The 288,358-nt window shown below is 39.2% G+C and overlaps 2 protein-coding genes, 1 non-coding gene and 4 pseudogenes across 3 annotated transcripts; 5 read left to right on the top strand and 2 right to left on the bottom strand.

The window, feature by feature from the left end:
- Positions 1 to 10,743: 10,743 nt before the first annotated feature.
- LOC128563903 (fatty acid-binding protein 9-like) lies at positions 10,744 to 13,880 on the top strand. The gene is made up of 4 exons (XM_053559438.1): positions 10,744 to 10,906; positions 12,739 to 12,911; positions 13,374 to 13,475; positions 13,631 to 13,880. The coding sequence occupies exons 1-4, from the start codon at positions 10,765 to 10,767 to the stop codon at positions 13,679 to 13,681; spliced, it is 468 nt and encodes a 155-aa protein (XP_053415413.1). The 5' UTR covers positions 10,744 to 10,764; the 3' UTR covers positions 13,682 to 13,880.
- A 1,170-nt stretch (positions 13,881 to 15,050) lies between these two features.
- On the top strand, positions 15,051 to 15,153 carry LOC128564238 (uncharacterized; annotated as a pseudogene).
- Positions 15,154 to 36,535: 21,382 nt separating this feature from the next.
- Positions 36,536 to 38,407, top strand: LOC128563332 (RNA-binding E3 ubiquitin-protein ligase MEX3C-like; annotated as a pseudogene).
- Positions 38,408 to 46,490: 8,083 nt separating this feature from the next.
- LOC128563330 (myelin P2 protein-like) lies at positions 46,491 to 93,521 on the top strand (annotated as a pseudogene).
- A 1,855-nt stretch (positions 93,522 to 95,376) lies between these two features.
- LOC128563329 (ATP synthase subunit O, mitochondrial-like) lies at positions 95,377 to 169,270 on the top strand (annotated as a pseudogene).
- Positions 169,271 to 199,214: 29,944 nt separating this feature from the next.
- On the bottom strand, positions 199,215 to 203,318 carry FABP5 (fatty acid binding protein 5). The gene is made up of 4 exons (XM_053559114.1): positions 203,182 to 203,318; positions 200,398 to 200,570; positions 199,987 to 200,088; positions 199,215 to 199,470 (listed from the first exon to the last, which is right to left on the bottom strand). Exons 1-4 carry the CDS (start codon positions 203,258 to 203,260, stop codon positions 199,417 to 199,419), a joined length of 408 nt encoding a protein of 135 aa, XP_053415089.1. The 5' UTR covers positions 203,261 to 203,318; the 3' UTR covers positions 199,215 to 199,416.
- A 16,685-nt stretch (positions 203,319 to 220,003) lies between these two features.
- Positions 220,004 to 220,084, bottom strand: LOC128564149 (small nucleolar RNA SNORA13). The gene has a single exon (XR_008374020.1). It is a non-coding gene; the product is annotated as a small nucleolar RNA SNORA13 (small nucleolar RNA).
- Between the last annotated feature and the right edge of the window lie 68,274 nt (positions 220,085 to 288,358).

The following is a 288,358-nucleotide window of genomic DNA, read 5'->3' as shown; positions in this document are numbered from 1 at the left end:
TGCCTGGGGGGTCCTCCTCATAAAATACTCGCCCAGACCAATTTCTTCAAGGATTTTCCCTGCACTTTCCTCTATTACTTTTATAGTTTCATGTCTTAAGTTTAAATCTTTGATCCAGTGAGAGTCTATCTTAGTTAATGGTGAAAGGTGTGGGTCCAGTTTCAGTCTTCTACAGGTTGCCAGCCAGTTCACCCAGCACCATTTGTTAAATAGGGAATCTTTTCAAAGATTGAAAAGATCTTTCAAAGATCAAATAACGGTAAGTAGCTGGATTCATCTCTTGGTTCTCTATTCTGTTCCAGACATCTACTTCTCTGTTTTTGTGCCAATACCATGCTGTTTTGATCACTATCGATTTGTAGTATGGTCTGAGGACTGGTAGCATAATTCTTCCTGCTTCGTTTTTATTTCTGAGTAATGTCTTGGCTATTCGAGGATGTTTCTGATTCCATATAAAACAAAGTATTCTTTTTTCCAGATCTTTAAAGTATGACAGTGGAGCTTTAATAGGGATTGCATTGAAATTATATATTGCTTTAGGTAGTATGGACATTCTAACAATGTTGATTCTTCCCAGCCATGAGCATGGTATGTTTTTCCATTTGTTAATATTTTCAGCTATTTCTTTTCTTAGAGTTTCATAGTTCTCTTTATAGAGATCTTTCACGTCCTTTGTTAGATAAATTCCCAAATATTTCATCTTCTTTGGCACTACTGTGAATGGGATAGTCCTTACCTGTTTTTCAACTTGACTATTGTTGGTAATATATAAAAGCTACTGATTTATGAATGTTGATTTTGTAACCTGAGACACTGCTGTATTCCTTGATCACTTCTAAGAGTTTTGTAGTAGAGTCCCTAGAGTTTCCCAGGTATACTATCATATCATCTGTGAAGAGTGAAAGTCTGATCTCTTCTGACCCTATATGGATACCCTTGATCGCCTTTTCTTCCCTAATTGTGGTGGCTAAAACTTCCATTACAATGTTAAAAAACAATGGAGACAACGGGCAGCCTTGTCTGCTTCCTGATCTGAGTGGAAATGATTCCAATTTAACTCCATTCAATATGATATTGGCTGTGGGTTTGCTGTAGATGGTCTCTATCAGTTTAAGAAATGTCCTTTCTATACCGATTTTCTTAAGTGTTCTGATCATGAAGGGATGCTGGATATTATCAAAAGCTTTTTCTGCATCGATTGAGAGAATCATATGGTCTTTGTTTTTTAATTTGTTTATGTGCTGGATTACATTTATAGATTTACGTATCTTGAACCAGCCTTGAGACCCTGGGATAAAACCGACTTGGTCATGATATATAATTTGTTTGATGTGTTGCTGGATTCTGTTTGTTAGGATCTTGTTGAATATTTTTGCATCTATATTCATTAGTGATATCGGTCTATAATTTTCTTTTTTTGTTGGGTCTTTTCCTGGTTTGGGGATCAGGGTGATGTTTGCTTCATAGAACATGTTAGGTAGTCTTCCTTCTTTTTCTACCTTTTGGAACAGGTTGAGTAATATAGGTGCTAAGTCCTCTTTAAAAGTTTGGTAGAATTTTGACGTGAAACCATCTGGTCCTGGGCTTTTCTTTTTAGGGAGGTTTGGTGTGGTTGATGCTATTTCCGAACTTGACATGGGCCTGTTCAACATTTCCACTTGATTCTGGCTAAGTCTTGGAAGGTGACGTGCTTCCAAGTATCGGTCAATTTCCTTCAGATTTTCATATTTCTGAGAATACAGTTTCTTGTAATATTCATTAAGGATTTTTGCAGGCACAGCTGAGCTGAGGTGGCTGGTACAGAGATGCAGATCCTCGTCCTGCATCCACTGCTACTGCGGGGCAGTGCGGGGCGGTCAGGCTGTGCACCAGAGTTTGCGAGGCTGCCTCAGAGTGCCATCCCCCCAAGAATACTCTCTTCCTCCTGAGTCCCAGAAGAAGAGGATTGAGAAGTCTGTGACTGGCTGAGGACACAACAGGATAGGAAGTTGGGACAAGTTGAAGGACCCACATACCAGAAAATACAGAGTCGTTCTCTTATTTCAGCAGTTGGGCACAACGTCATTGCTGGGAAAGTGTGATTTCAAGGCCCTCAAATTTTGGTGAGGAGGAGTTAAAATCATTAGTACTCTAAAGTCAAATGAAGGAGGAGACAAGATGGCTTACTGAAGCCAGCTTTCCACAGAGGCTCCCGTCCAGTAGGAGAGTTAAAGGACAAAAATTCAGCAAGTAACCTGGTGGATTTGAGCTGCACTAAGAGAGGAGGTTGAAGAACACAGGTAAACCCCGCTGAGGCAAGCTGCGACCACAAGGAAACAAACAAAAGGTACAAAATCCATCACCAAGTGGACGGGAGTCCCCTCCCCCATGAGAATGGCTCAGAGTGCCCCACAAACAACTGGGCAGAGTTCAAAGGTCCTCCCACCTCACTCCATGGGAGAGACCCTCTAAAAACTGGACCTACCTCCCCTCCTCGGGTGCCACAGCGTCCTCCTGCCAGGCATAAAACTCTATAAACTGCATATAGTCTCTACCTGGAATTCTGAGCTCCCAGAACTCCCCTTCACTCACACTGAGGTCTGGAGGCCAGTCCCGGTCGGCGGAGAGGGGACCGCACTGGGGTGGCAGTTCCCTGAGGCACAGTGTGACAGCCGTCTTTTGGTGACAATACGGCCAGGCATAAAACTGTGTAAAGCTGTGTGTGTTCTCTGCCCGCAACCCCAGGCTCCCAGCACTCCCCACGCTCCCCTCTGCTCTCGCTCCAAGGTCTGGAGGCCTGTCCCCCAGGGGTCCAGACTCTTGGGCGATAGCTCAAGGGGTGTAGACAGTGCTGGACTGCAGCTGGTCGGTGCAGACTCTGGGGTACGGGAGCAGAGAGAGGACGGTTGGGTGCAGACTCTGGGGTACAGGAGCAGAGAGAGGACGGTTGGCCGGAGGGGAGCTACACCGGAGCAGCGGTTGCCTGAGCCATGGAAAAGCAGCCCTCTTTTGCTAGCAATATGGCTCACTACTGAATATTCTGAAGCCACACCCCCTGTCTCCCTGGGCAACCAGAGGCTCTGACTATAGGATTTGCCTGAGGCAACTCCAACTTGCAAACCGGGGAAACTCCCAGGGCGGGGCTGACCCAGAGGTCCGCTTTACTAAACCTAAGACACACCTGACCCTCATGGGATCATCAGCCTATAGACAATACAAGAGCAAAGACAAGCTGATTTGGAACTCAATTCAGCTTCTCTTCTCCAGGGGAACCACAAAGTTGTTCTGTTCTGTTCTGTCAGTAACATTAATCAGGGGTGAGACTGGACCTGAGTGAAACCCCCCCAACCTTCATCAAGCGCCCGAGGTTGTCAGCCCTCACCTCCTCCTGCCAGAGAGAGGCAGAGCGCAGCAGCCTGGCAGACTTCCTTGTGATTCAGGCAGGTGCAAACTCCTGGAGTACCGATTCACTACAGGCAGCTGGGTCAGCCAACTGCAGGGCTATCAGTGACTGGGTGTGCAGTGGTACAAGGTGGGGAAGGAGGCAGCAACCTTCCCAGACTGATCTATTCGCTGGGTGGCTCCTCTTGACTCCATGCAGCACTGGAGCAAGCCACACCAGAGTAGTCACCAGACCCCTGTGATCCAGTTCCCAGAGACCTCTTAAACTCGCTCACCCGAGACAGGTGTAGACTGAGACAATTGATTTGGACCTTTTGAACTGAACCAATTGCCTGAGGACAAATCAGGTGGTGCCCTGGGTGCAGGGTGGTAGGAAGGTTTGATTTTTCTTTTCCAATTGTTTGCAGGTGGGGGGTGAGGTGACTTAATTGCTGATATTTCTCCACAGCTGAGACTTCAATCCAGAGTATCTGTTTCACTAGGGTGGAACAGAAACCAGCTGAAAACAAGACAGAACCACTTATCCCCACCACACCAGACAGGGCCCCAGTTTCTCAGGCCACAACACTGTACAGGCCTTAACAAAGCCCCAGAGGAAAAAAATCAAAGGGAGTAAAACAACCATGGGGCGGAATCGGCAGAAAAACTCTGGTAACATGAATAACCAGAATAGATCAACACCCCCCCCCCAAGGAAAGATATGGCAGATGTAATTGAAGATCCTATTCATAAACAACTGGCTGAGATGTCAGAAATCAAATTCAGAATTTGGATTGCAGACAAGATTAACAAAGTGGAATTAGAAATTCGAGGAGAAATTCAAAAGTTGTCTCAAGAATTTAACGAATTTTAAAGAGAAAACCACCAAAGACTTAGACTCACTGAAGCAAGAATTTGCAGCCCTCAAAGATATGAAAAATCCAGAAATCTTAAAATCTTTGAATATTCCTTCTTCCAAACTTGACATCTATTTCATTACTTAAAATGCTAGTTTTATTAATTTAAAACTTCTTTATTACATTTTCTTTCCTCATTCCCACTGCCAGTATCACTATAATTTTTTTCTGTAATTACTTTAGAGTTCTCCTAACAAGTCTTCCCACTTAAGTCTCTATCCCTTCTTCTCCTTGCCACACCCTGTAGACATCATGAATGATACTTACACAATGCAAATCAGAGTGGGACAGTCACTGATTAAAACCTTATTTAAGGCTGCATAATATTCCATGGTATACATATACTACAATCTATTAATACATTCATGGGTCAATGGGCACTTGAGCTTCTTCCATGACTTGGCAAATATGAATTGGGCTGCAATAAACATTCTGGCGCAAATATCTTTGTTGTAAAGTGATTTTTGGTCTTCTGGATATATACCTAGTAGAGGAATTGTAGGATCAAATATCAGGTCTACTTTTAGATCCCTAAGTGTTCTCCAAACCTCTTTCCAAAAGGAACATAATTAGCTTGCATTCCCACCAGCAGTGCATAAGTGTTCCATTTTCTCCACAACCATGTCAACATCTGTAGTTTTGGGATTTTGTTATGTGGGCTACTTTTATCAGAGTTAGATGATATCTCAAAGTGGTTTTGATTTGCATTTCTCTGATGATTAAAGATAATGAGCATTTTTTCATGTGTCTGTAGGCCATGCACCTGTCTTCTTCAGAGAAGCTTCTATTCAAATCTCTTACCCACAATGAAATGGGATCACTCGTTCTTTTCTTGTTAATAAGTTTGAATTCTCTGTGGATTCTGGTTATCAAACCTTTGTTAGAAACATAACCTGCAAATATCTCGTAACAATATATAAAGTAAGGGAGAAATATAAGTAAGTACAAAATATAAAAGTAAGGGAGGTGAAGGCTATGTTAACCAATTTGATGTAAGCATTCCAAATTGTATATAAAATCAGCACATTGTACCCCATAAATGCATTAATGTATACAGTATGATTTAATAAAAAAAAAAAAAAACTTTTAGTACCTCCAATTGAATCCAGAGAAGATCTAATCCCCTTAGCATAGTGCATAAAAAATTTGTCTCATGCTTGCCTTTTCTTATCTAACTCTCCAATTTTATCGTTGTTCTTTCTCCTTACCTTCAATAATATCATTGTATGTGTGTGTGTGTGTGTGTGTATTTATCTGAGACAGAGTCTCATGTTGGCCAGATTAGAGTGCCATAGCTTTAGCCTAGCTCACAACAACCTCCATTTCTCGGTTTCAAGTGACCCTCCTGCCTCAGCCTCCTGAGTAGCTGGGACTACAGGTGCGAGCCACAAAGCCACAACATTCCACTAATTTTCTATTTTTTTAGTAGAAAAAACTCTTGCTTGGTCTGGTCTTGAACTCCTAAGCTCAAGTGATCCTTCCTACTCAGAATCCCAGAATGCTACAATTTTAGTAAGCCACCACATCCGGACCTAATTTGTGTGTTTTTCCTTGTCTATGTTTTGTTGTGTTTTTACAACCTGCTTCATCCTCAGCAGCATTCATTCTTTCCCAACCCTTTATTCTTGAGCCTTTCTCATCCCTAATGGTGCCTCTCTGCTTAAACCTTTACAAAGTCAGGTTAGGTTCCATTTCTATGTATATGTATTTGTGAATTCAGTTACTTTTGAAAGTGCACTATTCAAATTTAATTATTACTTTTCAGTTGGTGCATAGAGTAAGAAGATTCAGTCCAATGTAAATTTGATAAGTCAATAGGTAAATTGATTTCACATAGCTACATTGTCTAAAACTGAGGCTGTAAATACAGCCAACAATTTTTTTCAAGTAACAGGTCTGCAGTTTATCTTGCCTGGGATCTCTTTGAAGCTCTTGTATTTTTGCAGTGTTTGACATTGCTTCTACAATAAAGAGGCATAAAGGACACTTATCTGAAAGATAAGCAGGATCAGGTGAGTACCTCTCAAAAAGACAAATGTGCGGGTGTAGATTCCATCTTACCTTGAAGCAGATATGAATAGCCCACAGAACCACTCGCTCCCTCTTCGTAAACACTGAGCATCAGGTTGGCCCAGCCCCTCTTTTCCCTGATTCTCACCACTACCATCTTTGGGTTATAACTTCTGGTTTAGAAATACTGCCTTGAAAGTTTGAAAAGTGACTAACTTTAGAGTTTATGTGAAAATCACTCATCACTTTTGAACAGATGATCCAGGCTCTCACTCTGAATTGTGATTTTCTTTCAATATCTCAAGTCCTGAAGGCAAGGAAAGACCAAAGATCTATTCCTGATTGAAGGAGACTAAAGAGATGTCACCAGGGCTAAAGGCAAGATGTGATTGTGGATAGGATCCTGAGCAAAAAAGGAGAGAGAAAAAGGAAAGGGGGTGGGGTTGGTAGGAAAAGAGAGAACTGTTGGACAATTGGTAAGGTCTGAGTGGGGTCTGTGGATTGGATGGTAGTATTAGCATAGATTTTGATGGGTGTACTGTGATAATACAGGAGAAGTCCTTGTTTGAAGAGTAGTGTGGCAATATTTCTCAATTTACTCTCAAATGCTACAGTCAAAAATGGCTTTCTCTTCATAGAGAGAGAGACACAGACAGGAATAGAGACAGAGAGAAAAGTGGGATAAATGCTTCAGAATTTTGATAATTAGGGAATCTGGGCAAAGTATATGAAAGCTTTATGTGTTGTTCTTACAGTTTTTTGTTTTTTTTTTTGTCACTTCAAAGTGATTTAAAAATTAAAAGGTAATTAAAAAACCAAAACACCATCCAAAATATAAAAGTACAAAAATAAAGCTTGATTGAAGGCATGATGAAAAGCAAGAGAAAGTATACATTACCAAGAAATGTATTTGCTCCAAAATTCTTTACAGGTTGATAATTTTTTTTATACATTGCTTCTTCTAGAGAAGTTGCTATTATTGTGTACTTATTAAGCAATAAATAATAGGCAAGAGATGAGCTTATTTTATATTATAGAAGAAATAAATTGGAAGTATTCATATTAAAAAATGTATTTGCTCAGAATTAATTTGACATGATTTTTTTTGTTTGTTTATTTGTTTTTTGAGACAGAGTCTCACTATATTGCCCTCAGTAGAGTGCTACAGCATTATAGCTCACAGCAACCTCAAACTCTTGGGCTTAAGTGATTTTCTGAAAGAATCCTCAGCCTCCCAAGTAGCTGGGATGACAGGCGCCCACCACAATGCATGGCTATTTTTCTGTTGTAGTCATCATTGTTGTTTTAGCTGGCCTGGGCCAAGTTCGAACCCTCCAGCTTCAGTGTATGTGGCTGGTGCCCTACCCACCAAGCTATGGGCACTGAGCTATGGGCACTGGCCAAATTTTTCTATTTTTTGTGGAGAAAGCCCTCCCTCTTGCTCAGAATGGTCTTGAACTCCTGAGGTTTAGAGATCCTCCCAATTCAGCCTCCCAGAGTGCTAGGATTACAGGCATAAGCCACTTTACCCGGCCCTTTGAGTAAATAGTTTTTTGAAATTAACACCAGTTTCTTCACTGCAGAAAATACTAGCAAGTGGAGGACTGAAGATTTCAACTGCAAACTTCACATTCAAATTATTTATCAACCAGAATTCAATTTTAAAACAATTGTTTTCTACACTGGAGAATATAATATCATCTTAAGAAGACAAATGTAAAATATTAAATGACTTTCCTAGATTAAATATACACTTTGAAAATTTATTATGAATATTAACTACTGCATCTATAAAAATAGACAATTACAATTAAACCTCTTTACTGCATATGAAAATAAAAACCTTATAAGATGCTTCATAAAATCTAGTGTGACTCCATCTATAAATTATTATGTGTGTAGCAATAAACTTCTAGACATATTTCTGAAAACTTTGGCAGCTTCCAGTATATATTTAACTTTACCAATGTCCATGGAGAACATAGAATTTCGAAATTAAAAATTATTAAAAACTACTTGATGTCTAAAATATTACAAGAAAGTCAATATAGAAAATGAGATGTTGAAGGATAAACTAAAACTAAGGTGTGGAGAAATAAGCATCAAAACTGTTATGAAAACAAGATTGTATTCCATACAAATTGCAGTATTCTAATTTCTTTACTACCTTTAAAAATTAGTAACATCCTAATTTTTAAATTTTTTACTTGAGGAAATGGTGTCTTTTTTTTTTTTTTTATTGTTGGGGATTCATTGAGGGTACAATAAGCCAGGTTACACTGATTGCAATTGTTAGGTAAAGTCCCTCTTGCAATCATGTCTTGCCCCCATAAAGTGTGACACACACCAAGGGTGTCTTTTTTTTTTTATAATCGAATAAAAGTACCAAAGTCTAGTGTTAGTGGTGGCATAAATAGCAAAGAACTTTCTTAGTTGAGAGGAAACAACAGAGAGATTCTCAAGTAACAAAAATTCAGACACAAAAATTTTTTAAGTAATAAAGAAATATATTAACTAAAATAATTGAAATTCTAGAAATAAAGCGGCCTTCAGTTCCTTTCACCTTTTTGCTCTGCTTTCCTCCATTTTGGCTCCATCTTGAGTTGGCAACACAATGGACGTAGTAGTTGTAAATGCAGTAGAACCTCTGTAAGTTGACCACTCAAGGGACTGTAACAAACTGGTCAACATGAGGAGCTAGACTCACTGTACTGACGTGTACATGGTGCATGGTGTACACATCTACATATGGCACATGTCCTGTCTGTGAAAATTAGGTCAATGTAAGGAGGTGATCCATGAAGGGAGGTGGTCAACTATGGAAGTTCTACTGAATATAAGAAAGCAAAATGCACAGAGGAAAAAGAAAGACTGTCATCCCCATTAGTTCTCTCTTAGGAGTGGGGAATTTTATAGAAGCCCGAAATTTGGCTTTACCTTTTGTCTCCTAAGCTGGACCATGGGATTGATTTCAGAATGAATCTATGATAGGAGACTTAGAACAAGGATGGGAGACATTTGTCACAGTATCCCACTGGCCTACATGCATAACCAAGTGTGCTTGCCATCCTTCTAGCGGAGAGTGCACACACATCTAGAACTGGTAAAGCAAGCTCTCATAACTCGCTCTATACATGCCCTTGATCATCACCTCTGAATGCACCTTTCACTACTGAGACACGTTTTATGAGCACTGCCTTTGGGGGTTTTGCTTACCCTTGTTTTGCTCTCCTGATATTTTAATAACTGTTTTACCTATAAAGATAGCACATTATGAATGTCTTCTTTATGCATTCTGATCAAAAACAATTCTTTATCCCACTTATTACTTTGTGATGCCAAAATATCTATTGCTTGTTTGTTTTGTCTGCAAACAGGTGATTTGAATAAATATTTCTCTGAATGGAAGAAATTTTTCACACAAAGCAAATAAAAATATGAATCTCTTCTGATCCCTGATACCCTAGCTTTCCAGCGTCTTCGAAACAACTGGAATTCAAAGTTGTCATTTAAACCCACAGCCTATGACTCTAATCCTTCTTAGTACACTCAGTATCTGCAAAGTCCACTTTTGTTACCACCGGGTTGCAGAAGGTGATTGCAAAAGTAACTGCACAGACATTAAACTATTTGCTGCCTTTGTCTTTCTTTTAGAATGCAGATGCCAAACATCATTTCTCTCCATAAAACTTCTCATCATTTCCCTCGCAATTTTAAATGGTGTTTTTTAATATCAAGATTACTTTGTAATCATGAAAGATGAATTTTCCAGGCTTAAATCACATATCACATGGCAACACGATGGACATAGCAGTTGTAAATACCTTAGGACCTCTGTAAGTTGACTCACTCTGTAAGTTGTAAATACAGTAGGACCTCTGTAAGTTGCATGTGATATGTGATTTAAATTAATCAAATCTTCCCAGTCCTCAATTTAATTACCCTTGATTAAAAATAATGACAATATTAATAATACCCTATACCTAGGTCTAAGCAATGATAGACATTAACTATTATCAGTCCATCAACCCTGCGAGGAAGGGAAGGGAAGATATTATTTTAGTGAAGAGGACATTCAGGCAGTGTGACTCACCCAGACAGATAGCAGCTGAGGTGGACCCAGCAAGGATGCCCTTGTAGTGAGTGGGAAAATGCCCTCACCTGGTGTTCATCACACATTCCTTGGCGTGTTCCTTCAGTGTTGATTTAGTATTCATTGTTCAATAGACTGTTCTCCATTGGAAACTGTCTCTGTTCTGTATGTAATATTTATCAGATGACTCTTGGATGTAAATTTCTTTGCTAGAAGTTGTAAGCATTGACCTGAATTTAACTTTACATGTTAATTGTCTGTTTCTTCATTTGGAGGTAAATGGAATGAGTCAGATGCTGGTGCCTCCATTCTTCTGTCATGCTACTGCTACCCATTGGCCATCTTGGAAGAGTCATGTGATGAAGGTGCTCTTTAAATTAAGCTATGAGTAGCACAGGAACGCTTGCATTTGGTTTTCTGTTGTGTGTGCCTGTTCTTTGCAAGATTTCCATGATGGTTGAGCCCTTCTTGGGAACCTGGAAGCTGGTCTCCAGTGAAAACTTTGAGGAGTACCTGAAAGAACTAGGTGAGAAATACCATTCCTCAAGATTTGAAAACTAGCAAAGCATTTTGTGCATAGGGTTTGCACTTTACAATGAATTTTCCTATGATCTCTCTTTCTTGTGTAATCCTACATGTAATCTTATGTTATCCTATGACAATAACATAGTTTACTTTTGCTTTTTAAATTACTAATACTAATTGTCGCAGTACCCACTTCTTTTCAGTCATAACTCATATATTTATACTCTTTGAAAATACTTCATCTTAACTTACAGTAGAGTGTCTCTTTAGCTTGGCTACTTCATTGAATAGTTTTTGCCAGCTTGAAATTTATAGACAGTAATCACCATAATTAAGTGTATCAATTAAATTTGTTTCAAGGCTTGCTTGAAGTTGTAACTTAAAGAGAGCAATAGCAATAGACAATTTTTGTTAGTTAATTTTTAGAGTTCTCATACATATAAGAGACATGTAAAAAACATTATTTTGAAGAATTCCAAATTTTGATGAGACGAAGAGAACATCTTTACTCATTGAATGTCTCACCATTGGTTATTACTGAGAAGTATATACACTATCTTTTCTTTAGCGCTGACTCAAGTTGAATAGTTAAACATTAATTAAAATGACTTAGTTGTATAATGGCTAAAACTCTTTGCTAATGTTACAAAAAGTACTTATTTAATATGCTTAATATTTAATTAAGAGAAACGTCACTTATAATAAAGTCTATACATAGCTAAAGATTTTCTTTACTTTATTTTTTATTTTATTTATTTATTTATTTTTTGCAATTTCTGGCCAGGGCTGGGTTTGAAACCACCACATCCAGTGTATGGGGCCGGCGCCCTACTCCTTTGAGCCACAGGCACCACCCGATTTTCTTTACTTTTTTTTTAACTTTGACTACAACTATTGCTTACAACAGTGAATTAATGTTTACTCCTTCTCAACAACAAAATAACAATGCTTTATCTCCCATGATAAGGAATCAATGCACTTATAAGTGTAAATTTTTACTTTTTTGTAGTCGTTATTAACTTTCTTGGAGGTATACATGAAAGAAACAAGTTTTTCTCTCTCCGTGGATTTATAGACTCACTTGTTTTAAATTAAAATTGAGGGGCAGATAATAAACTAGGGACTGACAGGCAGAATAGTGCTTCTTTTGACTGGTAGCTGGGGTTAGGCATGGTACAAGAGTAAGAGCTGAGGACCTACTATATGCCAGCACCATGCTTCCTTTCATTTAATCTCCCAGGACATCTGTGAGGAAGGTACTATAGTTACCCCCAGAGAAGATACATAACATGCCAGAGCTAGCAGGTGGCCACGCTGGAGCCCGGGTTTTAACCAGCTCACTCTTCTTTGTGATCCACGTGTCTGCAGTGAGATGAGTCACAGCAGTTCCACAATCTGAAGGAGTCAGCTATTCTCCCCACCTACTGCAGGAGTCAAGTTTGACAATGGAAAATCCCTAGGCTGAATAGGGACAGACTCTAAGCCAAACTGTCCCTGCACTGTTGTCCTAATACTATGTGAGATAAAGTGCAAGCATTCGATCACTTGAAAGTCCGTACGTATGTACATTTTAGATGAAGCACAATAGTCTCAGAAAGTGAATTCAGTTTTTCCAAATGTTAAATATAATTACTGGATATACCTTGTGATTAGGAGGATCTGGCTCAATCCAGATACCAGAGAGAGCACAAAAGAAGTTACTTACTGTACATTATCCAAAACTTGAGTAGGGGAAGTATGTGTTCTTTGAAAATTGTTTTCCAAAATCATTATTAATATTTCTTCTTAAATGCCTTATTAATAATAAAGTGTGCTGGCTTCCATGTCTTACAGGAGTGGATCCTGCAGCTAGGAAATTGGCGGTGTCGGTGAAACCAATTGTCAAGATGAGTGTCAATGGGGAAACAGTGAATATCAAAATAGAAAGTTCTCTCAAAAACAGTGAGATCTCCTTCAAGCTGGGGGAAGAATTTGATGAAACCACAGCAGACAACCGGAAAGTGAAGGTCAGAACTGAATCTTCAGGAAAAAAACTAGGTTGTGATTAGGCATGGTTTATTCATTGTGATTTAATTTATTACCATGTCAGTCTCAACTTCTTCTGTTAATACCTGCCTGGTCTCTGAAGTAAATCCTTTTGCTAACTACCCTGATGGTTAACAACAGGGCTAAAAAAACTCAAATTGTTTTCACTCCCCACTCCATCTCTCTTTGTCATTGTATTTAAAAAAGCATATAGCAGGAACAACTAAGCACAAATAGCTTAGGTATTGTTTGTCTGGGAAAGAGTGCTCATTAACTAATCTCTTGAGACTCCTTCTAGCTTGACAGTATTAAATTAAGACAAGGACCACAGTGAGAATTTTAAAAGAATTTCAAAATAGAAGTTATAAAGTAGTTGCCTAATCTTATGGAAGTTAGGATGTAGTGAATCGCTACTTCTCATCGATTTCTTTATGCATTTGCAGAGCATCGTAACACTAGACAATGGTTCAATGATTCAGGTTCAAAAATGGCTCGGTAAAGAGACAACAGTCAAAAGAAAAATTGTAGATGGAAAAATGGTAATGGTAAGTCTTTTCTAAATTGAAATGTTTACATGCTCCTGTTTGATACATGCCCTAATTGTCTTCACCCTGAATTGGAGGTTTGGATGGGGAACAAAGGAGCATGGCAAGTTTAGCCCATGGTCTACAAGCTCTAATAGATTTCCCTTTGCTTTTAGGAATGCACCATGAATAATATTGTCAGCACCAGAACCTATGAAAAAGTGTGAAGAAAAGGTCCACATCAGTGAAAACTTGTACTTGATGAAGAAATGCCTCAGGGCCAGTGAGTGACTTTACCTAACAAATGCCATCGGTGTAACCTGGTTCTCTATACCTTCAATGAATCCTCAGCAATTAAAAAAAAAAAAAATGAAAAAAAATCATGTGATCTGTGAACAGAAGAAAAGTCCATTATAAATTTGCTCATTAAAAGCATCAAATGCAGTGTAGTTTTGGAGCCATTTGATAATGAGGGTTAGGGAGAGTCTGATGAATTGGTGAGGTGAGAAGTTACTTGCCTATGGTGAGATTGTAATAGCACCAAAAAAAAGTTGCTCCTGTTCTCTACCCATCTGACTGCCACAGTCCTTGAGCTCCTGTCAATGGATTAATTACATTTAGGTACAGGAATTCTATCAAAGTCATGTGAAAGTTCAGATGACTTCAAAGGAAAATATGTTGAAGATATATGCTAAATTGGAACCCAATTTAGGCAGCACAGATTTCAAAAGCCAACATTGCTTTACAGAAGTCTGCCCTGCTTAAAGTAGATAGGTAGATTAAGTGATGATGATAATTATAGAAATAGATGGATGGATGGATAGATAGAGAGATAGGTAGGTAGGTAGATAGATAGATGATAGATAATAGCACAAAATAGAGCCTGGGTACTATACAGTAGTGTTGAGTTGTTACAACACAGCATTTAAATGGTAATTGCCTCACTTCCCATAAATCCATTTAAAATAACCAGGCTGGTGTAGCTATCACCACTGTTTACAACTTAGCCTTTTCAGAATGACCTTTTTAAAATACCAGTCCTGAATTTCTAAATGCCTAGTAAGACTATAGTTGTTAAAGCTACACAAATTTTCTTAATAGTGTCACTAAATGCTGTTGATTGGAATCAATACTCTTAGGGATTACAGTAAAATAGAGTAGTGGAGGTAAAATTAAAGAGTAAGGCCTGAAAAACTGAAAGTTCCTGTAGCACTGGAAAGAGGAAAAGAGAAAAAAGAAGAATTGTGTAAATAATTATGCTATGCCTTATATCAAAACATAGATCGTAATTGGTTAAATGTATATCCCAAGAATCATGTTTAATATGCACTAGAATAGAATAGAATTTTATAGCTGAGCCCCTTGAGATTTTAGTATCCCAGCACTTCTTTAAATGACTAAAATCACATAAAATTTGACTAGGCCTTTATTTATTGATGCACGTTAACTACTTGCTTCCTGCCCAACACCTCTTGTTCTCACAATAATTATTAACTGCGATTGTACTGTTTGTCAAGAGGATAACTCCAGGGTTGCAAGGAAAATCTGTGAATTTATTTTACAGAAAGAATGAATGCCCTTAAAGAAGTTGCAGCTAAGACTGTACTTAGGGATCATTTCTATAGTTTGTTACTAGAGAAATTTCTCCGAATGTGTAGAAGAAAAAAACAAACAATAAGATGCAGCTAACTCCTGATGTCCAGAAGTCTAGCTACTCGAAGTGTTATCTGAGAAGAAAAGCAGTATCGACTTCTCCCTTCAGTTACCTAAAATTCCACCACCCCCACCCCCTTATTCCCTAGCCACATAAGCCCTCTCTGCTTTATTTCTTTGGGAAGATGAATCTGAGAGATTTTACTTCTTGCTTTGGCCAAATCATAAAAATCTCTCTATCTACCTAAGCACCAACATCCCAGTCTGACTCCAGATGCATGTCAGGTATACGAGCCTAAATCTGGGGTTCTACAATAATTTGTCATCCAAACCCTGTGAGAAGTTAAATGCAAAAAAGGGGCACTATTGAGAATTACATCTGGACAGCAGATTAACTGGCACTGCTCCAGGAAAACAGGGGTTCTGGCCACCTAAATAAGGGTGAAATTGAAAGGTAATGAACAAAAGGACTAAAACATGGGGTTGGGGTGTGAACTGAATCCCCAGGAAAGGCCCTAGGGCTGTCACACTGAATCCTGAAGACATCTGGGCCCTTAGCTGCATACCAGAAGTGATGGCGCAGAGTGAGCCACACAGCTGGTGACTCACGCAGGCAGCTAGACAGTATTAAATTATGACAAGAACCAAAGTGAGAAAGTGATTTTTGTGATGACCTGTCTTTCCCCTTTCCTAAAGGACTCAAGTATACAAAATGCCAAAATGTAACTATGCTCGCACTATAGAAGTCAAGTTAAAATAATTTGTTTTGAACCTTCTGAATAGTATTTAATTTTCAAACTTCATGAACAAAAATGCAGTAAACATAAAGGGACATGCTTTTCTTTGCTGGCTATAAAAAGACAACTGACTATCCTAAAGACAGTAACCAAAATTAGGTGAAACATCTAACCCCCAAATTACATATACTCTTCTAATTTCAATCTTAAACATTTAGAGGAAAAATCTAGTCTATTCATTTTGGAGTTTGGTGTCCTGGCCACATGTTCTTTTTCCAGGAAGGAGGCCAGGGATCATCTAACCACCAGTCCCAATGATAGAATGGGACTTGCTGGTTACCCCAGAAACACATGCAGTGAAATGGAACGGGGTTTGAGAACCAGTGAGAGCTAAACTTGAACCCTACTTCTGCCACTGGCAGCTACGGGAGCATGCGTGAGCTGCTCTAGCACTTTAGATTTCTCTTTTATAAAGTACAGACTTATCTACTTCGCAGGCTTGAGGGAAGGGTAAATGTAATCCCTCATGTCTTCTCATTTTTTCCCAGACCTCCTTCCCAGACTATCAGGCAATCAGAATGCAGAGAGTAGGAACAATGTAATTGGTTAGCTTGTGCCCTCCAACCCTGAGCAGAAAAAGCCAGAACTGGGGAGTGTCTCAGTAGAAGTAAGCTTAGAGCAGGGTCTTGAAGCAACTGATTAGCAATGGGCTTTGTGGAAAATGAACAGGGAACATGGATTCTGGTTTGCTTAGTAAAGATTTCAGTAGATTCTTATTAAAAATTACACCTTTTCATACAAAAGTTACAAGGCAATTTCACAAAAGTTATCTTTCTTGATCCTTAAAACAATATTTTACAAATGATAAAACTGCAACCCAAATGCCATCCATCTGGTAAGTGATAAAGTTAGATGAGCACTTACTCCAAATTCACTGTAGCATTCTGTCTTTTTATTGTGAGAAAAAATGTCAGGATTTTATGTACCATGATTTGAATGCTAAGGCCACAGCATTGTTGCTGGGAAGCTTCTGGCCAGGCCCTACACCGTCCCTTCCAAACCCAGCCTTGCCACAAAGCCTATGACAACCTTCAGTGTCAAAATATCTACTGGAAGTGATATGTGCCACTTCCAGGTCAAAGCAACTTATGCCTGCCTGCTTGGAAGAGGAGACTCTGAAACCGCAGGGGGTGGTATAGGCCCAAGATGAATGGATCCAAGGCCTCTAAGTCACCTCATGGAGACAAGCTACCTATAGAGCAGGAGTCCCTACAATGGACTGAACATCTAGCAGGAAATAAGCCCCTGAGTTGAGCCACTGAGATCTTGCAATTTATTGCTGCAGCTAGTGTTATACTGGGTCAATGTGAAGTTTAAGGGATATGATTTTTACCTTCTATCTCTAGTCATGAGGATGTTATAAGCTAAAATTTAGCTTCAAAACTAGTTTTTAATTGTCTGAGGGGACAGGGATAGACTGGGATAAATAAAACATTATTGATTTTCAGATCTAACTTTGCTTACTCTGACTCTCTAGATACATAAAAAGGTCATATGCACATTATACTTTCTCCCCAAACCCTGATACCATCACAAACTCTTGAAAGAAATTTTGTTAAAACAAAATAAACAGGAAACAAATAGGCTAACTGGATAACATGTGATTAGAAAATCACCTGAATTTTTTAGTTTATTTTGTTCTTGCAAAATCAAGGCTAGACACAAATACACACATTTTTCACTGTGTTTTGCAAGTAAATTATTTTTTAGGGGCTTTGTTTCCCCCACCAGCAATAGGGAGCAGATGGCCAAGTCCTAGAAAGTGTCTTCCACAACTCTTTGAGCTAATGCCTAAAAGTACAACCTATTTGTATGTATTTGGAAAGTATTAAAATCACTTGGAAACTTAATATCACTTTTCTCTCTAAGAGAAAATGCAAATTCAGTAGAAGAACTGTGAAGAGCTCAGTATGTGCCATAATGACAACACAAAGAAATTGAAATTCTAAAATCTTGTCTTTTATTCCCTCCCCAGTGAGTAACTTCAATTCTCAGGTGTTTTATTAGGAATAATGATGTGAAATCTTAGACTAGCCTTGGGAAAGAGGCCATGTGTGTTAGATTTTAGCCAAAAAGCAATGCTAATTGTATTGTTTAGAGAACTCCCTGACACTTTTTCCACCTCTTTAATGCCACACAAAAAAAGAAAAGCTATTAACTACCTTTGGGGCACCATAAATGCATTGTTGCCATAGTAACCAAAGGACCAACTATCCACTGAGAGCTGAAAAAGTTACAAGAAATGGTTTTGCCTAGTACACTGTGGGGGATGGGGGAATGGGAGAGGAGAGAGAGGGAAGGAGGGAGAGGGGTGGGATTCACGAGGTTTGGCATACCTCTTGGGGGGGGACACATTTATAAGAGGGACTTTGCCTGACAAAGGCAATTAGCATAACTTGGTTCATTGTTCCCTCAATGAATCCCCCACAATAAAAAAAAAATAAAAATAAAAAATAAAATTAAAAAAATATTATTTCTGTTATTATTTTCTCAGGTTGGATTTAGAAACCAAGATTTTGGGAAAGGTGAATTATATGTATATTGAATTTCCTGACTGATTCTGGGCCTGAAATTACCATAAAATCTTTCTTTTTCTTTTTTTCCACAACATTAAAAAAAAAAAAACAAACAAACAGAAATGGTGCATTAAGAAAGCCATTTTAACCCTGGCATTGTTAAACTTGGGGAAAAACACTATGTGAAACATGGAAGGGGGATAGCAGGCCTGCAGAGCCATTGTCACCTGAATTCAAGTTGCCCCTGAGAAAGGACACCTGATGCCTTAGTGGCTGCATTCTGTGGATGAACAAATCATCAGTCCATGACAGTGTCTAAGAAATTTCATAAGGCACCTTCCTGTGTGGTAGGGGTCAGCTGGCTCTTTAATGGCATCTTCACTGTCTCCATCTGCAAATGATAAAATATAATAACTGGATGTCATATGTCTCTGAACATTTGTTCAACGTGTATCTTCCTAACTAGAGTAAGTCTTATAAAGGCAGGAACTGCTGCTATTTCACTCACCGTATTACATCTGCTACTTGCATAGCTCAAGAAATGCTTTATCGAATAACTGAATGCATGCTTGTGAGATACATCTAATATCAACTAATCTTAGGATCATTTTACATTTGTTACCTTAGTGTGGGAATAAGATCATGTCATCCTGAACATGAAAACAATCACCTGTTTTTACTGCTGACTAACAGAATGACCAAATGAAGAAATGGGTGTCACAACTAATATTCACACTTAATCTGAAAGGCTTTGCTCTTTTTCTCCCTCTAGAGTGCAAAAAGGAAGGAAGAACCTAGCACTTGGGAGGCTGAGGCAGGTGGATTGCCTAAGTTCACAGATTCGAGACAAGCCTGAACCAGAGCGAGACCTCGTATCTATTTTTTTTATTTATTTTTTATTAAATCATAGCTGTGTACATAAATGCGATCATGGGGCACCATACACTGGTTATATATACAATTTGACATATTTTCATCACACTGGTTAACATAGCATTCCTGGCATTTTCTTAGTTATTGTGTTAAGATATTTATATTCTACATTTAGTAAGTTTCACATGTACCCTTGTAAGATGCACCATAGGTGTGGGCCCACCAGTTATCCTCCCTCCATCCATCCATCCTCCCCCCTCCCTCCCCTTCCCTTTCCCCATAGTCTTAGGTTATAATTGGGTTATAGCTTTCATCTGAAAGCCATAAATTAGATTCATAGTAGGGCTGAGTACATTGGATACATTTTCTTCCATTCTTGAAATATTTTGCTAAGAAGAATATGTTCTGAGATTAAAGATGGCGGCCGATGGCCAGGCATTGTGGTGGGCACCTGTAGTCCCAGCTACTTGGGAGGCTGAGACAAGAGAATCGCTTGGGCCCGGGAGTTGGAGGTTGCTGTGAGCTGTGTGAGGCCACGGCACTCTACCGAGGGCCATAAAGTGAGACTCTGACTCTCCAAAAAAAAGATGGCAGCCGAGTAACAGCTTCCCTACAAGTGTGCACGGTGAGTCTGGGGAGATAAGACTCAGCCAGGCATCTCTGGCTGGTGGGATCTGCCTATAATCATTCCTTTGAGGATACAGGCAGACAGTAAGGGACTCCTGGACCCCAAGAAGAGGACAAAAACAGTGGGAAACTGGCAAGTGGTTGTGTGTGTTCAATCGACCTAATCACTCCGGCAACTGTAAGTACAAGCAACAGTGAGACTACAAACCAGAAAGGCCTTACCTGCAAACTGTTTCAGTGTTTTTGGACTTGGCACTCAGTTGAAATGCCTTGGGGAAAGCTTGAGCAGGAGTGCAGAGAACTTTGGGCATTGTCTGGGGCCCCAGACAGAGTTGCTGAGCTGGGCTGCAGGGAGCCATTGTGCAAAAACTGCTCTGGCAAGCTCTGCCCTCAGGGTCCCAGAGCAAGGATCGGGCGGGACCTAGTAACCTAGTGACTGAGCAGCATAAAAGATGGGGACTGAGCTGCCTTACAGTCTTAACCCTTAGGGGCAGAGTGAGACAGTTTGGGCACACTGCAGGGTCGGGCTGTTGCCCCGGGTAGAGTGCCGTGGTGTCACAGCTCATAGCAACCTCAAATTCCTGGGCTTGGCACTGCCCAGACTTCCATAAGATCTGTGCCGTGACACCGCACCAAACGGGCCTCTGCATGCCCTGACCAGGAACTGCAGGAGCTGTGCAACCCTGCATCCTCCCTCCTCTGTCCTCCCAGCCTCCACACTGGCCTGCTCATCTGGCCTAGGATACTGTTAGCCGTGTACCCACAGGAGCCCTCCCTGCCTCTGCGCAGAGCCCTTCTCCTAGACAGAGAATGCTGGAGCCTTGGGCTCTCTGTGCCAAAGTCACTGGGCACCAGGCACTCCCAGAACCATGCGCACCACCTCCCACCCTGTTGCTGGATCTGGGTGTGTCACATGCCGGAGCTGCTTCTACAACCAGAACTCCCTAGCTGGAGCAGCCCCAGAGGAACTACACAGGGTCATTCCCTGCAAAGCTCAAGCAACAATAGAGTGAACCCGCTGGGATCTAATCTTGGAGAGACACCTCCCAAACTCTGAGGATGGCCAGAGGCAATGGTGAAAAACAATCATGAGGCAAAATCAACAGAAAAACTCTGGCAATATGAATAATAAGAGTAGATCAACTCCCCCGAGGATCAATGGGGCAGACACAGCACAAGATCCCATGCACAAATAAATAGCTGACATGTCAGAAATCGAATTCAGAATCTGGATAGCAAATAAGATCGAATTAGAACTCCAAGCAGTAACCCAAAAGATATCTCAAGAATTCAACAAATTCAAAGACCAAATGACCAAAGATTTTGACACATTAAGACAAGAAGTTGCATCCCTCAAACATCTGAGAAACACAGTAGAATCCCTCAGTAACAGAAAGGAGCAAGCAGAAGAAAGGATTTCCGACAATGAAGACAAAGTTGTTGAATGCTCCCAAACTCTCAGAGAGGAAAAGAAATGGAGGGCAAAAACAGATCACTCTCTCAGAGAGCTCTGGGATAATTCAAAGAAAATCAATATTCGTCTCATAGGGATCCCCAAAAGTGATGAAGTGGCTTCACAAGGCACAGAGTCTCTTCTCCATAAGATTATGAAGGAGAACTTTCCAGACATGCCAAGAGATTTTGAAATTCAGATAGCAGACAGTTTCAGAAATCCAGCATGACTCAACCCTAATAAGAAATCCCCCAGACACATCATAATCAATTTCACTAAAGTTAATATGAAGGAGAACATTCTGAAAGCTGCCAGAAGAAAGAAAACCATTACCTACAAGGGGAAGAATATTAGAATAACTGCAGATCTCTCTGCTGAAACCTTTCAAGCTAGAAGAGAATAGTCATCGACTTTTAATCTCCTAAAGCAAAATAACTTTCAACCCAGGATCCCATACCCAGCTAAACTGAGTCTCATTTACGACGGAGAAATTAAATACTTCAACGACATTCACATGTTGAGAAATTTGCCATAACTAAACCAGCTCTCCAGGATATTCTCAGACCTATCCTCCATAAAGACCAAAGTAATTCTCCACCACAAAAGTAAACTCACCCAGAAAATTTTGATAAAATTTGAACTTCCACAGTCGCAAAAGGATTAAAAATGTCGACTGGACTCTTGAAAGGCTTATCAATATTTTCTTTTTCTTTTTTTTTTTTTTTATTGTGGGGGATTCATTGAGGGTACAATAAGCCAGTTACACTGATTGCAATTGTTAGTAAAGTCCCTCTTGCAATCATGTCTTGCCCCCATAAAGTGTGACACACACCAAGGCCCCACCCCCCTCCCTCCATCCCTCTTTCTGCTTCCCCCCCCATAACCTTAATTGTCATTAATTGTCCTCATATCAAGATTGAGTACATAGGATTCATGATTCTCCATTCTTGTGATGCTTTACTAAGAATAATGTCTTCCACTTCCATCCAGGTTAATACGAAGGATGTAAAGTCTCCATTTTTTTTAATGGCTGAATAGTATTCCATGGTATACATATACCACAGCTTGTTAATCCATTCCTGGGTTGGTGGGCATTTGGGCTGTTTCCACATTTTGGCGATTGTAAATTGAGCTGCAGTAAACAGTCTAGTACAAGTGTCCTTATGATAAAAGGATTTTTTTCCTTCCGGGTAGATGCCCAGTAATGGGATTGCAGGATCAAATGGGAGGTCTAGCTTGAGTGCTTTGAGGTTTCTCCATACTTCCTTCCAGAAAGGTTGTACTAGTTTGCAGTCCCACCAGCAGTGTAAAAGTGTTCCCTTCTCTCCACATCCACGCCAGCATCTGCAGTTTTGAGATTTTGTGATGTGGGTCATTCTCACTGGGGTTAGATGATATCTCAGGGTTGTTCTGATTTGCATTTCTCTAATATATAGAGATGATGAACATTTTTTCATGTGTTTGTTAGCCATTCGTCTGTCATCTTTAGAGAAAGTTATATTCATGTCTCTTGCCCATTGATCTATGGGATTGTTGGCTTTTTTCATGTGGATTAATTTGAGTTCTCTATAGATCCTAGTTATCAAGCTTTTGTCTGATTGAAAATATGCAAATATCCTTTCCCATTGTGTGGGTTGTCTCTTTGCTTTGGTTATTGTCTCCTTAGCTGTACAGAAGCTTTTCAGTTTAATGAAGTCCCATTTGTTTATTTTTCTTGTTATTGCAATTTCAATGGCAGTCTTCTTCATGAAGTCTTCCCCCAGGCCAATATCTTCCAGTGTTTTTCCTATGCTTTCTTTGAGGATTTTTATTGTTTCATGCCTTAAATTTAAGTCCTTTATCCATCTTGAATCAATTTTTGTGAGTGGGGAAAGGTGTGGGTCCAGTTTCAGTCTTTTATGTGTAGACATCCAGTTCTCCCAACACCATTTATTGAATAGGGAGTCTTTCCCCCAAGGTATGTTCTTGTTTGGTTTATCAAAGATTAGGTGGTTGTAAGATGTTAGTTTCATTTCTTGGTTTTCAATTTGATTCCAAGTGTTTATGTTTCTGTTTTTGTGCCAGTACCATGCTGTCTTGACCACTATGGCTTTGTAGTACAGACTAAAATCTGGTATGCTGATGCCCCCAGCTTTATTTTTGTTACTAAGAACTGCCTTAGCTATACGGGTTTTTTTCCAGTTCCATACAAAACGCAGAATCATTTTTTCCAAATCTTGAAAGTACGATGTAGGTACTTTGATAGGAATGGCATTGAATAGGTAGGTTGCTTTGGGAAGTATAGACATTTCAACAATGTTGATTCTTCCCATCCATGAGCATGGTATGTTCTTCCATTTGTTAATATCCTCTGCTATTACCTTTCTGAGGATTTCATAGTTTTCTTTATAGAGGTCCTTCACCTTCTTCGTTAGGTGTATTCCTAGGTATTTAATTTTCCTTGAAACTATGGTGAAGGGAGTTGTGTCCTTAATTAGGTTCTCATCTTGACTGTTATTGGTGTATACAAAGGCTACTGACTTGTGGACATTGATTTTATATCCTGAAACATTACTGTATTTTTTGATGACTTCTAGGAGTCTTGTGGTTGAGTCTTTGGGGTTCTCTAAGTATAAGATCATGTCATCAGCAAAGAGGGAGAGTTTGACCTCCTCTGCTCCCATTTGGATTCCCTTTATTTCCTTGTCTTGCCTAATTGTATTGGCTAGAACTTCCAGCACTACGTTGAATAGTAAAGGTGATAGAGGACGACCTTGTCTGGTTCCAGTTCTAAGAGGAAAAACTTTCAGTTTTCCTCCATTCAGTAAAATATTGGCTGTGGGTTTGTTGTAGATAGCTTCAATCAGTTTTAGAAATGTGCCACCTGTGCCTATACTCTTCTTCAGTGTTCTAATTAGAAAAGGATGCTGGATTTTATCAAATGCTTTTTCTGCATCTATTGAGAGGATCATGTGATCTTTATTTTTGCCTCTGTTAATATGGTGGATAACGTTTATGGACTTGCATATGTTAAACCAGCCTTGCATCCCTGGGATGAAGCCTAGTTGATCATGATGAATGACTTTTTTGATGATAAGCTGTAATCTATTGGCTAGGATTTTGTTGAGAATTTTTCCATCTATATTCATGAGTGAGATTGGTCTGAAATTCTCCTTTTTGGTTGGGTCTTTTCCTGGTTTTGGTATCAGGGTGATGTTTGCTTCATAGAATGTGTTGGGGAAGATTCCTTCTTCCTCAGTTTTTTGGAATAATTTCTGCAGTACAGGAATAAGCTCTTCCTTGAAGGTTTGATAGAATTCTGGAGTGAAGCCATCTGGACCAGGGCATTTTTTAGTTGGAAGCTTTTTTATTGTTTCTTTGATCTCAGTGCTTGAAATTGGTCTGTTCAGGAGCTCTATTTCTTCCTGGCTAGGTCTAGGGAGAGGGTGTGATTCCAAATATTGATCCATTTCCTTCACATTGTCAAATTTCTGGGCACAGAGTTTCTGGTAGTATTCAGAGATGATCTCTTGTATCTCTGTGGGATCAGTTGTTATTTCCCCTTTATCATTTCTGATTGAGGTTACTAGAGATTTTACTTTTCTATTTCTAGTTAGCCTGGCCAATGGTTTATCTATTTTATTTATTTTTTCAAAAAACCAACTCCTTGTTTCATTAATTTTCTGAATGATTCTTTTGTTTTCAATTTCTTTGATTTTGGATATTTCTTTTCTTCTATTGAGTTTAGGATTAGATTGTTCTTTTTCCAATTCCATAAGATCTCTTGTGAGATTGTTGATGTGCTCTCTTTCTGTTTTTCAAATGTAGGCATCTAAAGTGATGAATTTTCCTCTCAAAACTGCTTTTGCAGTATCCCACAGGATTTGGTAGCTTGTGTCTTCATTTTTGTTATGCTCAAGGAAGTTAATGATTTCCTGTTTTATTTCTTCCTGCACCCATCTGTTATTCAACAGAAGATTGTTTAATTTCCATGCCTTTGGGTGGGGTTGAGCATTTTTGTTAGAGTTGAGTTCCACCTGTAGTGCCTTATGGTCTGAAAAGATACAAGGGAAAATTTCAATTCTTTTGATTCTGTTGATATTTGTTTTGTGTCCCAGGATATGATCAATTTTGCAGAATGTTCCATGGGGTGATGAGGAGAATGTATATTCTTTATCTTTGGGGTGGAGTGTTCTATATGCATCTATCAAGCACAGTTGTTCTACGGTCTCATTTAAATCTCTTATATCTTTGTTTAATTTCTGTTTAGAGGATCTGTCCAGCTGTGTAAGAGGAGTGTTAAAGTCCCCTGTTATGATGGTATTATCAGATATCATATTGCTCAGACTGAGTAAGGTCTGCTTCAAGAATCTGGGAGCATTTAAATTGGGTGCATAAATATTTAGAATTGAAATGTCTTCTTGTTGTAGTTTTCCCTTGACCAATATAAAGTGACCATCTTTGCCTTTTTTGACTTTAGTTGCTTTAAATCCACATGTATCTGAAAATAAGATTGCAACTCCTCTTTTTTTCTGAATTCCATTTGCCTGAAAAATTGTCTTCCAACCCTTGACTCGGAGCTTTAATTTGTCTTTTGAAGCCAAGTGTGTTTCTTGCAGACAGTAAATGGATGGCTTGTGTTTTTTAATCCAGTCAGCCAATCTATGTCTCTTCAGTGGGGAATTCAAGCCATTAACATTTATTGAGATAATTGATAAGTGTGGTAGTATTCTATTCGTCTTCTTTGGTGAGAGTCCATTGCTTAGTTTTATCTTTTGCATCAGTGTGGAGGTTAGGTTCTGTCCTTTGATTTCTGAGTTCTTACTTTGCTGCTGATCCATTGTGGTGGTCAGTGTGCAGAACAGGTTGAAGTATTTCCTGTAGAGCCGGTCTTGTTGTGGCAAATTTCCTCAATGTTTGTATATCCGTAAATGATTTGATTTCTCTGTCAATTTGAAGCTTAGCTTAGCGGGGTACAGAATTCTGGGCTGAAAATTGTTCTGTTTAAGTAGATTAAAGGTAGATGACCATTGTCTTCTTGCTTGGAAAGTTTCATTAGAGAAGTCTGCGGTCACTCTGATGGATGTGCCCCTGTAGGTCAACTGGTGCTTACTCCTGGCAGCTTGCAGAATCTTTTCTTTTGTCTTGACTTTGGACAGGTTCATGACAATGCGTCTTGGAGAAGCTTGGTTAGAGTTGAGGCGACCTGGGGTACGATATCCCTCTGAAAGCAGTGTGTCAGAATCTTTGGTGATGTTTGGGAAATTTTCTTTTATAATATTCTCTAGTATGGCTTCCATTCCTCTGGGGCATTCTTATTCCCCTTCTGGAATTCCTATAACTCGTATGTTGGAATGCTTCATAAAGTCCCATAATTCTGACAGTGAACGTTCTGCTTTCTCTCTCTTCTTTTCTGCCTCTTTTACTGTGTGAGTTATCTCAAGAACTTTGTCTTCTACCTCTGAAATTCTTTCTTCTGCATGGTCTAACCTGTTGCTGATACTTTCCATTGCATCTTTAAGTTCCCTACTTGACTGTTTCAGTTCCTTCAGGTCTGCTATATCCTTTTTATATTCTTCATATCGTTCATCTCTTATTTGATTCTGTTTTTGGATTTCCTTTTGGTTATTTTCCACTTTATTAGCAATTTCCTTCATTGTTCCATCATTTCTTTCTTTGTTTTCTACATGTGTATTCTAAATTCCCTTTCTGTCATTCCTAACATTTCTTTACAGGTGGAATCATCTGAAGTAGCTGCCTCATGGTCCCTTGGTGGGGTTGTTCTAGACTGGTTCTTTATGTTGCCTGGAGTTTTCTGCTGATTCTTCCTCATGAGTGATTTCTTTTATCTGTTTCCTTGCCCTAATTTTCCTTTCACTTCCTCTTGCTTTTTAAGTTCTTGTGCTTGTGGAAGTTGTGAGCGGGTTTAGACGGATTGAATACACGCGACCACTTGCCGGTTTTCCACTGTTTTAGTCCTCCTCTTGGGGTCCAGAAGTCTCTCGCTGATTCCCTGTATCCTCATAGGAGTGTGATAGGCAGGTCCCACCAGCCAGAGATGCCTGGAGTCCTATCTCCCCAGACTCACGGTGCCCAGATGCAAGAAGCTGTTACTCGGCCGCCATCTTGCTCCGCATCCGGCTTATCAATATTTTCAATTAATGTGAATGGTTTCAACTGTCCTCTAAAGAGGCACAGGTTGGCGGATTGGATACAAAAACTCAAGCCAGATATCTGCTGCATACAAGAATCACATCTTACATTAAAAGACAAATATAGACTCAAGGTGAATGGATGGTCATCTGTATTCCAGGCAAATGAAAAGCAGCAAAAAGCAGGCATTGCAATCCTGTTTACAGACGCAATAAGGTTTAAACCAACCAAAATAATTAAGGATAAGGATGGACACTTCATATTTGTTGAAGATAATACTCAATATGATGAGATCTCTATTACTAATATTTATGTACCCAACCACAACACACCTCAATTTATAAGAGAAACTCTAACAGACATGAGCAACTCGATTTCCTCCACTTCCATAGTAGTTGGAGATTTTAACACCCCTTCAGTAGTGCTGGATAGATCCTCCAAAACGAAGCTAAGCAAAAAAATTTTAGATTTAAGCTCAACCATTCAACATCTGGACTTAACAGACATCTACAGAACATTTCATCCCAACAGAACTGATTATACATTCTTCTCATCAGTCCATGGAACATACTCCAAAATTGACCACATCCTAGGCCACAAATCTAACCTCAGCAAATTTAAAAAAATAGAAATTATTCCTTGCGTCCTCTCAGACCATCATGGAATAAAAGTTGAACTCAATAACAACAGGAACCTGCATACCCATACAAAAACATGGAAGCTAAACAACCTTATGCTGAAGGATAGATGGGTTATAGATGAGATGAAGAAGGAAATCACCAAATTTTTGGAACAAAACAACAATCAAGACATGAATTACCAGAAGCTCTGTGATACTCTAAAGGCAGTCCTAAGAGGGAAATTTATAGCACTGTAAGCCTTCCTCAAGAAAATGGAAAGAGAGGAAGTTAATAACTTAATGGGACATCTCAAGCAACTGGAGAAGGAAGAACACTCCAACCCCAAACCCAGCAGAAGAAAAGATATAACCAAATCAGAGCAGAATTAACTGAAATTGAAAACAAAAGAATTATACAACAGATCAATAAATCCAAGAGTTGGTTTTTTGAAAAGATCAATAAAATAGATAAACCATTGGCCAACCTAACCAGGAAAAAAAGAGTAAAATCTCTAATTTCATCAATCAGAAATGGTAAAGATGAAATAACAAGAGACCGCTAAGAAATTCAAAAAATCCTTAACGAATACTACAAGAAACTCTACTCTCAGAAATATGAAAATCTGAAAGAAATTGACCAATATCTGGAAGTGCACGACCTTCCAAGACAGCCAGAACAAAGTGGAAATGTTGAACAGGCCTGTATCAAGTTCCGAAATACCATCAACTATACAAAATCTACCTAAAATGAAAAGCCCAGGATGAGATAGCTTTACATCAGAATTCTACCAAACCTTTAAAGAAGAACTAGTACTTATACTACTAAACCTCTTCCAAAATATAGAAAAAGAAGGAATATTACCCAACACATTCTAAAAGCAAACACCACCTTGATCCCCAAACCAGGGAAAGACCCAACAAGAAAAGAAAATTATAGACCAATATCACTAATGAATACTGATACTAAAATACTCAATAAGATTCTAACAAACAGATGCAAACAACACACCAAAAAAATATACACCATGACAAAGTGGGATTTATCCCAGGGTCTCAAGTCTGGTACAATATAATGTATATTCGACACATAAACAAACTAAAAAATAAGGACCATATGATTCTTTGAATTGATGCAGAAAAAGCTTTTGATAATATCCAGCATCCTTCATGATCAGAACACTTAAGAAAATTGGTATAGAATGGACATTTCTTAAACTAATAGAGGCCATCTATAGCAAACCCACAGCCAATATCGTATTCAACGGAGTTAAATTGAAATCATTTCCACTTAGATCAGGAACCAGGCAAGGTTGCCCATTGTCTCCATTGCTCTTTAACATTGTAATGGAAGTTTTAGCCATTGCAATTTGGGAAGAAAAGGCGACCAAGGGTATCCACATACGGTCAGAAGAGATCAAACTTTCACTCTTCGCAGATGATATGATCGTTTATCTGGAAAACACTAGGGATTCTACTACAAAACTTTTAGCAGTGTCTCAGGCTACAAAATCAACACCCATAAATCTGTAGCCTTTATACATACCAACAATAACCAAGCTGAAAATACAGTCAAGGACTCTATTCCTTTCACAGTACTGCCAAAGAAGATGAAATACTTGGGAGTATACCTAACAAAGGATGTGAAAGATCTCTACAAAGAGAACTATGAAACTTTAAGAAAAGAAATAGCTGAAGATGTTAACAGGTGGAAAAACATACCATGCTCATGGCTGGGAAGAATCAACATTGTTAAAATGTCTACACTACCCAAAGCAATACAAAATTTTAATGCAATTCGTATTAAAGCTCCATTGTCATATTTTAAAGATCTTGAAAAAATAATACTTCGTTTTATATGGAATCAGAAAAAAACCTCAAATAGCCAAAACATTACTCAGCAATAAAAACACAACAGGAGGAATCACGCTACCAGCCTTGTGACTGTACTATAAATCAATAGTGATCAAAACAGCATGGTATTGGCACAAAAGCAGAGAAGTAGATGTCTGGAACAGAATAGAGAACCAAGAGATGAATCCAGCTACTTACCGTTATTTGATCTTTGACAAGCCAATTAAAAACATCCAGTGGGGAAAATATTCCCTATTTAACAAATGGTGCTGGGTAAACTGGCTGGCGACCTGTAGAAAATTGAAACTGGACCCACACCTTTCACCATTTCTAAGATAGACTCTCACTGGATAAAAGATTTAAACTTAAGACATGAAACTATAAAAATACTTGAAGAAAGTGCAGGGAAAACTCTTGAAGGAATCGGCCTGGGTGAATATTTTATGAAGAGGACTACCCGGGCAATTGAAACAGTATCAAAAATACACTACTGGGACCTGATCAAACAAAAAAGCTTCTGCACAGCCAAGAACATTGTAAGTAAAACAAGCAGACAGCCCTCAGAATGGGAGAAAATATTTACAGGTTATACCTCTGATAAAGGTCTAATAACCAGAATCCACAGAGAACTGAAACGTATTAGCAAGAAAAAAACACGTGATCTCATCTCAGGGTGGGCAAGGGATTTCAAGAGAAACTTCTCTAAAGAAGACAGATGCACGGTCTATAAACACATGAAAAAAAAACTCATCATCCTTAATCATCAGAGAAATGCAAATCAAAACTACTTTGAGATATCACCTAACCCCAGTAAGAGTAGCCCACGTAATAAAATCCCAAAACCAGAGATGTTGGCATGGATGTGGAGGAAAGGGCACACTTTTACATTGCTGGGAGGAATGCACACTAATATGTTCCTTCTGGAAGGATGTTTGGAGAATACTTAGAGACCTAAAAATAGACCTGCCATTTGATCCTGTAATTCCTTTACTAGGTTTATACCCAGAAGACCAAAAATCACAACATAACAAAGACATCTGTACCAGAATGTTTATTCCAGCCCAATTCATAATTGCTAAGTCATGGAAGAAGCCCAAGTGTCCATCGACCAACGAATGGACTAGCAAATTGTAGTACATGTATACCATGGAATATTATGCAGCCTTAAAGAAAGATGGAGACTTTACCTCTTTCATGTTTACATGGATGGAGCTGGAACATATTCTTCTTAGCAAAGTATCTCAGGAATGGAAGAAAAAGTATCCAATGTACTCAGCTCTACTATGAAGCTAAATTATAGCTTTCACATGAAGGCTATAACCCAACTATAGCACAAGACTATGGGGAAAGGGCCAAGGAAAGGGAAGGGACGGGGGAGGTTTTGGTGGAGGGAGGGTATTTGGTGGGGCCACACCTACGGTGCATCTTAGAATGGGTACAGGCAAAACTTACTAAATGTAGAATAGAAATGCCTGCGTACAGTAACTAAGAAAATGCCATGAAGGCTATGTTGAACAGTTTGATGAGAATATTTCAGATTATATATGAAAGCCGCACATTGTACTCCTCGATTGCACTAATGTACACAGCTATGATTTAGCAATAAAAATAAATAAATTAAAAAAAAGAATATGTTCCAGCTTTATTCATGTAAACATGAAAGAGGTAAAGTCTCCATCTTTCTTTAAGGCTGCATAATATTCCATGGTGTAATATACGATAATTCATTGATCCATTCATGGGTTGATGGGCATTTGGGCTTTTTCCATGATTTAATGATTATGAATTGGGCTGCAATAAACTTTCTGGTACAAATGTCTTTGTTATAATGTAATTTTTGGTCTTCTGGATATTTACCTAGTAGAGGAGTTGTAGGATTAAATGGCAGGTCTATTTTTAGATCTCTAAGTGTTCTCCAAACATCTTTCCAAAAGGAACATTTTAGTTTGCATTCCAACCAGCAGTGTGGAAGTGTTCCCTTTTCTCCATATCCATGCCATCATCTCTGGTTTTGGGATTTTGTGATGTGGTTTAATCTTACTGGAGTTAGAAGGTATCTCAAAGTAGTTTTGATTTGCATTTCTCTGATGATTAAGGATGATGAGCATTTTTTCATATGTCTGTAGGCCCGGTGCCTATCTTCTTTGGAGAAGTTTCTCTTCAAGTCCCTTGCCCAGCCTGAGATGGGATCACATGTTCTTTCCTTGCTAATACGTTAGAGTTCTCTGTGGATTCTGGTTATTAAACCTTTGTCAGAGATATAACCTGCAAATATCTTCTCCCATTCTAAGGGCTGTCTGCTTGCTTTACTTTCTGTGTTCTTGGCTATGGAGAAGCTTTTTAGTTTGATCAGGTCCCAGTATTTATTTCTGATGCTGCTTCAATTTTCCAGGGGGAAAAAATATTCACCCAGGCCAATTTCTTCAAGAGTTTTACCTGCACTCTCTTCTAGTATTTTTATAGTTTTATGTCTTAAGTTTAAATTTTTAATCCAGTGAGAGTCTATCTTAGTTAATGGTGAAAGGTGTGGGTCCAGCTTTTACAGGCTGCCAGGCAGTTCATCCAGCATCATTTGTTAAATAGGGAATCTTTTTCCCACGGAACGTTTTTAATTGGATTGTCAAAGATCAATAAGAGTAGGTAACTGGGTTCATCTCTTGGTTCTCTATTCTGTTCCATACATCTACCTCTCTGTTTTTGTGCCAGTACCATGCTGTTTTGATCACTATCGATTTATAGTATAGTCTGAGGTCCAGTAGTGTGATTCCTTCTGCTTTGTTTTTATTTCTGAGTAATGTCTTGGGTATTCAAGGTTTTTTCTGATTCTATATAAAATGAAATATTATTTTATTGATATCTTTAAAGTATGACAGTGGACTTTTAATAGGAATTGCATTAAAATTATATATTGCTTTGAGTAGTATGGACATTTTAACAATGTTGATTCTTCCCAGCCACGAGCATGGTATGTTTTTCCATTTGTTAACGTCTTCAGCTATTTCTTTTTTTAGAGTTTCATAGTTCTCTTTATAGATCTCTCTCACGTCCTTTGTTAGATAAACTCCCAAATATTTCATCTTCTTTGGCACTACTGTGAATGGAATAGAGTCCTTGACTGTTTTTTCAGCTTGACTATTGTTGGTATATATGAAGGTTACCCATTTATGAATGTTGATTTGGTAACCTGAGATGCTGCTGTATTCCTTTATTACTTCTAAGAGTTTTGTACTAGAATACCTGGTGTTTTCCAGATATACAATCATATCATCTACGAAGACTGAAAGTTTGATCTCTTCTGACCCTATATGGATGCCCTTGATTGCCTTTTCTTCTCTAATTGCAATGGCTAAAACTTCCATTACAATGTTAAAGAATAGTGGAGACAATGGGCAACTTTGCCTGGTTCCGGATATGAGTGGAAATGATTTCAATTTAACTCCATTCAATACCATATTGGCTGTGTGTTTGCTGTAGATTGCCTCCATCAGTTTAAGAAATGTCCCTTCTATACAAGTTTCTTAGGTGTTCTGATCATGAAGGGATGCTGGATATTATCAAAAGCTTTTTCTGCATCAATTGAGAGAATCATGTGGTCTTTGTTTTTTAAATTAGTTATGTGCTGAATTATATTTATAGATTTATATATATTGACCCAGCCTTGAGACCCTGGGATAAAACCCACTTGAACATGGTGTATAATTTCTTTGATGTGTTGCTGGATTCTGTTTGTTAAGATTAAGTTGAATATTTCTGCATCAATATTCATTAGTGATATTGGTCTATAATTTTCTTTTCTTGTTGGGTCTTTTCCTGGTGTGGGGATCAAGGTGATGTTTGCTTCATAGAATGTGTTGTATAGTATTCTTTCTTTTTCTATAATTTTGAAAAGTTGAGCAACATAGGTACTAGTTCCTCTTTGAAGATTGGTAAAATTCTGGTGTGAAGCCATCTGGTCCTGGGCTTTTCTTTTTAGGGATATTTTGTGTAGTTGATGCTATTTCAGAACTTGATATAGGCCTGTTCAACATTTCCACTTGATTCTGGCTAAGTCTAGGAAGTTGGTGTGCTTCCAAGTATTAGTCTATTTCATATTTCTGAGAATAAAGATACTTGTAATTATTCATTAAGAATTTAATGAGGAGGATTAATCCTTATTATGGATTTAATAAGAATTTCTGAGGAGTCTGTTGTTATTTCGTCTTTGTCACTTCTGATTGATGAAATTAAAGATTTTACTCTTTTCTTCCTGGTTAGGTTAGCCAAAGTTTTATCATTTATTGACCTTTCCAAAAAAAACAATTTTTTGATATATTGATCTGTTGTATAATCCTTTTGTTTTCAATTTCATTTAATTCTGCTGTAATTTTGGTTATTTTTTTCTTCTACTGGGTTTGGGATTGGAATGTTCTTCCTTTTCCACTTGCTTGACATGTCCCATTAGGTGGTTAACTTCCTTTCTTTCTGTCTCCTGTGGAAGGCTTGCAGTACTATAAATTTCCTTCTTAGGACTGCCTCTGCGGTATCCTCGAGGATCTCATATTTTGTGTCTTCATTGTCATTTTCTTCCAATAATTTGGTAATTTCCTTTTTAATCTCATCTCTGACCCAGCTATCATTCAGCATAAAGTTATTTAGCTTCCATTTTTTGATATGAGTATGCAGATTCCTTCCTGTTACTGAGTCCAACTTTTATTCCATGATAATTCCAAGAAGATGGAAGGAATAATTTCTATTTCTTTAAATTTACTGAGGTTAGAGTTGTGACCTAAGATGTGATCGATTTTGGAGTATGTTTCGTGGGCTGATGAGAAGTATGTGTATTCAGTTTTGTTGGGATGAAATGTTCTATAGATGTCTGTTAAATCCAAATGTTGAATAGTTAGGTTTAAATCTAAAATTTCTTTGCTCAGCTTCTTTTTGGAGGATCTATCCAACACTGACAAAGGATTGTTGAAATTTCCAACTATTATGGAGCTGGAGGAAATCAAGTTGTTCATGTCTGTTAGAGTTTCTCTTATAAATTGAGGTGCATTCTGGTTGGGTGCATAAATATTAATAATTGAAATCTCATCATACTGAGTATTACCCTTAACAAATATGAAGTGACCATCCTTATCCTTCCTTACTTTTGTTGGTTTAAAGCCTATTGTATCTTCAAATAGAATTGCAACACCTGCTATTTTCTCTTTGCATTTGCCTGAAATATAGATGACCATCCCTTCACCCTGAGTCTATATTTATCTTCTAAGGTAAGATGAGATTCTTGTATGCAGCAAGTATCTGGCCTCAGTTTTTGTATTCAGTCAGCCAACGTGTACCTCTTTAGAGGACAATTTAAGCCACTCACATTAATGGAGAATATTGATACGCCTGGTCGAATTTTGGGTATCGAGTTTTTCAAAAGTCCAGTGAACATTTTTAATCCTTTCACCACTGTGGAAGTTGGAATTTGATCAAAAGATTCTGAGTGAGTTTAGTTTTGTGGTGGAGGATTGCAGTGTTCATTATGGATTATAGGTCTGAGACATCCTGGAGAGCTGGTTATGGTAAATTTCTTTCACATGTGAATGTCATTCATGTATTTAATTTCTCCATTATAAATGAAACTCATTTCAGCTGGATACAGGACCCTGGGTTGAAAGTTATTTTGTTTTAGGAGATTAAAAGTTGATGACCACCCTCTTGTACCTTGAAAGGTTTCAGCAGAGAGATCTACAGTCATTCTAATATTCTTCCCATTGTAGATAATGGTTTTCTTATGTCTGGCTGCTTTCAGAATATTCTCCTTCATATTAACTTTAGTGAAGTTAATTATGATGTGCCTGGGTGATGTCTTATTCAGTTTGAGTCGTCCTGGAGTTCTGAAACTGTCTGCTATCTGAATTTCAGAATCTCTTGGCATGTCTGGAAAATTCTCTTTCATAATTTCATAAAAAAGAGCCTCTGTGCCTTGCAAAGCCACTTTGTCATGTTCAGGGATTCCTATGAGGTGAATATTAGTTTTCTTCTAATTATCCCAGAGGCCTCTGAGAGAATGATCCATTTATGCTCTCCATTTCTATTCCTCTTTGAGAGTTTGGGAGCATTCAAAAGCTTTGTCTTGGGGAGTGGAACTAGGGAAAGGAATTGGAAGGCAGCAAGAGGAGAGGGAGGGCTCCCCTAGATTAAAATCAGCCAATCAGAGCTCGCCAGCTTCATTTGGAGAGTGGCATGGGGTATCACCACCACCGCCAAGCTCACTGGGGGCTGATTGAGGCCATGAAACAAAAGAAACCCTGGGACAGGAGCTGCTGCCACCTCCACCAGCCCACCCCACTGCCATCCCCACCCACCCACCTAGTTACCTACATCAGCCTCCTTCCTCTGACCCTCCACCCCATCCTCTCTGGTACCTGGGTGGCCTTGGCACTCCTCTGCCTGGGTTGCCAGCCCCGCTGCCTCCCCAGAGGAAAGGAGCTTGCACGCTGAGCAGGGCCTGGGCCCTGCCCGCCATGGGGCTTGCCACCTGCTGCACCTGACCCGGCTGCCGCTGCCACCGCCATTGACAGTGCACTACTGCGATGCCAAGTGGCAGCTCGCTGTCCTGGCCCTGGTGGCAGCCCCCCACCGAGCTGTTGCTGCTGCCGCCTGCAGGCAGCCCAGAGCGTGAGGGGGACAGGCTCCTGCTAAGGGAGCACCTGTCCATGCTAGGCCTTGACTGCCCTAGCCTGCTGTTTTTGTCCTCCTCTTGGGAGGTGGCTGGCGGGCAGCAGGACTGTCTCCAGAAGACCGGGCTCCACCCGGCAGGCCTGGAGCCCTGGAGGCAGCCGAGCTGGAACTGGAGGAGGATGAGGATGAGGGGGAGGAAGTGAGCTGGACAGAGACCTGCCACTAGAGGAGGAGGAGGAGGAGCTGGAGGAAGCAGAGGAGGAGGACCGGCTGAGGCCACCTCTTCTCAGACCCAGCCAATCCTGGGCAGTCAGTGCTGCTGCCAGCCTCTGGTTTTGATGCCCAGGAGGCAGCGGCTGCCGCAGAGATGGGAATACTGTATGGAGGGGACGATGCCCAGGGCATGATGGTGGCAATGCTTTCCCATGCCTACAGCCCCGGAGGCTGCAGGGCAGCTGCAGCCATCCTGAATGGGGAGCAGGCAGCCCTGCTCTGGAGGAAGAGTTTTAACACCACCAAGTGCATCCCAGTGCCCAGCTCCAAGCATGTCACTGAGATTGTTGGTTGCCAGGGTTATAAAATTAAAGCACTGAGAGCTAAGGCAAACACATATATCAAGACATCTGTCTGTGGTGAAGAGCCCATTTTCTTCATCACTGGATGGAAAGAAGATGTTGCCATGGCCAAAAGAGAAATCCTCTCAGTTTCAGAGCACTTCTCCATGATTTGAGCATCTCGAAACAAAAATGGCCCCACCCTGGGAGGATTGTCATGTAGTCCTAATCTGCTGGGTCAAACCACTGTCCAAGTCAGGGTCTCCTATCATATGTTAGGATTAGTGGTTGAACCCAAAGGAGTAACTATTAAAAGAATTCAGCAGCAGACACACACGTACGTAGTAACTCCAAGCAGAGATAAGGAGCCTATCTTTGAAGTGACTGAAATGCCAGAAAATGTTGACAGAGCATGGGAAGAAATAGAAATGTACATTGCCATGCGCACAGGAAACTATATAGAGCTCAATGAAGAGAATGATTTCCATTACAATGGTACCAATGTAAGCTTTGAAGGTGGCACTCTGGCTCTGCATGGCTCTCCTCCAATCCAGTTCCTCCTAGCCATGCAAGAATGATATCTAATTATTGAAATGATAGTTCCAGTTCTCTAGGAAGTGGTTCCACAGATTCCTACTTTGGAAGCAATAGGCTGGCTGACTTCAGCCCAACAAGCGAATTTAGTACAGGAAACTTCTGGTTTGGAGACACACTACCATCTGTAGGCTCAGAAGATCTTGCAGTTGACTTTCCTGCCTTTGAGTCTTTACCAAAATCCGCTCAAACTATCTGGACTCCATTTGAACCAGTTAACCCACTTTCTGGTTTTGGGAGTGATCCCTCTGGTAACATGAAGACTCAGTGCAGAGGAAGTCAGCCATCTACTCCTCATCTGTCTCCTACATTTCCTGAGAGCTTGCTCAGAGGGTTAGGAGCGACCCACCTAGTACAGGCCACCATGTTGGCCTTCCAATTTACATCCCTGCTTTTTCTAATGTTACCAATAGTTACTCCTCTTCCAATGGTGGTTCCACCTTTAGCTCACCTCCAGAATCTAGACGGAAGCGCGACTGTGTGATCTGCTTCGAGAATGAAGTTATTGCTGCACGAGTTCCATGTGGCCACAACCTCTTCTGCATGGAATGTGCCAATAAGATCTGTGAAAAGAGAACTCCATCATGTCCAGTTTGCCAGACAGCTGTTACTCAGGCAATCCAAATTCACTCTTAACTACATATATACATAAATACTATATCTCTATATGGACTCATAAAGGCATGGGTACAATGGTACCCCCCAGTAAACTTCCTAATGGATTCTTATGACTGTTATCAGGCTTTATTGGGATTAGGCTAAAGTTGTTAGTAAACTTATAAAAGGCTGCTATGGTAACACTAAACCTAAGTGGTCTCTTGTCTATTAGTTTGGTTTGAATTATTAATACTATCCTGTAGACCCAGAGACATAGCTTATCTAAGAATTGCTAAAGCTGAAGTTCACCTTGGCTGAGTGAAGATAATCATAGGTTGTGTGAGCCTATGAGAAAGTGTATACCTCTAAGATTTCAAAACAGTGGGTCACAAAGCCTAACCACATTAAGTGTTTATGGAGGGTACTTGGCATTACAGATGATTCAGACACTTCCAGTGCTGCCTTCTTTACAGTGCTAGTTTTGACAAAACAGGTTTTTTTTGTTTTTTAATTTACAACAACTTATGCCTAATTCTGCAGGATTGCAAGTAACTTTTTAATGCAGTGTGATTACTTATTGGTAATAATAGGGCTGATGGTAGTTCACTCAGATCACTGGTTATAATTTGGGACAAAACTGCTACATTGACCTTCATCTCACCCAGAGGGCTCAAGGCTGTTATGATCAATGGATCAGGAATGCAATTGTGAAATCCCAACCGTTGCTTCCATTGGCGAATGTGGAAATGGCCACCTGGGTTTTCCCATATCAGGAAGGGATTTAATGGTACCTATATTGGCTAATAATTGAAGATGTAAACATTCCATTCACTAGTCTGATCAAACTGTTAATTTTTAGACTATAGATCAAAATGTGAAACATTTTATGTTTAATCCATATTTGTCTTGCACATTATAAATATATTTTTATTTTTTAGTAATTTTAGGGGTGGGGGAAGAAGAAAGGGATAATAATGCCCTTGGAATAATTCACAAAAGCAGCTGCCTGTGACAACCTCCAATCAGTTTACTTCATTTCAAAACTATTTCCAATCACAAGGAAAGATTTCTTTAAAATACACTTGTACATTTTGCCTATGGATGTGTATAACTCATCCTCAGTATGTTCCCGAATCTGTGCTTGCATTGAAAGGACAAAACATTGTACTAGTGGGTTTTTCTACTAATTATTTTTGAAGCATTATTTTCCCAACACAAAAGAACTTTTTTTCTCAGTATAACAAAAATTGAAATTGTGTATGTATTCAATAGTAAATAGACAGATTTTATTTTTTATTTCCACTTGAAGAGTTACATTTCATATAAAAGTTTACAAATAACGGTTTTTATTTTGATTTTTCAGTATAAAGGAAAATTGCCTTGATGGCATATTATGATGTAATGCTAATTGCTTATAGGATAGTTAAATGTCAGTATTGAAACCTAATCTCTAGCTGCCATCTTGTAGATATGAACAAATGTTCACCAAGCATGTATTTGGTATTTTGTTGCATTGTACACTGAAACTAAAAAGCCAAGGAATCAACATATATTAGGTGCATGTACTGTTTCTAAAAACCACAAAATAAGAATGATAAATTATGAATATAGTTTAGTATTTGCTAATTTTACTGCACTCTTTTGTTATGCATATGTAGGGAAGTCATAGGGATTATAAATTCAATTTGAGTAAAGTTTAAAACCATATATTTTATGATAAAGGACCTTTAACTTAAGATGGCCAAGGCACTGATATTATATATTTGCTGTAAAGAGAATTATAAGAGTTTTATTTTTCTGATATTGAACGTTACTTAATAAAGACTTGTTTCCATTAACTTGAAAAAAAAAAAAACTTTGTCTTCAATGTCATAAATCCTTTCTTCTGCTTGCTCCATTCTGTTACTGAGGGATTCTACTGTATTTCTCAGATCTTTGAGGGCTGCAAATTTTTTTCTCCATGTGTCAAAATCTTTGGTGATTTTGTCTTTGAGTTTGTTGAATTCTTGCGACAACTTTTGAAATGCTCTTTGAATTTCTAATTCCAACTTTACCTCTATTCTATTAATCTAATCTGCAATCCAAATTCTGAATTCTATTTCTGACATCTCAGCCATGTGTTTATAAATGAGATCTTCAGTTACGTCTGCCATATCTTTCCTTGGGTGGTGGTGGTGGGGGGGTTCATCTACTTTGATTATTCGTTTTACCGGAGCTTTTCCACTCACTCCACCCCATAATTATTTTACATTGTTTAGCTAGATGAGCATATAAAGAGAAGTTGGGTTGGGGCCTCCAGGAGTAGTGATTAACCAGCCCTTTGCCCAAAATCTGAGAGTGGTGTCTGTATCTTTTCCTCTAGAGCTTTGCCAAGAACCTGTACAGTGCTACAGCCTAAGAAACTGGGGACCTGCTTGGTGTGGTGGGGCTAAGTGGCTCTGTCTTGTTTTCAGCTGGTCCCTGTCCTACCCTAGTGAATCAGTTACTCTGGGTTGAAATCTCAGCTGTGGAGAAATACCAGCAATTAAGTTACCTTGCCCTCCACAGGCAACAATTGAAAAAGGAAAGTCAAACCTTCCCACAACCACACACCCAGGGTACCAGTTTGGATAGTCCTTGGGCAATTGGCCCAGTTCAAGAGGTCCAAATTAATTGTCTCATTCAGCACCAGTCTCAGGTGCAAGAGTTCAAAAGGTGTCCGGCAGCTAGATATGAGGGGTCTGCTGGCAACTCAAATATGACTCACTCTCGTGCTCCGTGAGGTCAGGAGGACCTACCCAGCAAATAGATTAGTCTGGGAAGCTTGATGCCTCCTTAGCACCTTGTACCTCTGTCATACTCAGTCACTAATAAATTTGAAGGGCTGTGACCCAGTTCCCTCCAATGAGCAGATACTCCTGGGGTTTACACCTGTCTGAATCACAGGGAGATCTATGTCTCCTCAGCCAGGCTGCTGCTTTCTACCACTATCTGGCAGAGGGAGGTGAGGGCTGACAACCTCAGGTGCTTAATGGAGTCTGGGGCAGTTCACTCAGTTCCAGCCACGCCCCTGCATGATGTTGCTGACAGAACAGAACAACTTTGCAGAATTTGTTTCTGTCCTATCCATATTCCCCTGCAGAACATATGCTGTTTGAGTTCACAGAACCTGTGACTCAGGCCCTGTCTGTGCCACTACCTGGTCTCGGCTACAGTTTCTGTTGGGGCAGCCCAGTTAGCTGTGCGTTCCAGCCTCTGCCCACCTGCTTTTGTCTCAGCTATGATCCCATGAGGGCCGTGTGCATCTTAGACTCAGTAAAGTGGTCCTCTGGGTCAGCCTTGCCCTGAGAGTCTGCGGTCTCTGCGTGTGCATGTATTCTAGTCCGTGTGCTCTGCCCAGGCCAGTACCACCTCAGGCAAACCCTTTACTCACGGGGCCTGCATTTCCATCCCGGATTTGTTCCACCAGTGGCTGCCACCAGAGAAAATGCCTAGCCTCCTCTGGTTGCCCAGAGAGACAGGGTGTGTGACTCCAGAATATCCAGAGGTGTGAGCCCTCTTGTTGCCACTACAGCTGCTGCTCTCTGCCTTGGGGCACTGCTGCTCCTGTATGATTCCCTCTCAGCTGACCATCTTCTCCTTACTCCTGTGCCACAGAATCAGCACTGACCAGCAGCAGTCCATGCCCTGTCCATACCTCTCGAGAAAATACCCAAGAATCTGGACTCCTGGGCTACAGGCTTCCCAACTTCAGAGTGAGAGTGGAGGAATGTGGTGGGAGTTCAGAATTGCAGGCAAAGAATATATAGTTTTATACAGTTTTATGCCTGGCAGGGGAGTGCCATGGCACCCTAGTAGTGGAAGTAGGGTCCAGTTTTTAGAGGGTCTCTCCCATGGGATAAAATGGGAGGATGTTTGAACTCTGCTTACTTCTTTGTATGGAGTACTGCGAGCCATTCTCATGGGGGAGAGGAGTCCTGTCTGCTTGGCGATGAATTTTGTACTGATTGCTTCTCTGAGGTCGCAGCTCACCTCAGCAGGGTTGATGTGTGTTCTTCAGTCTTCTGTCTTGGCTCAGCTCTAATCCACCAGGTTACTTGCTAAACATCTGCCCCTTAACCCTCCTTCTGGACAGGAGCCTCTGTGGAAAGCTGTCTCCAGTCAGCCATCTTGCCTCTGCCCCCACCCCCAAGAGACCTTGCCTCTAAAAATAGCCTGTAGTCCCAGCTACTTGGGAAGCTGGGGTAAGAGAATCGCTTGAGCCCAAAGTTTGAAGTTGCTGTGAGCTATGATGCCACAGCACTCCATCAAGGGCAATGAAGTGAGACTTTGTCTCCAAAAAAAGAGAAGATTAGGAAAATAAAACTGTCAGTCATAAGCACTAGTTTTGGATGCTTTTGTAATATTTATTAACTGGTTTAGTGCAAACAAAATCCTTGTAAGTAGAAATTTTCATATTTTCTTCATTGATTCAACTAGTCAGTAAATGTCTATTCATTACCTACATAAGCATGCATGGTGTTATGATATATTACATGTGCAAAATCACTTTGTCCCTACTCACATGAATTCAAGACTTCAGTGGGTGACATACATATTTAACAAATAATATACATAATTCATAAAATTGTCATTGTAGTAACTGTTAAATAATGACATACATGATACCAGAAAAAGTTAGAAAAGATGGATGATTGGGTTCAAATCTAAAGTATGTTGCTCAAAATCTGGGAGAGGTTGATTGTGCTGAGATTTAAGGATTTACCATATGGGAGTGGTTAAGTTTCCCAGGAAAGAACATGTGCAAAAACCTTAGCAGAAGCAAGTGGGAAACCAGTACATTTTTTATTCTCTAGAAGATTTTGTGTAAGACTGGCATTATTTTTCCTTAAATATTTGTAAGAATTCATTAGTGAAGACTATGAGCCTGGAGTATCTTTGTGGGCTAGATTTTGGATGATTTTGTAATATTTATTAACTGGTTCAGTTAATATTTAATATTTATTAAAGGGTTCAGTGCTAATGTTAATAGATTTGGGAGCATTCAGGATTCATCAGTTTTGATAAATTGTGTTTTATAAGAAACTCACAAATTTCTTTTAAAGATTCTTATTTTAAAAAGCTTTTAATGTATTGGCATGAATTACTTTATAATACTGTCTTATGATCATTTCGGATACATTAATTTTCCCTTTTTTTGTTCTTGCAATCAATAGCTCTTGCCTTCTGTATTTTTAAATCCATCTTGCTGAGAGTTTATCAGTTTTATTAGTCTACAAAATACTTTGTGTTGTTTGATATTTTCTATCATTTTTGTTTTTATTTTATTAATATCTGCTAATCCATTTCTGTTGTCTATTGCTTCTTTTGCTTCTCGTGCATATTTTTCTTTTTTTAGTTTATTTTTGATTAGCAATGTGTATGAAAAATGATGTAAATAAATTAGACTTTGGATGACATTATCTTCTTTCTCCAAAGAAGGTTCATGTTGTTTCTAACTAGTGGCTAGGTTCACTAGCTGCCCCAGAGTACATTAACCTAATTTTAAGAATTGAATTGAAACCAACACAGCTATATTTCCAGCTTATTCTAACTTCTGTGTTACAGCCTCCCAACATCCCAAGCCAAAGTGTGATAATTAACCAGTGTCTCCCTCATTGTTCTATTAACCCTATAGCATTGTCATAAATGTTTCTTAGATTTTTTTGCCTCTGATCTTCCTCTCGCAGAATTTATAGATTTCCTAGAGACTCAAGCAGTAGCCCCAAATATTGGGCTTGTCTCTCTGGGCTTTCTTTTCTTGCCCAAATCCTACCCTTAATTTTTTTCTACCTTTTTATCCCTGTGTTGCCTTGAAGATTATTTTATTAATTAAAAATTTTTTTTTCTAGATGTCACAATTGGGAAGTTAGTTTAATTTCTTTATTTATCACTGCTGGAAGTGAAAGTTCTGAGGTCTATTTTTATTTTCTTCTCAATTGCTTTAAAAAATGACCAGTTTTTAATTGGTTATTCCTCTTGGTATTGCATGGTATGCTCTTCTTGTCATCAACTATTCTTACCATATTTCTATCTTGCAAATAATTTCAAATTTCCTAGAATTAAAATTTCTTGCTTTAAGCCTTTTTTGAATCACGAACAGAATATAAGTTTCATAAGAGCAGGAAATTTGATTCAGTAATGTTCAGCACTTCAAATGATTCTTGGCACTTAGTTCTCAATAAGTATTTTTGTAATTGAATAAATAAAAAAACTGGAGTTGAATCCTTGACATCAAAGAAGAAGATTATGACATTTTTATTCATTTGCCACATGATTAACTTAGTTCTTTTCCTAATATATAACTGTATGTAACTTGTAGATAATGTGTAAGGAACATTTACATGATGTATCCTATAGAGCAGGCAATTAGGCATTCCCCAAAGCAGCACTTACGTTCCGAATAGATTTACCTTTGCTCCCTCTCCCTGGTCAAAGACTAGAGCTCCATAGCAATGTAGATCTCTTGATTTTCACTTCTCTTGATGTTTGATTAGAGAATGAAGGTTGCTAGCCAGTCATGGTGACATCTTTGTCCCCCCTGCCCGTATACAGTAAGATAATGGCCCAGAGTCTGGGACCTGGTGACAGTGCTAAGTTCAAGTTCTGCCTCTTTGTACTCAAGTTTTGAGAGCAAGTAACCTAAATTCCCTGACCTCCAGTTTTTCTCATAGATAAAATGGATATAATAATAGTATCTAATTCTCAAAGTTAGTGATAGGATTAAATGAGATCATCTGTACTGAGGAGCACTTAGCACTGTGACTGGCCTGTACGGAGCTCTCCATATACATCAGTATTGTTTTTATACAAAAATCTTCTTTCTTGGGTAGTGCCAGTGGCTCAAAGGAGTAGGGCACCAGTCCCATACACCTGTGGTGGTGGGTTCAAACCCATCCCTGGCCAAAAAAAAAAAATCTTTCTTTTTGAGACATGATCTCACTCTGTCAGCCACGCTAGAATATAGAAGTATCACAGCTCACTGTAAACTCCAACTCCTGGGCTCAGGGGATTGAGCCAATTTTTCTATATTATATATTTTGAGACGCTATTGTCCAGGTTAGAATGCCATGGAATCAGCCTATCTCACAGAAGACATCAGACTCCTGAGTTCAAGTGATGCTCCTGCCTCATCCTTCCGAGTAGCTAGAACTACAGGAATTTTTCTATTTTTTGTCAAGACAGGGTCTCATTTTTGCTCAGATTTGTCTCGAACTCCTAGCTTCAAGCATTCCTCCTGCATTGGCCTCCCAGAGTGTTAGGATTACAGGCATGAGCCACCATGCCCAGCCAAAATTCTCTCTTTATAAAGCTTGGATGTATTTTAAATGACTTAAAGACAAAGTTGTTATATTATAGTAATTAAGAACCTGTTTAGTTCAGACATAAGGTTTATTTCTAGATGAAAATCTTTGCTGTGATTAAAGAGCATGTTACACTGCTATTCCTTGTCCCCTGACATGAATACAATTTCTGTGCTCTACTATAACAGATGGACCTCATTGTCTACCTACTGTGCCTGCCTAGGATATGTGAACTATGCCAAGACTCCCTCACCTATGAATACTTCTTCACAATGCTCCCCTGCATTTCTCTCCCACAACATATTTGAGACGGTTATCACAATACTCATGGGCATATTCCTTTCTTTCTTCCCTTTCAATAAGAACGCTCAATTGTGCAGACTCAGGATTGAGAGCCATCAAGATGCCTTAACACACACACACACACACACACACACACACACACACTCATTCACGATCATATAATTCTTGGTGTGTTTTCCAGAGCAGTAAGGATCTAAGTACTCTTATAAACATAGGATAGACCAAAAAAATGTTTGAAGGTTCATATAGTAGTCTCATTAATTTGTAGAAAAAAATTTAGGAGACAAAGGAAACATTATGTGGGATTTTCTTTTGTACTGCTGGATGGCCCGCTGATGACTGAAGAGCCATTTACTGCCTAGTCGTGACTCTGCCTTTCCCCCATTGGATCTCTGTGAGAGTCACATGTTTTGGACATCTCTGAAAAGAACCTTGTGAGGCCTTAGCATCTCATCTGGGTCTGAGAATAGAACTGTGTTGAGTTCTCATCTATCAGGATGAGCAACAGATTCCTAGGCACCTGGAAACTTGTCTCTAGTGAGCACTTTGATGATTACATGAAAGCTCTGGGTAAGAAATGCTCTTTGTTTTCTGGCTGAGAAGATCCTTTGTAAGAAAACTACATGCCATTTTCTTCTAGTATCCTTAACAAAAGACTGCAAAAGCTTGTATAGGCTGAAATACAAACCTCTTCTGGGATTAATCTTTCAGATAATTTATTTACATTTTATTTGTGGCAATTTTAATAGATTATAACTTCAAGAAGAGCTTAAATGCATAGAACTCCCACTGATTTCACAGGCAGTTTCATACCAAAAGAGTTATGGTCACACACCTGAAGAAAAGAAATTTTATAAGCTTAGACAACCCATTATCTGGCTTTCCTGAGACCTAGTTTTATGGCAACTAAAGTGCTCATAAAAATAAGAAGTTGAATATATTGCAGATATAGAAAACTTCAACTTAAAATTCAGTTTTCACCTAAACTAAAAGTTTTCTCTCTCTACCTTTAGGTTGTCCTTTATTACATAATCATTTAGATACACAGAGTTTGAAAGACACAAAATGCTTCCTAAAATAGGATGTTCATAGCCTAGGGAAGTTACTGAGAAAAATAAACTAGGGTTGTGGCAATAAATTCAAACTCAAGTTTACTAATATCAAATATTCCTGGAGTTATAGCAGTGAATGGAGATGCAAACCCAGTCATTAGTTCAACTATTTTATTTTATGTTTCTAGAGAACGTTCCATACATATGAAAATAATAGATGGAAGGAGACTTTGGAAATTTCCGGAGCTGTTAATAGAGAGTGATGCCAATGACCTTAGGTTGCCATGTTTGTTAAAGTGTCCATAGCTTTAGTTAACTATTTAGAAAGCTTGCACAAAAGGTTCTATTTTCAGGTAAAATGAGCAAAGTTGCCTGGTAAACTATAAGAATTTATGAGGATAGATATATACTACAAGACAGGTTAATTTGAAGACTTTACAGCTAAAGAAGAAGCAAATTAAAGGAACATCGCAATGAGGAATGTTTTAATTCTACTGTTTTCAATCTTTAGAGTGCATAAGAACACCCTAGGGTTTGGTGAGTGTAGATTTTCAGGTTCCACCAGAGATTATGCTTTAGTTTGAAAAGTAAACCCAAACATTGGGAATTCCAGCTGGACCCTTATGAAATTGGTCTATCTTTCATGTATTTCTTATTTAAATGTGTCCTTTTCTATGTATTTCTATAGTCTTGGTAATAATAATAGTACTAAAACTTAAAGGTCTAATTGTGTTTTGTTTTTCAAATGTAGAACAGTCTTTAAAAATCATTTTATGTATGTAAGATCATTTATAACTGTACAGGTCTCAAAGGCTTTTCCTAGCAGTTAAACATAGGAGCCGTGAAATATCAGAGATGAGATTCTGTCAAACATATAAAGGAACTTCTTCCCCATATTCATAATATATTATGGACCCAAAAAATCAGAAACAGTATGTATATGTTATGTTCTCATTTTTAAGTGTATGTCAGTAGTATTTGTATGCACAAATTAAAATATTTGGAAAGATTTTCACACAAATCTATAACTAGTGAATTCCAATAGGGAGTAGAATTGGTCATGGTAAAAGTGGATAATGTGCACTATTTTAGCCAAACACTTTCCCCTTGAAAATCTGCCCACATTACTTTTTTAATAACAAAACTTAAAATGTTTGAGTCCTGGATACGTATTTCCACTGGGTAAGGAGGCCCTTACCACCTGCCATCTACACACCCAAGGCACCACTGAGCATAGAGGTGTCCACCATAGACTTTACAGGGACACTCCTGGGCAACATAATTCTAACACTATCTTGATTTTCAGGTGTGGGGTTAGCCACCAGGAAACTTGGAAATTTGGCCAAACCCATGGTGATCATCAGCAAAAAAGGGGATATTATAACTATACGAACTGAAAGCACCTTTAAAAATACAGAGATCTCCTTCAAGCTAGGCCAGGAATTTGAAGAAACCACAGCTGACAACAGAAAAACCAAGGTAATCTTTCATGTTTTTCTTCGAAATTGGCCCAGTCAACTGTTTGAGAGAGAGGATTATTTCTGCTGGTGTTTAAAAAGGTGGAAACCATTCTGTTGAACATGAATGTGCCTCATGAGACATCCATTATGTAAATGGCTCATAATTATGAATGAACTGCTTCTTTAATCAACCAAAGTCCAGACAAATCAGTTACATGAATTTGTCTTTGCAGAGCACTGTGACCCTAGAGAGAGGTTCATTAAACCAAGTATAGAAATGGGATGGCAAAGAGACAACCATAAAAAGAAAATTGATGAATGGGAAAATGGTAGTGGTAAGAGTATTCTTACTTCTAAATACAGAAATAATGTTATGTGAGAAATTTCTTACGTTATTTTCAAAATTCTCTATGTTCTTTGGAATATACATGGTTAAAAATGACTAAGAACAAAGTCAGAGTTGATGCTTGAGTGATATTTAAACCATGAAAGATTCTTCTTTAAGTCTTTAAACACTGTCCAAGATATTAGAAACTAAAAAAAAGGGTGGCGCCTGTGGCTCAGCGGGTAGGGTGCCGGTCCCATATGCCGGAGGTGGCGGGTTCAAACCCAGCCCCGGCCAAAAAAAAAAAAAAAAAGAAATTAAAAAAAAAACCTGGTTTATCATTTTAGAAATAAGAATACCTAAAAATTGTAGCAAGGTTAAAGAAAGTTTGGGTAAATCTCACTAGTTTGGACTCACAAGGATAAAAGCAAGTCTAGATTTTATTTTATTTATTTATTTATTTATTTTTTTATTAAATCATAGCTGTGTACATTGATATGATCATAGGGCATAATTCACTAGCTTCACAGACCGTTTGACACATTTTCATCACACTGGTTAACATAGCCTTCCTGGCATTCTCTCAGTCTAGATTTTAAAAGCAAAATACACTCTAAAAAGTTCAAGTGCAGATATTTGCACATATCTAACCATTTTGCTTTCAAGATGCTGTAGTAACTTAGATTAAACCATGTCAACAATGCAAGCTGGGTTCAGTAGATGGGAATGATGACAAAGGTTACATTTAAGGTTGAGGTCTTGAGTTTACTATGTAACACATACATTGACTATCAGTAAATTCATGTAATGTTTTGAGTGTTATTTTATTTAGTATGTTGGTTCTTAGCCCTTGCTACACAATAGATCTACATGGGGAGTAAATATAAATATGGAGGCCCCAACACAGCTCAACTGAATGCAAATCTCTTGGAGGAACAGAAACCATCAGTATATTTAAGTGTTCCCCAGATAATACAAATGTGCAGATAGTTTTGAAAACCACTGTTTCAATAGAGTTAAATTACATGTGAAGTATGCATAAAAATTTGCCATTAAAAAATTCCTTTACAGAAATATAGATCAACTTTTAAACTATTAAATTATCAATCTTTTAACTATTATAGTATTTCTCCTATTTCAGTGGCCATAATTCTGAGGTAGTAGAGACTAATGATGTTTTATTGCTTTCTAAGTTAATCTTACGAGCTTATTTTGAATTTCTATTTTTATCACAAATCTGACATTCTCTGGTTTGAGTTGGAGATACTCAATCTCTCTCTTTTTCAAGGAATGTATGATGAAGGGTGTGGTCTGCACAAGAATCTATGAGAAGGTCTGAGAAAATAATTTTATCGTTGAAGTAGTTTTGTTCATTTAAGGTTGGAAATCAGTTAGTTCTACTAGCAAAACCTGAATACAGATGTTTGATTTGTTTTGTCTTAATACAATAAGCAATGGCCTAAACTGAGGATTAATCTAAAATTCAGTGTTATTTAAGCACTTTTTTTTATTGTTAAATCATAGCCGTGTACATTAGTGCAATCAAGGGGTACAATGTGCTGGTTTCATATACAATCTGAAATATTCTCATCAAACTGTTCAACGTAGCCTTCGTGGCATTTTCTTAGTTATTGTATGTAGACATTTGTATTTTGCCTTTAGTAAGGTTCGCCTGTACCCATTCTAAGATGCACCGTAGGTGTGGCCCCACCCATTACCCTCGGTCCACCCTAGCCTCCCCCTTCCCTTCCCCTTCCTTGGCCGTTACCTCATAGTCTTGTGCTACAGTTGGGTTATAGCCTTCATGTGAAAGCTATAATTTAGCTTCATAGTAGAGCTGAGTACATTGGATACTTTTTCTTCCATTCCTGAGATACTTTGCTAAGAAGAATATGTTCCAGCTCCATCTATGTAAACATGAAAGAAGTAAAGTGTCCATCTTTCTTTAAGGCTGCATAATATTCCATGGTATACATGTACCACAATTTGCTAGTCCATTCGTGGGTGGTTGGGCACCTGGGCTTCTTCCATGACTTAGCAGTTATGAACTGGGCTGCAATAAAAATTCTGGTACAGAAGTCTTGGTTATATTGTAATTTTTGGTTTTCAGGGTATAAACCTAGTAAAGGAATTATAGGATTGAATGGCAGGTCTATTTTTGCGTCTCTAAGTATTCTGAAAACATCCTTCCAAAGGTAACATATTAGTGTGCATTCGCACCAGCAGTGTAGAAGTGTGCCCTTATCTCCACATCACGCCAACATCTCTGGTTTTGGGATTTTGTTATGTGGGTTACTCTTACTGGGGTTAGGTGATATCTCAAAGTAGTTTTGATTTGCATTTCTCTGATGATTAAGGATGATGAGCTTTTTTTCATGTATTTGTAGATTGTGCATCTATCTTCTTTAGAGAAGTTTCTCTTCAAGTCCCTTGCCCACCCTGAGATGGGGTCACGTATTCTTTTCTTGCTAATATGTTTGAGTTCACTGTGGAGTCTGGTTATTAGACCTTTATCGGAGGTATAACCTGCAAATATTTTCTCCTATTCTGAGGGCTGTCTGCTCGCTTTCTTTACTATGTTGTTGGCTGTGCAGAAACTTTTTCATTTGATCAGGTCCCAGTAGTGTATTTTTGATACTGCTTCAATTGCCTGGGGACTCTGCCTCATAAAGTATTCACCCAGGCTGATTCCTTCAAGAGTTTTCTCTGCACTTGCTTCAAGTATTTTTATAGTTTCATGTCTTAAGTTTAAATCTTTATCCAGTGAGAGTCTATCTTAGTTAATGGTGAAAGGTGTGGGTCCAGTTCCAATCTTCTACAGGTCACAAGCCAGTTTACCCAGCACCATTTGTTAAATAGGGAATCTTTTCCCCACTGGATGTTTTTAATTGGCTTGTCAAAGATCAAATAATGGTAAGTAGCTGGATTCATCTCTTGGTTCTCTATTCTGTTCCAGACATTTACTTCTCTGCTTTTGTGCCGGTACTATGCTGTTTTGATCACTATCGATTTATAGTACAGACTCAGGTCTGGTAGTGTGATTCTTCCTGCTGTATTTTTATTGCTGAGTAATGTTTTGGCTATTTGAGGTTTTTTCTGATTCCATATAAAATGAAGTATTATTTTTTCAAGATCTTTAAAATATGACAATGGAGCTTTAGGAATTGCATTAAAATTATATATCGCTTTGGGTAGTATGGACATTTTAACAATGTTGATTCTTCCCAGCCATGAGCATGCTATGTTTTTCCATCTGTTAACATCTTCAGCTATTTCTTTTCTTAAAGTTTCATAGTTCTCTTTGTAGAGATCTTTCACATCCTTTGTTATGTATACTCCCAAATATTTCATCTTCTTTGGCACTACTGTGAAAGGAATAGAGTCCTTGACTTTTTTCAGCTTGGTTATTGTTGGTATATATAAAGGCTACAGATTTATGGGTGTTGATTTTGTAGCCTGAGACATTGCTGTATTTCTTGATCACTTCTCAAAGTTTTGTAGTAGAATCCCTAGTTTTTCCAGATATACGATCATATCATCTGCGAAGAATGAAAGTTTGATCTCTTCTAACCCTATGTGGATACCCTTCATCACCTTTTCTTCCCTAATTGCAATGGCTAAAACTTCCATTACAATGTTAAAGAGCAATGGAGACAATGGGCAACCTTGCCCATGAGGACATCTAAGTGAAAATGATTTCAATTTAACTCCATTTTGTATGATATTGGCTGTGGGATTGCTGTAGATGGCCTCTATTAGTTTAAGTAATGTCCCTTCAATACCAATTTTCATATGTGTTCTGATCATGAAGCGATGCTGGATATTATCAAAAGCTTTTTCTGCATCAATTGAAAGAACCATACGGTCCTTATTTTTTAATTTGTTTATGTGTTGAATTACATTTATAGATTTATGTATATTGAACCAGCCTTCAGACCCTGGGATAAATCCCCCTTTGTCATGGTGTATATATTTTTTTTGATGTGTTGTTGGATTCTGTTTGTTAAGATCTTATTGAGTATTTTAGCATCAATATTCATTAGTGATATTGGTCTATAATTTTCTTTTCTTGTTGGGTCTTTCCCTGGTTTGGGGATCAAGGTGATGTTTGCTTTTAGAATGTGTTGGGTAATATTCCTTCTTTTTCTATATTTTGGAAGAGGTTTAGTAGTATAGGTACTAGTTCTTCTTTAAAGGTTTGGTAGAATTCTGATGTAAAGCTATCTCATCCTGGGCTTTTCATTTTAGGTAGATTTTGTATAGTTGATGGTATTTCGGAACTTGATACAGGCCTGTTCAACATTTCCACTTCGTTCTGGCTAAGTCTTGGTAGGTGGCGTACTTTCAGGTATTGGTCGATTTCTTTCAGACTTTCATATTTCTGAAAGTAGAGTTTCTTGTAGTATTCATTAAGGATTTTTTAAATTTCTTTTTTATTTATTTATTTTTTTTGTAGAGACAGAGTCTCACTTTATGGTCCTCGGTAGAGTGCCGTGGCCTCACCCAGCTCACAGCAACCTCCAACTCCTGGGCTTAAGCGATTCTCTTGCCTCAGCCTCCTGAGTAGCTGGTACTACAGGTGCCCACCACAACGCCCAGCTATTTTTTGGTTGCAGTTTGGCCAGGGCTGGGTTTGAACCCGCTACCTTCGGTATATGGGGCTGGCGCCCTACTGACTGAGCCACAGGTGCCTCCCAAGGATTTTTTGAATTTCTTAGTGGTCTGTTGTTATTTCATCTTTACCATTTCTGATTGATGAAATAGAGATTTTACTTTTTTTTTTTCCTGGTTAGGTTAGCCAATGGTTTATCTATTTTATTGATCTTTTCAAAAAATCAACTTTGGAATTTATTGTTCTGTTGTATAATTCTTTTGTTTTCAATTTCATTTAATTCTGCTCTGATTTTGGTTATTTCTTTTCTTCTGCTGGGTTTGGGGTTGGAGTGTTCTTTCTTCTCCAGTTGCTTGAGATGTCCCATTAAGTTATTAACTTCCTCTCCTTCCATTTTCTTGAGGAAGCTTTGTAGTGCTATAAATTTCCCTCCTAGGACTGCCTTTGGAGTATCCCAGAGGTTCTGGTAATTCGTGTCTTGATTGTTGTTTTGTTCCAAAAATTTGGTGATTCCTTCTTCATCTCATCTATAACCCATCTATCCTTCAGCATAAGCTTGTTTAGCTTCCATGTTTTTGTATGGGTATGCAGGTTCCTGTTGTTATTGAGTTCAACTTTTATTCCATGATGGTCTGAGAAGATGCAAGGAATAATTTCTATTTTTTTAAATTTGCTGAGGTTAGATTTGTGGCCTAGAATGTGGTCGAATTTGGAGTATACTCCATTTGACGAGAAGAATGTGTATTCAGATTTTTTGGGATGGAATGTTCTGTAGATGTGTGTTAAGTCCAGATGTTGAATGGCTAAGTTTAAATCTAAAATTTTTTTGCTTAGCTTCTTTTTGGAGGATCTATCCAGCACTACTAAAGGGGTGTTAAAATCTCCAACTATTATGGAACTGGAGGAAATCAAGTTGCTCATTTCTGTTAGAGTTTCTCTTATAAATTGAGGTAGGTTCTTGTTGGGTGCATAAGTATTACTAATTGAAATCTCATCATATTGAGTATTACCTTTAACAAATATGAAGTGTCCATCCTTATCCTTCCTTATTTCAGTTGGTTTAAAACCTATTGCATCTGAGAATAGGATTGCAATGCCTGCTTTTTTTCTGCTTCCATTTGCCTGGAGTATAGATGACCATCCCTTAACCTTGAGTCTGTATTTGTCTTTTAATGTAAGATGTGATTCTTGTATGCAGCAGATATCTGGCTAGAGTTTTTGTATCTGGTCAGCCAACCTGTGCCTCTTTAGAGGACAATTTAAATCATTCACATTAATTGAGAATATTGATAAGCCTTTCAACAGTCTGGTGGACATTTTTAATCCTTTTTTGACTGTGGATGTTGGAATGTGATCAAAATTTTCTGGGTGGGTTTACTTTTGTGGTGGAGGATTACACTGGTCTTTATGGAGGATAGGTCTGAGAATATCCTGGAGAGCTGGTTTAGTTATGGCAAATTTCTTCAACATGGGAATGTCATTGAAGTATTTAATTTCTGTGTCATAAATGAAACTCAGTTCAGCTGGGTACAGGATCCTGGGTTAAAAGTTATTTTGTTTTAGGAGATTAAAAGTCAATGACCATCCCCTTCTAGCCTGAAAGGTTTCAGCAGAGAGATCTGAAGTTATTCTAATATTCCTGCCCTTGTAGGTGATGGTTTTCTTTCATCTCGCTGCTTTCAGAATTTTCTCCTTCATATTCACTTTAGCGAAATTGATTATGTGTCTGGGGAATGTCTTATTTGGGTTGAGTCATGTTGGAGTTCTGAAACTGTCTACTATCTGAATTTCAGAATATCTTGGCATGTCTGGAATGTTCTCCTTCATAATCTCATGGAGAAGAGACTCTGTGCCTTGTGAAGCCACTTCATCACTTTCGGGGATCCCTATAAGATGAATTTTGGTTTTCTTCAAATTATCGCAGAGCTCCCTGAGAGAGTGATCTGTTTTTGCCCTCCATTTCTCTTCCTCTTTGCGAGTTTGGGAGCGTTCAAAAGCTTTGTCTTCAATATCAGTAATCCTTTCTTCTGCTGGCTCCATTCTGTTACTGAGGGATTCTACTGTGTTTCTCAGATCTTTGAATGCAGCTACGTCTTGTATCAATGTGTCAAAATCTTTGGTCATTTGGTGTTTGAATTCATTGAATTCTTGAGATATCTTTTGGGTTACTACTTGGAATTCTAATTTGATCTTATTTGCTATCCAGATTCTGAATTCGATTTGTGACATCTCAGCTATTTGTTTGTGCATGGGATCTTGTGGTGTGTCTGCCCCATTGTTCCTTGGAGGAGTTGATCTACTTTGCCTTTTGATTGTTTTTCACCATTGCCTCTGTCCATCCTCAGAGTTGGGGAGGTGTCTTTCCAAGATTAGACCCCAGTGGGATCCCTCTATTGTCGCTGGATCTTTATAGGGAGTGACCCTGTGTAGTTCCTCTGGGGCTGCCCCAGTCAGGAATTTATGGTTGTGGAAGCAGCTCTGGATGTGTGACACACCTGGATCCAGCAATAGGGCAGGAGGTTATGTGCACGGTTCTGGGAGTGCCTGGTGCCCAGTTACTTTGGCACAGAGAATCCAAGGCTCCAGCAGTCTCTGGCCAGGAGAAGGGCTCTGCGCAGAGGCAGGGAGGGCTCCAGAGGGCACGCAGCTACCAGAGTCCCGGGCCAGATGAGTGGGCCGTTGTGGAGGCAAGGAGGGTACAGGAGGGAGGACGCAGGGTTGCGTGGCTCCTGTAGTTTCTGGTCAGGGCATGCGGAGGCCCGGCGGGCATGGGTCATGAGTCAGGGATTGCAGCTCTTATGGAGGTCCAGGTGGTGTCAAGCCCAGGAGTTTGAGGTTGCTATAGGCTGTGACACCATGGCACTCTACCCAGGGAAACAGCCCAAGGCTCCAGTGTGCCAAAACTGGTCTCACTCTGCTCCTGAGGGCTAAGGCTGTAATGCAGCTCAGTCCCTGCCTTTAGGCTGCTCAGTCACTAGGTTACTAGCTTCTGCCCAATCCTTGCTCTGCAACCCTGAAGGCAGAGCTTGCAGGGGCAATTCTCTCACAATGGCTCCCTGCGGCCCACAGTCGAACACTATTAGCTCCGTCCGGCTCAGAGGCTCAGTCTGGGGCCCCAGACAATGCCCAGATTTCTTCGCACACCTGCTCAAGCTCTCCCCAAGGCAGTCCAACTGAGTGCCAAGTCCAAAAACACCGAAACATTTCCAGGTAATGCCTTTTTGGTTTGCAATCTCACTGGTGCTTGTACTTACAGCTGCTGGTGGGAGTAGGTCAATCGAACACATGCAACCACTTGCCAGTTTTCCACTGTTTTTGTCCTCCTGTTGGGGTCCGGAAGTCCACTGACTCCCTATATCCTCAAAAGGATGATTATAGGCAGATCCCACCAGCCAGAGATGCCTGGAGTCTTATCTCCCCACATGCACTGTGCCCATTGCAGGGAAGCGCTTACTCAGCCACCATCTTGCTCCTATTTAAGCACTTGTAATTTGCTTGTATGATATTACTATACATATTGTAAAGTACATGTTGGCAAAACCTAAATAGCTGATAATGTCACCTAATTAACTTTGAAATTATAACTATGTTGTACTTTGTATGCTTAAAATGATAATAAAACAGAAATAATGGCTTAGTAAAAGGGAGTAAAAGTATGATGAAGGTAGCAAACTCAAATGCCATCAGGATCCAGGAGCAGTTGAGGGAGGAGCATCACCAATTAGACAATGCAGGAGAAGCAGCTATTTTAAATTGAGTTTTAAAACATCTGAAAGAGCAGCCTCTACTCCAGTCACTTTTTTAATTGAGTAATAATTTATAGACAGTGAATGAACAAATATTAAGGCTAGAGTTCAATACATTGTGACAAATACATGTACTCATATAGCTCACATCCCAATCAAGATGAAAAATATTTTCTTAATTCCAGAAAGTTTTTTTTTTTTTTTTTTTTTTTCTTTTTTTTTTTTTTTTATTGTTGGGGATTCATTGAGGGTACAATAAGTCAGTTACACTGATTGCAATTGTTAGGTAAAGTCCCTCTTGCAATCATGTCTTGCCCCCATAAAGTGTGACACACACTAAGGCCCCACCCTCCTCCCTCCATCCCTCTTTCTGCTTCCCCCCCCCATAAACTTAATTGTCATTAATTGTCCTCATATCAAGATTGAGTACATAGGATTCATGCTTCTCCATTCTTGTGATGCTTTACTAAGAATAATGTCTTCCACTTCCATCCAGGTTAATACGAAGGATGTAAAGTCTCCATTTTTTTTAATAGCTGAATAGTATTCCATGGTATACATATACCACAGCTTGTTAATCCATTCCTGGGTTGGTGGGCATTTAGGCTGTTTCCACATTTTGGCAATGGTAAATTGAGCTGCCATAAACAGTCTAGTACAAGTGTCCTTATGATAAAAGGATTTTATTCCTTCTGGGTAGATGCCCAGTAATGGGATTGCAGGATCGAATGGGAGGTCTAGGTTGAGTGCTTTGAGGTTTCTCCATACTTCCTTCCAGAAAGGTTGTACTAGTTTGCAGTCCCACCAGCAGTGTAAAAGTGTTCCCTTCTCTCCACATCCACGCCAGCATCTGCAGTTTTGAGATTTTGTGATGTGGGCCATTCTCACTGGGGTTAGATGATATCTGAGGGTTGTTTTGATTTGCATTTCTCTAATATATAGAGATGATGAACATTTTTTCATATGTTTGTTAGCCATTCGTCTGTCATCTTTAGAGAAAGTTCTATTCATGTCTCTTGCCCATTGATATAAGGGATTGTTGGCTTTTTTCATGTGGATTAATTTGAGTTCTCTATAGATCCTGGTTATCAAGCTTTTGTCTGATTGAAAATATGCAAATATCCTTTCCCATTGTGTAGGTTGTCTCTTTGCTTTGGTTATTGTGTCCTTAGCTGTACAGAAGCTTTTCAGTTTAATGAAGTCCCATTTGTTTATTTTTGATGTTGTTGCAATTGCCATGGCAGTCTTCTTCATGAAGTCTTCCCCCAGGCCAATATCTTCCAGTGTTTTTCCTATGCTTTCTTTGAGGATTTTTATTGTTTCATGCCTTAAATTTAAGTCCTTTATCCATCTTGAATCAATTTTTGTGAGTGGGGAAAGGTGTGGGTCCAGTTTCAGTCTTTTACATGTAGACATCCAGTTCTCCCAACACCATTTATTGAATAGGGAGTCTTTCCCCCAAGGTAAGTTCTTGTTTGGTTTATCAAAGATTAGGTGGTTGTAAGATGTTAGTTTCATTTCTTGGTGTTCAATTCGATTCCAAGTGTCTATGTCTCTGTTTTTGTGCCAGTACCATGCTGTCTTGACCACTATGGCTTTGTAGTACAGACTAAAATCTGGTATGCTGACGCCCCCAGCTTTATTTTTGTTATTAAGAACTGCCTTAGCTATACGGGGTTTTTTCCGGTTCCATACAAAACGCAGAATCATTTTTTCCAAATCTTGAAAGTACGATGTAGGTACTTTGATAGGAATGGCATTGAATAGGTAGATAGCTTTGGGAAGTATAGACATTTTAACAATGTTGATTCTTCCCATCCATGAGCATGGTATGTTCTTCCATTTGTTAATATCCTCTGCTATTTCCTTTCTGAGGATTTCATAGTTTTCTTTATAGAGGTCCTTCACCTCCTTCGTTAGGTATATTCCTAGGTATTTCATTTTCTTTGAAACTATGGTGAAGGGAGTTGTGTCCTTAATTAGCTTCTCATCTTGACTGTTATTGGTGTATACAAAGGCTACTGACTTGTGGACATTGATTTTATATCCTGAAACATTACTGTATTTTTTGATGACTTCTAGGAGTCTTGTGGTTGAGTCTTTGGGGTTCTCTAAGTATAAGATCATGTCGTCAGCAAAGAGGGAGAGTTTGACCTCCTCTGCTCCCATTTGGATTCCCTTTATTTCCTTGTCTTGCCTAATTGTATTGGCTAGAACTTCCAGCACTACGTTGAATAGTAAAGGTGACAGAGGACAACCTTGTCTGGTTCCAGTTCTAAGAGGAAAAGCTTTCAGTTTTACTCCATTCAGTAAAATATTGGCTGTGGGTTTGTCATAGATAGCTTCAATCAGTTTTAGAAATGTGCCACCTATGCCTATACTCTTCAGAGTTCTAATTAGAAAAGGATGCTGGATTTTATCAAATGCTTTTTCTGCATCTATTGAGAGGATCATGTGATCTTTATTTTTGCCTCTGTTAATATGGTGGATAACGTTTATAGACTTGCGTATGTTAAACCAGCCTTGCATCCCTGGGATGAAGCCTACTTGATCATGATGAATGACTTTTTTGATGATAAGCTGTAATCTATTGGCTAGGATTTTGTTGAGAATTTTTGCGTCTATGTTCATGAGTGAGATTGGTCTGAAATTCTCCTTTTTGTTTGGGTCTTTTCCTGGTTTTGGTATCAGGGTGATGTTTGCTTCATAGAATGTGTTGGGGAAGATTCCTTCTTCCTCAGTTTTTTGGAATAATTTCTGCAGTACAGGAATAAGCTCTTCCTTGAAGGTTTGATAGAATTCTGGAGTGAAGCCATCTGGACCAGGGCATTTTTTAGTTGGAAGCTTTTTTATTGTTTCTTTGATCTCAGTGCTTGAAATTGGTCTGTTCAGGAGGTCTATTTCTTCTTGGCTAAGTCTAGGGAGAGGGTGTGATTCCAAATATTGATCCATTTCCTTCACATTGTCAAATTTCTGGGCATAGAGTTTCTGGTAGTATTCAGAGATGATCTCTTGTATCTCTGTGGGATCAGTTGTTATTTCCCCTTTATCGTTTCTGATTGAGGTTATTAGAGATTTTACTTTTCTATTTCTAGTTAGTCTGGCTAATGGTTTATCTATTTTATTTATTTTTTCAAAAAACCAACTCCTTGTTTCATTAATTTTCTGAATGATTCTTTTGTTTTCAATTTCATTGATCTCTGATTTGATTTTGGATATTTCTTTTCTTCTACTGAGTTTAGGCTTAGATTGTTCTTCTTTTTCCAATTCCATAAGATCTCTTGTGAGATTGTTGATGTGCTCTCTTTCTGTTTTTCGAATGTAGGCATCTAAAGCGATGAATTTTCCTCTCAAAACTGCTTTTGCAGTATCCCACAGGTTTTGGTAGCTTGTGTCTTCATTGTTGTTATGCTCAAGGAAGTTAATGATTTCCTGTTTTATTTCTTCCTTCACCCATCTGTTATTCAACAGAAGATTGTTTAATTTCCATGCCTTTGGGTGGGCTTGAGCATTTTTGTTAGAGTTGAGTTCCACCTTTAGTGCCTTATGGTCTGAAAAGATACAAGGTAAAATTTCAATTCTTCTGATTCTGTTGATATTTGTTTAGTGTCCCAGGATATGATCAATTTTGGAGAATGTTCCATGGGGTGATGAGAAGAATGTATATTCTTTATCTTTGGGGTGGAGTGTTCTATATGCATCTATCAAGCATAGTTGTTCTAGGGTCTCATTTAAATCTCTTACATCTTTGTTTAATTTCTGTTTAGAGGATCTGTCCAGCTCTGTAAGAGGTGTGTTAAAGTCCCCTGTTATGATGGTATTATCAGATATCATATTGCTCAGACTGAGTAAGGTCTGCTTCAGGAATCTGGGAGCATTTAAATTGGGTGCATAAATATTTAGAATTGAAATGTCTTCTTGTTGTAGTTTTCCCTTGACCAATATAAAGTGACCATCTTTGTCTTTTTTGACTTTAGTTGCTTTAAATCCACATGTATCTGAAAATAAGATTGCAACTCCTCTTTTCTTCTGAATTCCGTTTGCCTGAAAAATTGTCTTCCAACCCTTGACTCGGAGCTTTAATTTGTCTTTTGAGGCCAGGTGTGTTTCTTGCAGACAGCAAATGGATGGCTTGTGTTTTTTAATCCAGTCAGCCAATCTATGTCTCTTCAGTGGGGAATTCAAGCCATTAACATTTATTGAGATAATTGATAAGTGTGGTAGTATTCTATTCGTCTTATTTGGTGAGAGTCCATTGCTTAATTTTATCTTTTGCATCAGTGTGGAGGTTAGGTTTTGTCCTTTGATTTCTGAGTTCTTACTTTGCTGCTGATCCATTGTGGTGGTCAGTGTGCAGAACAGGTTGAAGTATTTCCTGTAGAGCTGGTCTTGTTGTGGCGAATTTCCTCAATGTTTGTATATCCGTAAATGATTTGATTTCTCCGTCAATTCTGAAGCTTAGCTTAGCAGGGTACAGAATTCTGGGCTGAAAATTGTTCTGTTTAAGTAGATTAAAGGTAGATGACCATTGTCTTCTTGCTTGGAAAGTTTCATTAGAGAAGTCTGCGGTAACTCTGATGGATTTGCCCCTGTAGGTCAACTGGCGCTTACTCCTGGCAGCTTGCAGAATCTTTTCTTTTGTCTTGACTTTGGACAGGTTCATCACAATGTGTCTTGGAGAAGCTCGGTTAGAGTTGAGGCGACCTGGGGTCCGATATCCCTCTGAAAGCAGTGTGTCAGACGCTTTGGTGATGTTTGGGAAATTTTCTTTTATAATATTCTCTAGTATGGCTTCCATTCCTCTGGGGCATTCTTCTTCCCCTTCTGGAATTCCTATAACTCGTATGTTGGAACGCTTCATAAAGTCCCATAATTCTGACAGTGAACGTTCTGCTTTCTCTCTCTTCTTTTCTGCCTCTTTTACTGTCTGAGTTATCTCAAGAACTTTGTCTTCTACCTCTGAAATTCTTTCTTCTGCATGGTCTAACCTGTTGCTGATACTTTCCATTGTATCTTTAAGTTCCCTAATTGACTGTTTCAGTTCCTTCAGGTCTGCTATATCCTTTTTATATTCTTCATATCGTTCATCTCTTATTTGATTCTGTTTTTGGATTTCCTTTTGGTTATTTTCCACTTTATTAGCAATTTCCTTCATTGTTTCCATCATTTCTTTCATTGTTTTCAACATGTGTATTCTAAATTCCCTTTCTGTCATTCCTAACATTTCTATACTGGTGGAATCATCTGCAGTAGCTACCTCATGGTCCCTTGGTGGGGTTGTTCTAGACTGGTTCTTCATGTTGCCTGGAGTTTAATTCCAGAAAGTTTTTATATACTCCTGCCCAGTTAATGTCCTGCTCTGTTTCACTTCCAGGAAAAGCAGGTAGTGAGTTAGTTTCTGTCACCATAGATTAGTTTTGGCTGTTCTTATAAATGGACTTACACATTATATTCTTGTCTGTTTGCCTCTTTAAGAATGTTGAGAGACTCATCCATATTGTTGCATGTAGCAGTACTTTGTTGCATTTTACTATCAAGTTCTATTTTACAATTCTTCTGTTATGTCAATTGGGCTGTTTGTGATATTTGGCTATTATCAATAAAACTGCTATAAGACTTTGTAGGCCTATAACTTCCTTTCTTTTGAATAAATGACTAGTCATAGCATTACTGGAGTCAATGACTTTTTTTTAAGAGACAGAGTCTTACTTTGTCACTCTTGGTAGAGTGCTGTGGCATCAAGGCTCACAACAAACTCCAGCCTCACCCTCCAAACTCTCTTGCCTCAACTTCCTGAGTACCTGAGGCTATAGGCACCTGCCACAACACCTGGCTATTTTGTTATTGCAGTTTGGCCAGGGCTGGGTTTGAACCTGCCACCCTCAGTATATGGGGCAGTGCCCTATTCCCTGAGCCACAGGCACCACCCTGGGGGGTGGAAGAGGAGGGTAAATGATGGGAGCCAGAATGTTCACTGTGGAAAAGGAACATACAAATATGGAGCAAGGGAAGGCAAGAAAGAACCATGTGGGAATGGAATGAAATTTATGTACATTCATGGGTTCTAAAGCATAGATAAGTATGTGCATATGTATGTGTAATTATACATGCATGCCTGCAAGCATATATGTTTGTGATGTTTACATGCATTTATATTTTTATAAAATGCATGTATTTCTTAGCTCTATGGGTATTTCTTAGCTCTAAAGAGCTTACAAGCAAAGAGGAATGAGCATACCTAGCACTCAGATCTGTCTCAAAAAAAAAAAAAAAAAAAAAAAAACTACATGACAACTAAATGCAGGAAGTGATACAAGACTGGATCCTATACTAGAAGTAAAATATATATATTTTAAAAGGGCAGTAACATATCAATTGGAAAATTGGAATATAGATGGTAGGTCACATAAAAATCTTTCTGTAATTAAATAAAATAATATTCCTATTCTTGAAAAATACACACGGAAGTATTTTGAGGTAATTGGACCTAATGTGTGCAATTTACTCTCAAAAAATTCCAGAAAAAGTATTTGAGTGTGTGAAAGTACACACATCCATAAATACAGAAAGAGCAAGTTGGGGAAATTTTAATAATAGACAAATCTAAGTGAAAGGTATGTGTTTTTTCTTAGTCTGATTCTTACAACTGTTGTGTATACTGAAAATTATTTCCAAACATGACTTTCTAAAAGAAAATTGCCCTTGGTGATTTAGCCTACAGGAATCTGTGTATTTTTGTTTTCTTTTGTTTTTAGTTTTTAGTTTTTGTCACCAGGCAGTTAAACCCATAAAGGACGAATTTTAAAGCTAGGCTGCTATTTTTAGATGTGTGCTATAATACAACTTGTTATAAAATATTCCTCAATAAATATAATTGCTTTATTATACAAAAGTCGTGAGTACTTTTTCTTTCACAACATGAAAAGTAGAGTTACACTGATAATAAAAAAGACAAAAAATCATTTCAGCAGATGGTACATGTTGTGAGATTTGTAAAAGATTTTCAACCAACCATAGAGAGAGAGAAATTTACAAAAGCAAGATGTAAGGTCTTAGCCCATTAAGGCTGCTATAGCAAATGCCAGAAAGTGTTTAGTTTCTAAACAACAGGAATATATTTCTTGCAGTTTTGGAGATAGACAAGATCAAGGCATGGCAGATGTTAGTATCTGCTGAGGACCTGTTTCCTGGTCCACAGATGGCATCTTCTGGCCTCAAGCTTCTTTAGGCCTCTCTTGTAAGGACACTAGTTCCATTTATGAAGGCTCCACTTTCATGGCATAATTACCTCACTAAAAGCCCTTCATTCTGATATCCTCAACTTGGAGGGTAGGATTTCAACATCTGAATTTTATGGGGAGACAAACCATTTGACACATTTGACACATTTTCATCGCACTACTTAATATAACCTTCCTGGCTATTTTCTTATTTATTGTGTTAAGACATTAATATTCGACATTTACTAAGTTTCACATGTACCCTTGTAAGATGCACCGTAGGTGTAATCCCCTCCAATCACCCTCCATCTGCCCATGTTCCCCCCTCTCTCCCCTACCTCTCCCCCTTTCCCCGATTCTTAGGTTATAACTGGGTTATAGCTTTCATGTGAAAGCCATAAATTAGTTTCATAGTAGGGCTGAGTATATTGAATACTTTTTCTTCCATTCTTGAGATACTTTACTAAGAATATGTTCCAGTTCCATCCATGTAAACATGAAAGAGGTAAAGTCTCCATCTTTCTTTAAGGCTGCATAATATTCCATGGTGTACAATACCACAATTTATTAATCCATTCATGGATCGATGGGCACTTGGGCTTTTTCCATGACTTAGCAATTATGAATTTGGCTGCAATAAACATTCTGGTACAAATATCTTTGTTACGATGTGATTTTTTGTCTTCTGGATATATACCTGGTAGAGGAATTATAGGATTGAATGGCAGATCTATTTTTAGATCTCTAAGTGTTCTCCAAACATCTTTCCAAAAGGAATGTATTAATTTGCATTCCCACCAGCAGTGTAGAAGTGTTCCTTTTTCTCCACATACATGCCAACATCTCTGGCCTTGGGATTTTGTGATATGGGCTAATCTTACTGTAGTTAGGTGATATCTAAAAGTAGTTTTGATTTGCATTTCTCTGATGGTTAAGGATGACGAGCCTTTTTTTATATGTCTGTGAGGCATGTGCCTGTCTTCTTCAGAGAAGTTTCTCTTCAATTCCCTTGCCCAGCCTGAGATGGGATCACTTGTTCTTTTCTTGCTTATACGTTTGAGTTCTCTGTGGATTCTGGTTATTAAACCTTTGTTGGAGACATAACCTGCAAAAATCTTCTTCCATTCTGAGGGCTGTTTTGTTGCTTTACTTACTGTGTTCTTGGCTGTGCAGAAGCTTTTCAGTTTGATCAGGTCCCAGTAGTGTAATTTTGAAGCTGCTTCAATTGCCAGGGGGTCCGCCTCATAAAATACTCATTGAGACTGATTTTTTCAAGGATTTTCCCTGCAAACTATTCTAGTATTTTTATAGTTTTGTGTCTTAAGTTTAAATCTTTAATCCAGTGAGAGTCTATCTTAGTTAATGGTGAAAGGTGTGGGTCCAGTTTCTGTCTTCTACAGGTTGCCAGCCAGTTCACCCAGCACCATTTCTTAAATAGGGAATCTTTCCCCCCACTGAATGTTTTTAATTGGCTTGTTAAAGATAAAATAACGGTAAGTAGCTGGATTCATCTCTTGGTTCTCTATTCTGTTCCAGACATCTACTTCTCTGTTTTTGTGCCAATACCATGCTGGATCACTATCGATGTATAGTATAGTCTGAGGTCTAGTAGCGTGATTCCTTCTGCTTTGTTTTTATTTCTAAGTAATGTCTTGGTTATTCAAGGTTTTTTCTGATTCCGTATAAAATGAAGTATTATTTTTTTCAAGATCTTTAAGGTATGACAGTGGAGCTTTAATAGGGATTGCATTAAAATTGTATATTGCTTTGGGTAGTATGGACGTTTTAACAATGTTGATTCTTCCCAGCCATGAGCATGGTATGTTTTTCCATTTGTTAACATTTTCAGTTATTTCTTTTCTTAGAGTTTCATAGTTCTCTTTATAGAGATCTTTCACATGCTTTGTTAGATAAACTCCCAAATATTTCATCTTCTTTGGCACTAATGTGAATGGAATAGGGTCCTTAACTGTTTTTTCAGTTTGAGTATTGTTGGAATATATAAAGGCTACCAATTTATGAATGTTGATTTTGTAACCTGAGATGCTGCTGTATTCCTTGATCACATCTAAGAGTTTTGTAGTAGAATCCCTGGTGTTTTCCTGGTATAAAATCATATTATCTGTGAAGAGCAAAAGTTTGATCTTTTCTGACCCTATATGGATACCCTTGATGGCCTTTTTCCCCTAATTGCGATAGCTAAAACTTCCATTACAATGTTAAACAGCAGTGGAGACAATGGGCAGCCTTGTCTGGTTCCTGATCTGAGTGGAAATGATTTCAATTAAACTCCATTCAATATGATATTGGCTGTGGGTTTGCTGTAGATGGCCTCTATCAGTTTAAGAAATGTCCCTCCTATATCAATTTTCTTATGTGTTCTGATCATGAAGGGATGCTAGATATTATCAAAAGCTTTATCTGTATCAATTGAGAGAATCATATGGTCTTTGTTTTTTAATTTGTTTATGTGCCGAATTATAGATTTACGTACATTGAACCAGCCTTGAGACCCTGGGTTAAAACCCACTTGGTCATGATGTATAATTTGTTTGATGTGTTGCTGAATTCTGCTTGTTAGGATCTTGTTGAATATTTTTGTATCTATATTCATTAGTGACATTGGTCTATAATTTTCTTTTCTTGTTGGGTCTTTTCCTGCTTTGGGGATCAGGGTGATGTTTGCTTCATAGAACGTGTTGGGTAGTTTTCCTTCTTTTTCTACATTTTGGAACAGGTTGAGTAATATAGGTACTACTTCCTCTTTAAAGGTTTGGTAGAATTCTGACGTTAAGCCATCTGGTCCCGGGCTTTTTTTTTTTAGGGAGATTTTGTATGGTTGATGCTATTTCAGAACTTGATATTGGCCTATTCAACATTTCCACTTGATTCTGGCTAAGTCTTAAAAGGTGATATGCTTCTAAGTATTGATTAATTTCCTTCAGATTTTCATATTTCTGATAATAACATTGCTTGTAAAATTTATTAAAAATTTCTTGAATATATGAGGAGTCTGTTGTTATTTCACCTTTGTCATTTCTGATTGATGAGATTAGAGATTTGACTCTTTTTTTTCTGGTTAGGTTAGCCAAAGGTTTATCTATTTTATTGACCTTTTCAAAAAACCAACATTTTGATTTATTAATCTGTTGTATAATTCTTTTGTTTTCAATTTCACTTAATTCTTCTCTAATTTTGGTTATTTCTTTTCTTCTACTGGGTTTGGGGTTGGAATTTTCTTCCTTTTCCAGGTGCTTGAGATGTCCCATTAAGTTGTTAACTTCCTCTCTTTCCGTTCTCTTGAGGAAGGCTTGCAGTGCTATAAATCTCCCTCTTAGGACTGCTTTTGCGGTATCCCAGAGGTTCTGATAATTTATGTCTTCATTATCATTTTGTTCCAAAAATTTGGCAATTTCCTTCTTAATCTCATCTCTGACCCAGCTATCATTCAGCATAAGGTTATTTAACTTCCATGTTTATGTATGAGTATGCAAATTCCTGTTGTTACTGAGTTCAACTTTTATTCCATGGTGGTCTGAGAAGATGCAAGAAATAATTTCTATTCCTTTAAATTTACTGAGGTTAGACTTGTGACCTAAGATGTGATCAATTTTGGAGTATGTTCTGGGGGCTGATGAGAAGTATGTGTATTCAGTGTTGTTGGGATGAAATGTTCTATAGATGTCTGCTAAATGCTAATGTTGGATTGTTAGGTTTAAATCTAAAATTTCTTTGCTCAGCTTCTTATTGGAGGATCTATCCAACACTGCCAAAGTAGTGTTGAAATCTCCAACTATTATGGAGCTGGAGGAAAACAAGTTGCTCATGTCTGTTAGAGTTTCTCTTATAAATTGAGGTGCATTCTGGTTGGGTGCATAAATATTCATATTCGAAATCTCATCGTATTGGGTATTACCCATAACAAATATGAAGTGACCATTCTTATCCTTCCTTCCTTTTGTTGGTTTAAAGCCTATTGTGTCTGCAAAAGAATTGCAACACCTGCTTTTTTTCATTACCATTTGCCTGATATATGGGTGACCATCCTTTCACTCTGAGTCTATATTTATCATTTACAGTAAGATGTCACTCTTGTATGCAGCCAATATCTGGCGTGAGATTTTGTATCCAGTCAGCTAACCTGTGCCTCTTTAGAGGACAGTTTAAGCTGTTCACATTAATGGAGAATATTGATAAGTCTGATAAAATTTTGGGTATCGAGTTTTTTGAAAGTCCAGTGGACATTTTTAATCCTTTCGCCACTGTAGAAGTTGGAGTTTGATCAAAAGTTTCTGAGTGTGGGGGCGACACCTGTGGCTCAAGGAGTAGGGTGCCGGTCCCATATGCTGGAGGTGGCAAGTTCAAACTCAGCCCTGGCCAAAAAACAAACAAAAAAAAGTTTCTGAGTGAGTTTACTTTTGTGGTAGAGGATTGAGCTGGTCATTATAGAGGATAGGTCTGAGAATATCATGAAGAGCTGGTTTGGTTTGGCAAATTTCTTCATCATATGAATGTCATTAAAGTATTTAACTTCTCCATCATAAATGAAACTCAGTTTAGCTGGATACAGGATCCGGGGTTGAAGGTTATTTTTACTTTAGGAGATTAAAAGTCGATGACCACCCTCTTCTGGCTTGAAAAGTTTCAGCAGAGAGAGATCTGCAGTCATTCTAATATTTTTCCTTTTGTAGGTAATGGATTTTTTTTTTTTTTTGTAGAGACAGAGTCTCACTTTATCGCCCTTGGTAGAGTGTCGTGGCATCACAGCTCACAGTAACCTCCAGCTCCTGGGCTTAGGTGATTCTCTTGCCTCAGCCTCCCCAGTAGCTGGGACTACAGGCGCCCACCACAACTCCCGGCTATTTTTTGTTACAGTTTGACCAGGGCTGGGTTTGAACCCACCACCCTTGGCATATGGGGTCAGCACACTACTCACTGAGCTTCAGGCGCCGCCAGTTAATGGATTTCTTACGTCTGGCTGCTTTCAGAATTTTCTCCTTCATATTAACTTTAGTAAAGTTAATTATGATATGCCTGTGGGATGTCTTATTTGGATTGAGTCATGCTGGGGTTCTGAAACTGCTATATGAATTCCAGATTTCTTGGCATGTCTGGAAAATTCTGTTTCATAATTTCGTGGAGAAGGGCCTCTGTGCCTTGCGAGGCCACTTCATCACTTTCAGGGATTCTAATGAGGCAGATATTAGCCTTCTTCGAATTATCCCAGATCTCTCTGAGAGAATGATCCATTTTTGCTCTCCATTTCTCTTCCTCTTTGAGAGTTTGGGAGTGTTCAAAGTCTTTTTCTTCAATGTCAGAAATCCTTTCTTCTGTTTGCTCCACTCTGTTACTGAGGGATTCTACTGTATTTTTCAGATCTTTGAGGGCTGCAAATTCTTGCTTCAGTGTGTCAAAATCTTTGGTGGTTTTATCTTTAAATTCATTAAATTCTTGAGACAACTTTTGAATTTCTCCTCGAATCTCTAATTCTGACTTTTGAAATGCTCCTCGAATTTCTAATTCCAAATTTTCCTCCATTCTATTAATCTTATTTGCAATCCAAATTCTGAATTCAATTTCTGACATCTCGGCCAGCTGTTTATGAATGGGATCCTCAGTTACATCTGCCATATCTTTCCTTGGGGGCAGGGAGGTTGATCTATTCTGGTTATTCATGTTACCAGAGTTTTTCCACTGATTCTGCTCCATGTTTGTTTTACACCATTTGATTTTTCCCCTGGAGCTTTGTCAAGGACCCATACAGTGCTACGGCCTGAGAAATTGGGGACCTGTTTGGTGTGGTGGGGCTAAGTGGTTCTGTCTTGTTTTCAGCTGGTCTTTGTTCAACCCTAGTGAAATAGTTATTCTGGGTTGAAGTCTTATCTGTGGAGAAATACCAGCAATTAAGTCACCCCGCCCCCCACAGGCAACAATTGGAAAAGGAAAATCAAACCTTCCTACAACCACACTCCCAGGGCACCACTTGTATAGTCCTTGGGCGATTGGCTCAGTTCAAAAGGTCCAAGTCAATTGTCTCAGTCAGCACCTGTCTCAGGTGGGAGAGTTTAAAAGGTCTCTGGCAACTGGATTGCAGGGTTCTGGTGACAACTCAGATATGGCTTGCTCCGGTGTTCTGTGGAGTCGGGAGTACCCACGTAGCAAATAGATTAGTCTGGGAAGGTTGATGTCTCCTTCCCCACCATTCACCTCTGTCACACCCAGTCACTGATAGCCCCGCAGGGCTGTGAACCTGTTGCCTCTGGTGAACAGATACTCCAGGGGTTTGCATCTGCCTGAATCTTAAGGAATCTATTTCTGCTCAGCCAGGCTGCTGTGCTCTGCCTCTATCCAGCAGGGGGAGGTGAGGATTGACAACCTCGGGTGCTTGATGGAGGCTAGGGTGTGTTCAGTCAGTTCTACCCCCGCCCCTGATTGATGTTACTGACAGAACAGAACAGAACAACAACTTTGCAGGAATTTGTTTCTGTCCCTGCTAAATTCCCCTGCAGAAGAGAATCTGTTTTGAGTTCTGAGTTGCACCTCAGGCCCTGTCTTTGCTCCTGCAGGTTTGTATTCAGTTAGCTGTCAAGTCTCGACTCCTGCATTCTTTTGTCTATAGGCTGATAATCCCTTGAGGGCCGGGTGTGTCTTAGGCTCAGTAAAGCAGTCCTCTGCGTCAGCACTGCCCTGGGAATTTCCCGGCTCTCCACATGTGTTTCTAGTCCCCACACTCCACCCATGCCAGTACCTCTTCAAGCAAACCCTTTACTCATGGGGCCTGCATTTCTGTCCAGATCTGTTCCTCAGTGGTTGCCACCTGAGAAGATGCCCGGCCTCCTCTGGTTGCCCAGGGAGACAGGGGGTGTAGCTTTGGAATATCCAGGAGTGAGCCCTATTGTTGCCAAATGGCTGCTGCTCTGCGCCTTGGGGCACCGCCACTCTGGTGTGGTTTCCTATCAGCTGACCATCCTCTCCTCACTCCTGTGCCACAGAATCAGCAGTGATCAGCTGCAGTCTAGGCCCTGTACACACCCTTTGAGAAATCACCCAAGAATCTGGACTCCTGGGGGATAGGCCTCCAGACTTCAGAGTGAGAGTGGAAGGGAGTGCTGGGAGCTCAGAATTGCAGATAGAGAATATATACAGTTTTATGCTTGGCAGGAGAACATCATGACATCCTAGTAGGGGAGGTAGGTCCAGTTTTTAGAGGGTCTCTCCTGTGGAGTGTAGTGGAAGGACCTTTGAACTATGCTCGTTTGTTTGTGAGGCATTCTGAGCTGTCCTGTCCACTTGGCGAAGGATTTTGTACCTTTTGTTTGTATCCTTGGGGTTGCAGCTCACCTCAGTGGGGTTGATGTGCATTCTTCAACCTTCTCTCTTGGTGCAGCTCTAATCCACCAGGTTACTTGCTAAACTTCTATCCTTTAACTCTCCTTCTGGATGGGAGCCTCTGTGGAAAGTTGGCTTCCACTGGGCTGGTTTTATTTACAATTTGAAATATTTTCATCAAACTGGTTAACATAGTCTTCACTGCATTTTCTTAATTATTGTGTTAAGATACTTATATTCTACATTTATTAAATTTCACATGTACCCTTTGTAAGATGCACCATAGGTGTGTTCCCACCAATTATCCTCCCTCCACTCATCCTCCCCCCTCCCCACCCCTCCGTCTTTCCTTTCCCCATATTCTCGGGCTATAATTGGGTTATAGCTTTCATATGAAAGCCATAATTGGTTTCATAGTAGAGCTGAGTACATTGGATACTTTTTCTTCCATTCTTGTGATACTTTGCTAAGAATAATATGTTCTAGCTCCATCCATGTAAACATGGAAGAGGTAAAGTCTCCATCTTTCTTTAAAGCTGCATAATATTCCATGATATATATATATATATATATATGTATATATACCACAATTTATTAATCCATTCAAGGGGCAATGGGCACTTGGGATTCTCCATGATTTAGCAATTATGTATTGGTCTGCAATAAAAAATCTGATACAAATACCTATGTTATAATGTGATTCTTGGTCTTCTGGATATATACCTAGTAGAGGAGTTTTAGGATAGAATGGCAGGTCTATTTTTAGATCTCTAAGTGTTTTCCAAACATCTTTCCAAAAGGAACATATCAGTTTTCATTCCCTCCAGCAGTGTAGAAGTTTCCCTTTTCTCTACATCCATGCCAACATCTGTGGTTTTGAGATTTTGTGATGTGGGGTTAATCTTAATGGAGTTAGATAATATCTTAAAGTAGTTTTGATTTCCTTTTCTCTGATGATGAAGCATGATGAGCATTTGTTCATATGTCTGAAGGCCATGCACCTGTCTTCTTCAGAGAAGTTTCTTTTCAAGTCCCTTGCCCAGTCTGAGATGGGATCACTTGTTCTTTTCTTACTAATATGTTTGAGTTCTCTGTGGATTTCGGTTATTAACCTTTTCTCAGAGACATAACCTGCAATAATTTCTCCCATTCTGAGGGCTGTCTACTTGCTTTACTTACTGTATTCTTGGCTGTGCAAAAGCTTTTTAGTTTTATCAGGTTCCAATATGGTATTTTTGGTGTTGTTTCAATTGCCCAGGGGTCCTCCTCATAAAATATTCGCCCAGACAGATTTTTTTCAACTGTTTTCCTTGCACATTCTTCTAGTATTTTTATAGTATTATAGTTTCATGTCTCAAGTTTAAATCTTTAATCCAGGGAGAGTCTATCTTAGTTAATGGTGAAATGTGTGGGTCCAGTTTCAATCTTCTACACGTCGCCAGTAGCTAGATTCATCTCTTGGTTCTCCATTTTTTTCCATACATCTACCTCTCTGTTTTTGTGCCAGTACCAGGCTGTTTTGATCACTGTCGATTTATAGTATAGTCTGAGGTCTGGTAGTGTGATTCCTCCTGCTTTCTTTTTATTTCTAAGTAATGTCTTGGTTATTCAAGGTTTTTTCTGATTCCATATAAAATGAAGTATTATTTTTTCGAGATTTTTAAGGTATGACAGTGGAGCTTTAATAGGGATTGGCTCAAAATTGCTTTGGTAGTATGGACATTTTAACAATGTAATTCTTCCCAGCGATGAGCATGGTATGTTTTTCCATTTGTTGACTATTTCAGCTATTTCTTTTCTTAGAGTTTTATAGTTCTCTTTATAGACATTTTTCATGTCCTTTGTTAGGTAAACTCCAGAATAGTTCATCTTTTTTGGCACTACTATTAACGGGATAGAATCCTTGACTTTTTTTTTCAGCCCAATTATTGTTAATATATACTATATAAAGTCTACAGATTTATGACTGTTGATTTTGTTACCCAAGACGCTGCTGCATTCCATGATCACTCCTTAGAATTTTGTAGTAGAATCCCTGGTGTTTTCAGGATATACAATCATATCATCTGTGAAGACTGAAAGTTTAATCTCCTCTGAACCTATGTGGATATCCTTGATCACCTTTTCTTGCATAATTGAGATGGCTAAGACTTCCATTACAATGTTAAAAAGCAGTGGAGACAGGCAACCTTTCCTCGTTCCGGATCTGAGTGGAAATGATTTCAATTTAACTCCATTCAATAGGATATTGGCTGTGGGTTTGCTATAGATTGCATCTATCAGTTTAAGAGATGTCTCTTCTATACCAATTTCTTATGTTCTGATCATGAAAGGATGCTGGATATTATCAAAAGCTTTTTCTGCATCAATTAAGAGAATCATATGGTCTTTGTTGTTTAATTTATTTATGTGCTGAATTATATTTATAGATTTATGTATATTGAACCAGCCTTGAGACCCTAGGATAAAACCCACTTGATCATGGTGTATAATTTCTTTGATGTACTGCTGGATTCTGTTTGTTAGAATCTTGTTGAATATTTTTGCATCAGTGTTCATTAGTGATATCGGTCTATAATTTTCTTTTCTTGTTGTGTCTTTTCCTAGTTTGGGGATCAAGGTGAAGTTTGCTTCATAGAATGTGTTGGGTAGTATTCCTTCTTTTTCTATATTTGGGAAAAAGTTGAGTAATATAGGGCCTAGTTCCTCTTTAATGGTTTGGTAGAATTCTGATGTGATGCCATCTGGTCCTGGGCTTTTCTTTGGAGGGAGATTTTATGTAGTTGATGCTATTTTAGAACTTGATATAGGCCTGTTCAACATTTCACTTGATTCTGGCTAAGTCTAGGAAGGTGGTTTGCTTCTAAGTATTGGTCTATTTCCTTCAGTTTTTCATGTTTCTGAGAATAAAATTTCTTGCAATATTCCTTAAGAATTTTTTGAATTTCTGAGGAGTCTGTTGTTATTTCATGTTTACCATTTCTCATCAATGAATTTAGAGATTTTATTCTTTTTTTTCCTGGTTAGGTTAGCCAAAGGTTTATCTATTTTATTCACCTTTTCAAAAAAACAAATTTTTGATTCATTGATCTGTTGTATAATCCTTTTGTTTTCAATTTCATTTAATTCTGCTCTAATTTTGGTTATTTTTTTCTTCTACTGGGTTTGGGATTGGAATATTCTTCCTTTTCCAGTTGCTTGAGATGTCCCATTAAGTTGTTAACGTCCTCTCTTTCTGTTCTCTTGAGGAAGGCTTGCAGTGCTATAAATTTCCCTCTTAGGACTGCTTCTGTGGTATCCCAGAGCTTCTGATAATTTTTGTCTTCATTATCATTTTGTTCCAAAAAATTTGGTAATTTTCTTCTTAATCTCACCTGTGACCCAGCTATTATTTGGCATAAGGTTATTTAGTTTCCATGTTTTTGTATGAATATGCAGATTCCTGTTGTTATTGACTTCATCTTTTATTCCATGATAGTCTGAGAAGATTCAAGGAATAATTTCTATTCTTTTAAATTTCTTAGGTTAGACTTGTGACCTAAGATGTGATCAGTTTTGGTGTATGTTACATGGGCTGATGAGAAGAATGTGCATTCAGTTTTGTTTGGATGCAATATTTTGTAGATGTCTATTAAATCCAAATGTTAAATGGTTAAGTTTAAGTCTTAACTTTCTTTTGCTAGCTTCTTATTGGAGGATCTATCCAACACTGCCAAAGATTTGTTAAAATCTTCGACTATTATGGTGCTGGAGGAAATCAGGTTGGTCATGTCTGTTAAAGTCTCTCTTATAAATTGAGGTGCATTCTGGTTGGGTGTATAAATGTTAATAATTGAAATCTTGTCATGTTGAGTATTGCCCTTAACAAATATGAAGTGACCATCCTTATCCTTCCTTACTTTTGTTGGTTTAAAGCCTATTGTATTTGTGAATGAAATTGCAACACCTGCTTTTTTCTGATTTCCCTTTGCCTGAAATATAGATGACCATCCCTTCACCCTGAGTCTATATTTATCTTCTAAGGTAAGATAAGATTCTTGTATGAAGCAGATATCTGGCCTGAGTTTTTGTATCCAGTCAGCCAACCTGTGCCTCTTTAGAGAACGATTTAAACCATTCACGTTAATTGTAAATACTGTTAAGCCTGGTAGAATTTTGGGTATCGAGTTTTTCAAAAGTCCAGTGGACATTTTTAATCCTTTCACAACTGTGAAAGTTGGAATTTGATCAAAAGATTCTGAGTGAGTTTATTTTTGTGTTGGGGGATTGCACTGTTCATTATGGAGGATAGGTCTGAGAATATCCTGGAAAGCTGGTTTAGTTATGGCAAATTTCTTCAACATGTGAATGTCATTCAAGTATTTAATTTCTCCATCATAAATGAAACTCTGTTTAGCTGGATACAGGATCCTGGGTTGAAAGTTATTTTGTTTTAGGAGATTAAAAGTTGATGACCACCCTCTTCTAGCTTGAAAGGTTTCATCAGAGAGATCTGTAGTCCTTCTAATATTCTTCCACTTGTAGATTATGGCTTTTTTATGTCTTGCTGCTTTCAGAATTTTCTCCTTCATATTAACTTCAGTCAAGTTAATTATGATGTGGGGGGGGAGGTCTTATTCTGGTTGAGTCATGCTGGGGTTCTGAAACTGTCTTCTATCTGAATTTCAGAATCTCTTGGCTTGTTGCAAAATTCTCTTTCATAATTTCATGAAGAAGAGCCTCTGTGCCTTGCGAAGCCACTTTGTCATGTTCAGGGATTCCTATGAGGTGAATATTAGTTTTCTTCGAATTATCCCAGAGCTCTCTTAGAGAATGATCCATTCATGTTCTCCATTTCTCTTCCTCTTTGAGAGTTTGGGAGCATTCAAAAGCTTTGTATTCAACGTCATAAATCCTTTCTTCTGCTTGCTCCATTCTGTTACTGAGAGATTCTACTGCATTTCTCAGATATTGAGGTCTGCAAATTTTTTGTCTCCATGTGTCACAATCTTTGGTGATTTTTGTCTTTGAGTTTGTTGGATTATTGCAACAACTTTTGAAATGCTCCTTGAATTTCTAATTCCAACTTTACCTCTATTCTATTAATCTAATTTGCAATTCAAATTCTGAATTTTATTTCTGACATCTCGGCCATCTGTTTATGAATGGGATCTTCAGTTGTGTCTGCCATATCTTTCTTTGAGGGGTTGATCTACTCTGGTTGTTCATGTTACCGGAGTTTTTCCGCTGATTCCATCCCATGATTATTTTACACTTTTTGGCTAGATGAGCAGATAAAGAGAAGTTGGGTTGGGGCTTCCAGCTCTAGGAGTCCCTAGAGCTTTGCCAAGGACCCATACAGTGCTACAGCCTGAGAAACTGGGGAACTGCTTGGTGTGGTTGGGCTAAGTGGCTCTGTCTTGTTTTTAGCTGGTCTCTGTCCTACCCTAGTGAATAAGTTACTCTGGTTTGAAGTCTCAGCTGTGGATAAATACCAGTAATTAACTCACCCCACCCCCCACAGGCAACAATTGGAAAGGAAAATCAAACCTTCCCACAACCACACACCCAGGGTACCACTTTGGATAATCCCTGGGCGATTGGCCAAGTTTAAGAAGTCAAAATCAATTGTCCCAATCAGCACCAGTCTCAGGTGGGAGAATTCAAAAGGTCTCTAGCAACTAGATATGAGGGGTCTGCTGGCAGCTCAAGTATGACTTGTTCCTGTGCTCCATGAGGTCAGAAGCACTCATCCAGCAAATAAATTAGTCTGGGAAGGTTTATGCCTCCTTTCCCACCTTTCACCTTTGTCACATCCAGTTACTGGTAACCCCACACGTCTGTGACCCAGTTCCCTCCAATGAGCAGATGCTCGAGGCGTTTATGCCTGCCTGAGTCACAGGGAGATCTATGTCTCCTCGGCCAGGCCACCACTCTCTTCCACTATCCAGCAGGGGAGCTGAAGCCTGACAATTTTGGCTGCTTAATGGAAGCTGGGGCAGTTAACTCAGTTCTAGCCCCACCCCTGATTGATGTTACAGACACTTATATTTTGGTATAATTTGTTTCTGTCCCAGCTATATTCCCCTGCAGACTAGGCACTGTTTGAGTTCACAAAAACTGCGACTCAGCCCTGGTGTGCCTCTTCCCAGAGCTGGCATGTCTGTCTCTGCTTTCTGTGTCGGGTTAGGCGCAGTTAGAGCTCACAGTCACCTGTCAGTTTCAGCCTCTGCCCACCCACTTTTGTCTAAGCTACGATCCCCTGAGGGCCAGGTGCTTCTTAGGCTCACTGAAGCAGTCCTTCTGACTCAGCCCCACCTTGGGAGTATGCCATTTTTTTGTGCATGTGCATCTCTGTCCCTGCTGCAATCTGCCCAGGCAGGTACCACGTCAGGCATACACTTTATTCGCAGGTCCTGTGTTTCCATTCCAGATCGGTTCTGCCAGTGGCTGCCACCAGAGAAGATACCCAGCTTCCTCTTGTTGCTCAGAGAGGCAGGGAGTGTCTTTCCAAAATAGCCCTAGGGGTGTGAGCCCTATTGTTCCTGCCTCTGCCACTGCTGTTCTGTGCCATGTGGCACTGCCTCTCCCTTTCCCATATAGTTCCCTCAGTTCAACATCTTCTTACTTCCATGCTGCAGAATCAGCACAGACCAGCAGCAGCCCACACCTGTCCACACCTCTCAAGAAAATGCCCAAGAATCTGGACTCCATGGCGGACAGGCTTCCAGACCTTGGGGTGAGAGTGGAGGGGAGTGCTGGGAGTTCAGAATTGCAGGTAGAGAATATATACAGTTTTATTTTATACAGTTTTATGCCTGGCAGGAGAGTGCTATGGCACACTGCTGGGTTCTCTCTGGGGAAGGAGTTCCGTTTTTTAGAGGGTCTCTCCCATGGGATAAAATAGGAGGGGATCTGAACTCTGCTCACTTGTTTGTATGTAAAAGTATACTGTGAGCCATTCTCTTGGGGGAGGGGACTCCCATCTGCTTGGTGATGGATTTTGTACCTATTATTTGTTTCCTTGGGATTGTAGCTCACCTCAGCAGGTTTGATGTGCATTCTTCAACCTTCTTTCTTGGCTCAGCTCCAAACCATCAGCTTATTTGCTAAACTTCTGTCCTTTAATTCTCCTTATGGATGAGAGCCTCTGTGGAAAGCTGGCTCCAGTCGGCTATCTTGCCTCCACCCCATATAATCATCTTAACAGTGAAGAAAAAGCACTCAATACAATTTAATATCCCTTTATCATAAAAATTCTTAGCAAACTAAGCATTGAAGAAAAATACCTTAAAATAATAAAGGCATACATACAACAAACTCACAACCAACATCAAATGTAACAGGGAAAAGTTGAAACATTCCTTCTAAGAACTGAAAAAAGAGAGAAGGATGACCACTTTCACCACTTTTATTCAACAAGTACTACAAGTTTCCACCAGAGCAATCAGGCAAGAAAAAAATAAATAAAAGGCATCTAAATTGGGAAAGAGGAAGTTGAGTTGTCCTTATTCACTGATATGATCTTTTATCTAGAAAACCCTATAGATTCTATCCAAAAACTCTTAGATTTGAAAGGGTTTCAATGTACAAAGTTTCAGATACAAAATCAATATACAGAAATCAGTAGCATTTCTAAATACCAAAAATGATCTAACTGAGGATGAAATCAAAAGAGAAATCTCATTTATAACAGTTGGGAAAAATACCTAAGAATGTATTTAATGAAGGGGTTAAAAGAAATTTTGAGTAAAAAAAAAAAAAAAAAAAAAACTAGAGGCATCACATTGTCTGACTTCTAATTATACTAAAAGGCTATAGTAACCAAAACAGCATGGTACTGTTATAAAAAGAGACACATAGATCAGTGGAACAGAATAGATAACCCAGAAATAAACCCACATACCTACAGCTGACTAATGTTTGACAAAGTTGACAATAATGTACACTGGGGAAAGGACACCCTTTTGTATAAATGGTGCCAAGGAAATAACTCTTCTGGATATGGGGTTAGGCACAGAATTTATGACTAAGACTTCAAAAGCACTGGCAACAGAAACAAAATAAACAAATAGGGCTTAATTAAACTACAGAGCTTCTGCATAGTAAAAGAGGTAATCAACATGGTGTACAGACAACACATAGAATGGAAGATATCTGCAAACTATACATACAATAGGGGACTAATACCCAGAATGTATAAGGAACTCAAACAAGTCAACAAGAAAGACCAATTAGCCTCAATACAAAGTGGACTAAAGACATGAACTGACATGATATACAAATGGCCAAGAAATATATGAATAAATTCTCAACATCACTAATCATTAGAGAAATGCAATTTCAAACCATAATGAGATATCATTTTCTATAATTAGAATGGCCATTATTAAAAAATTGAAGTAAAAAAAATAGATGGTGTCACGGATGCCGTGCAATGAAACATTTATATGTTGTTGGTAAGATTGTAAACTTGTATGACATTTATGGAAATGAGTATGGAAATTTCTTAATTAACTAAAAGTACATCTACCATTCAATCCTATAATCCTTCTACTGGCTATCTACCCATAGGAAAAGAAATTATTACAACTAAAAGATACCTGTACTTACATATTTATCACAGCACAATTCACAATTGCAAAGATATTGAATCAACCTAAGTGACCATCACCTAATAAGTGGATAAAGAAAATGTGGTATGTGTAATCCATGGGGTGATATTCATCCATAAGAAAGAATAAAATCATGTCTTTTATAGCAACATGGATGGAACTGGAGGCCATTACCTTAAGCAACTCAAGAACAAAATAAGTGCTACATGTTCTTTTTATAAGCAGGAGCCAAGTTATGGCTACACAAAGACCCACAAAGTTGTATAATGGATTTTGGAGACTCAATAAAGGGGAGAATGAAAGGAGGTGAACAAGGAAATATTACCTATTGTATACAATGATAACTATCCAGGTGATAGGTACGCTAAAAGCACATATTTCACTACTATGCAATTATACACATAATAGGAAAATAGAAAAATTAAAAAAAAATTAATGGGAATTGACGATTATCTAACCTAAATAAGGCCTAAATAAATACATGTTATCATCAAAGGATAAACAAATAATATTATTTAGGTAGTGATTGGCATGCCAGATTTAATTCTCTTAGAAGCAGTGGTGCAGTGGAGATGGCTAAAATTGGCTCTTCAGTGTTAATTGTTAAATTTTCATAAATTTGACAATTTTTTTTTTTTTTTTTTTTTTTTGTAGAGACAGAGTCTCACTGTCCCGCCCTCGGGTAGAGAGCCGTGGCGTCACACGGCTCACAGCAACCTCTAACTCTTGGGCTTACGCGATTCTCTTGCCTCAGCCTCCCGAGCAGCTGGGACTACAGGCGCCCGCCACAACGCCCGGCTATTTTTTGGTTGCAGTTTGGCCGGGGCTGGGTTTGAACCCGCCACCCTCGGCATATGGGGCCGGCGCCCTACTCACTGAGCCACAGGCGCCGCCCATAAATTTTCATAAATTTGACAATTGTTAAACTGTTGATAGCTTGAAATCAGCTATGATGGGAGTATTTTACTAGGAAAACAGGCAAACAGAGAACAGAGCTGGTTTTAAACACTTACTAGTACACCACCATCTAGAAATGGCATAGAACTTGGATTTTATTAATGAAAGTACTAGAATTGTGGTGGCCATAACATTTTGAATGTTTAACTAGAGATTTACTTTATAATTTCTTAAAAAGTCACTTCTGCTTAGCTTTTAGGATGATTTCTTCTAATTCAGCTTGCACCTTGTGAGCATGGCTGCACATTAGAAACACCTGGAAGTTTTAAAACACATGATTAACAAGAGTCCACCCCAAATCCATTGAATTATAACCTGTGGATGACAATGAGACTTTAACTATTGTTAAAGTTAGGGATGTCAAAATTTTTAAGAGTTTATTTTAGTAAAAAGCAATTCCTAAATCAGGCAGACCAAATCACAAATAATTTGGGCTCTACCAAGGAGGTGCTGGAGGAAATTTTTATAATATGTCTCCAGAAGACAAAGAAATATTTGTTTAGTTACAGTGGAAAGCCTCAAGTTCTAGGTTAGTTGGCAGTTCTGATTGGTTAAGTTTTATTTTATTGTTTATACTGAGTTGTGCTTTGGTTTGCTTAGGAACCCAGAACACTAGAGCTGTTTCAGCCAAATGACCTCCCAATTACTCTCTTTAACCCTATTTTTTTTTCCTTTTAACTCCACGATGACTCTAGCATGTGGCCAGTTTAAGAACCTCTGTGCCAAAGTTAAAAATTTAATGTAGTCCATTATTGTGCTGCTATCAATTAAAATAGAGTAAAAGGTCATAAAAGTCAGGAGTACTAAGGGTTCTCAATGTGAAATTAAATAAAAGTAGATAATAAAAACACTATCTTAAAAGCAATTGAGATATAATCAAGTCCTTTGCTAAGGAAGCAACTGTTTACCTCTTATCTTTGTTATTTCCACAGGAGGCTACACAATTGACCATTATTCATAAAAAAGCATATGGAAAAGTGAAGGTTTAAAAATAGCAAAATGTGGATGATCAGGAAAAACAAAGTTATAAAATAATACTAAACCTTTATAAAGTGTCAATCATCTTTCAGTAGAATTCAGAAAGTAAAGTTAAATTACAAAAAAAAAATGTAAGATAAAATTGAATTTTCAAAATAGCAGTTCAAACATTTTGTTGTCGATTAAGAAGAAAAACAGTTATAGAATGCAAAGTTTTCAGGTCCCACATGTCTAGGTTGGAATTTTGGCAGTATGTATTTAATCATACCCTTTGCTAACTGTTGTGCAAGAGTTTTAACTGGCCTGATAGTACAGAAAGAATATCCCAGGAGCATCAGAGAACTGATGCTTCTACAGTGAAAGGGTTTTAAAAACTACACCTGTGACAAAGCTGTATCAGATACCTTAAGAAAATCATCTATCATTCCCTTGTGAGACTTAAACACAGGAATTTTTTGCACAACTTGGCATTTGGCATTATAGTACTATAATTCTTGATCTTCTATAATTATATTTTTTCATATTATTAATGTATCGTTAATATATATAAATTGCATGAAATACATAAAATCATGTAGCATAAATTGGTGATAGAGTTCAGTTTCGGAGTTTCCAAAATAAATTATCAGTAGACTTTTATTTCCCAATGTAATTTGGCATTTAATTTGCCCTTAAATCCAGCTTTAATTTCGACTTTTATTAAAACCTATCTGGTACATGTATTATGTATTTTATATTGTTATATCTAATATAGTTGGATATTTAATATTGAAATAATTTTATTATATTCATGAACTTCTCTATTTAATAGTGGCCTGCTTTCAACACTTCTTGAAGTTCCACGTGGGCAGAAATATGTACTTTATATTTTTCCCTTCACACTCCAACCCTTACCCCCATTCAATAAATTCTTCATCATCCTTCAAGAGACAAAAATTCCATGCTGACGTCTCTGACTGGGCTGGAAGGAGGTGCATTTAATAACTTCCTTTTCTATGCTGACACAACAATATAACAGTTTATTAAGATCTGCAACTCTAGAATGAGAGCTTGGTTGAAGAAATTTTAAATTTCTAAATTTAAAAAATTTCCAGCCCACAACGTTTGATTTATAGAAGAGGCTTTGTAAATGTTTTTCAAATAAATGAATGCATAAATGAGCACTATTGTATTATATCAATTCTGGCCACTAGATCCTGCATACAGAGGCCCCATGCAACCTGAGTTGGAAAACAAACCTAAAGATAACTTTCCCAAAGGTTAGTCAAAGTAAATTTTTTTCTTGGAATTTCACAGGCCACAAAGAACAATGAAATGCCATTATGATATGTTGTCACTTCTAACTTGCCCTTCTTTCCTTTTGACATGGTTAGGTCTGGAATGTTAACCTGTAAACAGGAAATCTGTCTGCTTCTCTGTTTCTCTGTAAGTCACATGCATGACCCTGAGATTATACCTACAATGATTCCACAGGAAAGCCAGGGATTTTCTTGTTTAAAAATCATGAAAGACAGATGAGTGAGCCCATGCATTAGTAGTACACTTAATTAACATTTGTGTTGCTTGAATAAGGAGGGTAGATTAGTGCAGCTCTGAGACCATTTGCAACCACATGCTCTATAGTTGTGTAGAATTCAGGGTGGCTTTGGATTTTTGAAGTGTTAATGTGAGTGCAAAACATTTGGGTAGGGAGGACACAAAAGAATAAATGAAAAAAGGCCCTGGCATTAAGTGGAGGGAGCTGGGGGGAACAGATGAGGATGGAAAACAGAAACAAGTTGAAGGAGGTTAACTGAGAACAGGAATAGTCAGAAAAGGACAGAAGGAAATTCCTTTCAGTTGTGCATTTGGGGGAACTGTCTTTATAGTTCCTTGAATCCAGAACTCCTATGGGATCCATCAGAGATCCACACAGTCTTCCTGCTGATATATATCCATTTTGCAGATTCGGTTGGTAGATATGGGAGATCAGTTTTAGTCAGATTATTCTACAGTCAGCAAATATCTAACTTAAAGCACCTTTGCCTGCTTTCAGTCAAAACAATTTGGTCATCAACATGGCAGTAGGTGAGAAATGGAGAGAAGGTATTTGAAGTAACTCCCAGGTAGACATTGAAATTACTCTCAGGTGAATAGAAAGGAACTTATAACTATCCTGATGAGACATTCTCCTCCATGGAAAAAGTAGAAAGAGGCAATATCAAATATTAAATTAGGGCTGTGAGAAATATACTCCAGAAAGTAAAATTATGGTTCAAAGCCACTAGAACACCAAATAATACCCTCACCCTGTTTTCTCTATCCCAATGAACATAGGTAAAATACCTACATTATTTCTACACAGTAATTGTTAACAACATTTTAGACACTATCTTAAACAAGTACCCTGACTGGCAAATCACAGCCTATACTCAATGGGCAGAGACATTTGTTGAACAAATACTTATGGAGAAAAAGAATAAATGAAAAAAGGCTCTGGCATTAAGTGGAGGGAGCAGGGGGAACAGATGAGGATGGAAAACAGAAAGAAGTTGAAGGAGGTTAACTGCGAACAGGAAGTAAAAAGGGAATGAATTTGATGTTACTCTTTGAGGACAGACTTAAGGAAAGCGCTGGATATGATCTTGAGCACAGGTGTGGAGCGGTTCTGTGCTGTCATCCACTCTCCTTCATTAAGAATTTTATCTAGGCAGTGCCTATGGCTCAAAGGAGTAAGGTGCCAGCTCCATATGCCAGAGGTGGTAGGTTCAAAACCCAGCCCCGGCCAAAAACTGCAAAAAAAAAGAATTCTATCTAAAGGCAAAGGAAGACTCTTCAGAGGTCATATCACTGGCATTTCTACTTCACTAAACATTTCCCTTAGGATTGCAACTGGGACAGCACAGCAGTTCAGCCATGCCCTATATGCCATCTGGCCCTTCCAGCCAGATTAAGAAGAGCTGGGGACTTAATGCTCATAATTGTCTCTTACCTGCTAAGCTGGCAGTCTAGCCAATCCTGACCAAACATGTTCAGAAAGGTCTGGATTATACAAGGTACATGAGAAAATCTTCCTGTGTTAAAAGTCATCTGACATTTTTTTTTGTAAAATAGAAACCCTTATAACATTCAACATGGGTCTTACCTGTTTTTATCAAATTACACTGGTCTGAAAAGACACATGAGTAGAACAGTCAAATTATACTTTTTCTTTTTAATAGTCCACATGACCATTGAAATACATGAACTGAGTCTAAAGAAAACTGAATCAAATATAAAAATATATTTTACATTTTTAAAATGAATTTAATTAAAACCTCCCCATGCACCTTCCCTTAACTACATTCCTGGGTAACAGTTCACCTTTTTATAGAGTAAGTTCTGAAAATGAAATAAATCACTTTATGGAGGAATATTGAATGAGCTAGTACTTTTCATTGTTTTAAAAATACAGTCCTGAACCTCTTAATAACAACATTTGGATTAACAACTGACCACATATAGGATGGTACCTTAAGCTGACCTACACAATTCTTTTATTCCATATTTTTTTTTTTTTTTTTTTTTGTAGAGACAGAGTCTCACTTTATGGCCCTTGGTAGAGTGCCGTGGCATCACACAGCTCACAGCAACCTCCAGCTCCTGGGCTTAAGCGATTCTCTTGCCTCAGCCTCCCGAGCAGCTGGGACTACAGGCGCCCGCCACAGCACCCGGCTATTTTTTTGTTGCAGTTTGGCCGGGGCTGGGCCTGAACCCGCCACCCTCGGTATATGGGGCCAGCGCCCCACTCACTGAGCCACAGGCGCTGCCCTATTCCATATTTTATTGTACCTTTACTACATTTGGATATTTTTAGATACACAAATATTTACCATTGTATTACAGGTGCCTACAGTATTCAGTACAGTAACATGCTGTATTGGAGCAATGGGCTCTACCATACAGTCCAGTAGGCTTTCCTTTCTAGGTCTGTGTAGCATTCTCTGTGCTGTTTGCACAGCAACTCACTTAACAATGTATGTCTCAGAATGAATTTTGGAGTTATGTGACATTGAAGGATCACAATAGGTGATGGATAATTTTATTATTTTCTTCTTGTCTAAGAGAACATTGGATAGAGCAAAGGAAAGCTTTCTTTGTGTTAGTGCCTTAGGATTTAAAGCAATTAAGTGCAAATAACTTAACAGAATCTACAACACTCTGAGAAGTAGCAGCTCTTGAGGTTGGTAAACTCAGATAATCTGGTCTTCTATTGCTCAGAAAATCAAAGAATTTCCTCCCTTCAGTGATGCTATATCAGCATATGTGACATGACAGACAAAGAGAAAAATATAATTTAAAATGGTTTTAAAAAATATTTTATAGTTCTTTGAGGGAAAGTTGTGAAAATTTATATGACTTCTAAGTTACATGAAATTCAATTTAAGTAGACAATTACGCTTTTTTTTTTTTTTTTTTTTTTTTTTGGGCCGGGGCTGGGTTTGAACCCACCACCTCTGGCATATGGGACCGGCGCCCTACTCCTTGAGCCACAGGCGCCGCCCGACAATTACTCTTTTTTCTATTTCACTTTGCCTATGTAAAAAAAGTTAAATAATATTTATTGAGCTTTATGATGAGCTAGGGACTATTCTTAACGTATTGTTTGCCTAATTCTATTTAATTTTCACTATACCCTAGAAATTAGGACTTTTTAAAAAATTCTCATTTTATAGATTGGACAGTAGACACACAGAGTGATAAATAACTTGTTCAAGGGGCTGAGCACGGTGGCTCATCCCTGTAATCCTAGCACTCTGGGAGGTTGAGGAGGGTGGATTGCCTGAGTTCATGAGTTTGAGACGAACCTGAGCAAGAGTGAGAACCTGTCTTTAAAAATAGCCTGGCATGGTGGTGGGCGCTTGTAGTCCCAACTACTCAGGAGGCTGAGGCAAGAGAATTGCTTAAGCCCAAGAGTTTGAGGTTGCTGTGAACTATGATGCCATGGCACTCTACCAGGGGCAAGAAAGTGAGACTCTGTCTCCCCCCCCAAAAAAGAACTTGTTCAAGGTTACACATCTAGTTAGTGGTTCTTGAATAGAATTTGAATCAAATAAAATTCCTCAGACCTAGTCCCCACTTGCACATACAGCCAAATACCAAGTTTTTCTCATTTGCCTATGAAATAACTAGTAAATTGCATTATATAGTTAATTCCTTAAGCTGAGGTATTAAAAACACTTATACCCAAAGATTTTGTATTGCTTGACCTGCTATTCCTCTTTGAGGAACTTGGTTTAGGAAAATGTGCAAATATATGCCAGGTAGGAAAAACAGAACAAAACAAAATATAATTTTAAAAAGTGACTGCATTTGTATAATAGAATATTAAGCCATAATTTTAAGTAATGATGCAGGTCTATATTTATTGACATGGAAATATGACCTCAATGTATTATTGAGTGAAGAAAAGTTACAAAGTAACATGTATAGTTTCATTTCAGTTTTGGAAATAATATACCTACTAGTTGTAAATACATACATGTAGTGATTAAAATATTAATAAATCTTTATTAACTATTGTCAGGAACTAAGTTACATGTTTTAACTCATCTAAATCTCAAAACAATCCTAGGTGATAGGTACTACTGTTATTCCCATTTTACAGATGAGGGAACAACACCATGAGAGAGTTAATAACTCTCACAAGAATATGAAACAAGCAATATCCTTAGAGAATGTTCAAAAACCAAATGTTAACCATGATTGTCTCTGAGTGATGAAATTTTATGGAGACTTAAGAATAATTTTCCATATTCTAAATTTTTCCCCAAATGTATATTATTTTTATATCACAAAACTAGTTTTATTTTTATAAAGAAGATATTTGTTATCAAATTTGTTTATTACACACACATCATGAAAATGTTTAATAACTCCAGATGATAAATTTTTTAGTAAAAAGGACCAGGTCAAAATCAATCCTTTTCTCTTGAAATGAAAGTGGCACTTCATAGGGAAGTCCAGGCAGAAACTTACTTACAGCAGAGTGAAAATGGCCTATTTCACTTGTAAACAATTTGGAAGTTGCTCTTTTGACTATGGTCCAAGTCAGCATGGTAGCAAAATCATCAGCACATGGCCATACCCAGCAAACAATTGTTGGCAGACATTCCTCCTTGAAGTTTGGTGGCAGACAGCACCCCTTTAAGTTCAGTGCAGTTAAGAATAGGGAAACCAGAACTACAGGGATATACCTGGTGACGGCTCAGGACTTGACTTTTGAGCAATTACAAATTCAGAGACTAAGAATTTGCTACAACTGTTAAAAAGAAACCCTATACATGGAAGGAATCATTCCAGGGTAATAAAGGCTGACATTGAACATGAGTCAGGTTTGGGCACCAGCAACAACTACTGACTTGGATATATACTGCACCATTGCACAGACCATCTCTTCTACCACACTCTACCACGAGCCTCAAGAATTCCCTTTAGGGCGGTGCCTGTGGCTTAGTGGGTAGGGCACTGGCCCCATATACTGAGGGTGGCAGGTTTGAACCCAGCCTCGGCCAAACTGCAACAAAAAATAGCCAGGAGTTGTGGAGGGTGCCTGTAGTCCCAGCTACTCGGAAGGCTGAGGCAAGAGAAATGCCTAAGCCCAAGAGCTGGAGGTTGCTGTAATCTTTGACTCCATGGCACTCTACCAAGGGTGACAAAGTGAGACTCTGTCTCTTAAAAAAAAGAAAAAGAAAAACTAAAGTATTCATTTTAAAGGACACAGGAGATTAATGCTTGTACCAAACTATTATTTCTGTGTTTTTATAATCTTCATACTAATGATTTTTGATACTCTGTAGCAAACAAAAATAGAATTAGGATAGAGTTCTTATTATGTACTTAAGATTCATTCACCAAAAGTAAGTTCTTTTCTGATTTTCATATTTTAATATAAAACATTGAGCCAAAGAATCCCATCAGTTATTGTTGTAATTAGCTATTTCACTATATGTTCCTCAGTAGGTCATTTTAATCAAGATTCTGGTCACCCAAGTGTAGTGATTTGGTAAGCAGCAAATCTTAGAGAATGGTGCCTCAACAAAATTTATGCCTGTGTGGCTTTGTTACATGTTGCAACACCACAATTTCAGGAGTTACTTTATAAATATCCAAGGCACCACTGTATCTCAAAAAAAAATGCATAAAAGTTGCACATTAGAATTGAGTCACCAAGAGCTATATATCATAAGCTTACACCTCTCTAGAATTACAACAGGATTTGAAGAATTTCACCATCAGCTCTTTGTTTGGATTACTTCATTATAAAGTTATTTTCTGTTTGATTTCTCTACCCCATTTGAGAGCCAAGTTTTACAAACAGCCATAAATCAGGGAAATGGACCAAATAACATGGAAAATTATTCTGAACAATGCAGAATATCATGGCAGGCTACCAAATCACTGTGAAAATGCTAGAAGGAAGTCATTTGGTTCTAAATGTGAATGATAAGAATGTAAGTTCACAATGTCCAATCAAAACATATTATACTAGAGGTCCCCAGAGAATATCCTTTAAATATAGCTGAGGTCACAGAAGCTAATGATTTTATCATCGTTGGATCACTCCCCAGTTGGCAGAACACAGACTGCTTCTTTTCCAAACTGAATTTCTCTGGTTTCCTACCATGTATACAAATCATGGGTGGGGTGGCATATTCTGATTTAGGCCACAATTTCCTCTGTATATCTCTTGAACTAAATTTACTACTCAAGAAAGGTGCTCAGTTAAGAACAACAAACTGCGTCCAGGTCCCATATTAGTAGGAAGATTTCTTACTGAGTTACTCTTATCAATACCAGTATGGTTTTAAAATGAAGGGTCACTAGACAGGAAGGCTCAACCTTCATCACTAGCTTCACTTTTATTACCTCTTCGTCTTATCCCAATGTCCTTCATCCATTGTAACTCAATTTGAAGTCTATGGATCAGCAGTATGGACATTGCCTGGGAGCTTTCAAAAATGTAGAAACTCAGCCTCCATCCAAAGCTACAAAATCAGAATCTGCAATTTAACAAAATTAGGTGATACGTACATCCAAAATATATAAGCTATTCTCCTAAAGATGTATCTTGTCCCACCAACAATTAGAGAAGTTTGGGACAATGATCCTTTTTGGTATTTTCATTTCTAAATTTCTACTGTCATCCAAGATTTCCACAATCCAGAATCAACCCTTTTACTCAAGCCAAAATAAGACAAATAAATTAGAACCAAAAGCTGGTTGACCCTTTACGATTTACTAAATGCTTTCATAATCATATCCACTTCATGCTCCTCAATTTCTTGAGAGGTAGGCATGTGTTACAATTCTCATTTTATAGCTTCAGCTATAACAGCTGACGGAAGTGAAGCAACATGCCCCAAATCACATACAACTAGTTTTCTGACCCCTAGTTTAGTGCTCCTTCTGCTACTGTGCCATGGTGATTAGACAGAAAATGTGAGAATAAAATGACAGGGGAAGTGAATAAATCTAGAACATAAAAAAGATTTGGAAGTCTATGGAAAAAGTTGGTGGAAAATTAATTATGTAATTTGAGGTCACTTTATCTAAGACTCCATCCCCTGATGATAGGAACATATAAACAAATCTATCAGATTTTCTTAAAATACTCAGTGTTGTTCTGATTAGAAGCTAAATATAGTCAAGAGCAAGGGAGAGAAATAAACAAGCTGTGCTTGGCGAAGTGCTTTGCCTTGCAAGTGATCGTCACAAGCATATCTGCAGGAACCTCCTGGGGGACCAGCCCTAAGTCCTCTAGGAAATCTTTGGCACCTAGGACACATGTTTCACATCTGTCAATCAGACATGATACAACGATATGCGGTATCTCCTTTTAGGCAAACATTACATTTGCTTTGTATAGATTTCTGCATTTGTCCAATTTTCTCCAAAGCTTATCTATTATCTTTCAGTGACAGGAAACTTTCAGTTTTATTTCTTGGGATTTCCTCCTTAGGAAAAGACAAGTAAATTTCGCTGAGAAGAATTTCTCTGTCAAGACTATGGCCAGGCCTCGTCAGTCACTGATCTTCCTGTTCTGACATTACGCGTTCCACCAGGCAGGGAGTTTACACAGCCCACACGAAAACATCAAATGCTTACCTGTGGGCTGTAGACTCTGAGTCCAGGCAGTCTATTCCAATCTGTATACAAGGCTTTGGCAGATTATCATTAAAGAGCACAAAAGGGTTAGAACATCTTTGAAAAAAGAAAAAAAAAAGTATGTCATCACCAAATCTCTACAGGCTTTCCTTTCAGGAGTTTCAGGGTCAAAGGTGATTTGGCAATTTGGGAAGTTACTGAGTCAGTCTGAGAGTGCAAACCCTCTTGACATAATTTTCAAAACGCTTTCCTCAATATTTGAGAATCGGGTCAGCCCACAAAAGGGGTGGTGAGGATTCCATACCTTGTCTTAAGCGTCTGTTCTGTAAGGGGCTGCATTGAAAGCACCGAAGGGCTGACGCCACAGAAATATGCTCTGCGGGATGGGATTTCCAGACATAGACTTACATGAATCCTTGGGGATTCAAGTTGGAAAAGAGCCCAGTGCTTGAGATGGAGAAAACAAATCTGCTTTACATCCAGCAAAACTAGGAACAGACACCTGTTCCAATAATAAAGTAAACACGTCTCCCGCTAAATGTAGGAGCGACAGCGTGTCTACAGAGTTAAAGTGGGCTCTATGCTAGGAGCACGCACTTAAAAACTGGCCACGTCCAGGATTTCCCAAATACACTTAAGCCTAATCAGGTCCTAGTATTTTTTGTTTTTTACATTTCAGTAAATAGTTCTGTCCATATCTGATAGACTTTATTCCAGGGGCTTCTGGTTGTACATATATATGCGTATATTCTCTCTTGGCCATCAAACTGTAGAGTTCTGTATTGTTTTATTCTTAATGTCTATTATTTAACTAATAAAAAGTAATGGAAGCTACAGCAAATAGGAGGAAGTATAAATAATAGTTCTAAATCATCAGACTTTTCAAATTGTCCTTCAAATAAATACATCAGATTTTTCAAATTGTTCTTCAAATAAATACATCCTTATTATTAACTTTGCTACTTACGCTGAATATGCCCACAGTCTTCTGCTCCAGAGCTGTGTTCTCTCTGTCTGGAATTCTGTCTGCCTTCTCTTTCTGTGTCTGGTGTCTTTTGCTTCTCTCTCTGGTCTCTACTTAAATGTCACCCATTCAGAGAGGCCTTGCCCAACCACATTATCTAAAGCAGATGCCCTGTATTTGCTATCAGAATATACTATTTATTTATTTTCTATCATTTACCCCTATGTCATTGCGTGTTTTATTTGCTTGTTTATTGCCTGGCTCCCCCAACAGCACGCAAAATTCTAAGGACTGGAACTTTTCCTCTCTTTATTATTCTTACACATTGAGTTTCTAGTCTAGAACACAGTAGGTGATCAATAAGTACATCTTAAATAAGTGAAGGAACATTTCCATGTCGTTTATTTGTTTAGTTCTAATGTCAAGGCTTTAAGATTTTCTAGCTCCATTTTCATTACCATTTTTCAAAACCATCCGAACTTTTATAGCAAAATCTCTTTTACCTACCACATATACACTATGATACAGACTATGCACAGTGGCCTGTAATCCTAACACTCTGGAGGGTGAGGTAGGTGGATTGCTTGAGCTCAGGAGTTCAAGACCAGACTGAATGAGAGTGAAATCCTATTTCTAAAACTAGTGGGGCATTGTAGTAGGTGCCTGTAGCTACTCTAGAGGATGAGGCAAGTGGATCACTTCAGCCCAGGGCTTTGAGGTTGCTGTGAGCTATGGCACCAAGGCACTCTATTGAGGGTGACAAAGTGACACTCTGTCTCAATAAATAAACAAACAAACAAACCATGATACAACAGGGACAATTTTAGCCTGAGAGGCATCTCCTGAGCTCAAGAAATAAATAGACCTCTTGAATCTGAAATCTGACTTAAAACTACCCACCTCTCTAAGGGATATATTTGTGGAAGAATAAAACATTCACTTTTTAATGACTGGCAATGATCCATGACAAAAAGTTAACTTTTTTTAGAATAATACTGAGTTGTCCTTTAAAAATGTTTCTGTGATTTTTAACCTCTGATTTAAGATTCCTCAAGCCAACAAATGCTCTCAAGCTGATGTTCTTGACCCCACTTTGCAGTTGCGGGGATTTGGGCACAGATTAGGCAGTTTCTCAGATGAAAATTTCACCAAACATCTGGATTAGCTTTAATCTATCTAATTCAAAATGCTCATGTATCTGCAGGCCTAGGATCTTTATAAAACAGGACAGGTATCAGATTTGTATGAAGCTGCCATCTAGCATCCTATCCCCTACTGAGTCTTCCCTTTTCTCTCCTGCTGATGATACTGGCTTTCAGTTGGGCATACAGCTACCAACACTAAACACGTTTGTCTCCTGTGTGGTGGCCCTGTGTGATTTCTTAACCACTTTGAGAATTCCAGGCAATGGATGTAGTGAGAGTAGCTCAGGTTACCTAAAGGGGGTGTCCCCATTAAACGAAGGGCATTCTTTTCCTTCCCATTTTATGCCATTCCTGCTCTTCTGGACATGGACTTGGTGACAAACCATTTTGTATGATAGGGATGAGGGCAATATCCTAGGGATGAAAGAGCAGGGAGATGAAAGGACCTGTGGTGTCTGCTGACTTTGCAGAAGGGGACTTCTATGTGGGAGAAGGAGGACAGAGGGAATTCCAGACAGATAGAACAAAGTTCTGAGCACCATGGTTTGGCCTGAATGTGAGAGCAAAACAAACTTCCATCTTGATTATGCCAGTGTTATTACATAGAATTCTACATCCCACATAACAACCCTGCATAGAATTCTCATTTAACTTTTCCAAAATTCTAAATAAAATAACTTATTTAATTTTAACTTCAAATCACTCTTACTTCTAGCCTTATCTTCTCCCTAGAATTCTGTGGGTCTTTTCAGGGTATAGAACAACTGAATACGCTTTGGAATGAGAATTGTATAATGCAACAACTTTCTAAGTTCTGGAAGATGGTCAAAGATAACATTCTGTGTTGATCTGAGGCTTTTTTTAATGAATAGTTGTGTTAATGTTGAAGACAATTCTTCAATAATGGAAAGTTCTTTCCTCCCACGGGGGTCAAAAAGAATGGATTGAAATAAGTATTTGAAACATGACTTTCATGTTTTGGAAGACACCAAGAAACAGACAATTCTCAACTTGAGTCTTAGTGAGCAAACCTTCTGCATCTCAAAACACAGAAGTATACCAAGACTTTTAAAACTTAAACCTTTGCAGAAAGCCCTGAGGAGTGGCGGGGGGAGGGGGAATGCTTTCATCTTTAACTTGGTTAACCACTTTGAGAATCTTTCCTTTAATCACAACTTCAAAATGATATTGCTGTGGATATAAGTGTATCCCAGAAACTGATAATGTATGAACCCTCAAGCTAACACGGTTTAGGTGCTTACTATGGACTGCAGGCTTTGCACGTAGTAATGTGTTCACATACGAGGAAACTGAGATAGAGAGGCTAAATAATTGCAGCTGAAAGGCCGCAGAGCCACATTGTCAAAGATAACTCTAGAATTTCAAGTTTAGAAGACTCAACTTCCACAAGATACAATTATAAAAGTCATAAATGTGTTAGATTTTATAAACAGTCTCTTAAAAAAGGGTCATGGCTAGAGGTCAAAGGGACGTTAGACACTCTCTCATCACAGCCCAGTCACTCCTTTCCTCACTCTCTGAGGCTGGACTTTGTCCCGTTGAAATTGATTATTTATATTACTCAGCACGTAGGCTGTGACTCACATATTGGCAAAAGAAATTTATTTTTTTTTACCTGACATCTAATAACTCTAACTATAATCATTTTCATATTTATCCACAGAATGTGACATTTCTTTTCTCTTTCTTCCCACATGGCAAGGACAAAGAGATGACAGAACTGGCTGCTTATTGTACTGGCCATCTTTTGCATCAATACATAGGCTTAGAGTTTTGCAAAGTCAAGCTACAGTGGTGGCCAGGTTGAACATCAGTCAGTGTGTTTAAAATACAATGTGCCATTTCTAAACAAGGATGCTTCTTTTCAAGACTGCTGCCTCGGCAATTCCCCCAGAACTGCTGGAAATGGAGGTAAGTAGAAAATTGGCTGCTGACAAATTCACTGCTGTCAATGCTGGCTAACACTCTGGCTGAGAACCATCTATGAAGGCCGGCTATATTCTTTTCCAACCCTGACTTCAGTCTTTATTGTAATTGACCACATTTGTCCCAGAGAAACTATGGAACAAAGGGAGTAGCTAAATGCAAACTGAGTTAGTAGACTTCCTATTAGAGTTGTTGTTAGATGTTCATTTACAGGCACTGGAATTTGCTCAGCCTTTACAGATCCCAGGATTATTTCTTTAAATCTTAAACTGCTATATGCGTGAACAATGATCATCCATCTGTAGCCCAGTGTTGTCACCCAAAGATTTCTTTGAAGCACAGTAAGAATGATATTGTTTTGTAATTTTGTGACTGGAAGGGAGATAAATTTTATCTAGGTTATGATAGTTGTCAGCCTTTTTAATCAAAGTTTTGCAAGTTTCTTCTTTCTGGGAACACAGTAAGTACTTTTAGCGGGAATACGTGGCTTTTTTTGCCACTGAGTTCTGAGTAAAGGGACATATCATGCTCCCAGGCTGTATATTTAATTGCTGATGCTGTTTGGAATAGCAGTCAACAGTGTTTGGCATGGCGGCTCTATTTTGTTCAGCTTGGATCCTTGAGGGATGAGATGAGTAGGCACCTGACCAGTACTAAATGGAATGTGTTCTCAGTGAGAAATGCCTCTTATTTTTTCAAGCCATTAATGTCTATGGCAGTTATTTGCTATCCCAGCATAATCCATACTAACCCTAGAGATGTTCACATTAGCATACATAGGTAGGGTTCTGCACCAAACTAAAATATACGACATTAGTTTTGGTGAATTTCCCAGTGTTTCAGATCTGTTGAAGACGGAGCTGACACAACCAGTGTGTTTTCATCCCTGTGGACCTGTGTCATTTTGGGCACTAAACAGGATACTCCCCAAGTAGGGAGATCTTTCTTCTTAAACTCTTGTCAAACACATGCACAAATAGAGTAAATGCCATTTGGCCCACAAAGCCTCCCTAAAAAGATTCTGGACTTGCTCAGAAAGACAGGAATGGAGGTCATAGACTAATACTCCACTTCAAGGAGTAGGAAACTGAAACAGAAACCCTTACAACTCACACAGGAAATACAACCTCATTAACTCTTCAGAAATGAATATCTGAAAATGGAAGAGAAGAAATCTGAACTATTTACATGACTTCAAATTCAACATTAAAGAGTGGCGGCTTTATATACCAGAAACAAGCAAACATTCAGAAATAAAATATAAACCTTTACTTGGCAAGCAACATCTCAGACTTGGCTAAATGTTTCAAAAGAACCTGTATCTCTCCATGTTTTCATGTCTTACCTCCTATTGAGTAAAACCACAACAAAAGATTTAAGTCAAATGAGAAGAAACGTTTGATATATACAGCTTGGACCTCTCTAATTCATGGATTAGAATGATAGCAGTCTTTCCATGAGATCAAAGGAATCATGCAAAGGGCTGTCTGCTGCTTTTCCACATAAAATGTATGTTTCTCATGAGAATGTTTGATAAGGTCTTCACTGGAATGTGGTCCTATCATTCCAGGAGTCAAATTCTTCATCTGCTTAGCAGCAGAGTGACAGACTATTTAATTCACAGGTATCCCCACTGGGACCAGAAAAATTATTGAAAGCTAAATTCTCAGAAGAGATTTTTTTGATCTTCATTTCATTCTCCAAAATAAGTGAAACTTGTGGTCCTTGAGAGTTACAGTGATTGAATAGGACAGAAAACACGTTTAAAACTTAAAAAAAAAAAAAAAATGGAGGAGGAGGGCCCCCAGTGATGAAATACTTACTATTTTAACTCTCTTGCTCGCTCATCAGTTCCTCTCCAACCAGAAAAAAAAAAAATAATAAATAAAATGTGAATAAATGAAGAGATTTTCGTATCCTAAATTTCTATTTTATGAAATGCAATGTCTCGGGAAATATGATAGATTGTTTTATAGCCATGCTTTGGTGGTACTTCAGCATTTCAATGAGCATTTCTAACCACTGAATTCAACTCACAGCCAAAGAGAAAGCCAGCTCCTCTCTTTCTTCATTAAGCTTCATCTTCTCTTCTCTTTAACTGTAGAGATGTTTCCTTCCATTATTCCCTTTCCTCTCCCTCATCAGAACTTCTGTATCTTTTCCATTAATTCCTTATTTCTCCACAAAAGCTAGGCACGATGTCAATGCTTCCCCAGAGCACATGAAGTACTGGAGGTTTGTTCTTGTCTTTGATTGTAAACATGCCAGGGTAAAAACACCAGTTTTCAAACAAAAATCAGCTTGTATTTTCAGGCAGGAACACTTTCCTTTTGTTAATCTTAGCATTTCCTTTCCTTAAGTGCTGCATAGATTCAACACTGACATAATTTTAAACTGATTTCACATCACCAAATTGTAGAAATGGACAGAAGATACATCAAAAATTCTTTCTTTTCCCATGATCTCCCTGCCATTATTTCTTACTCAAAACAAATGAGTATTTCTCACTATTTCACTCTAAATGAAATACTGCCATGCCAGAAGATAGCATTAAAGAGAAACTACTGAGAAAATTCAAATAAATATCCTTTTCCCAGACACAAGAATTCACCAATATAAGAATGATTTGGCTGAATTTATTTAATAAACCACATGGGGAAATTGTTCTTCTTCTTATTATTATTTAAATGAAAAATTGGCAAAGACCTGTGAAGCAAATCTAGCCAACTGCCCCTTTTTCTTGAGCCCACAAGGTGAGGAATAGCATTTACATTTTTCAATGATCTTTAAAAAAATCAAAAGAAGAATATTTTGTGACACCAGAAAATTACATGAAATTGGAAAATTAGTATTCATAAAGTTTTATTGAAACGCAGCCATGCCCATTCATTTGCATGTTATCTATGATTGTTTTTGTAATAAAATAGCAGAGTTGAGGAGTTTCAACAGAGACCATATGGGGTAAAAAGCTGAAAATATTTCCTATCTGCCCCTTTATAGCAAAAGTTGACAGCATCTGATTTTAAACTATCTTAAAATCAGCTAAAGATAAAGCCAGCTCCTCTCTTTATTCTTAAAATAATAGAGGGATCATAAGATTTTGTTTTAAAATCAGACAAAAAAGGTAAAACATATATACTAAAGATTTGGCTATTCATAGAAAAAAAAAAGAAAGCTAAAGTTGTAAAAGGAATAAAGGATTTGGAACCATAAGACAAAGTCAAACACAAGTTTCTCTTATACACTGGTGGTTTGTTTTTTTTGTTTCTTTGTTTTTTAAGAGACAGAGTCTCATTTTGTTCCTCTCGGTAGAGTGCTGTGGCGTCACAGCTCACAGCAACCTCCAGCTCTTGGGTGATTCTCTTGCCTCCCGAGTAGCTAGGACTACAGGTGCCTGCCACAACGCCTGACTATTTTTTGTTGCGGTTTGGCCAGGGCTGGGTTTGAACACACCACACTTGGTATATGGGGTTGGCACCCTACTCACTGAGGTAAAGGTGCCACCCATGCACTGGTGGTTTTGAGTAAGTCACTTTACTTTTAATTCATTTGTCTATTGAAACTTTACTTTATTTTATTTTCTCATGTCAGAGTCTTGCTCTGTCACACTGGCTAGCGTGCAGTGGCTCATCATGGCTCACTGCAACCTGTAACTCCTGGCTCAAGCAACCCTCCTGCCTCAGCCTCCCAAGTAGCTCAGACTGCAGATCACCATGCCCAATTAATTTTAAATTTCTTTGTAGAGATAAGATGTCATTATGTTGCCCAAGCTGATCTCAGACTCCTGGCCTCAAGAAAACCTCCCAGCTTGGCCTCCCAAAGTGCTAGGATTATAGCCACGAACCCCATTAAAAATGTATTGAGTGCCCATTATATGCCAGGCATAGTGAAGATGCTTCAGCTATAATTTTGAGCATATACAGAGACTCTCCTTAAAAGTTCTTAGGGTCGTTGTGACAAATGTTAGATGCTTGAAAGCACTGTGGAAAAAGCTCTATATAAAAATCAGTAACTATTCATATATTTTGAAGCCAAAAGTTTGTAGGATATTGTCTTTGGTCTGACTCAGAATTTATAAAGCTTAGGAGACCTATTAAATACCTCTGCTGCCTTCTATCTACTATTTTATTCTACTCTTTAGGTTTAATGCCTCATCATGATGTCATCTCAGCTTCCTACTTTTTAAATAATGCAGTGAAGGCTATGTTAACCAGTTTCATGAAAGTATTTCAAATCGTATATAAAACCAGCACATCGTACCCCATAATTGCATTAATGTACACAGCTATGATTTAATTAAAAATAAAATAAAAATAAAAATTTAAATAATATGTTACTTATTTATTATTTGATTTGATTACATTATACTCTGCACATAAGATGCAACTTAAGATCTAAACCCAGCAACAAAATTGAAAGCAACTGATTTCTTATTTTTTTATTGACTGAAGCACAAATTTCTTTAAAGGTTATTAATAAAGTGCATTTATCTTCCAGTTAAAGATGGTTTGAATTTCTACCAAGCAATAGCTACTAAGTAAGCACTTTAAGAAGTATTTAGGTTTTATATTAAAAGCACTTAGATTTTATATTAAAGGTTTTTGTTTCTTTGTTTGTTTGTTTTATATTGTTGGGGATTTATTGAGGGTACAATAAACCAGGTTACACTGATTGCATTTGTTAGGTAAAGTCCCTTCTGCAATCATGTCTTGCCCCCAAAAGGTGTGGCACACACCAGGCGTCACCCCCCTCCCTCCTTCCCTATCTCTTGTCTTCATTTCTCCACCCCTCCCTCCTTCTTTCTTTGCTCTCCCCTTCCACCACCCCCACCATGACCTTAATTGTTATTAACTGTCCTCATATCAAAATTGAGTACATAGGATTCATGCTTCTCCATTCTTGATGCTTTACTAAGAATAATGTGTTCCACGTCCATCCAGGTTAATGCAAAGAAGGTAAAGTCTCCATTTTTTCATGGCTGAATAGTATTCCATAGTGTACATATGCCACAGCTTGTTAATCCATTCCTGGGTTGGTGGCCATTTAGGTTGTTTCCACATTTTGGTGATTGTAAATTGAGCTGCAACAAATAGTCTAGTGCAAGCGTCCTTATGATAAAAGGATTTTTTTCCTTCTGGGTAGATGCCCAGTAATGGGATTTCAGGATCAAATGGGAGGTCTAGCTTGAATTCTTTGAGATTTCTCCATACTTCCATCCAAAAAAGTTGTATTAGTTTGCAGTCCCACCAGCAGTGTAAAAGTGTTCCCTTCTCTCCACATCCACATCAGCATCTGCAGTTTTGAGATTTTGTAATGTGGGCCATTCTCAGTGTGGTTAGATAGTATCTCAGGGTGACATTGATTTGCATTTCTTTAATATAGGGATGATGAAGATTTTTTCATATGTTTGTTAGCCATTCATCTGTCTTCTTTAGAGAAGGTTCTATTCGTATCTCTTGCCCATTGATATATGGGATTGTTGGCTTTTTTCATGTGGATTAATTTGAGTTCTCTATAGATCCTAGTTATCAAGCTTTTGTCTGATTGAAAATATGCAAATATCCTTTCCCATTGTGTAGGTTGTCTCTTTGCTTTGGTTGTTGTCTCCTTAGCTGTACAGAAGCTTTTCAGTTTAATGAAGTCCCATTTGTTTATTTTTGTTGTTGTTGCAATTGCCATGGCAGTCTTGTTCATGAAGTCTTTCCCCAGGCCAATATCTTCCAATGTTTTTCTATAATTTCCTTGAAGATTTTTATTATTTTATGCCTTAAATTTAAGTCCTTTATCCATCTTGAATCAATTTTTGTGAGTGGAGACAGGTGTGGGACCAGTTTCAGTCTTTTACATGTGGATATCCAGTTCTCCCAGAACCATTTATTGAGTAGGGAGTCTTTCCCCCAAGGTAAGTTCTTGTTTGGTTTATCAAAGATTAGGTGGTTGTAAGATGTTAGTTTCATTTCCTGGTTTTCTATTCAATTCCAAGTGTCTATGTCTCCATTTTTGTGCCAGTACCATGCTGTCTTGACCACTATGGCTTTGTAGTACAGCCTAAAATCTGGTATGATGATGTCCCCAGCTTTATTTTTATTACTAAAACTGCCTTACCTATAGGGTTTTTTTTCTGGTTCCATACAAAATGAAGAATCATTTTTTCCAAATCTTGAAAATATGAATTTGGTATTTTGATAGGAATGGCCTTGAATAGGTAGATTGCTCTGGGAAGTAGAGACATTTTAACAATGTTGATTCTTTCCAACCATAAGCATGGTATGTTCCTTCATTTGTTAATGTCCTCTGCTATTCCCATTCTGAGGATTTCATAATTTTCTTTATAGAGGTCCTTCACCTCCTCTGTTAGGTATATTCCTAAGTATTTCATTTTCTTTGAAACTATGGTGAAGGGAGTTGTATCCTTAATTAGCTTCTCATCTTGACTGTTATTGGTGTATACGAAAGCTACTGACTTGTGGACATTGATTTTATATCCTGATACATTACTGTATTTTTTGATGAGTTCTAGGAGTCTTGTGGTTGAGTCTTTGGGATTCTCATATCATCAGCAAAGAGGGACAGTTTGACCTCCTCTGCTCCCATTTGGATTCCCTTTATTTCTTTATTTTGTCTAATTGTATTGGCTAGAACTTCCAGCACTATGTTGAATAGTAAAGGTGACAGAGGACAACCTTGTCTGGTTCCAGTTCTAAGAGGAAAAGCTTTCAGTTTTACTCCATTCAGTAAAGTATTAGCTGTGGGTTTGTCATAGATAGCTTTAATCAGTTTCAGAAATGTGCCACCTATGCCTGTACTCTTTAGTGTTCTAATTAGAAAAGGATGCTGGATTTTATCAAATGCTTTTTCTGAATCTATTGAGAGGATCATATGGTCTTTATTTTTGCTTCTGTTAATATGGTGGATAATGATTATGGACTTGCATATGTTACACCAGTGCTGCATCCCTGGGATGAAACCTACCTGATCATGATGTATGACTTTTTTGATGATAAGCTGTAATCTATTGGCTAGGATTTTGTTGAGAATTTTTGCATCTATATTCATGAGTGAAATTGGTCTGAAATTCTCTGTTTTAGTTGGGTCTTTTCCTTGTTTTGGTATCAGGGTGATATTTGTTTCATAGAACATGTTGGGGAAGATTCCTTCCTCCTCAATTTTTTGGAATAATTTATGCAGTACAGGAATAAGCTCTTCCTTGGAGGTTTGATAGAATTCTGGTGTGAAGCGATCTGGACCAGGGCATTTTCTGGTTGGAATCTTTTTTATTGTTTCTTTAATCTCAGTGCTTAAAATTGGTCTGTTCAGGAGCTCTATTTCTTCCTGGCTAAGTCTACGGAGAGGGTGTGATTCCAAATATTGATCCATTTCCTTCACATTGTCAAATTTCTGGGCATAGAGTTTCTGGAAGTATTCAGAGATGATCTCTTGTATCTCTGCGGGATCAGTTGTTATTTCCCCTTTATCATTTCTGATTGAGGTTACTAGAAATTTTACTTTTCTATTTCTCATTAGTCTGGCCAATGGTTTATCTATTTTATTAATTTTTTCAAAAAACCAACTCTTTGTTTCATTAATTTTCTGAATAATTCTTTTGTTTTCAATTTCATTGATTTCTGATTTAATTTTGGAGATTTCTTTTCTTCTACTGGGTTTAAGCTTAGATTGTTCTTCTTTTTCCAATTCCATAAGATGGCTTGTGAGATTGCTGATGCGCTCTCTTTCTGTTTTTCAAATATAGGCATCTAAAGCAATAAATTTTCCTCTCAAAACTGCTTTTGCAGTACCCCACAAGTTTTGGTAACCCATGTCTTCATTGTTGTTATGCTCAAGGAAGTAAATGATTTTCTGCTTTATTTCTTCCTGCACCCACCTGTCATTCAACAGAAAGTTGTTTAATTTCAATGCCTTTGTGTGGAGTTGAGTTCCACCTTTAGTGCCTTACGGTCTGAGAAGATACAAGGTAAAATTTCAATTCTTTTGATTCTGTTGAGGTTTGTTTTGTGGCCTAGGATATGATCAATTTTGGAGAATGTTCCATGAGGTGATGAGAATAATGTATATTCTTTAGCTTCAGGATGGAGTGTTCTATATGCATCTATTAAGCACAGTTATTCTATGGTCTCATTTAAGTCCCTTATATGTTTGTTTAATTCTGTTTAGAGGATCTGTCCAGCTCTATAAGAGGAGTGTTAAAGTCCCCTGTTATTATGGTATTATCGAATATCATATTGCTCAGACTGAGTAAGGTCTGTTTCAAGAATCTGGGAGCATTTAAATTGGGTGCATAAATATTTAGAATTGAAATGTCTTCTAGTTGTATTTTTCCCTTGACCGATATAAAGTGACCATCTTTGTCTTTTTTGACTTTAGTTGCTTTAAATACACATGTATCTGAAAATAAGATTGCAACTCCTCTTTTCTTCTGAATTACATTTGCCTGAAAAAATTGTCTTCCAACCCTTGACTCTGACTTTTAATTTGTCTTTTGAAGCCGGGTATGTTTCCTGCAGACAGCAAATGGATGGCTTGTGTTTTTTATTTTTTCTTTTTTTCTTTTTTTTTTTTTTTTTTTGTAGGGACAGAGTCTCACTTTATGGCCCTCGGTAGAGTGCCGTGGCCTCACACAGCTCACAGCAACCTCCAACTCCTGGGCTTAAGCGATTCTCTTGCCTCAGCTTCCCGAGTAGCTGGGACTACAGGCACCCGCCACAACGCCCGGCTATTTTTTTTTTGGTTGCAGTTTGGCCGGGGCTGGGTTTGAACCTGCCACCGTCGGTATATGGGGCTGGCGCCCTATGGACTGAGCCACAGGCGCTGCCCGGCTTGTGTTTTTTAATCCAGTTAGCCAATCTATGCTTCTTCAGTAGGGAATTCAACCCATTAACATTTATTGAGATAATTGATAAGTGTGGTAGTATTCTATTCATCTTATTTTGTGAGAGTCCATTGCTTAGTTTTATCTTTTGCATCAGTGTGGAAGTTAGGTTCTGTCCTTTAGTTTCTGAGTTCTTACTTTGCTGCTGATCCACTGTGATGGTCAGTGTATAGAACAGGTTGAAGTATTTCATGTAGAGCTACTCTTGTTGTGGCAAATTTCCTCAATGTTTGTATATCAGTAAATGATTTGATTTCTCTGTCAATTTTAAAACTTAGCTTAGCAGGATATAGAATTCTGGTCTGGAAATTGTTCTGTTTAAGAAGATTAAAGGTAGATGACCATTGTGTTCTTGCTATGGAAGTTTCATTAGAGAAGTCCACAGTCATCCTGATGGATTTGCCCCTGTAGGTCAACTGGCGCTTACTCCTGGCAGCTTGAAGATTCTTTTCTTTTGTCTTGACTTTGGACAGGTTCATCACAATGTGTCTTAGAGAATCTCAGTTAGAGTTGAGGTGACCTGGGGTCCAATGTCCCTCTGAAAGGAGTGTGTCAGAATGTTTGGTGATATTTGGGAAATTTTCCTTTACAGTATTCTCTAGTATGGCTTCCATTTCCCTGGGGCATTCTTCTTCTCCTTCTGGGATTCCTATAACTCGTATGTTTGTACACTTCATAAAGTCCCATAATTTTGTCAGTGAACATTCTGCTTTCTCTCTCTTCTTTTCTTCCTCTTTAACTATCTGAGTTATCTCAAGAGCTTTGTCCTCTACCTCTGAGATTCTTTCTTCTGCATGGTCTAATCTGTTGTTGATAGTTTCTATTGCATCTTTAAGTTCCCTAATTGACTGCTTCAGTTCCTTGAGACTGCTATATCCTTTCTATATTCTTCATATCATTCATCTCTTATTTGATTCTCTTTTTGGACTTCCTTTTGGTTATTTTCCACTTTATCAGTAGTTTTCTTCATTGTTTCCATCATTTCCTTCATTGTTTTCATCACATGTATTCTAAATTCCCTTTCTGTCATTTCTAACATTTCTTTATAGGTGAAATCCTCTGCAGTAGCTACCTCATGGTCCCTTGGAGGGGTTGTTCTGGACTGGTTCTTCATGTTGCCAGGATTTTTCTGCTGATTCTTCCTCATGAGTGATTTCTTGTATCTGTTTCCTTGCCCTAATTTTCCTTTCACTTCCTCTTGCTCTTTAAGTTGCCATGCCTGTGAACTGGGGTTTCTCTAAGTCCTTTTGGTACAGAACCAGAAGTATGAGAAGGTTGAAGAGCAAGAAGGGAAAAAAGAAAAAAAAAAAAAGAAAGAAAGAAAGAAAAGAAAAAAGAGAAAGGAGATGGGGTGGGTAAAAGGGAATATTGACAAAAAGAAGAGAGGCACAGAAAGAGGGAAACAGAGCAATATAGGTGCACAGTAGGGTACTTTGACTCAAACTTAAAGAACCCTTAACCTCTGGGGGAGCTGGGTTGGGTGGTTCCGTTAAGGTGAGCTGCTCTTTGCTAACCTGATCAGACACAGTACCCCACCTCCACCAAGTAGAGAGAAAAGACAAAAATACTATAAATCAAACCAAAACAAGCAAACAGAAAACATTATGGGATAAAATTGGGGGGAAAACCAAATAATAGGGGTAGAAATACTAGCAAAAATGAAGTTCTAATTATTGAAAAAGGCAACAATGGGAAATTGTATTTAAACTAGAAAAATGGACAAAGAAAAGAAAGAAAGAAAAGAAAAATCTATAGGGAAAAGGTAGAAATTGTAAAACAGGACAAGAACAACAACAACAACAACAAAAAAACCCAAATATATATCTTGCTGAATATTGTCTGGGCAACAGGTGATCTTCTGGGGTATGAGATGTTAATCACAATGCTGATATGACTGGAGGCCTCTGCTGATTTCTCAAACCCTGGAGTGTGGAGACCCTAAATCTCTCCTCAGCCCTCTTAAAAGGCACTTATTTAAACTTCTAAACTTGACTAAGCAGAAGCTTTCCCAGAAAAGTTCTTGTCGCTGGGATCACTGCTGAAGTGGCTATGCACTTACCCAGTGTGCCAAAACCAGTTTCACTCTGCCCCTGAGGGCTAAGGCTGTAAGACAGCTCAGTCCCCGCCTTTAGGCTGCTCAGTCACTACTGATCCTTGCTCTGTGACCCTTAAGGCAGAGCTTGCCAGGGCAGTTCTCTCACAATGGTTCCATGCAGCCCACATTTGAACACTATTAGCTCAGTCCAGCTCAGCGGCTAGTCTGGGGCCCTATACAATGCCCAAAGTTCTCCTCACTCTTACCCAAGCTCTCCCAAGGCAGTTCAACTGAGTACCAAGTCCAAAAAACCAAAACAGCTCACAGGTAAGGCCTTTCCGGTTTGCAGCCTCATTGCTGCTGTACTTACAGCTGCCGGCAGGATTAGACTGAACGTATATACACAACCACTTGCCAGTTTTCCATTGCTTTTGTCCTCCTCTTGGGGTCCAGAAGTCTCTCGCTGACTCCCTGTGTCCTCAAAGGGATGATTATAGGCAGATCCCCCCAGCCAGAGATGCTTGGAGTCTTGTCTCCCCAGACTCACTGTGCCCAGTTGCAAGGAAGCTGTTACTCAGCCACCATCTTGCTCCTATATTAAAGTTTTTGATAAGAATATTAGAATAAACCCTAAGTTTATATTTTCTAACAAAGGGATTCATTCCACATTAATGATGTTTTAAATTTGTGAGTAAGAAATAGTTAAATTAACATCAACAATATGGCAGAATAGTAGTTTCCAATACTTGTCCTCTTATAGACACATCAATTTGAATAATCACTCACACACAAAAAATAGTGCCTTCATTGGCACTAAGGTAACCAGGTGAAAGATCACTATACCTGGGTAGAGCACCAAAATAAGAAAATTATATATTGCAGAGAGTAGAAAACAAAGTTTTGCGTTACTCCTTCCCAAAGTCTGTGCAGTTTAGTGTAGAGAGAAGTATCTTTCAGGTGAGAGGAGGAAGGTAAACCTCAGCACCAAGCTACCCCTTTAGGCTCCAGACTCACTGCATTACCATATCAGCCTTGGATTACCCAAACTCCAGGCTAGTGTTGCTGACCCAAAGACTAGCTGTATGATTTCAGGCACTAGATCCACTCATTTCACACCCTAATATCCTTTGAATAGCTATTTTCAAAAACATAAAAGGTAAGTTTTGGCAAGAATGTGGAGAAAAGGGAATCCATGCACATTGTTGGTGGGGATGTAAATTAGCATACACATGATGGAAAACAGTAGAGAGGTTCTTCAAAAATAGAAGTAGAACTTCCATATGATCTAGCAATTTTAGTATATCCAAATAAAATGGAATCAGTATGTTGAAGAGCTATCTGCACTCCAATAATGTTCCAAAATATTCATTGCATCATTATACAAATAGCCAAGATATGCAATAGTCGAAAAATGTCCATCAATGGATGAATGGATACAGAAAATGTGGTGCATATACATATATGCAATGGAATATTATTCAGCTTTAGAAAACAAGAAAATTCTGTCATTTCAACGACATGGTCCAACCTGGCGGACATTATGTTAATGATGCTAAGTGAAATAAGCCAGGCATGGAAAGGCAAATACTGCATACTCTCACTTATATGTGGAATCTAAGAAAGTTGAACTCACAAAGCACAGAACAGATGGTGGTTGCCCATGATTGAGGGATGACGGAAGAGAGGAGATGTTGGTCAAAGGACACAAAGTTTCAGTCATGCAGGATAAATAAATATTTCTGGAGATCCAATGTACAACATGGTAAATATGCTTAATAACACTCTATTATATACTCAACATTTTCTATGAGAGTAGACCTCAGATGTTCTCAGCACACACACACACACACACAAAACCATGGTAAATATGTGAGGTTTGGGTATGTTAATTAACTTGTAATCATTTTACAATATATGAGCTTATCACAATGTCATTTGTATAACTTAAACTACACAATTTTTATTTGTCAATTATTCTCCAATAAATTAGGGAAGGGGAAAAATAGCATTATGCTGAAATGCACTTCAAACTATTCTTATTTTTAGTTCCTTTAGCTTCTTTATCAAATTAGTCAACAAAATCCAATGTGTCAAGTTGATTTTCTGTATAAAATTGGTTTTCTTTTCCATCATTCACATATTTCTGAAGTAAATTTCTAATATCCTTGCAATGTATAGAATTGATGCATTTTATTTCCCATGTAGAGAACAATTTCATTGGAAATTCTTCATTGTAATAAAATTTACATTTACTAAATAGTTATTCAGTCTCAAAATTTTATATTTTCCTTTAAATGAAAATGATAAGCCACTGGCCATTGGGGAAGGGCTTTAACATCATTAGCTTTCATTAATGAGATGCAGAGAGCATGAAAGTATACATATCATTGGTTAGCAGTCTTCACACCTGTGGGGTAGGGGGCCACAGGATCACTTGTATAAATAGCTGGGGGCTTGCCCTTTATCTCCGCTTCTTGCTCAGAGGACTCCTGATCTTGCTCCCCTACTTAGACTGCTGCTGAGAGATTGCTGCTAAGATGCTTACTCCTACTAATGTTGACTGTGACTTCTAAGGTACTTTGGCACCTGAGACCTAAATGAGACCTACCCACTATAAGCTGGCACAGTGGCCTGCGTCCAGACAGTTGAGTGGGCCAGGACCAGAGACCTAGAATCCCGGCTCCAACCAGGCCCTGGGTTGGGCTGGAGTTACGGCATCATGGGCCCCAACACCTCTATTCATATTTTTTCCCATTTATCCTCTGTTAAAGGGTATAATAATCATGAAATGCTGCTATGTTGGGTTATTAATTGCTGTACCACTAAGGGAAAGATAAGAGGAAGATAAGATAAATTACTTTAAATGTATATTCAGGAGGGCCAATGACCTTTCTTCTTCCCCCTCTACTAAAACCATACCACCTCTCTTTAAATCATCAAAACCAACATAAATAAACAGGCCTGGGAGGAGTTAAGAAGTTAGGAAAGTCCATGATTTATTCATATTTTGGCGCATTTAAACCAACATAAAAGAAAGAATAGATGTTTTAATTCCCTTAAAAAGTCTTCCCTTAAATCACACTACTCAGACACCACCAACTTTAAAAATACCCTAATTCTTGCTAGAGAAGTAACTTTCATTAAGGTATCAAATAAGTTTCCATTCCCCTAAATGCCTGAAATAGTACAAATTCTACTTTCCGCTAACACGTAGGGCTGTGTACCGTGCAGGTACACACAGTGAGTACGTGAGTGAGCGTGCATATTAGCAGCATGCGTCAAACCAATTACACTGAACAGTCGTGCGTCTGTTTTACACAGTGTTGTATTGATGACATCAGACTGTTCATTATAACCGGGCCCCTCTACTTTATAGTCCTTTCCCCTAGACCAGAGTCACTCTCTAAAAGCTTTAAATCTTCTACAATGGCTCTTAAGCTTTCTTGGGTCATGGTTCCTTTTGAAACCACCAACCATCAACCAATTAATAACCATCAACCATCAATCATTTGAAAGGTTAATGACAAACTCAAGACTTTTTCCTGCCCAAAGGTCACACACATATAAACCTATACTCATAAATGTCTCAATACCATTTTACCATTTTCACGGGTGGCCTGGGCAGCTGACTCTAGTGCATTACTTCACCCAAGAAAATGTCATAACTTGGCTCCATTTTAGATAGACAATTATGGCCTGTGGAGATGACAAGTTAACACTTCTGCTCATTTTTTCCTATGTATTTTTTTTTTCCAGTAACTAAACATTTGAACAGAGCAACAGAGTGGAGACCCACCCTGATAACATGCAGGAAGAAAGTTGTCATTTTTGAAACTTTTCCATGACCTGGGGAAACTACTATAGAATCAAGGAATTGGGTTTTGGCCAGTTTTTATCAAGTTTGGGAATACTTTTTAGGAGATAAAATAATGTTGCACAATTTCTTTGCTATCCTAACCTAATAATTCCCAGATTGTATTTCCCAGGAATAAATCTCAATGAGACATTTCTGCCTCTAAGTCTGAAATGATATATAGAATTCCCAAATTTGGACTCACTGAAGAATAATGGAGGAGCTCTGGAAATGAATGCTCCACTCAAGACAGGAGCTATGCAAAACACTTTTGCCGCATTTGAGTATTTCTCTTCCTTTCCTCTGAACCAACTTTTCCCTTCCTAGTCAAGTATTGTCATCAACTGTTTAACCAGAGCCTGCCTCTACCTAGGGCAGGGTTTGACATTGTCTTGCTTTCTCCTAGAAAGTATTCTGTGATGAAATGATCAGAGAAGGTCAAAGTGGCTGTATAGAGATAATGCACCTATCTAATTTGTTATTAACACTAATATGGGGGATTTTCATTTGGTGGAAGAGATATGTAGGGGAAGATGGGATTTCTGGCATTTTAAAATCCATTTAGTAGCCCCACACATAAAGTGAGCTCTTAATTTCTGTCAACTCTATCTAGAGTAGCACAATTCAAAGAGGGGAGGGATTACAGCTGTTGATTGGATTTTTCCATTTCCATGCTGATGCCAAGAATAAATCTAGAAGTCAGGGAAGAAGTCTGAGGTACTTTTTATCTTTATATCATGTCAAGAAAATAAATGTTGCCTTCTCCAATGTAAAAGAAATCTACAAAGTTCTACTTATTATTAGGTATTTTTAAGATTCCCTTCAGTCCAACCACAGAAAGTTATTGCTGAATGTAAAAATCTTCCATTTTTCTATTTTTATTTTACAGTAAAACAAGTCAGTTCTCTATTTCCTTCAGATGACTGCCTCACCCTTACTCTGTGACTTTTGAGCAATCTGCCCATAGCTCTTTCAACATGCAATCATTCCTTTAGCTCCAATTATTCTGTCTCCACTGCAGGCCATTTTTCAAAAGGTGAAGTAACAAAACCTTGGCTGCTTCCCTTTGGTTCTGAAAAACTTGTCCTATGTCACGCAAACCCCAGAGGTCTCTCAAGTGCTTGCCAGAAGTCATCATCATCATCGCAAGTGAACTCTCAGTATCCATATCTGCTTCAGCAGGATAAGAACAATACCACCCCTGCAGCTGCAGAATCCAAACACACCCTTAGAGGTTCTTGTTATTGTTTAAAAATAGTAAAATAAAAAAAAGACTGTGCACAGTATGATTTATCAAGGGAGAAGGGAAGTTTGGGAAGGAACTAGAAATAATTTGTGCAGGCGACCACATGGAGTTCAATCCTTAAATTACTCAATTTTTTGCATGTTTAAATAAGCTTCAAAAATAATAATGAGTTCATAAAATTTACATCTCCAGGTACAAACATTGTCCTATCTCTCTCTCTCTCTCTTTTTTTTTTTTAAGACAGAGTCTCACTTTGTCACCCTCAGTAGAGTGCGGTGGCATCATAGCTCACAGCAACCTCCAGCTCTTGGGCTTAGGCAATTCTCTTGCCTCAGCCTCTGGAGTAGCTGGGACTATAGCTGTCCACCACAGCACCTGGCTATTTTTTGGTTGCAGTTTGGCCGGGGCCGGGTTTAAACCTGCCACCCTTGGTATTTGGAGCTGGCGCCCTACTCACTGAGCCATAGGCACCACCTCATTGTCCCATCTCTTTTCTAACTCCTTTTGCATTTGCTTATAAGCGCTTTCATCATTCCCTATTCTGTAAAATTAACATCTGTTCTAGCAATAAAACCCAAGAGTTCTTTGAATTATTTCATTTGACCAGTAGACCAAAGCACCAATATTTCTTAAGTGCCTCCTATCTTGTATTAATATTTCCCCCCAAATGGAAACTTTTGAGAAAACTAAATGAAAAGAGAATTTAAAACACTCTGAAATAGGAATCTTTGTTGAAGGTGTTCTATATATCCGCAAGTAGTAATAAGTGTGAGATGGATTTTTTTAGCTTAAGATACATTGATAGTTTTGTTTTTACTTAACAGATTACAAATTAAAACCAGTTTTATTATTTCAATAGCTTCAAAAACTAGCTTTAAGAAATCATGGCATTTTCTGGGGTTGGTGGCTCATATCTGTTATCCAAGTACTTTGAGAAGCTAAAGCTGGAGGATTATTTGAGGCCAGGAATTCAAAACCAGCCTGGGCAACATAGTGAGTCCCTGTCTTGATAAAAAAATTAAAAAATATTCACATGTGGTAGTAGGCACCTGTAGTCCCAGCTACTTGGAAGACTAAGGCAGGAGGACTGCCTGAGTCCTGGAGTTCAAGGCTGCAGTGAGCTATGATCCTCCCTAAGCTCACCAGTCTGGATGACAGAGCAAGACAGTCTAGAGAAATGCAAATCAAAACTATCCTGATTTATCAATTAACCCCAGTGAAAATGGCCCACATCACAAAGTCTCAAAGCTGCAGATGCTGGCGTGGATGTGGAGATAAGGGAACACTTTTCCACTGCTGGTGGAACTGCAAACTAATATAACCTTTTTGGAAGGAAGTACAGAGAATCTTCAAAAAACTCAAGCTAGACCTCCCCATTTAATCCTGCAATCCCATTACTAGGCATCTACCCAGAAGAAAAAAAAATCTTTTTATCATAAGGATATTTGCAGTAGACTGCTTATTGCAGCTCAATTTACAATTGCCAAAATGTGGAAACAGCCTAAATGCCACCAACCCAGGAATGGATTAACAAGCTGTGGTACATGTATGCCATGGAATACTATTCAGCCACTAAAAAGATGGAGACATTACATCTTTTATATTAACCTGGATGGAGGTGGGACAAATTCTTCTTAGTAAAGCATCACAAGAATAGAGAAGCAAGAATTTAATGTACTCTATTCTAATATGAAGGCAGTAGATGAGCTAATACAAGGAGGGGAGCAGGGCAATGAGCAAGTGGGGAGAGGAGAGGAGGGAGAAGGATGAGGGGTCATGTTTATCGACACAACTCTTGGTGGCAGAGCACAATTATAAGACGGACTTTATCTAAGAAATGCAATCAGTGTAACCTGGTTCTCTGTACCTTCAATGAATAAAAAGTGAATAAATAAATAAAATAAAATAAAAATTTGCTCTTTAAATAATAAATAAAAACTGCTTTCAAAAAAAAACAAAAAATTTAAATAATAATAAAAGGTATAGCATTTACTTTCAGATTTCAAGAATTGTTCCTGGAAGTTTGACAGCCTGGTGCTTGAGAATTAGATCAATTTTATAATTTTTTCACAAGATTTGTGGTCTAATTTTCTTTAGGCTTTTCCAGATTTATTATAGGAACTACAAATGAAATGAATTTATTTTTCATATCTACCTTACATTTTCCCATCACATCAGTTCATAATTCATATTTATTTGTGATTGTATTCCTAGTAACATGATTGTCAGAGACATATATTTCTTTTGAGTGAATTTGTACTAGCTGTGTCCTGTGACTTCTGCTAAAAGTTTATTGATTATTCCTTAAATGCTATGGACATAGGACATTTAGGAATAACTCCAAAAACTAAAATCACAAATTAAGGAATTCATGATGAAAAGATGCCATTTTTCAGACTAATTTCTGTCACATCAGGTTCATTCAAACCTCCCTTATTGATTTTCCTTGGAGTAAGATGATGTCTGTATTTCAAAAGGTATTGCATTTTTGTTAGGTATAGATGCTAAAGATTTGGTACATATATCAGCCAGTCTACCTTTATAAAAAGGGCCTGAATCTTCAGCTGAAACGGAATTATCTATGTTGGACCCAATGTGATAGAGATTTCTTCCTTTCTGACAATATCTGAAATAATTTCCTTCAACACTATAGGAAGCTGGTTAAACAATTTCTTCCTTCTTTCTCCTTCACTCCCCCACCCTGAAGCTTGAATTCTTGCCACAGGGGAGGAGTTTTCTCAGACTCAGAATGTGGGCTTGGTTCCATTCCTTGTTATTTACTTTTACCCATTGTATCCCAAAAGAGTTCCCAGAAAACGAAGTGGCTAAGACTAAGAGAATTCAGAAAAAGAGCTCAGAAAAAGCTGGCAAAGACTATAATGTGGCATTTGTGCCCAGCTCTGAATGAAACTGAAAAATCAACAGTTGCCTGTGGCTGAACCACCAGGGTGGTTCCAGGATCACTGAAACTTTTATATCCCATAAATTTAGTCCAATACAATTGGGCTGTCCCACAGAAAGTCAAAGGAAGGTAAGTGAAGTTAAGATTTACAGTTAAGTGCCAAAACATTTGCATCAGTGTCAGGAAAGTAAGGCTGAGAGGGTTGATCTGCTGTCTAGTATCATCCTCCAGGCACCAGATTAGAGAATGCTGGGGAAGCTAAAGTGTGTAGTAGCAACAGCATCCATCACTAAGCACATTTCTTCATTTATAGTGCTGAGGAACATAGACTATTAGGACAAAGCTAATCCAATACTACAATTTCACCTGTCTTTGGAGAAAAACAATTGAGTTTTTTTCCCCACTCTTTTAACTTGAGAAGAAAACTTTCAATCAAATATCATTCTGATATGGGTCAAACTAACTAGAATCCCAAGGATTGGATAACAACTGAATTTACTTACTACAAGGAATTGAATTACAGATGAGAGAGTTTAAATTTACTAGATAATGCCAAACTTTTCTAAAACAGTTTTGAGCATACATTTGCACCAGCAATGGGTGAAAATCTCTATTTTATATCTGTGTAAACAACTGAGATTATGTGGTTCTTTAATTTTACCAGCTTGATATATATGAAATGGTTTTAATTTCTACTTCTATAGTTAAAGAAATTGGACGTCTTTTCATGTTTACGTCGCCCAGATAGGGAGCCCAGGAAAAAGATCCACACAGGTGGAAACCTGATTCATGGCAACATAGGCATTGGAAATCAGTGAGGCAAAAGGGACTGTAACAGTTGAGTCTCTCTATAGAAAAATAAATAAATAAAAATGGATTGTTATCTCTTAGGTTTTTCTTATCCTTATTTATTTGGATAACTAGAGGACTAGACTGATCATATGATGCAATAGCCTACTACTATTGTGTTTCCATCCACATCTCCTTGTAGTTCTGGTAATTTTTACTTTATGAATTATCCAATACTGTAATGTAATTGGTACATTGTGTTCCTTATTGTTTATTACCATAAAATTTTCTCCATTTTATTATTTAATTCATCTGCTATGAATTCAGATATGACTGATGCTAGGAGGACAATCTTTGCTTTCTTTTTGCTTGCATTTGTCTGGATTGGATCTGCTCTTCCTTTTGTTATCAGCATTTCTAATGGCCTTTGTTAATCTATTATGAATGCAATAGACTCAACTAATATACAGGTGGCTATAAAGTTCATATGCAATTTAAAATAGCATGCAATTTAACATTGCACGTGAACTTTATGGACATGCTGTATGTAACAGATATTTGAGAATAAATGGACTATGTCTATTTCTATGTCATAGCTATTGAAAGGGTGGTCAGAATTTCTGAGAAAATGTCCATTTCGGCTTTCTTTCTTATATGAAATAAAATAAAATGGCCCAGAGCCACCAAAAACATATTTTGTATACCCAAGAGAAGCAGAGAAGCAAAGGGTGACATGATTTTCCCACAAAGAAATGTGAAGAAAGCTCTTTCCATGATTGCACATTTGTTTCTTTTTAAGCAAAATTTAATCATCCTATTTATTTTTAAATACTGCAAAGCAGAAAAAAATTACCAAACTGATGTGTAGTGGCAATATTCCAACACTATGAAATGAATTGGGCTTCTATGGTTTCTCCTTGCTTCAAAATAATATTTGCATTTTTAGTAGTTATCTATATGCATTTAGATGCAAGTCATGGGAACTCCATTATGTTGCCTTTTTTTTTTTTCTGTTGCTGTTGTTTTTTTTTTCTTTTTTTTTTGTCGAGGCAGAGTTCTACCCTGTGCCCTGAGCAGAGTACAGTAGCATCGTAGCTCACTGCAACCTCAGACTCTGGCTGTGGGCATCCTGTTGCCTCAGTCTTTGAGGCTGCTGGGATTACAGGCGCTCACTGCTGCGCCTGGCTGGGTTTTTCCATTTTTTTCATGAGTCGGGGTCTCACTCTCGCTCAGACAAGCCTCGAACTCCTGAGCTCAAGCAATTCTCCCGCCTCAGCCTCCCACAGTGCTGGAATTATAGGCATGAGCCACCGCGCCCAGCGGGAACTCCATTATGAAAATAAGCTACAAACACACAAGTTAATTCCATGTCTACTACATTGAATTTATCAAAGCTTTAGTATGCGCATCTAAAGGACTGATCATAATGTCTGATGCTAGGAAATTAGGTATACTTCCCCTTCAGCAAAGGTCTTGCTGTGTCCATTCAGAAATGGCAGGCATCACAGGGGGTCATCAGGTTTCCAGGGGAAGATACTGTCAGTGTTCTCATTCCCATATATAAGATAGGGAAGGGTAAGAAAGGGATAAAGTATTTTGTGTATTTCACAATCTCTATCAGGTGAATTTTATCCTTAGAAGTATTATAAATACTGCATAACTCTCACTCATGGGATCTTCCAAAATAATTTTAAAAATTTACAGATTACCAAATAATTACTGGGTATTTTAGACTGTTTGATAATTTTGCTGCCTAAGAAGGTGTCGACCCTGTACTATAGCTAATGCCATAAAATGTTGATTGATGGTTGTCTTGTCACAGGAAGCTATTGGCCACCTTTGGCGGAAATTTTATATGTGTTGTTTCAACTGATGGTGGTTATGTGTTTCAGAATAACATTGGTCATGGTTTGAATTTGGAGACCACTGATAGATTAAGAATTAGCATTCTCTTCTTTTTTTTCTTCCTGGTGCCCTCCTCAGATCTTGGATCATAATCCTTCCTATATCACAGATGCTCCTGTCACTGATTTGATACCAATACTTGCCTTGCACTTTTAGTGTACATAATATCTTGAACATAAATGTCTTGATTCCCTATAGTTTTTACCCTTTTGTCATCCATTATCTTTTCCTTGTCATCCATTATCTTTTCCCTGTCATCCATTATCTTTTCCCTGTAAACATCAACCCAATTATCCCTTGGGAAAAGCCACCCTTCCTTCATTCATGTGAAGTGGATGGGCCTGATCCAATCCTAGCTTCAGGGTTAGACACTAGACCCAGGCAATTCCAGTCAGTATATCCCCATCACTATTTTCATGTTGATTGGACTAAAGTTAGATATGAACTAAATTTAGATTAATGAAGTCATAGCCATTTCCTTCAGAGAAACCAGGAAAGAAGGGTTCTTTGCATCTTGGTGCTGTGGAGAGAACATCATCTACAGCTGGGCTACTAACAACATCCTGTCTCATTAATGGAAGTCAGTGAATGATCATGAAGCAGGATAAGGGACTGAAGAGCCAAACAGGAGAAATGCACTTTAAATGACATCAGTTAAAACCCTGGATCTAGGGTGGTGCCTGTGGCTTAAGGAGTAGGGTGCCAGCCCCATATACCAGAGGTGGCAGGTTCAAACCTGGCTCTGGCCAAAAACTGCAAAAAAAAAAAGACCCCGGATCTAACAGTACTTGAAATTTGCTTTGGACTTCTTTCTTCAAAAAGCCAATTGTTTTAGTGGGAGTTCACCCAGTAGTCCCAAGATTATAGCACTAATTGTTTATTTAGGAATTGATGCCAGAAATTACTAGTAGGAGAGTAGGGAAATGAAGAACGGAAAAGGAAAAAAAAAACAATAAAGGATGCATTATCAAGCAAGGTGTCATTTTGGGGAAAAAGGAGCTTATCTCAATGGGAACCTCTGAGACCGATTGTAGAGCACATACTTCAGTGACCCTGCCTGAGAGACAAGGAAGTTGGGGTATTAATGAAGACTTCTAAGAGTCAATTTGAGAGCATTTCCAATCTCCCCTACACAAGGCCAGAAAGAGTCCACATCAGCGTGCTGGAAATGAGCAGTCAACCCAGTCAAAATGGAAAAGTAAAGAGCAGAGGAGATGTTGGTTGTGACTGAATGATCAATTTCTTATTTTTTCCCAAGTCTGTTCGAACTGGGTTTCTGTCACTGAAACCAAAGAGCTCTGATTTAAAACCATACACTCTCTAAATATAAGTTCCCTAAGGTGAGGAATTCTACCTCTGATTTTTTTCTTAATTCAAGCCCTTATATGTAAAGTACATAGGGTAAGCTTAAAGACTGATCATTAACAGCTATTTTAACCATTGATTTTAGTAGTTGCTGTTTTTTTATTTCAAAATATTAAGGGTATACAAATGTTTTAGGTTGCAGGATCATTTTTGTTATGCTTGAGTCCTGGATATAGATGTGCCCATCACCCAAATAATGTTCATGGTACCTATTAGGTTGGTTTATTCCCCTCCTCTCCTTACACCCTTTTGATTCCCACTGAGTTTTACTTCCATCTGTACACATGTGTGCTCATCAGTTTCTTCCAGTTTCATAGTGAGTACATGTGGTGTTTGTTTTTCCATTCTTGATATACTTCACTTAGGAGAATTGTCTCCATTTCCATCTAGATTGTTGCAAAAGGTATTAAATTAATGTTCATTATAGCTGAGTTGTACTCTATGGTGTACATATACTACATTTTATTAATCTTCTCAGGAATTGACAAGCACTGGGGTCATGTGGGTAGAAATATAATGCAGGCAAACATTCCAGAGGACTCCCATAGGAATGACCCCAAGCCTCAGCTCCCCACTGCTCAGCATGCCTACAGTGGTGAGTGGTCTCGAAATGTTCACCAACATAAATTGAAAACTAGTTTAGGGACATCTAAGTAAAAGTCAGCAGTTTAGCAGAGACAGGATATCAGGAGAATTAAAAAGGATTAAAAATTACCCTTGAGCCTTCAGACAGTCTAGCCTGAAGGTAACTGGTTCTCTACCAACCCCTAAGGCAACATTGTTACCTACTTGAGAACTATTCTATGATTTTGTTCCTCCACCCTGACTACCATTTTGGTAATCAAAAGACCACTGGCATGATTGAGTCTTGAGACTATTAACTATATACCTCTTCATTGTGGAAACACATGCCCTAAAATCTTAATAAAATCTCTTGAGAATTCAGTTCAGAGAGGCAACTATCAGCCTTGCTATAGGCTGATACAGATCCATCCCTCCAGGGTCTCAGCAGACTTTTTCAGGGAAATTATGCCTGTTAATTTCTCTGTGCCATTTTCTCCCTCTGCCTCTGGACCCCAAGTGGTTGGGAAAGTCCCTTCTTTGGGAATTCTCAGTCCACTGTGTTGCGGCTCCCTACCGCACCTCAACAGGGTTGCTTCTACATCTTTGCAATTATGAATTGTGCTATAAAACATTCAAATGAAGGTGGGTTTTTTATGATGAAAAATCTTATTTTCTTTCGGGTAAATACCCAATGGTGGGACTGCTGGATCAAATAGTAGCTCTACTTTTAGTTATTTGGGGGAATCTCAATACTATTTTCCATAGAGGTTATATTGATTTGCCATCCCACCAACAGTGTATAAGTGATCTTTGTCTCCACATACATGCTGATATCTATTGTTTTTAGCTTTTTAAATAAATGCCATTCTAAGTGGAATAAGATGATACCTCATGTGATTTTAATTTTCATTTCCCTGATGATTAGTTTTCATATATTTATTGACCATTTGTCTTTCTTCTTTTGAGAAGCTTCTGTTCATGTCTTTTGTCCACTTTTTAACAGGGTTGTTTGGTGGGGGTTTTTTTGTTTTTGTTTTTGTTTGTTTGTTTTTTTCTTGCTGATTTGCTTGAATTCTTTCTAAATTCTGGTTGTTAGCCCTTCATTGAATGTGTACATTGCAAATATTTTCTCCCATTCTGTAGGTTGCCTATTTGGTCTGTTGATTGCTTCCTTAGCTATACAGAAAGCTTTTCACTTTAATCAAATCCTAATTTTTGATATTTGTTTTTGCCATGATTGCCATTGGGATCTTTTATAAATTCTTTGCCTACACTGATGTGTAGAAAAGATTTTCCTACATTTCCCTCTAGAATTCTTATGGTTTCATTCCTTAAAGCTAAGTATTTTATTGATCTTGAATTAATTTTTGTGAGTGGTGGGAGATAAGGGTCCTATTTCAATCTTCTCCATCAGTTATTTTTTTAAGAAGCAAGAAAACATCATATAAATAGTGTTATCATTTGGCAGAAATATAAACTATAATACTTTTGCCCTTGGGTCCTTGAAAGTTATAAGAAAGAGCAAAATGTTGATTCAAAGGGCTGATAAAGAGAATCTGTTCATAAAAACATCTGTGGCAATTTGTCATGAGGGCCTTATACAATCTAGTCAACTTGTAGAATAGATTGCATGTCAAATTAAAGCCCATTGATTTCAGCTCAACAACTATTTAGGGAATCCTTATCTGCAGAAGATCAAATATATCCATTGTTTAAAAATTAAGAAAAACACATATCAGAGGGTAACTTTTAGGACCAATAGCAGTGAACCCAATCTGTAAAATTTAAACATAAGACTATAGTAGAACCTCTGTAAATTGACCACCCAAGGGACTATAACAAACTGTTCAACACACAGAGGTGATCAACATAAGGAACTGGGCTACTGTGCTGATACATACATGTGGTTCTTATCTGCTTTATGGAAACTAGGCCATGTTAAGAGGTGGTCAATGTAGGGAGGTGGTCAGCTGTGGAGGTTCTACTGTGTATTATTTCCTGCACTTATTGTTATGCACACATGGACTTCAGTTAGCATTCTTCTCCAGATGTAGTTAGGGGTCTGTTCACTTTAGACACATTCAACTAGCCTTGCCTAAGGGTTCCTTTCACAGCTGGATGTCAGGAGTTGATTGAGTAATATAATAGTATTTTTAAATATTAGAGTAATACTGTAGGAGCTATAGCAGTGGAGATTTTCCTGTTCTGTACTCTGGGTTTATCAAGTAAGCCTGGCATGTGTGCTATCCCCACATCACCAGAGAGCTCTGGTCGCAAGGAAGCCGTGTGTTCCTCAATGTCACCAGGGACTGCTTTCTCTAGGAAAGCAGTTGAAGATCCTTCAGTTGGGACTCCCCTCCCCATGAGAAATAGATTAAGTACAGAAGGTTCATAGATAAATCTGTGTAATTAGAGAACAGCTAGAGTGTTGGTCTCGGACACCTGAGTCCTTGGTGACGGCAGAGATGCTGTCAACACTGTGTCTTCTTATAAATGTTTCTAGAACTTGTTTTCATGACTGATCACTCAGCTTTCTGTAAAACCTTCTTCTGAAGGTTGTCTTTCCAACTAGAAGACACAGTTGGTTTCTGTGATTTGAAATCAAGAGCACTGAGGTTTGGTGTATAAAAACAAGGGTTCCCACTGAATTATCCATCCGGATTCCCAGCACTTAAAAATCAGTTGTTGGAATTTCTTTACCTGCAGGTGTAATGTGAGATTATATATGCAGGTTAGATTACAGACAGCCCTAAAAGGTTTAATAAACAATGTGTAACTGTCCTGACTTCAGGATTCACTTAACACTATTTCTTTGAGAAAACATGACAAGATGGCCAGACTTTGTAAGCGACATGTCCAATGCTCAACATACTGGGAACTCTGATATTTGTCTTCTACAACTTGTCTTGCTGTAGAACTCTAACGAGGTCGAGAGCTTTGGGGGGGAGGGTGGTGGTCAAATTCTTAAATGGAGCACAAGAATTATATAAAGGGTGGGTTCTTAGGGAATAAGAGCTAAAGAGACTTGAGAGCTCAGACTTGGATAACAACCTGATATAATTCTTTTATTAATCAGGCCTTCCCTAGAATTTCCTTCTTTTATTCTGAAGCTTTAACTTTTTGGAACTTGTCAGAAAGCCTTGTTACTCACAATGTAGATACTTTAAGACAAAAAGGAAGAAAGGAAGTATTTCTTCAGGCAAGAGCTAAGTTGAAATGTTTATGCCCCCCATATTAAAAAATATTAGAGGCAAAAAAATATTGGTACAACCACACTTTGGAAAACAATCAGTTCCTGTAAAAGCTGAATATCCTTATGACCCAGCAATTCCACTTCTGAGTTTATACCCAACAGATATACATAAGCATATTCACTGAATGAATGTATTAGAAGGCTCGTGGAAGTATTATTCATAATAATTAAAGATTATAAATTGCATAAATGTACATAAAACATAGAAGGGATATAAAAATTGTGATATTCATATGATAAAATACCGCAACAAGAATAAATAACGTGCAATCACACAAATACAATGAATGAATATGAATGGATGAATCTTACAAATACAATATTGAATGAACGATACCACACACAAAAGATTACATACTATTTACATAAAACATCACAGCAGGTAAAATTAATGAGCTGTATTAGTAGCAGGGGTTAATGGTTTCCTTTGGGAGTTGTAATGACTGGCAGGAAATCCTGGAGGGTGTCCTGGCTGATATTTTGTTTCTTGGTCTGAGTACTGGGCATTGTAAACATTCCTACTAAATGAGATATGCACTTTTCTGTACGTATATTATACTTCAGTAAAGAACTTGTGTGGGCAGCTCACATAGCTCACTGGGTAGGGTGCCAGCCATATACACCAAGGCTGGCAGGTTCAAACCCAGACGGGGCCTGCTAAAGCACCAACAACAACTGCAACAACAACAACAATAACAACAAAAAGCTGGGCGCAGTGGCAGGCGCCTGTAGTCCCAGCTATCTGGGAGGTTGAGGCAAGATAATTGCTTAAGCCCAGGAGTTTGAAGTTGCTGTGAGCTGTGCCACAGCACTCTACCGAGACTACATAGTGAGACTCTATCTCAAAAAATAAATAAATAAATAAATAAATAATAAAAATAAAAAACTTGTGTGTGTCTTGTTTTCTTTTTTGATTTTATAGCATATAAACAAAAAATTATTGCTTTGCACAGCTGGTTAGTATAACTTACCTTCAGGTAAGCAAACCTCCCCTTACTTGTAAGTAATTAGATCTAATCTCATTGTCATTTACGTCTCCCTGATTGTCAACCTAATTGCTCAGAGAAATCTCAGAATCAGTTGCCTTGACCCTTGCCTCTTGAATAATTCCCACAACCCTTTTCCCTAAATGTAGCTTCATCTTTATTATCACCTCCCTATCACCCCCATATTGAAATATTGCCCCAGGGGTAATAGGAAGCTCAAGTATATACTTGTCAGCTCAAGTATAAATTAAGCTGTCAGACCACCTGTGTCCTTTATCCTGCACCTCCCACTCTAAATCTACACATTAGCGTGACACCTGAGGGCACAGCCTCTCAGCAACTGCGTGAATCAGCCCCCTTGGGATCTGGTGTGCACCTCAGGAATTGGCCCATCTGTCTCTCTGAGGCTATGCTAGCTCCCTGTAGAAGAGATCAGAACATCATTCCCCTCCCTGTCCTTGCAGCAAACACAATAAAGCAAAATAATTACGAATTCTACATCCAAGCACATGTTGGCCACAGCTCAGCATTTAGCATTTATAAATGTGCTGATCTATCATCTGGTACTAATCTGGTTCTTTTCTGTATAAAGAAAAATATCACAATAAATTCAATGAGCTTTCATGAGAACTGTCCAAATCAAAAAGCTTTCTGTCTCTATAGAGTCCACAATGCCCTGTTTGATGAACTAGCTGTGCTAAGCAGTGGTTAAACAACTGATTTTACACTCATGGAAGCTTGAATTGGGCTTATGAAGAATATGAAGTAGAATCAGACTAAATTCCTGAAGAGTTCTGAGTCTCTCCAACTCCAGAGGTCCTGTTTTCCAGAGGAAAAAAAAAGAAAGGACAAACATATACTCTCTATGTCACTCTATTGTGTATGTGAAGAACAAGGCATCTGTCCTTTCTAGAATGAGGCTACTCAGCATTTCAAAGTAATTAAAAATGAACAAGCTCAGTAATTAATGCAAATAGAAGTTAGTCTATGAAAGTCTCCACTAGGTCTCCATGTCTGCAAATTCCCTTTTTCTTTTCTCTAGCAGTCATGTAGGGGTCAGATCTTGTCTGGAAAGTGGTTTAGTAAATAATAGAGAAGAGTGAATGACCCATAATTAGAATGTCAGAGAATACTCATGCTTCTTAAATTTGAAATATCTTTACTTAAAGGTTAAATTACACTGGGAATCTTATTTCAACACACACAGTTAACATAATAAACTACATGAATATACTACATACACACAGAGGGAGCACAACTATAAAAATGGGAGCTTTGTTTAGACCTCAGCTTCTGCTCATGCAGAAGTTGCCAGTGGTGAACCAGCTAAAGACAGCCAGATCTCTGTCCAAGCATGTCAGCCTCAACGTTCTTCCTTCCTTCCACCATTATGCTCCTTTGGATACAGAAGACCTGTTAGTCTGCCCTAATTATAAATAACCCTAGGTTGATATTAAGCCAGAAAAGCTACTGCTTCAGTTTTTTATTAAACATGAGATTCTGCAGAAATAGACCTAGAAATGTTCCTTTAGGGATTGGTCACAGTGCAGTGGAAAAGATCCCCAGAAGAAGGGGCGTGTGCTGCTGACACATTTTGCTTCCTGTGCATTTCTTTCCGTGAGTTTTAGCTGATAGCACCCACTCCCTTTCCAACCTCTTTATCCCTTAGATATGCTCAAATATGCAAACATTTGACTAATCCCAGTAGACCCCACCTGACCTTGGTTTTGACAGTTCTAATTTTAAAGAGGCAAGATTTTAACACCTCTCTTGCAAAACCACAAGGCCCTATGTGATTTGCCCCCATGCCACTCTTCCCTTTGCCTCTGAGTTCATCTCCTATTACTTTCCTACTCAATCAATCACTTTCCTCAAGCCACACATGTCTCCCTGGTTTCTGAAAAATTTCCGCTCCAGCCTCATCTTCAGGGCCTTTGTACTGGCTGCTCTCGCTGCTTTTCCCCCCCGTCAAGTCCTCCTCCAAATGTCTGTGTGGATCACTCTACTACCTTCCTTTTTGTCTTTATTCAAATGTCACCTTAGTGATGACTTCCAATGCTTACTTTTCTTTAAGCTATTTAACATCATCTATCAAACTATATACTTTATTTATTTTTTCCTTTATTTCTTGTTTCCTCTTGCTATGAGTTACATGAGAACAGGAATCTTTGCCTTTTTTTGCCTTCTTTAAGACATCTAGTAGTATGTACTTAGCTAAGAGAAGGTATTCAAATCAATCAGTTGTTGATTGAATGAATGAATGATTTAGTTAGGCAGACTTAGTAATGGGCTTCTGTCCTGTCCCCTTTGAATCCTGCTTTGGCAACTCTTCTTCAATATTGATGCCTCAAGGACGAGCACCAGACCTGTTAAATTAGGACTTAGATCCTGAACCGAACTCCTACCTGGGAGTGTCTCCTAACAGATTTTTGGTGACTTTGATTAATTAAATGAAAGTTTTCTTTCCTGAAAATTCCCTTTTTCCTCCTTTCTCGATCCTTCTTTATCCATTCCTGGAGTCTTCTTGTTCTTTTATCTGGCATGCTCTTCCTGAATGATCTCAACCAAGGCTTCCACTGTCACCTCTAAAGCAAATCATTCTTGAATAGTCTCTAACATGGGCATTCCTTCTGAGCTCCGAAACCACATTCTAACCACTTGCTGTTCATCACTGTGAAACTATTGAAGCTGGTCCCATTGATAAGCATCTTCTAAACCAAATTCATCATTTTGCCAGAAGGTATTTCTACTGTCTCATTTACTGCATTCACAAATGCCCCCGAGCACACCCATCACTTGGAGAGAAATCTTTGCCTAATGGAGTTAACCCTCTCCTATCCTTCACCATTCCAGTAGCACAGTAGTTCAATCCTGTCAGCTCCACCTCCACACTGTAGTCTGCAACTATCCCCCAGCCTGTGCTGTCAGCTATCTTTTCATTCAAGCCTGCCTCTGCTCCTTCACATGCATTTGCAATTCCTGCCAAACAGGGTACCCTTGATTCAGGTTTCCACCTCTCACGCACTCATGCACTTTGAGTTCAGTTATTGTCCTACGGCATACAGTAATCCTAAATAGCTCCCTCTCTGGATGAAGTTCAAACTCTTAGGCTACCTTTCAAGCAGTGTTTGCCTCATATGTTCACACATACCCCAAACTCTGGCCACACTTTTCACTTATGGTTTTCAAACACACTATTAAGCCCCTATGCCACTTTAAAATCCTATTCTCCTCATCCAAAATATACTCCCCCATTCTCTTACTTTATCTGCTGAACTCCCCCACTTACAGGTTCAGGCCCAGCTTGAAATTCAGTTCCTTTTCATATTTTTCCTCATGTCATCCCCTGTCACCTCATCAACAGAGTCCACTGTCCTTCATCTGTCTTCCTACAGCACTCTGTAGATGCAAACACTTTTAGGGCTGAAGCTTCATCTTCTTCAGGACCTACCTAAGTTTGCCCCATAGTAGGTGCTCAATGTGATCATTCATCTCACAAATATTTACCGAGTCCTTGCTATATACTGGGCACTGTTTTAAGTGCTGACAATACAATGCTGGAAAAAATAAACACAATCCCCACTTTCATAGGGCCTATAGTTTACGTGGTATTGTCACAGACAACCACAATAAAGAAACAAGTGTTTCTTTAGCTTCTTTGTATTTCCAGTGTCTTGCCTATCTTTATTAACCCAAGAAAACAAAACAACTTCTTAAAAGTGAAATTGCTAGCTTTCTGAGCTACTAATTAATGCATGATTATCAAATAATAAGTTCAAAAATAAAAACAGAAACTTAACATTATAGTTATTTGATGCCTAAAGTTTGCCCTTTTATTGTTTTTTGGTAAAGGAAGAAGACTGAAAAAGACACAGAAAAATATGGCGAATGCCTAAATATTAAGGTGCACAGATGTGTAAGTGTGCTTTCTGGGGCAGTTGGAGGGATGTTAGTGAAAGAGAGGCTAAAGGGGCACCATGCTGAGAAAAACAGAAAAGTGGTTTTTTTTGTTTTTTATTTTAGAAAAACAGAAAAATGTTTAAATTACAGTCTTCTCTTACATATTTTGACACCTTTCCTGAGGGTCCCAGAAATCACAGGTTTTGTGTTCAATATCCTGCAACATTCCCGAGCTTTCAAGCAGCTGTCTAGATTCTTCCAGGCACAGTTTAGTCTGCAATTGTATTGTCAGGCAAGCTGAACAAAGGCAGCCTCTCAGTCTTGCTGAATATGTGGATAGCATTAATTAATTTAGAAAGGGGGGCGGGGGTTGAGGCAACTTCAGATTCGTTGTCTTTGATGATTAAAATCTCCATAAAATTTTCTTGTGGGAAGAAAATACATTATAAATTGCTTTGGTAATGCAAATCTTCATAACATATGTTCCTTGATTTAAAAGGGTAATTTACTCTTACCATTTATCTCACCTAAAAACATCCCAATGTTACTGCTAAAACTATGCTGTTAAAAAGGCTGAGATAAATCTTGTGGGAAGGTGGTGGTTTGTACCTGCCAAACGCTAATCAGGCTTAGAGTCCTACCAAACAGCTTGCTGACATTGCCAGGCCTGAGAAGAACGCCCAAGTGGCACTTTTCTCTGAAAACCTTTCTCTTCTTGCTCAAGCTGGAAGGCCCCGGAACATAAACTACTCATCTGCCCCTGAGGACTGTTAATGAGAACTTAGAATTGAGAACCAGCCAGAGCGCTTTGCTCTCCTTTCCTGATCCCCACCAATCCTTGCATTTGGTCACATCTCTGAGCATGACAACAGCATTGGTAACATTTCCTGACAAATGTCCCAGTTCCCAGTTAAGCCTCTTCCAAGAAATCCAAACACTAGGTCCTCTGTCATCCTTCCAGCTCCTTTTCATCCCAGTTGTGGGTTTTTGTTTGTTTGTTTGTTTTTTGGCTGTAGACACAATTTATTTGAACACAACGTATCAGAAAAATCTCTGTGTGATATAAATAATGAGGGATGAACTTAGATATAAATATTTCAAAACTAAATCAAATATTTCAAAACTAAATCAAATCAGAATATTTCAAATAAATTTCAAAACTAAATCAAATCAGAGGCCAGATAATTGATTTCAAATGAGAAAAACATGAGTGTTAACATTGTTTGAGTCTGGACGTGCTAAACATTTACATACATTGTTTCATTAAGTCATCTAACTGATCTTCCTGTGTAAAATGTTCTGTTAACATTCCCTCTGCAATTGTGGGAGATTTAGAGACAGCATGTAACTTACGCAAACATATGTATCAGGTAAGTGAAGAAGCAGAGACTTGAATCTGACTCTAGAAAATGCCAAAAGTATGACTTTTAACAGCTTTGAGTATTGCTCTTATTAATCCTAGAATCAATATTTTAATAAGTATATCACAAGAGGGTCTAGAATGCTGTATAACGTTCATTGACTCCAGATTAGTGTCCTCATAAAAGACAATGTTCTTTTCAAAAGACTTATTAAAAATAAATCATTGGCTTCAGCAATTCACCCCTGAAGTGTGCTCTACATTTCTACCTGTTAACGATTGGAGGGCTTGATGGCAGAGGCCACATCATTTGCTTTTTGTGCTCTGTACCTCTTGTCCAGGCTCGCCCAAGTCTGGAGGAGGCCAGACCACCCAGAGGGAATCCAAACAGTGCCCCCAACTAGTTAACCACTTTAAAGATGTCTTGTCTGAAAAGTAGTACCATCACACACTGTTAGTTTGTTTTATTGAGACAGAGTTTCACTATGTCGCCCTCAGTAGAGTGCCGTGGCGTCACATGTCACAGAAACCTCAAACTCTTGGACTTAGGTGACTCTCTTGCCTTGGCCTCCCAAGTAGCTGGGACTACAGGTGCCTGCTACTACTCCTGGCTACCTCACACACTCTTGTGCCTTACTTCATTAGGAGGTCATGTTGCAAGGAGTTGATTGTTAAATAGTGTTCAAACCCCTAACCAAAACATTTCAAAATAAATTAGGGCAGAATAATTTTTAAATGAACATTTCTTGAATACTTATTATGTGTCAAAAGTGCTGAGCACATTACAACATTTCATTCCATTCTCATAAAAACCTCTATGTTTTATTCTTCCCATTTTATAGACAAGAATATTGAACCCTAAAGAAGTTTAACTATTTGCCCCACTGTCTTACAGTTCTATGTGTCAGAACCTAGACTTAAACTTGAATCTATGTATCTACAAAGCATTCATTCACCCTTTTTTTCTTGACAAATTATAATTGTATATAATTATAGGGTACACGGTGATATTAGGCTGTATGTATACAGTGAGGATGACTGAATCAGTCTAATTAGCCTATCACCACCTTAAATATTTATCATTTATTTTTCCTGTCTAACTGCAACTGTGTTCCCTTTGACCAACATCCCTCAGGCTTTGTAACCACTATTCCACTCTGTGCTTTTGAGTTCAATTATTTCAGATTCCATGTATAAGTGAGAACATGCTGTATTCTGGGGGACCTGGCTTATTTTTCTTAGCATAGGTTAGTCTATGTTGTTGCAAATGACAGAATTTTCTACTTTTTAAAGCATTTTACAGTATTTCATTGTGAATATATGTAACGTTTCTGTATTTATCCATTTGTGGACACTTGGGTTGATTCCATAGCTGGCTCTTGCATGCACTCATTTGTGGTGCTATGTTACCTCTAGCACATTTGTGATACTATGTTACCTCTTATGGACATGTGCTGCCATGTTTTCATGAGTGATATGGAAAAGGGACACTTCATGAAGAACCAGTAATTGGGCATATTATGAGTCTGCATGTGGGAATGTGTTGTGCAAAAGAGAGTTATCTATTATATACTATATCAAAGTTGAATATAAAAAGATTTTTTAAAATTTTATTGTAGGGACAAAAGAGGGGATTATGAAATATAATTTGCTCTTGGCTCCATCAAGAGCTAATTTTTTTTTTGAGACAGAGTCTCACTCTGTTGCCTAGGCTAGAGTACAGTGGTGTCATCATAGCTCACAGCAGCCTGAAACTCCTGGGCTCAGATGATCCTCTTGTCTTAGCCTCTAGAGTACCGGGTAGACTACAGGTGCCTGCCACCACATCCAGCTAATTTTTCTATTTTTTGAAGAGGTGGGGTTTCCCTCTTGCTAAGGCTGGTCCCAAGTGATCCTCCCACCTCAGCCTCCCCAAGTGCTAGGATTACAGGTGTGAGCCATCACATCTTGTCTAATTCCTGGATTTCTTTGGAAAGCAATTCATCTGTATTTCATCAATTTACAATTTTTTAAATATTTGACATCTACCTTTCTCATAGAAGTGTTTTAAGAGAAACTAAGATATGGAATAATTATTGCAATTTTTTTCCTCAAGTATGTTTATTAGCATCATAGCAAACTTTATTCTTTAAGCAATGAATTGCTTCTGGAGATTTCCAAGGAGAAGCATAACATGAGCAGATTACTTCGGGGGAGGGGAGGGGGGTCCTACTAGAAGAAATATTAAATGGGTGTAAATGAGTAAACTTTCTTAAGTACATTGATTTGACAGTGAGGTTATAAAGTATCTCTAAACACAGGAGCTGAGTGAGGGAAGACTGGTGAAGAAAATATCATGCAGGAGCATGGAAGGGGTAAGACTTCTGGGGGCCTAGCAGGCAGGGAACACTGTTTCCCCTCATTGCTTTTTTTCAGTCTCAGAAATGTCAAAACGATGTGATTATATGAAATTCTAAACAGAGGGGACATAAGATTTGATGGCAGTGCTATCATCTTACACAGTATTAAATGGATATGCCTTGATTATCCTCTTAGAACCAAATATATAATAGGCGATTCAGAAAAACTTTTTCCGAAAAGTTGTTCTGAATGTTTCAGGAATTATCTAGAATTAAGAGCATCATATGGAGTCCTGTCCAGGGCTGCAGGCTGTGCTGGTTACCAAGAGGAAGGCATGCAAACTTCTCAGGTTACTTTTGTACCTCTTCTCTCTCAAAAGGAATCTGATGAGGATTTGAAAATCAGTTATAAGGCTAAGTGTTTGGCCTTGGCCATATTGTATAAATTTACCAAGTCATGGTTTTCTTAATTGTAAGAATGAAATAATTATAGTACAATTCAAGTCCCAGCTAGCTCATTGACGGCATTGCTGTGTCAGTCAGGGCTCCTGGATGCAGGCAACAGCAACTGATGCCGGTGAACTTACCCCAGCAGGTAATTTCCTACAAGAACATAGAGTAGCTCATTAGAACTGATGGAAGGGTGAGGAAGTTCATCTCCAGGAAACAGGCAAGAATCAAGAAGGACTGGACAGCCACCATCATGTACGGAAACAATCTTGCTGCTTGCTTTGAGGTCTGTGGTTGAACTCTTAGTGTTGCCAGACTCAGATTCATGATCTTTGTGCTCTATCCACAGATAACTGGGCACGTCAACTAACTTTGGGTTTGCATCATCATTTCAAATCCCAGACAGCTGTATCTCTTTGATTGACCTAAGTCATGTGTCCACACTTAGTAGTCGTTAAGGTGTAGCCCCTAACCCGCAGCATCAGTATTACCTGAGAACTTGTTAAAATGTTATTCTCAATCCCCCTGGGGACGGGGCCCAGCAACCTATATTTTAAGATGCTTTCTGTGTGATCCTATACATGCTAAGATTGGATAACTACTGTTATAACTACAGAAGGGTAGGAGGAAGTGGCATTTGGTTGCTTCTGTCCGATAGTGGCTAAGGGATTACCAAAGGAGAAGAAGGGTGTTGAGACATTTCTTCAACTTGAATTCTAATGGATTCATTTGCTTGTGTATGTGTGTGTGTGTAATATGGAGAAAAATTCAGAGATCTTTCTTGTTTCCTGATTATTAATAAGTATACTATTTTTTCTTTTTAATAGATGAACAGTTTGGGTGAAGCTTTCTAAGGATACCAATGAAAGTTTTTAAAAAATTATTTTCTATTCCCTCTCATTTTTCAATGGCCATTTCTCAGAATGTGGCAAGGAGAGGCCCGAATATGTGGATGGAATTTGTCTTTATCAGACTTCATTCTGAGATGACTAAGCAAGAGTCAGTGACTTCACTGTAAGTATCACTGGAGATACTTACGAACCTGAATAGCATTGGCTTTCTTGGAGAGGCATTAATACCTTCATAGAAAGCCCTCACTTTTAGTCTGAAAGGATAGCAATGTACATGGTACATCCAAATCCTGAGATAGTGCAGAAATCTGTGGGGATGATCAGCAACCTCTCTGGCTGTATTTCTTGAGAATTCGTGATACTAATGCCTAGAGCTACCTCCCTCCTACTTATCAGTTTTCATTCCTCCATCTGCTTCCTAGTTCCTTGAAATTTGTTTACATCTCATGTTAGTGGTTATTCTTAATTCCACTTAACTGTAAATTCTTGTTCTCAGTCTGCTATCTTCAAGCAGAGACATGCTATCTTTTACTTTTGTATTACAGTTGCTGGTTTTAAAGCTTTGCAATTATGATTTTTTTTAAACACCTTCACCTTTGTTATTTTATCTCTATCATGCTCCCCAGAAGTAAGTGCGAACAATATGAATTTTCATGTCTAGTTTCTAGGTGATAAAATCAAATGCAAAGGAAGTTGAAGGATCAAAAATGAGTTTGGGAATAGGACCTAGGTCCCCTAATTTCTATCATAGTTTGATTTCCACTAAATGAAGCCATCTCGTTCAAAAGAATTGAATTTGGTGTCAGGAGAGCTCAGTTTAAATTTTTATTTACTTGATGGGTGACAACCAGAGACTGGCTTCTGCAATTGTAATTGAGGGATATGATAATTGCCCTACTTAAGCACTCTTCACAAGCTGCTATGATTAATACAATGAGATGTTTGCAAAATTGTCTTATAAGTTATATAATTCAATATGCATGCTAAATATAATTTTCCTAAATAATTAACTTGTACATACTTTAAACCTTTTTATATTCAAAGTAGATTGTGTAGAAGAGATATTACAAGACCAGGCACAGTGGCTTATGCCTGTAATCCTAGCACTCTGGGAGGCCGAGGCAGGTAGATTGCCTGAGCTCACATGTTCTAGACCAGCCTGAGCCACAGCGAGACTCCATCTCTAAAAATAGCCGGGCATTGTGGCAGGCACCTATAGTCCCAGCTACTTGGGATGCTAGGGCAAGAGAATTGCTTGAGCTCAAGAGTCTGAGGTTGCTGTGAGCTCTGAAACCACAGCACTCTACCGAGGGTGACAAAGAGACTCTGTCTCAGAAAAATAAATAAATAGATATTATATTCATATGCTTCTAAATTTAAAAAAGTGAAAAAGAACAGTACAGGACAATGATTGCATCTACCACCACCCCAATCCATCTCATCGCTCATCTACTAGCAAAGAACAAGAGCAACTTCTCTCACATAACCTTGAAAATAGAATTGCTAATTTTTTCGAATTTTTGCCATTCTGAAAATGAAAGATAGTAAAAATGGTTGCTCTCGTTATCTATTACTGCATTTTAAAAGATCACAGCTCATATTGGCTTAAAACAAAACAAAATAAAACACTTAGCTCACAAATCTTCCATTTCAACAAGCTTGATGAGGGTAGCTCATCTCTGCTCCTTGTGGTGATACAGGGGGCAGTTTAGCCGGGGCTGGAGGCTCTCCCATGATGATGACGCCCTCACCTGGCTTGCTAGTTCTGTACTGGCTGTTGGCTCCTGTCCATATGGGCCTTTTCACTGGGAGGCTTGTGCTTCCTGACAGCATGGCGGTTGGATTTTAAGAGAAAAGACACAGGAAGTAGAAACTACCCATTTCTTTAGCCTTGGCTCAGAAAGTGGGACGGTGATATTTCCGCTGTATTCTGTTGGTCAATAAGTTACAAAATCCGGAATAGAGAAAAAGAAAGACAGACTTCACCTGCCAGTGAGAAGAGTGTCAAATAATTCTAGGGCCATGTTAGAAACTATATGTGTGGTGGGGTTTGAATCAACAACCTCTTTGATGAGCGCTGATGAGTGTCCTTTTAGAAACCTAAAGTTCATTTGTATTGCCTGTACTGGAGTGTCTGTTCATATTCTTCACCTATTTTTCCCATTACTTTAACAGGTATTTTCTTGTTTTGTAAGAAGATGTTTATATAAGAGAGAGGTGAACCTTTCCTCTGTAATATGAGTTACAAATAATATTTCCCACTTTATCATTCATCAGGCTTTTGAATTGATTTATCATAGTTTTACCACCATGCAGAAGTTTTTGTTTTCTTTTTTTTTAATATAACTGAATTTTGCAATCTTTCCTAAAATGGCTTATGCATTTGAGTCTATCATTAGACAGCTTGCCTATTTATAGGAGTCTACTTATGTTTTTGTTTTGTATTTTTGTTATTTTATATTTTATATTTAAAACATTGATTTATTCAGAATAATTTATGTTCAGGTATTCATGAAATATGTTTATTTTTTTGAAATTAACTTGAGAACAATCTCCACTAGATCTCATCACTGCATCAAAAAAAAAAGAACTTAAGAATATTTATATTCTCTGGGCGGCGCCTGTGGCTCAGTCGGTAGGGCGCCGGCCCCATATACCGAGGGTGGCGGGTTCAAACCCGGCCCCGGCCAAACTGCAACCAAAAAATAGCCGGGCACTGTGGCGGGCGCCTGTGGTCCCAGCTACTCGGGAGGCTGAGGCAAGAGAATCGCTTGAGCCCAGGAGTTGGAGGTTGCTGTGAGCTGTGTGAGGCCACGGCACTCTACTGAGGGCCATAAAGTGAGACTCTGTCTCTACAAAAAAAATTTTTAAAAAATAAAAAAAAAAAAAAAAAAAAAAGAATATTTATATTCTCCCATAAAATATGATGCTGACTCAGTGCTTTTTTCAGCATAGTTACTAATAATAATATATTTTCTTCCATTAGATCTATCAAATAATGAATTATCAGTTGTAGCATTGTCTTAACTTACATTTCTAGAATAAATCTGACTTGGTAATAATTTACTATTATTTTAAGAAAGTACTAGGTTTTATTTGATGATATTTTATTTCACATTTCTGCACATCATTGACAAATGAAATTGGTCTCCACATTTCCCTTTTGATATTATCTTTATCATTATTTTATTATCATTATGATACTTGATAAACTGCACTTAACGTTTTTTCTTTTTTCCTATGATCTGAAATAATTTAAGTATCACTGGAACTCTGTGTTCTCCAAATGTTCTATAGAAGTCTCCTGGGAATTATTTGAAGAGACGAAAGAAACTTCTGGATTACTTTTTCTGTATCTTTTTTGGAAATCTATCTGCCTAGATTTTTCGATCTTCTAGAAGAGCAAATTATATTTTTCTAGAATATTATTTTATATATTTCAAAGTTATTTACATAAAGTTAAACTTTAAAAAGCTCATATCATTCTATTTGTTTCCCCTTTTTTTAATGTGGGTGTTCTTAATATTTGCGGACTGAGAAATTCCTAAGCTCATTTCCATAACCTGAAAGGTTAAATTATTCACTTTCATTTCAAGTTTTGAGAGGAAATTTTCTATTAAAATATTAAGCTCTTAGGCTTTAATTCTTGCCATAAACCTCTTCATGATCAATTTCTTTAGATAATAATTCTGCTCTCTTATGACTATTAACATCTACTTTAGATTTAAATGGAAATCTTTCCTAGAAGGACATTGCTGATTATGTCCTGAGCATTTTAACTATTCATGTAAGGTCATGAGTTCCTCACCATCCCTCCCTGAGAGTGTATAAGGCATAATTTATGCTATAAACAACTTTTTAAGAAAACTACAAGGATTATATTTAATTTGAAAGGCCACGAATAAGAGTCCATGAATTCAATCAACTTGCAAATTATTAAACATTCTTTGGAATTTGGGATTCTATGTTAATCACTCAGATTTATAATTCCCAGTGTTTACCTCACATACTTCAATAAACACATTCTTTTATTTTTCCACTAGGCTTGCATTCCTTGGGAACAGTAACGACCTAATTTATTTATTTAAAATGTTTGTTTTCACTTACCTGAGGAAGAGAGAATATGTCTCGCTACTTTAAAAACATAGAGGCAGCACAGTTACTGCTTTCTTCCTGAATCTTGCAGGGCTTGGCTGTTTGTTTGCAAAAACAAATGTAATAGATGAGAAAACTGGGCTCCAGGAGTATAGTGGTTTTGTCTGGGCCACGGTTATTAATGGCTGAGCTGAGCCTAGAGTCCATGCTTCTCAAAGCCTTCCCCTTTATATCTTACAATTCAGTAGTGGAGACAAATGCATGAGGCAAATGCAAGGAAACCAGAGATCATGAAAACCATAATAAAAGGTTCTGACAAGATGAAGAGAAAGAGCAGATCATTTTAGACTGGGGAAATCTGCAGACCTTGTGAGGCCAGTTAGACCCGAACAGAGCCTTGAAGCTATATAGGCTTTTGCAGGAGAATGGACAGTTCCCTGCCAGATAGACAACCAGGGCCAAGACCCAGTACTCAACCAGGAACCAGACAGTAGGGATGGCTGGAGAACGGGGATATGTGGCTAGACTGGGACCAAAAAAATAAATAAACAAAAAGGGGAAAGAGGGTGAGGAAATTCCCTGGAAACCTTTGAATTACTGGCTAAAGAATGAAATTTTTCTCTGTTATGAGAGGCTTTGGAGATGCTTCTCTTAGGAGAAAAGCTGACTGGGTTTGCAGGAGACTATATATGCTTTGAACTGCTTGAAGTCTTCGCCCTTTGCATTTATCACTATTTATTTATTTTGTTTGTTTGTTTGTTTGTTTGAGATAGAGTCTCACTCTGTTGCCCTGGGTAGAGTGTCATGGCATCATAGCTCACAGCAACCTCAAACTCTTGGGCTTAAATGATCCTCTTGCCTCCTCCTCTCTAGTACCTGGGACTACAGCACCTGTCACAGCCCTCCAGCTAGTTTGTTTGTTTTTTCCTATTTTTAGTAGAGACAGAGATGGGGTCTCACTCTTGCTCAGGCTGATCTTAAACTCCTGAACTCAGGTAATCCACTCACCTCAGCTTCCCAGAGTGCTACGGTTATAGGCGTAAGCCACTGCACCCAGCCCTATTTATTGTTTTTTAGAGGAAAAAAATAAAATAAAAATTAGTCATTAAAACCACCACAGCAATGAAAGATTTATCTGAGCAGGAAATGACAGCAAAGGCAAAGGAATCCCATGCTGATCAATGAGGGCAAATTCCATGAAGCAACTTCACCCTCAGACACCCTGGGCTGTGTTTTCTCCCTTGGGTTAGGCACAGATGGAGAAGGATGCAAGTTAGCTCTGGAGAAACATCCCTGAGACTGAGATCATCAGTATGATTTGATTATTCTCCAGCAGGCAGTAATTTAGGCTCCAGAGAGAGAGAGTCTCAATATCTATGGTACCTCATAACCCTATTAATAAATAATAAAAATAATAAATAGCTGTTAGAATAGGAGATCATTAATTAAACCTATCCACCAAGAATTTTACAGTTCTTATGTTTTTGTGTGCAAAGTCAGTAAAGCAGCCAGTTATTCATTACCATGTGAAAAGTACCCGAAGAGCCTCACCAGTGAGATCAGAAATCTGGGAATTCTATGGCAGAAGCATCCTGCAGCTTAGAGGACTTTGCCCAAAGTGGCCAGAAAGGCTCTGGGTATAAAATGCTTATGACAAAACACACTCCCACAAAATCTGCTTAATAATAAAGATTAGGGGCCAGGGGCACTGGCTTGCCCTGTAATCCTAGCACTTTGGGAGGCTATGATGGGAGGATCACTTGAGGCCAAGAGTTAGAGAACAGCCTGGGCATTGGTGAGACCATGTCTCTACAAAAATAAAAAAAATATTAACTGAGCCTGAGGGCACATACCTGTAGTCCTAAACTACTCAAGAGGCTGAGGCGGGAAGCTCACTTCAGCCCAGGAATTTGAAGTTGCAGTGAGCTATGATGATGCCACTGTACTCTAGCCTGGGTGACAGAGTGAGACTATATCTCATAATAATAATAATAATAAAATAATGATAGAGATTTAATTTTATTACTGTAATTTTAATCCGTGTATAACAGACATAGCCCAGGAAGCAGTCAACAAAGTAAAAAGACAACCCATGGGACAGGAGAAAATATTTGAGAACTATATATCTGGTAAAGGCTTAAAATCTAAAATATCTAAAGAATTTAAACAACTCAATAGCAAGAAAAAAAATAACCCAAGTAAAAGATCAGCAAAAGAGCTGAATAGACATTTCTTAAAAGAAGTCATACAAATGTTCTATAGGTATATGAATAATGCTCAGCATCGCTAATCACCAGAGAAATGATGAGATGCCACTTCCCACCTGTTAGAACGGCTATTACCAAAATGACAGATAAGCTAGATAAGCTACCAAGGATATAGAGAAAAGGGAACCCTTTCACCCTGGTGGTGGGAATAGAAATTAGTATAGTCATTATGGAAAACAATATAGAGACTTCTCAAAAAATTGAAAATAAAACTACCATATAATCCAGAAATCCTACTTCCGGGTATATGTGCAAAGAAAATGAAATCAGAATGTCAAAGAGATATCTGCTCTCAATGTTCATTGCAGCTTTATTCCCAGTAACCTAACCTGAAATCAAACTAAGTATCTATCACTTGGATGAGTAGATAACAGAAAATGTGGCATATATACACAATGGAATATTATTTGACCCTAAAAAAGAAGAAAATTCTGTCATTTTCCACAACAGGGATAAACCTGGAGGATAATACAAAGGTATGACAATTAAGTTCATGAACCATACTAGAAAAAGTGCTATACATGTCATTGCTGAAAATCACTAAGGTCACCTTCAAAGTACTCCTCTTGGGAAACTATGTACCAATGCCAGCACCTAGTCCACCCTTCAGAACAATTTTGGAACTATTTTTCTGGAATGCCCATCAAAGCTATTGTTGTATTACCCTTCATGTCTTGATTGTCATCAAAATGTCTTCCTTTCAATATTTACTTTATCTTCAGGTAAAAAAAAAAAAAAAAGTCATTTCTCAGGTTAGTAGGAAGGATGTTCCAATACTGTTACTTGTTTACTCGCTAAAACCTCCTGCACAAAAAGCGCTGTGTGAGCTGCATTGTCATGATTCAAGAACCATAAATTGTTGGTGAAAAGTGCGAATTCATAGTGAATAATCCTTCCAATATCAAGAGAGGTTAACAACATGGTTTCAACTCTTGATTTGGACTGATGGAATTTTATGATCATGGAGAATTGGCTGACTTCCAATGTGCAATTTGATGCTTTGTTTCAGGGTTGTATTGGTACACTCACATTTTGTCACCTATGATAACGTGGCCCAAAATATCATCTTGCCTTTCCAAAAGGTTTTGACAAACTTCAATTTTTGTTGCTTTTGTTCGGCTGTGAGTTCCTTTGGGACCATTTTAGCACACCCCTTTTTCATGATAAGATTTTTCAGTTAAGAGTTTCCTCACTATTTCTCTATCACTCATCTGCTATGCTTCTCACAGTCAGCTGACAACTTTGACGCAAAATTTGACAAATTTTTGCAATGTTTTCATTAGTTCCAGGTGTTACTGGCCTCCCTGAGCTCTCTTCATTAGTGAAGCTTTCTCTCCCTTCAGAAAAATGTTTACTCCATTTGTACACTGCCATTTTCTTCATGGCATCATCCCCATAAATTTGGACTAACATGTCCCAGATTTCACTTCCACTTTTCCGAAGTTGAACAAGAAATTTAATGTTTGTTCATTGCTCTAATTCAACCTCCAATGTTCTCACGATGGTACACAACAACACGCAACAACAATAATGAATAACGCTCAGCAAGACACTGCCACACATGGACAGGAGCACAGCTGTCAGACACTGGCATATACCAAGGTTATGAAACCTTACTGAGCTGTTTGTACAATGCTGTCAGCATAAGTGCACTGCAGTAAGTTCAAGAACTTAATTGTCAGACTTCAGTGAAATAAATTAGGCACAGAAAACCAAATACTACAGGTTTTCACTTACATGTGGAATCTAAAAGCATTTAATTCGCAGATCAGAAGAGTAGAATTGAGGTTACCAGAGGACTGGGGAGGAGAATAATTCAGAAAATGTTGGTTAGAAGTAAGTGAGGTGATACAGATGTTAATTAGCCCAATTTAGCCACACATATGTATTTTATTTTTTTATTTTATTCACACATATGTATTTTAAAAGATTGTGTTGTACATGATCAACATATACAATTTATGTCATTGTTTTTAATTTTTAAGTAACAGATTTTATATTATTACAATGGCTTAATCTGTGTGTAATGGAGAGATTGAATTTGAATTATGTGTGAATTTTCATGATGATTTTGTGAAGAAGGCATCAAGACATGAAATTAGCTGTGTACACCATTATTGCAAAAAATAGTAAGTCAACATTTCTCTGGACTAAATGGCATGAAGTTGGTTCTTCTGAATTGAAGAATCAGTTCAATTGATATCAGTGTTCAGTTAAATAAGAAATTTTACTTTAAAAAACCAGCTAACATTCCTTTTTCATTCTATAACATTTGTTGTCTTTTAAATGAATTCAGCGAGCTGCCAGCCTGTTCCCTCACATTAATCCTTTCAAGCATTTGAGAGGTTGCCAGAGTATGTCTTGACATTTCAAAATCATTAACTAATGGATTTTCAGTAACCTGTGCTGGAGAAAGAAAAGGAAAGCAAAAGAGGGGGGAGGGAGGGAAAGGAAAGAAGAAGAGATGGACTGAAGGAGGGAGAGATAGATAAAGGAGAGAGAGAGAGGAAATTAATAAAACAGCTAAAAATCCTGCTTTCTGTTCCTGTTTGTTTGCTTTATTTTCCTATCCCAATAAAATTTGTAGAGAATGTAGCAATATATTTTAAGGGCTATTATTTCTTAATATCACTTTATAATAATAATACCTTTTCTTCACAAAGGCTTCAATTTTAACTTGGAATTTTAAGCAAAGATGGATATCCACAGCAGCAAAATTGACAGAGGTGCCCTTTAAAGAACCAGGAGCCATGTCATTAGTGCACAGGCCTGAGTCACATCTGCTCTTTGCTTAGCACATGATACACAACAATGACAGGAGATTGGATTGATGCATTACGAACTTCTCTGGAAGAAGGTCATTCTGTGGAGATGCAGAAATGATGAAGGTCAGCAATTATTTTTAGCTTCATCGTTAGATTTTCTATGTAGAACATAGTGACTGCATCATTTATTATTCGATAAAAGCAAGGGAAAAAATTGCTTCTTAACCAATAGAGGCAGATGGAATATTTTAAAACTCTCTTTTGGAAGAATATATTGAAAAGAAGATGCTAATGCAGAAATAAGCAGAACTATACAACATATAATTGGTAGTTTATCGATGTCTTGGCATCAGCCCTGATGGCCAGATTGGTGGTTTTCTCATTAGATTCCAGTAAAAGAATTTTAGCTCTTGCCCACCAAACTATGAAAAAACTGGAAGTTTAGGAAATAAACAATTTTGAAAACTGATCTGATTTTGATTCTCCTGTCTATTCTGTTACTACTTGCATTTGCACTTGTTGAACAGAGGCAGCAAATAAACAATGAGCCCCAGGGTTTTAATAGATGTATCTGTATTTTCAAGCTTAAGTTGTTTGGGTTTTTTTGTTGTTTGTTTTTTTAAAGACAGAGTCTTGCTTTGTCACCCTCGGTAGAGTGCTGTGGCATCACATCTCACAGCAACCTCCAGCTCTTAGGCTTAGGTGATTCTCTTGCCTCTGCCTCCCAAGTAGCTGGGACTACAGATCCCCACCACAATGCCCAGCTATTTTTTTGTTGCAATTTGTCTGGGGCCAGGTTTGAACCCACCACCCTTAGTATATGAGGCCGGTGCCCTACTCACTGAGACACAGGCACCATCCTGTTTGGGTTCTTTTTAAATTTATATTTAAGTATTCAAATATACATACCTAAATATTGACTAGCTTTGAGTTGCAGCAATAGGACAATATGATATTTGAATGGCAATTTTACCCTCTGAACCATATCATCTTTATGAGGTGATTCCCCTCATTTTGGAGAGTTTAAAATTTTTTTCTAATATTTAAATGAATAATTATTTCATTACTCAATAATTTACATTATTTCTAATTATTTGAATTTCTTTGTTAGAATCTTACAAAGTCTTTTGAGTCTATATGTGACCATTATACAATAATGGCAAAAATTGAAATTATTTTCCCAAGAGGTTGATAACTAATTTTATGCAGGTCACTTTCCTGCATCTCAGTAACTTTTACCACAAAATAAAAAAAACATGGATGGATAATTTTTAAGATTAATTTTGCTACTAAAATACTTATCTTTTTAATGTTTATATAGTTTAAATAGTAATATACTATTACCTGTTACTAGTATATAAACATGTTTATATACTAATACTATATAAGTATATGTTCATATACTTATATTTATATTCTTTGTAACCTGGTAGCCTACTTTAAGAGGCAATCTGAAATAAAACTTCCTTTCAATATTAATAATGCTTCACTATCTCTTAGTATTATTATTTTCCCACATTTTAAATGGATTTATCTGTTTCCATCTCTTTGGCTGGAGAGGATATCTCCTTTTGATTATCTGTAATTTGTCCAAACCACTGATGAGCTTTGATTATCCCAAGTGTGTCTCTCCACTGAGGCAAGTTTGGTTCACTCCATTCTGCATTTGTTAAAGAAGAAACCTGCATGCTTCAGAAGGTGGGGAGGAGGCCATCCAATGTGTTCTTAGTGATGGAGATGCTAGCATGTAAACACAAACAAAAAAAGTTAGAAATCAGTCTGGAAAGATAATTTATTGCAAGTTAAATAACTAAAGTCCACAATCACAAGAAGAGTACACAAGGAATGAATAAAACAACCATTTGGAAATAATAGTGTAATGTTACAAGGAAACCTCATGAACTTGAGTTAACTCCATTAAGTGCACCCCTTTCCGATCCCACTTTCACAGCCAGATTTCTCAGGCATCTTTTAGCTGCTTCTTAATGAATTTTAAGCCAGTTATATCAGTACTAAGAGGCAACACTGAAGCTTAAAACAGGCAAATATAACTAAAAGGAAGAATTTCTTTACAAAATATAGAATAATACTTTATTTCTAAATGTTGTATTGTAAATACCATAGTTTGTTTCCCAATATTTGTTCTCCCTTTATGTCATAGTAATTTGACCTCCATTTTTTTATCTGGGCTAATGGGTTTGGAAGTCAAATCTGCCTTTCCCAGCCTTCCTTGCTGTTAGGTGTGGTCACGTTCTAGCCAATGAAATGTAAGTGGAAATTTTCTCTGGCAGCTTCTTCCATACTCCTTTGGATTGAGCCAGGGCACACCTGTGATCACTCTTCATCCCCTCCTCCTTTCTACTGCCTGAAAGATGGCTGAATGATGGCCATTCCACGTGGACAAGGGCACACAAATGTTGAAAGCTACCTGACGAACAGGGACAAGGCTGGCCCCTGGGTACCATATGATGGCTCAGTGCTGCCATCTCAACCCCACCTGGCCCATTCTCTGTACTTTACATTACAGAAATAAAATTCGATCTTATTTAAGCAGTTGGTATTCTAGAACTATGTACTGTAGTGAAACCCAGTCTCAACAAAGATGGGTGGGTGTCAAAGCAACAGTGAAATTTTGTAAGAAGTTTATATAAAGTCATATATGACCCATCAAAAAAATGGGCTCTGAAAGTAACCAGAAAAAATTCTAGAATGCTCCTAATCTGCAGAGTTAAGAGCCATACTCTCAACTCTGTCATCTCACAAAAAAACCCTGTGGTCTTAATTGGGGATATAAACCTGTTCCAGATCATTATAGAATCTGACTTTTCTATTTTAATTTCTATTAACTTCTAGGGCTTTATCCAGAACAGCCTAATAGCTAAGCCCAATGCCCCAGAGCTACCAAACTATTGATAAGGAATTCTAATCAACCTTTTCCATGCTTGCCTCAGAAAATCTCTTTTCCAGGTGATCCTGAAAGGGTGGCACTTGACCGGCAGAGATCTCACAGACTACTAAGGCTTGTATGAAAGGTCTTTATTGGTGAGGGATGCTGCAGAGTAGCACCAAGGAGGAGAGAAAAGAGAGAGAGAGGGTGCAAAAGAAAAGTGCACCTTTATATAGGTTCAGTAAGAGGAAGTCTCAGAATGGTGAGAGGATGGTAGAATAGCCAATAAGGAGTTACAGCTCTGGTGGGAAGAGTCGTTAAGGGCAGGCCATAAGTTTGACATTTTCAGCAGGTAATTAGAACAGGGAGATGAGGTAAGTTTTGCGACTGGGAGATAAAGAGACGTCTAGTAGGCAACTCCCTGTGCTTGGAAAGGAGCTGTAAGTTTAAGAGTGAGACAGCTAGTCTTGGTCTATTGAAAGCAGGAAGGGGCTTTCTGGGGAAGGGGCTTTTCTGGGGCAATTACCTAACAGAACCTATACATGATAAAATACCTGTGAAAACTTGGACATGGGGGTAAACATTTAACTGAATTATTCATTTGATTAAATCATTCCAATTCAACATTTAGCCCCTCTGACTAAATGTTAGCAGCAGATCTTCCACTGCAGTGTTCTCAAAAGGAAATGAATATTCAAAGGTGATGGAATTTTCCACCACTTCCTTATAAGTTTGGATCTGTCCAGCGCTTACACTTGGGCATTGTTTTCCATTTCCTAAATGGATAAGAGATCTCCATTGTTTATATTGATTTCCTTTGTTTACCTAAGGGGTTTTGAGAAAAATAAAAACAGTCCACAATCATTTAAAAGTTCTCTTCCTCATAGCCTCCTATCATTATCTCGCAGGTTGACAGAAAAGGGAAGCTTCTAAGAACATTTCAAGATATGCCTTCTTCTCCTCATTTCTTGTTCTTGTGCGTGGAAGACACCTTCCTCTTACATCCCATTCATTGGCTATTACAGATAGGGGTTGCAAGGCAAGAAATAAGACACACTTACCTGAAAAGAGAAATAAGAAGAGATTGTGATAATGTCCTGTTATTAGATACCAGTGCTGGTTGTACAACTTAGTAAGCATGCTAAAAACCACTAGACTGTAAACCTGAGAAAATAAACCAAAAAAAAAAAAAAAAAAAAAAAATATATATATATATATATATATATACAATTTGCCATCTCACTAGACACATTCAATCTGAGAAGGGTATAAGATGAGGGAATGGAAAAGAAAAATAATCTGGTAGTTATGGTATCATATCATCTCCAGAAAAAGGAAAAAGAAAGCTACCCAATTTCCCTTCCCTTCCTTCTCAAATCTTATTCTTCCTGAGGCTGCAGGTGGAAAATGGAAGGAGTGTGTGTCTGACAAGAGTGATAGAATATGTAACAATCTCTGGTTATACGCAGACCTGTCACTGGAGTATGAAAATTTAAGATAATCACTCCAGGCTAGTCATGACAGTTACAGACAGTGACAGGAAAGGGAAGAAGAGGGGTACTTGCTAGCCAGTATTAATAAAGAGCTAAGGTTCATATAACATATCAGCTCCTAAACATGTCATCCCAGTCTATTCAAACACAAGCTTGCCAGAAGCGAGTCAACACCATTCCCAATGCTCTTTCTCTGATGGCCCCTGACAGCTGGGTGCCTTGAACTAGACTTGAGCATATGCCTTTGGGTTCTATGATTTAAAGCTAGGAGACAAGGGACCCTCTCACCTTCCTCGTAGGCATGCAGTGTTGACTGACATTGTTCCCGAGAGCAAACAGTTCTAGGCTGCTCTCCTTAAACACATCCATATAAATTGGGCCTATCTACAGAGCCCTAATGGACTTACAGGGAAAGAATGGAGAACTGTGCTGAACAGCCAGAGACCAGCAGGCTGCTCACACTGCTGAAGGTGGTGCTGCATCCACTGCCAGTAAATGCCCTTGTCTCACCCACCTGCGGGAGGGATACCTGGACCAAACCCTTCACCTGTGCCACCTCTACTCAGCTCCTACTCACTGAGGAAGTGATGGGAAACAATTCCAGCCCACTTACTGTTTGCCCAGACGCTGCAATGTACAGATATGCTGAGCTCTTTCCATTTAGGCAATGAAGCAGAAGCAAGCCTCTTTCCTCATCTCAGTCTATATTGATCTAGCCAACAGGGGAATTTCCTTCTTGCATTTTCACAGCTTAGGAACTCTACTAGGCAGCCTGGCCTTTGAGACAAGCAGTAACTCTGCTTCCCTTTATTAACTGCTTTGAACTTCAGATCTCTACTCTGTAAACTGACAATAATCTCTAATTCAAAAAGTTATTTGCCTTAAATGAAGACAACTACTGTGCAGTGCCCAACACAGGGCTAGGACACCATCCACATAGACTCAGCGTTGCTGTTTTTACTGATGGTCTCCTGCTTATTTTTAACTGAAGCAGCTTGTAGTGAAAGGCAGACCAATTCACTAAAAATTTCTTCCCAATTTGGAAAATAACCAACATTTACTATCATTTTTAAGCAGTTTAATAAACATATTTGATTTTTTACTACACATAGTCAAATATATTCTTTCGTATATTGACTAAACTAAGTTTGATTGGCTACCTGATAAAATAACTCTAATAATATGTGTTAAAATGGGAGTAAATCATAAATTCACTGAAAATGTTGATATGAATCACTTTTTCCCCTCATATTTTGGTATTCAGTATCTGACTTTTGATTTTTTTGTGTGTGTTGTAATAACTTTTCCCCCCAAATTTAAGCACATTTAGTTTATTTCACTAATTTTTCAAAAGGCTAATTATATCAGCCTTAACTTACATGTTTAACAAGTGATTTTTTTAATTCAACTAATTAAAATTTTTAAATTCAGAAAATTTAAATTTATTAGATTTCACTTGCAAGTAAAATAAATTGGATTTTTATTTAATTCAAATTTTAAATTTAATTAAAAGAGCATCTGATATAAATCAAAATTAGCCAAGAATTCTGTCAAAGATAAAATTCTGACATTTTGGTCTTTAACAAGAAATTTAAAAACAGAAAGATGGGTACTAGTTTGCAGAAAGTTTTCAACAATATAAAACTGCTCAAATCAGTGGAAAGGAAGTAAAGATGTTTAGAAGAGAACATTTGAATGGATTAATTATTTGTATCTCAAATTAACTTGACACTTATTAGGGGTCAATGTAAAGTTGTTAAGAAAAGATTAAAAATCTAATTAGATATCAGAAAAATATTAAAATGATAAAATGTTAACACACTTAAAATGTTGAAAATTTTAAAACAAAAATTCATATAAACTGAAATGCTAAATACTGTTTTCACAAAATATGTTTAATCATGACTGTATTTGAACATTTTTCTAGAAGTTGCTATGCCATTCTTTTTTAAAGCTGTTAATTCTCAGCATATTAATCTAAGACCTTTGTAAGGGAAAAAAAAAAAAATCAATGATTTAAAATGCTTCTAATTTTGCCTCCTGCACCAGTTGGGGAGGATCAACTACAAGCCCCGTGCTAGGAAGATGTCAGGAGTGCATTTCGTTTGCTGCTTATCTGAATCATTTATACTTAATTATATTCTAACTCTGACTTTCTTAGTGACATACATTCAGGATTAATCTTTATTCTTTAAGAAAAAAATTCCCATACTTCTTGGGACAACTTTATAAAAACTGGTTCATGAGTCATTTTTCATAATCACTGCCATTTGACTGACTTTTTGTAATTTATAATTACTAGCAATGGCAAACTCTTACCTTTGGCAACACAAAACTATTGCTGCCAAGTACCTAGCCAGCTGAGGTCGTGATCTCTGAACGGTACAGTGCCAGAGATCAGATCTTTTGATGAAACCACATTGAGTAGTAGCTAGTCTTGTAGGATTTTCTAAAGAATTGTTCTCTGAAAAGTTTGTGAAGTTTATTTCCCTTGTGCTTTTTCGGCCTTTTAACTGGACACTAAGTTATGATCTCTAGTGTAGAAATAGAAGACTTCTAGAGAAAGCACGTAGGTCTCTATTACATCTGTGCAGTATTTCCCAATCTGACATCAATATCTTTATCCCTGACGTGACTAAGGCAGAGAGTGTTAAGTAATGTGTACCAAAGGCTGTGGTCATGAGACTTCTCTCTAAGAGTTTATATACATTCTAGAAGTGATTTTCCAATAGTTAGCAATATTTAGTGAGTCCCAAAACTTGGAAAATTATCAGAAACTTTTGCTTAGAGAATTAAAAGATCGGAAAGTTATCTCTCAGAATGCTGAGAACTTAGAAATAGTTGTTTTGAGATGTCATATGTGAACTGTGAAGAAAGAAGACTTTTTGTGTGGCAGAAGGAAAATTTTGAACAGCAGAGAGAGTGTCTTCCACCAGTGAGCACGGGGTTAGGAGAGTGTTAGAAGACAGGGCAGAGAGAACAGGCAGGGCAAGACCAATGTTTTCCTGCTCACGCTTCACTGTGGGGTATCTCTCTGCTCTAACATTTCTCTGTGTTGTTTTCTTCATTGCTTTCTGTGGAATAATATGGGTTCTCAACCTGAGCATAAATCCAGGCAGACTGGGGAAAGGAACAGTCAAAGAGCCACCTCTTTTGGCTATTCAAAGTAATCTCATTTTCCAGAGAAAAGAAACATCGTTTGTGGAACATTTAATCTTTGGAAATTATTTCTATTTAACTGGCTTCCAGTCTGGATTTCAAGTAACCAGTTAGCATGTGATGATCCAAATATCATTTTTCCCAAGGAAAAAGGAAGGTTGATTGAAGTTAACGTTTCTTACCTACTAGTACTCATAGCAAAGGCAATCGCTCCGATAGTTTCAGTACAAATGATAGTAATTCAAACATCTGGAGTCTTGTCTTTTTCTTTCTTTTCTGTCTTTTTTTTTTTTTTCAGAATGAATGTAAAGTCATCATGTAAAGATAATAAAGGAAATCTATTGAAAAATTCAACAACTCTAACTGAATAATCATGACAGTCTGTAAGTATTTAGCATTTTACCTTATAACTCCAAAGGGCTTCCTTTTGGATAGCATAACATAAATACATAATATTTTTCTGTTACTCTAACAGAGAGGCATTTCCAACTTAAAAATGTAAAGATGAGAACTCATAAGAAATAATCTGTCAGAACACACTGTATCTCTTTGGTTGTTGCTATGATGAGACTTCCATCTGTATAAAGTCACGGAGGCCACAGTATAGGGAAGAGGGTATGGTTTCACTTTCTGGAAAGGGCATCCATGATGTCCTTTCTCATCAGTGTAGCTGTGGGCATCCCCCACTTCTGCCCTCACAATACATAATTTATTTAGCAAACTTTCTGCTAATTGGATTGATAGCTAAATTAGATTCAGAATCTATTTTAGCCCACACTGCACAGGACTAAAATATCTGAAGCTGTTATATTTGCATTACCATGAAACTGAATAAAAGAAAATCAAGATCTAGATGCATAAGCGTGTTCAAATATCATTCCTTAAGTTTTTTGCTTGGTTTCTAATGTGCACTAATCTCCCTCCGTATTATTAGCTACAGTTGTGGGAGGTCCACTGCAGAGCCCACAGCGAGCCCTTTGTGAGTGTTCTGTTCTGCTCTGCCGTGTCAGCAGTGAGGCAATGTTCTGTCTCCTGGCCTTGACAGGCCGGGCAGAGCTGGGGTGCAGTCAAAACTGGCTTTTGTTTGCATCAGGACATTTTTTTAGCCTTGCTATTGCCCTGCAGAGTAACTTTCTGCTGCTGCGGGACAAGCCTGTGCCCTGTTGGCTGGCCAGTACCTGGCGTCAAGAATCCTCCATTCACCATCCAATGCAGTCATCATCACTCCACTTTTACCATCTGACACAGCAGGCACTATGGATACCTCAGCACATTCCTAGAGGAAATGAATTAAATTTATAAGATCAGGAAGCATTTGTTTTTATAGCTCTTATGCTCATCCAAAAAACTATTAAAGGCCGTGGCATTTGCACACAGTCAGGGAGAAAGATAAATGGTAGATTACTTCCCATTAGAAGAGGGGAGAAAATATTTGCTGTGTTGCAAAGGCAATTAAGAAAGTAGCTATGCTGGGCGGTGCCTGTGGCTCAAGGAGTAGGGCGCCGGTCCCATATGCCGGAGGTGGAGGCTTCAAACCCAGCCCTGGCCAAAAACCACAAAAAAAAAAAAAGAAAGTAGCTATGCTGGGCATGGTAGCTCATGCCTATAATCCCAGCATTTTGGGAGGCAGAGGTGAGAGGATTGCTTGAGGCCAGGACTTAAGGCAACAGAGCAAGATCACTATCTCTACAATTTTTTAAAAGTTTACAAGTCATGGAGTTAATGTGTCTGTAGTCCTAGTTACTTGGGAGGCTAAGGCAATAGAATTGCTTGAGCTTAGGAGTTGGAGGTTATAGTGAACTATGATGGGGCCATGGCACTGTAGTCTGAATGACAGAGCAAGAGCCTGTCTCTAAAAAATAGGAAGGAAGGAACCAGAACTCTTGGAAGCTGATATTTTTTGACATAGAGAATTTTCAAATGCGAAGTGTTACTAATGTCAAGATTAATTTCTTCCTGTACTGGGCATATTTCTGATGTGGCATATTTCCCAGGCAAGGCCTAAAGAACTCAGAAGCTAAACCCTGCCAAAGTATAACTTAATATATTCCATCTCCTCTCTCCCCACTCTTCCAGACACTGAAAAGAAAAGGATGTGAGTTTTTTTAATTCATTACCAGCTATGGAAGATGAAAAGTTTGTTATCTGAGGCAGCCTCATCTTCCCCCTTGAAATCAATAGAAATCTGAAGCCATGCAATGCATGCCCGGGAGAGACAAATTCATCTCCAAGAACTAAATATCTTGCATGACATAGCCAAGAGGAGAGTTGACCTGGATCCAAGGAAAAAGTAATTCTTTTTATAAAAAAGTGCTACTACCCAAAATGTATTTCTCCAGTATAATATTTTAATGCTCCCTTGAGTCCTAAACCCCCCTCTGAGAGTTTCCCCAGAAGATATGCCAGAGTTGATTAGAATATTACTATTAGCATACAGAAAATATTTCAAATAATTTTTTTTGGTGAATAAAAAAAATACTGGTTTGTAAGTAAGGAGCCAAAAGCAAATTTTTGTATTATCTCAATTTATGCAAACTATTTCCTCAGCCTCACTACCGAGTGGTGACAATTAGACTTTAGGATCAGCCTGAGTCCAAATTCTCCCCTCACTGGAAAGCTACTGACCTCGAGAAATTCATAGAACCTTCCATTGCCTCCTCTTCCTTGGGAGTAAAATGAGAGTAATTCAATGAGATGATCTATATAAAAATCCCATTATGTTCCTGGCAGGTAATAATTATTTATTTTTATTTTATTTTATTTTTTTATTAATTAATTTTTTTATTGTTAAATCATAGCTGTGTACATTAGTGCAATCGCCTGTATCCATTCTAAGATGTACCATAGATGTGGCCCCACCCATTACTCTCCCTCCACCAAAACCTCCCCCCTCCCTTGCCCTTCCTTGGCCCTTTCCCCATAGTCTTGTGCTATAGTTGGGTTATAATCTTCATGTGAAAGCTATAATTTAGCTTCATAATAGGGCTGAGTACATTGGATACTTTTTCTTCCATTCCTGAGATACTTTGCTAAGAAGAATATGTTCCAGCTCCATCCACGTAAACATGAAAGAGGTAAAGTCTCCATCTTTCTTTAAGGCTGCCTAGTATTCCATGGTATACATGTACCACAATTTGCTAGTCCATTTGTGGGTCAATGGGCACTTGGCTTCTTCCATGACTTAGCAATTATGAATTGGGCTGCAATAAACATTCTGGTACAGATGTCTTTGTTATATTGTGACTTTTGGTCTTCTGGGTATAGACCTAGTAAAGGAATTATAGGATCGAATGGCAGGTCTATTTTTAGGTCTCTTAGTGTTCTCCAAACATCCTTCCAGAAGGAATGTATTAGTGGGCATTCCCACCAGCAGTGTAGAAGTGTGCCCTTTCCTCCACATCCACGCCAACCATTATTTAATCAATGTTAATAGTTATTATTAAATTCTAAACCAATAATACCTCCCTACCAGCAATAACATATTTAAGGTCTAAAAATGTATTAAATCAAAGCAAAATCCTCAACAAGTTTTGGAAAACTGAGATTGAAATAAAAGAAATGAAACTGCCAAGTAAAATAAACATGTTGAATAACATACTGCTCAGCAGACATCATCCTAGAAAAGGACTTAGTAATTCATAGTATACATATAGTAAACATGAAGCAAGGAGGTGAGAAAGGTCAGAGCTCAGGACATAATATGTGCAGCCTTGGCATTGCCATTTGAGCCTGGTAAAAATCACTGAGCTGTTCCTCTATAAGAAGCAGTAATGAACACTCATTTTTGTCCTCAGAAAAAGATTCTGCAAAAAGTAGATTACTCTTGACTAATAATAAGCATCCTCCTTGTTGTAGGTTTCAATGTGTCCCTCAAATGGATATGTGTAAACCCTAACCCTCAGCATCTCAGAATGAAGCCTTACTTGGAAATACAGTCTTTCCAGAGGTAATCAAATTAAAATAAGGTCAATAGGACTGAGCCTTAATCCAGCATGACTTCCTGTATTTATGCAAAGGAGAAATTTGCATAGAGACAGACACACATTTGAGGAGAGAGAGATCATCACGTAAGCATGAAGGCAGAGATTGGGGCGATGCAGTTGCAAGCCAAAGAGCAAGAAAGATTGCCAGAAAATCACCAGAAGCCAGGAACAGAGTCTGCCGCAGTCCCCAGAAGAATCCAACCTTTATTTCTTTGTTTAGTTTCTTTTTGTCCATCCAGAACTGCAAAAGCGGTGTTAAAATCTCCAACTATTATAGGAAAAGAAGATATCATATCGTTTAGATCAGTTGGGGTTGTTTTATAAATCCAGGAGCATTCAGGTAAGGGATGTAAATGTTAATTATTGAAATTTCTTCAGGTTGCATGTTTCCCTTGACAAATATGTAATGCCAGTCCTTGTCTTTTCTGATTTTTGTTGGTTTAAATCCAATTTTATCTGCAAATAAGATTGCAATCCCTGCTTTTTTCTGATTGCTGTTTTCCTGGATTACTGTTTTCCATCCCTTCACCCTGAGTCTTGTTTTATCCTTTCAGGTAAGGTGTGTCTCGTGATAGATCTCTGTAAAGAGAAGTATGAAACTCTGAGAGAAGAAATAGCAGAAGATGTTGACAAATGGAAGAACATACCATGCTCGTGGTTAGGAAGAATCAACGTTGTTAAAATGTTCAGACTACCCAAAGCAGTCTACAGATTTAATGCAATCCCCATCAAAGCACCAATATCATACTTTAAAGAACTTGAAAAAATAGTACTTCATTTCATATGGAATCAGAAAAAAAAATAGCCAATACAATTCTTAGAAATAAAAACAAATCAAGAGGCATCACATTACCAGACTTCAGGTTATACTATATATCTACAGTGATCAAAACAACATAGTAGTGGAACAAAAATAGAAATATAGATCTATGCAATAGAATAGAGAACCTAGAGATGAACCCAGCACAAATTGTCATTTGATCTTTGATAAGCCTAACAAAAACATATACTGGGGAAAAGAATCCCTATTTAACAAATGGAGCTGGGAGAAACTGGTTAGCCACTTGTGGAAGACTGAAACTGTACTCACACCTATCACCATTGAAAAAATTGATTCTCTCTGGATAAAAGATTTAAATTTGAGACATGAAACAATAAAAATTCTAGAAGATAGAGTAGGGATAATAAATATATTGGCCTTGAAAGTATTTTATGAGGAAAATTCCCCTGGCAATTGCCAAAACACACAAAATAAATAACTGGGATTTGATCAAGCTCAAAAGCTTCTGTATTGTTAAGGGTATTACAACCAAAGCAAACAGACAGCCTTCAGAATTGGAGAAGATTTTTGCATATTGTTAATCCAACAAAGGTCTGATAACTAGAATCTACACAGAATTAAACCATAAGAAAAAAACACAGAAGAGCGGCACCTTGGCTCAAAGGAGTAGGGCACCGGCTCCATATGCTGGAGGTGGCGGGTTCAAACCCAGCCCGGCCAAAAAAAAAAAAAAGAGAGAAAAGAACAAAGAACCCCATTTCTTTGAATAGAAACTTCTCTGAAGATGACAGACAATTGGCCAACAAACACATGAAGAAATGCTCATTGTCTTTAATTATCAGAAAAATGCAAATCAAAACCACTCTGAGATGTCACCTAACTCCAGTAAGATTAGCCCACACCACAAAGTCCCAAATCTGCAGATGTTGACATGGATGAGGAGAGAAGGGAACACTTCTAGACTACTGATGGGATTGCAAACTAATACAATCTTTATGGAAAGAAGTATGGAGAATTCTCAAAGCACTAAAAGTTGACCTTCCATTTGATCCTGAAATCCCATTACTAGGTATCTACCCAGAAAAGCAAAGTCATTATATCACAAAGACATTTGCACCAGAATGTTTATTACAGCTCAATTCATAATTGCCAAGTCGTGGAAGCAACCCAAAAGCCCATCAACCCATGAATGGATCGACAAATTGTGGTATATGTATACCGTGGAGTACTATATAGCCATAAAAAGATGGAGACTTTACATCTTTTATGTCTACCTGGATAGATTTGGAACACATTCTTCTTAGTAAAGTATCTCAAGAATGGGGAAGAAAAGTATCCAATGTACTCAATACTAATATGAAACCATTATATAAACATGTATACAAGTGATAAAACACAAATACAGTCCAGCAAGTGGGAGGGCAGAGGAGGAAGAGGGAACAGGGAGGGGGAGGGCGACTGGTTGGGGGTGAGAGGGCATTTGGTGGGTTCTCACCTAATGTGCACACTGAGAGGGTATTTACCACACTCCCCCATAGTCTGAGGGGCTCTCCTACAACTTGAACTTTACCCTGGAAGTGAGAACAATGTAACCTAAAACTTTGTTCCCTCATATTAATTTAAAATTTAAAAAAAGTTCCAACCTTGCTGACACCTTGAACTTGAACTTTCAAGCCTCAAGAACTGCAAGACAATAAATATATATACCTTAAATATCTGTATATAACCCAACCAGTTTATGGTTCTTTGTTATGGCAGCCCTAGAAAACTCACTCTTCCTTAGAATTCCACTTGTTTTCCTCAATTGCTCTAGCTGCCTCACTAGGCAGCAGCCCTGACTTTCCTTGTTGCCACCATGTTGTTGATTATTATTTTATGTCCTCTCAGTTGCCCATTAGCTTTTCTTTTGTTATTGTTATTCTGTTTGTTTTTTCACCCCCTTGAATCTTTAGAATGATTACCATTCAGTCTAGTTTTGTAATTCACTTGTCAAGCCTGAGAATCATTTCGATCTGGAAAACAAATGTCGGACCCAGTTTAAAGTAACACAGCTCCACGCACCAGGGCTGCAAAGGCACCAGGAACCCCCAGGTTGGTTCAACCTTTAATGTCTCCAGTGTCTGAAGTCAGTTATAGTCCAGAGTCCTGCTAACACCATTCCTCAGACTTTAACCTTGCTCATTATTCCAGCTGCTAAAACAAATCCTTTGTTGCTCTTTTCTCCAGAGAGACCAGTATTATAGAAGAGTTACCATTTTTTCTGGCACTGGAGCATCCAACAACTCACTACAATTAGCATCCTAATGTCCCTTTGGGGGAAGTCCTTGACTGTAATCTCCTTTTTGTGAAATTCCTCAATCCTGACTGGGGAATTCCTCCCAGGAATGAAGGGACCAAAGTCCTAGTTCCTTAGCATAGTCAGAGAGTGAGCATGAAAGTAAAACACAGCCAATCAGGTCTCCTTCCTGGGACTTGGAATCCTGACCAGTGAAAAAATCCTTTTCAATTTCAGTCATCTCAGTAGCAACACAAAAGCCAGATGTTTCAGCATGATGGAGTCTGATGCCAGGACTCTTAAGCTGCCTGGTCACTGCTGGTTTTCCAAGACAATGGATTGTGTGATAATACCCCCAAAGTACAATACCTGTAACATTTTTTTTCTTGTTTCCAGCCTCTTGTTAATACTGGAGCCACTGATATGCTGCCAGTATATTCTGGTATCACTTTCTTCCCTCTCTTCTTTCCTCCCTCCTTCCCTCCATTCCTTCCTCCCTCCTTTCCTTTCTTTGTCTTAAGGTGGCCAGAGTTAGTTTCTGCAGCTTGCAACCAAGAAACCAAACAGATTCAAGGGTGACTGAATAGACTAGGGGACAACCGCACCTCATATGAGCAATGAGATACTAGAAAGATCTCTTGGCCACTCAGAGTTTCCTTGCTTATGCAGAATGTGAGACTAATATCTGCTTTCTTTATCTTAAGGGCTTGTTGTGCAACATGATGCAAATGCAATGGGATAATGATGACACCGGAGGTGGTGGTGATACTCCTTTAGAGTCTCATAAGAAAACTATGCAGGGAAAAGAAATATACAGGGGGGAGATGGAGGATGGAATGATTAATTCACTTTTTAAAATTATATAGTAGATTTCCTCCTGAGTATTGAAATAAAATATTTAAAAATGATACTGTATTTTAATGAACAAGGAAAGAGCCACTCCTTAAAGGATGCACTCAGTACTATATATTATAAATACTCATAACTCTCTTCTTGGTCTACTTGTTTTGCAAATGTGGATTTCTTGGTTTCAAATTTTCTTAAAGAAATTCTACCTGTGTGTTACAACTAAACTTAAGAACTCACCCATATCAGATTGTGTAATAATACCCCCAAAGTGCAATACCTGTAATATTTTTTGTTCATACACTCATAATTTGGCTATTATTTTCAATAAACGTTTTTATTGAATTATACATTCAGAAAGGTATATAATCATAAATACATTTTATTAAATTATCAAAAGAGAACAGATCTATACAAACACCAACTACATCAAGAAATTGAACATTACTAGGAAACTACTAGTAAATACTCTTGTGCCCTACATCTTCTCCATCCTCTCAAAACATAGCAAGCATCCTGAATTTAAACGCCATGGAATCATTTTTCCTGGTTTTGAAATTTATAGAAATGTAATTATGAACCACGTATCATTTTATACTTGATTGTTGAGTATACAGGTGTCGTGTTCGCTGCTGTGTGTCATTGCATAGTTTAAATACCACAATTTGTTTATTCATTCGACTCTTTTCAGAAGTTTGAAAGGTTTCTACTTTGAGGCTGTTGAAATGATATGGCCTTGAACATTCTTGAATATCTTCTGGCATTCATATGAATTTGTGTCGGATAGTTGCCTGGGCATGTAATTGTTGGATCATAGAATGTAAACATGCTCAAATTTTACAAATAGGTATAAAACAGTTTTCTTAAAAAGTTGTGAATCACTAGTTCCACATCTTTGTCAATGCCTGGCACTATCATTTTTAAACTTAAATTTAAATTATTGCTATTCTAGTGAAGTTTAGTGTTATCTCCTTATAGTTTCAATTTGCATTCTCTTGATTCTAGACTTACAAAAGGGTGGGGGGCAATTTATATCATTTTTCATTATTTACACTCAAAAAAGCATAAAGAGATGAGCTATACCTAAAACAAGCTGAAAACATTCAATCTTCCTTTCAGAATGAGCACATATAACTGAATCTTCACGTGTACAGGAAAGCAAGCGTCCAACCAAGGAGTTCTTCAAATAGCTCCTATATAAAATACAATTTTTATGAAAGAATATATGGTAAAATATGCTAATTTAAAGCTTACATACATTATTAAAATTCAATAATAACCACAATAGTTGTTTAGAATCTAGACCAACAAAAGATTTTTTTCCCACAGGGAAGAATATTTTACCATTAAAATTATTTAAATTGACTATATGCAATAATAATCAAAAGCAGACCACCTTGCCTATTTTACTAATGTCTTTAAATTCACTACATAGAAATCACTCTTTGATTGCCTATATGCAAAGCAGACTATTTTCACTGCCCATCTTTGGTTGTCCCTAATGAGATTTTATCCTTGCTTCAGAATGATCATATGTTAAAAGTTTAAGATTTGCCTTTGCTTTATCTCTGTGCTAACGCAGACTAATTATCATTAATTGTCTCTATTAATATTTACTAAACAAAACATTAGATTACAAATCAGATGTTCTCTGAATTGTGTCAGATCATCTTTGCATAAAATGTTACTTGCTGAAGTTGAGCCACACTTTATCCAACCCTATATTTCTTGTATTGTAATACTCATCAGAGTTCTCATTATTCAATGTCTGTTTTGTGAACTTCTGCAAGCCCAGTGCATGGCATGATGACTAACACATGATAGGACCTAAGCAAATACCTGGATGAACACACTTTTTCCTAAGTGAATGGGTAAGGCTCTTGTCTTGTTTGCTTTTCAAATTCTCCCATTGAATGACGATGCTCTCTTAGAAGAAGATTATGGTTAATAGAGCTCTGTTAAAAGCTTAGCTGTAGAACTCTATGGAACTAGATGGTCCACCCCAGAAGCATCATAGTCTATGGGTAGTGAAGAGGGGACATGTCAAGGGTACACTGAGGGACTGGAATTGTGCAGTGACCTAGGACACGCAGACACAGTGACCAGCAGAGCTAACAAATGGCAGATGCGGTGGACTTGGGGGCCAAAGTGCTGTGTGAATGTAGACAGGGGTTTTATTCTCCCATCGCCCCAAACCCACCCCCATTCTAGGATCCCTAGAACATTTAGGCCAGTGGTTCTCAACCTGTGGGTCACAACCCACAGGAACTGTATTAAAGGGCCACGGCATTAGGAAGGTTGAGAACCACTGATTTAAGCCGTAAGTATCACAGTTCTATTCTTTTAGAGATCTACAATAAATGCTTCATCTGAGTCCTGAAGGATGATTAAAAGGAAACTAGGAAAAGGGACAATGAAAGGCTTTCCAGGGAAGGGTCAGCAGTTACAACTACCTAGTGATGTCTCCCATCTCCCAGGATGGCCGGAAGGGCTGGAAGTGGGGCTGACTAGTCTCCTTCACTTTCTCCCATCATAGCCTCACATTCCAGGCCTCTTTCCAAATGGCCTCTCCCCTCTGAAAGTTAATTAGACTTTTCTTTTTTCCAGTAGTGGCTGCCTTCCAAGAGAATAATTTGTCAGGGCTCTTAAGGCTAGATCAGAACTGGCACAAAGTCATTTCTGCCACATTCTATTGATTAACTCAAGGAACAAACCCAGCGTAGAATCAAGGAGAAGAGAATTAGCTAGCCTTCATCTCTTGGTGATAGGACTACCATATGCAACAAGGATGGGAGGAATCAGATACTATCATGTGAAATAATATTATTCCTTGAGAATTGAGAATGGGGTCATCCCAGATAAGCCACATCTCTTCTATTTTTTAAATTTTATTGTATTTTGGACTCAAAAATTGCATTTCTTTTATCATACGAAGAAGAAAAAACAAAACAATAAATTTGTGCCAAGGAAATGTTTTTTTCTATTTCTTCTAATTAAGAACACAGTCAAGCATTATCTATTTTATATTATTCATAAAATAATCAAAAGTTTTAAAACCTTCATGGATGCTAGAACATATTTATTTCACTAGCAAAGTCATCTACAGCATCAAATTCGAGACACAGCCTGTTTACACTAATAAAGAAAATTAGTCTAAAATGGAATCATCATTAATTATGTGAATCATTTTTATGAGGTTTTATAATAGATGGAGTTCAGTTGTAGAAAGAAGAAACCACTCCAGGTACTTCAGAACAAAGGAACATAGTACATACAGTATAGTGAAGTATTAGATCAGACAATTAAGTTCTCATCCTGGGAAAAATGCTACATACCTCATTGCTGAATATCACTATGGTCACCTTCAAAGTCCTCCCCTCCGTAAGCTATGCACTGACACCAACACCTAGCCCACCCTTCAATGCAATTTTGGAACTCCTTTTCTGGAATAGCCATCAAAGCTATTGTTGTATGAGGTCTGACAATTAAATTCACAAACTCATCCTAGAAAAAGTATTGCATACTTCACCACTGAATATCACTACAGTACCAGATTGCCAAGGGGAGTACTTAGAAGGTGACCATAGTGATATTCAGGAATGAAGTATGCAGCACTTTCTCTAGGATGAGTTTGCAAACTTAATGGTCCAATGTAAGTGAACCAAGACACTGGGAAAGTTGGAGAAACAAGATCCAGGCTGCTGTGGATCAACACTGCAGAACTGGCCCACCAAAGGATTGCTAATTGTCCTGATTAGAAAGGTGGCAAGTCTGGGAGCTGCAGTCCAAAAAGGACCCCATCTAGGTCATGACGTAGGAAAACTGTGGCTCCTGCAGTTGTTAATTGCGAAACCACTACCTGAACCATGCCGTGCCAAGACAAAATGATGACTTGCATAAAGGCAAATACAAATTAAAAATAAGAAAAGAATTTTTCATTCTTCCCAATGAAAAAACTGGCTTCTCCCCTGCCCTTTTTGTAGAGCAGTGGTCCCCAAACATTTTGGCACCAGTGACCAGTTTCATGGAAGACAATTTTTCCACAATCTGGGGATGGGGGTGGGGGATGGTTTAAGGATGATTCAAGGACATTACATTTATTGCTCACTTTATTTCTATTATTATTGCATTGTAATATATAATGAAATAATTATACAATTCATCATAATGCAGAGTCAGTGGGAAACCTGAGCTTGTTTTTCTGCAACTCAACTGTCCCATCTGGTGATGATGGATAGTGACACCTCCAACTTGTGTCCTGAGCTCCACCTCAGATCATCAGGCATTAGATCTCATAGGAAGCACACAACCTAGATCCCTCACATGAGCAGCTTACACTGGGGTTCGTGCTCCTGTGAGAATCTAATGCTGCCACAGATCTGACAGGAGGTGGAGCTCAGGCAGTGCTGCAAGCCACAGCGAACAACTTAAATACCGATGAAGCTTTGCTCTTTTGCCTGCTGCTCACCTCTTGCTGTGTGGCCTGGTCCCAACATGCCCAGTGCCAATCTGTGGCCCAGGGATTGGGGAACAAGCTGTTAGAGAAAACTTAATATTTCTCTGTCTCTTTGAAACATATGTGACTCTTTCTATTTTTTTTCTTTTTTTGAGACAGAGTTTTACTTTGCAGCCATCGGTAGAGTGCTATGTTATCACAGCTCACAGCAACCTCAAACTCTTGGGCTTAAGCAATTCTCTTGCCTCAGCCTCCCGAGTGGCTAGGACTACAGGCACCTGCCACAATGCCAGTCTACTTTTTTTAGAGATGAGGTCTCTCTCTTGCTCAGGCTGGTCTCAAATTTATAAACTCAGGCAATCCACCTGCCCTGGCCTCCCAAAGTGCTAGGATTACAAGGCCTTAGCCACTCCCCCCGCCCCCCGCCTACATGACTCTTTTTAAATGCTAAATAAGCCTCTTGTCAATTTTACAAGCCCAGGAAGGTTTCCAAAGGACCTGAAAACAAACTTTGAAATGTAATCAGCAAGAATGACAGTGTCTGCTATCTCCCAGTCAATGAGAGGGCAGGAGACTGGCTTTGGGTGGTGCTTAGATACCAGTTGCAAATCTTCCTGTCATAAAGATAGAAGAACATTTATTTCTCCTTTTGATAAAGGACATGAGCAAACACAGAGGGCTACTCCAACTACCAGGTGAATTTAGGATCAACTGTGTCATGACAAATAGTGCTGACAATTCCTCTTACTTGAGCTCTAGCTATTGTTTATCTTGAGAATATGTCTGGAACCTGTGGTGTCTGCTTGGTGATATAAAAGGCAGAGATTTCTTTCTGTCTTTGTGATCATTTTTTGCAGATTGCCTATTTTCATTCAAAAGAATGAAGTTCTAAATTCGTAGCCGGTCACTGAATAAGTCATTATAAAAATGACGCACTCTTCATGAACTTCAATCTGCCCTTTAAATCCTGGAGGAACTTAGAATCTGAATTTTCTGCCCACAAGCAGCAACTAACACCTGCCTCAGCTCACACCTTAGCCAGCTGTTAGTGCTAATTAATTACCAGTTTGGGGCATCTACTGAGTAATGGGCTGTGAGTTAATCACTTTATTTTTAATTATCACAACAACCCTGTAAGTTGGGCATAATTACTTGGGTTTTACTCATGGAGAAACTGAAGTTCCAACGATTATATGTATGTTCTATCCCAAACCATACAACTAGGAAATAGAAGGTTCAAGCTTTAAATTTAGTTGTTCTGGTCCATTTCCCTGATTGTTTCATGATTTTCCCTTTTCACCTCCAGGGTCCTATAAGCCAAGCGGGTAGCTCTCCTGCTGTACCACACACAGTCTCATTAGGAGACTCTCCTAATAGTCTCACTAGACTACTAGAGGACATGGTGCAAGTGGTGACATTACCACATACCAACCCTGCCCTATACCCACCACCCCCAGCCTTTCTATGTTAGGGAATTATTGATGAATGAATCATACAGTTGGGGTACTTTTCATGCTGGACAGAGAAGGAGCATTTGCTTGCTGAATGTGCCCAGGCCTAGGTCCTCTTAAAGATCTTTATCACTAGAGACTATTAGGAGAGTTTAAAAATGCTTTCAAGGCAAAGAACCGGAGACTTTTCCACATGAGTCTTAGTTCGAGAATCTGATATATGGTAACCCTGTAGGACAGCTCCCTGCACCTCCCCAGTGCCTGACCACTGCCATGGATAGTCTGTATGGGGAAGTGAAGAGGGATCGACGCCTGTGCTGGATAGGTCCAGCCAGATGATGTTGTTGGATAGGTCACCAGACTTTTCCAAGCCTCGGCTTCCAAATTTGTAAAACAGAGATAAAAATAAGAGTCCACCTCAAAGTTTGTGAGGATTCAAAGAGATAACACATGCTAAGTACCTGCCCCATAAAATGCACCAAATGGCCCAGGCGAGGTGACTCCTGCCTGTACTCCTAGCACTGTTGGAGGCTAAAGCAAGTGGATCACCTGAGCTCAGGAGCTCAAGACCAGCCTGAGCAAGAGCAAGACTCTGTCTCTACTAAAAATAGAAAAACTTGCCAGGCATTGTGGTGGGAGCCTGTAGTCTCAGCTACTTGGAAGGCTGAGGCAAGAGGATCACTTGAGTCTAAAAGTTTGAGGTTGCTGTGAGGTATGAAGTCATAGCACTCTATCCAGGGTGACAGAGTGAAACTCTTTTTGTTTGTTTGTTTGTTTTTAAAGAATGCATCAAATGAAGGTGCACATGTGATGATTCGATGATGATCAAGCTTAACACCTCACAAACCAGTACATTCTCATTTGAGAAAGCCTTAGCTACTGAGAAATTATTTATTATACAGAGCAGAGTTTTGCCTTTAGGACCTTTTCTTCATTGATCATAAGTATGTTCTCTGGAAAAAAGCAAAAGAGGAAATAAATAATCATACTCCACCTTCCATGTAACGGCCCTTTGAATATTTGGAGGTAACTGCTGCATCTCCCCTATATCCTCTTTCCTCCGGGCTAATACTACAAAGCCCTTTCCAGGGACTGTGATGCTGGTCAGATCCTTTCCTATCTTGTTTACTTTGTAGACATTCTCTAGGATGTCACTGTCCCTGTGAACAGAAAAGAACATAATACTTCAGATGTGTAGTGAAAGAAAGTCTCAATCTCCCTAGGTCTGGACATTAGTTATTAGTTCTAAACAGCCTCATTACTCTGTTCATCCATATGAAATTTATCCACCAAGTCTCCCCTATCCTCCCACCCAACAAGTCTTTTAGCCACATGGCCACACCTAGATACAATTGATTTACAATTTCAGCCGAAATTGCAGTCTCTACTCCAGGATAAAAAGAACAATTCCACTATTAAGTAAGAGGGTGTGAACAGGTACTGGAGGGCAGTTACCCTGTTTCCCCGAAAATAAGACAGTGTCTTATTTTAAGGTGTGCTCCCAAAGATGCTCTAGGTCTTATTTTCAGGGGACGTCTTGTCTTTCCTGTAAGTAGGTCTTATTTTCGGAGGATGTCTTATTTTCGGGGAAACAGGGTAGTAGTCTCTGCTACCCCTCCAAGATCTGAGGGGAGAGGAGGTCTCACATCATTGATAAAGATCTTTAAGAGGACCTAGGCCTGGGCACATTCAGCAAGCAAATGCTCCTCCTCTGTCCAGCATGAAAAGTACCCCAACTGTATGATTCATTCATCAATAATTCCCTAACATAGAAAGGGTTGGATATAGGGCAGGGTTGGTATGTGGTAATATCACCACTTGCACCATGTCCTCTACAACTGAACAAACTGAGGCTGAGAGCAACTAAGTCCCTAGAACATGCATGCCCCGTCTTTTATTGCCATTCTTTTCTCTTTAAAGCTTTGGCCTGTAAGTCTTATCTGATTTCTTTCTGCTTTAAAGGGGTTAAAACCAGACTCTTTCTAGCATGTGATCTCTACATTTTCAGTTCTGTGTTTCAGATTTACAATCCTCTATAGGGCAACAATATTCCCGGGATGTCTTTAGATGCCAAAACAAGTAAAATATCACAGACTCCACTCAAGGTTCAGAAGACCAACATACCTCAAATATTAATGTGCTCACAAATCACTTGGAGGAACTTGTTAAAATGTAGATCTAACTCAGGAGGTCTGGGGTGGAGTCTGAGGTCTGTTTTTTTTTTGTTTGTTTGTTTGTTTTTTCTGAGACAGAGTCTCACTCTATTGCCTGGGCTGGCTTGCAAAATAGCTGAGTCTACAGGTGCCTGCCACAATGCCCAGCTAAGTTTTCTATTTTTAGAAGAGACAGCAGTCTTGCTTTGCTGAGGCTAATCTTGAACTCCTGACCTCAATTGATCCTCTGGCCTTGGCCTTCCAGAGTGCTAGGATTACAGGTGTGAGCCACTGCACTAAGCCAGACTGCCTTTTTAACAAGCTCCTTTGTGATGTCAATGCTACTGGTCCTCAGACCACTTCATGAGCAGTGAGAACTCGGACTGCATGCTCCATGATAGCACACATCTATCTGCTGTATTCCCATGTTCCCCTGAACCTAACAGTACAGAGCACACAGAAGTATAACCACAAATACTTGTTGAATAAATAATATCATTTATAGTTCCATAGGGTGACATAAGCTATCTATGGAAAGTAAGATTCAACTGAATTTACTGCTACTCATAATCACCATTAATAATTGTCCATGTTCATGTCATGGACAATCTGTAATATTTTAATTTATTATTTAGTGCTAATAAGCTATCTATGGAAAGTAAGATTCAACTGAATTTACTGCTACTCATAATCACCATTAATAATTGTCCATGTTCATGTCATGGACAATCTGTAATATTTTAATTTATTATTTAGTGCTCACAACAATCTTATGAGCTATTTATTATTTCCATATTGAACATGATGCAACTGAGGACTGGAGAGATTAATTTTCCCAAAGTCTCAAAGATGGAAACATTTTAAAGTGATAGAGCAGACAGCATGACAAAACTGTGCAATTCTAAGATCCACTGTGCCAGATTTCCTTCTTTTTATACAAAGTCAAACAAAACAAAAATACAGTATATCTATGGTATTAAAATTTCTTAGGGGAAAAAAATTGATGAGAAAGAAAATGTCTAAAATGGCTCTTGAGGGGAGCAAAAAACAAAAAGATGAAAAGATGGTTGAGGAACACTGACTTCATTGTTTTTTCATTCTTTCTTTGTTTTTTAATAAAAACCTACGCTAATTCCCTTATCCCTTTGAAGATATTCCAGTTCTTAGAAGGATTTCCATTTTTTATCAGATTAAGGGAAAGTAAGTAAGAATATGTAATATGAGGAAAAAATGAATCGATGGCCTATTTTCCAGGCAGTGACCTGGAAAAGAGAGGGGAAAGAAGATTGCCATCCAGAACAATGCTGAGTGAGGGGCCAGAAAGCCAAGGACCCTTCTGTAGGTCCCAGTATTTCAAGTCCATCCCTGGTAGCAGACATTTTTGCCATGTGCCCTTATTTCTTCTCTCTCTTCCCTACTGTTCTTCCAGACAAGCCCTATGTTTTATTATAATGCAAGGTATTAAAAAATCACTGAACTGAAACATCCATAAAAGGCTAATGAACTCATGCCAAAAAGACATACGTGTGCATCTGTAACCAATAACCTTAGCAAACAAAGCCAGCAGCCCAGGCAGGGTAGAGAGGTGGGTTATAGATCACTGAATAAAATTTAGACTCCTTAATCAGTTATTCCTTAGTGAAATGCCATGTAGAGTCCTAGATGGGTCTCAAAAGCCAAGCGCTATGGTTTGAATGTCCTCCAAAACTCACGTTGATGAGCCTTCACGAGTGGATTAATGTTGTTATGTCAGGAGTGGGTTAGTTACCATGGGAGTGGCTCCTGATATAAAAGATGAGTTCTGCTCCATTTTCTCTCTGCCTCACGCACTCTCACCTCTCATGTCCTCCCTTGCCATCTGATGCCTTCTGCCACGGTATGTCACAACAAGAAAGCCCTCACCACATGCAGCCCCCTCAATGTTAGACTTCCCATCTTCCAGAACCATGAGCCTAAGAAATACAATTTTCTTCATCAATTATCCAGTCTGTGGTATTCTGGTATAGTGGTAGAAAATTGGTTAAGACACCAAGGATCTCTGAAAGAGTGCAGACGTTCCCACACTTGTCAGGAGAAAGACAGGGACCAACAGTGGTTGCAGAGACCAAACAAAGGAGGCTTTCTTTTTAAGCAAGTGCTGGTTAGCAGCCCAGAGAGCAAGTCACCAGGGTCTGAGGGAGTCATGTGGTCCAGGAACATTGCACCACTGCACAGGGCTCTGAATGTATAGGTAGACCATGTTACCTCCAGGCTTACTAGGGACTTAGCCTGCTAGAGGTCTATTGCAATGTCTGATTTTCTATTTCTGATTTAAATACAAACACTCAAATATTTAATATTTAAAAATTGAATAGGAATTCTCATCAAGGAATTCAAAATTTTCAATTACCTATGAAATTGTGGGCAGCCTAGGTCCCTGGAGGTTTTTTCTTGGGCATTCTGTTATGCTTTGGAGAAAGCAATGTAGGTAAAGCTATCCTGGCTGAGAACTACTGTGAACTTCCATCTCCCAGGACATCTGTGCTCCAGCAGATAAAACTCTTTCTAGCCACATGTTAATCAAACTATTTTCTCAGTTAGTGAAATAAAAGTTGAATTCTGTCAGAGACAATGGGAAGGATAATTTGTTTTCACACAGAAAGACTTGCTTCCGCTCCACATTTTTTTTCTTTATCCAAAACCAAGACAGAAAAATTAATTTTATATTCGCAGATTTATTCTCATCTGGCATTTCACTAAGGAATAACTGATTAAGGAGTCTAAATTTTATTCAGTGATCTATAACCCACCTCTCCACCCGGCCTGGGCTGCTGGCTTTGTTTGCTAAGGTTATTGGTTACAGATGCACACGTATGTCTTTTTGGCAGCAGCACTTATCAGCAATGGCTCGCCTCTGGATAGGTGTCCCTACTTCACTTTGGGGTCTTAAAGATGGTTCATGTTTTTCTCGTTGGCTTACCTATAGACTTAAATGGATTTTCTGTCTCATCCCCACATTATTGCTCCTTAGACAAGTTTCAAGGAATAATACAATGAAAAATAAAATAAAACTTGGCACTTGACAAGTCACACAAACATGGAGAAAACTAATGTTTTTATTCATTTATATCTTTCTCTTACAGAAGCTTGAAGGACCTGACAAAAACAAATTTTTAGAATAAAATATTTTAAAAATATCACTCAGAATCTCACTTCATTATTCTTGATTTGTAAAACCAGTATCTCTATAATAGAACTTTGCTTTCTCCCAGTCCCATCTTCTTTTTTATTCCCACAGAAGACTTTTATTCATTCTTTTGATAATAGCACCTTCTGCCTTTCTTTGAACGGTTATTCACACATAGAACTATCAATCACAGTGCCTGCCACAGCTAAGATATGGAGGATACATGACTCAGGCTCAGCTAATCAGAGGACTTCTTAGCAGTAGTCACAGACAGTGGTCCAGTAGGAAAACACATCGGCCAAATTGGCCAGAGTCTGTCTCTGGGATTTTATGTACCAAAATGGGGGGGAAATGCATTCTCATTTTTCTATGGAGCTACTCAACTTGGATACTCTACACCTGGAGCTGACCACCCACCCACTACATGAAGAAGCCATCTCTCTGCCAAAGGAGAAGACACAGTTAACGAGCAAGAAAAGCAGAAACAGGTAATAATTGTGGTGGCATCGTGTCTCCAGGTCTCATAGCGGAAGTTCCCCAGGGTTGCCTGATTCCTAAAGTTCTTTGCGACCTCTTGCAACTACTCCTGAATGATTTCATTACAATTTTGTTGTTTCAGGTTTCATAAGCTGGGTTTATGTCATTTTCATACATAAGATTATTATTAATTGTGGTGCCTCCGCCTTCCAACTCGGATTTAACCTACATGCCTCTGGGACAAGGTGGCCGCCTCACCAGACAAGGAATCCACCTGACTGGGTTCTTCTAGCAGGTGCAATTCTTCAGTAGCTCTGTGGTCAAGCCAGTTACCAAGCATGTGAGGCCACCTGCCTAGATACACAGTGTTGAAGGTGGATATGCCTCTGCTCTCTATTCTGCTGCATCAAAACAGAATAACTTGGGACAAGTAGAAAAGAATTTGTTGAGAGTTTCACAACTCCTGAAGGAACCCAAAGTGACTGTTAATCTCTGTGTGAAATATTCTATTAAAGTAAAAAGCCTAAATGATATCATGGCAAAAGAGAGATTTTCTCCTCTCACATCCAACCTCATTAATTTGCTTGCTGAAATACTCACTTAAACAATGCCCAAGGAGTTATTTCTGTCATGATGAGTATCCACCGCGGAGAGATATCTTGAACAGTGACCACTGTATCTCTTTTAGAAGAAGCCATTTTTTTCTGAATTAAAAATAGTCCTGAGAAGCTTTCTAAGTCAAGGTCAAATATTGAAATTAGAGGTTAAAACTGATCCATCAATCATGGGTGGAAAGATAATTTGTATTGGAGAGAAATATGTTGACATGTCTACAAAAATCAAGATTTAAAAGTTGACCAGGGCTATGCAGGACATTGTCTGAAAATGTTGATTTGCTATCATCAGTGAAAAAAAAAAATTTTTTTTTTTTTTGAGACAGTCTCACTCAGTCACTCTGGGATTGACTGCTATCGCATCATAGCTCACAGCAGCCTCGAAATCCTGGGCTCAAGTGATTCTCTTGCTTCAGTCTCCTGAGTAGCTGGGACTACAGGCACCCACCACAATGCCCTGCCTATTTTTAGACACAGGGTCTCGCTCTTGCTCGGGCTGGTCTTGAATTCACGAGCTCAAGCAATCCACTCACGTCAGCCTCCCAGAGGGCTGGGATTACAGGCACGAGCCACCATGCCCAGCCTCAGTGAAAATTCTTAAACGATTCCAGAATACAAAATAAATAAATAGGGCAGCGCCTGTGGCTCAAGGAGTAGGGCGCTGGTCCCATATGCCGGAGGTGGCGGGTTCAAACCCAGCCCTGGCCAAAAACCACACACAAAAAATAAATAAATAAACAAATATAAATATAAATATATACATGTACATATAAATTGTGGCAGAGGCAGCCATTATCCCCAAAATGTATGCTTTTCTTTCCAGGGTAGGAATTATTATCAGGAAACTGTAACTTAGTCAGGAACCACATTTCCCAAATTCAATATAGCCAGATTGGGCCACATAACCCTTTCTTACTACTGGAAAGGAGCAGATGTGTACCACTTCCAGATCAAGGTTGTTAAGAAGGAGTTGTGTCTTTTTCATTCTCTCCTTTTTTCTTTCACTGGCTTTATATGACAAGATGGTGAACCTATAAGATAGATCAAGCCTAAAACCCTGAATCAGGAATCTCTCCTTAGGTGTTAACATGATTGAGAAATAAACTTCTATCATATATGAACAGTTATATACGGGGTACTCTGTGTTACAGTAGCTACTCCTATGCCAGGTAATACATGAACTATTATAATCTCTAATCTTAACTTTTCATGGTAATTAAAGTTCTCTTTGAGTTTAGGAATGTTTATAAAAGACATCCAAGAAAAAGCACTGCTTGAGCCAAACCTGGAAATGTGAGAAGGATTTATTTGAGTAAGAAAGGAAGATAATGGCGTTCCAGTGGAAAAGAAGAATGTGCACAAATCATGGCAGGAAACAAAAGCATGAAATATTCAAAGAATAACAATTCGTTTATTTTTGATAATTTATTTTCAATAATAAAGGAGAAGACTAGTAAGAGATCAGTTGAAGGGGCAGATAGGAATCTGCTCATAATAGGCCTTAAACCTCAACAAATTCTAGGAAAATCTGGGTTTCCATGACCACAACAATTATACCACCTTTGAGGACAGAAAAATTAGGTAATTCTTTCTGGAATATTTGCTAGCGTTATGACATGTGCATCAGGAGATGCACCAGCATACTCCATATAATTGATGGAGTTAGGGATCAAGCTAGTTTCAAAGGCCCTACGTTCCAAATTGAGCCCAAACCGGAGGATTGTCAATGGCCTTTGCAGTAGCTTGCTATAAAATTCTGCTTAGTGAGAGTTCTTTGTATTGAATGATGACAGAATATTCAAAATAATCTCTCTTGGGAATGTATGAATAGAAAATCCTTTCAGAGAAAACAGATTACTTAAGCTATAGCTATATACAAAATGGTTATTACAATATTATTATAGAATATTATTATAATTCTCCATGAGATTTATGGGGTAGCCAGTTATTGAAATTCATGGTAACAATGTGAAGGTAGTGCCAGTTACCTTTTTTAAATCTGAATTTCTTCTTCTAAACTCCCTTTCCCAGTAGGGATCTGGATATCCCACTTCCCTACAACCTTATAAACAAGCATACCCAACATTTTATGCCATACTAAAGAGTTAGTATTTTATCTTGAATGTATTAGCTACTTCTAATACCAAGTAATAAACATAATAACAACTCCCAGGAACTATGGCCATTGTACTTTTTATCCTGTCTTATTTACTGCTTATTAAATAGCCTTGGACTCTGTGACACTGAACAATTTTATTTAAGTAAAAAAAGTATGGATTTGGGAAAATCAACCAACAAGATTATTTTATAACACACACCCACACAAAAGTAACTTTTTTTTTTTTGGTAACAGAGTCTCACTCTATCACCCTGTGGCTATTTTTGTAGAGACAGGGGTCTCACTCATTCCTCAGGCTGGTCTTGAACTCCTAAACTCAAGCAATCCACCTGTCTTGGCCTCCCAAAGTGCTGGGATTACAGATGTGAGCCATCACTCTTGGCCAAAAGTAACGTTTTAAAGTTTTAAAATAGTTCCGTCTGTTGACAGGACATGATACTTGGGAAATTTTGTAGATAAACTTGGGAGAGTTTGGGATTTCTAATGTTGCAACTATGAATCTTTTTGTTGGCTAGAAAGTGGTCATGGAGGCCAAAGGGATACTGCTAAGATACTTTCAATAAGTGAGATGAAAACCAAATAGGTTGCACATTGTAAGACATGCAATACTTGATTTAACAAGCAAGTATTTTAACTCATTTTAGCAATCAAGATTTCTCAACCTGTTTTTCACAAAACATTACTTCATATTTTACAACAAAAGTTTGTGATTAACTATACTTGGAAGATGCTGTTTTAAACACAGTTGATGGGGTTTTTTCCATGAAGGATTTTTCAGAGACTGTAATATTCTAAGAAGTATCACCAATATCTAAGAAAATGCACTTATCTCCCTGACTTACTTGACATGGCAGCTTGTTTTGGTCAAACACTATTCAGAATCACCAGTGGAGGTAGTGTCCATGCACCGTCATTGTAGTATTTTAATTTTTTAAAAGAAAATTTAGTTTTTATTTGTCAATAATACCTTAATACAGATGGAAAATACTATAAATGATTTTAATTCTCTGAGAAAAAAAGATAGCCAAAGGAATTATTTGGTATTCTAATTAGGTAAAAATTCTTATTCAAAAGTAATTCTGAAAGTCCATGAAATTCTGGATGTATCATGGCAACCTCAGTTAGAATGAAGCCTTTATTCCCAGAGGGAGTGGCATGACCCTCTCCCTGGCAACTGGATGAGCACCTAAGGGACAGTGACTTTCTAGACCTTTGGATAGTCCTGCCTCTCCCAAGAAATAAAGTGTATAAACAAACAAAATTAATTATTTTATGATATAGCTACTTTGAAAATACAGTGTTTTCACTGCTTTTCTAACAAGCTGATTAAGCTAATTTCCTTATCATTTTAGTGAACAATAATAACAACCTTTTTTTTTACTTAGAATACCAATGAATTGACTATATCTTTTCATTAAAATGGTCATCTTATTTTAAAAACAAAACCTCATGAAAATAATGTATTTGGGTATGGTTGACTTGCAATACAAAGAAAAGCTAAATGGAACAATTATCGCATCATTCTGAATTAAAATGCAAAATCTGTATAATGAAATCTATTTGATCCTTATCATTGTGCCAATAACTAATAGCCTGATTTTTTTTTAACAATTAAATTTCCACCGAGGAGGTTTACTGACTCAAGGTTTTTCTCATAATATTTTGTATAGTATAAGGAACATTCTGCCTTATATTTTCAATAGTATAAAATTTCCACAGTAGATAACATGGAATCTATTCTTCTAGTAACATGTACAGAGAGGGCATAACGCACCTAAGATTGAGAAATGTATGTCCAAAGTCTAATTCGGCTACCGATCTCAGGCAAAGTGCAAACCATTTCAGGCATTATTTCTCTAATGTAAAATAAAGGGTTAAAATTTATCATTCTAAGGATCCTTCTAGCTATAAAAATCCATTATTTGAAAATAATGTTTTAATGTTCCGGCTGCTTTAACTGAAATATTAATACAAATAAGTAGAATGAAAGTAGGTTCTGATGTCTCACGTCTTTCCCTATCACAAAACAATGCACAGATTCCCAGAGGGTTTTTCCATGCGCTCTCATGCAGCCCATTGCTAAAATGAGAAGGTGCCCATTAATCTCAGGAAGTGAGGCACCTTCAAGGGCAAAGTGGGAATGGGTTCTCAGAGGAACAAGTTCTATAGAGTTCAAAGCTATACATATTTGCCACAAAGATTTCCATTACGTTTTTCCTTTTTTGAGTTTTTTCTGAACTTTCTATTCTGAGGTGAAATTACATGTAAGCCAATTAGTGGGCTCAAGCCATATAAGATCTTATATGAAAAACCAAGATAATTCAGGGGCACATCATAAGAGAAAGCTTGTTTTTACACCCTGGAGACATTTGTGTGAATACTTATGACACCTAGTGGTGAGAAACTGGGAAATAATTCAAGGAAGAGGAAGTAGGAATGGCTTCTGAGATCCTTTATTTAAGAAGAAACAATTAGAAGAAAACAGAATATACAAAGGGGTAAAATGATCCTTAAAAAGACAGACTCTACAGAATCTGGAAATACATCATCAACAGAGGATGAGGATGCAGCCACATGCATTCCTCCTCTCCAGCAGTGAGTAAAACACCCATTCGAGAACTTCTGTGAGCTACCACAGCTCAAGTCAACCCTGCATGGATTCACCACACAGGAACCCAGAGGAGCAGTTTTATCAACATCTTTTTATTTCCCCTCTACTCATTGTCTTAAAAAGCTTGTTCAGTCAAGACTGAGAATGATTCCTGTAGTGATGTTAAAACAACTGAGAAGACACCGAAAATATAGGCAGTGTGTAGTGTTTCATTTTAAAAGCAAACACTCATTCATAATAAATCTAATACTCAGTTACTCATAATCTAATTTGCAAAATCTCCAAAGAGAAGAGTTGTAAGTCCTTTTAAATAAAAGAGTAAATTGCTTCATCTCTCAGAAAATGGTGAGAATCAGAAGGCTATTAAAATGAAAGAGAAAATATGTGTGTACATACATATATATGTATGTATATTATATATATGTACACAATATATAAATAATGTCAGAGGGAGGTGGTAATGAGAACCAGGTCAATAAGGACAGTTCTGTTAATAATATTCCTAGAAATGATTACAAGTGATCATTCCTTTGGATTCCTACCCCAATTTTTTGGCATTTCTCAAAGAATGTTTCACTCTAGAAACATTTTTATCACAGATTGAGCTATCTACTATCTACTTCCCTACATACCCTGAATATTTCATTCTTTAAAACAAACCATAAACTGTTGCTTAGACCTTTCCTATCAAAAGTACATGCTAGAACTTCTGCTATTCTTATGAACATTTCTCTTAAACTGGAGTTAGCTGCTAAAAAGAAGAAGGAGAGAAGAATAAAAATCAAGTTCTTGGCATCCAAATGCCTAGTAAATAAGCTTTTAGGACCTAAGAGCATTCAAAATCTGATTTATGCATTAAATGTTCCCTCGGGAAGTCAAGAGAATGGGACATAACTGAGGCTCCGCTATAAACCCTTTATGTATCTTGGGGCAGGTCATGGAAATTTCCAAGTCTTCCTTTTTTCATTGTATAAAAGTAAGATAGCTTATTATAATCTGAGGTCCTCTCAAGCTTCAGATTTTGACTTTTTTTAATAGTTCATTATTGACTTTTTCTTGTCTTATTTTCTACAGCATTTATACTTCTTCAAGTTCCCAGTTCAATCTTCTTGAACCAAGAAGAGAATAGGAAAACAGAAATTATATCTGTTTTCTCACTGCTATGAGCCGCAGGGGTCCTCAAACTACGACCCGCAAGCCACATGAGGCAGTGTGATTGTATTTGTTCCCGTTTTGTTTTTTTACTTCAAAATAAGATATGTGCAGTGTGCATAGAAATTTGTTTATAGTTTTTTTTTTTTAAACTATAGTCCAGCCCTCCAATGGTCTGAGGGACAGTGAACTGACCCCCTGTTTAAAAAGTTTGAGGATCGCTGATAGACAATAGAAAAATTTACTAGAATATTATATTGGGAAAGAGAGTAAAAGAAAAACTGATTATGAACTTAATTTAGACAATGACATATAACATTAGTTGCATGTGATACGTGCAATCATTGTTTTTTTTATTAAATCATAGCTGTGTACATTGATATGATCATGGGGCATCATTCACTAGCTTCATGCAATCATTGTTTTATGACTTTTTTAACAGTAAGGTTTTGAAAGTTAGAAATTGATAATTGACTGTTTCAAAGGTCTACTCTAAGGATTCCCAAACCTAAAAATTATTTGGAAACAATTCTACACATTTCAGGAGAGAGTCAAATACCTGAAATGAGGTTGAACTCTCTGTAATTTTCCCTCTAATGCTTGCTAGAGAAAAAAAATCCAGCTATCCTGGATTTTTTATCATATGACCCTTTCAAGTCCCTCCATACTCAGGTTGGAGTTTATTTGGTTTCATGACTCCTTTGCCAACTCATGAGAACAAGTAGGGCGATAGTGGGTCAGTGAAGAAGGGGAGAGTGAGGTGACTTAGATCCAAAGATAATTTTCACTGATTTTACCATTTTTTAATTTACCTGGGAAGGAAACAATGATGTGTAGGTGGCCTAGAAAGAGCAGGAAATAAGAAGCGGGCGTGTGAGCACATTGGTGTTACCAGACACAGGCCTGATAAAAGTCTATGTTTTATTTTTGTGTTCCCTTTTAAAAGAAATGATTTTTTTTTTATTATTCTAGCCTCTGTCATTCATTCAAGATTCTCTCACTAGGCATTCAAGTGCGGATCTGCAAGTGGGCAGTATGAGTTTGTGTATTTACCATAGCACTTTGGGAAGTGCTAAAGTAAATCCTGTGGCTGAGAGGTTTCTTCTACAGTCCTCGAGGAGCGCAGATTGTTTTGCTTCCTCTGTTATTTAACTTATAAAATTAAAGTGTGAGAGCACATATACCATGCACACAATTCAGAGAATACCTGCTATTCTATACATTTCAATGTAAGAGTATTAAAAATAAAACAAAAATAAAGTTCTGGGGCCTATTCTGCTAGTGCTTTTTTCTCAATTAATAAATTTACCATCTAACTAGGTTGAAAATTTTGCATGTTTATCTAATGTTTCAAAGCTATTTCTTCCTTAAGTAATAGAAAAAAATTTAACAGCAGCAAAAAAAATTAATCGCAAAGGGGGGAAAACAAGATATACAACGACTAAAGAATCTTCCCTTTCTAATTAAACTTTTGCTACATTAGTTTGTCTTTGTTGAAGCTTATTTCGGGGCCTAGTTCAATATACTTAGAATTAAGGAGTTTGAAAACATCTGAACCATATGCACTACATATTTACTATACAGTGATGTATGTAGTTTGTTCAAAGTTATCGTTCAGATAACATCTTTGATTCCATGTTGATCTGTTGCGCCATAAGGGCAGGGAGCATGTCTAACCTACCAGTAGCCTCAAATAAATATTACTCTATACTAACATTTTTATGCCTACCATACTTTGAAGGTGTCCCTCACATTTCTGTGTTTGAAACTTATCCTCAATGTAGCAACAGAGAGAGGTAGGACTTTTATGAGGTGATTAGACCATGGGGGCTCTGACCTCATGAATGGATTAATTCCTTCATGGATTAATGGGTTAATGGACTATTGGGTTATCATAGGAATTGAGCTGTGGCTCTGTAAGAAGTATAAGAGAGATCAGAGCTAGCACGTGAGCCTGCTCAGCCCTCTCTCCACATGAGGCCCAGCACTGCCAGCAAGAAGGCTCTGAAGTTCAAGTAGATGCCTCACTTGGACTTTCCAGCTTCCATAACCATAAATTCCCTTTCTTTACAAATTACCAGTTTCAGGTATTCTTTTAGAAGCAACAGAAACAATGTAATATACACAACCAGGAGCCCATTTTCCTTACTATCTTCTCATCCAGCAAGAACCTCCCTCTGTCTGACTCTGCTTGACTATGTGCTAATGTCAAGCTCCTGTGACCACCAAACCTATCACAGACCAGAGCCCTGAGCAAACTGGCCCTGTGTCTTCTCTGTAATGAATCTCCCCTTCTGCTGCCTATTAGCAAAACAACTTTCCAGGAACTTGTGGTGTATCTGTTCCACTTTCTCTGAGGCTACTTTTCCAGCAAGAAGTACCACTGTTAGGCCTGTCTACTTATTCCAGGACCAGTCCTTTTAGACCACATTGTTGTCTTTTTGCCTTTTAGCAGCAGACACTGTCTAGCTCTCACCTTTAGGAAACTCACTGACCCCAGATGAAATGAGGTAATGTCTCAAATTCTCAACCCTATTGTGAGTGATAATATCTTTATTGGTAAATGGTGATTAGTCCCCTGGGAGGAGGGAATTATTGTAAAGGCTTAGGTGCAAACATGTATTAATATCCAAATAATTCCAGTACATGTATGGGAGGGAGTGCATATAAGGGAGGGAATAATTTGAAATGTCAGGTGGCATCCTTTGAACTCCTGTGCTACCTTATCATCAAGTAACATACCTCTCTCTGCAATGCCACTGGCAGCATTTAGCTGTTTAACCTGTTGATCTATTTAGACTCTAGAGCAGTGGTTCTCAACCTTCCTAATGCCATGACCCTTTAATACAGTTCCTCATGTTGTGGTGACCCCCAACCATAAAATTATTTTCATTGCTACTTCATAACTATAATTTTGCTACTGTTATGAGTCATAATGTAAATATCTGATATGCAGGAGACCCCCAAAGGGGTCGCAACCCACAGGTTGAGAACCACTGCTCTAGAGTCTCTTTAAATTGAATAAAACAACATAGGCTGAACTTTGGTTGTCTACAAGACCAAAGGAGTAAAAGTAATTCACATGACTATTAATTGAATCTTTCTCAAGTAAATGTGCAATTATGAAAAGGAATGAAGCAGCAAGGTATTTGCCATAGGAGCTTGACATCAGATAAGGTAGGTCTGTTAAACTAATAAAGCAAGGTGCAAAGATACATATGTAATTATGCTGCCTTTACTGAGAATATCTCTGAGAAAACCGCTAGAAACATCAACAAGAGAAAAGTTACCACGATTCCCTCTAAAACGGACACCAGAGTTGCTGGGCCCAGGAGTAGAAGGGAGACTTAATGTTTACTACATAACCTTTTGGATTTTACATAGTGCATTGAAGTTATTTATAGGTTCAAAACGATTAGTTAATTTTATAAAAAACAGCATAGGTATTCTAATTAGACAGACTTAGATTAGTGGTCTGATTATGGTTGCCAAATAAAAAGCAGGACACCCAGTTAATGTGAAATTCAGAAACACAATGAAGAAATCGCATGTAACATGCTGAAGAATTAGTTATTCTTATCTGACATTCAAATTTAACTGGGAGTCCTGTTTTTTTAATTACTCAGTATAGTAAACTTTGATTCTGATCTCACCATTTATTTTGTTTGTGACCCTGAACAAGTGTGTTAGGTCAGATTCCTCTGAAGCAGAAGGAGGGGTCCCTTGGGTAAACTCTGGAATGTAAGTTCGGTCTCAGAGTTGTCCCAATTTGTATTGCGGGACCCAGGCTTCATACTCCGCCCCCTCCCCCCCATGCCAGCAGCTCTGGCAGGTAAAGGAGGAAACATAATCTCTCAGGCCCTTTCAGCCCTCTGCACATGCTGGTACACAGCGCTAGTAGTCCAAGGACAATCTGCCCAAGAAGAGCCACAGCTGCGGGGCAAAAGGAAACTGTCAAAACATAATTAAAAAAAAAAAAAAAGCCAAGTAGGTCACTGGGAGTAATGGCAAGTGCAGTCAGTCGTATTCCTGTGTCTGTCCTGAACTCATGTATTGTTCCTATGGATTCCCCAGTGATATAGAACAGCTGCTGCTTATGCTGCTAACCACGTCCTGAAGGACCAGAAGCTTTGCCTTCAAGGGGCTGTCTGTGCTCCGTCAGGCCAGACTCTCTTGAACGAGCAGTGACTCCATCATCATGCACTCTTTGTCATACTTCATTTACTATCAAGTGGGTTCCTCAGACCAGGGTGATGTTTTACCAGGGGGCATGCCCTCTGGGTCCCTAGATGTAATGTTGGCTGAGGAGCTCCAGGAGGAGGGAAAGACCATGTGTAGCATGTATTGGTCTGGTAGGGATGAGTCCCTTTGAGGGACACCTTGGAGGAAGGACTGGAGGAACCCTTGCTGTGTACACTGATCATGGATTGCATGGAATTCTGTCTACCCATTTCCATGTAACAAATCACCCCCAAATGTGGCTCAAATGACAATTATCTTACTACCTAGCATGGTTTCCAAAAGTCAGAAATTTCCCAGGGCTCAGTGGGGCTATTCTGACTGAGTACCCCAGAAGCAGGCCTCGAGGCAAGAATCGGTGTGCAGTCATTTGTTAAAGGAAGTGCCCAGGAGAGACCTACGGAGGTGTGAAAGAAAGGAGACAAAAGAGAGAAGTGGACACTGTGATCTCAGGCAAAGTTCTGCAGAGGGAAGGCTTTAGCCTGATCCAGGGACAACTCTGGAGTGTCAGTTGTCCTAACCTCATACAAGGGGGCTGAGCTTTCACACCGCTGCACCTGACCATCATATGTTGTCCACTACCCAGGGCAGCAGGGAACATGGAGGGGGCAGGAGCTCCAAAGCACATCTGACTCCATGTGTGTGGCTACAGAACCTGCCTCAAAATGCTCTTCACTGTCTGTTTAGGATTTTTAAAATGGAAATAATATTTGTATCTACCTATTTTTTTTTGGCTTTTACTATTTTTTATTTTTATTTTTAATTTCTTTTCATTTTATTTTATTATTATTTTTTTTCTTTTTTTTTATTGTTGGGGATTCATTGAGGGTACAATAAGCCAGTTACACTGATTGCAATTGTTAGGTAAAGTCCCTCTTGCAATCATGTCTTGCCCCCATAAAGTGTGACACACACTAAGGCCCCACCCCCCTCCCTCCATCCCTCTTTCTGCTTCCCCCCCCATAATCTTAATTGTCATTAATTGTCCTCATATCAAGATTGAGTACATAGGATTCATGCTTCTCCATTCTTGTGATGCTTTACTAAGAATAATGTCTTCCACTTCCATCCAGGTTAATATGAAGGATGTAAAGTCTCCATTTTTTTTAATGGCTGAATAGTATTCCATGGTATACATATACCACAGCTTGTTAATCCATTCCTGGGTTGGTGGGCATTTAGGCTGTTTCCACATTTTGGCGATTGTAAATTGAGCTGCAATAAACAGTCTAGTACAAGTGTCCTTATGATAAAAGGATTTTTTTCCTTCTGGGTAGATGTCCAGTAATGGGATTGCAGGATCAAATGGGAGGTCTAGCTTGAGCGCTTTGAGGTTTCTCCATACTTCCTTCCAGAAAGGTTGTACTAGTTTGCAGTCCCACCAGCAGTGTAAAAGTGTTCCCTTCTCTCCACATCCACGCCAGCATCTGCAGTTTTGAGATTTTGTGATGTGGGCCATTCTCACTGGGGTTAGATGATATCTCAGGGTTGTTTTGATTTGCATTTCTCTAATATATAGAGATGATGAAAATTTTTCATGTGTTTGTTAGCCATTCGTCTGTCATCTTTAGAGAAAGTTCTATTCATGTCTCTTGCCCATTGATATATGGGATTGTTGGCTTTTTTCATGTGGATTAATTTCAGTTCTCTATAGATCCTAATTATCAAGCTTTTGTCTGATTGAAAATATGCAAATATCCTTTCCCATTGTGTAGGTTGTCTCTTTGCTTTGGTTATTGTCTCCTTAGCTGTACAGAAGCTTTTCAGTTTAATGAAGTCCCATTTGTTTAATTTTGTTGTTGTTGCAATTGCCATGGCGGTCTTCTTCATGAAGTCTTCCCCCAGGCCAATATCTTCCAGTGTTTTTCCTATGCTTTCTTTGAGGATTTTTATTGTTTTATGCCTTAAATTTAAGTCCTTTATCCATCGTGAATCAATTTTTGTGAGTGGGGAAAGGTGTGGGTCCAGTTTCAGTCTTTTACATGTAGACATCCAGTTCTCCCAACACCATTTATTGAATAGGGAGTCTTTTCCCCAAGGTAAGTTCTTGTTTGGTTTATCGAAGATTAGGTGGTTGTAAGATGTTAGTTTCATTTCTTGGTGTTCAATTCGATTCCAAGTGTCTATGTCTCTGTTTTTGTGCCAGTATCATGCTGTCTGACCACTATGGCTTTGTAGTACAGACTAAAATCTGGTATGCTGATGCCCCCAGCTTTATTTTTATTACTAAGAACTGCCTTAGCTATACGGGGTATTTTACGGTTCCATACAAAACGCAGAATCATTTTTTCCAAATCTTGAAAGTACGATGTAGGTACTTTGATAGGAATGGCATTGAATAGGTAGATTGCTTTGGGAAGTACAGACATTTTAACAATGTTGATTCTTCCCATCCATGAGCATGGTATGTTCTTTCATTTGTTAATATCCTCTGCTATTTCCTTTCTGAGGATTTCATAGTTTTCTTTATAGAGGTCCTTCACCTCCTTCGTTAGGTATATTCCTAGGTATTTCATATTCTTTGAAACTATGGTGAAGGGAGTTGTGTCCTTAATTAGCTTCTCATCTTGACTGTTATTGGTGTATACAAAGGCTACTGACTTGTGGACATTGATTTTATATCCTGAAACATTACTGTATTTTTTGATGACTTCTAGGAGTCTTGTGGTTGAGTCTTTGGGGTTCTCTAAGTATAAGATCATGTCATAAGCAAAGAGGGAGAGTTTGACCTCCTCTGCTCCCATTTGGATTCCCTTTATTTCCTTGTCTTGCCTAATTGTATTGGCTAGAACTTCCAGCACTATGTTGAATAGTAAAGGTGACAGAGGACAACCTTGTCTGGTTCCAGTTCTAAGAGGAAAAGCTTTCAGTTTTACTCCATTCAGTAAAATATTGGCTGTGGGTTTGTCATAGATAGCTTCAATCAGTTTTAGAAATGTGCCACCTATGCCTATACTCTTCAGTGTTCTAATTAGAAAAGGATGCTGGATTTTATCAAATGCTTTTTCTGCGTCTATTGAGAGGATCATGTGATCTTTATTTTTGCCTCTGTTAATATGGTGAATAACGTTTATGGACTTGCATATGTTAAACCAGCCTTGCATCCCTGGGATGAAGCCTACTTGATCATGATGAATGACTTTTTTGATGATAAGCTGTAATCTATTGGCTAGGATTTTGTTGAGAATTTTTGCATCTATATTCATGAGTGAGATTGGTCTGAAATTCTCCTTTTTGGTTGGGTCTTTTCCTGGTTTTGGTATCAGGGTGATGTTTGCTTCATAGAATGTGTTGGGGAAGATTCCTTCTTCCTCAGTTTTTTGGAATAATTTCTGCAGTACAGGAATAAGCTCTTCCTTGAAGGTTTGATAGAATTCTGGAGTGAAGCCATCTGGACCAGGGCATTTTTTAGTTGGAAGCTTTTTTATTGTTTCTTTGATCTCAGTGCTTGAAATTGGTCTGTTCAGGAGCTCTATTTCTTCCTGGCTAAGTCTAGGGAGAGGATGTGATTCCAAATATTGATCCATTTCCTTCACATTGTCAAATTTCTGGGCATAGAGTTTCTGGTAGTATTCAGAGATGATCTCTTGTATCTCTGTGGGATCAGTTGTTATTTCCCCTTTATCATTTCTGATTGAGGTTACTAGAGATTTTACTTTTCTATTTCTAGTTAGTCTGGCCAATGGTTTATCTATTTTATTTATTTTTTCAAAAAACCAACTCCTTGTTTCATTAATTTTCTGAATGATTCTTTTGTTTTCAATTTCATTGATCTCTGATTTGATTTTGGATATTTCTTTTCTTCTACTGAGTTTAGGCTTAGATTGTTCTTCTTTTTCCAATGCCATAAGATCTCTTGTGAGATTGTTGATGTGCTCTCTTTCTGTTTTTTGAATGTAGGCATCTAAAGCGATGAATTTTCCTCTCAAAACTGCTTTTGCAGTATCCCACAGGTTTTGGAAGCTTGTGTCTTCATTGTTGTTATGCTCAAGGAAGTTAATGATTTCCTGTTTTATTTCTTCCTGCACCCATCTGTTATTCAACAGAAGATTGTTTAATTTCCATGCCTTTGGGTGGGGTCGAGCATTTTTGTTAGAGTTGAGTTCCACCTTTAGTGCCTTATGGTCTGAAAAGATACAAGGTAAAATTTCAATTCTTTTGATTCTGTTGATATTTGTTTTGTGTCCCAGGATATGATCAATTTTGGAGAATGTTCCATGGGGTGATGAGAAGAATGTATATTCTTTATCTTTGGGGTGGAGTGTTCTATATGCATCTATCAAGCACAGTTGTTCTAGGGTCTCATTTAAATCTCTTATATCTTTGTTTAATTTCTGTTTAGAGGATCTGTCCAGCTCTGTAAGAGGAGTGTTAAAGTCCCCTGTTATGATGGTATTATCAGATATCATATTGCTCAGACTGAGTAAGGTCTGCTTCAAGAATCTGGGAACATTTAATTTGGGTGCATAAATATTTAGAATTGAAATGTCTTCTTGTTGTAGTTTTCCCTTGAGCAATATAAAGTGACCATCTTTGTCTTTTTTGACTTTAGTTGCTTTAAATCCACATGTATCTGAAAATAAGATTGCAACTCCTCTTTTCTTCTGAATTCCGTTTTCCTGAAAAATTGTCTTCCAACCCTTGACTCGGAGCTTTAATTTGTCCTTTGAAGCCAGCTGTGTTTCTTGCAGTCAGCAAATGGATGGCTTGTGTTTTTTAATCCAGTCAGCCAATCTATGTCTCTTCAGTGGGAAATTCAAGCCATTAACATCTATGGAGATAATCGATAAGTGTGGTAGTATTTTATTTGTCTTATTTGGTGAGAGTCCATTGCTTAGTTTTATCTTTTGCATCAGTGTGGAGGTTAGGTTCTGTCCTTTGATTTCTGAGTTCTTACTTTGCTGCTGATCCATTGTGGTGGTCAGTGTGCAGAACAGGTTGAAGTATTTCCTGTAGAGCTGGTCTTGTTGTGGCGAATTTCCTCCATGTTTGTATATCCATAAATGATTTGATTTCTCTGTCAATTTTGAAGCTTAGCTTAGCGGGGTACAGAATTCTGGGCTGAAAATTGTTCTGTTTAAGTAGATTAAAGGTAGATGACCATTGTCTTCTTGCTTGGAAAGTTTCATTAGAGAAGTCTGCGGTCACTCTGATGGATTTGCCCCTGTAGGTCAACTGGCGCTTACTCCTGGCAGCTTGCAGAATCTTTTCTTTTGTCTTGACTTTGGACAGGTTCATCACAATGTGTCTTGGAGAAGCTCGGTTAGAGTTGAGGTGACCTGGGGTCCAATATCCCTCTGAAAGCAGTGTGTCAGAATCTTTGGTGATGTTTGGGAAATTTTCTTCTATAATATTCTCTAGTATGGCTTCCATTCCTCTGGGCCATTCTTCTTCCCTTTCTGGAATTCCTATAACTCGTATGTTGGAACGCTTCATAAAGTCCCATAATTCTGACAGAGAACGTTCTGCTTTCTCTCTCTCTTCTTTTCTGCCTCTTTTACTGTCTGAGTTATCTCAAGAGCTTTGTCTTCTACCTCTGAAATTCTTTCTTCTGCATGGTCTAACCTGTTGCTGATACTTTCCATTGCATCTTTAAGTTCCCTAATTGACCGTTTCAGTTCCTTCAGCTCTGCTATATCCTTTTTATATTCTTCATATCGTTCATCTCTGACTTGATTCTGTTTTTGGATTTCCTTTTGCTCATTTTCCACTTTATTAGCAATTTCCTTCATTGTTTCCATCATTTCTTTCATTGTTTTCAACATGTGTATTCTAAATTCCCTTTCTGTCATTCCTAACATTTCTTTACAGGTGGAATCATCTGCAGTAGCTACCTCATGGTCCCTTGGTGGGGTTGTTCTAGACTGGTTCTTCATGTTGCCTGGAGTTTTCTGCTGATTCTTCCTCATGAGTGATTTCTTTTATCTGTTTCCTTGCCCTAATTTTCCTTTCACTTCCTCTTGCTCTTTAAGTTCTTGTGCCTGTGGACTAGGGGTTACAGGACCAGAAGGGTGAGAAGGTTGAAGAGCAAAAAAGGGATGAAAGAAAGGAGGACCGAGTGATAAGAAAAAAAAGAAAGATAGAGAAAGGAGAGTGGGTGGGTATAAGGAATATTGACAAAAAGAAGAGGGAGACAGGGCAATATAGGTGTACAGTAGGGTACTTTGACACAACCTTAAAAAACCCCACCTTCTTTGGGTGCCCATTTGGGTGGTTCCCTTGAGGTCAGCAGCTCTTTGCTAACCTGATCAGACCCAGTACCCCACCTCCACCAAGTAGAGAGGAAAGACAAAAATGCTATAGATCATACCAAAACAAGCAAACAGAAAACTTTACGGGGATAAAATTGGGTGAAAAACCAAATGATACCGGTAGAAACACTAGCAAAAATGAAGTTCTAGTTATTAAAAAAGGCAGCAATGGGAAATTATAATTAAACTAGAAAAATTGAGAAAGAAAAGGGGATCTGTATGGAAAAGATTGAAATTAAAAAACAAAATAACATCAACAACGTCAAAATAAACAAAAAAAAACAAACAAAAAAAAAGAAAAAATACACAACCAAAAACAAAGCAGTTTGTATATGTTATCGAATTTTGTCTGGGCAACACGTGGTCTTCTGGGGTATGAGATGTTAATCACAGTTCTGATACGACTGGAGGCTGCTGATTTCTCAAACCCCAGCAGGTAGACACCCTAAATCTCTCTTCAGCCCACTTAAAAGGCACTTTGAACTTGTAAACTTGCTGAGCAGAAGCTTTCCCCGCTTTCTCGCTGGAATCACTGCTGAAGTGGCTATCCACTTACCCAGTGTGCCAAAACCGGTCTCACTCTGCCCCTGAGGGTTAGGGCTGCAAGGCGGCTCAGACCCCACCCTTAGGCTACTTGGTTGCTGGGTTACCAGCTCCCACCCGTTTCTAGCTCTGCAACCCTGAGGGCGGAGCTTGCCGGGGCAGATCACTGACAATGGTTCCGTGTGACCCACCACCAAACACTATTAGCTCCGTCTGGCTCAGCGGCTCAGACTGGGGCCCTAGACAATGGCCAAAGTTCTCCGCACTCCCACTCAGGCCCTCCCTAAGGCAGTTCAACTGAGTGCCAAGTCCAAGGACACCAAAACAGTTCACAGGTAAGGCCTTTCTGGTTTGCAGTCTCGCTGCTACTGAACTTACAGTTGTGGGCGGGTTTAGACGGATTGAACACACGTGACCACTTGCCGTTTTTCCACTGTTTTAGTCCTCCTCTTGGGTTCCAGAAGTCTCTCGCTGACTCCCCGTATCCTCATGGGAGTTATGATAGGCAAATCCCACCAGCCAGAGATGCCTGAAGTCCTATCTCCCCAGACTCACGGTGCCCATATGCAAGGAAGCTGTTACTCGGCCGCCATCTTGCTCCACCTCCATATTTTATTATTTTTATTTTATTTTATTTTTAATTTTATTATTTTTAATATTTATTATTTTTATTTATTATTAATTTTTTGGCTTTTATTATTTTTCATTTCAATACATGCATACAATGTGCAATGATCCAATGAGGATAATTAACATACGAACATTTAAAATCCTCTCTTCTAGCTATTCAAGAACATACCATGAATTGCTCATTATAGTCACCCTACAGTGCTATAGAACACCGAAACTTATCCCTCCTTTCTAGCTTTACTTTGTATTCATTAACCAACATCTCCTTATATACCCTCCCTTCTTCCTTCCCAACCTCTAATAACCACTATTCTACTCTCTTTTTCTATGATATCAATTCTTTAAGCTCCCACATATGAGTGAAAACATGGAGTATTTGCCTTTCTCTGTCTGGCTTATTTCCCTTAACATAACGTCCTCCAGGTTCACCCATGTTGCCTCAAATGAAAGGATTTCATTATTTTTTTACAGCTGAAGGTATTTCATGGTGTATATATGACACGTTTTCTTCATCCATTCACACAATGTTGGATGCTCAGGTGGATTTCCTATCTTGGCTATCGCAGATAGAGCTGTAATAAATGTAGGGATGCAGATGTCTCTTCAACATACTGATTTCTTTTCCTTTGCATATATGCTCAGGAGTGGGATTGCTGAATCATATGGTAGTTCTATGTTTTTATTTCTGAGGAACCTCCATACTCTTTTCTATAATAGCTGCTCCAACAGAGTACAAGTGTTCCTCTTTCTCCACATCCCTCCCAGCATTTTTTTTTTGACTTTTTGATAATATCCATTCTAATTGGGGTGAGATGATATTCTGGTTTTGATTTACATTCCTCTGATGATTAATGATATTGAGTATTTTTTCCTGTACCTGCTGGCTATTTTTATGTCTTTTTTTGAGTGGTAGCTATTTAACTCGTTGCCCATTTTTTAATTGAATTATTATTTTTTGCAGTTGAGTTTCTATCTACCTAATTGTTTAGGATTAAATAAAATTATGCACATAAAATTTTTACCATACAATCTGACACTACTGTAAGAATAGTATTGTAAATCATTATTTGGAGCAGAAATTATCCAAACTATGCAATTTATTTTGTATGTAATATTTTCTCTGAATTCTATATAGAAAATACTTCACCTGTTATCAAAAGCAAATGTATTTGGAACTTCTAAATGGGTCTGGACAATATTATCACATTAAAGAGCTTCAGGGAAGTCTGTTGTAGATTCAAGTACCTCAGTACCCTCTTACTAAAAATGTGATATTGGCTGCTTCTAAATAAGCCTACAGACCAAGATGCTTTGTCCTAACTTATTGAGATGTGTTATTGCTTCTGTTGTCGAGATTTTGTTAGTAGTATTTTACCATAATGGTAGAAATAGCACAAACTTACATAGCTATATTTTTTGAAAATAGATTTTCTATTTTAAAAATTTCATAAGAAACTATTAACAACTTCAAGAGATCCATTGTGCAGTATGGTAACTGTAGTTAATAACAATGTGTACTTGAAAATTGGTAACTGAATAGATTTTAAGTGTTCTTACCACAAAATTTAAGTACGTGAGGGAATGCATGCTAACTAGCTTGATTTTGATATATTTAGCCGATTTATAATGGCTAAATTGTGTTGAACACTATAAATAAACATAACTTTTGTTATTTAAAATAAAGGAAAATTTAAGAAGAAAATATGAATTATTTTCACATCTAATACATTTCTACACATTCTGAATACTACCTCGCATTTAAAAAAGCCTTCAAAAATATTTGAATCAATGAATTAACAAATGATATTCAAAACAGTTGTGAAAAGTGGTGATAATTACAAACCTCCAATCTCTTATCCTCCAATCTAAAAATACAAAGAATTCTGAAAACTGATTTTTTTTTTCCCAGAATTTAGTTGGTGGCAAAGCCTAATGGGACCTGAAGTCATCCGGCAGCAAAACCTGAAGTGAACTTATGGGGGCCCATTTACTATGAATATTCACATTTCACTACAAATACACTAGTGTGTTTGATTACATGGTACTGTCCCAGGCACCTCTGGTAGACTTAGATTAAAATGTGGGTATAATAAATGTACCATAATAACTTTCTTAAGTGCCAAACAAATTCTGAATTCCAAAATATATATGGCTGAAAGGATTGCTGTATTGCGTACCCTTTTCTATGACTCTACCTTGCATTAAATACTCCTGTGGCTTCCCAATGGACGTGGATGAAATCCCCACTCTTTTCCATGACGGTAAGGCCTTGCAGGACCCGGCTGCAAGGACCCATCCTCCCCAGCATAATCCTTCCCACTCTCAGGTGTTCTGCATGACTCCTCACCGAGTTATTTTCACCTCATGCCATTTGCACTTGTAACTCCTGTTAGCACTGTTCCTTGCTCCTCCTTTTTTACAGAGGTCCAGTTTCTTCCTTCAGGTATAACTCAAATTTGTCCTCCACACAGAGGCCTTTCCTAACTTACCCACTATTGGTTTCTGCTACTAATCTCTACCAAGCACCCTGTTTAGTTGCTTCACAGCAATTACATCTATCTATAACCATTATTTTAGTTTTTGTTTGTTGTCTGCTTCTCCCTCCAGATTCTGAACTCCGTGAAGGCAAGGCCCTTTCACTTTATTCAATTTCGTATGCCCAGACCTTAGCGCTACATCTGGTACACTGAGTTGCTCAACATATATTTGCTAATTTGAATGAATGAATCATCAAACAATTTTCATCTCAGACATGCTGACGTTGGGATAAGACTCAAAGACCTCATCAGATAACTAATCAAAACTAATACAGTAAGGAAGAACTAACTTCTTATATGTGAATATAATTTGTATATAACTTTGTTCTTGGTATAAAGAACTAAATCCTGAAAGCATCAATGCAGGTATGCAAGCTCTGGTTATAAGAGAGATGATAAGTGATTCTCTATTTGGCAATTACTCTGATGACATTTTAATAAAATCGTCTCTTGGACTTACTGCCTTTGTTAACATGTGCTGCCTCGTTCTGGCCTGGTGCCTTAGTTCTTGCTTAAATGCGTGTCTTTATGCCCTAGCTACATGGAATGGAAACAGCACCATTTCCCCATGAGAAACTGATTGTAAAAGAAAATTTTCTAGGTTTCTAGAATTACCTCCTATTTCCAGAATGTAGTGTCTAAGTTCTCATAAGAACTCTTTATTGGTGTGTTAAATTTTGTTTCCACATAAAATCAGAAAGTTTTGAGTTTGTATCATATCTGTCATGATGATTTCTGGGAGTGATAAAATTTTGTACAATGATGCACTATATGTATAAGCCTCCAGAACTGGCCATTTGCCAAAAGTCTGCTTGTTCCAGAAAGGGTGGCATTTTTTGTCCCTGTGTTTCTGCCCTGAAGCTAAGGGAGGAAGCTGAGTTTAGTGGTTAGTGCAATAGACTGAGTCAGCAAGCTTAGTTTCTATATTTGGTGATGTGATTTGCTGAAAACCTTTTGGCAAACCAACTCTGACTAAATGATGAAAGAAGTCTTTGTTCTCTTATATGTAACTTTCCTATGATTTTGTGTGAATACTATCTTCATTGCTACTACTCTGAAATTCTGGAACATATCTCTGGGATGTTTGTCCTTTCTTTTTCTTTTAGTGATGGCCTAGTTAGAAGCAGCAGCAATTAAGAAACAAACTAAACCAAATACCAGACCCCAGCTTCACCCACATACACCCACACCCAGACGAGTTACACACACAGGTGTAATCACAGGTTATGTACAACCTAAAAAGGCCATTTGTCCACACAGATGAGAATAAGAATGAAGGCCTCTGGAGCTGGGCCCAAATAAGCACCAAGGCCTTGCATAAAGCCCATGCAACAAGAGCGAGCAAAATAATCCCTTACAATATAGATACAATGTTGGTCCTTTAACTTTTAACTTTTTCACTCTCTTCAGATACTTAATGTAAAAAGGAAAAAAAAAAAATATTCCCTGTTAAAGTAGATAAAGTACCTGTTGGGTACAAAATATTTTGCAGGGTAGAAGTTTCCTTACCCAGGTGCCTACTACATTCTAACTTTGTGAAACTTTGTTTGCAGCGAGGCAACACCCAGGCTAACAACACAGGTAAGTACTTTGGGGGTTCTAACTAAAGGGTAAATATTTGTTAGATAATTTTAAACAATTCCATTACATCAATGTAAAAGAAGAATGTTCATCAAACTATTGTTAATAACTGCAGAATTTGTTCAAAAACTTAAACATTTATCAATAGAAAAGTAATAAATAAAAGAGCAGAAATAAAGTTAAATTTTATAAATTAAAAAACTTAAATAAACAAGTATAGAATACTGTGTTACATGAACCCATGTATAAAGTGTTTGGGGTATATATGTATATAAATGTATGAAGAATTATTTGAGTGCATAGATATTAATATCGATTTTCTACGAATAGGAGACTTTCAGAGATACTTACTTTCTTCTTTATGTTCTTCTAAAGCAGGCATCCTCAAACTTTTTAAACAGGGGGCCAATTAACTGTCCCTCAGACCGTTGGAGAGCCAGACTATAGTTTACAAAAAAAAAACTATGAACAAATTCCTATGCACACTGCACGTATTTTATTTTGAAGCAAAAAAACAAAACAGGAACAAATACAATTCACACCTCCTCATGTGGCCTGTGGGCCGCAGTTTGAGGACCCCTATTCTAAAGTATGTTCTAACATAAATTTATCATAAAAATACAAATAAAGGTATTTGAATTAAAATATTTTTGCATTTTTCTTATCACTGATAGATAAGCAATAAATAAGAAATTAAACATCATCACAATCCCAACAGATAACCACTATTAACATTCCTGTATATTTTATTACATATGAAAACTTATTGTTACACAAATAGTATGGTACGTACATAATATTTTATAATCAGGGGAGAGGAGAGGGTGGTTTGGGATGCTCCCACTGAATGGGCACAATGTAGGGGTGTATGGCACACCTTTTGGATGCAGAACATACTAACAAGAGGGACTCTACTTAACAAATTCAAATACTGTGATTTGGTTGTTTGTATCCTCACATTAACCTGAAATTAAAAAATAATTGTCATAATTTTTTCACTTTATAGTATATTATGAGCCTTTTTTCAAACCATTATTAGTTTTATATTCCTAATGTCAGCTAGTATTTTGTAGTACAGATATATCACAATTATTTAACCAATCTTCTATTTTTAGAAAGTTATGTGCTAATACTCTGCCAGTATAAAAGAAATAAGATGAACATTCTTATAACTAAATTGTCAATGACTAGAGATCTTTCTCTAAGACAGTAGAGGACTGAGTCAGCCTATCTACCATCAGACAAAGGCCCTATTATTTCCCTTGTGGCAAAAAGCAGAGCTCAGCCTATCAGCCATTTCTTCTGGATCTATAATCAATACTCCAAGGCAAAATCTGCCCTGTCAATGGGGCTTGCTTCTCCAGATTCCCAGATCTAGGCCATGTAATTCCTCATAATTTTCTTATGCCATTGTCACTTTAAGGAAATTTTTAAAAATATTTTGTCCGGTATTTTGAGTTGTCTTTAGTAAGAGAATTATTCCAAATATCAGTGTTTCATTACGAAAGTGAAATTAAAGTATCTTTATAGTTATCTGTCACTTCCTACTTGAAACCCTCCACGGTTTCCCTGAACCCTTAGAAAAACCTAAGTCCCCTACTAACTCGCAGTGATAAGGTCTCACATGCTCTATTCCCCACCCAAATCTCAGACTGCACCTTGGCCCACATGACCCCTCTTTCAGCAAGCTTTGGTCACTCTTTGGCTCTGTCTGGCTCCACCTTAGGGTTATGGAGTTGCTAGTCTCTCTGCCCAGAATGCCATTGGCCCCAGAAGTCCTCTTGCCTACCATCTGCTCATTGTTCAGGTCTCAGTTGAGCCCTCCCTGACTGCTGCAAGTACAGTTGCCTCCACCCTGCCCACCCCCTATCATTTGGGGTATCCTTCCTGCTACACATTGGAGGAATAAGAGTTGTCTTGGGCCCCACAGTAAGTACACAAACACTAATGACAAAAGAAGATCCATGCATACTTTGTGTGATATCTGACACCACAGATAAACAAAAGAAGTCCTCACAGAATCAGTATGTGACTTGTAGAATGCAGATTGGACATCCCAGTGTCTACATAGTTTTAATTTTTTCTAGCTGCATTTATCATTCTCCGCCATTTGTTGAAATCATGTAAGTTCCATCTTGCTATGGTCCGAGTGTGTCCCCTAACGTTTATGTGTTGGAAACTTTATTCCCAGTGCAACAGCGTTGGGAGATGGGGCCTAATAAGAGGTGATTAGGTCACAAAGACGCTGCCATCATAACTGCATTAATGTCATTTTCATAGGAGTGTGTTAGTTATTGCGAGAATGAGTTATAAAAATGAGTGTGGCTCCTTTCTGCTCTCTTACTTTTGCCTGCCCCTTTGCCTTTCACCCAGAGCAAGCAAGAAGGCCCTAGCCAGTTGCAGGACCCTCAACCTTGGACGTGCTAGCCTCCAGAACTGTAAGAAATAAATCACTGTTCTTTATAAATTAATCAGTCTCAGCTATTCTTTTATAGCAGCACCAAATGGATGAAGACTCATCTCCTCACACTAGAATGTCAGTTCCATGACAAATGACTCTCACTCTATCTTGTTCATCATGTCAGTTGTCACCAGTACCTTTAAAAAAAGTGCTCTTTTAAAAACATTATGACCCTCTTTTCAGACATTTTCAAAGTGTGGAGCGTGGATGAAAGAACTCTGGGAGGAGGAGGAAATAGAAGCAGGAGAGGGACTGAGTCAAAGTAAATGTTTATGTATGATCTGGTGACAGAGCCTGACAGGCCAGATGTCATAAGACTCCAGTTATTCTCCAGTTGCTATGTGACCACTGGCAAGTCATACCACTCTGCCTTTCACAACATTTCAAAATATGTGTCATTCAGCTTTTTAAACCAGTTTACCAGCTTTAGCAGGTCTTCCCACCAAGCCACATCACACATGATCCACCCAACAGCAGTGAATTCTAAGAGGAGAACAGTGAGTTCATGAAACTCAGAGAAAAGCTATAATTATTCTCATAAACTTAGAAGTGAATTTTAAAAACAACAGACATTAATAATCATTGATTTAGCTGGGCTCACACCTGTGATCCCAGCACTTGGGAGGCCGAGGCGGGTGGATTGCCTGAATTCACAAGTTCGAGACCAGCCTGAGCCAGAGCAAGAACTCATCTCTAAAAATAGCTAGGCTTTGTGGCGGGCACCTGTAGTCCTAGCTACATGGGAGGCTGAGGCAAGAGAATCACTTAAGCACAGGAGTTTGAGGTTGCTGTAAGCTATGATGCCATGGCACTCTACCAAGGGTGACAAAGTGAGATTCTGTCTCCAAGAAAAAGAAATAGTAATGATTGATTTATAAGCAGCAAGAATTGAGTGATAGCCTAAGTTGATGTGGCAGTATCAAAATCTAGGTGCCAAAATACGGTTCTCAATGCTTTTAAGATCATAGCACAATTTCAAGATTCAGAATTTTTAGAAAACAGTTGCATAGATTAAGCCTCAAGAAATCACTGAATATTTTAACAACAAATGCAACATAACCACTACTAGTATATAATGCCTTACCTTGCCTACAAAGATCACACAGTCATGATTCCTATAACTGTCCATCCTCAGGCACTCAGACTCTGCTTGAAGAGAACAGCTGATGCCCTGACAGTGCTCAAGGACATATCCAAAAGTTAAGTCATCTCTATCCTGTACATTTTTTTTTTTTTTGTGAGGGTTTGACTTGTGTTAAACTGTCTTTCTTATAGTAAATCTTATCTAATTTGCACCATGTTCCACAAACAACTCAGGTTTAGTTCTGCTCAACAAACATTGCCTGTTAGAATACTTCACTGCAGTAAAGCAAACGTATGCACTGACCAAAATTGGGCAGCCTGTTCCTAGTAGAGTGGAGCGCCGTAACATACCAGTTCTGAAGCAATCCTGCACTCTAATTCCTGTTTCAAACTTCCTTATCCCACAGACATTAAGTGCACTACTTCTGGGTCAGTAAGAGATCTGATTAAAGTTGAATAGTTTGTATAAAGATAAGAAATCTGATTTTAAAAAAATGGATTGTAACAACATCATAAAGGGCATTAATTAACATTAAAATGTGATAAATAGGCATCAAGAATCCATTAATTTATTAATGAATTTATTCATTCAGCAAATATTTATTGAGCATCTTCTGTGGGCCGGGTTCTCTGAATGCTAGAGAGAGAGCAGTGCATGAAGTCCCTTTCCTCATAGAGCTTACTTTCCACTGGGGGAGGCAGATACTAACCAAAATATTTTTAAAAACAAGACAAACACATAGTCAGAATTAGTGATAAAGGTGAGAGCTATGGAGAAAAATTAAGTAGCTTAGGACAACGATCCCCAACATTTTTGGCCCCAGGAAAAACAATTTTTCTAAGGGAGGGGGGATGGAGCAGGAGGTAGAGCTCAGGCAGTGATGTGAGAGGTGGAAGCAGCTATAAATACAGATGCAGCTTTGCTTGCTGCCCAGCCTCTCACCTCCTGCTGTGCAGCCTGGTTCCTAACAGGCCACAGAGCTGATTCAAGGCCTGGGGGTTAGGGACCCCCAGCTTAGGGGAATTGAGAGTGTGAGGGATGGGGGGCAGCTATGACACATAGTGTGGTCTGCAGTGACTCACAGCTAGGGTGACACATGAGACTAGATCCAAAGGAAGTGAGAAAGTGTGGGCTGCAGATGCCTAGGGAATAACCAAACATATTGAGTGAACTAGGGGAAGATTGGTCCAGGCAGAGCTGACAAGTGCAGAGGCCCTGGGGCAGTCCAGCTAAGGGAGTGTTGGAGAAGACAGCCGTAGAGATGAAATCAAGAGGGTTGCTGGGACACTAGAGACACAGGCAGATCAAACAAATATTTCTAAAGACTTTGGCTTCTGCTCCAGGTGAAATGAGAAGCCGGTGAAAGGTTCTCAAAAATGCTAGCTCTGGGAGGATAAAGGTGCAAACAGGCAAAGAAAGAGAAATAATGATGGTGTTTGAGGGTGCTATCTGTGAAACAGGTGAGAAGTACAGTAGACCCTCCTTAGTTTACAACTCCTTACATTGATACCTTAAGTTGACCTATTTTCATAGACCGGACATATATCACATGTATGTAACTGTACAGTAGGCCTAGTTCCTTATGTTGAGCACCTCCATATGTTGACCAGTTTGTTATAGTCCCTCAGGTGGTCAACTTACAGAGGTTCTACTGTAATTGAATTCTGCATCAATTCCAAAGATAAAACTAAAATAACTGGCTAATTGGATTATATATGAGATGGAAAAGAAAGATAAAAATCAAAGATAACTCTAAGGCATTTAGCCCGAGAATTGGAAAACTGATGTTTCCATGCACTGAGATGGAGAAGACTTTAAGAGAAAACAGATTTGAAATTTAAAAAAAATAATTAAGAAATTTGATTTTAGGTAACTTGGGAAAACATTAAGTTAGCACCCCATGCTATCCAAATTAGCAGTCACTAAGCTCATATGGGTATTTAAATTTACATTGTAATTAATTAAAATTTAATTAAGAACTAATTGAGCTTAACACATTTCGAGTGTTTAATACACACCCACATGTGACTAATGGCAACCATAGTGAGGAATGCAGACATTATAGAGCAAGGGTGTCCAACCTCTGGCCCATGGACCACATACTGTTTATTTGAGGCCCATTTTGCTATCTGTGGTGTCGGGTATCGTGAAAAGTATGGAGAGACCTTTTTTTTTTTTAGCTCATCAGCTTTCATTAGTGTTTGTGTATTTAATGTGTGACCCAAGATAACTCTTATTCTTTCCAATGTGTGGCAGAGAAGAAAAAAGGTTGGGCACCCCTGTTAGATTACTTTCACATCACAGAAAGTTCTACAGGGCAGTCATGGTGGGATGTTATAACTTTACTATTTTCTGGGCTCTTTGCTATGTGTTTTACATACATTACCTAATTTAACATTTAAAACAGCTCTATGAATCAGGCAATGTTTTATTCTTTTATAAAGTAACTAGGGTTCAGAGAACCTAAATAATTCATCCTAAGTCACACCAAAGTAGAGAGCCAGATTTGGATTCCAGGACTGTCAGCCTCCACACAGCCCAAGCACTTAAGTCATCACATTCTGTTCTACAAAAATTAAACTGGTTTGAAATGATACATGTATCTATAGAATGTTTAGTAGGTTTTTGGCAATAAAGAGTTGACACATATAAAAGAAATGAGATTTGCTCATTCTGTAGGAAAATCTCCCCAGAGATCCTGTGTGCTGTTAAATTACACACGAGGCATTCCAGCATGCCATCTGATAAGAGGAAATAAAAATTAGCAATGAAGGCATTGGTTTTAGGTCTGCTGATAAAGGAGTGGTCATTGAAGAATTGCACAGCAGAAAGAAAAGCTTAACAGATACTACACAGCATAAACTGAAGAAATACTTTTTCTTCCCAGTGGTTCTCAACTACAGTGGTAGCATGCCCTTAGGGGACATTTGAAAATGTATAGCGTGCTTGAGGTACACAAGTGGGTACTGTGGACATTTTGTGGCCATGATCTTAGGATGCCAAATCCCATGATGCTTACCACATTTTAACACAAATTGTCAACAGCTCTCCTGTTTAAGAAATATGGGCCTACAGTTCCTCCCACTGGTGATACCCCACAGTCCATTAACTAGGCATTAAAATACAGTGGCTAAAATAGCACGGGTTATATAGTCAGGTAAACTCGTGTTCCAATTCATGCTCTGACTTACACTAGCTGTATGGCTTGGAACCTAGACTCTGGGCTTAGTTTCCTCATCTATAGAGGGCAGAAAAACCATAGTTAACACACATCATCTAGGGCAGTTCTGAGAAACATAAAACACTGAGTACTTGTCCCAGGGAAAATGTGGAATAAACACACAATTATTATTATTAGAAGCAGAAAAGAGGACTAAAAGAGGAACTCTAGCCTAGAGATTAAAATAAGCAGGACGGAAATTCAAATAGAAAGGAAGTCTAGAACAGTATTGTCCAAAAAAAGACTATGGATGAAAAAATGCAAGCACATGAATTTAAATTTTCCCTAGCCACATTAAAAAAGGTAAGAAAATGGCAAAATCAATTTTATTAATAGGTTAATACTTAGGTAACCAACTATATCCAAAAATGTTATGTCAATATGTAATCAATATTTAAAAAATCAGAAGTATTTTACTTTTCATACTAAGACTTCCAAATCTCATGTGTACATCTCAATTCAGACTAAAGGGTTGAGAGCCACATCTGATGGCTACATATTAAAACAACACAGGGCTAGAGTATTAAGTGTGGAACTCTTGCACTGACTGCTAGTTTGAGGTATTTTTCTTTCTTTTTTTTTTCTTTTGAGACAAGAGTATCAAGCTGTTGCCCTGGGTAGAGTGCCATGGTGTCACAGCACACAGCAACCTCAAACTCTTGGGCTTAAGTGATTCTCTTGCCTCAGCCTCCCAAGAAGCTGGGACTACAGGCTCCCAATGCAACACCCGGCTATTTTTGTTGTTGTTGCAGTTGTTGTCGTTTTAGCTGGCCCAGGCCAGGTTCAAACTTGCCACCTCGGTGTATGTGGCCAGCGCCCTACTCATTGAGCTATGGGCACCACCCTAATTTTAGGTATTTCTTAAGAGTCTTACCAGTTAACGCCTCACACATGGAGGGAAGTTTCAAGTTTCAAATAGTACATGTAGGGACTTTAGACTCAGGGTCTCTGTATGAGCTGAGAAAAGGCAGTGTTACAAAATAACCAAACATATTTGAGTGAACTTGATGGTGAGTTTACAAGGAGGCTTTAGTACTTCCTGTGTCCTTAAATGAGTGAGCGAATCAAAAACCAGCTTTTTATTTGCAGAATAGAGATAATGGTACCAGCCCCTTGAAGGATGCGCTGAGGACCACCCACATACCAAAGCTTTAGACCAGAGTTGACAACTTACTTCACCAAATATGAACTGCAGATACCAGTCTTGGGATTTAAGAAATAGAATAGACATTCGCTGGAATTCCAGTTACACTTCACATAGCATACTATGCATATTTGTGTAAACATACACCAGAATTTTAGAGCTGAATTACTTTTATGACTTGAGTACAATGTTCTTATAAAGCTGGGAGTATTTCCTCATATTGAGGGCAAACATGTGTCCATTGTGCTCAATATATCTTACCCTCTAGCATGTGGTAGGACCTCAGTAAGATTACTAAATGAGTTTTAGCTACAAAATTTCTGAATAATATCTATAAACACACTATTAAAGGTCAGATTTAGTCAATGATGCTAATTTAACCTTTATTTTAATATTTGAGTTATAAAGTTTATGTAGCTACCTTCTAAAGAGAACAGTCTCTGCCAGAAATTTAAGATTCTAAGTTTTTCAAAGTTCCAGTAGTGCAAGGTAAGCTTAAGTGATTGGTACTGTATTTGCCTCCAAAGTAGCTCTACATACAATTTCAATATAGCACCCTCAAGACTATGTTAGAATATATCCAATTTATAATTATTCAAACTTATTACTAATGTTCTATAAAGTTAAATACATACAACATGTACTAGCACAAACATTTTTATTTATTAACCAAAGAGAGGAATCTAATTAAACCAACACTTTGAAATAGTTGCATGTAAAATATCTGTGATAAAGATCATTGGATACAGTAATGAAAAAAGAAAAGCAGTATGGAGTCTTGCTCATTGAACTGAGCTTGTTCATTCTCATAACTAATTCCTGCCAAGAGTGATGATGGAATTTTTATTCTACTTTTTCATAGACCCGAGTACAGGTGACATTGTTCATGATGCATTCCTAGGAGAAAGAATGATATTAAAGAAAGAAGTTAGTCTTACTTTCCAGAGCAATGACAGTAATACAATGTTAGGATTAGAATCCCACAAAGCCTTCTAACCTACTTCATAAATGGAGAAATTTGCGTTCCTGGGTTTGAGAGGACTGGAACCTGTTGTTTTGCTTATAATATACTTTACTGAAAACTAAAGTGTTGAGTATCTATAAACCATTCCTTTGGTCTTGGCAAAGTATTATTCCTCAACTTAAAGAAAGGGGAAAATGTATGCTAAGATGACAGCTGGGTGCATCGCCAAGACTACTCTGTAAAGTGGCAGAGTAGAGCAAGGTCTACAGGTGCTAGCTACATCCTCATGTCACTTCCCTATCCCCACATAATCAATGTTCTAGTATTTAACTATTAGTTTATATATTTTTTCTTCTCAAACTTAGCTATCCTGATAATGATCAATGATACAGCATCCTTATGTGAATGAAACAAGAAGTCCAGTGAGATATAAGCAGCTTGACACTTACCACCACTAATTTCCCATCTGTCAATTTTCTTGTTATTGTGCTTTCTTTCCCATCCCATTCTTGATGTTGAACCAATGCGCCATCTGTATAGTTGCAGACAGTCTGGAAAAATAAAGTATACTTCTTAATCTTCCAAAGTATATTACAAGAGAGTTTCCATGCCTCATAACCTCCTAATCAACAATTTTCTCATTTTTTTTTTCCTTCCTGGGTTTACTTCATTAACCCATACTGATTTTATTCACAATATAAATGGTGCTTCTCAATGTAGAAGCTTATAATAGAACCTCATTTTGTGAAACTGGTACTTTTACTAATTTGTCATAACTCAATTCATAAAATAATTTTTCCATTAAGCTCTTGCCTATAAATAGTAAAAATATTATTAGTAATAATACAGTGATAACTAACCTGAGTTTTTCTGCCATCAGCTGTATTTTCTTCAAACTTCTCTCCCAAGACACAAGAAAACTGTGTTGTTTTCAAAGTGCTTTCAGTTTTTATGGTGAGGTTTTTGCCATCACAAGTGATGATACAATCTGGTTTGGCCATTGCACCCATTTTTCGTAGAGCTAGCCCCACTCCTGTAAAATGTTAAATCATGTTAAATTAGACAAACAGCAAAGTTACCATTCAGACAATAAAAGTCATAATTCAAAATATGCTTAGTATATTTTCACTTATTTCCTTATTGATAACTATCCTAAACATATATTCAGTGCTCACCATGCATCAGCACTTTACATATATTAATTCATATAAGCCTTACACAACCCGTGAAGCCAACTGTGCCCGGAGGAGGCTGTGTGAGGGGGAGATTTTACTGTCTGTTTTACAGATGAGAAAGTGACACACTAAAGTAACTTGCCCAAGCTCATTCAGCTAGGAAGAGATGGGAGCTACAAACCAACAGTGTGGAGAATCTTGCTCCACATTTCGGCTCTTGGACACCATGCTATGCTGGCCTTCAGAAAGTGAGGGGGAGAAATAGACTTCTAAACTTTATTTACCAAAGCAGTTAATAGAAGGTAGAGATAAATATTCAAATCTGCAAACTCTGGAGCTTGCTCAGTCTTTTTTTCTTTTGCTAGATTCTGCCATTACATTCTATGACTCCAGCACACAGTCTGGTATTCACACGGCCCTTGATAAAGAGTTGATTAATATACTACACAAAATAGAAATCAATTCTGAGATATTCAAATAGCACAATGTTTTAAGAGTTAGTGGCACAAATAAAATGCTAATAAATGGAAAAGATCTTACCCCTAAAAATAGAAAACATTTCATAGATACATTAAGTCCATTACTATCAGTTTAATTTATACAGCTATGAAATTTCTTATTGTTCAATTATATATTAACGTATGATCTATTGCCCCTTAGAGTTAACATTTATAAGGAGCCTTGGATCTAAGCCAAATCCTGTTTCACAAATGAGGAGACTACAACTTGAACAGCATGGCTGTATGGATGAGGAATACTTGCACAGGCTTTAAATTTTCCCTCTGAGCCTTCTCTTTTGCCAGCTCAAGGCTGATGCTACATGTTGGTAGCTGAGTCATTTACTCTTACTTTGAACAAAAATAAACAGGTTTAACTCTTTTCACCTCTTGATTTTTTCCTAATGAATTGAGTCTTGACACCCTTCATGACTCCAAAATCCTAGAAACAAGCCCTCTCACCCAGAATACAATTTTCAATGGGCAGAGAAAGTGCTCTATGTTGGGTCTCACAATTGTGCACCTACATACACTATTTCTTCAATGAATAGAATAAATGGCTTTTTCCACAGTCATCTTTATCTAGATGTACAGGAAAATAAGAGAAAAATATTGCCTTCTTGTTTTACCAACAATATCATAAATACACTCATGATTCACCAGAAACCAGCCTTAACACCACATAGTCTTTGACAAACGTTAGTGAAGAAGTGATTGAAATGCTCCTTTGACTACAACAGAGGTCATCACACTGACTTCCCCTTGCAGATAGACTCCTGAAGCACCCTCTTAGTCTCAGCAATCTCTTGGGGCTGGAAGCCTCCTTCCAGAGGGGATTCATTTTATGCTTTTAATAATTCCATCTCCCTTTCCAGCTGCTTGTGACAAAGGTCTATTTTTGGTACATATTCACTGTCTCAAACAAGCAAGCAATCGCTGTCCCTGGCTTAGAAAAAGGGCAGTAAGAGAAAATGAAGCATTACCGGTATTTGAGAGATAGAGAACCTGACTTCCTACAGAGACTCATTCTCCCTAGTAAAGCTTTAAGTCAAGTGCCCTCTGTAAGGCCACACCCATCTCCAAGCAGTTAGCAGCCTCGGGAGGGTCTGGCAGTTTCTGCTACGGCTTTCCAAAAAAGCCCACTGCCTCCTGTAATGATAGGAGGCCCTCAAGATGCAGAGGCCAAGATGACATTGCACAGCCTCCTCCAGGCACAGCTGCCTTCACGGGGCACCTCCCACAGGCCACTAACACACTGGGATGTCCCAGCCTGGCAGGGCCAGCAGCAGGTCAGTGAGGCCAGCGCCACGCCTCTCAATGCTGCGGGCCAGGTGAGGGGAGCAAAGAGTGAGGAAGCCCCGGTCCTTCACGGGGCGCCAACTCAAAGGGCCGGACTCCACTGTGGGGGCTGGCAGAGGACCTGGAGGAAGTAGGGCCGACAGAGAAATAGAAACTTAAGCTGTAGCCCGGTTCAGACCCTCTACTGGGGGAAACCGCGAGTCACCACCGCGTCCTCGCCCAAAAGAGGGAGGAGAATCCACGCGCCGTCAAGGAACAAAAGATCAGGCAGGCTGGGAAAGGGGAGCGGGTGTTTGCCACGATGGGGAGAGTGGGAGAGAGAGGAAGGGGAAGGAAAAAGAGGAAAGTTAAGGGGGCTGCCAGGAGGGGGTAGAAAGAAGTGCAGCTTGGCTTGGGGGATGCTGCCTGGGCAAGAGGAAATTAGTAGAAGAGAAGTAGGCGGACCATGAGGTGGAACCTCGGGCGGCGCGCGCGCTCCCCTCTCCTCGCCGTCAGCTCGCGCGCTGCTGCGCCGCGCTGCACGCAGGGGCCGCGTGGTGGCAAGGAGATAGAAGGGTCCCGGGGGTAGGCAGCCAAGCATCCCCCGTCCTGGAACCTGGCGCGGTGATGGGGGCTAGGGACGGTCGGCCACACACATGCCGCCTTGCGGGCGCTGCCGGGTCGGGTGCCTCACCTAGTTCCTTCATGTATTCATCGAAGCCTTTGCTGTCCACCAGGCGCCATCTTCCTACAAGCTGCTGAACGGCGGCCATGGTGGGCGCGGGCGGCGGGCGGGCGGGCGGCTGGAGCAGAGGAGGGTCCGGCGTGGGGCGCTGGCGGTACGCGAGCCGGCGTCTGCTTTATGAAAGCGGCCGGCGTGGCGCGGTTCCGGGCGGCCAATGGGAGGCGCGCCTCGCCCGGCCCCCGCCCCGCCCCCCGCGCGCCCCTTGGGCCGGGCTCCCGGGGTCCGGAGGTACGAACCCGTTCCACCTGGCCCGGGTTGTGAGGGCTCCTGGGCCGCCTTCCGCAAGCCGGAGCTTGCCCGCGCGCCCCACGCCTTCCCGGACGCCGGCACCCTACGTTCCGGCGCCTCCGCGCGCCCAGGAAGCCCCGGCCCTGCCTCTGCGGCGCCCCTCCGCGAGGCAGACCGGTCGCCTCAGCTTTTCCTTTCTCAACACCCGGACCGATGGATTAGCCAACGTTGGGCTCGGGCGACAGGAATTGATCGATCGGCTGTTTGGTTGATTGATCGATAAATCGCATTGCCTCTGTGACCTTGTGCTGCTTGTCCGGGGACAAACCTATATCCCACACCTCGGGCCACTCCCAGCCCAAGTAGAACCTCAGGATGGCTGTATGCCTGAGGACATCTGGAAGATTTTATCAGAAGGGGCTGACTGGCTATATGCGGCCTTTCTGAACCAAAACTCTAGCAAGTTTCAGCATACATGGTGCTCATTGCCATTCAAGAATGTTTTATCAGTTTCTATTCCCCGCGTGGTTAGCCCTTCACAGTGAGTATCCAGGCCCCAGCCTGTTTGGTCCTCACCTTAAATTATAGTACTACCCTGTACTCATGTGTAGAACGTTTTACTTTTCAAATTGTGCTTTTCACAGTTCTTACTTGGTGCTCTCGGGTGAGAAAGAGTGAGGTAAGGAAGTTTCTTCACAGGCTGGCTGTTTTGATAGACAAGTCCATTTATTGAGTACCTACTATGTGCTAAATGCTGTACTTCCCGTGCACTTTATAGCCAGCCATTAATTCTAAATCTCCACTAAATTTTTGCTAAGGACTTTCATCTCAATTTCTCAAAAGAGAAACAAGGCAAGGAAAGTTTTCACAGTGGTAGAACCAGAGTCTCTATCCAGAGTCTCTATCTTCAGTGAGATAGAGACTGAAGACCTTAGGGAAGGTCTCACTGAAGACCTTAGGGAAGAGGACCACGTCTATGTCTCTGGCTGTAGCTGTGGTGGAGCTCTTAGTGGACGCCACAGTCTCCATATCATATAATCCTTACCAGAATTAAAAGAAAAAAAAATACTAACAAACAAAACAGAAAGCTATAAGGTAAGATATCTGGTAGTGTCTCCTGTAGAACTAATCAGGGCATTCATTGTGATTACTCTTGTTCTCAGATGCTCCATCTGAGATATATATATATATATATACACACACACATATATATATACACACACATACATACATAATTGGAGTAGATTATTTCTAACATCCCCCAAATTCTAAAATTCAGATTCTGTTTCTTTCTGAAGAGTCATGGGACTGAGTGCAGTGGCTCATGCCTATAATCCCAGCAGTTTAAGAGGTTGAGGTAGTAGGTAATAAGTAAATGTACCTGTTCCAACTTACATACAAACTCAATCTAAAAATAAACCTGCAGAACCTATCTTGTTTGTAACCCAGGGACTACCTGCATTCTTATGGCTAAAAATGAAGAATCAAGAATTATTAGCAACTCTTCCTCTAGGAGCTCTAGAATACTACTTTTTATAAGACATATAATTTACTTAATATCTCTGAATCTTTTATTTTTATTATCTATGAAATTAAGGAGATGAGAATTAGTAGTGATTTTTTTTTTTTAAATGAAGTTTCACTTTGTCGCTGTGGCATCACAGCTCACAGCAACCTCAAACTCTTGGGGCTTAAGTGATCTTCTTGGCTCAGTCTCCCAAGTAGCTGGGACTATAGGCTCTGGCCACAGCACCCAGCTAATTCTTAGAGATGGGGTTATTGCTTGTGTTGGTCTTGAACTCCTGAGCTCAGGCAATCCACTGGCCTCGGCCTCCCAGAGCCCTAGGATTACAGGGGAGCCACCAAGCCTGGCCTGATGGAGATGAGAATTAGACTAAATGATTTCTTAGGTTCCTTTCAGCTTTTGAAGTGGTACTGTGGTAGCTTATGGCCTTGAAAGAACATACTCAAAATTACTCTATTTCCACCTAGTGGTGAAAACAGAATATCTCTTAGGTTTTATGTGGTAACAGTAGCCTGTCAGCTTTACATTCCACAATCACACACATTCGCTTTGGAGAATTATGTGTAATTTTATTTAAAGACAACTTCCCAGTTACAGTTTATGTGGATAGATGTGCCTTTACAAAACTGCTTGCAGTATATAATCTTTACTAAGGACAGTAAGTGTTGGTGGCCTAAAAGCATGAAGTTGGTGGGGAAAGGGAGAACAAGAGAGCACCACATTAAAAACATCATGAAAGAGAATACCCAGTTAGTCATGTGCAGACAACTGAGTCTTCTCTAAGTACGTGACCAGATTAATTTTAGAAAAGGTGAAAAAAAGCAAAATGATAAAGTGGTACTTCTCAAATTATAGTGTGTAAATAAATCATTTGAGGGTCTTGTTAAAATGCAGATTCTGATTCACTAGGTCCATAGTAGGGCCCAGGAGCATGCATTTCTAACAAACTTTCAATTAACATCAGTGCCAGTGGTCTGGGGGCCATGGTTTGAGTAACAAGTCTGTAATATATGCAAGAATCTGTACATGGCTTTGCCATGAAAGAGTATCTCTCACTTCAGTTCATAAGCATTTTCTGATTCTATCCCTATAAAAACATATAGCTGAAACAGGAAGTTGAACAAAATCACCCCCCCCCACCAAATTATCTTACTCAACTTTTAGATTTTTTTTTTAATTAGCCTGATGCAGCTAATTTTTCTGTCTGCTTGCCAAGATGCATGAGAGGAGGCTTCAGTTGATATATAGGGGATGGAAAGGTTAAAGAATATGTTTATTTAAATCTAGTGTCTCATTTAAATTTTATAATCAGTTATTTGACCCTTACTCCTAGCTTCTAACCAGATCCTCCCTAAGAAAATCCCACTAGAATCAGTTCCAAAAGAAATCCTAAGTAGGTAGATTATAAATTTGCATCTTGTCAGCTATCTGTAGCAGCAGGGAATGTCCAGATGAGAATAAGGTTAGGGAACCACACAGCTCAAGCACACTGTCAATATTAAATTTCAAATCATTCCAGGCCGGGCTCAGTGGCTCACACCTGTAATCCTAGCACTCTGCGAGGCCGAGACAGGTGTATTGCCTGAGCTCAGGACTTGGAGACCAGCCTGAGCAAGGGCAAGACCTGGTCTCAAAAAATAGCCAATCATGTGGTGGGCACCTGTAGTCCCAGCTACTAGGGAAGCAAGAGGATTACTTGAGCCCAAGACTTTGAGGTGACTGTGAGCTCTGATGCCGTGGCATTCCACGGAGGGAAACAAAGAGAGACTCGGTCACACACACACACACAAAATTAAATCATTCGATGCACCCAGCCACAACAAGGAATTGCAAATAGCTATAATCCATCAGTGGAAGGTAATTTTGTTTCATTTTTCATAATAAAATTGTTTCTAATTAAAGCATTTAAAGAGCATTGTTTTATGCACTTTGTCTTTTTACTTAAAGCAGTTTGATTCTTACACAATGTGACTGATGTGGCTAACCATCATAACTTTCCAATTGCTTAAATAATTCATCATGAATGTGCTTGCTAAATTAACTGAACTAGAGGATAGACGAAGACAGAGATTGCAAAAGTTACAATAATACTTATATTATAATAAAAGCTCTCAGTCTATGATTGACACATTCCCCTTACTTAATCTAGATCTTGCAACTCTCCAGAGGTGTGGATTATTGTATATTACATTTGTCATTAGTTCATGACAACAGATTGCAAAAATACATAGTTTGGGTTAACCCTTTTACACTTCGTATGGGCAATGTTCAAAGATTTAAAAACACAACATCAAAAAGGGCAGTAAGAAAGCCACCCCTAAAATCACAGAATCTTGGTAAAAACACCATGCTTACCAGATGACACAACTTCAAAACAAATCCCATGGAAACCCCAAACTCCTCAATCCTACCTCAAATTAAATTGCCACTCGCAAACCTCCTTTATTATACAAAGTCAAAGCACTGCCCAACCCAAACACACAGATACATTCGTAATGGGAATCTTTGCCCCTTAAAACTTGCAAAAACAAAAAACTCCCAAATCATATTTTCCCACTTACAAGATGCTGAATTCTTTTTTTACAGATTACCCTTCCCCCATATTTCATTCCTACTTTCCATGTGATATTCTATAATTTACTGGTTTTTTCCTCAGATTCTCACACCACTTGATGCTTTTCCCTCTTCTGACATTTATCTATAAGAATTAATGATTTTTCAGATCAAGTCTATAAAAGCATGGGGTTGCTTGTTTCTGAGCTACTTACAGAGATGGGTCAGCCCATTACTTCCTTTTTTCTGGATTAGCTTCAAAGAAGAATCATTAGCATTTAATAACCTTACCTAAATCTGATGGAAGGTGCTTCCTTGATCCTGACTCTGGCCCTCCTAGCTTGGCCTTAAGAAGAGCTCTCCATAAGTCCACGGAGGCACACACACACAGAGCTGTCAAACCAGCATGGGGGCAATTCTGGACTCAGCTGCAGATGGATTCTTCTTATTCACTCATCTGTAGACACCATACCACACTTTTTGTTCGTTTCCTCACTTCTCCATTTACCAAGCTTAAACATACAAATTCAACACCATGTAGGGGAAGGTATGTTTGACTCTCCTGGGCATTACCTGTGCTATTTGCCTCTGGTATTCCTGAATCCCTTTGGTCTATGGCAATGAGACCCTCATCTAAGAGACCCACAATTAATCACAAGAAATACAAGTTTCTGATGAATTGTATTCTTTTTTATAAACACTATAATATCATGTTGGAACTGGGAGTTTGAGTGGTGGTTACCATCGAGGACCGTAACCATGATCTTAACTTAGGTCCATTTTAAATGTTGGAGTACAAAGTATTTATAATACAAATCCCAAATCTCGTCTCCTCTCTTGTAACCTCAGAATACATCGCTAAACCTAGCAGGGTCTAGGACATCCTACTGAATGGCCAAATACTGACCACAAGCTGGGTTTCTTTGGTCAACGTGCAGGGCTAGAAAGAGGACATCCTCAAACTCCATGGCCTCAGGATTCTGAATGTAGCTTTGAAATTCCTGCTTCTTATTTCAAATTAAAGCTTGACACTTACCTAAGCTACAAATTTGTATCTTCCTAAAATAGGTATTTTTATATGGATATCCTTTGATTCAACTTCATTGTTGTAGGGAATCAATCAATAAATCAATAAAATTGACTTCAAAGATGGAAATAATCTTTTCTTCTCTACCCTTTTCCTCCCTTCCTGCCCTATCTTCTTTATATGAATGAGTTGAATGAGGAATGAGTCTGATTCATCTTTTAAACATTTGCCCCATCTCTAATTCCTGGGCCAGGATCTGAGGACCCCAGAGTTCTAAGGGGATCTGCTGTATGGGTGGGGCATGGCAGCCAGAGCCCCTCATTCTACCCTCTTCTCCCTGCTCAGCACATCAAATAGCAGGTTACAGTAATAATATTAATCCCAGACGCACCCTCAGGGCAAAGCTGGAGCTCCTATTAGCCTGTCTACCTTTTGAAGGTTATCATAATTGGGCACACTATATTTTGCATAGTGCAAAATATGGTAACCATATCCTGGTTTGACTGGGACAGGTCTGGGCTATGCTTGTCATTCTGGTGTGATTATGAACAGTGGTCTCTTTCACTACAAATTGGATGATGTTGGATAAAAAAAATTGTTGCATGTAATTCTCACCCATCAGGAGGCTCCAAAATTTAAATTTCAAGTAAAGCATTAACATGACACAAAGTATCATCTAATGTAGAACCCAAAGTTGCTTACAGGAGGGAAGAAATGCTTTGGAGCCATGTTCAGTCTTCCTCTATTCATACGGCATCATACAAGTATGCCATGTGAGAACTGCTCAGCTTGCTAACAAATGAAGGGCAAACAGAGCCATCGACACACAACAGATTCCTTTGATTCAAGCCAGACCACATTTTTAGACCAACTAATAATTATGTGGAATAGGTGCTAGTCCTTATCTCAAGAAGGATCTTGAAGATCTAAGTATCTAAGTCTGTACCAGCTAAGGAACTGCATTATTCTCCTTTTCCTCCTCCTACTACTACTTCTCATCCTCCTTCTCATTCTTTTTCTTCTAACATTTACTAAAAATCTATTTCTGTCTTGGTTTATCATATTTTGAAAATTCCCAAGTATTTATATATCAGATAAACAGAAGCCCTTAGGTTTCCCCTTAATGCATTTTATCTTATTTTCTTAAGGAAACACATTATTTTATTTGAGATAAAGATTTTTAACCCATCATGTATTAAATTAAAAAGCTGTATTTGTTGTTTTCCATTTGCATGATAATGTTTGTATTTTTTATTTTTAGTGACAAATAATTGTACATATTTGTGGGGTACAATGTGATGACAATGTATAAAAATAAAATACTTAGAAGTAAACTTAACCAAAGAGATGAAAGGTCTGTGTGCTGAAAACTATAAAATGCTAATAAGGTATCCTGTGTGCTTGCATTGGAAGAATTAATATTATTGAAATATCCATACTACCCAAAGTAATCTATAGATTCCATATAATTCCTATCAAAATTCTAGTGTCATTCTTCTCAAAAATAGAAAAAACACTCCTAACATTCATACAGAATCACAAACGACTCTGAATAGCCATGAAGAACAAATAGCAAAAAAGAACAAAGATGGAAGCATTACTCTACTGATTTAAAAATACACTACAAATCTGTAGTAACTAAAACAGTGTGTTACTGGCATAACAGCAGACAAACTAACCAATGGAAAAAGACAGAGAAACCAGAAATAAATTCAGGGATAGATGGCCAATAGATTTTCTACACAGGTGTCAAAAACACAAAAAGGACAGTCTCCTCAGTAAATTGTGGTAAGAAAACTGGATATCTACATGCAGAAGAAGGAAATTAGACTCTTACCTCTCACCATATTCAAAAATCAACTCAAAATGCAATAAAGTCTTAAATGTGAGACCTAAAATGTAAGACGTAAGCGTAAAAGCTCCATGACATTGGTCTAAGTAATCATTCTGTCTTTATAATATTAAGTAAATTTTCCAAAAAGACATCACAAAGTCTTTTTTGTTAAATAAGCCACCCCTTTTGCAGAAACCAAATAATGTACTAAATGGACACATCCTGTATAAAACTAATGTGCCAACAGCCACAAAGCTATCTGAGGTGAGAGTTGCTCAGATCAGAAGAAAAGATCTTGTCTGAGAAATACTGGGTCAGAGATCATGAAGCAACTGTGTTACTATCCAACTTTCCCTGTGCCGTGAACTTGGAAATAAACTGACACTTGGCCATCCCTAAGGTTGTGGAGTGTGCTGAGAGATACAACTCGCATAATAAAATTTGTCTGCAAACAAGTCAAACTGGAATTCTATACCACCCCAGCCAACTTGGTAAGAACCAGAAAATCCTGCTGTGTTCCCTGAGAATTTCTCATAATTGAGAGAAGAAACTCAGAAGCAAAGCTTAATGGTTATTACCACACATACTCTGATGCCCTTGTTTTTCAATAGACGTCATATGAGGTTCCTGCATATGACAAGTTTTATTATATTTGTTGTGTGATATAAAATACTACCACTTAGGCAGCTATGTTACCAGCATATCACATAAACTATTATATTAAAACCTGTTGTCCGTCAAGACAGAAGTATCCTAATGACCCTTCTCCACAGACACAAACCCAAACCAGTCCTGCAACAAATCCCTTAAACTGAAGTATGTCCTGGAACTGTCTTTCCTCTTTTCTACTTTTTTTACTATTCTAGAATAGAACCAGCTTCTATAAACAGGAAAGAATGTCATATACTGGTGTCCCTTTAAATGTAATTTACTATATAAGTTTCTTCCTTTATGTTACTTACTATATGGGGTGGGGGAAAAAAACTTCCTTTCCTAAACTAAATACCTTTCCATTGTATTGTGTTTCTGTATTTTGGTTGACATAATCATTTCCAAGATATATTCACAGAAGCAAAAATTTGTTCCCCTGTGGAACAGGAAACAATAACTTCCTAATATTCTATTTAAAGCAAGTGGTAATTTAAATTATAACTGGAAACAAAATAAAAATTAAGAATTCAGCAAACCTTTCATTTGTCATTTTCTAATGAACATAAATAGTGATACTAAATCCTGTGAAAAATATATCAAGTTTCCTTTTGCTCTATGCCTTTCCTGAGCTGGGGGGCAGCCTCATGTTTTGCAAGGCAAGATTCTAGTTCTTTCTCACGCTGATCTTTCACAACCCAAAGCCTCAAGGCTTCAGTGCTCAGAGGGAACCTAACTAGTCCTACTCACTTATCCATATGCAGAAATAAAACTTGATCTCTAGTGTCCACACCCAAGATACATAATTTTTTAATTCCACATCTTGGCAGCAATTCTTAGTCAGACCTGATCTCAGCACAATTAGTTGTCACTTGATCAAACATGTTATTAAGTAATTCTTTAAAGTTATATAGTTTCATTTCAGAAAATGGATTCGTGATTTGGATTCAGAATTAAAGGAGAATTTTTAAATCCTAGAGTTTAGAGGAATTATAGATATATTCTAATTTAGCTAAAGCCCATTTAAGATTCCCTAGATAAAAGTTTTTCCAGAGCAAGCAAAAGTATAATTTCAAATTATAGGTTTATTAAGAATACCAAATATATTCTGTAATTATTTAAGTATTTAAAAGAATACTTAATGGGAAGAAAATGAAGAAATAAGAGGATTAACCTAAAAAATTAAATTAGTTTTATCAATTCATATTCAGCCCCTGAAAATAATAGTTAATAATTGATGGTTAAAACAACATCAGAATGTGGATTTTAAATAGATCTGGGAAATTTAACACTCTAATTAATTGTGTCATTTCTTGGCCTTCACCAAGAAAAATTTCTTAGGAAAACCATATCTTAATAATTATATGTCACATAAATAGACATAATTTGATCACTATTTAAACTATAGCAGGACTTTGTGATTTCTTTAGAGAAACTTAAATATCCTTTTTAATAATATTTTTAAAAACCATAACTTTTATGGCCTCCATTCCCCTTTATCTTAACTTGAATTGAAAAAAAATTTTTTTAAGACTTTTTTAAGGATCAAATTAGAGTAAGTTTTTGTATCTACCATAGTTCTGGGACCCAACATGCTAAGACAGGCCAGATAAGGAAATACTAACATTATTCATAAAACAATTTTATTAAATATCCATCCAAAAGACATCCAGGTAGAGTCAAAAGAATAGTAACCTAGGATGTAGGAGACTCTAGTTCTAGACTTTGCTATAAAAAACTGTGTAAATATAGGCTTTTGTCTTTTCATCTGTAAAACGAGAACAGAGTAAATTAAAATTTCCCAGGAGAAGTTTTTTGAATACAGATTCCATCATCAAACAAATTTGGAAAATTTGGGAATTGGGCATATCCTGATTCCCTTCTGTTGGGTATTTCCAGCTTGTATTAGTATACTAAAGGTTCTAGGAAAATCCTGAACCTAACACTCAGCATTTCTACAAAAGGGTTGACTACAAAACTTACCCATTTGTTTCACACCACCCTTTTAGCAGTTCTGGGAATGTTCTGAAGAATATTCTTTAGGAAAATACTGATGATAGCCTTCAGCCTCAAAAGTAAATGATTTTATCATCAAGGTGCTGTTCTCTGGGAATGAAGAAGCATAGTACATAATTAGTCACAACTTCAAAACACATGAACACTATTTGCTCATGGAAAACACCTATATATAAAAACTCATCTCCTGTAAAGGTGTTCTAGGTATGTGCTGTGCAGTTCAGAAAGTAAAGACAGACCAAAGATATTGTATTTGGAGAGAATTAATTTACTTCTAGAATCTGCCCCCTGCATTTGAGTAGCGAGGAACAAATTTGAAATAGGGAAAGAAGGATGGGACTAGGTTGCTTGGACACCTCACCTTTTCTGTAGATAATAAGAAGAGAAAGGTAACTGGGGTGTGGAGAGCAGGAATCAAATATATCTTTATCCAAGCAGTTAGGCATAGCGAGAATTTTCTTTCTTTCTTTTTTTTTTTTTCTAAAATTGATCAGGATACTGGTTTGCCCCTACAAAAATCAGGCCATTGGTAAGTGTCTCAGGCCCCTGTGATCAGTTTGTCTTCATAAACTGAATTTATAAAACAACCCGAACGGGAGACATGAGGTAAAGCAAAGAAACTATAAGCAAAGGAACCCCTAAAAAAAGTGGTTCGATGACCCTGGTTCAGAGGGTTTCAAGGAGGGGGTAATTTTAAAAGCAATAAAAAGGGCAAGTAGAAGGAAGTGGAATGTGTGTAGAAGGTCAAACTTCAGGAAATTCTGGTGTGGACTTTCATCTTGGAAAATAGCGTACCCTCTCTGTGGTATAGTTTCATTTGTAAATGAGAGTCACACTGAGTAACTCTAATGTCCCTATAACTTTTACTCGTGACCTTTACCTCATGTCTCCTATTCTTGCTGTTTTGTAAATTCAGCTTTAACCTAAAAGTGTATATCTTGAACAGTTTAGGGCAATTGATTCAGGAGATTAACTTTTGAATTAGAAATGTTGTTTGGGGTCATGAGTTATGTCAATTATTTATTATGGGTAATGGGTTGTAATGATTACTGATGTTTAAGATAAGTGTTACTGTTGTTTAAAATAAGGGTTAATATAGTTCTTGCTTTTAACTTTCATGTATAAAACTGTGATTTTGGAAATGGAGAACAGAACTGTCTTGGAGAGGCTGTCTCTCACTGTTCTCCAGAATCACTGGCCTTCTGAGAAAGTTTGGTGGCCCTATCCCCATCTATGCATATTGGCTGACAGTGATGGGCAGCCGGGCATTCTTCGTCCAGTAACAGGATAACATATTATACCAAGAGGAAGCATGAGGAACAACATCCTCATGTACCCCCTCTCTTTTCCCTTTTCCATAATCCCTCCCTTGAAATTCCAAGTCTCTTATGCTATCTGTGGGGCCACATGAGCATGAAAGATTAATTTGTTCTAAAGTAGCAAGTGATTTAATTCATATTCAACCTCTTAAGAGGTATTTTCATTTTAAAAGGAAAAATAAAGGAGTTATGCTTAAACTGGAGGCTGAACTGTGGTATTTCAGGTATCAGCACACACCAGTCAGTGGAGGGTAGATAATGGAAACCACGCTAGGGGTAGAAAGAAAGTAGTTGGAAGATGCAGAACAAAATAAGATTTTAAAAGAGAGTTTAAAAAGAGAAAAGTGCAGCAAAGTCACTGAGTACTGCAGTGGATGGTCCTGGTGGTGAATTAAATTGCTCTTCCAAAGCAAAGTGTTCTATTTGTCAAGAAGTGAATAATTAGACACTTACATTCTGAGTAGGTAGCATTAAACCTACCTAATTTATAATATTCACACACAGGAAGTATAATAAATGTCTTTTTCAAGGATGTTTGTAATAATTACACAGATTGTTCTTTTAAAAACCTAAAAAGAAAGCTGCCTTGGTAAAGACAACTAAAAAACCTCAGAGTGTCTTTTAATTATTTGTCATATAACTTAAGGATGAAATAATAATAGTTGAAAATTAAAATAATATGCCATCGATTATTTTCAGACTCAGATTCCTAGGAAATTTTGTGATATAATTTGTGTTATTTTTGCTCAGCCCCCTTTGCCAGAAAGATCTTATTGCAGAGAGATAAAAGAGTTCCCTGAGTCAAGGACATTCCTCATGAGAAGTCCTCAGTGATGAGGGAAGTTTTCCAAAGAATCCCCTCCCATGGGAAAAATTATTCAGCTTTAAATAATCACCAAATAAATGTCATGTATATTTAAATTTAATGTTCTGATATAAATGAATTTCAGATAAAACTATTCCAGTCAAATAACACTGTTTTTCACCCTTTATTTTCCCTCTCTTCTCTAACATTAGACCAACAAAAGAAGCCTATTGGGGACAGGAAGATAGATGAAAAACCTTCACCCTTGCCCAGTGGAGGTTTTCTAATCTATGCAGAGCCTGAGGGAAGAAACTGCTTCCTGCCTGCACAGTCAGAAGGCCCACTCTTCAAACCTACAAGTGACACATGGATTGACTTATGCCTGTGAGATGCACGTGGCACTCTAATTCTCTCACTCATTCTCCTCCTCCCTTAACCTCACTCTTACTTTTTCTTCTTTTTTTTCCACCTGCAGGGACTTTGTACCATGTCTTTTAAAATAATTACCATGGTCAATGGCAAATGTATTGCATATATCAACTACAGCACCAAATGCCACCACAAGGAAATGGCAAGAAGACAGGGTTTTTTTTTTACTATGGCCAAATAGTTAATGATGACACCACCATTCTGCACATGATTCAATCAATGGACTGAAGAAAAGGTAATTAAGAATTAGATGCTCTATTAAGAATTAGTAACCTAGGGCAGGCATGGTGGCTCACACCGGTAGCCTTAGCACTCTGGGAGGCCAAGGTAGGATTGCTTGAGCTCACAAGTTTGAGACCAACCTGAGCAAGGGTGAGACCCTGTCTCTAAAAAATAGTCAGACATTGTGGCAGGAGCCTATAGTCCCAGCCACTTGGGAGGCTGAGGCAAGAGGATCACTTGAGCTCAAGAGTTTAAGGTTGATGTGAGCTGTGATACCACGACACTCTACCCAGGATGACGAAGTGAGACTCTGTCTCAAAAAGTTAAAAAAAAGAATTAGTAACCATTTGTGTAACTGAAAAGAAAACAGAAAAGGAAAGAAAAGAAAAGAAAGATAAGAAAAGAAGATAACAACAGTGTGAGAATGGATTTGTGGTCAAAGAAATTTTGAGTACTGGAAATACCATAGAGATTAAGCTTCTATTATTACTCTTTTTATCATTCAGAGATCACAGATCACATCGCAACTTTTCCTCTTCTAGTTAAGCTTCCTAAGGCAAGAGGGAAGGTTTTCTTTGAAGCCTACAAGTTGAACTTGCTTGTTCAGTTTCTCTTTAACATCAGCAGGAAGAAAACTTATATATAAACATGTGTACATATACATGGCAGATAGATTCAAAAATATCATTCTTTTTTTTCCTTTACATCTTTGCTGAACTTCTTGAAGATGAGTTATAAATCTGTTCATTTTGCAAACTTGTTTAAATGTGTTGGATTTTATAAGAACTTGTATAAAAAGTTTTGACCTCTTTAAAAGAAACACACACCTGCTGCTGGTTCCATTAATGCTACCTTCTAGAGTGGCATTTTAGAAGTTCTGGTGTCTTCAGAACTCCAATACAAACACAATTAGGAAGACCCCAGTGTTCATTTTTTGCTGTGATCACAGCATGACGTCCAGCCTTAATGTGCTTCAACACTCCTGAATGGCTTGCCTTAATATTGCTTTTTTTCAGACCAATGAATCAGCAGCAATGCTAAGATGATTTTGAAGTGGTTACTCACATGACATCATCCTCTGGTGCCCTGCCAGATGTTATTAAGTTGCCTCCATTCACAGCACAGTCCAGGAAACACTTTGCGCTAGAGTGCAGACACTTGCAACTAGAAAGTAGCTCACACTGACAAGAGACCAGGAAGACTGCTGGGTTATCCCAGGTAGAATATGTGAAGTCCCTAGGCTGCATTAGGACAGAAGTGATACTTCCTTTTGACTCCTAACCTTGTTAACGAAGATCAAAAATCAGGACTAAAATGTAGAGTAGGATCCCTTATTCATTCTTGGCTGCTAAGATTGTAAATTAGTAGAACCTCTTTGGAAATCTGTTTGGTAGAGTTTACTAAAGTCGAACATTTACACCAAAAGACATGTACAAAAATGTTCATGACAGTGTTATTTATAATAGCTCCCAAGTTGAAATACAATATTGTGTTAATTAAAGCCAGGACTATGGTTGGAGAAATGCATCATCAGGTGATTGTAATATTGTGCGAACATCATAGGGTGAGTGCACCTACACAGATCTGGACGATACAGTCTACTGCACACCTAGACTGTGTGGTAGAGCTTACTGTTCCTAGGCTACCAACCCATTCATATTGAAATTTACAAAAGGTACAGTAAGAATATGATATTACGTTATGGGGCCACTGTCATATATGCAGTCCATCATTGACCAAAACATCATTATGGGGCGCACGTCCATCATGCAAATGTTTACCCACAGAGTGGTTTTGTAGTGTGGTACATTCTATGGAATAATGAAAGCAATGAAAAGGAAAGAACTACACCTAGCCAGACCTAATGGCTCATGCCTGTAATCCTAGCTCTCTGGGAGGCTGTGGTGGGTAGATCTCCTGAGCTCAGGAGTTTGAGACCAGCCTGAACAAGAGCAAGACTCTGTCACTACTAAAAATAGGAAAACTAGCCAGGTGTTGTGGTGGGCACCTATAGTCCCAGCTACTCAGGAGGCTGAGGCAAGAGGATCGCATGAGCCCAAGAGTCTGACATCACTGTGAGCTATGACACCACAGTACTCAACCCTAAGGTGACTGAAACTGTTTCAAAAAAAAGAAAACAGAACTACAACTACTTGCAACCATTTGGATGAATTTTGTAAGCATCACACTGAGCAAAAGAATCCACATATAAAAGCTGAAAAACCTAAATATCCTACTTATTTAAAAAAATCAGAAATAGATAAAACTACTTGTAAAGTGGAAGATAAAACTGGTGTTGGAAGTCAAAATAATTGTTTCTTTTGAGGAGGAGAGAAGGAGGATTGATTGGAAAGGGGATGAAGGGGCTTCAGAGTGCTGGCTAGGTTTTCTGTCTGCAGGAGGATTACACGGTTGGGTTCATATTGTGATTTTCACCAGCTGTACACATAGGATCTATGCATATTGCTCTATCTCATGCTATGCTTTAGTTAGAAATGTTTATTTTTTGAAAGACTATAGGATGACAATTGAAAGAACTACGAAATACTTTTATGTATTTCAGGAAAAAATAGTAAATGGTTCACTAAAATTCTACATATATTATTAATCATAGCTCATAAAGAGTTCTTTTAAATGGTTTTAATTAGGTATAGAATACATAGCTGTTTTTACTTTGCCAATTTTAACTTTTCAGCTGAGCATAGCTAAGTTGATTGAGTTTAGCAATTAAGGAAGTCAATTTTGAAGGAGCCACACAATTACTTTTGATCTTCCTCTTCACAAGGTTACAGTAACAGTTGGTAGGTGATGTGTAATAGGAAAGATAAAGGGAACACTCCTTTGGGAGGCTGCAAGGTAGAGTAAAAAAAATGTGGAACTTAGAACCAGATGGAAGTGAGTTTGAATTTTAGACCCACCACATACTAGTTATATGATCTTGAGCAAATTGCTTTCTCTGTCTCCTCATCTTTAGAAAGGATCATAATACCTGTGTTAATGGGGACTATGTTATATATGTGAGTGTGCAGGTATACATGTACATGTTATAAATGCCACATAATATTTAGTGAATGGTAATTGTTATTATGAATAGAATTGCCTAGCTTATATGTTAACTAAGCAAATAAACTGAATGTAAAGTGCAAGTTTTATTTTGTTCTCAGTATTTTTACCACATGTTAAAATGTTCCCAAAGCACACCCTTACAGTCCCATCAAATAGCTGGTCTATCCCAAAATGTCTGAACGTGGTATTTTTTGTGGCCACAAATACTTTTCATTGGAATTTGAACTATTATATCCTTAAGGCCTACCTGGAACCACAGTATAACTAACGTCCTCATAAGAGGACTTGATGCCCTTTAAATAACTTTTATTTGCAATTTCATCATGGAGTGCCTCTGGGAAAAGGATGCAGTGGAGAAAAGAGGTCAGGATGTGAACTCCAGGAGGAAAAAACAAAAAGCATTGCTATTAACATGAACAGGAATAAGAGAAGAAAATATATGTAGAAAATATGTAATTCCTGCATGTTCACATAATCCATTGAAAGACACACAAAACAGGAGTTTAGTGCAGAATGTATTCCAGATAGAGCTTGGCTATCAACTGTCTGATCATCAGTACACAGCTTAAATAGTAATACCTTAAAGTCTCAGTTCCTTATCCATAAAATGGATATTACTAGGGCTTTTGAATTTTTCTCTAAGAAATGATTTAATTATTTTTGTTTGTTTTTTTGAGACAAGGTCTCCCTTGTCACCCTTGGTAGAATGTGGCAGTGTCACAGCTCACAGCAACTTCAAACTCCTGGACTCAAGTAATCCTCTTGTCTCAGCCTCCCAAGTACCTGGGACTACAGGTGCCCATCATAACACCCGGCTATTTATAGAAAAGGGGTCTCACTCTCGCTCAGGCTGATCAATTTAATTCTTTAAGTTTTTTTTTTTTTTTTTTACTTAAATCTCAAACACAGTAACATTTATTTATATCCATTGTCATAAATGTATCATTACAGGCCATTCAAAGACAATTATTTCAGTACTCCTCAGACTCCTGGAAATTTTAAGTGATCCAATCAACTCTTGGAGAAGATCAAATTTTCAAAGTCCTCACCAAGGACATCCTCTGGTAGGCTTGAGATCCCACGTGAAAACAAAACCATTAACTGTTACTTATGCAGCCCCTACACCAAAGATATCAAATTTAAGGGAAGGAAAAGGCTGCAAAGCATTTAATTTATGCCTAATTCTTTAATTTTTTTAAAAAGAAATTTTAATTGTCTCCAAGTTTTTTTTGTTAATGTAATCATTAAAAAATGCATCAGTCTAAAACAACTTAGGGAGCAAAAAGTTGGGGGAATTAGTAAAGACCACTTTTCCTCGAATAATTCCAAAGTACACTCAGAAATCATATCCTTTGTCTTACAGGCTTTGAATTCTATTCAGATCAATCCCTATTGCAACCACAGTTCTACAGGCCAAAGAGACTTTAAGAGCTTACTCTGGTCCAATAGCCAGAAGGGCAAAGAATCACTGTCCCCAGCTTACATGTCTTTGAAACTTCCTCCATATTTTGTTTTGAGCTCAAAGTATTAGCACTGACCAAATTTAATTAAGCATGGGTGAAATTACAATGTTCCGAACCTGAAATTGACATAATTAAAGTGAAATGCAGAATATGCACCTCTGATACCATTTTTTAATGTCACACTCCATCACTCCTATTTAATACCAAATCACAAGAGATATTTTTCATCTGTTAATTGCATTTTACATGCCCTTCATCATTGGCCTCCGAGTAATTAAATTTGAGAAAAAAAATTACTGAAGTAAAGAATAAGGTCCAAAATAATCCAGTTCACTGAAGTTGCTTTCACTCAATGAAATCTGTAGCAGATAAGTCACCATTCATAATTTCATCCTGATAGCAGCCACTGTTATCCTAAATAACTATAACATACAAGGCGCTGCTGGACAGGCCCTGATGGGGCCAGATGAGCTCGTGTGCTGCCATCTGGAGTTGTTGATTCATGTACAAGACCTTCTGTTATGGACAAAGTTAAGAGATTGGACCCTCCAAGGATGGGATAGCCTCCTAGGAGGATGGGAGGCTGGGGACAGGGTCTTATGGCAGCAGCTCACAAATATTCTGTGTTCTGAGAGGCTCACAGGCTCTTCTGCCAAGACTTAAGTCAGATGTAGGGCACCCTGCCTACGTGGGGCAAGCATACAGCCCACTCCCCTGATAGCTCCAATACTGGTATCCACTGCCCCTATCTTCCCTCACCCTAACCTTAGACCCAGAGTACCGACTTACTATAAATTTAGTCTAGAGTAAGATATAACCACTTTATGATTGGGGTATGTTGTGTAACCTTGTAATCTGTGAGGATGAATCTGTTTAGTATATACTATGACGGTTCATAATGTCGCTGATGCTTGCTTTACTGTGAGAATATATAAGTAACAAAAAGAAACAGGAGAATAGCATAGCTCTTGGAGAATATCTCCTTGCTGTTCTCTGGAATTTCTCTTCTCAGTGAAATGACCCTAGTATTGATGAGTCAGTCTACTTGTCACCCAAGCCAATCAAGGGAGAAGCAAAAGGCTTTACACAAAAGGCTTTTGTGTAAATAAAAGTGGAATTGTTGATCTCTCATCTGCTTCTCCCTAGATTGGCTTGGGTGACAAGTAGACTGACACATCAATACTGGAGTCATTTCACTCTCAAAAATACTTAGATTAAGGCTGAGCACAGTGACTTACACCTGTAATCATAGCATTCTCAGAGGCTGAGAGAGGAAGATCCCTTGAGCTAAAAATTTGAGACTAGCCTGAGCAAGAGTGAGACCCGTGTCTCTATTAAAATTAGAAAAAAAATTAGCGAGGCATGGTGGCAGGTGCTTGTGGTCCCAGCTACTCGGGAAGCTGAGGCAGGAAAATTGCTTGGACTGGGGCATTTGAGGTCGCTATGAGCTAGGCTGACACCATGATGCTGTAGGCTGAGTGACAGAGCAAGCAAGACTCTGTCTCAAAAAAACTGAAACTAGGCTCGGCGCCTGTGGCTCAAGTGGCTAAGGTGACAGCCACATACACTTGAACTGGCAGGTTAGAATCCAGCCCAGGCCCACCAAACAACAATGACAGCTGCAACCAAAAAAAAACAAAAATAGCCAGGCATTGTGGTGGGTGCCTATAGTCTCAGCTACTTAGGAGGCAGCGGCAGGACACTCGCTTAAGCCCAGGAGTTGAAAGTTGTGAGCTGTGATGCCACAGCACTCTACCCAGGGCGACAGCTTGAGGTTCTGTCTCAAAAAAAAAAAAACAAAAAAAAAACTGAAACTAAGAACTGAAACATCTGGAGAGAGATTTTTATTTTCAGAATGTTTATGGAAATTTCAGCAAAAGGAAAGCTGCTTTTTTTTTCTAATAGTTTATTGTATAAATTACTAGTTTGTGGCAGGGAATATGTTATTAGCACATGCTAAAAGTAAATTAATAATTTGTCAATTTTCATTATCCTTCATGCATATGTCTCATGTATCACAAAATACTCCCGGCAGTTTTGTGCCTAGAGTATTTACCACAGACTTAGAGTTAATACTGCAAACAGAGGGCTTGAGAATATGACTTCTGGTCAGTAAGAATCTTCACCTATTATTTTTTGAATATTATACTGAATTATATGAGATTGACAATTTTGTAGGTTAAAAGTGGTTAAACCTAAGCAATTTCATATAATACAACTAAATTTCCAATGATTTTTAGATGTAGGTGTTTTGTTGTTCCTGGAAACAACAGGGGGCCCTTTCTCCATTCACTTGATAGAATGCATATTTTGAAGATATTGTCCGATTCTTTAATTTTTCACTGTCCACTTGCTCTTTCTCTTGAGTGTCTATTCTGCTGACCCCATTGAAACTCCTGTCTCGAAAATTACTGATGATCATTCAAGAAATTGGACAATTTGATCACTCCTTTAAAATTGTTTCTTCTGGGCTTCTGTGTTACTACATTATTTGTTTGACCTCTTGTTCAAAATTTTTCTCCTCTTCTATCCATCATCTAAATAAAACCATCCTATTAGCCTCCATCTTCTCATTTTTCTTGCCTAGTCAACTTATACCTTCACCTCAATTTCTTTACATTTAGTAAGTGAAGGCCCTTTCTACTTTCTGGCCACCAGAACTTACATATTCCTGTACCTGTAACATAGCTCTCTTTTCCTCTTCCTTAGTAAAGAAGTGACTCGTTCTCTACTGTTCACCCTTCCTTGTGCTAGTACATGCCTTCCACCTACCCCAGGAACCTTGCCAGTCAGCTCATCACTTGTCCTGCATGTATACCTTTTCTTACAGGCTCTTTCCCCTCAGTATTAAACTTGCTTGATTTTCTGTTATGATATAGGGAAAAAATATTCTCTGATTCTATGTCATAATCTAGCCACTCTACATCTCTTTTTTACTCATAACTCAAACAAATCAATAAGAAAAGAACAAATAGCCCCTTTGCTATGTGGGCAAGAGACATGAACAGAAACTTTTCTGATTAAGGCAGGGTCATGGCCTACAAACACATGAAAAAATACTCATCATCATTCATCATCAGAGAAATGCAAATCAAAACCACTTTGAGATATCATCTACCTCCAGGAAGATTACAAACATCACAAAATCCCAAACTACAGATGTTGGCGTGGATGTGGAGAGAAGGGAACACTGCTACACTGCTGGTGGGAATGCAAGCTAATATGACCTTTTTGGAAAGAAGTTTGGAGAACACTCAAGGAACTAAAAATAGACCTACGACTCCATCCTGCAAATCCTCTACTAGTTATATACCCAGATGATCAAAAATTATTTTACAACAAAGACATTTGCACCAGAATGTTTATTGCACTCCATTCATGACTGCCAAGACATGGAAACAGCCCAAGTGCCCATCGACCCATGAATGGACTAACAAATTGTGGTATATGTACACCATAGAATACTACACATCCATAAAAAGATGGAGACTTCACATCTTTTAAGTTTACCTGCATGGAACTGGAACATATTCTTCTTAGTAATGTATCTCAAGAATGGAAAAAAAGTATCCACTGTACTCAATACTACTATGAAATCATTATATAATCACCTACCCACTAATATGAATGGAAAAACATAACTATAGTCTAGACAGCGGAAGGGAAAAGGAGAGAGGGGGAGGGGAGGAGGGATATAGGAGGAAGAAGGATATTTGAGGGGACCTCACCTAATGTGCATGATGCAATAGTACATTTCAAAACTATTAAGAAATGAGTATAATTGTGATGGCTGTGCTATTTAGTTTAATATAAGCATTTCACATTGTATATCAAAGCAGTACACTAAACCCCATGAATGTGTCAATGTACAAAGTTATGGTTTAATAAAAAAAAAGTTAAAAAATAACAGAACGGAAGCTAGGAAGCACTATTAAAAAATATAAAAATACAGCATTATGAAGCCGATTGATGAACCACACAATGTATAGAATGAATTTAAAAAGAATTCTAGGAGGGTGGAGAGCAAGATGGTGGCCGAGTAACAACTTCCTTGCATTTGGGCACTGTGAGTCTGGGGAGATAAGATTCCAGGCATCTCTGGCTGGGGGGATCTGCCTATAATCATCCCTTTGAGGATACGGGGAATCAGCAAGAGATTTCTGGACCCCAAGAGGAGGACAAAAACAGTGGACAACTGGCAAGTAATCGCATGTGTGTGCTGGGTCTAATCCCACCTACAGCTGTAAGTGCAGTAGCAGCGAGACTGCAAACCAGAAAGGCCTTACCTGTGAACTATTTTGGTGTTTTTGGACTTGGCACTCAGTTGAACTGCCTTGGGGAGAGCTTGAGTGGGAGTGCAGAGAACTTTGGGCATTTTCTGGGACCCCAGACAGAGCCGCTGAGCCGGAGGGACAGAGCTAATAGTGTTTGGCTGTGGGCCACAGGGAGCCATTATGAGAGAACTGCCCCAAAAAGGTCCACCGTGGGGGTTGAAGAGCAAGGATCGGGTGGGAACTAGTAATATAGTGACTGAGCAGCCTAAAGGCCGGGTCTGAGCCACCTCACAGCCCTAACCCTCAGGGGCAGAGTGATACCAGTTTTGGCACACTGGCTAAGTGGATAGCCACTTCACCAGTGATTCCAGCGACAAAAATTTTCCTGAGAAAGCTTCTGCTTAGCAAGTTTAGAAGCTTAAAGTGCCTTTTAAGAGGGCTGAAGAGAGACTCAGGGTGTCTACCCTGTGGGGTTTGAGAAATCAGCGGAGGCCTCCAGTCGTATCAGCATTGTAACTAACATCTCATACCCCAGAAGACCACCTGTTGCCCCGACAATATTCCGTAAGATATATATATACTGCTTTGTTTTTGGTTGTTTTTTGTTTGTTTGTTTGTTGTTTATTTTAATGTTGTTGTTGTTGTTTTGTTTTTTAATTTCAACCTTTTCCATACAGATTTTTTCTTTTCTTTCTCCAGTTTTCTACTATAAAGACAATTTTCCATTGATGCCTTTTTCAATAACTAGAACTTCATTTTTGCTAGGGTTTCTACCACTATTATTTTGTTTTTCACCCAATTTTATCCTATAAAGTTTTCTGTTTGCTTGTTTTGGTTTGATTTATAGCATTTTTGTCTTTCCTCTCTACTTGGTGGAGGTGGGGTACTGTGTCTGATCAGGTTAGCAAAGAGTTAGCAAAGATTCCCTGATGACCTCAAGGGAATCACCAAAACAGGCACCCCCAGACATTGGGGTTTTTTAAGGTTGTGTCAAAGTACCATACTGTACATGTATATTGCTCTGTCTCCCTCTTTCTGTGCCTCTCTTTTTTTTGTCAATATTCCTTTTACCCACCCCCTCTCCTTTCTCTATTTTCTTTTCATACTTTCCTTCTTTTTTCATCCCTTCTTGCTTTTCAACTTTCTCATCCTTCTGGTACTATACCAAAAGGACTCATAGAAACCTTAGTCCACAGGCACGAGAACTTAAAGAACAAGAGGAAGTGAAAGGAAAATTAGGGCAAGGAAACAGATAAAAGAAATCACTCATGAGGAAGAATCGGCAGAAAACTCCAGGCAAAATGAAGAACCAGTCTTGCACAACCCCGCCAAGGGACCATGAGGTAGTTACTGCAGAGGATTCCACCAATAAAGAAATGTTAGGAATGACAGAAAGGGAATTTAGAATACACATGATTAAAACAATGAAGGAAATGATGGAAACAATGAAGGAAAATGCTTATGAAGTGGAAAATAATCAAAAGGAAATCCAAAAACAGAATCAAATCAGAGATGAATGATATGAATAATATAGAAAGGATATAGCAGAGATGAAGGAACTGAAGCAGTCAATTAGGGAACTTAAAGATGCAATGGAAAGTATCAGCAACAGGTTAGACCATGCAGAAGAAAGAATTTCAGAGGTAGAAGACAAAGCTCTTGACATAACTCAGATAGTAAAGGAGGCAGAAAAGAAGAGAGAGAAAGCAGAACATTCACTGTCAGAATTACGGGACCTTATGAAGCATTCCAACATACAAGTTATAGGAATCCCAGAAGGGGAAGAAGAATGCTCCAGAGGAATGGAAGCCATACTAGAGAATATTATAAAAGAAAATTCCCCAAATATCACCAAAGATTCTGACACACTGCTTTCAGAGGGATATCAGACCCCAGGTCACCTCAAACCTAACTGACCTTCTCCAAGACACATTGTGATGAACCTGTCCAAAGTCAAGACAAAAGAAAAGATTCTGCAAGCTGCCAGAGGTAAGCGCCAGTTGACCTACATGGGCAAATCCATCAGAGTGACTGCAGACTTCTCTAATCAAACTTTCCAAGCAAGAAGACAATGGTCATCTACCTTTAATCTACTTAAACAGAATAATTTCTAGCCCAGAATTTTGTACCCTGCTAAGCTAAGCTTTAAAATTGACAGAGAAATCAAATCATTTACAAATATACAAACATTGAGGAAATTCACCAAAATAAGACCAGCTCTACAGGAAATACTTCAACCTGTTTTACACACTGACCATCACAATGGATCAGCAGCAAAGTAAACACTCAGAAATTAAAGGAAAGAACCTAACCTCCACACTGATGCAAAAGATAAAACTAAGCAATGCACTCTCACAAAATAAGATGAATAGAACACTACCACACTTATCAATTATTTCAATGAATGTTAATGACTTGAATTCCCCACTGAAGAGACATAGATTGGCTGACTGGATAAAAAAACACAAGCCATCCATTTGCTGTCTGAAGAAACACACCTCCCTTCAAAAGACAGATTGAAGCTCCAAGTCAAGGGTTGGAAGACAATTTTTCAGGCAAATGGAATTCAGAAGAAAAGAGGAGTTGCAATCTTATTTTCAGATACATATGGATTTCAAGCAACTAAAGTCAAAAAAGACAAAGATGGTCACTTCATATTGGTCAAGGGAAAAATACAACAAGAAGATGTTTCAATTCTAAATATTTATGCTCCCAGATTCTTGAAACAGACCTTACTCAGTCTGAGCAATATGATATCTGATAACACCATAAAAACAGGGGACTTTAACACTCCTCTTACAGAGCTGGAGAGATCCTCTAAACAGAAATTAAACAAAGATATAAGAGATTTAAATGAGACCCTAGAACAACTGTGCTTATAGATGCATATAGAACACTCCATCCCAAAGATAAAGAATACATATTCTTCTCATCACCCCATGGAACATATTCCAAAAATGATCATATCCTGGGACACAAAAAAAATATCAACAGAATCAAAAGAATTGAAATTTTATCTTGTATCTTCTCATACCATAAGGCACTAAGGGTAGAACTCAACTCTAACAAAAACGCTTGACCCAACACAAAGACGTGGAAATTAAACAATCTTCTGTTGAATAACAGATGGGTGCAGGAAGAAATAAAACAGGAAATCATTAACTTCCTTGAGTATAACAACAATCAAGACACAAGGAACCAAAACCCGTGGGATACTGCCAATGCAGTTTTGAGAGGAAAATTTATTGCTTTAGATGCCTACATTCGAAAAACAGAAAGAGAGCGTATCAACAAACTCACAAACCATCTTATGGAGTTGGAAAAAGAAGAACAATCTAAGCCTTAACTCAGTAGAAGAAAAGAAATCTCCAAAATCAAATCAGAGATAAATGAAATTGAAAATAAAAGAATCATTCAGAAAATCAGTGAAACGAGTAGTTGGCTTTTTGAAAAAATAAATAAAATAGATAAACCATTGGCCAGACTAACAAGAAATAGAAAAGTAAAATCTCTAGTAACCTCAATCAGAAATGATAAAGGGGAAATAACAACTGATCCCACAGAGATACAAGAGATCATCTCTGAATACTACCAGAAACTCTATGCCCAGAAATTTGACAATGTGAAGGAAATGGATCAATATTTGGAATCACACCCTCTCCCTAGACTCAGCCAGGAAGAAATAGAGCTCCTGAACAAACCAATTTCAAGCACTGAGATTAAAGAAACAATAAAAAAGCTTCCAACCAGGGGCAGTGCCTGTGGCTCAGTGAGAAGGGCGCTGGCCCCATATGCCGAGGGTGGCGGGTTGAAACCCAGCCCCTGCCAAACTGGAACAAAAAAATAGCCGGGCGTTGTGGCAGGCGCCTGTAGTCCCAGCTGCTCGGGAGGCTGAGGCAAGAGAATCGCGTAAGCCCAAGAGTTAGAGGTTGCTGTGAGCCGTGTGATGCCACAGCACTCTACCCAAGTGCGGTACAGTGAGACTTTGTCTGTACAAAAAAAAAAAAAAAAAAAAATCAAGCTTCCAACCAAAAAATGCCCTGGTCCAGATGGCTTCACACGAGAATTCTATCAAACCTTCAAGGAAGAGCTTATTCCTGTCCTGCAGAAATTATTCCAAAGAATTGAGGAAGAAGGAATCTTCCCCAACACATTCTATGAAGCAAACATCACCCTTATATCAAAACCAGGAAAAGACCCAAGCAAAAAGAAGAATTTCCAACCAATCTCACTCATGAATATAGATGCAAAAATTCTCAACAAAATCCTAGCCAACAGATTACGGCTTATCATCAAAAAAGTCATACATCATGGTCAAGTAGGTTTCATCCCAGGGATGCAAGGCTGGTTTAACATATGCAAGTCCATAAACGTTATTCACCATATTAACAGAGGCAAAAATAAAGATCACATGATCCTCTCAATAGACGCAGAAAAAGCATTTGATAAAATCCAGCATCCTTCTCTAATTAGAACACCGAAGAGTATAGGCAGAGGTGGCACATTTCTAAAACTGATTAAAACTATCTAGACAAGCCCACAGCTAATATTTTACTGAATGGAGTAAAACTGAAAGCTTTTCCTCTTAGAACTGGAACCAGACAAGGTTGTCCTCTGTCACCTTTACTATTCAACATAGTGCTGGAAGTTCTAGCCAATACAATTAGGCAGGACAAGAAAATAAAGGGAATCCAAATGGGAGCAGAGGAGGTCAAACTGTCCCTCTTTGCTGACGACATGATCTTATACTTAGAGAACCCCAAAGACTCAACCACAAGACTCCTAGAAGTCATCAAAAAATACAGTAATGTTTCAGGATATAAAATCAATGTCCACAAGTCAGTAGCCTTTGTATACACCAATAACAGTCAAGATGAGCAGCTAATTAAGGACACAACTCCCTTCACCATAGTTTCAAAGAAAATGAAATACCTAGGAATATACCTAACGAAGGAGGTGAAGGACCTCTATAAAGAAAATTATGAACTCCTCAGAAAGGAAATAGCAGAGGATATTAACAAATGGAAGAACATACCATGCTCATGGATGGGAAGAATCAACATTGTTAAAATGTCTATACTTCCCAAAGCAATCTACCTATTCAATGCCATTCGTATCAAAATACCAACATCGCACTTTCAAGATTTGGAAAAAATGATTCTGCATTTTGTAAGGAACCAGAAAAAATCCTGTATAGCTAACACAGTTCTTAGTAATAAAAACAAAGCTGGGGGCATCAGCATACCAGATTTTAGTCTGTACTACAAAGCCATAGGGGTAAAGACAACATGGTACTGACACAAAAATAGAGACATAGACACTTGGAATTGAATAGAAAATCAAGAAATGAAACTAACATCTTACAACCACCTAATCTTCGATAAACAAAACAAGAACATACCTTGGGGAAAAGACTCCCTATTCAATAAATGGTGTTGGGAGAACTACATATCCGCATGTAAAAGACTGAAACTGGACCCACACCTTTCCCCACTCACAAAAATTGATTCAAGATGTATAAAAGACTTAAATTTAAGGCATGAAACAATAAAAATCCTCAAAGAAAGCATAGGAAAAACACTGGAAGATATTGGCCTGGGGAAAGACTTCATGAAGAAGACTGCCATGGCAATTGCAACAACAACAAAAATAAACAAATGGGACTTCATTAAACTGAAAAGCTTCTGTACAGCCAAGGAGACAACAACCAAAGCAAAGAGACAACCTACACAATGGGAAAGGATATTTGCATATTTTGAATCAGACAAAAGCTTGATAACTAGGATCTATAGAGAACTCAAATTAATCCATTTAAAAAAGCCAACAATCCCATATATCATTGGACAAGAGACATGAATAGAACCTTCTCTAAAGAAGAGAGACGAATGGCTAACAAACATATGAAAAAATGTTCATCAACCCTATATATTAGATAAATGCAAATCAAAACCACCCTGATGTACCATCTAACCACAGTGAGAATGGCCCACATCACAAAATCTCAAAACTGCAAATGCTGGCGTGGATGTGGAGAGAAGGGAACACTTTTACACTGCTGGTGGGACTGCAAACTAGTACAACCTTTCTGGAAGGAAGTATGGAGAAACCTCAAAGCACTCAAGGTAGACTTGCCATTTGATCCAGCAATCCCATTACCGGGCATCTACCCAGAAGGAAAAAAATACTTTTATCATAAGGACACTTGTACTAGACTATTTATTGCAGCTCAATTTACAATCGCCAAATGTGGAAATAGCCTAAATGCCCACCAACCCAGGAATGGCTTAACAAGCTGTGGTATATGTATACCATGCAATACTATTCAGCTATTTAAAAAAAAAATGAAGACTTTACATCCTTTGTATTAACCTGGATGGACTTGGAAGACATTATTCTTAGCAAAGCATCACAAGAATGGAGAAGCATGAATCCTATGTACTCGATTTTGATATGAGGACAATTAACGACCATTAAGATCCTGGTGGGGGAAGGAAAAGCAGAGAGAGGGAAGGAGGGAGAGGGTTGGGGCCTTGGTGTGTGCCACACCTTCTGGGGGCAAGACATGATTGCAAGAGGGACTTTACCTAACAAATGCAATCAGTGTAACCTGGCTTATTGTACCCTCAATGAATCACCAACAATAATAAAAAAAAAGAATTCTATAATTCTTTCAGAGATCTTTGTGCTAAATTAGATAGTGCATGGAAAATAAAGCAAAAAGAATATGAGTTAATTAACATATATAAAAAAAACAATCAATGTCCATGTTAAGTAAGGATAATTTTGAATCCTTCACTATCAATTGTGGTTAATATTGTCTTTAGTTTGCGTCCTGTTGGAATTTGTGCAAAATTTCACAAGAAGATAAGAGAATGATTAAACATTAAATGGAAATACTAAATCAAAGCATTAAAGCACTAAACATGTTCATTACTTACCGAAACTAAAAAAAACAAAACCCTGATTTCCATTTGTGTTCTTAAAGAATTCTTCACTCTATGGAGGGAATCTTTCCATAACCTAGTGCCATAGTTTTAAATAAGTTGGCTTCCATAATACCTACTGGGCCAGATCTGCGTTTATGGGAGGATTGACCATAAAGCAACAGCCACTCACTAAGTCAGCAGGTGAGCCTGCATCACCCAGAGAGATGGCAGGACAGAGGACCACGGCCACAGGGAAGGGAACAGGGATGGCCAAGGTCAGTGATCAGAGAACTCACTGGCTGTGGTGAGAAGGTTTTACTAATTCAAAAACTTCAACCAATGGAAGGAGGGAAGCATAACAAAGTACTAGGGTAGCCTAGGAGATAGGGTTGCTTTTAGAGTATAACCCATATGCTTTAGCTTTTATTTTTTTTTTTCATTATTTGAGTCACACTAGGATAGGTGGTTAACACAATTCTTATCGTGAAATATCAGGAAGTGCCTTCTTCCTGCATAACTGTGCTCTCCTATCTGAGGATAGGAAGACGTATCTATACTTAAGTACATGGAATTGACTTACAAGAGATTTATTTTATTACTAATAAAATAATTCTCATTTCTAATTCTGGGAGTCTTGTCCATTGTTTGCTTTCTTTGGGGAAACATTTCACTTCCAGCCCACTGGCTCTTTGTAACTAAAATAACAACATGACTGTGATATTTCTCTCTTTGGCTAAATTTATGTGTGTATACCTCTATATATTCAAATTCATACAATTTCAATATTCCATAAAATAAAATAATTTAAAATTTCTGGTGTCCTGAGGTCTCTATGATAGATTTACTTATAGTGCATTAGTTTAATCATCAATGAGAGAGGATTAGAGATCATTCATAGCCACTATTGTCAGAAATATTTACAAGAAGGAACCTTTATAATAACCTTACAATTGGCACTTATGAATACAGAGGGGTGAGAAAATGGCCATTACAAATGACTTTTTAAAAAACAGAGGAGAGGAACAAGTGAAATATTTTCTAGAAAAACATTATATGCAATTATGCTTCTAAAAAGTTATGTGTGTGTTGAATCTTGTCATAGGAACTCCTTATCTTCCATTCCTGCCGATTCCTGTGAGTGATGTTGTATAATTCACTGAAAAAAACAAACAAACGAACAAACAAACAAAAAAAAACTGATGTTACTGTATTGGGCTTGAAATGCTTAATGCACCACAGTATACAACCTTAAAGTTAAGCTCCCTTTGCACAGCAACCACTGTATAGCTCCTCACGCGTCTTGGACCGAACCGCATGTAGACGCTGAGGCCGTCTGGTCTTTTATGCACCATTTAGAAGTTTTATTGGTTATATAGGCACAAGCCTGTGAGTTTTTTTTTTCCTTCATTTGAAAACTCAGCGACAATTTTGCTGCAAGAGGTGAGTGGCACTGCCCCCTGGGAAAGCACTAGTGGGATTCTGATTATTTCACAAGATAAAACAGGGGTGGTACCTGAAGCCACAAGGTCAACGAAACTGAAAGATTGAATAGGCTTTGACATGGGCCCAAGTTTTGGGGTAGCTGCCAAGCTGTGCTAGGGAAGAAGTGGCAAGTGAAAAGAATGCATGGGGTGGTGCAGTGAGGATGGCACACATCTGTAAGTTTTCTTGTTTTTAGACAGAGTCTCACATTGTTGCCCCAGGCTACAGTGCTGTGGTGTCAGAGCTCACAGCAACCCCTAACTCCTGGGCTTCAATGATCTGATCCTCTTGCCTCAGCCTCCCCAGTAGCTGTAACTACAGGTGCCTACCGTGTGCCCATCTAATTTTTCTATTTTTCATAGAGACAAGGTCTCCCTCTTGCTCAGGCTGGTCTCCACCTCCTTAGCTCAGGCAATCCACCCACCTCAGCCTCCCAATGTGCTAGGATGACAACCATGAGCTATTATGCCCAGGCAAATTTTTGTCTCACCTGAAGCCTGTCACTTTTTTAAATTTTAATTTATTTGTTTATTTATTTCTTGCAGTTTTTAGCTGGGGCCTGATTCAAAGCCAACACACCCATTATGTGGGGCCAGCACCCTACTCCTTGAGCCAAAAAAGCCTCTCACTTTTTAAAAGAATCTATTCTTATGCCTCTCTGAGCTTAAAAATAGGACTCATATTTTTAAACAACAAAATTACTTAACAACCACAAATTTTAAATGAGAACTGTTCTTATGATTGTAAGTAATTATAAGGGTGACACAATGTGCCAACCACTGTTCAAAGCATTTATAAATATCAACCCATTTAATGCCCACAGCAATTTTATTAACACAATCTTCATTTGATAGTGAAGGCAAAGTAGCCATTGCTTAAATAATAAGCAATGAGGTCTCACAAAGAGTAAGTAACAGAGCTGGGGAAAGACTCCAGGCAGTCTGGTGCTAGAATCCCACCTTACCATTACCTTCCATTACACACTTCAGAAAACAATAGAAGAAAGAAATAGAACAAACACCAGGAGTATTTACTCTCCTCCAACACTACCATGAGCAAAGAGAATAGGACCTTCTTTAGAGAAGCTAAAAAAAATTTTTTTTATCAAAAGTTAAGTTTCTCCAACCCACAGACCCTCAAATTTTGGTGATGAGGAATTAAAATCATTAGTACTCTAAAGTCAAATGATAACAGAAGATGCTTCAAGCACATGGAGCTAGTGAGAAACACCAGGTAGTGTAAGTTTAGGGTAGCGCCGCTGCTAGCAAACTAATTAAGAGGAGTAGAAAAAAAATTACTACTAGTCTAACCCAGACCATCTCAGCCACGATAGTGTAGAACGGTCCCCTGGTCCAGAAAATGTGGCTTGGGCAGCATCAATTAAGCTGTTGTTGATGGTCATCTCCTCCAAAATCTATTGTTCTATGACAACTGAACTCTTAAAAAACACATCTGTTAGGGCATTTTCATCAACTTTTGGGCCGTCTGCATCTCCAGAGTGGAGTCAGCAGGACAAACTGTACAACCATGTGCAAACCTGTGTCCGCTTCTTTTGCCAGCCACTCTTTTCAGCTGGACCAACCTCTTCTCTTCCTCCCCCTGCTCAGCCAGTGTGAGTGGAGAATGAGGATGAAGACCTTTGTGGTGATACACATCCATTTTTAATAGTAAAGATCAAGTTGTGTTTTGTCTGCTGTTGGTATCAGGGTGAAACTGTGGCACGAAGTCAGTTTGGAAGTGTTCTAACTCCATGCCATGAAGTGTAGAAGAAAAAAAAAGAATTAGAAAGCCTTTTTAAAGCAGATACTAGACAATCCTCCAGATGTCATTCATGAGGTGGTCTTTGCAGAAACTCTATACAGGAGAGATGGAGCTCCACACAGCTCCCTTGAGTTCACATAGATAAGCGACAGCCTCAGATCATGAAGAGTTTCATGTCTGTGGCATCCATGCGTTCACAGAGCACACTCTCAAAATTATACAGACTAGCCACGACAGCTATAGAGAAAAAATCACAAGGAAAACTGATAACAATGTGTAACATACATTTATTACTTTAGGTAAAAACCAGGGATGAGGAGCAAGTAATACGGAGTATAGATAACAGGAAAAGGGAGTGTCAGGGCGGAGTAAATGAACATGTTTCCAGGGGGTGTAAGGGAGTGGCAGGGGAGAGTAAATACAGGTAGCTCAAAGGTGGACACAGTCCCAGGACAGGTCTCCTCGGCCTTGATGTTGTTGTTGACCTATTCAAATGGTGGCTACAGCTCACAGGAGAAGCTGTGGCTGCAGGACAGAGAGACAGCTATGAGGCCACCAGGAACAAAATACAGGTCCCCTGCCCAGGGTCTGCCTGGCAGGCCTGGACTCCTGTCACCCAGCAGTCACCATGCGCCAGGGACTGTTGGTGAACAGGGAACCTCGGCCACAGGCTCTTTGCAGCAGAGATGCACAAAGGTCCCCCTACCCTCCACCAACTTTGCAGGCACTCACCTATTGTACTAGTCCAGTGGCTTCATGGTTTGGAACCAGGACTGAAATTCTTTGTCCAGTTGAAAACGGAAATTACTGGCAGTCACCTGCAGCAACTGCAGCTGCTGGAGGATCTTGATGGCCTGGAGCCAGAGAGAAGGATGGATACTGACTGGGCCGGGGGGAAGATTCTGAAGGGGCCATGTTGGGGAGGGCAAGGGGCCGATCTCTGGGGCCTTTCTCCGGAGTGTTTCCCTTGTCCCCTCCCATCCTCTGAAGGCCCAGTCTGTCCTCAGAGTTGGATGTCAACTGCCTTTCTCCAGGAGTTGGTTTTCATTCCCATCCTGCACATTTCATGGGGTGGACTGCCCCTTCCCTGACGTCAAACCCTCCCAGGAAATCTACGATGTGGAGGATGCAGCCAGGGAATGTCCTCCCAGGGCAGTCTCTGACTTCCACATGTTGTGCTTCCCCAGAGAGAGGCCCCCAGTTGCCCACCTTCCCCTTTTTGTTATGGTGAGCACATTTCCGTGCAAGGCACAGCCAATGCCCGGGGGAGGGGCCCCCTACCCAGGACTCCCTCCTCCCTGGGCTCCCTTGCTGCGTGTCATCCAGGGTCACAGGCCAAGGGACCTGCACAAAAAGCACTTGCATCCACATCACGATGTGTGTTGTGATGTAGGGGACGTGGGAGCTGAAGTTGGGACTTCGGTCCCAACACTCCCTCATGACAAGTAGGGACACACAAACTCTCCTGGCACACAAAGAATATTTGGAGCCACATGGGAGCTGCCTGAGTGTGGAGGGGCCAATTTCAACTCCTCCCGTGGGCAGCACCTGAGGGAGAGGCTGAGTCCAGCTCAGCCAGACACTCGGGCAGCTCAGCAGTCAGGCAGCTCTGCAGCTTCTGCCTTGGGAGCAGGGACTGGAGGCTGACGTCGGGCCTGATACCCCAGCTCACAGGGCTGCCTGAGTGCTGAATTCTCAGGGCTCCGTCCAGGAATGTCTCCCCCCAGCCTTAGGATTCTGGGCCCCAGCGTGCCAGCTCCAGGCTCACTCAGAGCCAGATCACTGTGCGTCCACTTCTGCAGCCGGATTAGGTCATTGAGGAAGATCACAAGAAAGGGAATGACGCCCTCTGTCATTGGGGTGGGAGTGGTGATGAGCACCCACCTGCAGGTGGCCTTCCCCGTTCTGTTGCCTGGAATCTCACCACCCCTGTCTTCTAGACCCCTCCTCAAGATCTCTGACTTGGAGCAGCCAGACACCTTCAGCTTCCTCCTTCAATTCTATCCATCTCCTCCCCCAGGTGCACCCATGGTCACCTACAGCCCTGGGATGTTAACAGGTCACAATGTCTTGTGGTCCACGATCCCACCCTTCCCAAAGGGCATGCTGAGCCCAGCTCTTCCAGGCCTTTGTCCTGGTTCCTCTGCTGAGGGCATTTCAGGCACCAGCTACAGGAAGGAGGGCCTAGGAGGAGGCCCTTGCTCTCCTGATGGGGAGACTCCAGCTGGGAGGGAGGCCCTGCCCTCCGTCCCAGTGGCCCTCCCCACCCACCCAAAGGAGGCTCACCTTCCGTCTCTGCTGCCTCATCTGGGCTCTCTGAGGGTTTCTTTCCCGGTGGGCCAGCTCGGAGATCCCCCACTGCCAGGATCAGGACAAGGTCAGTGAGACTATATTGCCCTCACTTAGCTACTCCCAGGACCCTGACCTCGCGCCGTGGACACCTGGCCACAGTCAGTTGGTGAGGTGCTACAGTCACTCAGTGAGCTCTGGTTGTAGACCCAGCCCTGTGTCCTACACCCACTTGCTGTGTTACTGGGGCATGCAGCTCAGCCCTTCGTTTGTCTGGAGACCCTGCCCCAACTGCCCACAACACACACCAGCAATAGAGGCCCGGCTTTCTGAAGAATTTCTGGCTGGTTTCAGGAAAGAAAGAAGCCCCCCACTCCAACACCCCACCATGTTGCCCCATCACCTGGTGGAAGCTCCATAACCAGAGGGACCAATGCAAGAGCCAGAACCCTGCTAATTATCCAGCTCATCCCTGATAAGCAGCCAGCAAAGCCCCACAGCCAGAGCCCCGGCCTGCATTCACCTGCCCCCAGACAGATCCTTCTCTCTTCTGAACAGGACTGGCGACTGGTACTTTTCAGGTCAATGTTGAGTGAGAAAATTAACCAAAAAACACTTGGCCCAGTATCCTTTCCAAATTCACCTCTTCCTGCCCTCTAAACATTTGCCCCATCTCCACCCCCCCTTTACCTTTATCAGCTTTTTCTGTGTTATGCCATCATCTTATGCACACACTTGTTCATAAGCTCTGAAGCTTTCCCTTTGCAGAGGGGAAAGGAAGTCGGATAAATCAGGGAGTAGCGGGGAGGAGGGTGAGTTCACATTCTTTAACTGGGAATGCAAAGGATCCAAACTGGCAGGATTTGTGTTTCCTCTGGGTTCCTGATTCCCAGGGGCTCTACAGGACTGGGGCAGGCGCTGACCTGCTGTTCATCTGGCCCAGCCCCATTTCAACTGCGCAGCTCAGTTGTGCTGTGCATTAGACATGGGAATATCTCCAATGTGGCAAAAACCCGTGCCCCACAGTTAAGAAAACTTGGTGCTGAGTTAGACATTCAGTGCTAACATCTCAGTGGACTGGGAGACCCTGGCAGGCCACCCATTCCTGTCTCCGGAGGTGCTGGGCTCCTCTCCCCTCCCAGTGCAGTGAGGGAGCATGGCAGACCTGGGAGAGGTGCTGGGTGCAGCTCAGGAGACAGATGCCCACCCACCTGGATACTGCCCTCCAGGTTTCCTGGAGCCTATGGATGGGCATAGCCTTCAGGGCTTTGACTATGACATAAGAAGATGAGTAGTTTCTCAACTTATTACACTCCTGGGGAGGGAAGAGGATGCACCGTGAGGTGGGGAGTTGGAACCCCACTGCCCCAGCTGTGCCCCCTGTGCTGACGTTTCCTCTGTGGAGACACAGAGGCCCAGGGAGGCACAGGAGAGCAGTCTGGGCCCCAGTGAGTTTCACACTCTGGGAGGACAATCACAGTTCAACCCAAGGTAGGTGTCCAGGTGGAAAGGGCACACCAACACTGGGCCTGGAAGTCAAGGTCAGTGGGCCCCTGACAGGAAGGGCTGGGGGCTGTTCAGGGGCTTGGACTCAGTTCAGCAAATTTGACATCTGACAGAGGAGAAAACGAGTGTCCTAGGGCCTCCCATGCTTTACCGAGGCCACCTGGATCCAGAGCCCCAGCACCCTGGCCCTGTCTCAGGCCCTCCCACAGCTTACCCTGGCCACCTGTATCCAAAGCTCCAGCACCCTTGACCCTGGCCCTGGTGCTGGCTCCATATACAGGGGCAGATCCAGGGATGCAGGTGCCCCTGGCTCCAGAGCAGGCCTCTGCTCTCCCAGATCTGCCAGCACTGGGAGTGCCTGTCGTTCTGGAGATTGAGCAGGAGACGGAAAAAAAGATGAAGTCAGCTGCTTCTGTCACTCCCTGCTGGGTTATCCAAACACCCCATTACGTCCCCATGACAAAGAGAATTTCAGCCCCAAACTTTACCTTTGTGAAGCTGGTCAACTGTCGCCATCTCACCCTCTGGGTCTGCGCCAAGGCACCCCAGTTGCTCCAGCCAGGCAAGAGAAATATTTGCTAGATGCCCCAGGTTTGATGTGGATGCGGTGACCTCTATACAAGCCACCTCAAACATGAGCCCTGCAATGTTCAGAGACTGGTCAAAGACCACAGGGTATCCTTCTGGCCAGGAGATGCAGATGGAAGAGGTGGTTCTGGGGATGACAAGCGGAAGCTGAGTCAGAGGCCTGGCTTTTCCTCCGACACCTTTCCCAGGACATTCCTGTGTGTTTATGTGTCCCTGGGCCTGCTCCTCCAGTCTAGAGGACAGACTGAATGCCCCCAGCTGTCTCTGCTCCCTGGAAGGGACAGAACGGGTCATGGATCAGGTTTGGAAAACTATTGTGGGCCTCGCCCTCCCACTGCCATTGTCACCCCAGGTGAACCGCAAGGACCGCTGAACCCCTGGGACCTCAGGGCTGTGACTGGAGGCTGGAGGGTCAGCAGGGTGCTCATCATCACTCCAGCCTGGGCTCCCGGTTGGAGAGGGTGTGGGGTGGAGGAGACAGGAAGAGCTGGGAAGGGGCTGTGCTGAGGATGGGACCCTTGGGGCAGCTCTGAGCCCTGCTTCTCTCTGCAGGGACCTGCAACACACCCACAGCTCTAACCGAGTCATTTGTTCCCTGAAATACCGTGACCTTACCTCTCTCATGAGCATCCTCAAGTGGCTGAGACCCAGGTTCTGTTTTGTCTCCCCAGCCACAGTACACAGAGCTCCATACTCTGAGTGAAAAAGGAACTCTTTCATTGGATCACAAATGCATGCCTTTTGAGTTATACCTGGGGTTTGTGATGGAAAAATCCCAGAATCTGGGACCTTTCTCTGGGCATAGAAGATGCTGCTTGGTCTTCCAGGAGGAGGACGTTGCCTCCTCGTGTCTGCTCTGATTTCCTGCCTCCCTGCACAGAACTGCAGCCTGAAGACTGTCCCCTTCTTTGTTCATTAAATTAAGTTTCTAGCACATGCCTGCACAAGCAGCTGGTTACTGAATGACTCCGACAGAACCTTGGCAGATATCTAAGTGGTTCTCGGGACTCTTTCCCCACCCCAGGAAACCCTGTTTTCTCAAGGACAGGGACAAGGTGGAAGGAAACTCAAACCTCTACAAGTGGGACCAGGTTCGCTCTCTGTGTGCTTTTCCCACAAAGGGAGAGGTGTGGGCTACTGAGGTGTGAGGCAGAGGGCGTCTTTTGTGAGGAGACAGACGGTAAATGTGAACAGCCACAGCAGTCCCTGGAGCCTCTCCACAGAGCCAGGAGCGAGGGACCCACCTGCCACCTCTTATTCTATTTATTTTCCACCAAAGCCTCATAAAGCTCATCCTCTGACCACTCCACTTTTCAGGGTAGTGAAGCAAGGCTCAGGGAACTGAATGACACCCACAGACATAGTTGGTAGCTGGTGGGCAGCGCTGTGCCTTGGCCACTCACCTCCTGAACAGTTTCTCCAAGAATCATGACATGGTGCTGAGATCCAGGTAGGAGCCCTGGGAGATGGTAGAGGAGATGGTTCGAGCTGGAAAAACCAGCACCAGGGCGCTCACCAGCATGTCCTGGGTGGCTGGCTTTGAGGTCCTCATCAGTTTGAGCTCTCTGAAGTAGAGGGTGGACTAATGTCCATACCAGCAGGGACAAAGAGAGACACACAGTCAGTGACCCTGACCCTCCAGAGAATGGGGTCTGATGCTCAATGCAGGAAGCTCCAGCCCTTCTGAGACTCGTGTCCACAATTCTACACTTTTCACATAAAATGTGATGGGCACGAAAAGCTGCAGGAAAACACTGACACCCTCCAGGCTGCTTCAGGGGGGTTGTTAGGCAGAACAACAATGCCCCTGCTCAGACACCCTGTATGAAGAGCACAGTGCCAGTGAGTCCCCTAATGGCCCTCACCATGCAGATGAGAAAACTCAGGCTCTGGGATGTCACCTGGCTGTCACCGGCACGTGGGTCAGAGCTGCGCCCCTCCCAGGGAGGGCTGCATGAATTTTCCCCTAAGCTTGCAGCAGCTCAGCCTGCTCTCACTCAGGGAGAGGGTCTTGGCCCAGCCTGTTTTCCCCCTCTCTGTAGAGACCATGCACAGGGTCATGTGTCCTAGAAGAGGACTCTCCACTGAGAACAGCACAAGTTTCTGTTTTTGTTACTTTAAAGAAGTCTTGAGAGACAGCCTGAGCAACTCTGGGCTTGGCATAGGGGCAAATGCAGCGAGACCCCGGGGTGGAAGAAAGCTTGTTACAAGGCCACAGGGCTGAGGAGGTGACTCAGCGGGGAGAAATCTCAAATAGGTATGAAGAATATACGTATGACTGAAATATGACTTCCAGGTGTCGGTTGCAAAACTGGAAATGGAAGCAGTGATGTGATTGCATTTCCTACCAAACCTAGATCGGAAAACACTTAAAACAGTACTAACACCAGGGAGGCTGGCTACAGAGCAGCAGCTCAAATCACCACTACATATAGTGTTTAGTCTATGCCAGGCACTGTCTGTGCATGTTATATCTTTAACCTATTTTATTTTCACAAAGGCAGTATGAGATAGCTCATTCTCATTTTACAGATTAGTAAACTGAGGTCCGCATAGGCAAAATTACTGTCCAAGATCACAGCTAACAGCTAGCAGGTTGCCTCTGTGCATTTTAACCCAGGCCACGTGGCTTCTGAGTCCATATACTGAACCACTATTTTTCTGCTGCTTGTCTAATAAATAAATATGATCTTTTACTGTAGTTATTTTCCTTCCTGTAAGTCTTTCCAACTCTGTGACACAGCTCTGACCTCTGCCCCCTCTGGTCTTATGTCCCAGGAGAAGCAGCGCCTGACACCTCCCATTGCTGAACCACTGATTCCCATGGAGAAGGGGAAGGTAGCAGGAGGAAAGGAAGGTCTGCTTATGAGGAATTACATTTTTGTTTGGATTCTGACACTCTCTTAGCTTAGCTGTGTAAACTTGAATATCTTCTTTGGGCCTTTTATTGAAAACTTCTAATAACATTTATGAATACCAAGAATGATCCAGATTTGACAGATCTGAATCTTTCAAGCAGGAACATTTCTATACATCTTCCATATCTAGAATTTCACAATAGGTAGTCTATTTACTTACATTCAATGAACATTTACTGTATATCTGCCAAGCACAGAACATTGTGTTCTTTGCTGTGTATTGAAAAATAAATGAATGAATAGAAGCCATGATCTCAGTCACAAAAAATTTTTATCTAGGATGATAGACAATTGTATAAGTAACCAAGATGGAGAGCCCATTATGAATTGCGAAGGGCTGGGTTTAAATACAATTTTTCATTTTCTAACTGTGTATCACCTTAAACAAATTACCTTTCTGAACCTTAATTTGCTCATTTATACCATGGGCTTGATAATAGTTTTATTGTGAGATTTGGATCATTGTTGGTATTCATAAATGTTATTGACGTTTTCAACAAATGCTTTGAATAAATGTATTATTAGAAAGAAAACAGGGGATGTCAACAGGAGAAACATATAATACAGTAAGAATATTAAAGTGCATATAGAACTATGGACCAAATTAATTTTCTTTTTCTTTGTCCATTTTCAACATAACCTAAGCAAGAGGTTGGACTCCAACATCCTCTATAAACTGGTTTAAGTATTTAAAGCTGAGACTCTGGGACGGTGCCTGTGGCTCAGTGAGGAGGGAGCCGGCCCCATATACTGAGGGTGGCAGGTTAAAACCCAGCCCCAGCCAAACTGCAACAAAAAAATAGCCAGGCCTTGTGGTGGGCACCTGTAGTCCCAGGTACTCAGGAGGCTGAGGAAAGAGAATCATCTAAGCCCAAGACCTGGAGATTGCTGTGAGCTGTGATGCCACGGCACTCTACTGAGGGTGACAAAGGGAGACTCTGTCTCTAAGAAAAGATAAATAAATAAAAGAAAAATAAAAAGCTGAGACTCTGAACATAATTTTCAATTATGATCTCTTTATCTCTCTCTCCTTCTTTCTTTCTTTTGAACAACAGACATTTATTTTCTCAGTTCTGGAGGCTAGAGGTCCAAGACCTAGGTGCCAGCAGGATTCGTTTTTTTTCTGAGGCTGTTCTTGGCTTGTTGATGGCCGGTCTCCACATGGTCTTTCCTTTGTGTCTGGGCATGAGTGTGCCCCTAGTCCATCTGTCTGTCTCTCTCTTATAAGGACACCACTCATATTGGATTAGGGGCCACTCTACTGGTCTTATTTTCACTTAATAAACTCTTTAAAGACCTTAACTCCATTATGTTACATTCTGAGGTAATGGGGGTTGAAATTTCAATATGTGAATTTTCAGGGAACACAATTCAATCTGTAACAGGAATGATGAAAACGTTTGAAAATTAGTGATGATGCAGTCAACTTCTGGGAATATATGAAAAAAAACTTAAAACTTATTTGCTGGGTGGCTCCTCCTGACTCCATGCAGCACTGGAGCAAGCCATATCAGAGTAGTCACCAGACCCCTGTGATCCAGTTCCCAGAAGCCTCTTAAACTCTCCCACCTGAGACAGGTGCTGACTGAGAAAATTGATTTGGACCTTTTGAACTGATCCAATCACCTGAGGACTATTCAGTTGGTGCCCTGGGTGTGTGGTTGTAGGAAGGTTTGGTTTTCATTTTCCAATTGTTGCCTGTGGTGGGCGGGGTGACTTAATTGCTGGTATTTCTCCACAGCTGAGACTTCAACCCAGAGGAACTATTTCACTAGGGTCGAACAGACATCAGCTTAAAATAAGACAGAACCACTTAGCCCCATCACACCAAACAGGGCCCCAGTTTCTCAGGCCACAGCACTGTATGGGTCCTCGAGAAAGCTCCAGGGGAAAAAATCAAAGGGAGTAAAACAATCATGGGGCAGAATCAGCGGGAAAACTCTGGTAACATGAATAACCAGAATAGATCATCTTTCCCTCCAGGAAAGATATGGCAGATGTAATTGAAGATCCCATTCATAAACAACTGGCTGAGATGTCAGAAATCAAATTCAGAATTTGGATTGCAAACAAGATTAATAAAGTGGAGGAAAATTTGGAATTAGAACTTCAAGCAGCAATTCAAAAGTCAGAATTAGGAATTCCAGGAGAAAGTCAAAAGTTGTCTCAAGATTTTAAAGAATTTAAAGACAAAACCACCAAAGACTTAGACACACTGAAGCAAGAATTTGCATCCCTTAAACATCTGAAAAACACAGTAGAATCCCTCAGTAACAGAGTGGAGCAAGCAGAAGAAAAGATTTCTGACATTGAAGACATAGCCTTTGAATGCTCCCAAACTCTCAAAGAGGAAGAGAAACGGAGAACAAAAATGGATCATTCACTCAGAGAGCTCTGGGACAATTTAAAGAAGGCTAATATCCGCTTCATTGGAATCCCTGAAAACAATGAGTGTCCTCACTAGGCACAGAGGCCCTTCTCCATGAAATTATGAAAGATAATTTTCCTGACATGCCTAGAAATTCTGAAATTCAGATAGCAGACATCTTTAGAACCCCAAAACGACTCAATCTCAATAAGACATCCCCCAGGCATATCATAATTAACTTCACTAAAGTTAATATGAAGGAGAAAATTCTCAAAGCAGCCAGACATAAGAAAGCCATTACCTACAAAGGGAAGAATATTAGAATGACTACAGATCTCGCTGCTGACATGAGAAGCCAGAAGAGGGTGGTCATTGACTTTTAATCTCCTAAAGCAAAATAACTTTCAACCCCGGATCCTGTATCCAGCTAAACTGAGTTTCATTTATGATGGAGAAATTAAAGACTTTAATGACATTCATATGTTGAAGAAATTTGCCATAACCAAACCAGCTCTTCAAGATATTCTCCATAATGACCTATCCTCCAAAATGACCAACCCAATCCTCTACCACAAAAGTAAACTCATTCAGAAATGCTTGATCAAACTCCAACTTCCACACTGGTGAAAAGATTAAAAATGTCCTATGGACTTTTGAAAAACTCGACACCCAAAATTTTACCTGACTTATTAATATTCTCCATTAATGTGAATGGCTAAAACTGTCCTGTAAAGAGGCACAGGTTAGCTGACTGGATACAAAAACTCAGGCCAGATATTTGTTGCATACAAGAGTCACATCTTAAAAGACAAACATAGACTCAGGGTGAAAGGATGGTCATCCATATTTCAGGAAATCGTAATCAGAAAAAAGCAGGTGTTGTAATTTTATTTGCAGATACTATAGGCTTTAAACCAACAAAAGTAAGGAAGGATAAGAATGGTCACTTCATATTTCTTAAGGGTAATACTCAATATGATGAGATTTCAATTATTAATATCTATGCACCCAACCAGAATGCACCTCAATTTATAAGAGAAACTCTAACAGACATGAGCAACTTGATATCCTCCAGTTCCATAATAGTCGGAGATTTCAAGATTTCCTTTGGCAGTGTTCCATCGATCCTCCAATAAGAAGCTGAGCAAAGAAATTTTAGATTTAAAGCTAACCATCCAACATTTGGATCTAGCAGACATATACAGAACATTTCACCCCAACAAAACTGAATACACATACTTCTCATCAGCCCATGAAACATATGTCAAAATCTATGACATCTTAAGTCATAAGTCTAACCTCAGTAAATTTAAAGGAATAGAAATTATTCCTTGCATCTTCTCGGACCACCATGGAATAAAAGTTGAACTCAGTAACAGGAATCTGCATACTCATACAAAAACATGGAAATTAAATAACCTTATGCTGAATGATAGCTGGGTCAGAGATGAGATTAAGAAGGAAATTGCCAAATTTTTGGAACAAAACAACAATGAAGACACCAATTATCAGAATCTCTGTTATACCACAAAGGCAGTCCTAAGAGGGAAATTTATAGCACTGCAAGCCTTCCTCAAGAGAACGGAAAGAGAGGACGTTAACAACTTAATGGGACATCTCAAGCAACTGGAAAAGGAAGAACATTCCAACCCCAAACCCAGTAGAAGAAAAGAAATAACTAAAATTAGAGCAGAATTAAATGAAATTGAAAACAAAAGAAGTATACAACATATCAATACATTAAAAAGTTGGTTTTTTAAAAGGTCAATAAAATAGATAAACCTTGGCCAACCTAATCAGGAAAAAAAGAGTAAAATCTCTAATCTTATCAATCAGAAACGACAAAAATGAAATAACAAGACTCCTCAGAAATTCAAAAAATCCTTAATGAATATTACAAGAAAGTTTATTCTCAGAAATATGAAAATCTGAAGGAAATTGACCAATACTTGGAAGCATGTCACCTTCCAAGACTTAGCCAGAATCAAGTGGAAATGTTGAACAGACCCATATCAAAATAGCATCAACCTGATTCTGAAATAGCATCAACCATACAAAACAGGCCCATATCAAAATAGCATCAACCTGATTCTAAATAGCATCAACCATACAAAATCTCCCTAAAAAGAAAAGCCTGGGACCAGATGGTTTCACGTCAGAATTCTGCCAAACCTTTAAAGAGAAACTAGTACCTATATTACTCAACCTGTTCCAAAAGGTAGAAAAAGAAGGAAGACTACCCAACACGTTCTATGAAGCAAACATCACCCTGATCCCCAACCCAGGAAAAGACCCAACAAGAAAAGAAAATCATAGACCGATATCACTAATGAATATAGATGCAAGAATATTCAATAAGATCCTAACAAACAGAATCCAGCAACACATCAAACAAATTATACATCATGACCAAGTTGGTTTTATCCCAGGGTCTCAAGGCTGGTTCAATATCCGTAAATCTATAAGTATAATTCAGCACATAAACAAATTAAAAAACAAAGACCATATGATTCTCTCAATCGATGCAGAAAGAGTTTTTGATAATATCCAGCATCCCTTCATGATCAGAACACTTAAGAAAATTGGTATAGAAGGGACATTTCTTAAACTGATAGAGGCCATCTACAGCAAACCCACAGCCAATATCGTACTGAATTGAGTTAAATTAGAATCATTTCCACTCAGATCAGGAACCAGACAAGGCTGCCCATTGTCTCCACTGCTCTTTAACATTGTAATGGAAGTTTTAGTCATGACAAGTAGGGAAGAAAAGGCGATCGAGTGTATCCATATAAGGTCAGAAGAGATCAAACTTTCACTCCTCTCAGATGATATGATTGTATATGCGGAAAACACCAGGGATTCTACACAAACTCTTAGAAGTGATCAAGGAATACAGGAGTGTCTCAGGTTACAAAATCAACATCCATAAATCGGTAGCCTTTATTTATACCAACAATAGTGAAGCTGAAAAGACAGTTAAGGACTCTATCCCAGTCACAGCAGTGCTAAAGAAGATGAAATAGTTGGGAATTTACCTAACAAAGGACATGAAAGATCTCTATAAAGAGAACTATGAAACTCTAAGAAAAGAAATAGCTGAAAATGTTAACAAATGGAAAAACATACCATGCTGATGGCTGGGAAGAATCAACATTGTTAGAATGTCCATACTACCCAAAGCAATATATAATTTTAACGCAATCCCTATTAAAGCTCCACTGTCATACTTTAAAGATCTTGAAAAAACAATACTTCATTTTATATGGAATCAGAAAAAACTCGAATAGCCAAGACATTACTCAGAAATGAAAACAAAGCAGGAGGAATCATGCTACTAGACCTCAGACTATACTACAAATTGATAGTGATCAAAACAGCATAGTTCTGGCACAAAAACAGAGAAATAGATGTCTGGAACAGAATAGAGAACCATGAGATGAATCCAGCTACTTACCCTTATTTAATCTTTGACAAGACAATTAAAAACATTCAGTGGGGAAAAGATTCCCTATTTAACAAATGGTGCTGGGTGAACTGGCTGGCAACCTGCAAAAGACTGGACCCACACCTTTTACCATTAACTAAGATGGACTCTCACTGGATTAAAGATTTAGACTTAAGACATTAAACTATAAAAATACTAGAATTGAGTTCAGGGAAAACCCTTGAAGAAATCGGTCTGGGTGAGTATTTTATGAGGAGAATCCTCTGGGCTATTGAAGCAGCTTCAAAAATACACTACTGGGACCTGATCAAACTAAAAACTTCTGCACAGCCAAGAACACAGTAAGTAAAGCAAGCAAAAAGCCCTCAGAATGGGAGAAGATATTTGCAGGTTATGTCTCTGACAAAGGTTTAATAACCAGAATCCACAGAGAACTCAAACTCATTAGCAAGAAAAGAACAAGTGATCCCAGCGCAGGCTGGGCAAGAGACATGAAGAGAAACTTCTCTAAAGAAGACAGGTGCACAGCCTACAGACATATGAAAAATGCTGATCATTATTAATCATCAGAGAAATGCAAATCAAAACTACTTTGAAATATCACCTAACTCCAGTAAGATTAGCCCTTATCACAAAATCCCAAGACCAGAGATGTTGGCGTGGATGTAGAGAAAATGTAACACTTCTACACTGCTGGTGGGAATGCAAATTAATACATTCCTTTTGTAAAGATGTATGAAGAACACTTAGAGATCTAAAAATAGATCTGCCATTCAATCCTATAATTCGTCTACTAGGCATATATACAGACCAAAAATCACATTATAACGAAGATATTTGTACCAGAATGTTTATTGCAGCCCTATTCATAATTGCTAAGTCATGGAAGAATTCCAAGTGCCCATCAATCCACGAATGGTTTAATACACTGTGGTATATGTACACCATGGAATATTATATAGCCTTAAAGAAAGATGGAGACTTTACCTCTTTCATGTTTACATGGATGGAACTGGAACATATTCTTCTTAGTAAAGTATCTCAAGAAGAAAAAGTATCCAATGTACTCAGCCCTACTATGAAACTAATTTATGGCTTTGAAATGAAAGCTATAACCGAGCTACAACCTAAGAATAGGGGGAAGGGGAAAAGGGAGGGGAGGGAGGGTGGAGGTGGGCAGAGGAAGGGGAATTTGTGGGATTACACCTGCGGTGCATCTTACAAGGGTATATGTGAAACTTACAAACGTGGAATGTAAATGTCTTAGCACAATAACTAAGAAAATGCCAGGAAGGCTATGTTAACCAGTGTGATGAAAATGTGTCAAACGGTCTATGAAACCAGTGTGTGGTGCCCCATGATCACATGAATGTACACAGCTATGATTTAATAAAAAAAAAAGAAAAAAGAAAGAAAGAAAGAAGTGGTGTTTCTTAATCTGACCCCAGGAAGAAAGTGTTCAATGTTTTACCATTAAATATGATTTGGCTGAAGGATTTTTATAGATAGTCTTTATCAGATTAAGACAATTGCTTTTGTTTTCTAGTTTGATATAAGCACTTTTTTCATGAATGATTACTTCATTTTTTCAAGTGTCTTTTCTACTACCTTAATTATTTTTCTCTTTTATAATGTGGTGACTTGATTGATTTTTAAACATCAAACCCATTCCTAGAAAAAACCCACATTGGTCACCAAATTCTGTTTCTGTTAGTTCTTACTGTGTTACAACCACCCCACATTCTCTGCCCTCCAGAGTATGTATGTTTTCCTCCTACACAATGTAAGTTTTCAAGGATAATTGTGAAGTCATTCTTGATGCTTTGACTGCAGGGTGCTTTGCTCAGTCTCTCCTAGGCTGCGGGTTATGTTTAAGGGGATTGGACAAAATGCATATAAGTTACATATAATATTTCCACTTCTTGTTGGTGTCCTTTGGTCACAGAATACAAGAGGAATTATAATACTTCAAACTCAATTAAAGAGGGCCACCACTGCGTCTGGGTCTCAATCAGCAGTTCTATCTGATTGTTGGTGTTTTTCCCCAGCACTTGAGCTTACATAATGAATCCCAGATTCTGGGTGAGTACACCCATGTAAATAAATTTGCACTCGTGGCTTATATTTTATCCGACTTGGCCTTACGACCTTTTGGTTCCTTCTATAATTTGGTCTTGTGTCTCTCAGGAGAGTGGCTATAAGCTCTAGCCCTGCCTTGCCCTGGCTGCAGAGGATTAGGACATGGACATTGACAATCTGACTTTCATGGGAAATTCTTTATCTTGCTGAAAGGACCAATGCCTACTTATCTGACCTGTAACAGGTATGTCTCTCGCAGGAAACTTATTTATGCTGGCAGATGCTCTTGTGGCTGTTGTCTGACTAGTATTAAGTTTGTTCCTGTTAAGATAACCACTCCCTAGGAGAGCCTTGTCCAGGATAAAATTTAGGGCAAGTATATAAGCCAAGTGAGACACAGAGCGAGAAACACACACAATATAAAAAATATGAAATGACAGAAGTTGATTACTTATAGGCCCAGGAAGGAAGAGGGGAACCAGTTAGGGCCAATGGGAAGGTCACAGGAACAGTGTGCAGAGCCAGCAGGTGGTGACCAGGAGAGAGATGGGCCTTTGGGCTCAGGCCTTTATTGGTGTTCATGGCATTACCCAAGCAGGTTTCCCATTGGGAGCTCTAACAGATGGGCTTACAGCAAGAAGGTGCACATCTTATGGGGTTCACACCATGACTAAGAGATGGTCACTGTACACATCTGCACAGGCCATATGGAATTTGGGGGTCACTGGAGTGAGTCAGGTCGATGGAGTCGACATGTCCCAGAGGGAGGTGATAAACAGCAAAGGACTGTATAAAACAGATATCTGGACCAATCACACTGAATAACTGGGAAGAGGTGAAGAACAGAAACAGTGTCAAGAGTAACTGCGTGCTTCCTCAGGTATGAGAAGGTACAAGCTATATTCACAATGGATGCTGAGGAACATTAAATATAAAAATCTACTACACATCCTCAGAATTCACTCCTAAACATGCTCTTGTACTCCTGCTGATGTAAATTGAAAATACTCTGTAGTTCCTTGTGTATATATGCTATCTTCCCCGGAAGCAGGTACCACCCCTTCTGTGTGAGGCTGAGAACTAACTCAAGGGCCTACACAGGCAATGAGGAAAGTTAGGGGTGGGATGTGAGTATCACCTCAGCTTGTGAGAACTTGAGATACCCTGTTTCCCCGAAAATAAGACCTACTTACAGGAAAAATAGGATGTCCCCTGAAAATAAGACCTAGCACATCTTTGGGAGCACACCTTAAAATAAGACACTGTCTTATTTTCAGGGAAACAGGGTAGGTGCTGTCACTGGCATACTTTTCTTCTAACACTGAGGGTGAGACTCTCTAACACAGCAAAGGAACTTCCGGGAAGAAGGGGGCCAGGGAGAAAGGGTTTCCAAAGTGCTTAGCATTGAGTGTGAGTGCCCAATTTTCCATTTCTCCTCTCAGCAGCCCACATCTTCCCCTTCAACCCTGATCTGGGCATGAGCCCTTGCAGGATCCAGCAACAAAGTGAGGCTACAATCTAAATCCTCAAAATCAGCCCCAGGACTTGGTTTTCATCCTGATCTGCTCTACGAAGAAAAGATTGACACTTTCAAATTGCCCTGGAAGATTTCTTATTTTCCATGTGTGTGCTTCACTGGTTTCAATCTCCTTTCCCTATGATAATTTTCAGGGCATCTAGAAGAAACCTGATAATACTACAACCTTTATACCACTTGTGTTTTGACAAATACTGATTGCCACGGCCCCGGGATCTTCCATCACTGTGCCATAACCCTAACTTTATCGTCAACCAGCACTGATGATCTTTCAATATCACTGCATTTCAGGTATGACTCCTGAGCCATTCTCCCAGGAAAGAGAGGATTCCAGGTATATAAAATTTTTAAATAACCCAATTCTATCATTCTATTTTTGTGGGTTTAATTCCTGCATCCACTCCAGACACCATTTATCACAAGAATCCTCACAGGAATCAGAACCATCAAAAGGATAATAGAAGTAAATTTTAATAAAGGCACTATTTACAAAGGCATGGGGGGGGGGATGGAAACCACCAGGAATAGTGCAAAACCCTGAGGCTAGTAACAGGCAGGCCTTTGCACTCCAGGCCTGACAGAACAAGAAGAGGTGGGTAGATATCAAAGCAGAGAGCTAGACAGAGAAAGAGAGAGAGAGAGAGAGAGAAAGAGAGAGGGAGAGAGAGAGAAGTGCAAGACCCGCTGCCTGGTACAAATGGTAACTCCTACTTAAAGATGCAGCAATAAGTTAGTAGTTCCTAAACAAACTTTTCCACCTCCCTCTCTTTCCTTCCTCTGATCTCTGCTATAGCTCTCAGTTGACTAAACATACCACAAGGCGGAAAATAAGGCAGCCTTTTCTTGAGTCCACAGTGATCAACTTCCCATAGTACGGGGCACAGTGGAAAGCAAAGAGCTGATCTGGAGATGCAAGGGGAAGCTGTCCAGCTCTCCCCTAGTCAGTGCTATCCGGTGTGATCTGTTGCTTAGCTTTTTTTTTTTTTTTTTTTTTCAATTTCAAGTTAAGGTGAGGGTACAAACAACTGGGTTACAATATTTGCATTTCTCGGGGAGTCCTCTCTTATAGTTTTGTCCTACACCAAGAATGTGTGCCATATACCCTTACATAGGGTCCATTAAGTGGAAGCACACCAATCCCCTCCCCTCCTCCTCTCTCCCTTGTTCCCCCTCCCCACAACCCGAGTTGAATTGAATTCTTCTCTTATGTCGGCTTGTAGATGATCTGTTGTTTAGCTTTAAAGACTGTGCCCTCTCCAGCAAAAGGGATATTGTAAATAGAAACAAGGATAGCTGCTCTATGTAGCTTCAGAGGGCAGACAGAATCATAAACTGCAAATCAGTTTTGAGGTCTGGTTCATTTGATTCGCTGTAAAAGTTTTAAGCTGAGAAAATGCACAAAAATTCTCTTATCCTGTTCTGTTTGTCAGTCAAATGTAAAATTGTTTTTGAAAACAAGTTTTTCAAGAAACTTACATTTCAACAATTGTTTTCATGTTTTATAGAATATTCAGTAAGAGCCTTTGAGCATGTTAAACTGCTGGCCTCGCTTATTAAACAGTGAATTACCTGAATAATGGTTTCAAATTCCCACATTCTTTAATAGTCTGAAGACCCTTCAAATTCAATTTATTTCCCCTTTGTACTTTAAGGTATATATCCAACCTCAATAGACTTCTTTTTGTTTTTTTATTAAGTCATATACACATAGATCATGAATACATTCATGCATTTGTGGAATTCAATGTGTTGATTATTTGTGCAAATTGGAGTGCTTACCTCCTACTAATTAACATAGCTTTCACCTCATTTATTTAATCACAGTGTTAAGACATTTGTGTTCAATACTTGACATATTTGACTTCCTATGTTAACTAAAATGATAAGGATCTGTGTCTCTTTCTATAGCATCATATAGATCACAAACGTATGATATGATGCAGTGACTTCTACTTTCCACAAGTTCTACCAGCAGATATTGAGTTCATAGTATAATTAACCTACTCAAACTTTTATTTCTATATTTATAAAGTAGAAAACAAAGCCATAACTCAAGTTCCCTTTATGGAACATAAGAATTAGAATGTGTTCTTCCTTGGTTTCTTTTTCAGGCTTCCAATTCATTGTCTGTGTTGAATTATTCAAAAATGTAGGATATAGATTTTGCACAATATGCAAATTGTTGCCAAGAAAATTGTATTTTAAAACAGATTTTCATTATTTTCACTTAATTTTGTAAACACATGTACAGAATGGTTAATGTAGCTGGGTATAGAATAGTGAGTTGTGAGAGTTTCCACTTAAAACTCTGATAATTCTTCAGTATATCATGGTATTGGTGTTATGTCAGAAGAAATCTCAAGCCTGTTTGGTTCTCTATTTCTTTCTAAGTAATCTATTATTCTCTGGCATTGACATTTTTATTCTGAAAATATATTATTCCTAGCCCTAAAATACCAAAATATCAATAGGATACATGTAGGGGGTTTTCATTAATATTCTCTAGAGTGTGGTGAGGCTTTCCATGTGTGATGAGATTTTTGGATTCACTAATATTTGATTCACTTTACTATAATATTCATGTTTTCTTTTTTCCAACTTGTTCTGTACTTTCTGTGCAAATACTATTTTTCTTAAGTTAGTGTTCCATGTACTCTCCATACTTAACATTCTGTCTTGTTTTATACTTGTGGTCATTTTAAACTTCCTTTAAGAAAGACCATCAAGGGCAGGGCCTGTGGCTCAAGGAGTAGGGCTCTGGCCCCATATACCAGAGGTGGTGTGTTCAAACCCAGCCCCGGCCAAAAACTGCAAAAAAAAGAAAAAAGAAAAAGACTATCAATTCTGTCCTGTATATTACTGACATATTTTTCTGGATTACCAATGCCTTACCAATGACTTATTTAAATCACTTTTTCTGCCTCTTACTTTCTGTCTGCTGTTTCCAGATCAATTTCATTTTCACCTAAATTTCTTTACTGTCTCCTGCTCTTAATGTCTCAATAACATGAAAGAGACACAGGAGGAAGGGTATGTGGGCATCTCACCTAATGGGCACAATGTGTGGTTCGATACCATACCCTCGGGTGAGGGGTTCTTTTACATCTGGAGCTTTACCTTGCAAGTGAAAGCAATGTAATCTAAAAATTCGTAGCCTCATATTAATTTGAAATAAAAAAACAAAATGAAGACATGGACATAATCATATTTGCATATAATAAGTGTAACTTTGGGTCCAGTAACCAGACATCTCTATAAAGAAAATTGGCTGAGAAAGGAAGCTAGAAATGGAATCATAGTTAGAAGTGGTTACAAGATGGAGAAAGATTCATTGAATGACTAAAGAGGCCACAATGTGTTTGTCAGTTAATGGGAAAGAGGTGGTGTTGAGTTGATACTGTGAAGAAAAAATGCTGCAGCTGAAGGAATTGATGATCAATATCGCTGAGAAAACAGAAGAAAAAAGGATGAGAGCATATCAGGTGCAGGTGCACTTTGCTTCTGAGTCTTGCGAGAAAAAGAACAGAAAGGAGGTGGATAACTGAAAATGATGTCCAAGGGAAAATATTGAGGAAACAGTACCTATGGGTTTAAATTTCTCCGTGAAAAGGGAAGTGATACCCAGGTTTCCAGTAGAGTTTTAATGTAGGATTTTGTGATGAGTTTGTAAAGAGTGGCAAAGGTTTTGATGGACTGTCATGGGTAATGGGAAAGACAGGACCACTGAAGATAGTTGCAAGTTCAAATGAAATCCAGCATCATGAATTACAGCTCCTACTTTGTGTGATTTCTCCACTATCCCTTGGCTATTCAGAAACAGGGAGCGAAAATATGAGGAGCTTTTCATAGGGTCGAGGTTTTGCCGGGAGGGCGCTTGGCCATGGAGTTTAGACTGAGGAGGGATGAGAGTGCTAGAACTGGGCTGGCTACCTGGCACACAACACAGGTTTAGAGGCTGCAAATCACTGTCAGGTCACAGAGCATGTAGACACAAAATGAATCAGCTGCAACAAGCAGCACTTGGCAATTAAACAACATTAGCACAATAGTATTAAAGACTATCCCTACTTGCATCCACTTAACTCTTTGGCTTCCTCTAACCTGAATCGCTTTTTCTCTTAGCATGATATATGTCCCCTGGCTCCCTCTTCTCAACCCACATAAACTTATGCTTATTGGCAATCTCCTCACAAGCAATGCTCTCTTTGTCTCTTCTCCTACCTCCAGGATAACATGCACCTTACCCGTTCTAATACTGCACACATTCAGGACCCAGTTATCAATTAAGACTGTGATATTTTTCTGTTCCTCACTGTCCAGTGAGGACACCACACCATTAAGATCCAAGTACCTGTGTGCTTCCACGACACATGAGCATGTCCCACATAACAGGTTCTTTAGCACCATCTACACTGTTCTTCAGATGCTCCTTCAACCTGCCCAGTATCCACAGCAATAACCCCTCAACCACTCCCACGCACCGTCAACCACCTGTGTGATCCTCTGCTCACTGACAACCTTTTCTGAGACATGATTAAACCACCATTTTCTGTAACACATACCCATCTTTGTCCTCCTCTACAGATATGGAAGTCCTATCTTGTTAATCCTCCAAGGCAGGGGTTCTCAACCTTCCTAGTGCTGTGAGCCTTTAATACAGACCCAGTGGGTCGCAACCCACAGATTGAGAACCGCTGCTCTAAGAGATATAAAACAGACGAGAGAGGTGTGAGCTGCAATATAATTCCATAAAGGCCAACAGATGGGAAACAGTCCATCGTCTCAAACTTCCTCAGGCAGGTAAGAGGCTGTGGGGGGACATAATATCCATTCCTTGACAAGAGCTCCAGGGCACTGGTCAACATTTGGAGGCCAAAATAAGCAACTAGGAAGAAGTGAACTAACTAACCATTCCCAATTAAGCACACACTCTAGGTTCCCCAAAACCTACGTTCCCAAGACAGCACAGAGAAAAGACATGACTCTTAGGAGAACATTTATTGGAAGAATCTCTTGATTCGTGTTTTAAGGGAGTGATTTTTCTCTCAGGAAATGCAAGGAAGCAGATAGACCCTGGAACCTCAGCAGTACAGGGGGGCCTGAAGGCACCAGGCCAACTTGCAGCCTGCATGGGGTCATGTGTAGGGCACAGGCTCTCTGTTGGGCATGGGTGGGGAATGGTCCTGACACAATTGGGGGCTGCCCTTTTCCAGAGGATCTTCTTGCCCGTCTGTTTTATTCCACATTTAGAAATCCACTGCCAACAAGGAACCATTTACTTTCTATTGTGATGTTCAGTAGGAGGCCACCCCTTCAGTGACAGGGATGGGGAAGACATGTGCTCCTAAGCATGTCCTCATGCATCTTCTCTATGCTTCCATGAGGGGTGCACAGAAGAGTCTGCCTGCCATTCTTAACTGTAAGTTCTCTGTTGGCTCATGCTTGGCATAAAACATAGATTTTCTTAGGGCTCCCTGTCCTTCCTTTACCCACAGGAGGAGGGGATAATCCCAGCTGGCAACTGAATTTGTTGTCGCAAACTGTTCTACATGACTAGCTTTAGACCTTCTTTGGGTGGGGGCTTGGACATCCCACCTTCAGAATTTGCTGTTCCCACATGTTCCAGTTGTTTCTGACCTAGGCTCACTCTTGAGGGCCTTGAATTATTCCCTGAAATTTTACACCTTTGAGAGAGTTAGGCCCAGACCCTATCTGAAGACCTCTCTGGATCACAAACAGATAATCTTTTGGGCCATTCCTCAGGCTAAGTTCCTGATCCTTCTGACTATCCTTGTTAAGTGAAGCATTCATCAGCATGTCTCTTGGAAGCTTCCAGTTTGGCTGAATCCAAAATTCTCTTGTGATGATGCCGTCATGTTTTCTTCAGAAGCTCAGTGCTGAGAGAAAAATCTCCAGGAAGGATTGGAGTTGGAATACAGACCTCGGAGGACTGACTGGGCAATGTGAGTTTGGGAACTGGTGAATAAAATTCTTCAAGGGATTTATTAATTACAGAGAATAAACTCCGCATAATTTGCTTCTCTTTCTGTGACGCATTACAGAGCAGATGGAAACCGTCAGATGGCATAACACACTGTGCCTCATTGTAGGGTTTATGAAAACACACTCCCCAGAACCTAATCTGTGATCAGAAACCAGGTGATAGGACTGGGAGCGGGAATTGAAATTGGGCCTGAGACTGATCCTGAGTTACGGTTAAGGACTGAGGTTGGGCAGGGTTTAACACATGGAGAGAGGTTGGAGATGGTGAAGTATTGGGGATTCTTCAGCTGTGAAGGTATTTGAGATTGAAGGACACAGATGTTGAGGAACAGCCACCTGGGACAAGCAACACAAAGGGCAGGGACTCACCCTGCAGAGACAGGAGAGGTCAGGAGAATCAGGAGAGCTGGATGTATTTTGTTCTATGTCATCCTCAAAGTTCTTAGGACACGGGAGCTGCTGTCCACGTGCTGGTCTTCTGGTTTCCCTTTGCTGGTTCACAAAGGAAGGGAATCTGCAGAGCCACGCTTTTTGGCTATTGATACTAACATTGTCCATGAAAAATTTACCATATTTTGCCATGCATTCTGTGCACCCACGTTTTGGGGCCAAACATTCCGGAAAACACAACTCAACTCTTGGCCAAAAGACAAATGAGGGGAGGGCTAGCATTCTTCTGTAAACATGCATATTGTGCCACCCTTCTGCAGGCACACTCTCTGTGAAGGCTGCCCCTTTCCCATGCTCATGGGAGCCATTCCCTCCTCACCAGTTCAGGGCCCGCATACAAGTTTCCCACACATGTGGCCACCGGGGCAGGTCCTTCAGAGATGCTCAGCCCAAGGGCAACCATGATAATCCCTGAGGCCTGCACAGGTCTCCCAAACCCACCTGTGCAGGGCTTCAAAACCTCTGGGAAGAGATCACTCAATCCTCTCTGTGCAGAGCTCCCAACCCACTCTGCACAGGAACACCATGGGCCACAGATTCCATTTCAAAAGCCAGGGCCTGCCACGCCAGCCCGAATATAGCCCCCTCCCTTGGTCATGCCACTAGGCGGAGGCCACGCTGGCTCACTCCCATGCAAATATGGGATTCTCCTGGACTGGAGCCTCCAAAACTCAGTAGGCCCAAGAGGGAAAGCACAACAGCTGCTGGAGGCCCATTGCACACCCCCACTCGCAAGCCCTACTGCCCACATATGATGTGCATTCGTGTTTATTCCTCAAAACTTAGGGCAAAAATTTGCACATTATACATAGCAAAGTTTGGTAGTGGAGAGCCTGGCCTAAGTTGCTTTGGGAAAGAACCTGATTTCTTTTCTTTTTCCTTCAACACTATGAAATCACCACAGTTTTAAACTTGTCTCTTCAGAAGGCCAGAACATCAGACTTGGGCAAGGAGAGAGAAACAAATGTTACAAAGTTGGCTACAGGGTCTCCCACAAATGAAGCCTTAGAATACGAAGGGGAAAAAACACCAGAGATGGAGGCTCCTTCAGGAGCATTCTGACACTGCTTGGGAGGGTCAGTGCCTCTGATTGCTGGACAGAGTGGAGAGCTGATCAGCACCATCTGGGGAGAACATCTCCAGAACAAGCTTGCTTAGATGGAAACATGTTCAGGTTGAGTCACATCTAAAGTGCCATCTGGTGGTGGTGGTGGTGAAGAAGACAGCCTGTTGGTGCCTGATGATCAACATTTAAATCTGTGGGACCATTTTCTGGAATAAACTTGGTAAGAGATTGACATCTCTGGAAAGGCAGAGATCAAAATCCCTTGACAGTGTTCAGAGAAAAGGTCCCTTCTGATTAGAGAACATTATCTGCTCCCTGAGTGTCTCACGGTGGGAAAGGAAGAAAGGCAAGTGCAGAATGTCCCCTGGGAATGTGGAATCCAAGGGAGGAACAGGCATTGGGAGCAGAGAGTGACTGAATGGTGAGGGTGAAGTTAAGTCACATAAGGGGGTCCTCAGGTCAGAAGAGAAAATGGAGGGTGGAGGTGAAGAAGGCTCAGACAACAGGCTGGTGTTAATTCTCCTGGAGGCCTTCCTGGGAGTGCAGAGGACAGAGTGGGTGAAGATTGTCTCATGGAAACCACGTGAGTGAACATGCCTGCGGAGGGAGCAGCATCTTCAGGGACTCCCATGACAACAGTGGCTTGACTTTAGCAGTTGTTCCATAGCACATCTCACAGGAGGCGTCGGGATACACAGCTGATGAATGTGGATGGTACCACGGTGCTACCCTGGGGGCTGCAGGAGACAGGAGGCCAAAAGCGGTGTTCACAACCAGGTCAAGGAAATGGGAGCCTACCCATTTAGCAGGGTGGGGCCACCTAAAGCCTGTTCCCCCTCACCTCACCCCACCCATGACTTCACAATACTCTCTGTGGCCTCCTTCCAAGGCCGTCACTCACTTCACTTTACCATGGCTACGACCTCACATGACCATGGCAGGACACACTGAATCCCTGAAATGTATAGAGCATGCCTTCCGAAGAGGCCAGGAAACACACGGAAAGATTCATCACCTTTCCAGAGTAGAATTTAGCTTCCTTCACTGTTCTGTTTCTCTTTAGGTAACTCTTCAAACCTGGGAAACCAGGAGATTGGGTGATTCGTAAGGAAGATAGGAGCACTGGGATCATACTGGAGTCCCTTTAGGGGAGACACCTGGGTTATTAAACTCTGGTGGCCCATACCAGCTAACGAGGTCAAATGGTCATCAGTAATATTAACAAGTTTCACATTTATATGGTTTCATTTATGAAGTACATTACCCCAATGGCTTGTCTCATGAAAACCACCACCCAGTGAAGCTCAGACATGACTGGTTACTTCAAAGATGAAACTGAGCACCCAGGAAGTCAAAGTTCTGATACAGTCAGGAGACAGAAAGAAGTGCTGACTCTAAACCAACCTGTAGTCTCTTGTGGACAGCTAACATGGACACCTTCTGGGGAATACGCAGTGCCCAGGTCAGTTACTGCTTCCTGCCCAGACATGGGCAGACTCCGAGAAGGGTCTCATTGCTTAATATCTTCCTATTACCCTTCCTCAGAGGACTCTCTTTTCCCAGTTAGAGATGTATCTAACTGACATCCTCTGACTGCATGGACCTGGGGCCTAGCAGAAGTAACAGGAAGGCTCACCATTGAAGACTCAGTCAAGTACACACAACCTTACCTTTCAATGTACCACCTTCATTTCCCCTGTTGGCACTGTCCTGATGCTGCTGAGAACAAAAGGAAAAGAATTGGAGGGTGAGACTCGCTTCTCTCACATCTCCTTCCTAAGAGGCTCAGACATACATTATCCAAGAATAATGTGCCTCATCATTTTAACAAATAAAAAGGTGTTCCTCTTATTCATTTTAAAAGTGATAGAATATTCTAAATTGTCCTTCTCTGACAAAATCAAGGGAGGATTTTGTTGTGGAATCTCTACATGGCCTTCTCAGTAGTCCTCTACTCAAGGAGGACACAGAATCAGAAAACAACAGTCACATCTGCTCCCTCAGCGTAACCTGTATTCTGAGGACAGAGCTTGGATGGTCTGGACATTGCTCTACTGAGCAGCTCAACATGAAGGAAGGGTTGGCTGAGTGAAACATAATATACGAAAGAAACAATCAAGTGTCACTTTCTCAATATGCCAATCTAGAAACACGAAGTCACATGATTGGGGATTTATCCTAGAAGGCCCAAGTACACCCAGATAGGGAGCCTGTGAGCCTAAAGTGGAAGCCTGCATCCTCCTGAACCCCTACCTCTTCCCAACCTCTCTCCCTGGAGGAGTGATGCTCAGTCACTCTCCAAGCCAATCAGACTCATTTAGAAATGTGGGAATAGGGATGGGAAACAGCAGCAGGGTATCTCTCTTGAGTGCTCCTTACCTTTTGGATGTCTGAGTTTTTCCAAAAGGTTGGTGAAAATGCTTTCAACAGAAGGTAGCAGAGTCACAGAAGGAACAACCCCAAACAACCCCAATAACAGAAAGGATAGATAAGGGTTGACATTCCAGAAAGCCTGGGCAGAGCTGAGCCAGGGCTCAGTATGATCGTTCAGAAACCAGAGACTTCTGCACTGTCTGTACAGTGGGGCTGCCTGAGGCAAGTGAGTGCTGAGAGTGCCTGTGCTTGACTGTAGCCCCAGGCCCGCATCACACAGCACAAGAGAGTCACAAAGGGGATCTGAGGGTGAGGAGGGGACAACAGGAGGAGGGAAGCCACAGATCCTCCCACCCACCCAGCCATCCCAGCAGACCTCTCTGCCCCTACTCAGACCTCTGGGTCCTCCTGCCCTCCCCTCCATCCCATCTTACAACCTTACACCTTTTCTTCATACCATGTGTTTGCCTCAGTGAAATGTTCCATTTGTTTTATCTGTAACCCAGATATGACCTGAGTCCCCCTTTGCTTTGTGGAACCTTTGACTTGAGCCTTGGAAGTCTGAAAGAACGCTATCCACTTACACTAGAGCTGGCGGGTTTGAGCCTCCACCAGGCAAGGCAAACAACAATGACAACTGCAACCAAGAAATAGCTGGGCATTGTGGCGTGTGCGTGTAGTCCTAGATACTTGGGAGGCTGAGGCAAGACAATTGCTTATGCCCAAAAGTTTGAGGTTGCTGTGAGCTGTGACGACATAGCACTCTATGGAGGGTGACATAGTGAGACTCTGTCCTCCTCCCCCTCAAAAAGAAACGTTTCCCTCTTTTGATTCAATCTTCCCATCATTGTGTTTATCATACTGTTTTTCTAATTCTATATAAAGAACAGATACTCCCACCCCTCTATATTAATTTCATAACAGATCTGTGACTCCCCCAAGCCAGGTGACTGTATGATAAACTGTTGACTCCCTCTGCCCATGTTGGCATGGTGTGACCTATAAGTGTCAAAGCCTTCAGGCAAAATCTGGTACTGAGCAGCCTTACCTGAGTGTTCCATGGGCCATGTGAACATGACCTTTCCTCAATGCCTTGGCACACACACAAAGCTTGAGAAGATGTGTTGTATATAACCACCCCCACAAATGCCCAAATTTCAACTAGTATGCCAGACGTTATTCAGGCGCTTCATGTCAGGTTATATAATCCCAATACTCCTCCACCTTTTTCCTAAGAGTTTATCATGTTATAAACTCTTTATCACATGATAGCTGTCCTCTGAACTGTCTCCCAACTTCTCAAGTCTCTTTAAACTCTGCAGCCCTTCACTTGCCAACACCTTCAACTCTCTCCTCTCTTTGATGTACATCCTCAATCAAGTTTTCATTTAAGAAATACTTCCTTCTGAAAACTAGGAGAAGCAGACATCTGTATATTGGGGACTCTGCCTTTGACCTCATGATGCAGGTTAACCAGTAAGACCAACATTGTTCAAAAGCCATGCAAATGCAGAGAAGCGGTTTTACTACCCCCAACATCTATAATTGCATAAGTGATCCCTGGAACAAATCAGATGCTATAGGACATAAATGCTCGCACGCATCATATTCCTTCTTCACAATGGCATCATACTGTGTCAGGATGTACATCAGTTGGCTATTCATAATACCAAAAAGTGGAAATAAAAACTAAAATTTCAACAATTGTGGAATTATTTTACAGGTTACTGTATCATATCAAGGAATAATATACATTTTGTTTATTTTTTTATATACAGAGTCACTCATCCAGGTTGGAGTGAAGTGGTACAACCATAGCTCACTATAACCTCAGAATCCTGGGTTCAAGACATCCTCCTGTCTTGACCTCCAAAATATCTGGGACTACAAGCATGCATCGCCTCTGATTTTTCTAGATACAGAATCTTGCTATATAGCTCTGGCTTGTTTTAAATTTCTGAATTCAAGGAATCCTCCTGCCTCAGCCTCCCAAGGGATTACAGGCATGAACCAGGTGTTCCTGGCATGGAATATTATATTCAATGAAATGATGAGAATATTTAAATTTTTAAATGTACTAACTAAAACACAAAATACAAAATTATATGAAAAACACAATATTGTTGTATATATTACAAATACACACACACACAAAGGTAGAAATGAAAATGCTAACCATATGATTGGTCATTTTAATTAACTTGATTGTGGTGATTATTTTACAATGACAACATATATTAAAATATCAAGTTATATAACCTAAATACATACAATTTTTATTTGTCAAGTATACATCAATAAAGCTGGAGAAAATTCAAACTGGGAGACATTTTACAAAATAAAGAACTAATTTTAATATGAGAAAAAGATTTAAATAAATGCATCATAAAAGTTGAGATCCAAATAATCAACAAGTATGCAAAGATAAGGTGTTTAATCTCATTACTCATCATGAAACAGCAAATTAAAACTACAATGAGTACCACTACATACTGGTCAGCTAGCTAAAATGAAAACACTGACAATACTATGTGTTGATAAGAATGCAGAGAAACTCTGCTCTTCTCCTCAAAGATTGAGCTTTTGATTGGGTTGCATTGACTCCACAGTTCAATCGAGTAATAAGTGACATTGTAACAATTTTCAATATATTCACTCAATTTATAAGTACCCTATATCTCTCCATTCTTTACAGTCTTAAATTTCTCTCTGTGCTTGTTCATTTTTGGTTTTCAATATAAAATATCTTTATATCTTTTGTTAGATCTTACCTAAATATTTTAAATTTATGCTATTTTTATTTCTTTTATTTGATTTTTAAAGTTTTTATAATAGATATATTGAAATACAATTTCTAACAATTTTACATATACACAACTTTTTCAGATTCACTTATTAATTCTAGTATTTGCTTACAAATTCCTCAGGGTACACAATTATGTCGTGGTGATTAATAACATTTTCAATAATTCTTTCCTTTTCTAATATTAATACCTCTAACTTCTTTTTCTCTCTCTCTTTTTTTTTTATTGTTGGGGATTCATTGAGGGTATAAGAAACCAGGTTACACCGATTCCATTTGTTAGGTAAAGTCCCTCTTACAATCCTGTCGTGCTCCACAAAGGTGTGGCACACACCAAGACCCACCCACCTCTCTCCTTCCCTCTCTCTGCTTTTCCTTCCCCTCACCTCTAACTTATTTTTTGCGCCTTAAAGGAAGTGTGCAGAAAAAAGTCAAATTGAAGTGGTGTTTCTTTTTGTGACCCCAGGAAGAAAGTGTTCAATGTTTTAGCATTAAGAATGAATTAGTTGAAGGAGTTTTGTAGATACTCTTTATCAGATTAAGAAAGTTTCCTTTTGTTTTCTAGTTTCATGAGCATTTTTGTCATCAATAATTGCTTAATTGTATCAAGTGTCTTTTCTACCTCCATTGAGACAATTAGATTTTCTCCTTTATTTAGGTAATGTGGTGAATTGATTGATTTTCTAAAACACACTAATTCCTAGAAAACAAACCCACATTGGTCACCAAATTCTGGTTCTGTTAGTTATTATTGTGTCACAACCATCCCAACTGTCTCTGGCCTACAGAGGATAGACACGATGTAAGTTTTCAAGGATAATCATAAAATCTTTCTTGATGTGTTGACTTCAGGGTGCTTTGCTCAGGCTCTCCTAGGCTGTGGGTTATAGTTAAAAGGGAGTGAAGAATATGCACAGAAGTTCTTATAATATTTCCATTTCTCATTGGTCTCCTTTGGTCACAAAATAGAAGAGGAGGTCTAATAATTTGAACTCATTTACAGGGGACACCATTGACTCCAGGTGTCAGTCAGCAGGTCTAACTGACTATTGTTGCTTCACACGAGCACTTGAGCTTACATAATAAATCCCAGATTCTGGGTGAGTACACCATGTAAATAAATTTGTACTGATGGCCTTATATTTAATCCCACTTCATCTTACAACCTTTTATAACCTTCTCTACTTTAGCCTTGTGACACTCAGGAGAGTGGCTACAAGCTCTAGTGCTGCCTTGCTCTGGCTGCTGGGATTTAGGTCATGGATATTTACAATGTGCCTTTCATGGGGAACTTCTTCATCTTGGTGAAAGGACAAATGCCAACTTATCTGACCTGTAACCAGGTATGTCTCTCACAGGAAACTTATTTATATTGGCAGAAACCCGTGTGCCTCTGCCTTGTGTTAAGTTTATTCCTGTCAAGAAAACCACTCTCCCCAAATATGCAAGAATAACTTTTACACTTTTTCTTTCCAACACTTGTTGATTGACTGCAGAAATAAAGTTTGAAAATAAAAAATATATATAAAAAAACATAACCACTCTCTACGACAGCCTTATCCAGGATGAAAGTTAGGGCAGGAAAGTTACAGAAGCCAAGTTAGACACATAAGGGGCAATGGAAACAATATGGAAAACATGAAATGACAGACATTTTTACTTATAGGCCCATGAAGGAAGAGGGGACCCAGTTATGGCCAATAGGAAGGCACAGGGACAGTGTGCAGAGGCAGCAGGAGGTGCAGAAGAGGGAGATGGGACTTTGGGCTCAGGCCTTTACTGAGGTTCAAGGCATTACTCAAAGAGGTTTCCCATGGGGAGCTCTAACAAATGGGCTTAGAGCAAGCAGGTGCCCATCCCATGGGGTCACACCATGACTAAGAGATGGTCACTGTGCACATCTGCACAGGTCATATGGAATGTGTGGGTCACTGGAGTGAGTCAGGTTGATGGAGTCGACATGTCCCAGAGGGAGGTGATCACCAGCAAAGGATTGTATAAAACAGATATCTGGACTGACTGCATGGAAGAACCTGGGAAGAGGTCGAGAAAAGAAACAGCTTCAAGAGTAACTGTGTCCTGCTTCTAAGGAGAAGGTTGAACCTATATTCACAATACATCCTGAGAAACATAAAATATAAAAATCTACTACACATCCTCAGAATTCAGTCCTAAACATGCTTTTCTACTCCCACTGATGTAAATTGAAAACACCCTGTAGTTCCTTCTGTATGTAGGCTATCTTCCCCCCAAAGCAGGTACCACCCCATCTGTGCTATGCTGAGAACTAACTCAAGAGCCTAGACAGGTGATGACAGGTGGTAGGGGTACAAATTGAGGAAAATCACCTCAGCTTGTGAGCACTGGAGACAGGTGCTGTCACTGGAAAACTTTTCTTCTTCTAACACTGAGGGTGAGACTCCCTAACACAACAAAGGAACTTCTGGGCAGATGGGGGCCAGGGAGACCAGGGTTCCAAAGTTCTCGGTATTAAGTGAGAGTGCCGAAATGTCCCACTCCTCCTTGCAGCAGCCTACATGTTGTGTGAATTCTTATGCGTGTTCGGTGGCACAGAGTATAGAAACTGCTTTTTGAAATTGTATAGAAATAAGGGGGGGCTACAAGCTCTGGTGGCTGTTTTCCTGAAAATAAGACATCCTCCAAAAATAAGACCTACTTACTGGAAAAATAAGGCGTCCCCTGAAAATAAGACCTAGCGCATCTTTGGGAGTACACCTTAAAATAAGACACTGTCTTATTTTCAGGAAAATGGGGTAGCAAAGTTCTTTATTTCTCTCCAGCTTATATAGCTGGTGCTGCACGTACACACTGTTAGTCACACAACTACATTGTAACAATACATTAACTCTTCTCTAGTGTCTAGTAGTCTACTGATTAACCGATATACATTCTTCTATGTTTTTTACTCTACCCAAAATAACTTTCTTTGAAAAGCATGCTGTCAGCCACTTAATCACATAAAGATAAGGTCACAGAGCATAGCAGGGGAAGAAGGGGCTGATTGAATGCCTGCTTTTTAGGCCCCAAACCATCTGGAGGCTGTAATTTATCTTAAAAGAACACAGCCTGGACATTCCTAAGGTATGCTGTTGACTTGTACGCAAGTCTCCAGCCTCCAAGGCCAGCCATGAGTTATGGGAATTTTACCTTCTGCATTCTTGGGTTATAAGTCCTTTTTTGGAGTTCTATCCCAGTCTCTCCTAGACTGTGCCAAAGAAAATGGTTTACTAGATCACTCTGAGACTGGCAGATCCAAAGACATATAGGCCTTTTGGCTATAACTACATCTTCCACATCTCAGCCTGATTGTAGGCATAAGCCCTGCCAAGATCAAGCACCAAAGTGGGGCTACGATTCTACATCATCACCATCAGTCCCAGGACTTGGTTTTCATCCTTGATCTCATCTACAAAGAAAGGATTGACCCTTTCATATTACCCTGGAGGTATTCTTATTTCCCATGTGAGTGTGTTTTCTTGGCTTCAGTATCTCCTTTCCCTAAGCTGCTTTTCAGGGCCTCTAGAAGAAACAACTTCATACTACAACCTTTATACCACTATTGTCTTGACAAATCCTAATTGCCACAGACCCTAGTTCTCCCATCGCTGTGCTATGACCCTCACTTTATCTTCAATCATCAATGAAGATCTTGTGAATATCACTGCAATTTATGTATCCCCGTTGAGCCACTCTCCCAGGAAGGATAGGATTCCTGCTACAATAAATTTTAAAATAACCAAATTCCATAATTCCATTTTTGAGGGTTTGATTCCTGCATCCACTCCAGATACCATTTATCCCAAGAGTCCTCACAGGAAACAGAACTATCAAAGGTTAATATAAGTGAACTTTAACTAAGGCAATATTTACAGAGGCATCAGGATGGCGATGGAAACCACCAGGGATAGTGCAAAACCCTGAGGCTAGTAACAGGAAGGCCTTTGCACCCCAGGCCTGACAGAACAAGAGGATAGGGCAGTTATGAAAGCAGAGAAAGAGGGAGAGAGAGAGAGATGACAGAGAGAGAGAGAGAGAGAGAGAGAGAGAGAGAGGCTTGCTGCCTGGTACAAATTGTAACTCTTAAAGATGCAGCAGCCATAAGTTAGTAGTTCTTAAATAAACTGTTCTACATCCCTCTCTTTCCTTCCTTCAGTATCTGCTGCAGCTCTCTATTGACTGACCCTATGGGAAGATTCCCATAGCTCCAGGCACAATGGAAAGCAAAGAAGAACTGATCTGGAGAACCAAAAGGAAGCTGTCCAGCTCACCTCCAGTCAGTGCTGTCTGCTGCAATCTCTTGTTTAGTTTTTCTTTTTTTTTTATTTCCAGTTAATGTGAGTGTGAAAAAAAAAAAAAAACACTAGGATACAATATTTTCATTTGTCAGGTAGAGTCCTCTCTTGCAGTTGTGTCCTACACACAAAAGCTGTGCCATATACCCTGACATAGTGTCCATTAAGTGTGAGCACACCAATCCCCTGGCCTCCTTTCCTCTCCCTCGCTCTGCCTCCCCCCAACCTGAATTGAACTGAGTTGTTCCCTTATGAGGGCTTATAGATGATCTATTGTTTCACTTTAAAGACTGCGCCCTCTCTAGTAAAAGGGATATTGGAAATAAAAACAAAGAATAGCTGTTCTTTGCAGCTACAGAGGGCAGACAGAATCACAAACTGCAATTCAGCTTTGATGTCTGGTTTATTAGATCTGCTGTAATAAAGTGTTATGCTGAGAAAATGCACGAAATATTCTATTGTACTTTTTTGTCATGTATAAAGACTTGGGTAGAAATGTCAAACACTAAGCATCCTGTTCTGCTTGTCGGTCAAACATAAAAATGTCCTTGAAAACAAGTTTTTTCACAAAACTTACATTTCAACATTTTTTTTTTATATTTTATGGATTGTAATCTTTAAGAGCCTTTGGATATGTTACGCTGATGGCCTCACACATTAATTTATGAATTACCCAAATAATGGTTTCAAATTTCCACCTCGTTTCATAGTCTTAAGACCTACAAATTTAATTCATTTCCCCCTTGTACTTTAAGGTTGATATACAACCTCCATAGACCTCTTATTTTAAGTAAAATTTTAAGGATCTGTGTCTCTTTCTATAACATCATATGGATCCCAAGTGTGTGATATGATTCAGTGGCTTCCACTTTCTATAAGTTCTACCAGCAGATACTGAGTTCATAGTAGAATTAACCTACCTAAACCTATATTTCTCTATTTATAAAGTAGAAAACAAAGCCATAACTCAAGTTCTTTTTACGTAACTTAAGAATTAGAATGTGTTAGTCCTTGGTTTCCTTTTCAGTCTTCAAATTCACGATCTTTGTTGAATTATTCAAAAATATAAGATATAGATTATGCACAATATATGAACTGCTGCCAAGAAAATTATATTTTAAAATCTATTTTAAGGAAGCCCGCCAAGAACCCATGAGGAAACCCACAATGCATTGTGGCCTGTGAGGCAAGCACAGGGAAAGAAGATGGTCAGATCCACCTTCCTGCTCTTCCTGGCAGGACATACAAATTTCAACTGAGAGGAGGCGGAACAAGATGGCGGCCGAGTAACAGCTTCCTTGCATCTGGGCACCATGAGTCTGGGGAGATAGGACTCCAGGCATCTCTGGCTGGCGGGATCTGCCTATCATCACTCCTATGAGAATACAGGGAGTCAGCGAGAGACTTCTGGACCCCAAGAGGAGGAATAAAAAAGTGGAAAACCGGCAAGTGGTCACGTGTGTTCAATCCGTCTAAACCCACCCACAACTGTAAGTTCAGTAGCAGCGAGACTGCAAACCAGAAAGGCCTTACCTGTGAACTGTTTTGGTGTCCTTGGACTTGGCACTGAGTTGAACTACCTTGGGGAGAGCCTGACTGGGAGTGCAGAGAACTTTGGCCGTTGTCTAGGGCCCCAGTCTGAGCCGCTGAGCCAGACGGAGCTAATAGTGTTTGGCCGTGGGTCACACGGAACCATTGTCAGTGATCTGACCCGGCAAGCTCCGCCCTCAGGGTCGCAGAGCTAGAAACGGGTGGGAGCTGGTAACCCAGCAACCAAGTAGCCTAAGGGTGGGGTCTGAGCCGCCTTGCAGCCCTAACCCTCAGGGGCAGAGTGAGACCGGTTTTGGCACACTGGGTAAGTGGATAGCCACTTCAGCAGTGATTCCAGCGAGAAAGCGGGGAAAGCTTCTGCTCAGCAAGTTTACAAGTTCAAAGTGCCTTTTAAGTGGGCTGAAGAGAGATTTAGGGTGTCTACCTGCTGGGGTTTGAGAAATCAGCAGCCTCCAGTCGTATCAGAACTGTGATTAACATCTCATACCCAGAACACCACGTGTTGCCCGGACAATATTCAATAACATATACAAACTGCTTTGTTTTTGGTTGTGTATTTTTTCTCTTTTTTTTTTTATTTGTTTTTCTTTTGTTTATTTTGACGTTGTTGATGTTCTTTTGTTTTTTAATTTCAATCTTTTCCATACAGATCCCCTTTTCTTTCTCAATTTTTCTAGTTTAATTATAATTTCCAATTGCTGCCTTTTTTAATAACTAGAACTTCATTTTTGCTAGTGTTTCTACCGCTATCATTTGGTTTTTCACCCAATTTTATCCCCACAAAGTTTTCTGTTTGCTTGTTTTGTTTTGATTTATAGCATTTTTATCTTTCCTCTCTACTTGGTGGAGGTGGGGTACTGTGTCTGATCAGGTTAGCAAAGAGCTGCTGACCTCAAGGGAACCACCCAACTGGGGACCCCCAGAAGGTGGGGTTTTTTTAGGTTGTGTCAAAGTACCCTACTGTACACCTATATTGCCCTGTCGCCCTCTTTCTGTGCCTCTCTTCTTTTTGTCAATATTCCTTATACCCACCCCCTCTCTTTCTCTATCTTTCTTTTTTTTCTTATCACTCTGTCCTCCTTTCTTTCATCCCTTTTTTGCTCTTCAACCTTCTCACCCTTCTGGTCCTGTAACCCTTAGTCCACAGGCACAAGAACTTAAAGAGCAAGAGGAAGTGAAAGGAAAATTAGGGCAAGGAAACAGATAAAAGAAATCACTCATGAGGAAGAATCAGCAGAAAACTCCAGGCAACATGAAGAACCAGTCTAGAACAACCCCACCAAGGGACCATGAGGTAGCTACTGCAGATGATTCCACCTATACAGAAATGTTAGGAATGACAGAAAGGGAATTTAGAATACACATGTTGAAAACAATGAAAGAAATGATGGAAACAATGAAGGAAACTGCTAATAAAGTGGAAAATAACCAAAAGGAAATCCAAAAACAGAATCAAATAAGAGATGAACGATATGAAGAATATAAAAAGGATATAGCAGAGCTGAAGGAACTGAAACAGTCAATTAGGGAACTTAAACATGCAATGGAAAGTATCAGCAACAGGTTAGACCATGCAGAAGAAAGAATTTCAGAGGTAGAAGACAAAGTTCTTGAGATAACTCAGACAGTAAAAGAGACAGAAAAGAAGAGAGAGAAAGCAGAACGTTCACTGTCAGAATTATGGGACTTTATGAAGCGTTCCAACATACGAGTTATAGGAATTCCAGAAGGGGAAGAAGAATGCCCCAGAGGAATGGAAGCCATACTAGAGAATATTATAAAAGAAAATTTCCCAAACATCACCAAAGATTCTGACACACTGCTTTCAGAGGGATATCGGACCCCAGGTCGCCTCAGCTCTAACCGAGCTTCTCCAAGACACATTGTGATGAACCTGTCCAAAGTCAAGACAAAAGAAAAGATTCTGCAAGCTGCCAGGAGTAAGCGCCAGTTGACCTATAGGGGCAAATCCATCAGAGTGACTGCAGACTTCTCTAATGAAACTTTCCAAGCAAGAAGACAATGGTCATCTACCTTTAATCTACTTAAACAGAACAATTTTCAGCCCAGAATTCTGTACCCTGCTAAGCTAAGCTTCAAAATTGACGGAGAAATCAAATCATTTACGGATATACAAACATTGAGGAAATTCGCCACCACAAGACCAGCTCTACAGGAAATACTTCAACCTGTTCTGCACACTGATAACCACAATGGATCAGCAGCTAAGTAAGAACTCAGAAATCAAAGGACAGAACCTAAGCTCCACACTGATGCAAAAGATAAAACTAAGCAATGGACTCTCACCAAATAAGACGAATAGAATACTACCACACTTATCAATTATCTCCATAAATGTTAATGGCTTGAATTCCCCACTGAAGAGACATAGATTGGCTGACTGGATTAAAAAACACAAGCCATCCATCTGCTGTCTGCAATAAACACACCTGGCTTCAAAAGACAAATTAAAGCTCCGAGTCAAGGGTTGGAAGACAATTTTTCAGGCAAATGGAATTCAGAAGAAAAGAGGAGTTGCAATCTTATTTTCAGATACATGTGGATTTAAAGCAACTAAAGTCAAAAAAGACAAAGATGGTCACTTTATATTGGTCACCGGAAAACTATAACAAGAAGACATTTCAATTGTAAATATTGATGCACCCAACTTAAATGCTCCCAGATTCCTGAAGCAGACCTTATTCAGTCTGAGCAATATGATATCTGATAATACCATCATAACAGAGGACCTTAACACTCCTCTTACAGACCTGGACAGATCCTCTAAACAGAAATTAAACAAAGATATAAGAGATTTAAATGAGACCCTAGAACGACTATGCTTGATAGACGCATATAGAACACGCCACCCCAAAGATAAAGAATATACATTCTTCTCATCACCCCATGGAACATTCTCCAAAATTGATCATATCCTGGGACACAAAACAAATATCAACAGAATCAAAAGAATTCAAATTTTACCTTGTATCTTTTCAGACCATAAGGCACTAAAGGTGGAACTCAACTCTAACAAAAATGCTCAACCCCACCCAAAGGCATGGAAATTAAACAATCTTCTGTTGAATAACAGATGGGTGCAGGAAGAAATAAAACAGGAAATCATTAACTTCCTTGAGCATAACAACAATGAAGACACAAGCAATCAAAACCTGTGGGATACTGCAAAAGCAGTTTTGAGAGGAAAATTTATCGCTTTAGATGCCTACATTCGAAAAACAGAAAGAGAGCACATCAACAATCTCACAAGAGATCTTATGGAATTGGAAAAAGAAGAACAATCTAAGCCTAAACTCAGTAGAAGAAAAGAAATATCCAAAATCAAATCAGAGATCAATGAAATTGAAAACAAAAGAATCATTCAGAAAATTAATGAAACAAGGAGTTGGTTTTTTGAAAAAAATAAATAAAATAGATAAACCATTGGCCAGACTAACTAGAAATAGAAAAGTAAAATCTCTAGTAACCTCAATGAGAAATGATAAAGGGGAAATAACAACTGATCCCACAGAGATACAAAGATCATCTCTGAATACTACCAGAAACTCTATGCCCAGAAATTTGACAATGTGAAGGAAATGGATCAGTATTTGGAATCACACCCTCTCCCTAGACTTAGCCAGGAAGAAATAGAGCTCCTGAACAGACCAATTTCAAGCACTGAGATCAAAGAAACAATAAAAAAGCTTCCAACTAAAAAATGCCCTGGTCCAGATGGCTTCACTCCAGAATTTTTCAAATCTTGAAGGAATAGCTTATTCCTGTACTGCAGAAATTATTCCAAAAAATTGAGGAAGAAGGAATCTTCCCCAACACATTCTATGAAGCAAACATCACCTTGATACCAAAACCAGGAAAAGACCCAAACAAAAAGGAAAATTTCAGACCAATCTCACTCATGAATATAGATGGAAAAATTCTCAACAAAATTCTAGCCAATAAATTATAGCTTATCATCAAAAAAGTCATTCATCATGATCAAGTATGCTTCATCCCAGGGATGCAAGGCTGGTTCAACATACGCAAGTCCATAAACGTTATCCACCATATTAACAGAGGCAAAAATAAAGATCACATGATCCTCTCAATAGATGCAGAAAAAGCATTTGATAAAATCCAGCATCCTTCTCTAATTAGAACAATGAAGAGTATAGGCATAGGTGGCACATTTCTAAAACTGATTGAAGCTATCTATGACAAACCCACAGCCAATATTTTACTGAATGGAGTAAAACTGAAAGCTTTTCCTCTTAGAACTGGAACCAGACAAGGTTGTCCTCTGTCACCTTTACTATTCAACGTAGTGCTGGAAGTTCTAGCCAATACAATTAGGCAAGACAAGGAAATAAAGGGAATCCAAATGGGAGCAGAGGAGGTCAAACTCTCCCTCTTTGCTGACGACATGATCTTATACTTAGAGAACCCCAAAGACTCAACCACAAGACTCCTAGAAGTCATCAAAAAATACAGTAATGTTTCAGGATATAAAATCAATGTCCACAAGTCAGTAGCCTTTGTATACACCAATAACAGTCAAGATGAGAAGCTAATTAAGGACACAACTCCCTTCACCATAGTTTCAAAGAAAATGAAATACCTAGGAATATACCTAACGAAGGAGGTGAAGGACCTCTATAAAGAAAACTATGAAATCCTCAGAAAGGAAATAGCAGAGGATATTAACAAATGGAAGAACATACCATGCTCATGGATGGGAAGAATCAACATTGTTAAAATGTCTATACTTCCCAAAGCAATCTACCTATTCAATGCCATTCCTATCAAAGTACCTACATCGTACTTTCAAGATTTGGAAAAAATGATTCTGCGTTTTGTATGGAACCGGAAAAAAACCCGTATAGCTAAGGCAGTTCTCTGTAACAAAAATAAAGCTGGGGGCATCAGCATACCAGATTTTAGTCTGTACTACAAAGCCATAGTGCTCAAGACAGCATGGTACTGGCACAAAAACAGAGACATAGACACTTGGAATCGAATTGAAAACCAAGAAATGAATCTAACATCTTACAACCACCTAATCTTCGATAAACCAAACAAGAACTTACCTTGGGGGAAAGACTCCCTATTCAATAAATGGTGTTGGGAGAACTGGATGTCTACATGTAAAAGACTGAAACTGGACCCACACCTTTCCCCACTCACAAAAATTGATTCAAGATGGATAAAGGACTTAAATTTAAGGCATGAAACAATAAAAATCCTCAAAGAAAGCATAGGAAAAACACTGGAAGATATTGGCCTGGGGGAAGACTTCATGAAGAAGACCGCCATGTCAATTGCAACAACAACAAAAATAAACAAATGGGACTTCATGAAACTGAAAAGCTTCTGTACAGCTAAGGAGACTATAACCAAAGCAAAGAGACAACCTAGACAATGGGAAAGGATATTTGCATATTTTCAATCAGACAAAAGCTTGATAACTAGGATCTATAGAGAACTCAAATTAATCCACATGAAAAAAGCCAACAATCCCATATATCAATGGGCAAGAGACATGAATAGAACCTTCTCTAAAGATGACAGACGAATGGCTAACAAACACATGAAAAAATGTTCATCATCTCTATATATTAGAGAAATGCAAATCAAAACCACCCTGAGATATCATCTAACCCCAGTGAGAATGGCCCACATCACAAAATCTCAAAACTGCAGATGCTGGCGTGGATGTGGAGAGAAGGGAACACTTTTACACTGCTGGTGGGACTGCAAACTAGTACAACCTTTCTGGAAGGAAGTATGGAGAAACCTCAAAGCACTCAAGCTAGACCTCCCATTTGATCCCCCAATCCCATTACTGGGCATCTACCCAGAAGGAAAAAAATCCTTTTTATCATAAGGACACTTGTACTAGACTGTTTATTGCAGCTCAATTTACAATCGCCAAAATGTGGAAACAGCCTAAATGCCCACCAACCCAGGAATGGATTAACAAGCTGTGGTATATGTATACCATGGAATACTATTCAGCCATTAAAAAAAATGGAGACTTTACATCCTTTATATTAACCTGGCTGGAAGTGGAAGACATTATTCTTAGTAAAGCATCACAAGAATGGAGAAGCATGAATCCTATGTACTCAATCTTGATATGAGGACAATTAATGACAATTAAGGTTATGGGGGGGGAAGCAGAAAGAGGGATGGAGGGAGGGGGGTGGGGCCTTAGTGTGTGTCACACTTTATGGGGGCAAGACATGATTGCAAGAGGGACTTTACCTGATAATTGCAATCAGTGTAACTGGCTTATTGTACCCTCAATGAATCCCCAACAATAAAAAAAAAAAAGAATATGAAAAAAAAATCTATTTTAAGTATTTTTATTTAATTTTCTAAATGTATATACAGAAGAGTTAATGTAGCAATATATAGAATAGTGAGTTGTAAGAGTTTCCACTTAAAACTCTGATAATTTTATGGCATTGGTGTTTCGTCAGGAGAAATCTCAAGCCTGTTTGGTTTTCAATTTATTCCTAATTAATCTATTCCTCTATGGCATTGATATTTTTATTCTGAAAATTGAGTAGGGTGCCAGCCCAGTATACCAAGGTTAGCGGGTTCAAACCAGGCCCCAGACAAACTGCAAAAAAAAAAAAAAAAAAAAAAATAGCCGGGCATTGTACTGGGCACCTGCATTCCCAGCTACTTGGGAGGCTGAGGCAAGGAATTGCCTAAGGCCAAGTGCTGGAGGTTGCTGTGAGCTGTGACACCACAGCATTCAACCAAGGGCAACAAAGTGAGACTTGGACTCTAAAATGAACAACAACAATAAAAAAAAAATGAAAGAGATAATTTCAAAACAGTTTTCTATTCTCTTGCTTAAAGTGCTTTTAAGTTCAAATATCCTCATCAGGACATGTGGTATTGTTCCTGTTCTCTTATACTCCAAATACATTTCACAAATCATTCCTGTTTCTGAAAAATTATTCAATGAACTGGGAATTAATCCTGGAGTTTTGCAACAGACAATTACATCTAGCCTCTCTCACCTAAAGAAAAACCCCATATGATCTCTGCTTAGGGAGAGAGAGGTGGTCAGGATTCCTTTTATAAGATAATGAAAGCTGTAATAATTGTCCACAGAAAATATCTGCAAATAGTTGAAGGATAAAGAATCACTTTCTTGCTGACTTCTTCCATGCCATTGCACAATTCCTTCTCTCTAATGGGTGTCTAGTAAATAAAACATAGGTGTAGTAACAGATTTTGAGTGGACACTAATGGCAGAGTCTGATATAAGATTTGGGTGAGTTCTTTAACAATTATACACCTAGCATGTTTGTTAATATAGCAACAGGTAACATTTAATAAGTGCTAACTATGGGCCAGGCTTTATATTAGGACTTTCAGATATTAATTTAACTTGATCTTCATAACTGTTTGAGGATGCCTTTATTATTATTATTATTATTCCCATTTTACAAATAAGTAAATTAAATAGTTCTCCGAGGCCAGTTACAGACAGTAAGTGAGAGCGCCAGGATTCAAGCCCATCCAGAGCTCATAGTTGACATCACAGTCCTCTACAGGGAGTAATGACCTCTTTATCACAAGAGGTGGTCAACCATGTGAACTCATGACCCTTAATCAGAGCTGTTGTAAAAGTGATACATACATAAAGGGAATCAGATAATGTCTACACCATTTTCATTTCCAAGAATCTATAACTTTAGGAGACCTACAATCATCATGCTACATAAAAGTATAAACAATACCTTAACCCTCAAGTCAAAACCTAGAGGAATGAATGAAATGTAACTCTCTTTCTTTGACATACGTAACACCAGAAACACCTTCAGTGGGGTTTAAAGAATGATCGGGAGCTGAAGTGGGCCATACTTCTTGCTTGTCTCAGGTGGATATTCTCAAGTTGATGATGGACAGCAGGAGAGATGGGCCCACCTTCCAGAGAAGAGGTCCAGCCCATTCGTGGACTCTGGAGAAGCTCTCCAGGGCTAACTCTCACTACTCATCTGTCCTTCTGGGAAATATCATCTGAGAGCCACTGTGTCACCTCAGGACACAGTGAAGAATAGTGAAGTCTATTCTCAATAATAACTTTAACTTTGGCCTGAATGTAGGCTTTGGGGAGCCACATTTCAGGATGCTTTATAAACTGCTGAATAATTTCACATTTTCACTATGCCGTGTCACACCCTGCTTCACTGGGAAGACTGCAGACTCCTCATCCTCAAACTCCACCCAGGACAGCTTCTTCATCACTTCTGCCCCACAACTGGGAAGCTTGGGGTTCTTCCTTGTAAACCATATGAGTCCTGTTTCCCCTGCCTCAGGAATAGGGACTGGGAATCTGTCATCCAATGTGCTGCCTCCAGAAAAAAGTGCTTTCAGGTGCTAAATCAGCTACGTAGAAACATCTCATTGTGGAAGAAGAGTGAAGGCCAAGGGCCAGGAACCTGTCTGAAAGTCTCTGAGGGCTATGCACATTGGAAAATAAATCCTTCCTGACAGTGACATTAAGGGATAGATATCCAGCAACTGCAATACATGCTCTATCTCCTTTGATCCTCACAACACCCCCAAAAGTTAATTAGAATTATATCATTTATCAGAGGAAAAAATTGTGAATTGATTTACCTAAACTTTACCAAAAGCTAGTGGCAAAATTTGGAGTCATACATTGTCCTGACTGCAGTACCCAAGTTCTCAAGACCAGATGGCAAAAATGTAGAGAAAGAGACAGAGAGACAGAGAAAGAGCGAGGGACACAGAGAGGACTGTCCTCTTCTGATAATTCTTTTTCCTGGGATCTTGGCCATTAGCACAGGATCAACTAGGGGTTTTCCTGATTAGTTTACCCAGTTCAAAGGTCCCCCCACCTTTGGAAGTCTGTGTGTGTGTGCATGTGTGTAAATGTGCACTTCCTACAAGGACAGCATCTTAGACAGGAGCTACAAATACATCTTCCATTTCCATAGTTGATGGTGCATCCTGATGGGCCCCTTCAGAAAAATGTTATTTCATTGTCAAAGCACTGATCAGTTTTAATACCAGGAAGCCTCAAAGCATTCAGGAAGCACCTCTTTTGCTTTAGCTTCTGCCTCTGATGCCACGACAAAGGATTTGGCACTTCTGTCTCTGAAAAACTTAGCACCATCACACTCATGGGACAGAGCACAATCACTTGCCAGTAAGAGTCATTCAGTTGTCCCAGTAGCCCCAGTGGCTCTTAATGCATGCTAACATTCATGTTGATTCAACAATGGGGCCCTCTTCCTGAAGTGTAAGGATCTATTGCCCTCTTTCTCCATGTTTTTAGCAGAAATTATCTTTTCCCTGACAACCTCTTGGCATCCACTACTGTGTATCTCTGTGTTCCATACCAGTGTTTTGCAAATTTTCTACCTCATGGCATACTTGAAACTATACTTAAATTTCCATTGCCCACTTGAATTATGCTGATCAAGAAAGAGTATTTCAGAAAGGAATATACTTACTGTGCTTTGAACTTCTTTCAAAAATAATGATCATTAACATCACTGCTTCATAACGTTGTTCAGAAACCTCTCTCCTCTGGTTCCACTTTTTCTAGTTTCCTCAGTGATTAGAACAACCACTTGTTTATGTAGTGCTACTTTTCTTATAGTTTGTAACACTCATCACCTTGTAGTTGCCCTCAAAGTATTACGGTATTGATCAGTGTGTTAACTTATGTACCCAAATATCTAGGTTCACATCAGATAAAAGATTGCTTATATCTATTCTCAGAAAAGATTAGTACGACCTATATCCACTATGCTAAGTCTTAGTACCTGATGAACATAGCACAAAGTTCTTAACCTAAACTTCTTAGGTGGATTCCTCCCCGCTTCTATACTCAGATCCTGCTAAGGTTATGTCACACATTTTTGCCTGACGCTGCCCTCCACTGTCTGAACTCTGACTTTGAGGTTTTCTCCATGAAGAAGAGCTAGGGCAGCATGTGTTAGGTGATGGAGAGAGAGGGAGTGATTTTCAAGAGATAGACAATTAGAAATAGAGCTGCAATAAACATTCTGGTGCAAATGTCTTTGTAGTAAAATGATTTTTGTTCTTCTAGGTAGATACCTAGTAATGAAATTGAGAGATCATAGGGAAGATCAACTTTTAGATCATTGAGGATTCTCTTTATGATAAAATTGAAATACATTCTTCTTAGTAAAGTGTTGCAAGAATGGAAAAATGGATATCCAACGTATGCAATACTACTTTGAACCAATTTATAAACAATTAAATGTTCACATGAACAATAAAACACAAATATAGTGTAGTAAGGGGGCAGTGAAGGAGGAGGAGGAGGGCAAAATGATTGACAGAAGGACGGAGGGTATGTGGGCATCTCACCTAATGGGCACAATGTGTGAGGGGTTTTTTAAGACTAGAACTTTACCTTGGAAGTGAGAACAATGTAATCTAAAAATTAGTAGCCTCACATAATTTTGAAATAAAATAAAGACATCAACACAATTATATTGGCATACAATACATATACCTTTGGGTCCAGTAACCAAACGTCTCTATAAAGAAGTCTGGCTGAGAAAAGAAGATAGAAATGCAATTGTAGCTAGAAGGGGGTGCAAGATGCAGAAGGATTCATTGAATGACTAAAGAGACTATAATGTGGCAGTTAATGGGAAAGAGCTGGTGTTGAGGCAGACAGTGGATAGAAAATGCAGCAGCTGAAAGAGTCGATGATCAACATAACAAAGAAGACAGTAGAACATAAGGATGAGGGCATATTGGGTGCAAGTGCACTTTGTCTCTGTGTCTTGAGAGAAAAAGAACAGAAAGGAGGAAGGTACCTGAAAATGATGTCCAAGGGAAAATATTGAATAGTCCCTGTGGGTTTAAATTTCTCCATGAAGGGAGAAGTGACACGCAGGTTACTAGGAGAGTTTTAATGTAGAGTTCTGTGGTGAGTTTGTAGAGTGGCAAAGGTTTGGATGCACTGCCATGGGTAACAGGAAAGACAGGACCATGGAACATTGTTGAGAGTTCAAATGAAATGCAGCGTCATGAATTACAGCCACTGCCTTGTGTGATTTCTTCACTATCTCTTGGCTTTTCAGAAACAGGGAATGAAAATAGGGGCAGCTTGTTGTAGGGTCGAGGTTTTGCTGGAAGGGCGCTTGGCCAGGGAGTTTAGACTAGGGAGTGATGAGAGTGCAAGAACTGGTCTGGCTACCTGGCACACAACACAGGTTTAGAGGCTGTAAATTACTGTCAGGTCAAAGAGCAGGTAGACACAAAATGAAAAAGCTGCAACAAGCAGCATTTGGCAATTTAATAACATTAGAACAATATTGTTAAAGAGAATCCCTACTTGTATCCATTTAACTATTTGGCTTCTGCTACCCTAGATCTCTTTTTCTCTGAGCATGGTATATGCCCCTGGCTCCCTCTTCCCAACCCACATAAACGTTTGCTTATTGGCAAACTCCTCACAAGCAATGCTCTCTTTATCTCACCTTCTAACTTCAGTGTAACATGCACCTTACCCATCCAAATACTGGCCACATTCGGAGCCCAGTTATTAATTAAGCCTGTGATATTTTTATGTTCAGAATTAAACAGACTTAAACTTCAGAATTAAGGTCTATTACCTATGTTCTTCCACAGCACATGATCATGCCCCACATAACAGGTCCTTTAGCACCAACTACCCTGTTCTTCAGATCCTCCTTCATCCAGCCCAGTATCCACCACAGCAATAAGCCTTCAAACACTCCCACCCACCCTCACCCACCTGTGTGATCCTCTCCTCACTGACAAAATTTTCTGATTAAACCACTATTAAACACAATTTTTGATTAAACCCACTATTAAACATGGTTAAACCACTCCACCTATCATTATCCTGCTCTACAGATGTGGAAGAACTATCTTAGTTAATCCTCTAAGGCAGGGTTTCTAAACGTTCAAAATACCGTGAGCCTTTAATAAAGATCCTGTGGGTCGTGACCCACAGGTTGAGAATTATTGCTCTAAGGGATATAAAACAGACAATGAGAGAGAAGGTGTGAGCTGCAATATAATTCCACAAAGGCCAAGAGATAGGAAGCAGCCCATCTTCTCAAACTTCCTCAGGCAGGGAAGAGGGTGTGGTGGGACATATTATCCGCTCCTTAACAAGAGCTCCAGTGCACTGGTCAACTTTTGGAGGCCAAAATAAGCAACTAGGAAGAAGTGTACTAACTCCTACCATTCCGACTGAGCATACACTCTAGGTTCCCCAAAACCTATGCCCCCAAATCAGCACAGACAAAAGATATGACTCTTAGAACATTTATTGGAAAGAATCTCTTGATTCTTATTTTCAGGGAGTGAATTTTCCTGATAGGAAATTCAGGGAAGTGGAGAATCTGGCGATCTCAGCAGTGCAGGGGGGCTCAAAGGCGCCTGGCCAACTTATAACCTGCACAAGGTCATGCGTAGGGAACAGGCTCTCTGCTGGGCATCGGTGGGGAATGATCCTGACACAGTTGGGGGGCTGACCTTTTCCAGAGAATCTTCTTACCCCTTCTGTTTAATTCTGCATTTAGAAATCCACTGCCAACAAGGAATCATTTACTTTCTAATGTGATGTTCAGTAGGAGGCCATCCCTTCAGTGACAGGGATGGGGAAGACATGTGCTCCTAAGCATGTCCTCATATATCTTGTCTACGCTTCCATGAGCGGTGCACAGAAGAGTCTGCCTGCCATTCTTAATTGTACGTTCTCTATAGGCTCGTGCTTGGTATAAAACAAAAATTGTCTCAGGGGTCCCTGTCCTTCCTTTGATCACAGGTGAGGAGGCAGGAGGGGATAATCCACGCTGGCAACAGAATTTGTTGTCCCAAACTGTTCTACATGACTAGCTTCAGAGCATCTTCTTGGGGGATGGGGAGTTGCTTGGAGATTCCACTTTCAGAATTTGTGTTCCCACGTGTTCCAGTTGATTCAGACCTAGGCTCACTCTTAAGGGCCTCGAATTACTCCCTGATTTTCTAGGCCTTTCAGAGAGTTAGACCCAGATCCTCCTCTGAAGACCCCTCTGGATCACTCAACAGATAATGTTTTGGGCCATACCACAGACTAAGTTCCTGATCCTTCTGAGTATCCTTGTTAAGTGAAGCATTTCTCAGCATCTCTCTTGGACGCTTCCAGTTTGGATGAATCCAAAATTCTCTTGTGATGATGCTGCCCTGTTTTCTTCAGAAGCTCAGTGCTGAGAGAAAAATCTCAAATAAGGATAAGGGTTGGAACACAGACCTTGGAGGACTGACTGACCAATGTGAGGTTGAGAATTGGAGGACAAAATTCTTCCTGGGTTTTCTTAATTACAGAATATAAACCCCACATAATTTGCTGCTCTTTCTATGACACATTGAAGACCAGATGGGAAATGTCAGATGGCATAACACACTGGGACTCATTCTGGGGTTTATGAAAACACACTCCCCAGAATCTAATCTGGGATAGAGAAACAGGTGATTGGATTGGGAGTGGAAATTAAAATTGGGCCTCAGACTGGACCTGAGTGAGGGTTAAGGACTGAGACTGGGCAGGGTGGTTTGACACATGGAGAGAGGATGGTGATGGTTAATTACTGGGGATTCTTCAGCTATGAAGATATTTGAGATTGAAGAACACACATGTTGAGGAACAGCCATTTGGGACAAGTACCACAAAGGTCATGGACTCGCCCTCAGGAGACAGGAGATGTCAGGAGAGCTGGATGTATTTTGTTCTCTGTCATCCTGAAAGGTCTTAGGACACAGGAGCTGCTGACCATGTGCAGGTCTTCTGGTTTGCCTTTGCTGGTTCACAAAGGAAAGGAATCTGCTGAGTCATGCTTGTTGGCAATTAATACTGACATTGTCCATGAAAAATTTACCATATTTTCCCATGTATACTGTGCACCCATGTTTTTGGCCAAAACATTTCAGAAAGCACAACTTAGCTCTTGGCCAGAAGAGACACGTGGAGAGGGCTAACATTCCTCTGTAACCTTGCATATTGTGCCACCCTTCCACAGCCACCCACTCTGTGAAGGCTGCCCCTTCCCTGGCTCCCAGGAGCCATTTCCTCCTCACCACATCAGGGGCCGCACACAATTTTCCCAACATGTGGCCACAGGAGCAGGAGCTTCTGAACTGCTCAAACCAAGGACAGCCAACATGGTCCCTGAGACCCGATCAGGGCTCCCAATCCCCTCTGTGAAGAGCTCCAAATCACGTCTGCGCAGGTCACCCAACCACCTCTGTGCAGGGCACCCAACCTCCTTTGCCCAGTAATACGTTGGGCCACTGATTCCACCCTACAAGGCCAGGGCCTGCCTGGCCAGCCAAACTACAGCCCCCTATCTTGCTCATGGCACTAGGCGGAGGCCATGCTGGCTCAATCCCAACAAATTGTAGATTCTCCTGGAATGGAGCACAATCAACTCAGGCCCAAGTAGGAAAGAACAACAGTTCCTGCAGGCCCACTGGACACTTCCACTCCAAGGCCACACTACCCACATATGATGCACATTCTTGTTTACCTCACAAAAATTGGGGCAAAAATGTGCACATTATACACGGCAAAGTTTGGTAGTTGGGAGTCTGGCCTAAGTTGCTTTCGGAAAGAACCTATTTTCTTTTCCTTTTCCTTCCTCATTATGAAATCGCCATGATTTTAAAATTGTCTCTCCAAGAGAAACAGAACATCAGACTTGGACAGGGAGAGATAAATGGATGGTATAAGGTTGGCTACAGTGTCTCCCACAAATGAAGACTTAGAAGGTGAAGGGGAAGAAAGTCTGAGGATGGAGGCTCCCGCAGGAGAAATCTGACACTGCTTGGAGGGTAAGTGCCTCTCATTGCTGGGACACAGGGGACAGCTCATCAGCACCATCTGGGGACACGGTTTCCATAGCAAGCTTCCTTAGATGGAAACATGTTCAGGTTGAGTCCCAGCTAAAGTGCAATCTCGTGGTGGTGAAGCAGATAGGCCGTTGGTTCCTGATAAGAAACATGGGCGACCATGGGACCATTTTCTGGGATAAACTTGATAAGAGATTGACATCTCTGGAAAGACAGAGTTGAAAATCACTTGATGGTGTTCAGAGAGAAAGTCCCCTCTGATTAGAGAACAACATCTGCCCCCCGAGTGTCACATGGTGGGAGAAGAAGAAAGGCAAGTGTCTGGGTGCTGAATGTCCGCTGGGAATGTGGAATCCAAGGGAGGAACAGGCATTGGGAGCAGAGAGTGACTGAGTGGTGAGGGTGAAGTTGAGTCACATAAGGGGGTCCTCAGGTCAAAAGAGAAAATGGAGGGTGCAGGTGAAGAAGACTAAGACAGAGAGGCTGGTGTTACATCTGCTGAAGATCTTCCTGGGAGTGCAGAGGACAGAGTGGGTCAAGATTATCTCACGCAAACAAAAGGCATGAGCATCCCAGTGCATGGAACAGCATCTTCAGGGACTCCACGGACACCAGTGGCCTGACTTTAGCAGTCGTTCCATGGCACGTCTCACAGGAGGTCTTTACACACAGCTGACAAATGTGGAAGATACCACAGTGCTGGCACTGGGGCTAAAGAAGACAGGAGGCACAAAGCTTTGGCAAGGACCAGGGCAAGGAAAGGGAGCCAATTCATCTAGAAGTGTGGGGCCACCTGAAGTTCCCTCGTAACTCACCCCACCCATGACTTCACAATACCCTCTGTGGTCTCCTCCCAAGGCCGTCACTCACATCCCCATCTCATGTCTACTGCCTCCCATGACCATGGCAGGATGCAATGAATCCCTAAAATGTATAGAGCATGTTTTCCAAAGGGGCCAGGAACACATGGAAAAAGTAATCACCTTTTCAGAGTAGAAATCAGCTTCCTTCACTCTTCTGCTTCTATTTAGGTAACTGTCCAGATCTGGGAAATCTGGAGAGCAGGTGGTATAGAAGAAAGATAAGAGTACAGGGATCATACTGGAGTCCCTTTAGGGGAGACCCTTGAGTTATTAAACTATGATGGCCCCAAATCAGCCAACAAGGTCAAATTGTTAACAGTAATATTAACAGATTCAAGTCCTTGTGGTTTCATTTATCCAGTACATTAACCCACCTGCTGCTCAAAACCACCATGTGAAGCTCAGACATCGTGATTACTTCAAAGAGGAACCTGAGTACCAGGAAGTCAAAGTGCTGATATAGTCAGGTGACGGAAGTGTTGACTCCAAACCAACCTGTAGTCTTTCCTGGACATCTCCCTTGGCCACCTTGGAGAATACCCAGTGTACATATCAGTCACTGATTCCTGCCCACAGATGGGCAGAATGGAGTCTCTGAGGAGTGCCTCATTGATTACTATTTTCCTAGGAGCCTTCCTCAGAGGGCTTTCATTTCCCAGAGAGACTGTATTTAACAACTGATGTCCTTTGAGAGCATGGACCTGGGACCTCATGGAAGTAACAGGAAGGCTCACAATTGGAGAGCTCGGTCAAATACACACAACCTTACTTTTCAATGTTCCACCATTTTCCCCTGTTGGCTTTGACCTGAAGCTGGTGAGAACAAAAGGAAAAAAATGGGGGGCTGAGACTCGCTTCCCTCACACCTCTTCCCTGAGAGGCTCAGACATTCATTATCCAAGAATAAAGTGCCTCTCCATTTTAACAAATAGAAAGAAGTTCCTCTTATCCATTTTTAAAGTTATAAAATATTTCCCATTTTACTTTTCTGAGAAACTGAAGGGAGGATTTTGTTGTGGAATCTCCACTTAGAGTTCTCAGAAGTCCTCTGCTCATGGAGGACACAGAAGTAGAAACCACCAGTCACATCTGCTCCCTCAGAAGACTCTGTATTCTGAGGACAGAGCTTGGATGGCCTAGACATTGCTCTCCTGATCAGCTCAACATGAAGGAAGGGTTGGCTGAGTGATACCTAATATGAGAAAGCAGCAATCAAGTGTCACTTTCTCAATATGCCAATCCAGAATCATGAAGTCACGTGGTTGAGGATTTATCCTAGAAACCCCCACCACACCCAGATAGGCAGCCTGAGAACCCAACGTGGAATCCTTCGTCCTCCTGAAGCCCTAGGCCTGCCCAACCTCTCTCCCTGGAGGAGTGATGCTCTATCACTCTCCAAGCCCATCAGACTTATTTAGAAATGTGGGAATAGGACTGGGAATCAGCAGGAGGAAATCTGTCTTGGGTATTACTTTCTCTTAGTGTTTCCAGAAGGTTGGTAAAAATGCTTTAACCATAAGGTAGCAGAGGTACAAAAGGGACAACCTGAAACCACTAAGAAAGAAGAGGAGGCTCAGTATGGCTGTTAAGAAAACAGGAACTCTTCTGCATTGTCTGGAGAGTGGGGCAGCCTGAAGCAACTGAGTGCTGAGGGTGCCCAGGCTTGACTGTAGCCCCAGGCCTGCATCACACAGCACAGGAGAGTCACAAAGGGGTTTTGAGGGTGGGGAGGGGACAACAGGAGGAGGGCAGCCACAGCCCCCACCCACCATCCCAGCAGATGCTCTGCCCGTATTGGGACTTCTGGGTCCCTCTGTCCTCCCCTGCCATTCCATTTTACAACTTCACCCTTTCTTCATACCATATGTTTGCCTCAGGGAAATGTTCAGTTTGTTTTATCTGTAACCAGCTATTACCTGAGTCCCCCTTTGATTTGTGGAGCCTTCGATTTCGACTTTGGTATTCTGAAACAGCTGGAATTTCTGCTTATACAAAGATATTTATTCTCTCAGTATTAGACAGATACTCAAATCCATCTTATCTACAGAATTTTTTTTTTTACTTTACACTAACACAGACATAAAACCTAAAGTTCTACTACATTTATTTTAGTTTTACAAATGTTGAATAGAAAATGTTTCCAAGTCAGCCTTTTGTGTTTTCAATCAGAGTAGCTGACTCAAATGAAACTAATAATATATTATTCAACATTCCAAAACAAAAATAACTGTCAAATAAATGTATGTAATTAAAACTTCAAGTGATATTTGGGGTAAACTTAGAGTACTTATATTTCTGATGTCAGTGAAGCTTAAACTCTACAAGGACTTCAGACATCCTCTATACACACACACACACATGCACATGCTTTGATGAATGAGTCCAATATTTTCAAATTCAGGAATCGATTCCCTCCTATTCCTTCAATCTTCCACTCATTATATAGACCATGAACTTTTTTCTAACCCTACCTAAGGAACAGATAGTCCCAGGCCTCTACA

The sequence above is a fragment of the Nycticebus coucang genome, chromosome 13, assembly GCF_027406575.1.
Source record: "Nycticebus coucang isolate mNycCou1 chromosome 13, mNycCou1.pri, whole genome shotgun sequence".
Taxonomy (NCBI): domain Eukaryota; kingdom Metazoa; phylum Chordata; class Mammalia; order Primates; family Lorisidae; genus Nycticebus; species Nycticebus coucang.
Note: the sequence above shows the minus strand (reverse complement) of the source record. Positions and strands in the feature narration are given on the sequence as shown.

Bases quoted from the DNA above. Each gene is read 5' to 3' on its own strand.
- FABP5 (XM_053559114.1), bottom strand. From the start codon at position 203,260: ATGGCCGCCGTTCAGCAGCTTGTAGGAAGATGGCGCCTGGTGGACAGC. The intron at 200,571-203,181 runs GTGAGGCACCCG...AACATTTTACAG, and splicing joins TGAATACATGAAGGAACTAG to GAGTGGGGCTAGCTCTACGA. The intron at 200,089-200,397 runs GTTAGTTATCAC...TTATTTTTCCAG, and splicing joins CTGATGGCAGAAAAACTCAG to ACTGTCTGCAACTATACAGA.
- LOC128563903 (XM_053559438.1), top strand. From the start codon at position 10,765: ATGAGTAGCACAGGAACGCTTGCATTTGGTTTTCTGTTGTGTGTGCCT. The intron at 10,907-12,738 runs GTGAGAAATACC...CATGTCTTACAG, and splicing joins GGAGTACCTGAAAGAACTAG to GAGTGGATCCTGCAGCTAGG. The intron at 13,476-13,630 runs GTAAGTCTTTTC...CTTTGCTTTTAG, and splicing joins TAGATGGAAAAATGGTAATG to GAATGCACCATGAATAATAT.